At 46.4% G+C, this 214,215-nt stretch overlaps 2 protein-coding genes across 2 annotated transcripts; one reads left to right on the top strand and one right to left on the bottom strand.

Annotated features, from left to right (window-relative positions):
* Nucleotides 1-6,352: 6,352 nt before the first annotated feature.
* SLC5A10 (solute carrier family 5 member 10) lies at nt 6,353-206,767 on the bottom strand. The gene is made up of 15 exons (XM_088464806.1): nt 206,660-206,767; nt 173,015-173,086; nt 169,337-169,441; nt 168,698-168,757; nt 164,228-164,332; nt 141,379-141,484; nt 138,897-138,977; nt 134,976-135,181; nt 131,662-131,797; nt 49,020-49,127; nt 48,587-48,737; nt 19,572-19,740; nt 12,303-12,518; nt 8,271-8,376; nt 6,353-6,930 (listed from the first exon to the last, which is right to left on the bottom strand). The coding sequence occupies exons 1-15, from the start codon at nt 206,765-206,767 to the stop codon at nt 6,737-6,739; spliced, it is 1,923 nt and encodes a 640-aa protein (XP_088320932.1). The 3' UTR covers nt 6,353-6,736.
* Nucleotides 81,582-136,019, top strand: SACK1G (scaffolding CK1 anchoring protein G). Its single transcript, XM_088464805.1, has 5 exons — nt 81,582-82,530; nt 111,319-111,486; nt 124,682-124,806; nt 125,249-126,905; nt 132,755-136,019. Exons 1-5 carry the CDS (start codon nt 82,048-82,050, stop codon nt 133,124-133,126), a joined length of 2,805 nt encoding a protein of 934 aa, XP_088320931.1. The 5' UTR covers nt 81,582-82,047; the 3' UTR covers nt 133,127-136,019.
* Nucleotides 206,768-214,215: the final 7,448 nt, after the last annotated feature.

Here is a 214,215-nt window from a genome sequence, read left to right as displayed (position 1 = left end):
CATTTCTGGCTTTTCCAATGCAAATACTATGGATTTCTGGCTCTTTCAATACATGTAATATGGTTTCTGGCTTTTACAATACACTATACATTGTTTCCGGCTATTTGAATGCATTTAATGTTTCCAGCTTTTACCCTATCCATTCACTCTGCCGATGGAGGGCTGTGCAGTGGGTCTCTAGTATATGGATGTATAGGAAGTATGCGTAATCTGTTTGCAATTGGAAGGATGTTTATGCTGTGTGACTCCCAATAAGGGTCTTTGCTATGGGGTCCATTTATATGTAACTGCTATAAGTAGTCCAAACGATGGAGTCTGTGCAGTCTGCTTGCTATTGTGGGTTCATACAATTGGGTCTGTGCAATCTGATTGCCCGTAGTTTGCTGTTTATTTTGTGCAATGGGGTGTATGCAGTGTGTTAGCACTGGCACTGCCCATGTCACCTTCTCTGGGTGTCCAATAATTAAAATTAGGATTTCTAGTATGAGGTCAGCACTGTACCTGTTATGCAGCATTTGGTGCCCAGGTGTGATTAAAATAAAGATTATGCCATAGGTTATGCCTGGTTTCCTGCATAACAAAACAGGTGCCCTCAATTCAGGTGACGCTCATATTTGTAGACAGTGAGAGACAACTTCAACAACTCTATCCACAGATCACCAGGATGTGAGATAAATCTGTGCAAGATTTGGGTAGGTGCACAAGGTCAAATGCCTCCAAGAAACCCCCTTAACATGTCGTTTTGCTTATACAAAAAAAAGTCCTGTAATGTAATTGTATTTACTAAAATGATGCAGAGTGGAGTCATGTATCATTTATTTGTTTTCCTTCTATCCTTTTGTTTTTCCTTCTAGCCTTTTGTTTTTCCTTCTAGCCTTTTGCATTTTGTGGATGTAATTTGCATGTGAAAGGATTGAGAAAGCATATTGTGATATTTTTTTAGACTAATATTATATAATCAATATTAAAAACAGGAAAAAAGTTGCAAAATGGAAAAAAATGGATAAAAAAAACGCAGTAAATCAGTCTGTGTCTATTGTTATTGATGATTTGTAAAGTGCCACATTGCTCCTCAGCACCGGGCAGTGGGGAAATCATATATATAAATAGGGATATAAAATGTAGACAAAATAAATTCAGACATGAATACTGGGGGCAGGAGGGTCCTGCTCGTAAGAGGAAGAGGGCAGAGCTAGGGCAAGAGGAGCAAGTATGTGTTTTAGGGAGTAAGGTAGGTGTGAGGGTGTATTAATGTGAGTGATATAGGTGGGAGTAGGGTAGGTGTGAGGGTGTATTAATGTGAGTGATATAGGTGGGAGTAGGGTAGGTGTGAGGGTGTATTAGTGTGAGTGATATAGGTGGGAGTAGGGTAGGTGTGAGAGTGTATTAGTGTGGGTAGTATAGGTGGGAGTAGGGTAGGTGTGAGGGTGTATTAGTGTGGGTAGTATAGGTGGGAGTAGGGTAGGTGTGAGGGTGTATTAGTGTGGATAGTATAGGTGGGAGTAGGGTAGGTGTGAAGGTGTATTAGTGTGGGTAGTACAGGTGGGAGTAGGGTAGGTGTGAGGGTGTATTAGTGTGGATAGTATAGGTGGGAGTAGGGTAGGTGTGAAGGTGTATTAGTGTGGATAGTATAGGTGGGAGTAGGGTAGGTGTGAGGGTGTATTAGTGTGGATAGTATAGGTGGGAGTAGGGTAGGTGTGAAGGTGTATTAGTGTGGGTAGTATAGGTGGGAGTAGGGTAGGTGTGAGGGTGTAATAGTGTGGGTAGTATAGGTGGGAGTAGGGTAGGTGGGAGGGTGTATTAGTGTGGGTAGTATAGGTGGGAGTAGGGTAGGTGTGAGGGTGTATTAGTGTGAGTAGTATAGGTGGGAGTAGGGTAGGTGTGAGGGTGTATTAGTGTGGATAGTATAAGGGGGAGTAGGGTAGGTGTGAGGGTGTATTAGTGTAGGTAGTATAGGAGGGAGTAGGGTAGGTGTGAGGGTATATTAGTGTGAGTAGTATAGGTGGGAGTTGGGTAGGTGTGAGGGTGTATTAGTGTGGATAGTATAAGGGGGAGTAGGGTAGGTGTGAGGGTGTATTAGTGTAGGTAGTATAGGTGGGAGTAGGGTAGGTGTGAGGGTGTATTAGTGTGAGTAGTATAGGTGGGAGTTGGGTAGGTGTGAGGGTGTATTAGTGTGGATAGTATAAGGGGGAGTAGGGTAGGTGTGAGGGTGTATTAGTGTAGGTAGTATAGGTGGGAGTAGGGTATGTGTGAGGGTATATTAGTGTGGGTAGTATAGGTGGGAGTAGGGTAGGTGTGAGGGTGTATTAGTGTGGGTAGTATAGGTGGGAGTAGGGTAGGTGTGAGGGTGTATTAGTGTAGGTAGTATAGGTGGGAGTAGGGTAGGTGTGAGGGTGTATTAGTGTGGGTAATATAGGTGGGAGTAGGGTAGGTGTGAGGGTATAATGGTGCGGGTTGTATAGGTGGGAGTAGGGAAGGTTAGAGTAGCACAAATGGGAGTAAGGTAGGCTGGAGTAGTATATATGGGAGTAGGGTAGGCAGAGCCATAACTAGACTTTTTGGTGCCCTGTGCCAGAGAGAGCATTGGCGCCCCCCCCATTTTTATATAGGAACATAAGATAGAGCACCTGAAAAAGGGCCATGGCGTCATGGGGAAGGGCCAGGGAAGAGATAGGGGTACTCCTGGGACAGCCAGGAGATGCCGGGGATAAAAGAAGAAGCTACAAGTGAGAATGATAATAAACAAGAAAATTTACAGGCCCAAACAGCGCCCCCTGCCCTGCGGTGCCCTGTGCCATGGCATAGGTCGCTCTACCCTAGTTACGGCCCTGAGGGTAAGTGTAAGTAGTATAGATGGGAGCAGGGTAGGTGTGAGTAGTATAGATGGAAGTAGGGTAGGAGTATGGTAGGTGTGACATGGCATCAGAATAGATAGTATAGGTGGGAGTAGGGCAGCCTTTCAAACAGTCATGGGTTTTCAAAGAGCATTTAAAGACCTGGAGGCTGTGGTTGAGTCTGGACTGGTATGGTGGAAAATGCCATAAGCGGCACAGAGACGTCTTGCAGACGGGAGTGAGTACTGGTTACCAGGGTCAGAGGTAGATCTAACAGGGCGAGAGGGTGAGTATATTGAGATGTATGAAGGGGTGGATACGTTGTGTGCTTTGTCGGTGAGGATGGGTAATATGAATTGGATTCTGGAGGACACAGGGAGTGAATGTAGGGAATTGCATGTCGCTGTGGCGGCCATGTGTAACATGCTCGCTGTAAGCAAGCATGAGAACAAGATGACACCTGGGGGGTCTACTTCTGAAATACTGAAGCGCAGCATTGCTGGCGAAAGCTGAAATTATCATTGACTTATAAGGGCTCATTATTGCCAACCCCAGTGGTGGTAAGTCGGCCTGCCAGCAATCGCATGCGCACAACCACAGGCACTGTCCCAGGAGTAGGGGACAATAAACTGTTCTGCTCCCACTATAGGACTTGATCGCCTCTCTGTAGATCATTTCCCACACCAGACATGTGTCATGGCATTTTGCCGATTGTTGCATGCACAAAATGCTTAGCCTGTTGCTTCATTGTTTCAAAGCCTTTAATTGCCTGGAAATATTTGCATACTAAGCGAGGGCCAGGTGACTATAATTGCTTTAATGGGGAATTATTTTCACAGGTTCAGCTGGTTTACAGACAGCTCAGCAATTTTCTCGTTTGCTTTCATTAATTCCATTCTGTTTTATATCCCCTGTTCTCAGGGATTGTTTGCATCACAAGGGCCCGAGGAACGTCAGCAGGAGTCAAAAGCGTTTTCATTTTGTTAAACACACAAAAGCCCCGAAGGTCATTGCAGTGATCTCTGCAGCATTCTGCTAATTACGGTACAGAAGCATATTGTAATGATCTAGTAGGTCAGTGGGCTAAATGACAGTAGGGCTTGTCAGTTCACTGACACCAACAGCCAGCTATATTCCCCAGCATGGAGGTCCAGCTCTGAGCGCCACGTGGGGCTTGATTGCGGACATCGCAGTCTATAAATGCAACGTATAGCATCTACGAGCAAGTCAGGCTCATCTTCGTCACTTCATACCAACGGCTGAATAGGAGTTACTGGGTGGCAGTTGGGTGGCAATGGGGCATTTGCATGCAGGAGTAGAGTGCAGCCAGGATTGTGACTCACTTTGAGCTGAGTGTATGAAGAGTTTAGTAAGACCCTCAGCACCTAGTATGGGGTAGGTGCAAATGCAGATGACAGTAATGACAGCTGGGGGCGGGGATGTCACATTCGGAATATGGCCGGATATTTACATAAGACTTCCAATCGCTGGAGACATCTGGAATTCCGCCCGCGTCACATGTCTCAATCAGAATCAGATCCAAGTTGTAAAATCTGGGCAATGGGTTTAATATTTACCTAAAGATTTTGGGGTGGAGATGGCTTGCCCAAATGTCCATCTTGGCCCAGTCAATAATTAGCCAAATCTCATTAGTGCAAAATAGGGTATGGGGCTTCTGTGGTGTAGGCCTTGTAATGGATCTACTAAGGCAATACTGTTTTATAGCAAAATATATGTGAATACCTTCTGTTTTTCTGTATTTTATTTACTGCAAGCTTGTTCCATCTTTTCAGCCAACCTCATCCTAACATTAATGGTTCTTTTTTTATATATACTTGTACTTGAAACTTTCTTAAAGAAATTCCCTTAAGCAATAAGGTTGCCTGAATAAAATCATTACGCTATTGTATGACAGTTTACCAGAATAACTCCTTATACTTGTAACAGGACCTTATACTTGTAACAGGACTGCCTGAAACCACCTGCTGGACATGCAGAAACACACTATTCCTGCTATTTGACTGATAGGTTGACATTAACACGGACACTCCTATATCGGTAACCATGGAAACTTGTACAATGCACTGATTGTTTCCATATTTGTAGAAGTTGCTAAGTATTATCAGTCCATGAAAGCATATCTGTCAAATGGCAGCTACAGAATGTTTCTTTCTTTTAAGCAGATGATTTAGGCAGATGTCCTTCTTCAAGCAATCCAGTTATAACCATCATTGGGAGTAATCCAGCCATCGTGACATAAGAGCACCAGAGGGAGTTTCTCTTTACTGGTGCTGGTGCATCGGCCCTTTGCTGATAAACTTCACCAGTAACCCAAAGTGTCTACATGGCCCTGTCTCGCATAAGGCCATCCCTTTATAAAGACTGGTTATGCCCTTCACTGTCAACTTGTTTTATTTATTAACCGTTATTTATATAGTTCAACATATTCTGTTGCGCTTTACAATTGGAACTTTCCATTTGCATGGATAGGAAGTTCTTGTGTACCTTACCTCAGTTCACTTTATCTCCTAACAAAGCTTAGTAAATAGACCCCTTAGCCTTGTTCTGCACGGGATGTAGTGAGACCGGCGGCCGTGATGCCGCTGATTTCAATACCGACAGGTAAATCTCGACAAGGGACTTAAGATAGGTGTTGAAATACAGACGCCTATCTTAGTTCTGACACCGTAACGCCGAAGGTAAGTGTGGGGCGGACGAGGTAAGTGTGGGGCGCCCTTGGCGTTAGTCGCGGGGGAGGTTATGTTTAGGGAGCGTAGTCGGGTTAGGGTTATGTTTAGGGGGGGAGGTTAGGGTCAGGCACCTATGGGGGGAGGGTTAGGCACCACTGGGAGGCGTTAGGGTTAAGCACTAAGGAGGGAGGGTTAGGTTTAGGCACTAACGGGGAGGGTTAGGGTGCGGGGTGGGGAGGGTTAGGCTACAAGAAAGGAGGGTTAGGGGGAAGGGGAAGTATACTTACCCAACCCCTGTCGGGATACCAACAATCGGGATGCCGCTGTCGTTATTCTGACAGGAGGCATCCCGGCAGCCGGCTTTAAACACTGGACCTGGCCATTTTGTGGGCTGAACTAATATATATGAGACTGCAGCCTATCAAGTCACTAGGAACCACAACGTCATGAATATTATTGGGCAATGCCTCAATGTTTTAGCTGGAGCAAATAGACAGGCTCCTTATTGGCTTAGCCCACAAAATGGCTGCCTGCACTGGACATGGGTAACAGGAGAACTTTAACTTAATGCAACAAGAGTAACTAAACACAAGGAAATAGGTATATTTGTGAGAGTTCACTGACAGGCAGCTGCTGTTGATGACAACTGTGAGGGAAAGCGTTGGGAACAGAGATTCATTATTTCTGAGACACAATGATATCCTGAGTGTCATGGCTATAAAATACGGATTTAAAATCCCCTTTCTTGGTTAACGAGGAGGAGGCGGTTAATTTAATAACATGTTTTATTCAGTAATTGTACTTTATTCATTCACACAATCTCAGGAATGTCACCTTCCTGCCTGTTAAGGCTCGGTGGTCCGCCATCTTGGTTTTTTTTTCCCTTGTGTCATGCACTGCGAGCTTTGACTGCCAGAGCCAAGAGTACTTTACCAGAGCGTTAAAAGTATATCCTGTTGAAATACGTGTTGTTCTGGCAAATGATTCAATAGGAAAGTGACAGCAATGAGCAGATCCAAGACTGGCCCAGGCTAGTACCTTGTAAAGTTGTTTTAGGACTATTTCCGAGCTGTTGGCGTCAGTAGTTGCCACATTATAAAAGACATGCTGTGTTTCCCACATCTCCTTCACTGCGGCAGACGTTGGAGATGTGTCAATTTACAAGCCAGTCAGATTATTCATGTTTAGGCGTTTCCCACCGATATTGGCATTTTAGGCAAAATACGCATAGAAGAAAATGTTGACGCAAATCAGAATGATGGCGTTAATGCAGCACACCCGCGCCCAGAATGGATCTTCTTTAATGCTCCGCTGCTGAAGAGGGACCGGGGACTCCGCTGCCTCTCTGGGTTGGCTGCAGAACACTCTGCTCCAGGTACGACTGCGCGTGGAACCATTTTCCGGAGCTAGGCAAGGGAATGGGGGAAACCGACAGAAAGTTCATTAGAAGAAGGTCCAAAGATAAAGGAAACCTAAGCCCAGAAGCGTAAAGGGGTTCCCCACCCAGAAGCTATTTATGACTGTGCAGTGTATGGTAAAAATAAATGTAATAAAAACTGACCCACCCGGCATCCTGCGTCTTCAGAGTACAGTCACCAACACAACACCAGGACATCCATACTGTGATTTGGGGGGAAACCAGGGAAGCCATTTCCCATAGCAACCAATTAGCTCCTATCTATCATTTCATAGAATGTACTTGATAAATGCTACCTAGTAGCTGATTAGTTACTACTCTGCTGTTTAAGTTTGATACATCCAGCCTTAGTTTGGTAGCCTTGTAGGCACATTTACAGGGTTACCCCAGCGTCACTCTGTCATAACTGGCAGAGTCATGGAGGAAAGCAGTAATGTATTTAATTTCAATATATATACGTATATACATATATACGCAGTCTGGTCATCCATTGACACCTTATACGCATGCACTGGACGAGCAGATTTTTCCTACTACCACCGGTACCGCCGAAATTATCACTCAACCAAATATTTTACTAGGATTGAATTTCACCATTGAATCCAATTAAAAAATATTGGCTGAGTGATAATTTGGCCGGTCCCAGCAGATTTGCTTACGGTAGAGATACAGTAATATAATTCAAGTAAGATTGTAACCTGACAAGCACATCGTTATTTTAAGGACTTGGAAAAAATAAAATAAAAAAAAAGATATAAAAACAAAAACACATTGTAACTAAATAAAACTACAGAATACAAAACAGTACACGAGAGTAGGTGTTTCTATCGGAAGATGAAATCGTGGCAGCTGATTTTTGTTGTTGTTGTTATATTCTAGTATTTTAATCAAATGAATAATATAGTAACTGCATGAAATCAAGATTGTGCACGTTTCCACATGTGTTATCATTTACACCTCTTTGTAGCTATCTGTCATCACCCCCCTTGATCGATGATAATAATATTCTCGGTTATCAATAGTGACAACTCACGCCTGTATTTAGAGCTGAGGGTTCCCTAGCATTTTGGGGACGTCCCAACATTAGAGAGTTGTACCCTATAATGTGGGCCATATCCCTCCATCCAACACTCTTCATAACATAGAGTTGGGCAATTCATTGGCTGGTAAAGACCACCAGGAAACATGTAACTACAATTCGTATAAAAGAACAGCTAAAGTGCCCGATATGGTCCCTGCAGCCTTATACCTGGTGTAACAATACCAAGACCCCTTAGCTCCTCACAACGCCGGTAATACTCTACGATACACACAGAGGACCTGATCTACCTTCATTGTCTCCTCGGCCGGTGTGGCTTCGACTGGACATTTTTCTGAGAGTGATCTCTGGTGGGTTCCTGCCCCTGGGTATTGTCCACCACGTGAGGTTTGTCACCTGTCCCAAAACAGAGACATCTTTGGTGACTGATCTGCTTAAAGTTCTCTCACAGCCGATAACATCCAAATGAGTGATGTGATATTTATTCAAATTGTATTTATTTTTTTCCCTTATTTCAATTGTTTTAAATAAGCAAAATAAAATAAAAACCATGTAAAAGCATTCGAAACAAAGGTCCCTATTTATCAAATAGTAGAGATAAGTGGCGGTGCTATCACTACTGGTAGTAACCCATCATTATATAATGCGTAGGAGCGAATGGGAGAAGTTAACAAGTAATGATATGTCCTTGGTGCCCACATATAGCGGATGCTAATGAATGTTGGTACAGCCCTACAAATGGCTCCCTCCACTGTGTCTGGCAACCAGTTTACTTTAAGTGAAGCCTGTTTATTTTGTAACTTTGCCATATTGATACATGTAAGGAAGTATATATATTAGATATATATATATATATGGTCATCCACAACATATTATATTGCAACGGGCACAATAACTGGACTAATAACATATAAGGCGTGGGACTGGCAGCTCTCACTCCCACTAGAGCTGTATAGACCAGGACTGATTTTTTTACACCACAGCTACCAAGAGGCAGCACAGCCCCAAATCCCAGGGTATACAATCGGGAAGCCGTCTGCCTTAGTACCGGCAGCCAGCTTCCTGACTGTCATATTCCGGCGAGGGTGAAATGCCGGGCGTCTAGATGTAGACGCCTTACATTTCCCCGACGCCGGGAGACCGGCGCCCGGCATCCCGATCGAAGGGATGCCGGGCGCCGCGAGCGGACAGCCGCGCGGGGGGGGGGGCGGTTAGGCTTAGGGCACCCGGGGGGGACTTAGGGTTAGGCACCCCCCCGGGAGGGTTAGGCTAGGGGGTGGGAGGGTTAGGGTTAGGCATCCCCCCGGGGGACTTAGGTTTAGGCAGCGGGGAAGGGGGGGGGTTAGGGTTAGGCCAGTGGTGGCTAACCTTGACACTCCAGATGTTGTGGAACTACATATCCCAGCATGCCTTGCCACAGTTTTAGCATGCCCTAATAGCAAAATGGTAGCAGTGCATGCTGGGATATGTAGTTCCACAACATCTGGAGTGTCAAGGTTAGCCACCAAGGGGTTAGGCACTTAGAGGGAGGATTAGGATTAGGCACTTGGGGTGGAGGTTAGGGTTAGGGGGTTAGGTTAGGTTTGTTAGTACTTACCTATCCACGATTGGGATTTCCAGCGCTGTCGGGCTTCTGCTGCCGGGAACTCTGCTGTTGTCGGCCAGGCACTGCCGGGAATCGAACCGCCGACCATGCGGCCGGCGGTATTTCATACCGATTCCAATTCCAGACCTTAAAGGGATGTGGTCTCATAGTAAAGGAGACCAGCAATCTCCCTGATTGTACATTACCTCCATTATGAACTTGCTGTATTTAAAAAAAAAAAACAGAGATATACACTGTACATTCAAATGGAATCATTAGTATCATTTCCCTGCATTGGATATAAGGCACAATGATCCCTATGGCTACCTGCATTTTCTGAAAAGTATCAGTGTGTTTTCATCACCATATAGATCTTACTAACTGCTTTGGGGCTCATTTACATTTGGATGTAAGTCGGTGTTATGACACGCCTCTCAGATGTAGCTGTACACGCCCACTTTACCGCCACGCTCATAGGTGCTGCTTTCACACTCTCCCTGAAATGCTTTTTCAAAACTAGGCAAGTATGGTTTGGGCATAAGTGTAGGCCTGATAATGTACCAGATTGATAACATCAATGTACTATAGTGAATACACCATAGTCCAGTGAATGCAGTATAATGTAACATATGTATAATTATAAATGTTATGATGGTAATCCTGTCTATACTGTACATGTGATCGGGGACCTGTAGAGGAGTGGGTGGGCCCTCATGCAGTAGGGCCCACCGGGGATTTCCCCTGTACGCCGTGGGCCAGTCCGGCCCTGCATATGGGATCGCAGCTGGGACTGTGGGCTTGATTCAGAGCCGCTCGCTAGATGCGATCGCTCGCACGATGTGTATGCAAATTGCGTAGGCAGTGCTCCTGCACAGCAATGCATTAGCACCAGGGCCGCCATCAGGGGGGTACTGCCGGCACTCCAGTACCGGGCCCGTAGACAGAGGGGGCCCGGCTGACAGCGACAAGGAATGCACCGGCGGCGGCAGGCAGGGAGAAAGATCATTAGCACTGTGACATTTCAACTATGGACTGTCACTGGAGCCGAGCGCGAGCTGTGATTGGATCGCGGAACGACAGTCAGGGGCGGCCGATCCTAATTGGATGCCGTTCCGCGAGCTGTGATTGGCTGACGGAACGGCAGCCAATCAGGAACAGCAGCTCTTGATCAGCCAATCAGGAGTGGCCGCTCTTGATTGGCCGCTGTTCCGCGTGGTGTGATTGGCTCGCGGTTGGCTCCATAATAAATGCTGCAGCACCCCTGATGTTTGAGGCCGGCTCAAGTCCTTAGTTGAATGACACAGCGCTGATGATCTTTCTCCTTTCCTGTCGCCCGGTGCATTCCTCACCACTGCCAGCTGGGCTCCCTTCTCTCAGGACAGGAGAACAGGTAAGCTGACCCTGTCCTGTGTCCCCCCCTGTCTTGTCCAGCCAGCCTTCCCTGCACTGTTCCCCCCCAATCCAGCCAGCCAGCCTTTCCTGCTCCCCCCCAGTTCAGCCGGCCTGCCTTCCCTGCCCCCCCAGTCCAGCCAGCCTTCCCTACGCCCCCCCAGTCCTTCCAGTCTGCCTTGCCTCTCCCTCAGTCCAGCCAGTCTTCCCCGTGCCCCCTCATAGTCCAGCCAGCCTGTCTTCTCTGCCCCAGTCCAGCCAGCCTTCTCTGCCCCCCACCCATGTCCAGCCAGCGTGCCTGCCTGTCTTCTCTGCCCCTCCCCCATGTCCAGCCAGCCTGTCTTCTCTGCCCCCCCCATGTCCAGCCAGTCTGCCTGCCTGTCTTCTCTGCCCCTCCCCTACTGCCCCTTGCCCCCCTAGTCCAATCACACTTCCCTGCCCTTTGCCACCCCAGGCCAGTCTTCCCTGCCCTGTACCACCCCCCACCACCATGCCTAGCCATCCTCCCTGGTTTACGCACAAATTTAGGCAACACCCCTGATATAGCTCCACTCACGTTATCCACAACTCCGACCAACTCTGCCCTATACCCGGGGGGGGCCCTGCCTATTTTGTTAGTACTGGGCCCCAGAATTTCTGATGGCAGCCCTGATTAGCACGCCCAGTATTTCTTATAGAGCGATCACATAGTGTATGCAGACACCCTCCAGCCTGTCTTAAGACGCCCACTTGTGCACGTCATGTCCAGGAAGTGTATGCAACCATCGGTACATCGGATGCGATCGCAGCGCTTGAGGTTGACCATACCCTGCTGCAAGCACTGCGAGCACTTATGTAAAAACAAGCCAGGTGACGTGTACTATGGCGCTGTCTTATAATTATGCACATCTCTAAAACACAGTTGAGATGCTCAGGCACGCCTGCGTTTGCACCTCCACTCCCCCGTTATTAATTGCTAGCCCCTGTTACCACCTACAAACGGCTTCCCCTGTCACTTACTCTGCTGGGCTGTCTATGCGCTGCGAGCGTATGCATTGTGAACTTTCGCTAAGATATGCGCACAATGCATACACATTGCGTACCATCGGCAGCAGCGAGAGTATGCATCTTAGCGAGCGGGTCTCAATGAGCTCCTGTGTTCCCGTCCCCGTGTGAATCAGGCCCTTTGTATGGATGCCTGCTGGATAGCATGTGAGGCATTATGGGTGTTTGTTTGACCTGGTTTTCTGTCATAACCAATCAAATATAATCGAATAACATCAGATTTTCCTTGGAAAACACAGCGGCAGGGACAGTTGCTCTCTAACCCCTGGTATAAAGAAAGCATTCCCTGTAATAAGGAACCTACCTGGGAGTGGAGAGGAGGCTCAGTTAGCAGACTGATCCCCACCACTACTCCCACCGTCAGCGCGCATAAGATGATGGCGAAGTGGAGGTAGTGGATGTCCTTCAGAATTGACGGTCTCTCATCTGGAATTCCGCAGCGGGGTATGGGATACACAAACTCCATAATCATCCGAACTAGTCCAATCACAAGGCCGACCATCAGACCCCAAAACGCACCCTGTGAGGACAGACGGATAGTTAAAAATAACAAAAACCAAAGCTTACTTAATTTATGTGTACCCAGGGGCCAATATAAGTTCGGTCTCTAATAACGTCACTTTAAGCACCATCCAAGATGGCCACTGGGTTCTCATTTTGTGTAAGGAGAAATAATTTGAGTAGAATGGCACCATTTTGTTTTCACCTCAGCTGCTACTGATATAACAGCCATTTTACATGTCCCTGAGGGCTGGGTAGCTAGTAGAACATTGCAAAGGCTTAATTTCTACTTAAACATCATGGAACAATAACCAGCATTTAATAAAGAGACATCATGTAAAATGACTCTGCAGCACTACAGAGCAAGTACAGCCAGTATCTGACATTGTTGTATATGGTGGCTGTGCGTTGCTGAGCTGAACATACATGACATAATTGTTTAAACATACTTAAATATGTCCACCCTGTTCTCTGTCAGCCATCTGCAGCAGAAGCCATGCTAAGAAAGAGGACCTTCTCTAACACAGCAGACAGAGGATGACTGACACAACTTGGCAGCTATGAAGTAATGCACTGAGTAGATTAGGTCTGTACTCATAAATATACTCTGCATCTAAAGCAATCGCTTCAATTCTTCTTCGGGACCCCACGGCGCTAGTGTGCATGCAGGGTCTGCTAGCGTTAGTTACCTGGGCCAAGCTCTGCTTGGTAAATTTATCAATAAAGCATCCCCCATAGATACCTACAGGGACTGCTTTCTCAGGCAAAAATGGAGGACCGCAGCATATATTGGATATCCGTAACTCTTGCGATCTGTAGCCCAAAGAATTTTCTTCGGAACTTGATGGTGTTACAGAACACCATCCTGAGATGACGTTCAGTCCCCTATAATCTTTACAGGCTGCCGTTAACACGGCAGCCTGTGAAGATATTTAAGGCAGCCGCGGCAGCCAGCAGAGGGATCTATTCAGATCCCTCCCTGCTATGCTTAACTCCGGAAGCTGAGAGTTCTGGGGCACCGCAGGGCTGTGTGCAACTCACCTGCTTTCAATCTGCCTCCCGTCCAGGCTCCACTGCGCCGCTCCGTAAAGAGAGGAGACAGGTGAGTGGAAGGAGTGGAGGTAGGGGGAGGGAGGTATGGAGCGTGGGTGAGGGCAGAGCCAACACCAGGGACACAGCAGCAGGGGGAGGAGGCTGACAGAGTGGACACCGGGAGAAGCATAAAGCAGCAGGGGGAGAGATGACAGAGAACTAGGGGGGGGGGTTACACACAGCAATGGGGGACGCAGACAGTTGGCTGCGGCGTGAGGGAGGGCACAGACACAGGTGGCGGCAGGGGAAATCCATAGGGCATGGCAGGTGTAGGAGGAAAAGTATCACTTTTCCAAAAAGCTGACTCCGCAAAAAGAGCGGCTTTTCGGAACTGACATTTTAGGCAGTGAGGCATGATGAATGCCTCCGAATAGTTTTTTAAACTCACAGCGAGTTTAAAACATAATTATCAAAAGTGATAATTGTGTAATGATTAGTAGACCATAAAATCACAGGGCTGGACAGGTCAGCGTAATAATTTCCTAAAATAATCTGTGCTGCTGTGGTCATTCCAATTATCTGGCTAAAGTTACTGTCAAAATAGGTTACAATGTAACAGGAGATGAAGAAAATAGCAGCTACTGGGGCTGATTCTGAGTTGGAAGAAAAATGGAAAGAAGTAACTTTGCACCTTGGTAAAACCATCTTGCACTGCAGATGGGGCAGATGTAAAATGTGCAGAGAGGTTTAAATTTGGAAGGGGTGTATCCAAATTCAGATCTAAGCTAGGGATAGCCGATGGTTCTGCCATAGATGACAGAGATCCAATGGTTCTCTGCCATCGATAACAGACTAATGGGTATATTTACTAAAGTGCGAGTTTTTAGAAGTGGAGATATTGCCCATAGCAGCCAATCAGATTCTACTTAATATATATCTAGCACCTTCTAGAAAACAATAGCTAGAATATGATTGGTTGCTATGGGCAACAACTCCACTTCTAAAAACCCGCACTTTAGTAAATTTACCCCTAAGACTCATGGTGGCAGAAATGGTGGTGGTGGCAGCGGTGGAGGTGTTGGTTGTGGTGGTGGTGGTGGCAGAAATGGTGGTGACAGCAGTGGAGGTGATTATGGTGGCAGAAATAGTGGTGGCAGCAGTGGAGGTAATGGTGGTGGCCGAAGTGGCGGCTGTGGGACAGCTGGTGCTTAGTGTAAGTAGTCTATGGATACATTTGATTTAGATTTCTAGAAAAACTGAGGTTGGGAGCAGATCAGATATAGCACAGGAATAAAATGTTTTGTTAGATACAATTTCCTCTGTAGGACTCATGGAAGCGCAGAACACGTAGACATTTGCAGAAAATTCTGCAGAACTCCCGTTTTTATCAGGGGATCGGGATAAATCATAGGATTAAAATGTATTTTGAACCCAGGAATCTACACACACCTGTTTACCCAATGCAGCAATTATCCCAAATGAAGATGACGGCTGTCTTTATCTGGATCCAGCCTGTCACACATGCTGGATTAGTACACCGTGCCTCTGGCTTACACACCGCCTCCACAGGTCTTACCATCTGCCGTCAGAACATTCTCAGGAAACACATAATTTAGGGGCCTATTTATCAAATTGCCCAGCCACAATAATTATGGGGAAATACACTTATATATGCACTTATAAGTAATGTATTACTTATAAGGTCTTTTATTAAGGTCCTAACACAGGCGATAAGACTAGGAGACTATTTAATAAACTAAAAAAAATGCTTTTCTCCAGCCTTTTACTTACTTGGAAAAAGACAATGTTTTGTCTTCTCTTTATTTATTTAATTATTTTTTAAAAGTGCTTTTCTCCACTTTGTCATTTCTCCATTCTTAGACTGCAGGGTAATGTCCTGGATCAAAATGTATTTTTCATAGCAGAAATTTTAATTTTATTTGAAAGTCCCTTATGAGTGCCTTGTTTTCTAAATACTATGTACATGTATATATAATATATATGGATATAACTGTTTTTCTATAGCTCCACTCCCTATTATTTTCAGAAACATGGCTATATATATATATATATATATATATAGCCATCAGTGACGTGCAGTGAGGTGAGGTCAATGGCTGGAAAGGCACACATGTATAAAAACACATTTTTATATCAGTATTCTGGAGCATGACGGGGAATATGATAGGGGAGATTATGACAGGGGAGGCCCTGCCTAAACTGCCTAACGCGTTTTGTACGTTCCACAGACTTCCTCAAGGGTAATGTTGGAAGTCTGTGGAACGGACGAAACGCGTTGGGGTCTCCATACCTGCCTCATATGAACCTACCTGAAAGACTTATAAATAATATAAGCACTTTTCACTTTGCCATTTATCCATTTTTTACATACTTTGCTCCAGAAATGTCTATTATGTTTATTATGAGATTCCTCTTTTAAACATCGATTCTTGTTATATATATGTTTTTATTTCTCTATTTCTCCTTTTAAATATTGTTTCATATGTATTTATAGATTATCGATTGCTGTTATTAGCATAATAAATATTGGAAATGTTTTATATATATATATATATATATATATATATTACCTGTTTCTTTTTATAAATAAGATATATCATCTGGTTTGTGATAGATTTTAAAAGATATATGTCCCAAGTATATACATAGAGGTGTATGCTTTACACTATTATTTTGCACACTTGCTCTGACACTTTATGATACTAGTTAAGTTTCAGTTTTTTATTATGCTCACCCATACGTTTATTAGAGATTACTTTTTTAAAAATATTTTTTTATATGTAAGCAGTTTGTGACTACATTCATAGTTGTATTATTCGTTTTTTAATAATTATTTAGTATTTCACATATATATTTTCCATATGTATGCACTAATTGCACTGACATCAATATTATTTATTTTCTATCCCTATTTATTGTATTATGACACCGTACACTTGTATATTAATATTATATTTATTTATTTATTACTGCCTAAAAAGATTATCTATCATACTATTTATATCTGAGCACTGCTGTCGCTATATACCAAGTTCACTTCAAAAATATTTCCTCATTATAATAGCAGATCACCACTGCTATTCATACCTCTTGTGTCAGCCGACACCCATAACCAGATGGGAAAGTGCGATTAGATATTGTATTCAACTTCTGTTACTGTATAAATATAATCCAGGTGGCGCTTATTTATCTTCCATTTTTTTCTATATATATATATATATATATATAGATATATATATATATATATATATATATATATATTAGATGAAAGAAGCGATGGCATCATGTGTCTTTTCACCTGCAGAGATGGTGAAAAGCAGGGAAGTGTTGAAGTGTTCTCTTCCTGCATTTCTCAGCTGCACCTGCCTGCTCCCCGCTACCCTGACTGGCTCTCTCTACTATGCTTCTCCTGGCCAGCTTCTCGATCAGTGTCAGTGTGACGTCACCAACGCCGATCAGTGCATGCAGACATCTTTCAGAAAGTCCATTACTGTGAGGGCTGTCCATTGCTTCAAAAATATAAATAAGGTGGTACCTTCAAAGCAATTTTTTTATGCCGCTTTTCCTTTTTAATAGACCCCTAAGGGGCCTATTTATCTAATTACTAACTTCATAAAGCATGTGCAAATGGCTGTTTCTGCATATTTAAGGCAGGGTTAAGTATCAGCCCTATTTAAGAAGACTAATAGCAGGATTATCGGAATATCTCCTGGTTCTGAGCACCACCGCTTGCAGCAGCCATATCCATAACTGTATCCTGGCATCTGCGCCTTCGTAAATAACCCCAGACAAAATCCATAAGGAAAATGTTTGGGATAAGACTGCAAATGTTAGTAAATAGGCGCCCCGATGATTACCGCCGGGGAACACAGAAAAAGAGGCAATTTTATCGTGCGATCCTGGGGGATAACGGGGGTGAATGACTCAGATGCGGACATGTTGCCAGCGTATTGCAGCCAGCAACTGCGTCTTTTTTCGCAGTTGCACTGACTTTGATGGCCCTGTTCAGATGGAAATTCTGCGCCTCCATAGGACTAGAGCAATGGTACGATCGATGTGCATCCAATCGTGCAACTTTTTATGTAAAGCTGAGGATTAGCGATTAGAGCATTAGCATAACAGCGCAGTTGCACTGCTTAAAAAGATGTAGTCACGGCACCATTAGCATCCACCTCTGAATCAGGCCCTCATTGCACAGCTATTTAATAAAAAAAATTCACAGGTTGGAGCCCCCTCTGAGCATTGCTTGGTCACTCATAGACTGCATTTGGCTCACAGTCTCGGACTTACAAGCGCAGATTCATATAATATATATTGTGTATATATATATATATCTATATATATATATATATAATATATATATATTTATATATAAGAGTAGTTAAAAAATAAGAAAAAAATAACACTTTAATATTGTTGTGAAAAGATTATTAAAACATACTTTTTTCATGGTACCACATCAATTTTATCAATCCTGAGTAGTATTAGAGCCCCATATGATGGTCATCTCTGATTTTTGTGGTGATGGTGAAAATATGCTGATTACAGTATGAAGCGGCGGAAAGTTTTCTTTTTCACCAAAACAGTATTTTTTTTATTTTTTTTCTTTAACAATTTTTTTTTATTTTTTATAAATTCTTTTATTTTTTAAAATATAACAGAAGATATACAGCATTTGAAGAAAGGGAAAATAATAAATAATAAAAAAAGACAGAGCTATATATCCATATAACAATGGCAAACCATAATAGCAGTGAAACACTTTTATATTGTATAATATTGGTCAGAACCAAACTGACATAATCAATTTACCATATCTTATTTGATTATTCCGATCACTCTGCCAAATTTTTGGAAAAGTATCTGTTTGAAAACTTATACAACCATCTATATTTGTGAAAATAAAAAGGAAAAAAAGGGGGGGGGGGAAGAGGCAAGAAAAGGGTAAAAAGCATAACTTCACAGGTTAGTGTAGAGAACATGGTATGTGACTATGGATAGTATCAACTATCAACAAAACAAGCTCAAGCCAATTAAAGTGGGTTTATAGCTGCACCTTGAAGGAATATAGCCTTATATTGGATAGATAATTTGAATTATATCCAATTGATCCAGGTGTTAGTAAAATCTGGATATTTTTCCAAGGCAGTGTAATAGATATCTTCCATGTTCATATAAAAGTCCGTTCGCTGGCACCAGTCCCGCATTGTAGGAATTATTGCTGAGCACCAGTGAACTGGGACTATCGCTCTTGAAGCATTATTCATATGCTTAAGGAGGTAACAACAATTTTGTTTTTAATGAAATAGAATTATTATTTTTTTATGGTGTGGGACTCTTTAAAATGAATACAGCTATTGTCCTGCCCAGCAGAATATAGATATTATTTCTTAGGGAAGGAAGAAACATAATAATAATAATGTGGGCATCTTGAGGATAAAAGTCTACTGTGATAACAGCAGCAGCTCCATCTTGATGGAATTTAAGTTAACACAATTATTGAGGTTGACCAAACTGAGGAAACTAAAACTGCGTTGTGTGTCCAGCTTTACAGCGACACAAGGACAGACTCTGGCAAAGCGACAGGACAGACCTGCCTCTCCATATCCTAACCCAGAAACCAGTCTGGCAGGATGGACAATGGGATCTTGTATAAAAAGTTCATATCTTAGTTGCAGCCAAGTGCTACTAATGTGCAGGAAATCATTCATTTCTAAAACATGAAGGAAGTGTCTCTCGTTTGGATAAATATCAACAGAACTTAATGCAATGACACAGCCTGTAAAAAACTCCTTGTCTATCCGCATTTATGTCACAATTAGTTCCGAAAAGTGATTTTATTGTCATTAGACTCAATATGACCAGTGACCTTAGTCACTTGAACAGAAAGTGCACTGACACTTTGTGCGCAAATATGCATTGTCTTAGATAGGTGCGCCGTGTGGTGTGGGGTGTGTATGTATGTGTGTCAATGGTTAGTGTTGTGTATAGGTGCAAGACCAGCCCAAATGTTCTTTACCTGCTCGTTGGCTCTCTTCCAAAACACTGCCAAGACGAAGATGGCTGTGACCGGCGGCGCCAGGTAGCTGGTGACAGACTGTATGTAGACGTACAGTTGCCCGCTGTTGGCAGTCTGAAGGATGGGGATCCAGACCACGCTGACTATAACAAGGACGACAGTCACTATCCTGCCGAGGGGAACACAAAACACACTTTACAATCTCACAAGGACGTGCATCAATATCCTTTTATCTTGACCAACATTTTAAATAAAGTCAATGCTCCTGATCACACCTTTAGATTAGTATCCGCACAAAACATCACAGTTGGCGAGTTTGGTGCCTAGTGATGATGCCACCATTTTCCAGCCACTTGGTAGAGACTGACTAATCCAGGCCTCCACTGATGACATGACTAATAATCCACCTGTCACCAGCCCTAATTAAGGACAGGTCTCGCAGTGCACTTGCGTTTGGTCTTCATCTCTATAAACACACAACATCACCCGATGTCCGAGTTGGCACTGCCAGTTCCGTGCGTCTACAACCCCTGCCTTGCTTGCTCGGTTCTGTTAGTATAATCCTTGGTTTGGGTACAGAATTTGCTGGGCTGCGTACGACCCATTACCCTATCCACTGTACACATGACCACATAACCCACAGAGTGGACTCCTCACCTCCTCTCCTTGCCTATCCTTGGATTGTGGCGGTTCCCTTTTCTGGTAAACTTTTCCGAGGCCACCATTGCTTGTTGAGCTGCTGTACAATACAGATACTGTATGTGTCCAAAAAGTGAACTTTAAAATATCTTCTGAACTATAGACTTGAAATGATTTGATAACAAATGTGATTAATAACCTTTTAATTGATTCAACATGGTTCACTATAGCCTCCAGGGGAGACACCCCCCCCCCCCGTGTGTGCATATGTAAACTCCACACAGATAGTGCTCTGGTTGGAATCAAACCCATGACTCCAACACTGTGATGTAGCAATGCTGTCCACCGTGCCACCCATGGATTTGAACCAGCGAAAGGTCTTTTCAGAGGTATTACAAACTCCAGAAGGAATGAGATGTGCATGGTTACAAACCCATACAGTGAGTGGGTGTCAGGTGCAGAGAGTTGCTGTACACATCATTGTGTAAAATTTCCTTTACACGTACTTATGAGACAGACGACAAGAGAACATATACATTGTGTATAGTTCTACCTGTGCCAGCTTCATGTAGTGGAGCATTAACTACAAGTGGTAAAACAAGAGTCTCAAGCACTTCTTACAATCTGCAATCACGCCCTAACTCCCAGATAAAAGCCCTTCACCCAGACTGAGGGCGGCCATTGCGCCATGTCTGTACATGAAGCTTATAACGAACGGGTGAGGGCTCTCATGTGTGCCAGTCACATTATTATCACAACTGAGACAAAACTTTTGGCAACATACTGGTAGGTACTGATTAACTAAATTAGGTAGGTTAGCGATTTAGTTAATCAGTAACAGAGTAGAACCTGTATGGTGGTGAGGAAAGGTCGCCCAACAATCAGTGGTGCCCAACAATGCACCGCAAGCGAATAACATCATGCATTGCCGGCAGATACCGCCCAAATAGGGTGTCCAATCAACACCCTCTAGCTTAACTACCCACTCGTAGTGCCCCTTTAAGGTGGCACAACCAAAAAACAGTCATCAAAGGCGAGCATCCCAAAATGTCACAGTTGCAACAAGGACTGACATCGTGTCATCATGGCCACACACACCCCCTGCTACAATTGAGGCGAACTGCGTCATTTTGCCACTAACTGCGTCTTTTTACAGCGGGTCCTGAGTCTGTAAATCGTGTCCTTTGTACATCCTTTGTGTAACAAAAATAGGCTCTTTGCTTTGATGGTGGCAAGTGTTCAATGTATATTTGAGGGGCCTACAAGGAGACCCAGGACAGGGGATAAATGCAGATATAAGCCACCACTACATGATACTTTGTTTTTAATTAAATCCTGACAACGCTCCAAGGACCAATTAGAGCAATTACCAGCATTTGGCACTAATCGTGATGCAACAACACAACAAGCCCCATCTGACAGAACTTGCTGGAATTAGTCAAACCAGCATTAAGTGCTCCATAAATAAAAAAGAAATAAGCAAACATTTATTATTACAACAGCCAGGAACCTTGATCTGCATTATTAGTCTGCCAAGATTAAGAGATGCCAAGTTGATTTCATTTGCAGCTGGGTCAGTCTTGGGCTGCTCACCGACGGGGAAGTCTAATTGAAAGCGTAACACGTGAGACAAAAGGCTGAAAACAATTACAGAGGTGTGTCGGTGTACATTTTAGTGGCTTCCTTCGACTGGGTGGAATTAAAAAAAAGCTTTTGAATGCTGGGGCGTGCCTGCTGCTACAATGCTTGGTGGTTATTCCAAAGCTCAGGTGACACAGTAACTTAGAAGGATCGCTGAATCATTCTGTTGGCGGATACAAGATTTGCTTTCCACTTTCTCATCAAAATATGGGATAACACACTGGGAACTATCCATGAAAAGGTCTCTTTAACTTTTATTATTGCCATTTATCAAGTCAGTTTCAATTGCAATTTACTAAGAAATTATAGCCAGGGCAGCTGAGTGATACTCAGATACACTCGTGAAAGCCATCCGGAGCGCTAAGGGTGACATCTCCTCCTCCCGGACCAGTGATATCCACATGCATGCGTCAGCTATACGGATTGCGCATGCGCGGTGCGCCTGAGAGCTCAGATTTTGACTTTCAGCTCCTTTTATCACAAAAGCAAACAACAAAATGAACGTAAAAAAAAAAAAAGTTTAAAAATTTTAAACATTGAGGGGTCTATTTACTAAGCAGTGTTAGGAGACAGAGGGCCTGATTCAGACCCGTCGCTCTGATAGAGCACTCGCTCTGAATCAGGGCCGGGTTTTTTCTTTTTTAGAACGGCCTCCTGGCCGCTCGCATACAGCTACAGCGAGCGGCCATGATGATGGTCGCAATGGTCAAGACCATCGCGACCATCGGGCTTGCGACGAGACCCTTGTGGTAGGGTCTCGTGGCCGCAAGCCCCAGAGAGATTTCGGCTCTAACAGCCGGAATCTCTCGACTGACATCACTCGTGATGTCAGTGGGGCCGCCCCCAAACGACAGGCGTTCTCATGGGAACGCCTCCGTTTGGGGAGCCACCCCCCCGGCCCGCCCACCAAAGGGGGCGAAGTGTCACTCAACATCGACAGCTCGCCCCCTTTGTTGCGAGACCTGGAGCGACGGAGTGCCCGTCGCTAGCCGGGTCTCGCGCATGCGCACGACAGAGCCGGCTACGTTGTGCGCATGCGCTGTGGGCCACCATCTGAATCAGGCCCTGAGTGAAAAGTGATAAGAAAGTGATAAGGTGCCAGCCAAACAGCTCCCAACTGTCATCTCACAGGCTGTGTTTGAAAAATGACAGTAGGGAGCTGATTGGCTGGCACCTTATCACTTTCTTATCACTGTTCACTCTGGGCCTGATTCAGAGCCGGACGCTCTGACAGAGCGCTCGCTCTGAATCAGGGCCGGCCCTCTGGTTTTTTTGAGCGGCCTCCTGGCCGCTCGCATAGCTGTGGGTGACCACCTACAGCTATAGCGAGTGGTCAGGAAGATGGTCGCGATGGTCAAGACCATCGCGACCATCGGGCTTGCGACGAGACCCTTGTGGTAGGATCTCGTTGCCGCAAGCCCTAGAGTGCTTTTCGACTCTATCCGAGCCGAAAGCACTCCCACTGACATCACTTGTGATGTCAGTGGGGCCGTCCTCCGTCTGGCCAGCCACGCCCCCGGGCCGCCCACCAAAGGGGGCGTGCTGTCACTCAACATCGACAGCACGTCCCCTTTGATACGAGACCCGGAGTGACGGCTTGCCCGTCGCTATCCTGGTCTCGCGCATGCTCCGTCGTGCGCATGCGAACTGGGCCAACATCGACCCGCTTGCAAGCGCTCAGCACTCGCGAGTGGGTCTGAATCAGGCCCTCTGTCTCCTAACACTGCTTAGTAAATAGACCCCTGAAGAATTAATGCTTTATGCAAAGAATAATCATAATCCTTTTTTCCCCAATGATTTTCTTCTTATAGCTGCACCGGGATAGAGGTAACATCACCAGTATTACAGCATGTACATCCGCAATCCTAGATGGGAGAGATTTACCAAAGCTATTAGAGAGATAAAGTGGAAAGAGGTAAAGTATCAACCAATCAGCTCCTGTCAGTTTTCAAACACAACCTGTAAAGTGACAGTTAGAAATTGATTGGTTGGTACTTTATCTCTCCCCAAGCTTTGATAAAATCTCCGCCATAGTAAGATAGACAGGCATACAGAAGCAGGCAATACTATTGCAGCTGGTAACACTTTGCTGAATAGGATAAAAAAAAAAATTTAAAGAACTTTTTTCGCTACTAATAGGGCTTTTTGCCCTTTAATATTTCATCCTGATTGTCTCTAGACTAAAAGGGTTCCCAAGCATAATATATGCCATTAAGGAAAGACATTTATATAGTAATTGCCAATGGCCTGTCCTGGGATCGACATGCACAGTGGTGTGAGGTTCTGGTTTTGTTGTGGGCCCGGGGTGGTGATAGGAGCAGACACTGAAGCAGTTTTAAATGAAAAGATGGAACTTTTAATGAGTGGTTTGATAGACATGAATATGACAAAAACTAAAGTCCAGATATAGCACTAAGGGCCTGATTCAGACCCACTCGCGAGCGGCTGTCCGCTCGCAAGTGGGTAGATGTTCTGCACTGAGCATGCGCACGACGGAGGGAGCTCCGTCGTGCGCATGCGCCAGACGCGACGAGCGAAGGACTTTCCTTCGCTCGTTGTGTCTGATCAAAGGGGGCGTGCTGTTGATGTTGATTGACAGGTGCGTTCCTAAGGGACCGCCTACCGTCAGAAGCCGGCCCACTGACATCACTAATGATGTCAGTGGGAGTGATTTTGGCTCTGATAGAGCCAAAATCACTCTGGGCCTTGCGGTTGAAAACCTCAACCGCAGGCTCCGGCTCGCAGTTTCGATGGTCGCGATGGTCAAGACCATCGCGGCCATCAAACTGCACGCTCGTATAGGCTGTGGGTGATGACCCACAGCTATACGAGCGTCCAGGAGGACGCTCCATAGTTATGGAGGACGGCCCTCATTCAGAGCGTGCGCTCTGCTCAGAGCGTACGGCTCTGAATGAGGGCCTAAGTGCACTTGGGAGCTGTGGTGAAGTAATGGGCAAAAGTCCAGTTAGTGACAGACAATGAACAATGTCCAGGAAGTGACTGGTTATTAGAGAATGTTCAATTAGTGGCAGACAATGGGAACTCTCCAGGTAGTGACTGGTTAATAGGGAAATGTCCAGTTGATTACAGGCTGGAGAAATCAGGTGTAGTGGCTGAAATGAAGAATGCAGGCTGAGGAAGGATTATCCAGCAGAGTGTCAGTGGAGGCAAGGTGCACGGTGAACAGCAGACAGGTTCTCAGGCAAGGGGAAGGTAATGGAGGATGCAGGGTAGTCCAGCGGGGTAGGAGCAGACAAGCAGGCAGGCAGGTAGCGTGTCACAGAAAACAGGTGGTGAGCACAGGGAACCCTCTCAGCTATGCTGAGAAACACGTTGCACTGGCAATGAAGTGAGGCTCTGAACCTCCCTAAATACCAAGTGCTGTGCCGTGACTGGCCAGAGAGAGCATGTGACAAACCAGGATTGGGCAACGAGGTCATGTGACTGGAGGCAAGATGGTGGCGCCCATGCCGGAGCGGAACGGAAGCACCACCAGGCCTCACCAGCCCAAAGTGACAACATGCCCGCACAGAACCATTCACAGCCAACGCCCCTCGCCAAACACCAGCGCCACCGCCAGACGCCCCCCGCCATAGTGACAGGTAATACCCGTCGCCCACCATGCCGAGAAACACTGGTCGTGACAAGTGGGAGCTGCAGCTGCACATGGTCCCCCCTTTCCTACTAATGGCTCCCACTGCAAGGAAAAGAGAAAGGGCGTTAGAACATCAGGAAAGTGCAAGCAGGATCAGAGTATAGGCAGGAGGGGAGAGGAGAGACCCCCTAACCTGGCATTCGCCAGATCCAATATACTATTCAAGTAATATTCACATATTGGATGTGAAAGTTCTAATTCTATGACAACATTGAAGGTGTATGACCCATATTTGCCTACCCTCCTGATTCGACCGGGAGCCTCCTGAAAATCATGTGCCTCTCCCGGCCCCCCAGAAAAGCAGACAGCCTTCCGGCGGCCGCCGACCCCACTCCCTGCTTTACAATGCCTGTAATCTCAGCACTGTGTAGTGGGGGCGGGGCCAACATGGTGTGACCGCACCCACCACACCGCTCGCAAATGCCGCCTTCGCCACCCTTTGCCGGCCATGCCCACCTGTTATACTGACCTGGCTGAGTATTGCAGGCAGTAATGTTAGTACCAATACTTGCAAAACTTCCCAAAATATATTGTTACTATGTTATATAGAAATATCTGACAACAAGCATATAAGCACAGTCACGCCCATAGGTGGAGCTAGAAGCGTCCTTTGTTCAGAACATTTTTCGCCCCCCTCAACAGCGCATTTTACTACCAACTATAATCTCCCTGAAACTATTTTTCAAAAGTAGGCAAGTATTGTGTTTCTCTGTACTGATACATATCATAGGGGCCTATTCATCATACCATAAATGGCTCGGTAACCATGCGGAAATGCTAGTTTCCGCATCTTTAGGTTACCTGGCCTTTCATCATCGGGGTCCAAAAGGACCCCCTGATATTCAGCAAACTCCGAAAACTGAGCGCCATCTTCAGAGAGCGATGGTTCTCAGATCCCCGCTCCTTAATATGGGAAGGAGTTCCGGGGATGCGAAGAGGGATCCGAGCGGTTCCCTCTGCTGCCTCCTCGCTACCTCCCCGGCGGTTTGCGAATGCGTGACCCGAAGTTCAATACTTCATCATCGGAGGCCATACGACTTTCGATGATGAATAGGCCCCAGGGTGATTACCACCAGTACACTGCTTTAATACATTTGAATCAGGAAGAGTTACATCACTTTGGGTGTGGATTGAAAGACAGACAGTAAAAAGGTCGACAGGGTCACTGTACATAGACTATATTGAGAAGGGCCCTAGACTGCACACCCTGAATATAAATATGGGAGGTGCTGCCTATTGAGACTAATGCTGCAGACAATAACATATTGCAATAAATAGAGGTTTTAGTATAATCATGGTTATGGGCCTACCCACCATGTCCAGGTATCCTCTTATGGTAGGTCCCTAACATACTGGGGTTAAAGTCCAGGGCGCGGGGCACCCCCAAACCAGCCCAGCTGAGCCACTCTCCTTGTGTCTCATCCTTTTGTATCTCACTCTAGATAGACACCAGATATTACTAGGTCAACAGGGACAAAAGGTCGACATATTAAATGTCGACATGTAAGAAGGTCGGCATGTTCAAAAAGGTCGACAAAAAAAAAGGGTCCACACATGTTTTTTTCTAACTCTATTCTTCATCCTTGGTGCCTAACCCTAACCCTCAAGGTAGGTGCCTGACCCTAAACGAACCTTCTAGTGCCTAACCCTAACCCTCCAGTAAGTGTCTAACCTTAAACCTCCCAGTGCCTAAACCTAACCGTTGGGGTAAGTGCCCAGAAAAACCTAGGTCCCCATAGGGGGTGCCTAACCCTAACCTCCCCCTGGGGGTGCCTAACCCTTCCCCTAGCCTAGCCCTAAACTCCCGGGGGGGCCTAACCCTAAGTCCCCCCCAGGAACCCTAAACCTAACCCTCCCCCCCCCCACGGCTGTCCGCACCCGGCGGTGTCGGGCTCCAGGCGTAGGTAAAATGACAGGCGTCGGGATTTCGATCCCTGTCATTTAGCCCTTGCCGGGATTAGACAGTCGGGAAGCTGACGGTCGGGATTCCGTCCATTGGCTTCCAAACTGCTTCCCACTGCAACTAGCGGAATATACAGTCAGGTGCATAAATATTGGGACATTGACAGAATTTTCATATTTTGGCCTCTATTCACCACCACAGTGGCTTTGAAATGAAACAAACAAGATGTGCTTTAACTGCAGACTTTCAGATTTAATTTGAGGGTAATTACATCCAAATCAGGTGAACGGTGTAGGAATTGCAACGGATGTATCTCAATGTTCGCCCAGCTCTGGAGGTGTAGCATAGCATATGCACCAGTGTTATGTGCACCTGGTTTATACCAGGGGTTGGTTTCACAGTGTGCGTAGTAAAACCTAAGATGACCGTGCACAATTCATACACACTACAGTACTATAACGAAGCATCATGATAAATAAAAAAGTTGCATTTATGATGTAAAAGAGAAATAAATACAGAAGTATTTAACAGTTCCAATTAAATTCAATTATATGCAAACAATCATTGTATTCCCCGTTAAAAGACGAAATGGGAATTTGCTTTCATGCTGTAGAGCACAGGTTCAGGACCCCAAACAGTGCATGTTTTCCAGGTCTGCTCACAGAATCGCAAGTAAAATAATGAGCTCCACCTGTGGATCTTTTAAAATGTGTCAGTGAGTAATGATTACACCTGTGCACCTGCTGGGTGACTTGCACAACGTAGACTGTGGACCGAGTTTGAGAAGCACTGCTGTAGAGTGATATAAAAGGGCAAATTCTATTAGCTGTGTTAACCCACTTTTAGGGGGTAACGTGGCTAAATGCAACTTAGCGAGTATTTTGCTATCCAACTAGATGCGCAATATAAGCTGCGTTAACTATCCATAGGATATAATTCCGCTTTTTCCTCACGGCCCCTGAGCAGGTGAAATGTTTGAGAAAATCCCTACTTTAAGGTACATATGTTGGGACGGGTTCAGAACCCTTGGGATAACTGGTCCCTCTACAACCCTCACCCCCTCCCCATCCCTAATGATTAATTTAGTCAACAATAACAGGTCATTTTTGGGGTTATATTCTGCAAAATGCAGAATGCTGGGTTAAATTATGTGATGAATGATGAAACAGGTATATGGAAGTGCTGTATAGATGGGATAGTTATATGGGGGTGCTGTATGGATGGGACAGGTATATGGGGGTGCTGTATAGATGGGATAGTTATATGGGGGTGCTGTATGGATGGGACAGGTATATGGGAGTGCTGTATTGATGGGATAGTTATATGGGGGTGCTGTATGGATGGGACAGGTATATGGGAGTGCTGTATAGATGGGACAGGTATATGGGAGTGCTGTATAGATGGGACAGGTATATGGGAGTGCTGTATAGATGGGACAGGTATATGGAAGTGTTGTATAGATGGGACAGGTATATGGAAGTGCTGTATAGATGGGACAGGTATATGGGGGTGCTGTATGGATGGGACAGGTATATGGGGGTGCTGTATGGATGGGACAGGTGTATAGGGGTGCTGTAAAGATGGGATAGTTATATGGGGGTGCTGTATTGAGGGGACAGGTATATGGGGGTGCTGAATAAATGGGATAGGTATATGGGGGTGTTGTATAGATGGGGCAGGTATATGGGGGTGTTGTATAGATTGGACAGGTGTTTTTAAGTTTGCAAATGTTTACAAGGTTTGATTTTTAACAAATTACTGCCATTTATGCTATAAAACTTTCCCTTTGAAAAGACGTAAATACCATTATTATACATACATACACTATAAGATAATATATTTTGCCTGAAATACTGTACCAGCCATGACTTCCATATCAGGATTTATCATTTTAAGGTCAACCTACAGTTTTAAATTGTTTGCCTGGCACTGATGTCATGATGGTTTTTTTTGTTTGCAACACTCCTCAATTAAATTCAATTAAATAGTTATCCAGGTCAGTTGGCAAACAAGCCTGTCTCCTGCTCATACTTATCTGACTTCCTGCAGACTTGTCATGCAGGGGATTGAGACATCAGCGAGTGTCTGTAATACCAACAGATTCTCACCAATGCCAGCAGCGAGGGATTCTGGGTAGGAAGGCGATGCATGGCAAAAACAACGCACGGAACTAAGTTTTACAATCTGATACCCCTTTTACACTGGCAGAAAATCCCGGGTTGATGCACATCAACCCGAGTTTTTTGTCTGTGTAAATGGATCCACCCAGGTCCAGGGACCCGGGGATCCAACTTGGGTAATTTGCAGGGTTGGCCACGGGTCGTTCCCGTGCCACCCTGCAGTGTAAACGGTGCGACCCAGGTCATGATGACCCGATCGTGCCGCATGCTGCCTAATTGGGTGGATTCAGAGGTGCATGGAGATGACATTATCTCCAAGCGTCCACAGCAATGCTGGAAGAGCCTGGTCACTGCAGATCCGGCTCCAGTGTGAACGGCACTGACTCGGGAATATCCTGGCTCTGCCTGTCCTCTTTAAAGGCTAGTGACATCTCCCCTCTGCTGTCTGTAGCGTATGTTCTGCGAGTTGGTCGATTACCATGGGTGTATCTATAATTCTACGCACCGACTGACTATACTTACCTCCCTGCTGAGAATTGCAAATGGAGCTTTCATAATTTTCTTGAAGATCTATGTATGCGCAGTAGAGAAGTCACCAGTAAAATGGCGCTAGTGTCATATTCCCAGAATCTAATCAGCGCATACACCACTGAGAGACGGAATGGGGGCCCACGTGAAGGCTGCATATGGGCCTCTTCCTTTCTACAACCGCCCCTGCCGAGTATACAAAGAGCGTACTTGCGTCATTGCGAACAGATGCAGAACAACACACAGATGCATGCGAGCCTGTCAGCAGCCGCATAAATTTGCGGAAGCCTGATGACAGGCACAAATACACAATGAGCTCATGCATGCAAGATACAAGATGCTAGGCTTTTCGGATCTTGGGGGGAGATGCCGGTAAAGTCGCTCCTGTTTTATCGTTTATAGGAGGCATCTTAGACACCGTAGTGGGAGAGCGAAAACTAACCCCTCCGGTGGTCCCTGCAAGTCCTAGAACGCATCAGAATAGTGCAATATCCTTCCTCCTAGCTGGCCCAGTGCACAGGCATGGGATCCTGCTAAATACAGCCAGATCTCAGTCGGCATGGATTCGCAGACAGGAAACCTTTCCAGTCAGCCACCGCAGGACACACTTTAGAAGCCGGCAGGTCGTCATGCGAATATCTGCAAAAACGATAAGCTGTAAAGGCGAGCTTAGCATTTATATTTTATAAGTGTTGCTGCAATGCAATAGTATGGTGATGGCGATATCGTTACAAGCGTGCAGAGACCACGGAGATGGGGGATTTTCACTACGGTAACTGCTTGAATACATCTTTATGATTAATACATGTGTCAAATTGCGCTGGACGGACTAGCGCATGTCACACTTATTACCAGATAATACATCTTAAGGTGCCCATCCACCAGCAGACATGAAAACGACTGCACGATTATGACATTGTAATCGTGCAGTCATTTGTCAGTCTGTGATGAGCCTGCACTGAACGAGCAGTCGTTCAGTGCAGGCTCATCAATCATCTGCAAACCGTTATCGTCAGGTTGACCAACATGTTTGCACGATGATAGATGTCTAAACGACCAGCGGGAGCGCGCATCGCTGGTTGTTTTAAAACGATTTGCAAACGATCTATGAACGATCTAGTGGATGGGCACCTTTACCCTCTTGTCACTGTGAGGTCTGGTGCCCGGAAACCAGGAGACATTTCTGATATCTCCTGCTGTCTATCCTATTATATTACATTTTAAGAATACTTTAATCCATAACTGTGAATCAGAAGTAACTCTGTGAGTGCAGTAGTAGAAGGAAGTGCTATGACATCATGTAAATGTACTAATGTTTTAAAAAAAAGTCCAGGATCTTCACTTGGTGATGAAATTAATCATTAAGGCATCTCCTAAATAATGAGTGGAATAAATTAAATCACTTGATATAATCCAAAAAATATGTTAATTGGTACTTAATATGTCTCAGCCTCTAGAATGTTAAATAATTCTGTAGTAGTCACATCAGATTGCGTTATAATAACTGTTTAAAGGATTACTCCATTTACAAATATACAGTATACATTGAACTACTTGCATGTATTAACTTATTTTCATGCAAAGGTGCAGTTGATATCCCAATCTTCTGACAATAATCCACAAAAGCCTCATATTACTTTGCATACTTGCATACCAGGCTCCCGAAAATCGGGTGGGGCTCCCAGCTGGCCAGAAAAGCGGTCAAGTCTCCTGGCAAGCGACTACCCCCAGACGCCCCACACGCACACCCCCACCCGCAGTGGGGAGTTGGGGGTGGCTGACGATGTGATTTGCTCTGCTTCACAATGCCGGTAATCTCAGCACTATGTAGCATGGGCAGGGGTCACAATGACGCAATCGTGTGGTCACGCCCCTCACTCTACCCCTAATGTCAGGTAATGCCCACACCCCCCTATGCTGCGCTATGGCCCCTCCGCTAGACAGAATGTCGGCAAGTATGTATCACTACTCTATGCTGTGTGGGGACCCTGCTCCCCATACTTGCATACTCTCCCTGGAGTCTCAGGAGGCTCACGATTTTTTGGGTAACCCTCCAAACCCCCGGAATAGTAGGTAGATCCTAGTTAAGTGGGCAGGATGGGGAGATTTTCTGCGAAATTTGCGGGTCCGTAGGGAGGGGGCGGGGCTAGATTACATGAATCATGCCATTTAGCCCCGCCCCCTCCGCGTGGCCCCACGAATCGCGGGAGGGAGGGGGTTTCCGTTAAAGGGGGTGGGGCCTAATCATAGTCTGCCCCCCCCCTGAAACTGAAAGCAGCTGGTCCTCTACGGCTGCTCCCAGAAAGGAGTGAAAAAAAAAATCGGCAAGTATGCTGCTCCCTCCACTATATAACTCTCAGTCTGTGGCTTCCTGCTACCTCCATTCCCCTCCCCACATTATAACACTGCCCCTGTCACACACAGCCCTGTCCTCACTGACATCACTCATCTCCTGATATGCTCTGTGCTGCTGAGGGACCCTGCTCCCTCCACTATATGACTCTCAGTCTGTGGCTTCCTGCTTCCTCCATTCTCCATCTCACATCATGTCACTGACCCTGTCACATGCAGCCCTGTCCTCACTGACACATCATTAATCTCCTGATATACTCTGTGCTGCTGGGAACCCTGCTCCTCCCACTATATAACTCAGTCTGTGGCTTCCTGCTACCTCCATTCCCCTCCCCACATTATAACACTGCCCCTGTCACACACAGCCCTGTCCTCACTGAGACATCACTCATCTCCTGATATGTGCTACTGGGGGGCACTGCTGCTGCCACTGCAGAACTATGTCTGTAGCCAGGGCTGCCATCAGAAATTGTGGGGCCCAGGACTGAAAAAATAGGCAGGGGCTCCCCAATGTTTCGGTAACTCCTGCCATGCAGTGTCTTTCCAGCTCCAGCAAGCCCCCCTTCTGTCTCCCCAGCCATCCCCCCTTCTGTGTCTCTCCAGCCATCCCCCCCTTCTCTGTCTCCAGCTTGGCCCCCTTTTGCTGTGTCTCCAGCCAGCCCACCTTCTGTCTCTCCAGCCCCCACACTTACCTTGTTCTTGTTACTCCGAGACCTACTCCCCATGCGATGCACTCCTCCCTTTCAGAGGCGCGGCGTGACGGGCAGTGAAGTGAGCAGGCAGTGGGATTGCAAGAGCAAGTGCAGGATTTACAAGAGGGGGTTATATATATATATATATATATATATATATATATATATAAATGGGTGAATACTAGCGCACAAATTTCAAAATACCCTGATGATACGTAGTATAGAACACTCCTGAATATAACAGGTGGCTGCAGTTTTTCCAAATAATCCGTATGGCAATCGGAGAAGAAGGTGCTGAAAAATATTAGTAAAACGTGCGCCTAATAGTGTAGTATTTTAGAAACAAATGAATCAGTGCTCAAATGGATAAGTAATGTGAGTACCAAAAAATAAACACTCAAAAGCTTATCTGATAGTCAGGCAGTACTTCAATGGTCAGGTAACTTGAACCGATAGCACTTTCCAGGTTTCCACGGGATACACCTTTGTGATAACCTGAAATTTGGGCTTGCAATTTTTTGCCCATCAAGAGAACATATATAGTGTAGTATTATATGCAACAATTAGAAACACCACTGGACGTAAGTATATCTGTGTACCAAAATTTGCGTAAATCAATGCATAAACGGTGTCACTCCTCTGTGCTTCAGGTCATACTCAGTAGCAGTCTGGCTTCATATAATAACAGATGGAAGACCTCAGACCAGAAATTGAGAGAAATCTCCGTAAATAATGTTTAATTTAGACCATACATAAAGCACAATAACAGAGTAAAACCAACAAACTTAAAACAAAAAACAGATAAAAGCTTATCTTTTGGTATTGTAGCAGATACCAGTCCACTAGTGTTTTTTTTTTTTGGGGAGAATCAGACCCAACGCATTTAGTCCCTCTGGACTTCCTTAGGGGTACTTTCAGTATCCTGGAGCACCCCTTTATATATCCTCTACCATAATTGTAATCATAATTTGTGCCAACTCGTTAAATTGCTGTAATTGAGGGTTATGAAGCTTTAAAAATCTCCAGCACTGCTTTGCTCTTTTTTTACTTGAAGAAATGTTTATCTTACAATAATATGTGCCAAACAGATAAAATATGGATATGTAACGGTTAGCAATACTGCCTCACAGTACTGAGGGCCTGATTCAGAGCCGCTCATAAGCGGCCGCTCGTTCGCTCCGAGCGATGTTCGCACAACTGTGCATGCGTATGGGTCGCAATGCGCATGCGCCAACCAGTCAGTGCGGTCGGAAATCGAGCACTTCTTAAAATAGCGAGTGCCTGCTAATTTGAGTGACAGGATGAGGCGTTTGTGGGTGGTAACAGGGGAAGGTGCTTGAAAACGGGGAGTGGAGATCCGAACGCAGGCGTGCCAAACGGTCAAAACAGGCGTTTTAAGGGTGTGCATAATTAACAAAGCAGCGTCATCGGCCACGTCACTTGGTTGTCTCTTAGCCTGAACTGTTCGCATGATTGCGGTAGGAATATCCAACCACAAGCACTGCGAGCAGTTCAGACGCCTTTCGATGTACTCGATTAATCTAATAAATAGCGGAGATGACGTAGGATGCGAGCGGCCAGGGGGCGCCTTTACAAAATAGCGAGCGCATGTTTCGTTCGCTCGCTCAGACATAGAGGCGTCAACAGATCGCAAAGAGCGAGCGCTCAATTTAAATAGCCGGCCCCTTTTTCTGAACGAGCGAGCGCAAATAGCGTCCGGCTCTGAATCAGGCCCTGAGGTCCTAGGTTCAATTCCCACCATGGCCCTCCTGTGTGTAGTTGGCATGTTCTCCCCGTGCTGCATGGGTTTCCTCCCACAATCCAAAAATATACTAGTGCAGAGGTTCCCAAGGCTCCCCAACAGTTCAGGTTTTAGAGATATCCATGGTTGAGCACTGGTAACTTGGGCCTGATTCATTACCGATCGCAAATGTGATTATGCATGTAATCGGACGATAGTTGCGTTCTGCGCATGCGTATGCATGAAGACTTCACTACGATCGGACTGAGATCACAGTGACTACGCAGACCCATCGTGGAGTGATTTGACAGGAAGTTACTGTTTGGGGGCAGTGACAGGGGGGGTGGTTGGCAAAACGCAGGCGTGCCAGTACGATTGAACGCCGTTACAATGGCGTGCATACATTAGGCACTGCGATGCCATACGCAGCTCAGGCTTTCACTGCGTGCGATGAGGTTAGCAATTCCTAGGTAAGGTCTGAACTTGTGCAAGTGTGCGTGAGGCTCCGATTGTACTCGATGTTACCAATGGTTTTCCAGTCTTGTAAAGAATTACGGATGAGTGTAAGGTAAAGTTGGCGACCTTATGTTAGGCTGCGACAGCATTGCGATTGCAGAGGATTAGCATATCTTTAGGGACTGCATGCGTAATCGCGACTGTGATCACAATAGCGATCCGTAATGAATAAAGGCCCTCATTCAGAGCCGTACGCTCTGAGCAGAGCGCACGCTCTGAATGAGGGCCGGGCTCCATTTTCATGGAGCGTCCTCCTGGACGCTCGTATAGCTGTGGGTCACCACCCACAGGCTATACGAGCGTGCTTTTTGATGGCCGCGATGGTCGAGACCATCGCGACCATCGAAATTGCGAGCCGGAGCCTGCGGTTGAGGTTTTCAACCGCAAGCTCCGGAGTGATTTTGGCTCTATCAGAGCCAAAATCACTCCCACTGACATCACTAGTGATGTCAGTGGGCCGGCTTCAGACGGGAGGCGTTCCCGTGGGAACGCCCCCGTCAGGGAGGCACGCCCACCAAAGGGGGCGTGCTGTCAATCAACATTGACAGCACGCCCCCTTTGATCGGACACAACGAGCGAAGGACTTTCCTTCGCTCGTCGCGTCTGGCGCATGCGCACGACGGAGCTCCCTCCGTCGTGCGCATGCTCAGTGCATAACATCGACCCACTTGCGAGCGGACAGCCGCTCGCGAGTGGGTCTGAATCAGGCCCAAGGCCTTTAATTAGTACCTCAGTCAATTTGATTTAACCACATGTGCTCAACCATGGATATCCCTAAAACCTGAACTGTTGGGGAGCCTTGAGGAAGAGAAGTTCACTTTCCACAGCACTTTCCTCATTAAACTTTCATCTATGAGCTTCTATCTGTGTTACACTTTATTTTGTAAGGTTTTGTAACATGGAGGCATTTGTATGAAGGGAAAAAACACGTTAGCGGGTTAGCCTGTGACACGGTGATTTATCATCTGTAATTAGTCTATTTAAATTATTCTATAAATAGATATGATGTTAGATAATGAAACCCATTCCCAGACAGACCCCACTGGCTGATAATAAGCCACACACACTACATGGCTGTCCCGAGGGATTAGCTCATGTCAGTAACACTGGCAGAACACACTCGTGCACACATTGCAGCTACATAAAGTGTGAGGAGACTGTGGGCCTGATTCAGAGCTCGCAGCTGCGACTATGCTAATAGTTCCAAAGCTTTCCCGAGCATAGGGACGCCCACCGCTGCCTTCTCACCTGCATCCGACGTCTCATACCAGCGTGAATATCGGTAGCATCGACCCACATCGACCATCCTTGCAGCCCTAGCGGAAGGTCTGACCTGTCTCAAATACAGTGACTCTCCTGACACGCAGAGAGCTCTCATGCTGTGTGGGATATCGCAATGGCGAATTTATGAACGCACGTTTAAACGCCAAGACACACCTACATTTTTTTTAATCACCTCCCTGTTACCTCCCCCAAACGCTGACTACCTGTTACTCACTTTGCATATGCATGCGGAATGCGACTTAAAAATCGCTCATTCTGCGTAAAAATCAGCATTGCGTACATCACTGAATCAGGTGGTGGGAGCTACAAAAACAAACAGCTCCTTGTCTGACTGTCACTTACGGGGAGGTGCATCAAAAAGAAGTAACCAATCAGCTTCTAGCTATTATTTATCTAGTACATTCTATTGAATGATAGCTAGGGGCTGATTGGTTGCTATGGAAAACACCTCCACTTGTCCCCCCCAGGGTGGGATGTACTAAAAGGAAAGTCTGGCCAAAAAGCTGCATTTCCCATATGTACCAAGGTCCGGAATGCGATACATGGGAGCTTGGACCCAGTGGGCCACACCACCAAGCTCCTGGCACTTGGGACGGCTTACTTCCACCCATGCATCCACCATCGGCACCTGGAAGCGCTTACTTCTGAGTGTGTGTGTGGGCACGCTACTGCTGCAACACTTCCTGGATAGTGTCGGCTAATTTGCACGGGTCCCTCACCATGGACCAGGCTCTGCAAGGTAGCTGGCAAAGGGCTTTAGCTTGGAGACATTGGGCTCAATCCAGAACAGCCAGAGAACGGAATAGCATCAGGGCAACAAGCATCAGAGCCCCGGGAGCTTCCTGCTGGTGACCTGTGCAGGAAGTTTTGCACTATTCTGGTGGTCACAGGAAACAAGTAGGTGCATCGTCTTAATGTATTGAAAAAGACCATTCTTCCACAGCATACAGGTATCCGTCAGAAGTACAGGCCTCTCTGATACCCCTTTTCAACTTACATGAAAATTCTGGGTTTGTGAATGCAGATCAACCCAGGATATTTGTCAGTGGAGACGGCTCAACCCGGGTCCAGTGTCCCGGGAATCCAATCATGGTAGCTAGCAGGGTTTTACACGCGAAGGACCTGGATAAGGCTCAGTGGAAACGGTTATCCCGGGTCATCCATTCACAGCATCGGGGAGAGCATCTTTCCCGGCACAAGGAGATGATCTTCTCTCCAAGCGTTGGCACTGCACCCATGTGCAGGGTGGACAGCGCCTAACCGAGGCCAGCGTCGTAGTATAAAAGGGGTCGTGACCTGGTCTGGAACCATGTTCCAAATCCTGGGTCAGACCCGGGAATTTAGTGGAAAGGAGGTATGAGTCACAGGCCCTGGGCGAGATATACTAACCTTGTGGTGTACATCCCGCCAGTCACCGCAAAATGACTAAATGCATATGTACTAACATATGCGATTAGTATTGCAAAGGACAGCTCTTGCGATAACAGCTGCCCTTTGCGAAGCAGCCGACGCCGGGTGAGGGGGTCTCCGTGGGTCTCCGCCCCCTCCGAGCCCCGGGAGCTTCCTGCTGGTGACCTGTGCAGGAAGTCCCAGGATCCTTCTCCTCCTCCTCCCTGCACCCGGAAGAAGATTAGGAGGAGAAGGAGGCAGAGGACCCAGGAGGAGCTCGGGCCTGCGACCAGGAGACTAAGGCGAGTGGGGACCAGTGCTGGGCGACTGTGGGGCGGCGAGGCGGGAAAGCGTCGGGTGCGGGATGCAGTAAGAAGCCCATAGGCTTCTATAGGGTAACGCCAGGTTTTTCTGGCGTTACCCTCCGCACCGAAAATAGTACATATGAACATGCGGTATAAACCCAAAAACAGGGGTTTTACCGCATTTTTTCTTTAGTATCAGCGGCAAACGCAGGATTTCTAGAGGGGGGTTTCCAAATGCTTGATTTTAGAACGAGTGTGGCCAGTCCATGTAGAGGGCGTAACTAGCACTTAAACAGCTTTAACATGCATCATACAAAGTCATAGTGTGTCATAATTCCAGTGTATACAATGCCAGTGATTACAGTAACTCATTATATGCGGAAGTAGGGCCATCCTGTCTGAGCTGATAGTTATTATGTCAGATGTGGGCACCATTCCAGAGCCTTGAAGCAAGTTCATGAGTCTGGGGGAGCACAGAAAAACTTAGCACTGCCCTGGACATATATGTACATATTGGCCTTGTTATGCACTGGATAGTGTATTATTATTTGGTATTCATAATTAGCCCTATTGATGGTCTATAGCAGTGCACTCCTAACTGTGCATGTTTTCCAGATCTCCTAGTTGGAGCACAGGTGTATTTATTACTGACTGACACATGTTAAAAGATCCAGAGGAGGTGCTAATTATTTCATTCGTGATACTGAGAAGAACATGAGGCACTAGTAAAATTCTATTATATTACATTTTCTATTGTTGTCATGGTGTGGGCTGGGGTTTCCAGGCAACCGGAACCCCCCCTGCGTTTGCCTATGAGTACATACCACCCCCGATTTTTATAGCAAGAGCACACAATACAACAGGATACAGCCCTGCCCCAACCCGACTTCTAGGGCAACTATCTCACAACATATAAATGAATAACTCTTACATTTCACAGGAACTGGTAAATTGCATTCATCCTTTCAAATATCTATGCCTCAAACAATTTTGGCTTTCCCAACCTTAACACCATCATTTCCCCAGTAAGTTCCACAATAAGGAAATACTCCCTGGAGTGCATTGGCTATGAACAGAGGGTTTGGACATTTAGCACTAGGTCAGGATAATTAAAATATCACTTACTAGTTACTATGTTACAAATGTCCTATGAACACAATGGTTTCCAAATATCAATACCTTGCAAAACAAAACAGTTTTCAAACATTCCTGTAAATGCATAGGCCCTCATTCAGAGCCGCTCGCTATTTGCGGTTGTTTGTTCTAAAACAAGGGGTGGCTATTCAAATGAACCGTTCGCTAATTGCGGTCTGTTCACGCCTCTAAGTCTGAACGAGCGAGCAAAACTTGCGGTTGTAATTTTGAAAAATACGCCCCCTTGCCGCTCGCACCATACGTCATGTCCGCTATTTATTAGATTAATCGAGTACATCGAACTGCGTATGAACTGCTCGCTATTCTTGTGGCTGGTTTTTTCAACCGCTATTTTGCGAGCAGTTCTGAGTAAAAAAAAACCAAGTGACGTGGTCAATGACGCTGCTGTATTAATTATGCACACCCTTAAAACGCCCGTTTTGACCTTTAAGCACGCCTGCGTTCGAATTCCACACCCCCGTTTTCAAGCACCTTCCCCTGTTACCACCCACATACGCCTCCTTCTGTCACTCAAAATAGCAGGCATTCGCTATATAGCGAACAAACGATTTTCGGCCGCACTGACTGGTTCGTGCATGCGTATTAAAATCCGTAAGCATGCTCAGATGTGCGAACATCGGTCAGAACGAACGAGCGGCCGCTTACGAGCGGCTCTGAATCAGGGCCATAGTCCAGTGGTTCCCAAACTGTGTGCTGCGGCTCCCTGGGGTGCCTCGGGACACTTGCAGGGGTGCCTAAGCTTGGTGGTCCAGCACCAATTAAAATTATTTATAGTCAATGTCATGTAAATGTGTGGACAAACAGAAGCACAAACCTGTCCATCACCACATAACTGACCTAAGGATGACAGGTAAGTACCATTTACTTAATTATTTATTCAGAATTTCTCATTAACAAACTTTTGGCTTAGTGGTGCCTTGAAAACAATGTTGATACTCTAGGGCACCACGATTCAAAAAAGATTGGGTACCACTGGCATAGTCTATGAATATACTGTACCATGTTAAATACATTATTAAATATACATTTACAGTACATGGAGCCTAGCACCGGTAAAACATTTTAAATTGTCTCTGCGCCTACAGATCCATTTAAAGATGGAGAAACAGCATAAGGGTTAATACCTTCAGTGCCGTGACCACCATTTTAAACCCATGTGCCGGGTCTCCGGCCACAGTCCCCTTACTGTGAAACATGTGGATAATACCTGTCATCCCTTTGTTCCCTGGCCGATATATCATCGGAATGTGGTCAGTATCCCGACCGCGGGGATTCCGGTGCTCAGAATGCCCACACCGGAATCCGACACCTGTCAGAATCTCAGCACCGGAATCCCGACTGCCAGAATCCCGAAGGTTGTAGCGGGGTTAGGGGGAGGGTTATGGTTAGGGATAGGGGTTAGCGTTAAGCTAACTGTGGGGGGGAGTGGTTGCTCCAGGATGGAAAGTTCCAGGGCTGGTGCTCCTCTCTGCACGCTGAGCTCTTGTCTCTTCTTGCGCAGGCAGAAGGCAGAGCCGGCCATGGACAGGAACAGAAGAATTGAGCCAGGGAGTCTGCCCAGCCTGTTCCTGGCCCTGTCTGTATCTGCCGGCCCCTTCATATGCTAGCTGCACTGTGTTGCAGCTTGACACAGCCGGGAGGCAGGCAGATACCTTCCCGGCTGTCAGGCATATGTATATAGACAGCGCAGGTGGGGCCCTAGTGCCGCACAATTCTACCGGCCCGGGGGGCAGATAGCACCCTGCCTGGCTCAGCCCACCCCTGCCAGTGAGAGGTAGAGAGGTATTGGGCTGATTAGTGGCGGCTGCTGTTTATTCCCACAGCCGCCGCCAGCTCCTTAATTTTTACTTTGGTCGGTGGACTCAGTGGCGCCCTCTTGAGGCAGGCGCCCCTAGGCAGCTGCCTAATGGTAGCGCCGGCCCTGGCTGCGGGGAGGGGGAGGTTAGGTTTAGGCACTAGGGGGGAGGTTAGGTTCAGGCATCGGGGAAGGAGGGTTAGGGTAGGGAATGGAGGAGGGTTAGGATACCTACCAATAGGTGTCGATAAGTATCCTAATCCTGTCGGGATGCCGGCGTCGGCATTCTGCCCACCGGGATCCTGAGCCTCCCGTACCCAATCCATATCATCACAGAGCTCCCCGGTGACTTCTAATACCTTATATGTATTTTCCAGCAGAGGGCACCACGATATTTACCCAACATACCAGAGCAAACCAGATCAACACAATATAGTGGGAAGATGATATATACTGTCTGGGGGCCAGGGCCGGCCATGCCTGTAATTATATGTGGCCACGCCCCCGCCAGATCGCAGCAGCATATTTTCACACGATCTGGCCGTTTTCAACCAATCGTGTGAAAAATAGGGTTTTCATAGACGATTCCGATGCGATGCGCGTCCCCAGCGTCATGGATCGGCATCGTACATCAGATGGAAAAACCATTTGATCTACGATCCGTCATACTGTAAATAGGTAAATTAAGCATCTTGTAAGATGCATCGTATACCATTTACAGCATGCTGCGATGCATCGGACGAAACTTGAAAACGTAACGAGGTGTCGTACGTTTTCAAATCGTCCCGTGTATGGGGGCCTTAAGGCTGCCTGATATGCAAACCTGGCATGGCCACGCCCCTAAAAGTCCAAAATTGGAAGAGGGAAGGGTCAGAAAACCAATATCTGGCCGATGGCCCCTTGGGTCTTAATCAGGATCTGTCACGTGGGCCCTTGTATTCGTGCACCTGGCTTTCACTTCCCAGTGTTCTATAGATAACAGGTCATACTGTAAATGACACCGTATACATGATAATAACACACTGAGCAAAAGGATGTAAAACCACAAACAATTCCAGAGCGCTTGCCCTTGACTCCCATATAAGCTAATTTCGGTTCTTTTATCTTCCTATAAAGTCATAAAGCAGACAGCAGCACAGAGGCACGGCAAAAGCAATAGACACATGACAAGCAATATATGTAAGCTTAAACATAAAGGGGGGGGTGTATTGGGAGGGGTGTTGGCTGTCCCTAGACTCTAATACAACACAGCACAACCTCATGACCGCAGCAACACTGATGGATAACGCAGGCTTTGGTTATAATGAAATACCTGTAACAAGTATGCCCTGTATCTACTCTTTGTAGTGAGCATAGTTACAGTCTTTCGGTATTATGTTATAGACCTGTACTGTAATTACTGACATTTTATTATTATGTATAAGCAGCTAATAGAAGCAGCCATCTTGTGTTTTTTTTTGTATAATCTGTTTTTATTGAAATCAAAAATAGCATAGTACATATATGGCCTACAACGGCCTACATAAATACCAAATAAGTACAAATAACAATAAAAATTCAATGGACAAGCCATCTTATTTTAATGTAGGCCTCAGCTGAGGCATAGCATAGTGACAACTGTAAAAGTTCCTAGTTCTCTTATAAGGATGACTCCACCCACAGCTAACCATATAGGGGCTCATTCTGAGTCAGATTCCAGTCTACAGTAGGGGGTATATTGACTAAAGTGCGGGGTTTGTAGGACTGGAGATATTGCCCATAGCAACCAATTAGATTCTACTTATCATTTTTCTAGCACCTTCTAGAAGATAATAGCTAGAATCTGATTGGTTGCTATGGGCAACATCTCCATTTTTAAAAACCCCTAAACGAGTAAGGATCTGGCAAATGTCTGCAAACAGTGCACGCGCCGAAGAAAGAAATTGCAGAGGGTGCGTGCGCCAGCACCATGCATACGCACACTGACGGAAATTGAGCAAACGGAATGATCCGTCCGTTGATGGGCCGCTCTTTCTGTGAAATGGTCATTTCTGCGCCATCGACCATGCGGGGAATTGATCCGGCTCATGGGAATGTCAGGGGAGCGTCATCTGCGTGTCGACAAATTTCCGTGCTCTTTTGTAGAGCGTGGATGGAGATGGGACGGCTATTTCAGACGGAGCTTTTGCACTCAGCGCGGGGTGGATGTGCTGTAAGTCCCTATACTGATGATGACGGCTGCGGGCAGAAAATCAGGCGGCGGTGCGGCCATCCGCATACAGACACGCGGATACTCGGCATACACGGGCGTACACTCGCATTAGCAACAGGAATATGTGGACGTACATATTCATTCAGGAACTCATAAATATATGCATGCTTATGTTACCTTTTCTGTACTGCAGTTTAGGGCATATAGAAAATCATTGAGAATTTATATATAGTTGTGCGAAGACCACACTTGTCGAATGGCCCCAGGCCTAGAGAGCATAAGGCCTTCCCTTTCCTCTCTAAAAGTAGGCAGGTGTGTGTCTGATGCAGCAGCCATTTTGTTTTATATCTTAGCTAAGAGCAAGTTAAATGATGTATTAAAAAGTGTGTAGAGATTAGTGTTTTATTTCTCTGCAGGTGTGACTAACTATGGAGATTTTTATAGGTTGAACTGCTATATATATTGTTCTAGCAATAAGAATTATAGGTTTACAATGTATAAGTTTTAACATGCACAGAACAGCTGACAGCAAGAGGTCTCTGTTTTTATATAAACAAATGAGCTAACTGAGACAGCATGTAACTGCAATAAGCAGAAATGAAGGCTAAAAGGCGATCATGTCAGATTCCTACATGGGAACAAAAAGATAACACGGAGTTATGTCATTATTATGTCTAAGGCATAGATAGCCAATAAAGACTTAGGGCCTGATTCAGACCCGCTCGCGAGCGCATAGCGCTCGTAAGCGGGTCGATGGTGGCCCAGTGCGTACGCGCGAGCTCCGGAGTGAGTGAGACCTTCACTCGCTCCAGAGCTCACAGCAAAACGGGGCGGCTGTAGATGTTGATCGACAGCTAGGAGGGGAAGGAGGGTGGCTGTACAAACGGAGACGTTCCCGAAGGAACACCTTCCGTTTGTGGGCGGCCCTACTGACATCACTCGTGATGTCAGTAGTGGACTTCCTGCTCTATTGGAGCAGGAAGTCCACTTGGCATTGTGAGTACTGAGACCCTACCACAAGGGTCTCCTCGCAATGCCGATGGTCGCGATAATCGCGACCATCGCCAAGACGCACTCATAAGCTGTGGGTGGTCACCCACAGCTGTGCGAGCGGCCTGGAGGCTGGAATTTAATAAAAAAAGGGACGCCCTGATTCAGAGCGAGCGCACGCAAATAGCGTGTGCCTCTGAATCGGCCTTTAATAGATACAAAGATTAATTAGATTAATTGGTGGTATAAACAAAAATAAGACTAAATATGTGCTGAGAAAGAGGGAGGGGGGGCAGTCGGAAAACAGAGGAGAGGGTGCAGAACGAGGGTCGGGGGTGCCGTTACGTATGTATGAAGTATTGACTGACTGCCATCCTGCTATTCTGTTATTGTGTACTGGGTGTCACAAATTTATTTTACAAGTATTCCCTATTGCTGTTGGTATAACCTATGTTTTTTTTTGTTGGAAGTCTGTATTGTCAAAATATACAGTGCATCCGGAAAGTATTCACAGCGCGTCACTTTTTCAACATTTTGTTATGTTACAGCCTTATTTAAAAATAGAATAAATTAATTTTTGTCCTCAAAATTCTACACAGAATACCCCATAATGACAACGTGTAAAAAGTTTTTTTTAGATTTTTGCAAATTTAATACAAAATAAACCACTAAGAAATCACATGTACATAAGTATTCACGACCTTTGCCATGAAGCTCAAAATTGAGCTCAGGTGCATCCTGTTTCCACAGATCATCCTTGAGATGTTCCTACAGCTTAATTGGAGTCCACCTGTGGTAAATTCAGTTGATTGGACATGATTTTGAAAGGCATACACCTGTCTATATAAGGTCCCACACTTGACAGTGCATGTCAGAGCACAAACCAAGCATGAGGTCCAAGGAATTGTCTGTAGACCTCAGAGACAGGATTGTCTCGAGGCACAAATCTGGGGAAGGGTACATAAAAATATCTGCTGCTTTGAAGGTCCTAATGAGCACAGTGGCCTCCATCATCCATAAATGGAAGAAGTTTGGAACCACCAGGACTCTTCCTAGAGTTGGCCGGCCGTCTAAACTGAGCGATCAGGGGAGAAGGGCCCTAGTCAGGGAGGTGACCAAGAACCCGATGGTCACTTTGTCAGAGCTACAGCATTCCTCTGTGGAGAGAGGAGAACCATCCAGAAGAACAACCATCTCTGCAGCAATCCACCAATAAGGCCTGTATGGTAGAGTGGCCAGACGGAAGCCACTCCTTAGTAAAAAGCACATGGTAGCCCGCCAGGAGTTTGCCAAAATGCACCTGAAGGACTCTCAGACTATGAGAGACGAAGATTGAACTCTTTGGTGTTGACGCCAGGCGTTATGTTTGGAGGAAACCAGCCACCGCTCATCACCAGGCCAACACCATCCCTACAGTGAAGCATGGTGGTAGCAGCATCATGCTGTGGGGATGTTTTTCAGCGGCAGAACTGGGAGACTAGTCAGGATAGAGGGAAAGATGAATGCAGCAATGTACAGAGACATCCTGGATGAAAACCTGCTCCAGAGTGTTCTTGACCTCAGACTGGGGCGACGGTTCATCTTTCAGCAGGACAACGACCCTAAGCACACTCTGTGAATGTCCTTGAGTGGCCCAGCCAGAGCCCAGACTTGAATCCGATTGAACATCTCTGGAGAGATCTGAAAATGGCTGTGCACCGACTCTTCCCATCCAACCTGATGGAGCATGAGAGGTGCTGCAAAGAGGAATGGGCGAAACTGCCCAAAGATAGGTGTGCCAAGCTTGTGGCATCATATTCAAAAAGACTTGAGGCTGTAATTGCTGCCAAAAGTGCATCAGCAAAGTATTGAGCAAAGGCTGTGAATACTTATGTACATGTGATTTCTTAGGGTTTTTTTTATTATTAAATTAGCAAATATCTCAAAAAAACTTTTAACACGTTGTCATTATGGGGTTTTGTGTGTAGAATACTGGGGAGAAAAATTTATTTATTCCATTTTGGAATAAGGCTGTAACATAACAAAATGTGGAAAAAGTGACGTGCTGTGAATACTTTCCGGATGCACTGTATGTATGATTAAGCTGTCTTTAAGTAAAAGCATTGTCATTTATTTTAAGGTATGCAGTCGGGAAGCTGGCAGACCTAATCCCGACAGCTGGCTTCCCGACTGTCATATCCCGGCAAGGGTCTAAAGGCAGGCGTCGATATGCCGACGCCTGTCATTAGACATACGATCGAAGGGACGCCGAGCACGGATAGCCGCGCAGGGGGGGTTAGGTTTAGGGATCCCGGGGGGGACTTAGGGATATGCACCCCCTGGGAGGTTAGGTTTAGGCTAGGGGAAGAAGGGGATAGCGTTAGGCACCCCCCGGGGGGACTTAGGGTTAGGCACCCCCCGGGGGACTTAGGTTTAGGCGGCGGGGAAGGGGGGTAGATTTGGGCACTTAGAGGGGGGATTAGGGTTAGGCACTGGGGGGGAAGGTTAGGGTTAGGCACCCCTAAGGGAGGGTTAGGGGGTAGAAATATGTTAGTTGGTACTTACCTTAGGACGACCGGGATTTCCTTCTCTGCCGGGATGATGCTGTCGGGATTCCAATCGCCGGGCATGGGTCTGGCGGTAAATCATACCGATTCCTAATTTAGAATCTGTATTTGTGTGGAATTATTTCACTGCTCTTTATTACAAGTAAGGGTTGTAAGTAATCCAAAACTATTAGCGTTATCAAGCATAAGGTAGAAAGCCGGCTGCAGTGGCCGTATTTGACTACTTGAAATCAGACCCTAAGATTGGCTAAAATAAAAATTGAAGGCTCTGTTTGTCACCTCCTTTTCGGTCCCTGAATTGGGTCTAGTGGTCCCAGACTCCACATTCCTCTCCCAGTTGGCATGTTTAAAACAAGACAACAGGCATCAACACCCAATCAATGTGTTTCAAACAGGCTGAGGAGGAAAAGGAGAGAGGCGTGCAGGGTGGAGCTGTTAAAAAACCTTTTAGTTATTTTTTTAGGGTCTCAGGAGAAGTTATTCTTTAAGGCGTACGTTCATGACTGGCTGTAGGACAAATATAAGACAGCTGTCCATAGTAAAGAGGTCGGTCCCACATGTTTACATTAACAAGTTATGATGGGCAGTAACGCAGAGGAAGTGCATGACTGGTTACAGCATCCTTCTGCTGGAGAACTTCTGCACTAAACCCATGTAAAGGAAATATATTGTGCAGCTACTGATATGGGGCCATATTCACTACGGATTGCTACTGCGATCGCACCTGTGATTACGCATGCAGACCCGCTGTGAATATATGCTAATGTCTGCAATCGCAAAGCCAGCATAGAGACGCCCACTACAGCTTTCGCACATCCGTAATACCTCGAAGTCCTCCGTATACATCGGGAACATCGAGTAACATCGTTCCCACATGCAAAATGACAGTAGGTATGACCTTACGCAGAAATTGCTAACCTCGTCGCACGCAGTGAGTACACAAGCTGCGTATGCCGTCGCAGTGGCTAATTTATGCACGCCCATGCAATGGCGGTCAAATGGACAAGCACGCTTGCGTTTCTCCAACCACTCCCTCGTCACCACCCCCAAATGCTGATGTCCTGTCCCTTGATCTGCGATGGCTTTCCATCTGCGTAGGTGATCGCAGTGCGATCATAATGCCAACTCACACACGCGAACTGCAGTGCATATGTATGCGTAGTACGCACCATCAGCCGATCTGCGTACGTTGTTGCAGTTACGATCCATATTGAATTAGGCCCTATGTTCTGTGTGATGCAGTACACAGTTGCACAAATGCAATATACAAAGACAGTATACTGCTTGGAATAGTAGCTGTATCACTGACAAAGACCGCTTTAATGGCTGGCACTCTCCTGTAAAACTGAAAGTGGTCCATGGCGTGATCTACCCTGCCGGTGGTAATCATTAGACAGAAGGAAAGCTACAGTTGGCCACCACCAGCAGCTGGCTACATGACATGCTCTTCCACAGCAGCTTCAATTTATTGGTAGTCACCAGAACAAGCTAAATCAGTATTCATCAGCTTCGACCATAAGCCTCTACCAGGTCTAGGTGTCTGGGCATTGATCGTACTATGGGGTCACCTCACCTTCCCACCAGCAGTAGCTCCTTATCGTTGGCGTTCTTCCGGATTTTCCGCCAGATGTCCATGGTGAAGAGAGTGCTGCTGCTGTTAAATATGGAGGTCAGTGAAGACATAAGAGCCGCCATCATTACTGCGATCATCAGTCCGCGTAGACCTGCCACCATCACCGGTAGTGACCATAGATAGGGAAATAGAGAATAGACATGTTCACAAAGGAAAGATTAGGTTAGGGGTAGGCCGTTTCTAAACTACAACTCCCATCAGAACAAGTGTGAATTTTTAATGGTGGGCGGTACATTAGGAGAAGAGGTGGGCCGGTTTCCTGAATTACCATTACATAACATCAATGCAGTAAGTGACCGAAACATAGATATGTGGTTGTGCTATAGTTACTGTAAATCTACCATATTTGGCAATGAGGGAGGCAGTCACTTACCGCTGGGCATCAGGTCAATAACCAGCTTAGGATACGCAATATTGGAGCAACCAACTTCAGACTGGCAAACTTTAAAACACTCCTCCGGGACCACACAGCCAACGGAATCTGCAAGACATGAAGCATCGTGAAGAGCACAATCAAACCATATAAAGGTTTCATCAAAGCGCTTGATTAAAAGGGGATCTCTGCCTAAGCACCATGATTATTATTAATGTGTGTTTTATCTTGCATTGTGTTTCTTGGTCTGAACATGTCTAACCAGCTTCGTACTCCTGTCGCCATCAACATTCGACACCCAGGGCCTGGTTTAGAAGTGTACACACTGCCGATGTTGGACATAATGGAGCGATATTTTGCTAACGAGCATGCATTCCGATTGTGTCTGCGCAGAATCGACAGTTCTAAGGGCCTTATTCAGAGCCGCTCGTAAGCGGCCGCTCGTTCGCTCCGAGCAAAGTTCGCACAACTGCGCATGAGTATGGGTTGTAATACGCATGCGCAAACCAGTCATTGCGGTCGGAAATTTTGTGCTCGCAAAATAGCGAATGCCTGCTAATTTGAGTGACAGAATGAGGCGTTTGTGGGTGGTAACAGGGGAAGGTGCTTGAAAACGGGGAGTGGTTATCCGAACGCAGGCGTGCCAAACAGTCAAAACGGGCGTTTTAAGGGTGTGCATAATTAACAAAGCAGCGTCATCGACCACGTCACTAGGTTCTCTTTTAGCCTGAACTGCTCGCATGATTGCGGTAGGAAAATCCTACCACAAGCACTGTGAGCCGTTCATACGCCTTTCGATATACTCGATTAATCTAATAAATAGCGGAGATGACGTAGGATGCGAGCGGCCAGGGGGCGTTTTTTACAAAATAGCGAGCGCATGTTTCGTTCACTCGTTCAGACATAGAGGCGTCAACAGACCGCAAAGAGCTCTATTTAAATATCCGGCCCCTTTTTATGAACGAGCGAGCGCAAATAGCGTCCGGCTCTGAATCAGGCCCTAAATTCAGGCGCACGCAGGGAGAAGTTTATTGAGACTTTAGTGGTTGTTCCTGGGAGGTGGAAGGGAGGTGTCTTAGTGCAGGTAGGGCATGGCCCATCTTATGGGCGTATTATGGGAGTGTCGCGGAAGTGTCACTGAAAGTGGTTTCCGTACACAGCTCAATGGTTAACATTGGAGGCCATACAGTTTCCATGGTGCGACCGATGGTGGCGTCTATGGATGTACTTATCGGTGTTGCTGCATGTACGGACGCTGAAAGTGGGCGTCTCAGTCCTTATACATTCGGGCGCATGAATGAACACAAGGGAAGGACTTAGTAGCGACATATGCATTAAATCGCAGAGGTGCAGCTGCCAATTGATGCTGATGTAGGTATTTCAGCGTCCAGCTGTTATTCAGGCCCACTGTTTCCTAGGTAACCAATGTAGTAGCCACTTTCTTGCTATACTTTCTTTTCTACTCAGTACGATAGAATCTGTCCCCTCTCTCCCTGCCGGCATTAGTTAGTACTAAGAGAAGAGGAAGCTGCACTTACCCATCAAATGTACTGAGACAATTAAAACTTGGCCTAAATGGCTACTTCCAAGTCGAACCTGACTGAACGGGATGCGGTCACAATGCCGACGCCTGGGATTCCGGATGTTCAGAATGCTGACGCCGGAATCCCAACATCCTGACCGCCAGGATCCTGAAGGTATGTACTGGGGTTAGGGGGAGAGTTAGGGTTAGGGTAAGGCACTAGGGGGAGGCTAGGTTTAGGCATTAGGGGAGAGGAGATTAGGGTTAGCCTTCGGGGAGGTAGTGTTAGGGGTAGGGAGAGGGGGAGGGTCAGGATACCAACCAACATGTGTCGGTATCCAAACCCCGCCGGGATGCCAGCGTCGGGATTCTAACTGCCGGGATCTCGAGCGTCGGTATCCTGTACCCAACCCGATTGAACTCCATCACAACTAGTCATCTGTGGCAATCTCAAATTGTTTGGTCACTAATTGTACACAATGGTGTAATGATTCATTGGTGCCTATAAGATCAATAGGGACTGTGGTTGAACCTTTAGAATTTTTACCCCATTTCATATTTTGGGATCATATACTGTATATAGGAGTGTATCAACTGAATGATTTATTGTATATTTATGTATATATATATGTACAGTAATCTATCTTTAAAAAAAAATATTTTATCATTAACTAATTTATTTTTGCACACAATAGTTATGATTTATTTTCTTATATGATTATACCGTATTATGTAATATTATTTTAGTTTCAGTACTTGGTCAGCGCTAGTGCGCAGCCATACCAGTACCATGCTCACTCACTCTTGCAGTCAGCGTTGGTGACCCAAAACAGGACCGAAACTAGGATTTCTGTCCCCCTGGTAATTCCCCCATAGTAATGCCCCCTGCAGCAGTGCCCCTATAGTAATGCCCCCTACAGCAGTGCACCTATAGTAATGCCCCTGTAACAGTGCTCATATAGTAATGCCCCTGTAGTAGTGCCCATATGGTAATGCCCCCATAGTAATGCCCCTGTAGTGCCGCTTACACACACACAAAAAATATACTTACCTTAAACCCTACTCCTACATCTGCCGCCATGCGGTCCTCCTGGCTGCTCCTCGGAACTATGGGAGAGACGTCTCTCCCCATATTGCATATGGGGAGAGCCGGAAGCTGAAGTTCAGGAGAGGATGCTGCAAAGAAGGGGCCGGGCACCCGCTAGTAATAAAATCTCAGCGCTTGTCCGGCTTGGTAAGTAGGAGATAACTGTGATACTAGTGTATGGGGAAAGCGGGCCATTCAGCAAGAGGAAGGTAAGTAGGAGATATCTGTGATACTAGTGTATGGGGACAGCGGGCCATTCCGCAAGAGGAAGGTAAGCAGGAGATATCTGTGATACTAGTGTATGGGGACAGGGGGCCATTCCGCCAGAGGAAAGTAAGCAGAAGATATCTGTGATACTAGTGTATGGGGACAGCGGGCCATTCCGCAAGAGGAAGGTAAGTAGGAGATTTCTGTGATACTAGTGTATGGGGAAAGCGGGCCATTCAGCAAGAGGCAGGTAAGTAGGAGATAACTGTGATACTAGTGTATGGGGACAGTGGGCCATTCCGCAAGAGGAAGGTAAGTAGGAGATATCTGTGATACTAGTGTATGGGGACAGTGGGCCATTCCGCAAGAGGAAGGTAAGCAGGAGATATCTGTGATACTAGTGTATGGGGACAGTGGGCCATTCCGCCAGAGGAAGGTAAGCAGGAGATATCTGTGATACTAGTGTATGGGGACAGTGGGCCATTCCGCCAGAGGAAGGTAAGCAGAAGATATCTGTGATACTAGTGTATGGGGATAGCGGGCCATTCCGCAAGAGGAAGGTAAGCAGGAGATATCTGTGATACTAGTGTATGGGGACAGCGGCCCATTCCGCAAGAGGAAGGTAAGCAGGAGATATCTGTGATACTAGTGTATGGGGAAAGCGGGCCATTCAGCAAGAGGAAGGTAAGTAGGAGATATCTGTGATACTAGTGTATGGGGACAGTGGGCCATTCCGCAAGAGGAAGGTAAGCAGGAGATATCTGTGATACTAGTGTATGGGGACAGCGGGCCATTCCGCAAGAGGAAGGTAAGCAGGAGATATCTGTGATACTAGTGTATGGGGACAGCGGGCCATTCCGCAAGAGGAAGGTAAGTAGGAGATATCTGTGATACTAGTGTATGGGGACAGTGGGCCATTCCGCCTGAGGAAGATAAGCAGGAGATATCTGTGATACTAGTGTATGGGGACAGTGGGCCATTCCGCCAGAGGAAGGTAAGCAGGAGATATCTGTGATACTAGTTTATGGGGACAGCGGGCCATTCCGCAAGAGGAAGGTAAGCAGGAGATATCTGTGATACTAGTGTATGGGGACAGCGGGCCATTCCGCAAGAGGAAGGTAAGTAGGAGATATCTGTGATACTAGTGTATGGGGACAGGGGGCCATTCCGCCAGAGGAAGGTAAGTAGGAGATATCTGTGATACTAGTGTATGGGGACAGGGGGCCATTCCGCCAGAGGAAGGTAAGTAGGAGATATCTGTGATACTAGTGTATGGGGACAGCGGGCCATTCCGCCAGAGGAAGGTAAGCAGGAGATATTTGTGATACTAGTTTATGGGCACAGCGGGCCATTCCGCAAGAGGAAGGTAAGCAGGAGATATCTGTGATACTAGTGTATGGGGACAGCGGGCCATTCCGCAAGAGGAAGGTAAGCAGGAGATATCTGTGATACTAGTGTATGGGGACAGCGGGCCATTCCGCAAGAGGAAGGTAAGTAGGAGATATCTGTGATACTAGTGTATGGGGACAGTGGGCCATTCCGCAAGAGGAAGGTAAGCAGGAGATATCTGTGATACTAGTGTATGGGGACAGCGGGCCATTCCGCAAGAGGAAGGTAAGTAGGAGATATCTATGATACTAGTGTATGGGGACAGCGGGCCATTCCGCCAGAGGGAGCTAAGCAGGAGATATCTGTGATACTAGTGTATGGGGACAGCGGGCCATTCCGCAAGAGGAAGGTAAGCAGGAGATATCTGTGATACTAGTGTATGGGGACAGCGGGCCATTCCGCAAGAGGAAGGTAAGCAGGAGATATCTGTGATACTAGTGTATGGGGACAGCGGGCCATTCCGCAAGAGGAAGGTAAGCAGGAGATATCTGTGATACTAGTGTATGGGGACAGCGGGCCATTCCGCAAGAGGAATGTAAGCAGGAGATATCTGTGATACTAGTGTATGGGGACAGTGGGCCATTCCGCAAGAGGAAGGTAAGCAGGAGATATCTGTGATACTAGTGTATGGGGACAGTGGGCCATTCCGCCAGAGGAAGGTAAGTGTCAGGGTTCAGCCTAGGATCGGCCTCTCTCACCTCCTTGCTGGCTTCCCCTGACTTCCTTGCGGTCAGACGTCTGGTGCAGTGATGGATGTGGGGCTGAGTATTCTGCCTTAGGTGCTTTTTGCGAGCTTCCATGGTCGGCTGTGTTTGCTGGGGATCGGAGTTCCCATCATGGGCACCGCCATGACAGTTCCTCTCATGTGACAGTACTCCTAACCTATGGTAGCATGATTTCAGTCAGCTGATGCTGTGCTCCAGTAATCTGCTACCCCTGGGTATAAATCCGCCTCCAGAACTCCAGGAAGTTGCTGTTCAACTTCATTATTTCAAGTGCCTGTGTTACTCCCACTGTTGCTCTCTGCTAAATCCTTCAGCGTGTTGCTTCAGCCTGCTCACAGTTTCCCAGTTTCCTGTATTAGCTTCCATGCTAAACCTTACTCTGAGACTTTAGCTTTCTCACATTACTTCAGTGTTTCATGTCCCTTCCCTGTGTGTCTTTGTATATGTGCTGCTAATTCTATTGCAGCTTTCCTGTGGCTATTACCCTGTATCACTGAAGTGTCAGATTACCTGCTGGTATTAATTAGCTCACAGCTGGACCCCCCAGCACATGTCTATGTCAATCTGCTCTGTGTCTTGTCAGTGCAAATCTACACTTGCAGTTAGCACTCTCCCAGTGTATGCCTATCTTCTCTATATGTCTTGTATGTGCAATCTGCACCTGCATATATGATTATTCCCAGTATTTTGCCTTTGCCCAGTACCAGCATTTCTAGCTCTCCCAGTATTTGGCCTTTGTCCAATACCACATTTCTAGCATTCCCAATATATTCCTTGAGTCCACTCTACTCTTGTATGTGCAATCCCCAGTATATGTTTGTGCTTTCCTGCATATTTAGCAAACTCCAGTACCTGCCTGTGTCCACATCTCCCTGAGCTGCTGAGCTAGTCAGCTCCTGGATTTCTCAGTACATTCTCAGTAATCTCATGCAAGCCGGTGATCAGGATTTCTAATTGTGTTCCAGTGTATCTCCAGTGTTCTAGCAATAACTTAACATATTATAGTTTCCGGTTTCTGCCATTCCCAGGTACCTGTCCAGAGGGCCGCGACCTGCTCACTTGGTGCAGCGGAAAACCAAATCCCAATTGGAGGGGTCACTGGAGAAAACCACCAAGTGAGTTAGACTCCGCACCTCTGGGCAGGTCTAGCCAAACCTGGGTTCGGCCGCAAATAGGAGACCTAGCCACAGTCACTCCGATAGTCACCTGAACCCCCCGGCTCACCGTCCTCCACAGAGGATCACTTTCACCGGATTGTGACAGTAAGCAGGAGATATCTGTGATACTAGTGTATGGGGACAGCGGGCCATTCCGCAAGAGAAAGATAAGCAGGAGATATCTGTGATACTAGTGTATGGGGACAGCAGGCCATTCCACAAGAGGAAGATAAGTAGGAGATATCTGTGATACTAGTGTATGGGGACAGCGGGCCATTCCGCCAGAGTAAGGTAAGTAGAAGATATCTGTGATACTAGTGTATGGGGACAGCGGGCCATTCCGCAAGAGGAAGGTAAGCAGGAGATATCTGTGATACTAGTGTATGGGGACAGCGGGCCATTCCGCAAGAGGAAGGTAAGCAGGAGATATCTGTGATACTAATGTTGAAGCTGGATAATTGGCTGAGACAGATACAGTTTAAAATTAGATTGGAATGATACCATCTTGCAAATGGCGACAAGATTCCATCTTAAAAATGAGATTTGAACGACGCCATTTTGCGAATGGCGGCCCAGCGCCATTTTAAGTTACAACTCACGAGCTAAATACATATGGCAATGTTTTAATAATCTTTTCAGAAACCATACCCTGGTGTATCTAAGGACAACCTTGCATAAAAAAAACCCCCACAACAAACACAGTATTCACGCAGAGTTTAGTAAAACAGCTTCCTGAGAAAAGTAATTAGAAAAACAATACACCAGGATACTGTGGGTGTTTTTGCATGTAAATGGAGAGACCCCACATGTGGACAGGTGTAGCTGTGGCAATTGAAATATGGCCCAGACACTGATCACAACTGAATTTGTCTGAATGAACAATGGTAAGAAATCTGCTTGAAAAGAACTGACACAGGTATCCTAAATAGGCAGAAGAGAACTTTTGAATTCACTGTCAGACAGGATGGCACCAGCAGTCAGCTGGGGGTCTCCACCCTGTTTGAGTGTGAAACTCACTGCTCATAACACCTTGCATTGTAGTTTTAAAATAAACATGTGTTGGAAGGGTATGGTATGTGTATACATGTGTGTATATGTATATATATATATATATATATATATATATATACAGTCAGGTGCATAAATATTGGGACATTGACAGAATTTTCATATTTTGGCCTCTGTACACCACCACAATGGCTTTGAAATGAAACAAACAAGATGTGCTTTAACTGCAGACTTTCAGATTTAATTTGAGGGTAATTACATCCAAATCAGGTGAACGGTGTAGGAATTACAACGGTTTCTATATTTGCCTCCCACTTTTTAAAGGGGCCAAAAGTAATGGGACAAACTAAACAATCCTAAATCTAACTTTCACTTTTTAATACTTTGTTGCAAATCCTTTGCAGGCAATTACAGCCTGAAGTCTGGAACGCATAGACATCACAGACGCTGGGTTTAATCCCTGGTGATGCTCTGCCAGGCCTCTACTGCAAATGTCTTCAGTTCCTGCTTGTTCTTGGGGCATTTCCCTTCAGTTTTGTCTTCATCAAGTGAAATGCATGCTCAATCGGATTCAGGTCAGGGGATTGACTTGGCCATTGCATAACATTCCACTTTTTAGCCTTAAAAAACTCTTTGATTGCTTTTGGAGTATGCTTCGGGACATTGTCCATCTGCACTGTGAAGCGCTGTGCAATGAGTTCTGAAGCATTTGACTGAATATGAGCATATAATATTGCCCGAAACACTTCAGAATTCATTCTGCTGCTTTTGTCAGCAGTCACATCATCAATAAATACAAGGGAACCAGTTCCATTGGCAGCCATACATGCCCACGCCATGACACTACCACCACCATGCTTCACTGATGAGGTGGTATGTTTTGGATCATGAGCAGTTCCTTTCCTTCTCCATACTCTTCTCTTCCCATCACTCTGGTACAAGTTGCTCTTTGTCTCATCTGTCCATAGGATGTTGTTCCAGAACTGTAATGGCTTTTTTAGATGTTGTTTGGCAAACTCTAATCTGGTCTTCCTGTTTTTGTGGCTCACCAATGGTTTACATCTTGTGGTGAACCCTCTATATTCACTCTTGTGAAGTATTCTCTTGATTGTTGACTTTGACACATATACTCCTTCCTCCTGGAGAGTGTTCATGATTTGGCCAACTGTTGTGAAGGGGTTTTTCTTCACCAGGAAAATAATTCTTCTGTCATCCACCACAGTTGTTTTCCGTGGTCTTCCGGGTATTTTGGTGTTGCTGAGCTCTCTGGTGTGTTCTTTCTTTTTAAGAATGTTCCAAACAGTTGATTTGGCCACACCTAAAGTTTTTGCTATCTCTCTGATGGGTTTGTTTTGATTTTTCAGCCTAATGATGGCTTGCTTCACTGATAGTGACAGCTCTTTGGATATCATATTGAGAGTCGACAGCAACTGATTCCAAATGCAAATGTCACACCTAGAATCAACTCCAGACCTTTTACCTACTTAATTGATAATGAAATAACGAGGGAATAGCCCACACCTGTCCATGAAATAGCTTTTGAGTTGATAGTCCCATTACTTTTGGCCCCATAAAAAGTGGGAGGCACATATAGAAACCATTGTAATTCCTACACCGTTCACCTGATTTGGATGTAATTACCCTCAAATTAAATCTGAAAGTCTGCAGTTAAAGCACATCTTGTTTGTTTCATTTCAAAGACATTGTGGTGGTGAATAGAGGCCAAAATATGAAAATTCTGTCAATGTCCCAATATTTATGCACCTGACTGTGTGTATATATATATATATATATATATATATGTATGTTATCCATCATAGATAGACTTACACACTGCACACTCACATAAAAGGTTCCATAGCTTCAAAGTGTAATATTCAAGGTTTATTAATTTATTACTAATGTTGTGAAATAAAGACTATTTGATATCTAAGGTTTAGTACATGATAAGCAAACCGTGTTTGGTGTGGTACTGATCTACTCTGTCTCAACAGCTTTCCGGTGTCATCGGTGAGAAGATCGCAACATGCGTTCGCAACTTATGGACTGTAGAGAGTTAAAACACTAAAATGTTCTTTGTAATGTTAGCAGCTTAGATTTGCACGCAGGGGGAAAAAGGAGACAAAAGGCTGTCGGAGGCTGACCTGTGTCCATTTGAATCGACCTGTTAAATGTCCTGTAACAGAAGCACCGTGACGGAGAACCAAAGGAATTATGCCAAACTTGCCTATTGTATTGCTTATCCCTGTAAGGGTATATATGTGCTCTCTGACCCCATTCGGGAGTCTTCTTGCTGATGCTGTTGATGGAGGTTTCTTGTTGATGCCGGTAACTGGTCCCAGAGCGCGTGCGTATGTATAACTGTACCTTGGGTCTGTATGATTTCTTTGCGCTAAATTGTCTTTAGATCACAGCGTGTAACCTACTGTTTTTATGTTGAATAATAACCTTTGTGCGTTGGAAACACATTTCAAGGTCTGAAGGCATTTATTTACTGTATGACTGCGTACACAAATAGCAACAATTCTATAAGGTATAGGCAGGATTTAGAAGGTATAGGAAGGAGCATATAGAGGTTTAAATCCAGTATCATTACTAGTGTATGGGGACAGCGGGCCTTTCCGCGAGAGGAAGATAAGTAGGAGATATCTGTGATATCTCCTGCTTTACTCTCTTGATGAATGGCCAAATACTTAATTTCTACAATTGCAGGTGAAAATGTGCATGATGAATAGGCCCCTGAGGCTGTTACTAGGTGGCAATGACGCGATGTGGAATGTTCCCTTATTGAAGTGTCCCGTGGGCATGTAGACGGAGTTGCGGGCTAGTCAGAGGTGAGCGTGTGCAGAGATCGGTCCTATTACAGCCAGATCTACTGCACCAAGGACGAGGCTGGTGCAAGTGCAGATTACAGTGATGAATAGGTCACACAGTGACAGATGTGACCACTCAGAAAACAGACCCATGTTGCCACGGATTCCTGATTAAGTCGCTTGAATCTTATTACAGTATAGAAACTTTAACATATACCTTTTATAATTATATCAATTGTGCCAGAGTCCACTGCGCATGTGCAGGTCTGCAGGAAAATGGCTGCTGCGCCATTTTCCCAGTGATTTCTGCTGCTGCGGCGCCGACGTGGGACTCCAGAGTGGGGAGTATAAAAATGATGGGTGCTAGTCCCCCTGGTGACTAACCCTAACCCTCCCCCTAGTGCCTAACCCTAACCGTCCCATTCCGCAGCCTAACCCTCCATCAAGTGCCTAACCCTAACCTTAAAAAATAAAAACGTGTCGACCATTTTTGTGTCAACCATTTCAACCCTGTCAATTTGTTTGCACTATCGACCATTTGTCAGTTGACATTAGTACCTGTCAACCATATGTTGTTGACCTATTGAGTGTCTATATAGACATTTTCGATCTTTAATCCGGATTACCATTATTATTTGCCTATCTGCCCCCAAATGGTCCCTGACTGTCAATAACTTTGCAAAACAATCCTCACAGCGAGTGGCATGGCAAAGGTGCGGTACCTTGGAGCGTGCTCAATTTGACCATGACGCATTTGCGGTCGACCAATAATCGCTGAACTGCGTAAATATTGGGATAGCGTCTCTGAATCAGGCCCCATGTACCTACAGTAGGTAACTACTAAATAGAAGTGAAAGGCGGAGCTTTGGTGGAGAACCAGCGACATACACAGCAGTGTATCTCAGTCTGTTCTTCAGTCTGGTGTGTTCCTGTCCATTAATCTTTCTCCAGCTCAGAACTTGAAAAGGAATTTAGGGATTTGAAGTCCCTTGGCATCGCTCTATGGAGTGTTTGTTCCAGATAACAAATCCCAGACTAAAGTCTCAGCACGTAATATTCGCTGGCAGATCCATGTTCTGTAGACAGGCTGCATGGCATTGATTAACTCCTACAGTCAGATACATCTCATAGCAGCTTGTTCAGATGAAGAAAACAAGGCCGGCGGTGTGAGACCAGTGCTGGACGCCCAGGGTGCAGTTCCAGGGAGGGGGGCATCATGACTGTTTCCCTAATGGCACCCCTTTTCTTTCTTGCAAGGGAATCCTGCAACTCACTGCTAATACCTTAATGGTGGTCAGCACACCAGCAGGGGGTGCAGCAGAAATGAGGGCCGCAGCGGGGATTAAAATGCCTCCAGATCTCTCCTTGCTCTGCTCTACTAAGAGTCACTGCATCATGTACTGTATATAGTGGCCATTACAAAATGTTGTTATGGGACCCACAAATGGATCGATAAACCCATGAGTATGGACATTATAAACAGGACATCTAACCTTCTGCACATAATGGTTGTGTGTGGCGCAGCCAACGAACAACAAACTGGGTCAATCAGCAATCATGAATGGGACAACGATCCAGTTGTTTTGATTCCAAGATGAACAAGTAGATAGCAAGGCAGGTTCTTCCATGTCTAACCATGACTCCAAACACCAGGCCATAGGGCTAAAGTTTCATACTGTTTTATAAGAGCGCACATGGTTAATTGGGTCAAATGAATGTCTCTATACCTAAAAATGAGTATATGTTTAGAAAAACAAGCTAGTTAAGTGACGAGTACATATCTAGGTGTGTCTTTACATTGCACATTCCACCAAGGAACAAGCTAGCGAGATATGTTATTCTACAAGAGGGTGTGGTCTGTTTCTTAAGGGCATATGGACAGACTGACAGACCCTACAAGCTCGATAGTTCTTGACTTGATCTAAATGCATCTGCATATGTTAGATTGATATATTCTACTTTCCTTTTTACTAACTTAAAGTGGACGTATTACCTGTACACAGAGAAGGCAGCCCGATCAATTCGTTAGGAACCATTGACCTTGTGAGCCAGGCTAATAAATATTAATCAGCATATGCCAAAACACCTGCCGACCATTTACACGATTCCCCAATCGGAACGGAACCACTGGACGAAAATGCTGATCGTCGGCAATCAATGATCGCCGATCCGTCGGGGAATCAATAAAATTCTTCATGTTAAAAATCCCCGATTTGTTGATCATGATCATATTTTGGGGAGGATCGGCAAATGTGGGAAACCCAACATGTTGGATTTCACCGATGACCCAGCCCCAGTGCCTATCGATCGGGGATTTGCCCAATCCATCGAAGATGTATGGTCCTTTCTGGTTTAGCATTAAGGCCACAGAATAATTGTAATGGCTTGTTATATTGCAATTAACATTTTTTTTCTAATTATTTGCTTAAATAAATATTATATTAGGTAACTTTGTGAGATTTAAGTTTATGATTTGTAATAGATTATACCCCACGTTTAAGGAACCTAGAATGCAGGGTACTAATTATTTTGCATTGCACATAGAGCATACTAAACAACCCAACAGAGCTATATTCACCAAGTGCCTTAGAGCCAGGTCCTTATGTACTGTTCCTTTATTACCAGGGAAACTGTACACTGAGGGCCTGATTCAGCAAGGAACGCACAGGAGAGAACGCTCGCACTCGGACGATATTTTAGCTCTGCGCATGCATCGCTGTGTGCGTGCGCGAACTAGCTTTTGCGAAGGGTACTGCGTGTGCAGAGGATACGCAGACCCAGAGAAAAGTTATTGACAGGAAGTGCTATTTGTGGGGGTGGACGGGCAAACGCAGGCGTGCCCACGTTTGGACGGCATTTTAGGGGCGTGCATAATTAAGCCCTTGCAATGACGTCCGTAGCCTGAGGTCTAGTTGCACGCAGGAAGTGGCACACATCCTGCGTGAAGTCAGGTCAACCATGCTAATGTGTTCGATGGTTCTCGATGTTACCGCTGTCTTGCATGCTATAACAGTGCACATTAAGGGAAGTGGGAAGCATTGTGGTTTGCTAGGCGTTTGCTTATACTCGCAGCGGACGGGTGCGTGTGACTGCATCCGTGCTGAATCAGGCCCTGTGTGTACCAGCATCTATTATAGCCAGCATTAACTTTTTCATCAATTCATGCTACAGTAGCTGCTCTGTGGGATAGGACCAGACAGGCTAGCCTTCTCTCCCCACGTGCATCAATGAGCTTTGGGCGCTCATAACCCAGTTGCCGGTTCACCGGTTGTCCTTCCTATGACCACTTTTGGTAGGTAATAACTACTGCATACCTGAAACCCCCCCCCTATATCTTTGGAGATGCTCTGACCCAGCTGTCTCGCCATCACAATTGGGCCCTTGTCAAAGTCACTCAGATACTTACGCGTGGCCATTTTTCCTGCTTCCAACACATCAACTTGGGCCTGATTTAGCAGTGGACGCAATTTTGCGATTTATGCAGATCGAGTGATTGTTCACCATCGCACATGCGTATAAGCCGCAGCGCGCATCTGCAGTGATCGCGTTGCGATTTTGGACGCACAGAGGAATCCATTGCAAAGTGAGTGACAGGTAGTGAGCATTTGGGGGTGGTAACAGTGGGGTGGTCAGAAAACCGCAGGTGTGACTGTCTGTTGGAACGTTGTTTCATGGGCGTGCATAAATTAGCCACTGCGATTGCATATGCGGCTGGTCAGACTTTCTGTACATACTGCATGACTGGCCGATGTACGTCGATGGAACCGATGTTTACGCAGAAGAGCGACATTGGACGGATATGAGAAGGCAGCAGTGGGCATCTTTATGAAGGCTGAGCTTTGGCAGGCAGCATATTTTCGCAGCTGCGTTCTGTGCGAAATCACAGCTGCGATCGCATTAGTGTCATCAGGCAATGTTATTCACTTTACTTGTCAGTGGTTTTAATGTCATGGCTGTTGGGTGCATATGCACCTCTGGACCTGATTCAGACCCGCTCATGAGTGCTGAGCGCTCGCAAGCGGGTCGATGTTGGCCCAGTGCGCATGTGCACGACGGACCCGGCTCCGTCGTGCGCATGCGCGAGACCCAGATAGCGACGGGCAAACCGTCGCTATGGGTCTCGTACCAAATGGGGCGTGCTGTCGATGGTGAGTGACAGCACGCCCCCTTTGGTGGGCGTGCCGGGGGCGTGGCTGCCCAGATGGAGGCGTTCCTATGGGAACGCCTACCATCTGGGGCCAGCCCCGCTGACATCACAAGTGATGTCAGTGGGATTGCCTTCGGCTCTGATAGAGCCAAAAGTACTCCAGGGCTTGCGGCACGAGACCCTACCACAAGGGTCTCGTCACAAGCCAGATGGTCGCGATGGTCTTGACCATCGCGACCATCTTTTTGGCCACTCGCTATAGCTGTGGGTGGTCACCCACAGCTATGCGAGCGGCCAGGAGACCGCTCTAAAAAAAGAGAAGGCCGGCCCTGATTCAGAGCAAGCGCTCTGTCAGAGCGTCCGGCTCTGAATCAGGGCCTCTGGCCCTGATTCAGACAGAGCACTCGCTCTGAATCAGGGCCGTCCTTCTGAATTTTTAGAGCGGCCTCCTGGCCACTCGTATAGCTGTGGGTGACAACCCACAGCTATAATGAGCGGCCAGGAAGATGGTCGCGATGGTCTTGACCATCGGGCTTGCGACGAGACCCTTGTGGTAGGGTCTCATTGCCACAAGCCCTGGAGTGCTTTTGGCTCTATCAGAGCCGAAAGCACTCCCATTGACATAACTTGTGATGTCAGTGGGGCCGGCCCCAGACGGTAGGCGTTAGCATGGGAACGCCTCCATCTGGACAGCCACGCCCCCGGCACGCCCACCAAAGGGGCCGTTCTGTCACTCAACCTCGACAGCACGCCCCCTTTGTAGCGAGACCCATAGCGACGGTTTGCCCGTCGCTATCCGGGTTTCGCGCATGCGCGCGATGGAGCCGGGTCCTTCATGCGCATGCGCACCAGGCCAACATCGACCCACTTGCGAGCGCTCAGCGCTCGCGAGCGGGTCTGAATCAGGCCCTCTATTCCATAGAGAAAATTGCATTCCTTTATAAAACAACTCCACAGATCCTGATGACCATTGTGATGATAACATGTGCATGTTTTCCAGGTCTCCTCACAAAATCGCAAGTGAAATAATTAGCTCCACCTGTACTGACTACATCTGTGCACCATATATATATATATATATATTTATATTGTGATAGGATTACTGGTAAAGTGGTCTGTGGCTGGGACATTTATCCCAGATTCCTGTCCTATGTGTTTAAAATCCCCAGGAGAAAGTCTGCAGTGTAGCAGGCTTGAGTTTCGGCTTTTTGAAAAGCCGGTTTGGGACCTGGGGGTTGTGAGTGAGAGGAGATGGGGGGCTCCACCCACGGCCACTCCAGGTTTTGGTTCTCGCAGCCTGGTAACATGCTTGTTAGTTTTTCACCTGAGAGTGGCCAATATAAGCCTAGTGTGTTTAGGGCTGATTGTCTCACCTGGGAGAGCAGGCAGGGAGTTTGCTCAGAGACACTTGAAAAACCTATTTGTGAGTACTGTGCTGTGCTTTGTTGCTGGCGAGGGCATTAGGCCCTGCCAGGTGCTGGTAGTAAGGGAACTACCTGTGAAGTTAGTGCCCCGACAGGGCTAGGATTTATATTTATGTTTTCTTTATATTTTCTGTCATTGTACAATAAAGACTGGCGCCGACGAGCTTGTACTTGCATCCAGACTGGTGTGCTGCTTCCCTGCTGCTGTGTGTGTGTGTGTAAGGAAGGAGTCCTCTACCCAGGAGAGGGACCCCCTAACCTAACTGTGTCACAATATGGTGGAGAATGCGGGCACCCACACACACTGAAGTTGCAGCAAGAGGAAAACTTTCCGTTTAAAAATTAAAGGGACAGACACCCAATTTGTGAGTGTGGAAATAACGCTGTGTCCTTGGAGTCCCATAGAGGAGGCGTCAGCCAATGCTCAGAGAGGCAAGGTTCAGCTTCCAACCTACACCCCAGGACAAAATGGAGGACGTTATTAAGGCCTTGCTCCAAGCTACAGCAGCTCAGCAGGAATCTACCAGAGCTCAGCAGGAGACGAACAAACTTCAGCAGGAATCTACCTGGGCTCAGCAGGAATCCACCAGGGTGCAACTGTTGGCCTTGGAGACAGCCCAGAGGCAACATCAGGTCGCCATCGTGGAAACCCGCCCGGCCTTAGCGGAAAACAGCCAGGCCATAAAAGAGGTGGTACAGCACCTGGTCGCCCGGCCCAGAGATGTTAATACGGGTCCTCCCACCACCACTCACTCCGTACGAGCCAGTCACTTCCTCCAAAAGATGACTTCGGGCGATGATGTGGAGGCCTATCTCACCGCATTTGAAAGAACGCCCGAAAGGGAGAGTTGGCCCAAGGAGCAGTGGGCAAGTCTGGTGGCACCTTTTTTGTCTGGGGAGCCACAAAAGGCCTATTTCGACTTATGCCTGGCTGATGCCAAGGACTATAAAAAACTAAAACAGGAGATCCTAACTCGCTTGGGAGTCACCACCTTTGTTCGTGCCCAACGGGTCCACTGCTGGGAGTTCCATAAGGACAAGCCTCCACGTTCACAGATGCATGACCTCGTCCATCTGTCCTCAAAATGGCTACAGCCCGAGACGCTGACGGGACCACAGATCGTGGAAAGGGTCGTGATGGACCGGTACCTGCGATCATTACCTGTGACTCTGCGCAAGTGGGTGAGCCATGCAGACTCTAAGTCCGCGGACTAGTTGGTCGAGCTGGTGGAGAGGTACGTGGCGGCTGAGGAGCTGATGAGTATGCCCCACCGAGCCCCGATGGCGCACCGGCGAACTCCCAGAGACACTGGTAAGACTGTTCCAGGGGAGAAGGGTGCTGGGCGGTGGAATGTACCTAAGACTGAGCGTGTAGAACCTGGAGACAGGCCTGCCAGGCCAGGAAGGTTCTTGCCCCGTAAACGACTAGACATTAATATGACTCAGTGTTTCCGATGTGGTGGCTTGGGCCATATTGCCGCTAATTGCGCACTTACAACTGAACCTATGCAATGTGATACTGCTCATGTCTACCGCAGGGGGTCTTTCTTTGCACAGATAGCCTGTACGGCTGACCGGCAGGCTGAGACTGATAAGCACATGTGTGTACTCACTGTAGATGGCAACCGAGTAGAGGCACTGTTAGACTCTGGTAGCTTGGTGACACTTATAAAAGCTGAGCTGGTGAACCCCTTGAGGCATACAGGGAAAACTGTTGGTATGACCTGCATACATGGGGATACTCGATATTATGTTACGGCCGAGGTGAACATCGAGACACAATGTGGCTCTGCTATAGTTTCTGTGGGTTTGGTGCATGGTCTGGTGTACGATGCAATATTGGGGAGAGACTTTGCTCACTTCTGGAAGTTGTGGGAAAGCCGTTTTGTTCCAGAGGTGAACAACCCCGATCCATTTGAGAAGGTTGTCGATGTAGTGGAGGAGGGAGTTTCTTCTGAGTCAGAGTTATTCCCTTTTTCTACTATGGTTGGCGAACTAGAGAATGCGGAATGTGACGGTGGCCCGCCAACTGATGTGCCTCCCATTGAGGTGGGAAGAGTTGTTGGGCCAGGTGATCGTCTGCCTGATTTAGAGGTCCGAAGAGAGGTCTTTGCCGTGGAGCAGTTGAATGACCCTACTTTGGTAAAAGCCAGGGAGAATGTAAAAGTAGTTGATGGTAAACCCGTAGACCCTGATAGTCCTTTGTCCTATCCCCACATGGCAATGTGTCAGGATTTGTTATATCAGGTAACTAAGAAGGGTGAAGATGTTGTGGAACAACTAATAGTTCCCAAAGCCTACAGAAGAACAGTGTTGGATCTGGCCCATGGTCATATAACGGCAGGCCATCTAGGGGTAGAGAAAACCACTGAGCGAATAATGCAGAGGTTTTTCTGGCCCGGGCTTCATAAAGAGGTATCTGACTTTTGCGCATCCTGCCCTGAGTGTCAGTATCATGCTCCCAGGCCACATTTTAAGGGTCCACTAGTTCCATTGCCTATCATAGAGGTGCCGTTTGAAAGAATAGCGATGGATTTGGTTGGACCCTTAATGAAGTCTGCCAGGGACACCAGTATATTCTGGTCATAATGGATTATGCTACCAGGTACCCGGAAGCGATCCCGTTGTGCAATACGTCAACCAAGACCATTGCCAGAGACCTAGTTCATGTCTTTAGCAGGCTGGGTATACCTAAGGAGATACTAACTGACCAGGGTACACCGTTTATGTCCAAAGTCATGAAAGAGTTATGCCGCCTGTTCAAAATCGAACAGTTAAGAACTTCGGTTTATCACCCCCAAACCGATGGGCTGGTCAAGATGTTTACAAGACATTAAAACACATGCTTAGGAAAGTGGTCGACAAGGATGGTAGGGATTGGGACTACTTATTGCCGTATTTATTGTTGGCCATAAGAGAAGTTCCCCAGTCCTCCACCGGGTTTTCACCCTTCGACTTGTTGTATGGGAGACACCCAAGGGGGTTACTAGACATTGCCAAAGAGACATGGGAGGGGCAGTCTAGTCCTTACAAAACGGTGATTGAGTATGTTTCTCAAATGCAGGAGAGAATTGCTGCGGTAGTGCCGATAGTGAGAGAGCACCTGGAACAGGCTCAACAGGCACAGCAGAGGGTATACAACCGCAATCCTCGGTTACGCAGCTTTGCTCCTAGGGACAGAGTGTTAGTATTGGTTCCCACTGTGGAAAATAAACTTTTGGCTAAATGGCAAGGGCCCTTTGAAATCTTAGAAAGAGTGGGGCAGGTCAATTACAAAGTTTACCAGCCGGGGAAAAGAAAGCCGGAACAGATATACCATATAAATCTGTTAAAGCCCTGGAAAGATAGAACGGTACTGTAGGCCGTCCGAGACCCTCCAGTAAGTCCAGGGCCCTTAGTTCCCGAAGTGACAGTGGCAAAAACCCTGTCGGCAATTCAACTAGGAGAGGTCAAGGAGTTTCTGGTTAGAAATAGGGTGCTGTTCTCTGACGTACCTGGGAAAACCTCGGTCGTTAAACATGACATCATCACTGACCCAGGGGTTAAAGTTAATCTAAAGCCCTATAGGTTACCAGAAGCACCAAGAGCATCGGTGTCGAAAGAAATTAAAAATATGCTAGAGTTAGGGGTTATTGAAGTATCACATAGTGAATGGTCAAGTCCCATTGTGTTGATTCCAAAGCCCGACGGGAGTGTGCGTTTCTGCAATGACTTCCGAAAGTTGAACAGTGTTTCAAAATTCGATGCCTACCCGGTGCCACAGTGGAGAAGGAGGCGTTGGCCATAAAGTGGGCGTTACAAACTTTTAAATTTTCGGTGGAACACAGGCCAGGGGGCCTGTTGTTTAATGCAGACGCGTTGTCACGCGTTCATTGTTTGGGGGCTTCAGTTGTTCCGCCCCATAGGTCGAAACAAAGGGGGGGGATATGTGATAGGATCACTGGTAAAGTGGTCTGTGGCTGGGACATTTATCCCAGATTCCTGTCCTATGTGTTTAAAATCCCCAGGAGAAAGTCTGCAGTGTAGCAGGCTTGAGTTTCGGCTTTTTGAAAAGCCGGTTTGGGACCTGGGGGTTGTGGGTGAGAGGAGAGGGAGGGCTCAACCCACGGCCACTCCAGGTTTTGGTTCTCGCAGCCTGGTAACAGGCTTGTTAGTTTTTCACCTGAGAGTGGCCAATATAAGCCTAGTGTGTTTAGGGCTGATTGTCTCACCTGGGAGAGCAGGCAGGGAGTTTGCTCAGAGACACTTGAAAAACCTATTTGTGAGTACTGTGCTGTGCTTTGTTGCTGGCGAGGGCATTAGGCCCTGCCAGGTGCTGGTAGTGAGGGAACTACCTGTGAAGTTAGTGCCCCGACGGGGCTAGGATTTATATTTATGTTTTCTTTCATTGTATAATAAAGACTGGCGCCGACCAGCTTGTACTTGCATCCAGACTGGTGTGCTGCTTCCCTGCTGCTGTGTGTGTGTGTAAGGAAGGAGTCCTCTACCCAGGAGAGGGACCCTCTAACCTAACTGTGTCACAATATATATATATATTCCAATAAATCCACACTCACGTCTCATATAATCCACTGCTGGGGTGTCACCTGGTAGGAGCACAGCGGCTTCAAAACCATATATTCAAATAAGGTGCACTCACCAGACTTGTATAGCAAACATGGGAACTTTTCTTCACAATGTAGTCATCAGACCGGATCGACGTTTTAGTCCTCCCAGGGACTTTTTTCAAGAAAAACGTTGATCCGGTCTGATTATACATTGTGAATAAAAGTTCCCCTGTTTGCTATACAAGTCTGGTGAGTGCACCTTATTTGAATATATATATATATATATATATATATATATATATATTGTGATAGGATCACAGGTAAAGTGGTCTGTGACAGGGACATTTATCCCAGATTCCTGTCTTATGTGTTTTAAATCCCCAGGAGAAAGTCTGCAGTGTAGCAGGCTTGAGTCTCGGCTTTTTGAAAAGCCGGTTTGGGACCTGGGGGTTGTGGGTGAGAGGAGAGGGAGGGCTCCACCCACGGCCACTCCAGGTTTTGGTTCTCGCAGCCTGGTAACAGGTTGTTAGGGTTTCCACCTGAGAGTGGTCAATATAAGCCTAGTGTGTTGAGGGCTGATTGTCTCACCTGGGAGAGCAGACAGGGAGTTTGCTCAGAGACACTTGGATACCTAACTGTGAGTGTTGTGCTGTTCTTTTGTTGCTGGCGAGGGCATTAGGCCCTGCCAGGTTCTGGTAGTGAGGGAACTACCTGTGAAGTTAGTGCCCCGACAGGGCTAGGATTTATGTTTTCTTTATGTTATTTCTGACATTGTACAATAAAGACTGGCGCCGACCAGCTTGTACTTGCATCCAGACTGGTGTGCTGCTTCCCTGCTGCTGTGTGTGTGTGTAAGGAAGGAGTCCTCTACCCAGGAGAGGGACCCCCTAACCTAACTGTGTCACAATATGGTGGAGAATGCGGGCACCCACACACACTGAAGTTGCAGCAAGAGGAAAACTTTCCATTTAAAAATTAAAGGGACAGACACCCAATTTGTGAGTGTGGAAATAACGCTGTGTCCTTGGAGTCCCATAGAGGAGGCGTCAGCCAATGCTCAGAGAGGCAAGGTTCAGCTTCCAACCTACACCCCAGGACAAAATGGAGGAAATTATTAAGGCTCCAAGCTACAGCAGCTCAGCAGGAGACTAACAAACTTCAACAGGTCTCCATCGAGGAAAACAGACAGGCCATAAGAGAGGTGTTACAGCACCTGGTCACCCGACCCAGAGATGTTAATACTGGTCCTCCCACCACCACTCACTCCGTACGAGCCAGTCACTTCCTCCAAAAGATGACTTCGGGCGATGATGTGGAGGCCTATCTCGCCGCATTTGAAAGAACGGCCGAAAGGGAGAGTTGGCCCAAGGAGCAGTGGGCAAGTCTGGTGGCAGGGGGCCTGTTGTCTAAAGCAGACGCGTTGTCACGTGTTCATTGTTTGGGGGCTTCAGTTGTTCCGCATCATAGGTCGAAACAAAGGGGGGGGATATGTGATAGGATCACTGGTAAAGTGGTCTGTGACAGGGACATTTATCCCAGATTCCTGTCTTATGTGTTTTAAATCCCCAGGAGAAAGTCTGCAGTGTAGCAGGCTTGAGTCTCGGCTTTTTGAAAAGCCGGTTTGGGACCTGGGGGTTGTGGGTGAGAGGAGAGGGAGGGCTCCACCCACGGCCACTCCAGGTTTTGGTTCTCGCAGCCTGGTAACAGGTTGTTAGGGTTTCCACCTGAGAGTGGCCAATATAAGCCTAGTGTGTTGAGGGCTGATTGTCTCACCTGGGAGAGCAGACAGGGAGTTTGCTCAGAGACACTTGGATACCTAACTGTGAGTGTTGTGCTGTGCTTTTGTTGCTGGCGAGGGCATTAGGCCCTGCCAGGTTCTGGTAGTGAGGGAACTACCTGTGAAGTTAGTGCCCCGACAGGGCTAGGATTTATGTTTATGTTTTCTTTATGTTATTTCTGATATTGTACAATAAAGACTGGCGCCGACCAGCTTGTACTTGCATCCAGACTGGTGTGCTGCTTCCCTGCTGCTGTGTGTGTGTGTAAGGAAGGAGTCCTCTACCCAGGAGAGGGACCCCCTAACCTAACTGTGTCACAATATATATATGCATATATATATATATATATATATAGTAACACGGGGTGTAAAATGAGGACTACAGACAGACAGGTACTACTCGGTACGGCAGTGTCTTTCAATAGCACACTCAGGCTTAAGCCTGTACACACAGGCATATAACACAAATGAACATAAAAAGTCCCAACACTCTTCGTGCTTAGCAGTCAGCATCAGCCATGATCTCCCAGCATAGCCCTTGGTCCCTGGCACTACAACACTCTGGCCTACTAACTGGCCTCTAACTGTGAAAACCCGGAGTTCCAAATCTCCCTTGTTGCAAACTGGACAGATTTCACTCTAGACTCACTTGGAGGGAGCTGATCTCACAGGAATGTGGGCAATTCAGGTGAGAGACAACCCCTCTCACCACAAAAAAAATAAAAAAAAAAATATATATATATATACTAACAATTCCCCGACACTCCAGTACCTTACTTTGCGCAGACGACTGGCTCTGGCATATGGGCGAATATACGCCTTATTTATTGCACCCAATGCGGGAGCTAGAGCCGCAACAGGGATTTACAGCACCCTGTGCATGCTGTGCCCATGATGTCATGCCGAGGGGGCAGGGCCGCCAGCGCCGGTAAGGACAGCAGCACCGCCAGAGCTTCGTCTTCGAGGCTCCGGGGTGCTGTACAGGCTGCCTGCTGCATGTCTGGAGCAATGGATGTTCTAGTGGTGACACTGGCTGCAGGTTGCCATTCCAAACACCTGCTAGTCAGATGCAGGGGCCATGCGGAAGATATAATATATACCCAAATCCGGCGCAATAAAAAGTATTAAATCAAGAAATATTAAATCAGTGATTAATAGATGAATATCATCCACTATGCAGCTCCCAAACAGGTTTCTGGAAACACTGATTAATAAACAGACATATAAAAAACCAAATGGGAGCGAAAGGATAGAAAATTACAAATTCATTCAATACGGTATAATTAGCACAACATATAATTAATACCTGAAATACAGTTAAAAACCACTTGAAATTGCCAAAAAATGAACCTTAGAAACCTAGAATACAGGGTTATAATTACCTTCTGATGAAACCGTTGAAATACTATAACGGAGAAACGCGTTAAGGATCTATCTGCACGCTGGTCCACTACTGCTAATCTCTCCGGTGGTACACGCTACAATTACTGGGACTTTCCGGATACAAAGATACTTATTCCTGATCCCAATACAAGCTGCGTATTCCACCCACACACCGAGGACGTGTTGCTCCCGCTGACTCTGCTGTCTGAAAAACAGGTCGATGCCTTCAAACATCTTAAGGGGAGGGTAATTCACCGAGGTACTGCCCTCCCACTGCCGCAACTCCGGGATTAGTACTGGGGACCAAGATCTACAGTGGTGGTGAGATGCACTCACGGTGGGGAGGGTGAATTGCACACCAGCATTTAGGCTGGTAACTGCTTATATCTATTCTGGCAAGTTTATTTCTGTCCCATTCTAAAAGTAGATTTACCAATTACACTGGATCTCTAAAGACATTAATGGACTATATATTCACTATATGTGAGGATATCTGTTACTCTACTAAATATCCTCCCTTTTTATTTTCTAAGGATAATTTTTTTGCCATTTCAAGTGATTTTAAACTGTATTTCAGGTATTAATTATATGTTGTGCTAATTATACCGTATTAAAAGAATTTGTGATTTTCTATCCTTGCGCTCCCATTTGCTTTTTTTATATGCCATGCGGCAGAGCCTGTGCCGCCTACAGAGCCCTGCGTTTTTGTGGTGGCACCGGTGGTACACCAATAATTACGGCCCTGGCGGGAGCATCTCTAGCTGCTTTGCGTTCAACTCTTCATCAGGCCTATGATGCTCTCATTGTGCTTTCTGATAACCATTATGTTCTATTATAGACTAGTCAGGGGCATTTTAAGAGAGGAGAGGACCCATGTGTAGACTCAGTATGGGCCCTCTCCTCTCTGGCATTCGCGGGTCTCCAGGAAAATGGAGCCCGCGCCTTATTCCTGGGAATATCAGTACTGCGCATACCAGTCACCGGGGCAATGGCCGTGCTGCAGAGCAGCACTCTGAAGACTATGGTCAGATAAGTGTAACACTAAATGGGTGCAGGGTGTGCGGTATGGGCACTGCCCACCCTGCACCCATTATAGATACGACTCTGATTACAGTGTTTCAAACAGAGTCATGCTGTCCTATTGTTTTGGACACTAATGTAAATTGACAGATAAAGCAAGTACAATACATGCTATTGCCTTTGGGGAAACCGAGGCATTGTATACAAAACAAAGTAGATGCATTAAATAGACTTTCTTTACAAACTCTGGGCCTGATTCAGACCCGGTCGCAAGCGCTGAGCGCTCACAACCGGGTCGATAGTGGCCCACAGCGCATGCGAACGACGGAGCCAGCTCCGTCGTGCGCATGCACGAGACCCAGCTAGTGACGGGCACTCTGTCGCTCCGGGTCTCGCAACAAAGGGGGCGAGCTGTCGATGTTGAGTGACAGCTTGCCCCCTTTGGTGGGCGGGCCAGGGAGGTGGCTGCCCAAACGGAGGCGTTCCCATGAGAACGCCTGTCATTTGGGGGCGGCCCCACTGACATCACAAGTGATGTCAGTGGAGAGCTTCCGGCCCTGTTAGAGCCGAAAGCTCTCTGGGGCTTGCGGCCACTAGACCCTACCACAAGGGTCTTGTCGCAAGCCCGATGGTCGCGATGGTCTTGACCATCATCATGGCCGCTCGCTGTAGCTGTGGGTGGTCACCCACAGCTATGCGAGCGGCCAGGAGGCCGTTCTAAAAAATAAAAAAAAGCCTGGCCCTGATTCAGAGCAATCGCTCTGTCAGAGCGACCGGGTCTGAATCAGGCCCTCTATACGGATTTAAGTCAGTGTTTTCCCATTTGTGTCTGGTATATAAATCAGGATTGCCAGCCATGAAAAGGTCAGGTCTTCATTGTGTCCTTATAATCAGTATTCTAAGCATCAGCTATCCCTCTCGCACTGCTATATACACACAGAAGTATCACAGCTCACAATGCAGCACTGCTCTAATGCTGGGTACACATTTAGACAACAGATTGCTCAGCAGACCGATCCACAGTCAGAACGGCCGTTAGGTAAGCTACACACTTACCAATCGGCCACTCCATATGTCTGGGCTGACGTCACAACTGCCCCCCCAGTTGAGATGTCAGTGTCGAATATTCCTGCGACCTGCTGCAATCGTCAGGTCGGCTGTACACACATACAAATGCACCGATATATCGTCATCGGCTGTGCTGCTATGTCTGTGAGTGGCGTCGTTCACAGACATATCAGGGGTACACATGTGCCGATGCACTCGCGATATACTGCTCGTCGATAGAATGAGCGATAAATCGACATGTGTGTACCCAGCATTAGTAACCTATTGTTGGTCCATAAACCGTATAGAATCTCCTGCCACCTAGGGGAACCGATGGATCACTATGGAATTCATGGTGGATTTACTTTCAATGAAGTAACTTTTGGAAGCAAGATGCAAAATGAGGCTGACATCTAATTAATAATTAGTTTAGTAGTTGGTAGGATCATAAACCATCAACAACAGTGTAGGGACCCACCAGCTAAGAATCGCTGCCAGAAGCAGCTATGCGACTTACAGAACTAAGAATTATTTTTAAACAAAGCTTAATATATAATAATTATTAGTTAGTCATTTCTTGTAAAACTGTTGGCAGAATACATTTATGAGGTTTGGCATCGGTCCTTTAAATCTGGGCATGTACCATTTCAATCACATTGATACGGACATGCTCATTATTCAACATTACACACCCTTAATTCTGCTTTAAATGATCCCTTTAATCCTAGAAATATTGTTTCCATCATCCAGTATGATATGACCTCAGCCAAGCTGTTTGCCAATGGGTCACTTTGCAAAATGAATGGGTCACTTCTCCAAGTCAATGGGTCACTTCACCAAATCAGTAGGAAACTTCCTCAAATCAATGGGCTACTTCACTAAATCACTAGGCTACTTCACCTATTCAATAGGCCACTTCACCTATTCAATAGGCCACTTCACCAAATCAATAGGCCACTTCACCAAATCAATGGGCTACTTGGCCAAATCAATGGGCTACTTCACTAAATCACTAGGCTACTTCACCTATTCAATAGGCCACTTCACCAAATCAATAGGCCACTTCACCAAATCAATGGGCTACTTGGCCAAATCAATGGGCTACTTCACCAAATCAATAGGCCACTTCACCAAATCAATGGGCTACTTTGCCAAATGAATAGTTAACTTCATAAAATCAGTAGGTGACCACCAATTCAATGGAGCACTTCACCAAATCAATAGGGCACTTTAGTGGGTCATGTAACCAAATCAGACTACCAAATCAATGGGTCGCTTCACCAAATCATTAGGCCACTTTACCAAATCAATGTGCCACATCACCAAACCTATAGGCCCCGCTGCCAAATTATTAGGCCACTTCACCAAAAATTATGCCAATTTTTGCTTTCAAAGTGGACTCTTGGGGAAACACATTGATGGTAATATATTAATGAAGACAGTAAGTACTTTTAACATAATTATTATGAAAGTGGTGGATAATAATAGGGTAGTTTAAGGCAAAAGACTGAGGTAGGGTCCTGGAAAGGGTCCAAGATCTTCTCCTTTTCAAAGTGGTCCAATTATATGGTGTACTCACTAGTATTAACTTCATGTACTTGACTCAACACCAGCACAATGTAGTTAAATGCACTTCGCAATCCAATGTTTCTAAAGTCACCAAACCCACTTACGTCTTTGTTAGCGTCCCAATGCGACGCGTTTCTCCAATCACATCTTGCTTTATCCATCTGCAAGTCGCATAAGTGTTTATTGGCTCTAAGCTCTTGTAATAAATATAAGTTAAAAAAAACAGATCTCGAATGCATTGTCGTCCCGTTATTTGTAAAGTTTTTACTGGTTTTGAAGAAACGCAAACGCAATGCCAGCTGGTCTGACAATGATAAGACGGAGAGTGGGTTTGAGGTGAGAAATTATTGTATGTTTCAAAGATCTTTACAATCCTTTGAAAGTATTCTTGTTTTCACATTCTTTTCCCCTTACATATTGTATTCATTGTGCAGCTGTACTGCTAAGCGTGTAGCTCGGGAGAAAGGTTCTAGTGAAAGTCGGTAATGTCTTGAGTGGCTCTTTTAAGAATCAGTGAGGTGTATAGCGAGGTATTTGCGGTTAGAGAAATGAGGAATGGGGCTTAGGAACGGCTGCGTAGTTTAGAGAAAGGTTTTCCAACAATCTCAGGTAACAGAATAATGCAGCGTGTGGGTATGGCACAGACTAAAACCACCACCACTGTTCGGTGGTGGGGCAGAGGCTGCGATGTGGTCTGTTTTACAAAAGGGGCACAACACCCGTTTTGTAGGCATGCCGAGACCAAGGTCTTGCGTTTTCCGATGCAGATTTCCTGACGCCGACAGAGCATATTACTCTGAGTAAGCTTAGGTTGATGGTCACTATGGTGATCCGATGCTGCATATTCAGACACAGCACTCGAATCTACGATGCCGGCAGGAGGCATCTTTTGTCCTGAGATGCCACCTGCGGTACTGGCATATTAGCTGTACGCTGAATCAGGCCCTGAACTGACCCTCTCGAGTGCTCTCTAACCCCAGCATCAGCTCTTTCCTTAGTCCATCTCAGCGTTGTGACAGATGTGAGATCACACTGTACGTTTTACTGTAGTCTGAGGCATACAGCGCTCCTCACATGATAGTGTGGAATGCGACAATACCCTGCATTTCCCGACAATATGATGGTGGGTAGAGATATACTATATATAGGGGAGATACCAGCACATTACTGTTCCACGCATTCCTGCCTTATCTACGGGAATCACAGACTTGTCAACAAGGCTTACTGCCAAATAAATCCAGTGGGAAAGTAATGCATCATTGTCAGATTTTAACTACTTTTCAATGACTGAGCGTCTGGGAGGAATGAAAAAGTCCCTATTCGCACAGCAGACACAGATGTACCGGGAAGCGAGCCTACCTGTGATGTCATGATACGTAGAGCGAACGCAGCAGATAGGACTATAACAGAGCCTGTGTGTGACTAAGGTAAGGGAGACAGCTGAAATAACAGAGGTGCTTGTTTTTAAAGGTCAACGATCGCTAAACTGTAAACACTGGTAATAGCTTTATTATAGCAAATATAGGGCCTGATTCAACTGCGATTACGCATGCAGATCTGCTGCGAAAATATGCTAATGACTGCAATCGCAAAGCCAGCACAGAGACGCTCATTATCGCTTTCACACATCCATAGTACCTTGCATCCCTGCATATGCATCGGTACCATCGAGTAACATCGGCCCCTCATGCACAATTACAGCAGGTCTGACCTTACTCAGAAATTGCATCTGTCATCGCACGCAGTACACAAGCTGCGAATGCCGTCACAGAGGCTAATTTATGCACGCCCAGGAAATGGCATGTAAACGGACAGGCTTTATATCTGCGTAAGTGATCGCAGGGCAATCGCATTGCTAACTCACACATGCGCACTGCGGTGCATACGCAGTACGCACCATCGGCCGAACTGTGGCCCCGATTCAGAGCCGGACGCTCTTTCAGAGCGCTCGCTCTAAATCAGGGCGTTTTTTTTCTTTTTTTGGGAGCTGGCCTCCTGGCCGCTCGCTAATCTGTGGGTGGCCACCCACAGCTTTTGCGAGCGGCCAGGTGATGGTTGCGATGGTCGCGACCATCGGGCTTGCGACGAGACCCTTGTGGTAGGGTCTCATTCCCGCAAGCCCCGGTGAGCTTCCTGCTCTAATAGAGCAGGACGCTCAACTACTAACATCAAAAGTGATGTCAGTAGGGCCATCCTCAAACGGCAGGCGTTCCTTCGGGAACGCCTCCGTTTGGCAAGCGACTCCCCTCCTCGCCTCCAAAACGGGGCGAGCTGTCAATCAACATCGACAGCCACCCCGTTTTGTTGCGAGCCCCGTAGTGAGTGATTTCTCGCTCGCCCCGGGACTTGCGCGTGCACACTGCCCGGCCATCGACCCACTTGTGAGCGCATAGGACCTCATTCAGAGTCGGTCGTAGCAGCCGCACAGTCTTACGCCACCGATGTTTGCTTAACTGCGCATGCGTAAAGTTCGCAGTGCGCAAACTAGCTGCTACGATCAGAAATTTCTCTCTCCTTGAACACAGCCAGGTCGGTAGTTTGAGTGACAGGATGAGGCGTTTGTGGGTGGTAACAGGGGAAGGTGCTTGAAAACGGGGGAGTGGAGATCCGAACGCAGGCGTGCCTAATTATGCGAACGGCGTTTTATGGGAGTGCATAATTAACAAAGTAGTGTCATAGCACATATGACATGGGAGGTTTGTACACTGACATGATCGTAGAGCTTAAGAGAGGGTACGGTCAACCTTAAGCTCTACGACCAGTTCCGATGGTTCCCGATGGTCTCGATTAATCCTTATATGCCCGGAGATGACGTGTAATGCGTACGAGAAAGGGGCGTATTTTTTGTCTTCCGGCCGCTTCCTCCCCTTGGTCGGCCAGCTACCGATCCGATCTTAGGGACGCAACTTGCGAGTGCATCATTTATTTGTATCCGGCCCCTTTTCCCGTATGATCGTGCGGCCGCAACGACCGACTCTGAATGAGGTCCATAGTGCTTGCGAGCGGGTCTGAATCAGGCCCTGTGATGGCTGTTGCAGTTGCGATCCGTGATAAATATAGGCCCATAATATACTAGCATGGGGAACATAATGGTATTGAATGAGTGCCTTCCCTAGGCGACCGCCTAAGGCTGCTAGTGGTAAGCACCAAACAGGAAGCTTACCTCATATTTCCTACAGGCAACCAAGCCCGGCAGAACATATTTTTGGCTCTATAAACATATTTGGTTAATTCACGACTTACAGAATTCCATTTGCATTTATTATTATGATTAGCAGTAATAATAAAATAATAATAATTATACAATATTACTAATTTATTGTTGGTTGCAAAATTTGCACTGAACCAAAGCAACCAATCATCAATTAGCTCTTTTCTATTCAGTGCAAACCAGATATTTAAGCAACTGTCTGATTGGTTCCTCGGATTTAGGATAAACTTTGCACATAAATGCAATGGCAGTAATTAAACCATTGCATATTCTAATAAAAGTTTTTGCAATATACAGTATGTAAACAAGCAAAAAAAGAATAATGCAAGATGCTTTATGAGAGAGCTATTATATACTATGAGTGTCACATGTGTAGGGCCAGCTACATGTGGTAAACATTAAACGTGTTTACTAGACTATACATTTTTTAGATGCTCATCTTTGTTAAATATTGATTTATAGTCCAGAGCATATAGTGTATATAAATGTAAACACCTGGCAATAGGGGACAGGTTATGCTGGATCCACAGTCACTATGGGCCTGGCTCAGGAGGACGGAATGTTAATGTCTGCAGTGTTGAACAATTCATTTTGTACTGCGCATGCCTCCGATTTATACTGCACTTGCCTCCCGATGGATTACCGATGGCGGTTGCAGTGAGGGTTTGGACGCAGAGTGATTGACAGTCAATGAGCGTGGAAGGTGACGGTGATGAGTCAAACGCAGGCGCATCACCAGAGGTGTCACCAGGTTTGGTGACACCAACTGCGCACTCTGGATACCCCCTGCAAAGTGTCTGGAAAGGGGAGTGGTCTAAATAAAGGGGTGTGGCCTAGTGGAGGGTCCCAATAACATCACTCTGGGTGCAGCCCAGCATCATCGGAGATGCTGGGCTGCCCCCGGAGACTGAGCTGTCAGTACTGTCGGCTCTTCTTCTATGACAGGAGCCGGGTGCTGCTGGAGAATGTCGCACTGTAGCACCCGGCTCCTGTCGCTGCAGAGGCGTCGGCATTTTGGTGTCACCTCGTCCGAGGGTGACACCCGGGTGCGGCCCGCACCCACCTCATTACGATACTTTGTAGTGCGGTCCGCACTACACAATAACAACAGCAGTGTGTGTCTGTCTATAGCGTCCAAGGATGCTATGGGTGGCACTGCCGCAGCGATACTAGCCAGAAGCAAATGCTTTGGTGCACCGATGGTGCCGCCCACAGATTCCTGCACGGTGGATCTGGTCACGTACTCCTCGTTACGGCCCTGTGAGCAGCCTACCTCTACCAGTGACAGGCTGGTGAGTAATGCGCATCTGTGCATTACACTGTCACTGGGCGGGGACTCGGGAAAGCCTGGAAGGCTTTTGCTGGGTCGCCACTGCCGACAATGGGGACAGGACTACTATTGCTAAATACAGAACTCATATCCCAGAGTGCTAAATATGTATTAATAACAAATATATGGCCTAATGCAGAGTACACGCAGAAGGTAATAGGTTTGTGTTTCATGTAATGTCAGCATCTATGACATACTGAAAAGCATTTCTGTGGATTAGTCCAGTTTCCAGTGTATGGAAGGCCAGGAATATGCAATAATACACATGCCCAGGCGTGCAATGTGTACCACCCACCGCCAGTGACACATCCATCCCACAGTGCACCTATATTCCCATCCCTAAAATCATGTCTGCAGCCTGTCTGTGAAATACTCACTCACGGTACATTTGGGGCCCTATTATCAAAACCAACGTTTTCCGGGGGTAACCGCAAATATTTAGTATTCCCCGAATATATGACAGAGGGACCCCAGCGGATATCTCCGATACCTACTGCGATCCCTCCATTGCCGCAGGCAGCGCCAGCCCCCTTAGGTTTCTATGGGGGATGCGATACTGCCATATTTACCAACTTCTAGAATGCGATGTCCGAGGTAGCCTATGCAGCCCCCCCCTCTCTAATTAGCATCCCGGGCGAAAGCAATCCTTTACGACTAAATTATTGCTAAATAGTACAGTATTTTGCACAAGAAGGACAGCACTGACGAATTACCAGTAGTGAGAGACACTGGGGTAAATTTACTAAAGTGAGAGTTTTTAGAAGTGAGTTTTAAAAGTGATGTTACCCATAGCAACCAATCAGATTCTAGCTATTATCTTCTAGGAGGTGCTAGTTAAATGTTAAGTAGAATCTGATTGGTTGCTATGGGCAACATCACTTTTAAGACTCACTTCAGTAAATTTACCCCACTGTGTACTTCATATTTGGGATTTCTGAGGTACTATAACTTGGTAGAATACTGACATTATGCCCTGCAGTTATTTTTCCTATTAGAAGTGCGTTTGGAGATGGAGCTTGGCCGCTGAGCTGGCTCTCTGTAATCCCTGCTACTTATTGCATCTCTGAGCCTAGGGGTGTAACACAGGTCAGGGCAGGCAGGCGAGCAGTCATGTGACGCGGCGGCCTGGGAGCCTGGGTGGGCGGGGCCTGGCGCCGGCTCACGTGACCTCCCCTCCCGGCTGAGCCAGTTGGCACTAGCAGCACTATCCCAGCGCTGCTACCTGGTGTGTGTGTGAGCCGAGTGCAGCTCAGTCCGGGAACAGCAGCGGGAGACCCGGGACAGAGAACGACGGCCGCTGCGGGACAGCGGGAGACCCGGGATTGGAGCGCTACTGCCAGGAGGGGTCAGGGTGGTCCCGGATACAAAGGCTCGAAGCCCGGATGGCCATTTACTGCGGCACCATGGGTCAGCGTGAGTCCCTGTACAGGAGCAGTCGTGCTGGCCACCAGTAGGCACTATAGTCTGAGGACACAAACTATATTACATATATACTCCAGCAAGGTCCATTTCTGGGGCCCATCTGAGGATCTCCAGCAAGGTCCACTGCTGGGGCCAATCTGAGGATCTCCAGGAAGGTCCACTACTGGGGCTATCTGAAGATTCCCAGTAAGTTCCACTCTAGGTGTCCATCTACTCCAGGGGCCCATCTGAGGACCCCCAGCTATGGCCCTCTCCCAGATCCAATGTCTGGACAATAACAATGTCAACTGGAGGTCCAGTGAGGCCAAGCCAGAGTTTTTCTACAGCGAGGAGCAGAGGCTGGCCCTGGAAGCTTTGGTGTCCTCTGGACAAGATGCCTTCTATGAAGTGGTCAAGAAGGAGAACATCAGGGACTTTTTGTCTGAGCCGGAAGTAACCAACATAGTGTCCAGGGTGGAACCTTATGACTCTGATCACTCTCACCTCGGGATAACTGGGGACAAGCCGGAGAAGGAGGGAGAGGGGGATCACCAGGAGGGTGTACAGCATTCCTTGGAATACTGGCCAGATAAATCGGACTGTTCCATTCCAGATCTAGACCTGGGGTGGCCGGACACTGTGGCCTACAGAGGAGTGACCCGGGCAACGGTGTATATGCAACCACCCATTGATGGCCAACCTCACATAAAGGAGGTGGTTCGCAAGATGATCACACAAGCCCAGAAAGTGAGTATTTGCAATTTAACAATTTGCCAACTCTCAGAACAAGTTTAGTTACATATAGCTTCACAAACACCCCATAACCACAATATGCATAGTGTAATGTCACAGTGTCATAGTATTGTATGCCCAATGACCTTTTCCTGAACGTATTTACTTATTAAAGTACACTCCGAGACTCTGTGCTTCAGGTAGGACATTCAGATCAGGACTTTATATATAGATCAAAGAACACACAGACCTTTTACAGCAAGCCGAAACAATATACCGTGCATATACATCAATGGGGGCAGATGTTTGAAGCTCTGGAAAGTGATAAAGTGCAGAGTGATATACGATCAACCAATTAGCTCCTAACTGTCATGTTACAGGCTGTGTTTGAAATGACAGATGGGAGCTGATTGGTTGGTTATTTATCACTCTCCACTTTATCACTTCCCAGAGCTTCATACATCTGTCTACCCCTATATACCTTATATTTACTATACTGCTTAACACTTTTATTAGGCGGTTCCTATGTTTGGTTTGTTGGAGAAGTAATAGGGTGATATGGGATGAGAAACACAGAACTGGTGTGGTTTTATATATTGTGAGCTAGGATAAGGTGAAATCCTCACAGTGGAACATACAGAGGTGCGGAGGTAGAACATTGGAGATTTACTTTTGCCGCTTCGTCTAATGCCATTCCACGCCATGGCCCAGGTGTTTTAACCTGCGATATTTAGCAATGTAGCTGCTAGAATTGAGGCTGTTTTTAAGGCAAAACTGGCTTGTTTTTTCCTTAATAAGTCCACAAGATGAGTTACAATGATGGTCAATCCCTTCTCCAATGTGGTTAAGATTGGCACTAGGAGCCTTTAAGCCAAATACTAAATTTTGGCGAATAACGTGCAGGACAGTCTAGGAAATGTTGCTCCTCTTTTCCAATAACTAGGTGGGTCACTCACAGGAGTCGACCAAATACATGGTGGGTGGGTTTCCTTTAGTACTAATGCTGGTACACACTAAGTCTCCCTCAGAAGTGTAAAGGTGCCCATCCACTAGCAGACATGAAAACGACTGCACGATTACGACATTGTAATCGTGCAGTCGTTTGTCAGTCTCTGATGTACCTACACTGAACGAGCCTGAACTATCGTCAGGTTGTCCAGCCTGTTTGCCCGATGATAGATGTCTAAACGACCAGCAGGAGCGCGCATCGCTGGTCGTTTAAGACATTTTTACAAACTGTTTGCAAGCAATTTATAAACAATAACGATATCGTTATCGTTCAATCGCTCACATGAATCGTCTAGTGGATGGGCACTTTCACAGTAATATATTTTGATCAACACCTCATCTGAGATACATGAATAGAATTATGATATCCTCTTCAATGTTGGCATCCTGGCTCTAGACCCTGTGACGTGTTAAGGCAGGGTCCATGACCTCACCACATGACTCATTCCCTGTGATCTCAGAGGAAGCCTTAACATAATGCCGGTAGCCTCCGATGCGGGCTCTGTTTGTGCAGGTGATGCAATGACTAGGCAGGGGGCACACGCACTGCCTCCAAATAATGACCTTTCACCGCTTGGCATGAGATTCTCAGCCCCGTACCCTGTCCTCATACCTGGAAAATAACATAGCTTGCTCACTGTTACATAGGTCAATTACTAATTAGAAAGGAAAAAAAAATGAATTTACAGGCTGTGGCTATACAGGGTTACCAAAAAGTTTTATTACTGAAATGTGAAAAAGTCTTAAAAATGTGTTTACTGCATATTCTGTAGCTGCGTAATAGGGTGGAATCTCTGCCCAGAGCAAGCTTGGCCTTGGGGGATTAAGAGTTACCTACAAAAGGCAGACATATGACTTATAGATATTCTCGACCACATAAGCTGGTGGTGGGGGGGTTTCGGGGCACATTTCCAAGGGTCCAAATCGGACAGTGTTTTAGTCTTGTCGCTGTGGAAATTCAAATTACATTTGTAACCAATGGGGGCGCTAGTTGTTACTGTCTGCCATCTGTCACCTATTCTAGTCCTCTATGGCTACGATAATAATTTAGAATTCTGGAAAACATCAGTGAAGTCAAGAATTGTATCTGTTAACATCTCAGTTTTATCAAAAACCCAAGTAGACGGTTACAAAATAAATGGTGTAGCAGTGTATCTGTATGTCTTGTGTTTGGCAGTGTCGTCCTGATACTGTCCCCCCAAGTTGGTCTTTCTGTAGGAAGACCACTCTCTCTGCAGGTCTGGTTTGTGCTGTATTATCCTGTGTCCAATTGATGGAGCGTGTGGTTTATACAAGGACTCTAATCACACTTCTAATTATTGTACTTGGCATGCGAGACGGCCACATTAACGATTGGCAAGGATCAATAACACAGTCAGCAATCGCTGTGAATAAGTTATTCTGTAAGCATTATGTTTTAGCAATGAACTTGGAAGCGTTTGCATACAATGGCTCTACTTCAATTTCCCCATTGAGCACATATTCTCATCGCAATGGCCATCGGGATCTGTGGAGTTGTGTTATTAAGGAATTTGCTCCATAGAATAGAGAAGCGTATGCACCCATCAGCCATAACATTAAAAGCACTGACAGGTGAGTAAAGGCCCACATACATCAGAGATTGATTGCAGCAATCGTGCAATTTGCAATCGATTGAAAAAGGGAAAGGTTTTTATATACAATCGATTGCAGAGATGCTGCAATCGATTGACTATAAAAATCTTTCCCTTTTTCAATCGATTGTGGCATCTCTGCAATCGATTGAAAAAGGGAAAGAGTTTTATACACAATCGATTGCAAATTGCACGATTGCTGCAATCAATCTCTGATGTATGGGGGCCTTCAGATTGATTATCTCATTACAATGGGCTCCTGACAAGGGGTGAGATATATTAGGCAGCAAGTGAACACTCAGTTCTTAAAGTTGATGTGTTGGAAGCAGGAAAACAATGGGCAAGCGTAAGGATCTGAGCGACTTTGACAAGGGCACAGTTGTGATGGGGAGACGACCGGGTCAAATAATCTACAACAGGTCTTGTGCAGTGTTCCCGGTATGCAGCGGTTAGCACCAAAAGTGGTCCAAAGAAGGACAGCCGGTGAACTGGCCAATTGGAAACTTCCAATTGCTTAATTAGTTCTCATGGCGGTGTGCCACCAGGGTCCCAGAGCAAGTCCCGCTGATTTTTCCAAATATTACCGATTTTATAAAAAACTCAGACTTGCTCTGGAGGTGCGAGAAAAAAGACAGAGTGATTTCTATAGAAAATACCGCGTCCCATTTTCAGTCCCTTAATTGAACAGCAAAACCCTGCGGCTGCGGGAAAAAGAGTGCGTCACAGGGTTTTTAAAAGGGCGCTTCTAATTTTAAATGCCCAAAAAGAGACCATTTTTCCTAGTGAGCACTTGTAATGTCTTGATTGAGAAGGAAAGGTAATTTATCATTTATGGAAAACATTGCCAGTACTGGGATCTATATAAACGTCACAGGAATTCCATCTTTGTGGCAGTCGCGCCAAACAGCACCTCTCGGCGTGCCAGGCCCCGTGCGACTCTGCTTGCAACTGGTGTTTTTCACTCCTTCTTTTGGCAACAATGCGTCTGTCACAATGCGATGCCACTAGGACGCACCAGGTGACTGTGCTGATTAATTTATGTGACACTCGTATATCAGTGTGCGAGTGAGTCTGAATCGGCATGCAGGGTGTTACGATGCAGCGGCCGCAGTTTTTTTTCACGCCAAGTTCCGCTTATAGACTGTCGCACACATATACAAGTGTCGCCTATCCAATGAATCTGTGCAGTCCCCTGGTGCGTCCTCGCCGCATTGCATTGCGACGAAGACGCATGTTCTGCACAAAAAGTCGCCCGGCGCAAGCAGAGTTGCACAGACCTGGCGGCTCACTAGCGCCAGGCATGTCTCGCTGCGTGGCGTATAGAGGATAGATGTAGGAGGACACAGCTGTATACACATAGGTGTATATACAATCAGCAACTATATTACTGATGGCAGATAGGTGGTGAAAGAGTACCATTTACAAACTCAACACTTTACATAACAATATAGAAGTGATGTCATCTGGAAGACTGATTTTGCAGTAATAAGGATTGAACAGATGCTTTAATAAAAGGAAAGAATCCATGTAGACAATATCTGTGTACATTTAGTAAAGGGAATTGTGGCATCAGTAATTTACAGCCCTCCTGAGTCAGTCTTACACCCAGCGCTGGTTGTTATTGTATTATTATGTTCTTCTATTACATAGAAAGTCTGAACTTCAGCGGAAGTTTCAGTGGAGGCAAAAACAAAACCTTTTTAACCCTAACTATAGTGTAGGAAGCCTGTGACGGTCTGCCTTGGTTTCTCTGACGCCAGGTTTTAGGATTATTTCCATTATTCATTTATATTACAGCTCTGACGTATTCCGTAGCTCTTTACAGCCGATGTTTAATCCGTCACCAGCCACTGCCCCAGTGGCGCTGACAGTCTGTTGTCATGTTCATGTATTTCTCTAAAATACTGTATATGTAATGTTTTAGTATCTTTTATTATTATCCTTTTATTTATATTGCGCTACATGGGTCTCGTAGCGCCTAACAAATGATCAGAACAAGAAAACAGAGACCTACAGTACAAGACAATGCAGGACAAGGACATGGTTTATAAACACTGAAAAGCTAGAAAAAGCACATTGGGAAGAGGGCCCTGCTTGTGAGAGCTTACATTCTATAGGTAGGCGATTTGTGGAGCTCCAGCTGTTGTGGAACTACAACTCCCAGCATGGCATTCCACCCTTTAAAGCAGAGCTAGGCAACGGGCGGATCACCAGCTGTTGTGGAACTACAAGTCACAGCTGATAGTTCCAGCCTATGTGACTGCTTAAACCTGCTTGGGAAGTGGCATACAGGCTGTTGGTGTCATTTCATGTTTAGTATTGATTTCCGTTTTGGACTTTTATATCGCTGATCCGCTGAACTTTCTCCTGACACGCTCCCCCTTATCTCTCCCAGGAATGTGCCGGGATCTTGTAATGTGATGTTACTTGTCACATACAACCGCTCGGTGATTCATCGTCTTGAATCAGCATAAAAGCTCATTACATTCCTACAGTGCACAGACATGCCCTGCACCCAGCGCTGGCCATGGCAGGACACTGTGGCTGAGCGGCACAGCCAGATTACACAGCTCAGAGCCGGCACTCGCTCTGTTCCTGCCTTGCTGCTATCTGTGGAATGTGGGTTGGGGAGATTTTGGAACTTGTAAAAGGACCGCACTCTGTCTCTCACATATTCATAATGCTTCTGTAGTTGTGAAGTGAATAGAACGATATGCAAATACGTTGTACTTTAAACACCAGGGACATTACTTGGGGTGTGCACAGGGCCCTGGCGGGTGGCCGCCCAGTTACTGCCCTACAGCACCTGCATTTGGCTTGTAGGGTGCCTGGTACATTTGCCAGTAGAGCTGCTGCAGGACGCTCCACACACTCACCCTGCAACCTGTAGAGCCGCCCAGTGAGGGCTGGTGATAGAATTGTGGACCAGCCAGAGTTGGACGTAACATTTGCACCAAGTATAGGCTAGTGCAGGGGTCGACAACCTGTGGCACTCCTGCCGCTGGGGAACTACACATCCCAGCATGTAATGCCACAGTTTTGTTGTTAAACTGTATCAGGGCATGCTGGGTTGTGTAGTTCCACAGCAGCTGGAGTGTCACAGGTTGCCTACACCTGGGCATGTACACCTTGATGCTAATGACCATTACCAAGCTAAGCATCCAGTTAGTGAGCAGTTACAGCCCCGCGTAGAGGCGAATACACACATTAATTCCCATGCATGCATCAGGCCTACATTGTCTGGGTTTTTTTTTTTTGTTTTTTTTTATAAGTATCTCGTACACAGGCTGATTCATTCACATGGGCTGACTGGATTCAGGTATTCAGCATTTTGCAAATCCCAATGGATTAACCAATGAGCCCACACAAGCATTAATATGAGGCCACGTTTATGTACAGTATGCAAATCCTTTTTTTTTTTTTTTTTCCTGTAACCGCCATAGGGTTTTATGTTTTATACTTTCCTATCAGGAATTCGCTTACGTATTGCTGTCTTATCTACGTCATCCCTCTGACCCTCACTGTATTAATTGTTCCGCCTCCAAGGCTGTGAAAAGTGATCTTTATAGCTGCGTCTTTGGATGCAGGGAATTGTAGGAAGTAATTATGAATCTTCTTTTTTTTTTTTTTTTTTTTTATGTGGTCACCGTGAAATGTAAAAACAAGATAACCAATTGTCTCCACATGTATGCACAAAGTATATATTATGTTTGTAGGGAGGAAGGAAGGGAAGAACGCTCATTAATAACAATCCGACTCACTTTGCAGCCATTTAATTTGTGTACACACACTGGGTGTATATTAAGGTTTAGATACGGCCACGTGACAGGTTAACCACACAGGCATTTGTACATGACGAGTCTGACTTGGAAACAATACATATTTAGCTGTTTGTGTTATATGTTGGTGTGCGTCTGTCTGCGCTGGGTTAGAAGTTGCTAAGAGATACGATCATAGCTGGAGCGTCAGACGGCATAGTCCCCTGCTTCTGAGCCATGAGGTTGGAATAAATAGGAAGGAGCTGATATGACCCCAGGCTAACACCCTGTCCTGGAATGTTTGTGCTAGGGATTAAAATGCCCTAACAGAGACTGTAGCTTCTTACTACATATTAAAGCAGGATCATAGCTGGGTACACACCTTTCAGATATCGCTTGCAATGCGATTTAACTCACGATTCTTTTTCTTTGTGAGGGAACATTGCTGAGAACATCAGATATCGTGCGTACACCCTATACAACGGATCCTCCCTATTATCTGTCCTAATGATCGGATGGCTGTATCGTGTCCCTGTACACACTGCTCAGATTATCTACCAATTTAACTGCCTACTGTCAATTGCCTATCGGCAGAAATGTCGGCTACTAGGTCATCAGAGCGTAAACACTACATAATATGTACTATATTGCTGCACACATTTTATTGAGTCTTTTAAGTAAGATGGAATCATCCAGTCATCCGGTGTGACCAGTTTCGAGGTAATAATCGGTGCTGTAAATTATAGCATTAGTTTTGTGGACATGGGGGGGGGGGGGGGGTGTTACAGAAGGACTTCAAAGTACCCGTAACTTCAGCCATTCGCTCTTCGCTTTGTGTCATTGTGATGAGGAGAGAGGTTATACATAGGGGAAAAAGGCATAAAGACTTAAGGAGTCAGTCCTAATACTTTAATAAGCTGAATTATCTAGACTTTCAGAACCCGTGTGTGTACGGATCGGTAAGCTGACATTATTACGTCTCATTATGTCACTTTGCCGATTCCTGGCTTGGGCTCACTCAGACAGCTAGTAGGTTTTGGGAAACGAGCTCCAGGCTGCCACTTTAGGGTCTGGCATCGGGGATAGTCCTAATAGCATAAAAAAGGTGGTAGCTACTAGACAACGCCACCATAGTTGGGAGGTAACCCATTGCTCTGCAATTGCGATTGGGGGCAAAAGATGAGTTAAGCTTGGCTACTAATGCTGGAGCCTTATGCCACCTCTGGAGAACTTTGTAGGCGCACTCTAATATTATTTAGGCACTTTGTCAACAACTAGCCAGGCCTTCTCTCAGGTGACCGTATCAAGTTCTTTACACAGGACCTCCCCCCATTTCATACACGCTTGTGAATGGCCTTAATCGTGGTGGACTTCATACGTTGCAATCATTTATATAGAGTAATGGATTAGATTGGAAAAAGAGACCTTGCACATTACACTAGTGCAGTGATTCCCAAGCTGTGCACCGCGGCACCCTGGGGTGCCTCGGGACACTTGCAGGGGTGCCTCAGGTTGGTGGTCCAGCACCAAATAAAAAATTTTCTGGTCAATGTAATGTAAATTTCTCTTTCATCCACTCATGCATTAGCAAACACCAGGAAGGAGTGCACAGGGCTCATTACAAGAGCTCCTGACAGCTCCTTATCGCCACAGCAGGTCTTCACACAAGAAGCTGCTGACCTGCCGAGAGAGAGAGACCCTAGGGAACACGCAGTGAGTAACAAGCTGCGCATCCCCCGGCTCCTGCCCGGCGCTGACACAGCATACTGCGCTGTGTTACTGTGTGAATAGCGCTGTTAGACAGCGCTGCAGGGTCCCGCTGTCAGCGCTGCCCTGCGCTGTGTTAGAGAATACACTACGCTACACGTGGCTCCCTGCTTCTTCCCTCTCCCCGTTGAACACGCGGGTAGCACGGAGGGGAGGGGGGGGATGATCATAGCAGCCATAATGGAGCCCTTAGGGCATGAAGAAGGGGGCGGAGCCTAATCAGCGCGGGCTCTCTCTATATGCGGCAAGCGGCTGTAGTAACAGCGTGGCTGCCGTTTATTAACTGTTAAATGCCTGCATCTCTCCTTTATACAGGAAGAGTGCAGCAGAACTGAAGGCTGGATTCTTTGGCTCCCCATTCCTGGCTACAGCAGCTACAAGTTAAGCAGAGGCCGTGCATAATACACTGGGGGTGCAGGGAATCTGATCTGTGGGAAGGGAGTGGGGTGTATCTCCTCCTCTGTGTCCCAAGCCAGCCTTCTGTTTTTCTTTACTTCTGTATATACTCTGTCCCTCTGTGTGTATCCATGTCAAACAGAACAAAAGCGTGTCTAAAGATGTTTGTTTGTTCTAGGTGTAACAACAAACTATCCAAGCTGCATACTGCTGGGTCCACGTTATGTGATGCTTGTATAGCAATTGACCCACCTGTGGCTAATACTGCCTCACCTGCGCCTACATGGGCCGCTGACATGGTAGGAGTAATGACGGACTTAATGTCTGAGTTAGCTGAGGCACGGAAGTCTCAGCCTCCCTGGGTTGCTGGGCTAACCAAGTCTCTAGACACCCTGGTACAGGTAATGGGTACAGCTGTGTCCGCACCCTCCACTTCCTTACAAGGACCGACACAAAAGCGTCCTTTATCGGCTATTCTCCAGTCAGCAGAGTCTGACGAGGAATTCCTCGCTACGGAGGATACTGAGGATGGGGAATTGGAGGAAGCATTACAGGACGATACCCCTCTAGAGTTAGAGTCCACCTCTCCCGGGGTGGAATCTTTAATTTTGGCGGTAAGAAAAATCCTTAACTTACCTGAGGATATTATTCCTGCATCCCAGGAGTGTGAATTATTTCATGAACAACCAAAGAGTTCGGCGGTTTTCCGTTCTCACTGCATCTTCAACAGCGGCTCTCAGTGGCCTGGAAGCAACCGGATAAACTGTTCCAAATTCCGCGCCGGTTTCCTTCTAGCTACCCTTTTCCATCATCCATGATGGAGAAGTGGGAAACACCCCCTCCAGTAGATGCGTCCGTCTCCCGTCTTTCTAAAAAAACAGCACTCCCAGTACCGGGAGCTACAGAACTAAAAGATCCTTCGGATCGTAAATTGGAGACAACGCTAAGATCTATTTATACCGCAGCGGGTGCTCAACTTAGGCCCACCCTTGTTACTGCTTGGGTTAACAAAGCGGTGGTTTTCTGGGCTGACCAGTTGATTACAGGTTTGGATTCGGGTATTTCTAGAGCAGAGTTACGCTTACTAGCTGAACACATCCGCGAGTCTGCAGTTTTCCTGGCAGAAGCGTCAAAAGATATCAGTCAGATTAGTGCTCGCATATCTGCTTCTGCTATTTCAGAACGCAGAGCCCTCTGGTTGCGCGCCTGGCATGCGGACGCAGAATCCAAGCGTGCGGTGGAGGGTTTACCATTCAACGGCGACATGCTGTTTGGCCCGGAATTAGACAAATGGATATCCCAGGCCACGGGGGGTAAGTCTTCCTTCCTCCCGTCAACTGCACTGGCTCCCAGATGATCTTACACTGGACCTTCCTTTCATTCCTTTCGTGCGCCACACACTTTCGTGGTAGAGCCAGAGGTGCTCCCTCCCAAGCAAGAGGCGGCAGAGGTAGAGGTCGCCCACACTCGGTTGCACGTAGACAGGAGCCTAAGCCAGCTGAGAAACAGGTGGCATGACGGTCTTCCGTCCCACCTGGGACCTCCTGCAGTGGGAGGCCGCCTGCAAAGATTTCAACAAGTTTGGAACCAGACATCTGCAGAGCCATGGATCCGCAGACTAATTTCCCTGGGGTACCGAATAGAGTTCGAGGTCCCCCCTCCACCTCGGTTCTTCACTACAAGTCTGCCAATACCTGCAGACAAGGCCAGGGTTCTACAGGAGGCTTTCCAGTCTCTAGTAGTATCATCTGTGCTAGTCCCAGTTCCAGAACATCAACGAGGTATGGGGTTTTACTCAAACCTGTTTGTAGTACCCAAACCGGATGGATCGGTCAGGTCCATCTTGAACCTCAAGTCATTGAACCTGTATCTGAAGATGTATCTGTTCAAAATGGAGTCTCTGCAGTCCGTTATTGCGAGCTTGGAACCAGGAGAGTTCCTATTATCCATGGATATCAAGGATGCTTATCTCCACATTCCCATTTGGGAACCACACCAAGCCTTTCTGCGTTTCGCCATATTGAAGGATCATTATCAGTTTCGGGCATTGCCGTTCGGGTTATCCTCTGCTCCCCGCATCTTCACCAAACTCATGTCAGTCATGATTGCTCTCCTTCGGTCATCGGGAGTGAACATAGGCCCTCATTCAGAGCCGTACGCTCTGAGCAGAGCGCACGCTCTGAATGAGGGCCGCCCTCCATGAAAATGGAGCGTCCTCCTGGACGCTCGTATAACTGTGGGTCACCACCCACAGGCTATACGAGCGTGCAGTTTGATGGCCGCGATGGTCGTGACCATCGCGACCATCGAAACTGCGAGCCAGAGCTTGCGGTTGAGGTTTTCAACCGCAAGCTCCGGAGTGATTTTGGCTCTATCAGAGCCAAAATCACTCCCACTGACATCACTAGTGATGTCAGTGGGCCGGCTTCTGACGGGAGGCGTTCCCGTGGGAACGCCCCCGTCAGGGAGGCACGCCCCCGGCACGCCTACCAAAGGGGGCGTGCTGTCAATCAACATCGACAGCACGCCCCCTTTGATCAGACACAACGAGCGAAGGACTTTCCTTTGCTCGTCGCATCTGGCGCATGCGCACGACGGAGCTCCCTCCGTCGTGCGCATGCTCAGTGCACACCATCGACCCACTTGCGAGCGGACAGCCGCTTGCGAGTGGGTCTGAATCAGGCCCATAATCCCTTATTTGGACGACCTGTTACTCAAGGCGCAGTCGGTATCTCTTCTTACAAGTCATGCCTTACTGACATATCAGACTCTAATCCAACACTGTTTGATAATAAACTTCAAGAAATCAAACCTCAATCCGTCCCAGAAGCTCCTGTTTCTGGGCATGATCTTAGATACGGCATCACAGACAAGGCCCGGGATATCCGGAGTTAGTTCAGCTGGTTCTCAGTCTGCGTCTCCTGGGGAAGATGGTAGCGGCCTTCGAGACAATACAGTTCGGGCAGTTCCACTCCAGGGTGTTTCAGCTGGACCTACTAACAGATCCGTCTGAGCCCAGCTACCAGAGTGGCCCTTCTCTGGTGGACACAATCCAACAATCTTCTTGCGGGCCGGAGATTCGGAGTGTGGGACTGGATCATCGTAACAACGGATGCCAGCCTTCGAGGATGGGGAGCTGTAGTCCTCGATTATCATTTGCAGGGTCGATGGTCCCCTCTAGAACAAAAGTGGCCCATAAATGTGTTGGAACTCAGAGCGATCTACAATGCTCTGATAGAAGCAACAGAGTTTCTAAGAACTCGTCCGGTAAGAGTTCAGTCCGACAACGCGACGGCCGTCGCATACATCAACCGCCAAGGAGGGACTCTGAGTCGCATGGCCATGCGAGAAGTAACTCAGATTCTCAGGTGGGCCGAGAGCCAGTTAGTAATCCTGTCGGCGGTATTCATCCCGGGTGTGGACAACTGGGAAGCAGATTACCTAAGCAGACAGGATATCCACCCCGGGGAATGGAAGCTTCATCCAGAAGTGTTCAACGCACTGATACGTCGATGGGGATGTCCTCAGGTGGACCTCATGGCGTAATGAATGAATCTTCAGCTCCCGGTATACGTGTCAAGAACTTGAGATCCGCAGGCAGTGGCAGTAGACGCTCTGACAGTTCCATGGAACTACGACTTGGTTTACCTCTTTCCTCCGATTCCACTTCTTCCTCGACTGCTAAAAAGGATAAAACACGAGTCAGCCTCTGTCATTCTCGTGGCTCCGAACTGGCCTTGGAGGATTTTGTTAGCGGACCTTCGGTCCCTATTGTCAGACGATCCGTGGCCCCTTCCTCTGCGCCCGGATCTGCTACAGCAAGGTCCTTTTGTACACCCCAACCTAGCGCAACTGCGTTTAACGGGGTGGCTCTTGAAACCGATATCCTAAGACGCAGAGGAATCCCAGACTCTGTCATTCCCACCATGCTACGCGCCAGGAAACCAGTTTCTGCTGCGCATTATCACCACATCTCGTGGTGTTCCAGTCGGGATCTTCCATCTAGGACTTTTCGGTTTTCCCGGTTTCTGCTTTTTCTTCATGAACCTTTGGAAGAGGTTGATATTAAGTACTTGTCTTGGAAGACTGTCCTTCTCTTGGCTCTAGCTTCGGCTCGTAGAGTTTCGGAATTGGGTGCTCTGTCCTATAAGCCACCTTACCTTTCATTCTGATAGGGCGGAACTCCGGACGGTAGCCGCTTTCCTTCCCAAGGTAGCGTCGGTTTTTCATATTAATCAGCCTATTGTGGTACCGTCTTTGGTGGAGGACTCTGGTGGTTCTTCTACCTTGGATGTGGTTAGAGCTCTCCGCATCTATGTTGACAGGACTGCTTCCCTCCGTAGGTCTGAGTCACTTTTTGTCCTCTATGATGCGGTTTGGAGGGTTTGGCCAGCGTCTAAGCAGACTTTGGCACATTGGATCCGACTGACTATTCATCAGGCTTATGTTGGTGCCGAATGCCGGCCTCCTTCGTCCATTTCGTCTCATTCCACACGTTCTGTGGGTGCGTCCTGGGCGGCCAGTAGGGGAGCCTCCACGTCACAGTTGTGCCGTGCGGCCACTTGGTCTTCTGTGCACACGTTTGTCAAGTTTTACAAATTTGATACGTTCGCGGTTTCGGCATCCCGTTTTGGCCATCTTGTTCTGCAGGCCCCGCAGAGCGCTCCCGCCCGTGGGGAAAACTTTGGGACGTCCCCAGCGTAAGCACCTCCAGTGTCCCCTAGTGGATGAAAGAGAAAATGGGATTTTGGTACCTACCGGTAAATCCTTTTCTCTGATTCCACAGGGGACACTGGACGCCCACCTCTGCGCTCTTAGCCTGCCTGTTTGGTTTGTTCCATATGTTGTATGTTTTGATTATTGTGTGTTCTCTACCTTTTTACTCCGCTTGTTCTCCATCTCCTCTCGGTCTTCATTTTCTAAACTGAGGGCTGATGGGGCGTAGACGGGGAGGAGCTTCACACTTCTAAATTATTTAAAGTGCCGGCTCCAGTTATCCACGCCTCTATACCCCAGCGTAAGCACCTCCAGTGTCCCCTGTGGAATCAGAGAAAAGGATTTACCGGTAGGTACCAAAATCCCATTATGTGCGCAAACAGAAGCGCAAACCTGTCCACCACTATACAGTATAACCAAACCTAAGGTGACAGGCGAGCACAATTTACTTCACTTTAGTACATTTTTTCGGAATTTCACAATAGCAAACTTTTAGCTTAGGGGTGCCATGAAAACAATGCTGATACACTAGGGTGCCGTGAATCAAAAAAGTTTGGGAACGACTTCACTAGTGTGTAACGGGGCTAGGTAGGGATTTTTGTTACCTACCCATCTATTCAGGAGGTAAGTGCCGATTGGCCATGCAAACTAAACGGGCAGCATATTTAAAAAGCATATAAACTCCTCTGTGGCACAAAATATATCTGGGTGTCCCTAGGGGAGGGCACTGCCATGCTCATAGTGGAACCTGTTCTCTGGGGGACCCTGGTGTTAGGGGATCCAGTCTAAAGATTTACAGTAAAAAGATGGACAATGTCCAGATAGACACCAGATGTTAGACTGTCAATAGGTCGACAGGGACAAAAGGTCGACACGCTAAAGGTTGACATGTAAGAAGGTCGACGGGTACAAATGGTTGACATGGTCAAAATGTCAACACAGAAATGGTCGACACATGTTTTTTTCTTAGGGTTAGGCTCTTACCCCGACGGTTAGGGACCAGGAGGGTGGGTTAGGGTTAGGCACTTAACGGAGGGTTAGGCACTAGAAGGAATGGTTAGGGTTAGGCGCCAGGAGGGAGGGGGAGGGTTAGGCACCAAGGGGAGGGTTAGGGTCAAAATTAGGGTTAGAAAAAAAAAATAAGTTGACCATTTGTACATGTCGACCTTCTGACATGTCGACCTATTGATTGTCCATCATCTAGTGTCTACCTTTTTACTGTAGATCTTTCAATCCACACCCAGGGTTTGGGGCGCACAAACCCAATATAATCTTTTCAGAATCTTCAGGACATTAATTCTACCCAGGAGATAATTATCCCATAATGGAAAATATAGGTTACCTATTGACATTAAGTACTGTTGGTGGTGTCCTTTACCCCCAGCTACTCCACACATTGCTGACTTCCATCTAATGGGGTAAAGCACCCCTCAATATTAAGCACTTCTGTCCATTGATTTGCAGACCAGATCGTTTACAATTTTTTTTATTTTTTTTTTAGTTATATTTATGTCCTAGTTTATGATCAGAACAGCATCTAGGCAGGTGATGGCTGAAGGGGGTTAAACATTTCTTATTTATGATGAGGGTGTGAAGGAGGCAGAACTGCACATTCCACTCCTGGCTGCTGTAGATCAGGGAGAGGGCTCACACCTGGCTGCGGTAACCACAGTCTGGGGAATAGAGTGACATGTGGGTGCTATTTTATGTCCTGCTCTGCAGAATTCTGGGGTCTCTCGCAGCTCTGTGCATCATCATTGGCAGACGTACAGCGTGCAAGTCACTCTCTGTCTCATAGTCTGCCCGAGGCTCTAGTGAGCTCATAAATATTAGTTATCGGTGCTGGGGGAAAAGAGCTGATTCAGACGAGCAGTTTGCAGTCACTTTATTGGATGTATGTATGTCCATATAACATTAGTAAGGTCCACAGTTGTGTATATTAGGAAATATAATGCTTGGGGTAGCACCCCAAATAGATCCATGATGGGATCTGCTGAATAAAAACATAGCTTTGTTCAAGTCTGGCGAGTGCCCCCATTTTTTTCAGCTCTATCTCATAGATAGATATAATCTCCTATATAATATATATGTGTGTGTATATATATATATATATATATTACAGTCAGGTGCATAAATATTGTGACATTGACAGAATTTTCATATTTTGGCCTCTGTTCACCACCACAATGGCTTTGAAATGAAACAAACAAGATGTGCTTTAACTGCAGACTTTCAGATTTAATTTGAGGGTAATTACATCCAAATCAGGTGAACGGTGTAGGAATTACAACTGTTTCTATATGTGCCTCCCACTTTTTAAGGGGCCAAAAGTAATGGGACTATCAACTCAAAATCTATTTCATGGACAGGTGTGGGCTATTCCCTCGTTATTTCATTATCAATTAAGCAGGTAAAAGGTCTGGAGTTGATTCTAGGTGTGACATTTGCATTTGGAATCAGTTGCTGTCGACTCTCAATATGAGATCCAAAGAGCTGTCACTATCAATGAAGCAAGCCATCATTAGGCTGAAAAATCAAAACAAACCCATCAGAGAGATAGCAAAAACATTAGGTGTGGCCAAATCAACTGTTTGGAACATTCTTAAAAAGAGAGAACGCACCGGAGAGCTCAGCAACACCAAAAGACCCGGAAGACCACGGAAAACAACTGTGGTGGATGACAGAAGAATTATTTCCCTGGTGAAGAAAAACCCCTTCACAACAGTTGGCCAAATCAAGAACACTCTCCAGGAGGTAGGTGTATATGTGTCAAAGTCAACAATCAAGAGAAGACTTCACAAGAGTGAATATAGAGGGTTCACCACAAGATGTAAACCATTGGTGAGCCACAAAAACAGGAAGACCATATTAGAGTTTGCCAAACAACATCTACAAAAGCCATTACAGTTCTGGAACAACATCCTATGGACAGATGAGACAAAGATCAACTTGTTCCAGAGTGATGGGAAGAGAAGAGTATGGAGAAGGAAAGGAACTGCTCATGATCCAAAACATACCACCTCATAAGTGAAGCATGGTGGTGGTAGTGTCATGGCATGGGCATGTATGGCTGCCAATGGAACTGGTTCCCTTGTATTTATTGATGATGTGACTGCTGACAAAAGCAGCAGAATTAATTCAGAAGTGTTTTAGGGCAATTTTATATGATCATATTCAGTCAAATGCTTCAGAACTCATTGGACAGCGCTTCACAGTGCAGATGGACAATGACCCGAAGCATACTGCAAAAGCAACCAAAGAGTTTTTTAAGGCTAAAAAGTGGAATGTTATGCAATGGCCAAGTCAATCCCCTGACCTGAATCCGACTGAGCATGCATTTCACTTGATGAAGACAAAACTGAAGGGAAAATGCCCCAAAAACAAGCAGGAACTGAAGACATCTGCAGTAGAGGCCTGGCAGAGCATCACCAGGGATGAAACCCAGCGTCTGGTGATGTCTATGCGTTCCAGACTTCAGGCTGTAATTGCCTGCAAAGGATTTGCAACAAAGTATTAAAAAGTGAAAGTTAGATTTAGGATTGTTTAGTTTGTCCCATTACTTTTGGCCCCTTAAAAAGTGGGAGGCACATATAGAAACCGTTGTAATTCCTACACCGTTCACCTGATTTGGATGTAATTACCCTCAAATTAAATCTGAAAGTCTGCAGGTAAAGCGCATCTTGTTTGTTTCATTTCAAAGCCATTGTGGTGGTGAATAGAGGCCAAAATATGAAAATTCTGTCAATGTCCCAATATTTACGCACCTGACTGTATATATAATATGTGTATATTCAAAAAAGTAAGGGTGCACTCACCAGTCATTGAAGATAATAAAAAAAGGCTTTATTCCATTGTAAACAAGAAGTAGTGGTGTAACTACTTGTTGTTTACAATGGAATAAAGCCTTTTTTTATTATCTTCAATGACTGGTGAGTGCACCCTTTCTTTTTTTTGTATTGTGCATGGTGGTTGAGGATTTGACTCACCATATTTTGGTTAAGCACCCTGGCATACAAATAACAAAAAGAGATGTGTGGACACAGGGCCTGATTCAGACTGAGATGAGAGCTCGCAACCGGGTCAATGGTGGCCCAGAGCGCATGCGCACGACTGAGGCAGCTCCGGGATGCATCAAAGCAGATTTTGCAGCCAAAAATTAAGTTTTCAGAGGTTTGGCCGCAACGCCATTTTTAGATGGCGTTACCCAATAGGAGCCAATAGAACCCAATGTGTCACTAAGCGTATGCACAGGAGGACTCCCAGGTCCTAAACCCCGAATCCTTCTATCGCAAAGGACAGCTATCACCGGGAGAGCTGCCCTGTGATTTTCTTCAACCATACGGCGTTGGTAAACACTGTTATTCTTGCAATAAGTGGCGGGATGAATCGCATTCAAAATGCAATGTGTCATGCATCCCGTCCCTAATCATGTACACGAGAGAGCAAGTAACTGACCGTGTCCACAGTGCATGAAAACTGGGCACGCAAACCTGTATTGCGATCAGCAAACTGTATTGGGCATAAGGCTCATTCATTATTCCTATCATGGTATATTTTTTAATGCGTGTCAGTGATGCACAGCACTGGACAGTGGGGTAACAACGTACAGGGCTGTTGTATCCCTACATAGAGAAGGGTCGTCGTCATGAGAAATTTGGACAACGGGTATTTCAGAGGATGCCCTAGCCATTTATTGGGGGGAAAAATATTACACAATTTTGGTCAACGGGTGATTTAAAAAAAAAAAAAAAAATTACTTGATAAGGCAACATTTTACCAAGGAACAAGTCATTAGCCGCTACTTGGCATCTTAGCCACGCTAATCACTGGACGTCACCTCTTGCGACTTTTGGACGTGGTTTTTTTTGAAGAACCACGTGTACCAGGAAGGATATTCTACCGTGTCAGATCTGAAGACTGCATTAAGCCGGCCGTACACGGTGCAATCGTGGTAACATGCGACACGACGGGGGTTCCGTGTTCAACATATTGGGCGGTCCCCACACGGTGCGATCGCGTGCCCAACCGCCCAATATACCAGCTCCCCTCTCCCCCACCCACATATCACTGCAGGGGATCGCACATCGCATCCCCTGATCGACTGATCCTGTAGTAAGATCAGGGGGTGCGGTGTACGACCCCACGGGTGCGCGCTCGGTCCGACATCATACTCATACACTGTGCGATATAGCAGCCAAATCGTACCAATCCGTTGGATCAGGTGCTTTACGCACCGTGTATGGCCCGCATTAGACTTTAAGTGCTGGCTATTCCACCTGATGTTACTTTCTGCTATAGAGAATGCTGTTCTTCAAATGGAAACTGTTGTTGACCACAATGGAGGACACATTGAACAGTTTTAGTGCTATTCAAGTGATTTTTATCTTCATTTGGTGACCATATGTAACTAAAATATATACATATTTTTTTCAACAAATGGCTCTCACATTCCCTGAAGTACTTGTTGTACAAATTTCTCATCATTACGAACCTCTGAACTCGCTCCAGAGTGCTCTAAGTAGAAGATGCATTCATTTTATCTGCCCTGTAGTATAATGGCGATTGTCAAGTTGACAACATGAGGGTTGATGCGATATACGGTCGGAGATGGCTCTGAGGGTACAGTGCAGTATCGGGACAGTTCTCTTTGCACGTGTTTGTCCTCTCTCCAGAATGCAATGTTTGTGCGAGCTGGAAAATCCCTGAAATACCGCACTAGTGCATTAGCGGATCCACACTGAGTGGATTTCCCAACAACGGTTGCAACAGATTTGTTGAAGGAGAGATGACGCATCTGAAAATTTGAAGCTATAATCTGTCTCTGGTCGTTTTTAAATGTACTTTCCGGTAACAATCTAACATGTCACCTGACTAGACAAATGACCTGCCCTGTACAGGTGTCTGCTAGATAAACTATGAGATAATAGGTCGTGGGACCAAGGTCTCCAGCTGAATTCAGTGTGAGTTGGAGACTTTTGAGGCTGAGAAATACAAGCTGGGCCCTGTTTGTGTGCTAGGCCCCAGCCTGGGTAATCCTTAAATACACACAGATTAATTTATATTTCTTTAGTGTTTAAGAGCAAAGTCTCAGATAACCTGCACAGCCAACAAGTACATGTGGAATCTGGAGACTGTGTCACAGGATGTGATTGAAAGGTCACAAAGTTAGAAAATAAACGTACGTATACTTCTGAGGTCTGCAAGAACGAATGACTGATGTGTATATATTTTATATTAACGCTGGCTGCACACTGCAATACCGGGGAGTTGACGAAATTGTCACAATTTTATACTTTTGCTATTAATATGCTCCCTGCATAATTATATGTATGTGCATAAATTACATGTTTGGCTTTTGCATGTAATTAGTATGACCGGGATATAACCCCTTATTCCAGCCGCATGGAGAGCACCGTCCCACTGGTTCACCGTATCACACACTCCCTTATTAAGCAGAACAGTATCTACATCTAATATTGATTTAACGCCCAGTGTCCACAACCTCCAGTACAGCCAGTGCAGTAAATACTGAGTAATGGGGAACAGACTGGCGAGCTAAGGTCTCCCTGCAGGAGGATGATTCTGGGGGAGATTTATCTAGCCTTGGAGATGGATAAAATGGAGGACTTGACAAAAGTAACCATTTAGGGCCATAGCTCGTTCGGGGCTATCCAATTAGTAGTTGGCCTGACGACGGTACTTTTTTTTTTTTTCGGGACCTGTTGTGTCCCGAAAAATAATCCACGATAAGTGCCGTTTTTTTGGCCAAAAAAAGGCGAGAACACATAGGGCCGCGAGCTTATCGCAGCTCCTGTGTGTTAACGGGTGAACTATCCTGTTAATTCTCCCAAATTAATAGGATAGGGAGAAACAAAATATTGGCGAAAATCGGGTATTATCAGCGTAAAAACCCCGTTTTTCCCCGATCGCAGTGATCAATTAGCGCCCGGATATGACACTTAGCGTCTTACTGGCTTTTCAAAGACTCTGGACCTGAATCAAAGATGGACGCTAATGCCACTGTTGCGAATTTGTACACAGCAGTTGTGCGAAAATATGCAAATGGCGCAGTCTCCGAGAGTTGTATTGAGACGCCCACCGGCAGCTTTGCAAATCCAAGCGACTACGTACAAAATCGCAGATCAGTCGATATTCGATCTGAGTAAACCTATGGTTGCGCAGAATGAGCGCGATAACTGATACGCCGGAGCCATTTTTACTGTGTACAGAATAGTAGTCGCAGGCTGAAACATGCCCCGGAAACGGTCGCGATACGCCTGCGTTTGTCATTGCCCCCTGTTGCCGCCCACAAACCGTCCCTGCCTGTCAATCACTTTGCGAATAAATCCTCTCTGCAGTGACATCTGGAATGAAACGTGACCCATGCGTAGATCACCGATAATCGCTCAGCGGCGTAAACGTCTGCATTACGTCTATCTCTGAATTAGCCTCCGTGCCAGATAAATGACAGAAGGTGATATTTCGGCAACATCTCCTCCTTTTTATATCTCTCCAAGCCTTGATACATCTCCTCCCCCTCAGACTGAGAGTTGTAGCTGTGAGACACCAGCAGAGGGTATGCAGTCGGGGTGCCGACAGTCTAAATGCCGACCGTCGGCATCCCGACTGTCTAATCCCGGCAAGGTTCTAATGACAGGCGTCGAAATCCCAACGCCTGTCATTTTACCTACGCCGGGAGCCTGACACCCGGCATATCGATCGAAGGTAAGCCGGGTATGGACAGCCACAGGGGAAAGGGTTAGGTTAGGGGAAGGGGGGGGGTTAGGCACCACCGGAGGGAGGTTAGGGTTAGGCACCACTAAAGGAGGGTTGGGGGGGGGGGGGGGGGGAAGGTTAGGTTTAGGTACCCCCCCGGGAGACTTAGGTTTAGACTGCGGGGAAGGGGGGGGGGGGGGGTTAGGCACCCCTAAGGGAGGGTTAGGGTTAGGTTAGTCAATAGGAAAAATACTTACCTGTCGGGATCTTCACTGCCGGTTTTCCAGCATCGGGATTCGAACCGCTGGGCATGCGTCCGGCAGTACTTCGTACCGATCCCCTCCAGCAGAGTCAGTTACCTGAAGCTGATATTAAAGGGTAATAAGCTACAACTACAAGGACGGCTGCTGCTGCTGCTCTGTGGTTTTGATAGAAGGGCAGCATGGTAGTTAGCAGTGCTGATTTATAGAGCGGTGGTCCTTGTATCTACATTGTAAGCTCTGTGATTGGGACAGATGTGCCCTAATAAAGTTTTCCTGTAAGTGTCAGAGGTATATGTTGGCGCTATAGCAATAAAAGGATGACACTCTAGTCAGCCCCCCCTCCTATATTTCGTGTATGAGGAACGCTGTGATCGTCAGAACTGAAAGGGTTAACGAAAGTAGCTACAGCGCCTCATTTCTCTCCCGGTGTTTTCCAGCTTAGTTCTGTCAGCGAGATGGGATGACATCTTTTCAAATAAAATAATTATATGCCGCTTCCTGTTCTCACCCTGGCTGGGCATTAATTAAACTTTAAAAATGTTTTGTGTTCTCCTGGGTGTGTGAGAGAATCTGACACTTGATGACAGATATAGTGTGAAGTAGGCTGCACCAAAATAGGCCCAAAAAACATTTACGTTTTCAAGCTGACCTGACCAAAAAAACCTGTGCCTTCACCGAGGCACGAGGTGCTGATAACATCCACAAATAAATATATATATATATATATATATATATATATAATGTGAACCTTTCCAGACTTTGACATATGTTAAGATATTTGGTCTTGTATTTACATTTACTATGTAGCACGGTACAAATAAAAAGTCTGACTGAAGCTTTCTTCAGTGGGATTACTGGCAGGAAGTCTGCTGTGTATAGGAAAAATATCTCCCCTCATCACAACGCTATGGGGCCTATTTACTAAGCAGTGTTAGGAGACAGAGTGAAAAGTGATAAGAAAGTGATAAGGTGCCAGCCAATCAGCTCCCAACTGTCATCTCACAGGCTGTGTTTGCAAAATGACAGTTGGGAGCTGATTGGCTGGCACCTTATCACTTTTCACTCTGTCTCCTAACACTGCTTAGTAAATAGACCCCTATATCTTATATGTTCCCTTCTGGTTAGCTTAGCTATGTTCATATTTAAAAGGTGGTTCTTTTTATCTAATTGCATTTTGTGTTTTATTTCATATGTAATTCACGTCAGTTTCCTGCTTATTCCTAATGAATTTAGAGGCTGGTTATTGGCTTAGCTCACAAAATGGCTGCCCTTTACTTTGTGTGGGTGACTAGGAAACTCTCACATCGTTCATCCACATTTTCAAGAAATGCAAAGCTCCCGATACTGCTGGCCACAAATGCTACATTATAGTGATATCGGGCAGTTGGTTCGATCTTTCTGTATGTGCGACAGTGAGATGGCTGCTATACTGATTGTACAATCAGGCTTCATTCACGGTGAAGGCGATTCGGCCAGAGGGGCTGAACGGCTGGGCCTTGTAGAAATGATATAGCGTTGGTGTCACTCAGTGTGTGGCCAGTTTAAAAAAATCAGGACAAAGGGGGCGATTCAGACCCGTTCGCTAGGCTGCAATCGCTCGCACCCAAAAGGGGACTGGTATGCAAATTCCGCGTTCGCACTGTCTGGCTAAAGGATGCCCTCTGTCTTAGCGTGTTGCGACTAAGTGGTCACAAGCTAGTGTAATGCCGCCCCCTATACTTTCACAACAGACGTCCTCTCCAGGAAGTGTATAAGACCATCGGTAACATCGAGAACCATCGGCAGCGCTCGCAGTGCTTGAGGTAGACCCTACCCTACCGCAAGCACTGCGAGTGCTGCAGTAGAAAAAAGCACCAGTTGACGTGTACAATGACGCTCCATCCACTTTAATTATGGACGCCCAGTAAACTCCGTTTTGATGCCCAGACACGCCCCTGCGTTCGCAGTACCACTCCCCCGTTCACAAGCACCTTCCCCTGTTACCACCGTCAAACGGCGCTTTCTGTCACTCAAAGTAGCGTCCAGTCTGTGTACTACGAGCGAGCGATTCCCGATCGCAATGACTGGTTCGCGCACGCGCCCTGTGACTTATGCGCAGTTTGCAACAGTTGCTCGGCTGTGAGCGATCGCAGCCTATCGAACAGGTCTGAATCGGGCCCAAAGTGTGGTGGAGCCCCCAATTCAGCTTTACCGTCCGGCTGCACCAGTGCGTTTTACCCCTCAAAAAATGTGGTCAGCCACAAAAAATGGACTTTCAGGAGGTTTATTATGGGTTACAAATTCACGTGATCCTCACGAAGTAAGAACTGGGATGAAATAATAATAAATGAGTTGTGACCATTCCTTGGTAACCATCTATGCTGAGCATGAAGTGTGCACTATACCTTAATGTATTGTCAAAGCATCAATTTTCCCCACAGCTGCATGACTCAGGGGTGACACAAGGTCTCTGGGTGCTTTATCTTCTGTGGTGTTGTCACAGAGGAGTTTATAGAGGCACACGGTAACCCAGATCGACACAGGGCGGCACGTGTGATCACAACACAGTGTATTGTGGTAGTAGTGGAGCAGCATTAAGTAGCGCAGAATTCTCTATGTGAAGCCAAACCGCTTCACTACACAACGTCATGATGGTTTCATTGCAATTTGGAAATGTGGGGAGAGGGGGGGGAAAGACATCTCTGCACAGGACATGAGACTAATATACTGGGCACTGGAATATAATAGTGGGCAGTATACTACTCTACAGGGAACAGGACTATATGTGGACATACTGTAACGCTATTACACTGAGCACAGGGCAGTATGTGGTGACATATGGCTATTATATCAGGCAGGGCAGTATGTGGTGGACATAAGGCTATTACACTGAGCAAAGGGCAGTATGTGGTGACATAAGGCTATTATATTGGGCACAGGACTGTAATGGTGAACATAAGGCTATTATATTGGGCAGGGCAGTATGTAGTGGACATAAGGCTATTATATCAGGCAGGGCAGTATGTGGTGGACATAAGGCTATTGTATCGGGCAGGGCAGTATGTGGTGGACATAAGGCTATTATATTGGGCAGGGCAGTATGTGATCGACATAAAGCTATTATATTGGGCAGGGCAGTATGTGATCGACATAAAGCTATTATATTGGGCAGGGCAGTATGTGGTGGACATAAGGCTATTATATTGGGCAGGGCAGTATGTGGTGGACATAAGGCTATTATATCAGGCAGGGCAGTATGTGGTGGACATAAAGCTATTATATCAGGCAGGGCAGTATGTGGTGGACATAAGGTTATTATATTGGGCAGGGCAGTATGTGGTGGACATAAAGCTATTATATTGGGCAGGGCAGTATGTGGTGGACATAAGGCTATTATATTAGGCAGGGCAGTATGTGGTGGACATAAAGCTATTATATCAGGCAGGGCAGTATGTGGTGGACATAAGGTTATTATATTGGGCAGGGCAGTATGTGGTGGACATAAAGCTATTATATTGGGCAGGGCAGTATGTGGTGGACATAAGGTTATTATATTGGGCAGGGCAGTATGTGGTGGACATAAGGCTATTATATCAGGCAGGGCAGTATGTGGTGGACATAAGGTTATTATACTGAGCATAGGGCAGTATGTGGTGGACATAAGGCTATTATACCAGACAGGGCAGTATGTGGTGGACATAAGGCTATTATACCAGACAGGGCAGTATGTGGTGGACATAAGGCTATTATATCAGGCAGGGCAGTATGTGGTGGACATAAGGCTATTATATTGGGCAGGGCAGTATGTGGTATACATAAGGCTAATATACTGAGCACAGGGCAGTATGCGGTGGACATAAGGCTATTATATTGGGCAGGGCAGTATGTGGTATACATAAGGCTAATATACTGAGCACAGGGCAGTATGTGGTGGACGTAAGGCTATTATATCAGGCAGGGCAGTATGCAGTGTACATAAGGCTATTACACTGAGCACAGGGCAGTATTTGGTGGACATAAAGCTTTTATATTGGGCAGAACAGTATGTGGTGGACATAAGGCTATTACACTGAGCACAGGGCAATATGTGGTGGACATAAATTATACCAGACAGGGCAGTATGTGGTGGACATAAGGCTATTATACCAGACAGGGCAGTATGTGGTGGACATAAGGCTATTATATCAGGCAGGGCAGTATGTGGTGGACATAAGGCTATTATATTGGGCAGGGCAGTATGTGGTGGACATAAGGCTATTATATTGGGCAGGGCAGTATGTGGTGGACATAAGGCTATTATACCAGGCAGGGCAGTAGGTGGTATACATAAGGCTATTATACTGAGCACAGGGCAGTATGTGGTGGACTAAGGCTATTATATTGGGCAGGGCAGTATGTGGTGGACATAAGGCTATTATACCAGACAGGGCAGTATGTGGTGGACATAAGGCTATTATACCAGACAGGGCAGTATGTGGTGGACATAAGGCTATTATATCAGGCAGGGCAGTATGTGGTGGACATAAGGCTATTATATTGGGCAGGGCAGTATGTGGTGGACATAAGGCTATTATACCAGGCAGGGCAGTAGGTGGTATACATAAGGCTATTATACTGAGCACAGGGCAGTATGTGGTGGACTAAGGCTATTATATTGGGCAGGGCAGTATGTGGTGGACATAAGGCTATTATACCAGACAGGGCAGTATGTGGTGGACATAAGGCTATTATACCAGACAGGGCAGTATGTGGTGGACATAAGGCTATTATATCAGGCAGGGCAGTATGTGGTGGACATAAGGCTATTATATTGGGCAGGGCAGTATGTGGTATACATAAGGCTAATATACTGAGCACAGGGCAGTATGCGGTGGACATAAGGCTATTATATTGGGCAGGGCAGTATGTGGTATACATAAGGCTAATATACTGAGCACAGGGCAGTATGTGGTGGACATAAGGCTATTATATTGGGCAGGGCAGTATGTGGTATACATAAGGCTAATATACTGAGCACAGGGCAGTATGTGGTGGACATAAGGCTATTATATCAGGCAGGGCAGTATGCAGTGTACATATGGCCATTATATTGGGCACAGGACTGTAATGGTGGACATAAGGCTATTATACTGAACACAGGGCATTATATGCTGACATAAGGCTATTATATCAGGCAGGGCAGTATGCAGTGTACATAAGGCTATTATACTAAGCACAGGCCAGTATTTGGTGGACATAAGGCTTTTATATTGGGCACAGGACTTTAATGATGGACATAAGGCTATTGTATTGGGCAGGGCAGTATGTGATGGACATAAGGCTATTATACTGAGCACAGGGCAGTATGCAGTGTACATAAGGCTATTATATTGGGCACAGGACTGTAATGGTGGACATAAGGCTATTCTACTGAACACGGCATTATATGGTGACATAAGGCTATTATATCAGGCAGGGCAGTATGCAGTGTACATAAGGCTATTATACTAAGCACAGGTCAGTATTTGGTGGACATAAAGCGATTATATCGGGCAGGGCAGTATATGGTGACTTAAGGCTATTATATCGGGCAGGGCAGTATGCAGTGTACATAAGGCTATTATACTGAGCACAGGGCAGTATGTGGAGACATAAGACTATTACAGCGGGTAGGGCAGTACGTGGCAATATGGCTATACTATCAGGCACAGGACTGTAATTTGTGTACATACGCTATTGTATTGGGCACACGAGTATAATGGTGGACATAAGGCTATATTGGGTATAGGAATGTAAATGGTGTACGTCTAGTGCACACGACTAGAATGGTGGACATAAAGATATTATACTAGGCCCAGGGCTGTATGGGGTTAATTTGTATCTGTTATAATGGACACACTGTGATAGGCAAGAGACGGAGGCTGTTATGGGGGCAGTATGTGATAGTCATGAGACTGCTATATTGAACACAGTGCAGTGTTATTTATGCATATAATTGTATGTGAGGTTTGGCACAGACCTGTGATGGGTATAAGGCTCACACTAGGGGCACAGAGCTGTATGTGGGGTGAATGGAACTCTACAGGCTGATATCAGGCTGTTATGCTGAGTGTGAGGTAGTATGAGGTAGGTCACATGGCTGCTATGCTGATATCAGGCTGTTATGTGAGGGTGAGGTAGTATGAGGTAGGTCACATGGCTGCTATGCTGATATCAGGCTGTTATGGTGAGTGTGAGGTAGGTCACATGGCTGCTATGCTGATAGGCTGTTATGGTGAGTGTGAGGTAGTATGAGGTAGGTCACATGGCTGCTATGCTGATATCAGGCTGTTATGGTGAGTGTGAGGTAGTATGAGGTAGGTCACATGGCTGCTATGCTGATATCAGGCTGTTATGGTGAGTGTGAGGTAGGTCACATGGCTGCTATGCTGATATCCGGCTGTTATGGTGAGTGTGAGGTAGGTCACATGGCTGCTATGCTGATATCAGGCTGTTATGGTGAGTGTGAGGTAGTATGAGGTAGGTCACATGGCTGCTATGCTGATATCAGGCTGTTATGGTGAGTGTGAGGTAGTATGAGGTAGGTCACATGGCTGCTATGCTGATATCAGGCTGTTATGGTGAGTGTGAGGTAGGTCACATGGCTGCTATGCTGATATCAGGCTGTTATGGTGAGTGTGAGGTAGGTCACATGGCTGCTATGCTGATATCAGGCTGTTATGGTGAGTGTGAGGTAGGTCACATGGCTGCTATGCTGATATCAGGCTATGGTGAGTGTGAGGTAGTGTGAGGTAGGTCACATGGCTGCTATGCTGATATCAGGCTGTTATGGTGAGTGTGAGGTAGTATGAGGTAGGTCACATAGCTGCTATGCTGATATCAGGCTGTTATGGTGAATGTGAGGTAGTTCACAGCTGCTATGCTGACAGGCTGTTATGGTGAGTGTGAGGTAGGTCACATAGCTGCTATGCTGATATCAGGCTGTTATGGTGAGTGTGAGGTAGTATGAGGTAGGTCACATGGCTGCTATGCTGATATCAGGCTGTTATGGTGAGTGTGAGGTAGTATGAGGTAGGTCACATGCTAACATGCTTCCAGCTTTGTCACTGTATAATAACTATGTATCTTTTACCAAGCTCGTTGTGTGCTTATTCATTCCCCCTATCGTGATTGACATTTACAATAGATACTGTGCCCTCCATTATAGGAAGAAGTTAGTCAGCACCAATATATAGTAAGTAGCAGAATATGCTGTCACAGCATAGTCCTAGTGACATAAGGGACGAGTAAGCAACGCGCCAAATACAGATCAGTGCGGCCAGCAAACCGCTTACAATTTACGGCGATGAACAGAAAACATAAACTCTTCTACGGACTCACATTTAAATGAATGATCTTCTTCCAGGGGGCAAGGGTTTGGGGTAGAATTGAGAAATGTAATAAAAATAAAAAAATAAAACCTCTAATTTAAAATCCTGATACATGTCCGTTGTGTTATTGTACATGGCGTAGTCCTCATGGACTGTTAGATGGACTCTCTGAAGGTCTCTATAAAGCCGCAGTTGTTTCGCAGTTTAAATTCAATGTTCTTTCTTCCCCTTTCCCCAGGTGATCGCTGTTGTAATGGACATTTTCACCGATGTGGACATATTTAAGGACCTGTTAGAAGCTGGCTTCAAGAGGAAGATCGGGGTCTACCTCATTCTTAACGAGTCCGACGTGAAGTATTTCCTACAGATGTGCGAGAAGGTTCGGATGCACAAAGGCCACCTGAAGGTGAGCGAGATGTCTTGCACTATAGACCTGATTCAGACCTGCTTGCTAGGATGCGATCGCTCGTAGCTGGCCGATATTTGCATTCTGCGCATGCGTATCCATCAAAATGCGCGTGCGCGAACCACTGCGACAGATCGGGAAGCGCTCTCACGGCGTAGACAGCCCATCTGAATCAGTGATAGGAGAGGCCGTTTGTGGGTGGTAACAGGAGCAGGCCACTAGAAACGGGGGAGTGGAGGTGTGAGCGCAGGCGTGCCTGAGTGTTTCAACGCCATTTCAGAGGCGTGCATAATTAACAGGCAGCGTCATAGTACACGTCACCTGGTTGTATTTCACACTGAAGTGATCGCAGTGCTTGCGGCCAGGTACAGTCAACCTCAAGCGCTGCGAACACATCCGATGGTGCTCGATGTGCCAATGTTTTCATGCTCTTCCAGGAGATGACGTGCGCAAGTGGGCATCTAATGAATGGCTGGTGGGCGTCTCCATACACAAAGTGATCGCACGCCAAGACATAGTGGGCGTGCTAATGCCTTGGTGTAAGATCGCCTGCCTTGCTGGGCGTGCGCTGGATTTGTATACGCTGGAAGCGAGCGATCGCATCTAGCGAGCAGGTCTGAATCAGGTCCAATGCCAGATCCCGGGATCTGCATTACCAGGAACTGAATGAGTTAGGGGTCAGGTGTAATTTTCTGTGGCCACACGCATGCCGATGTTATTATATGTAATCAGTCCAGGAGGATCGGATTAGAGGGTCACGCTCTGCACAATGGGGACCTTTTATGACATCTGGTACACAGCAAAAATATCCTGGAACCCATAATAATCAGATTCTTCATTTAATTCTGAAACGTTTTTAGAAAATAAAACCGAATGTCTGATTGTTATGGGCTAAAACGTTTTATTTTGTCATGTGCACCATTTTTCATCCATTGGGGGCAATACGGTTTATCGCTCCCATGTAAAGTGACTGGGAGCTATTAAAATGTTTTGGGCGACCGGTCCCGAGGCTGCACTTATCGCGGTTTTCTGCTCGTATCCTACTGAGGTGTGAGAAGAAATCCGCGTAAAGTAGGGCTTTGGGGCTGGTGGCGGGAGCTGTGTGCGCCTTAACGGCACTTCGCTCGGGAGAATCCGCTTAATACAATATGCCACACCTGTATGTAGTAAAATTGTACATGCATCAACCTTCTGGTGCTTGTCAACTGTTCTGACCGATTATGGCACCTCACCGATATTTTGTAGCCTGGTGATTTAGGTAAAACCATGAAAAAATATCCTTTATGGTTGTTTATTTAATGACCTGGTATCTTCTGGAGATAATCCTATTAGTCTCTTTCTGGGGTTACCTAAACCACGTCTATCAAGGTGCCATGGGTCTGATAAGTGTCAGGGCCAGCATCTCCTCCTCGGTCTGTCATGTATTGTGCAATATATTCTAAGAGGAAACGAAGTTAAAATGTGTTATTTGTTAGGTATTTATAAACGATCCTGCCCGGACCACCTGCACATTCTGCTGTCTAAGGGAAATATGCTCACCTCGTAATTTGAGACGATGTGCGCGACATGAATAGGAGGCTTGGGGGCCGAAAAAAACTCATAATGCAAAGGTCTGTCTAGGTAGCGGAATTACAGCTGCGCCTGCTGCGATAGATGCGTCACTTGCTTATAGTGTCCAGAAGGACGGCGCTACCAACACCCACTCACCACAGCTGCCAGAGCGTAGGACAGGGCACTACAGTCGGCAATGTAATCTGTAGAGCAATGATTCCCAACCTCGGTCCTCAAGGCACACTAATGGGGGGCATCCACTAGACTATTTTAGCAGGCGATTGAACAATAACTATATCGTTATTGTTCAATCGTTTAAAAATCGTTTGCAAATCGTGCAGTAATTGTTTCTAACGATGTACGATGCGCGCTCCCGCTGGTCGTTTGATTGTCTCCTCCATCGACTGAACATGCAGGTCAATTTCACTTGATCGTTTACACATCGTTTACGCTGAAAGATCAAACGATGAACCACTATAGCTGAAAGCTGTCAATCACAGATTGAAACAACATAGTTTATCGTTAGATCGTTTGCAAATCGTTCAGAGTGGAAGATCAAATTTCAAGGGAAAATTCAAGGGAAAATCGTTAAGAGGTTGGACAGGGATAAAATAGTCTAGTGGATGCCCCCCATAACAGTCCTGGTTTTAGTGATATCCATGGTTGCGCACAGATGGTTAAATCAAAATAACTGAGGTACTAATTAAGTCACCTGTGCTTAAGTATGGTTATCCTTAAAACCTGGACTGTTAAGGCCCCCATACATCAGAGATGGATTGCAGCAATCGATTGTGTATAAAAATCTGCAATGTATGGGCTTCACAGATCGCAGATTGCAACCAAAAAGTGATTGGAATTGTTTAATCAGTTTGTCCAACATGTTGGATTTCACATATCAATTGGGGCTGTAGATTGCTAGTGTATGGACATGATCAGCAGATCTGCAGACAGTTTCTAGCAAAATGATGGGCCTTTCAAGATTGCCAGATCTGTGTTTGCTGCAATCGATCTGCAAATCACTGAAAAAGATCTGTAGTGTATGGGCGCAGATTGCTCGATTGGGAAATCCTAAGATCGGGCAATGAATCTTCAAATTGTTCAGTTGTGGTTTTCAGATTGCTGATGTATGGGGGCCTTTAGTGTGCCTTGAGGACCGTTGTTGGGAACCCCTGCTTAAAGGCCCCCCATACATCAGAGATGGATTGCAGCAATCATGCAATTTGCAATCGATTGTTTATAAAAATCTGCAATGTATGGGCTTCACAGATCGCAGATTGCAACCAAAAAGTGATTGGAATTGTTTAATCAGATTGTCCAACATGTTGGATTTCACAGATCGATTGGGGTTGTAGATGCTAGTGTATGGACATGATCAGCAGATTTGCAGACCGTTTCTAGCAAAATGATGGGCCTTTCAAGATTGCCAGATCTGTGTTTGCTGCATTCGATCTGCAAATCACTGAAAAAGATCTGTAGTGTATGGGCGCAGATTGCTCGATTGGGAAATCCTACGATCGGGCAATAAATCTTCAAATTGTTCAATTGTGGTTTTCAGATTGCTGATGTATGGGGGGCCTGTAGAGTAATGGCCAGAAAATGGCGAAGAATTAAAAATGTGTACAGATAAAACATTCTGCAGTTTAGTATCACACATTTTTGGATGACAATATGCTCTGTTAGCAGCTGTACACAAAAGCCACAAAATCATTCTGCACAAGAATTATTTGTTAGACAGGAAACCGTATTTAACAGGTGCGTGCATGCATGCCAGGATTACAGGTCAATCTCCCTTTGTAACAGAGCAGACCTCCCTACCCAACACCCTGATATCTGCTTTTTCTCTGTTTTTAGGTGTCAGCAGTCTCCTGAGCACCCACGGGTGCCTCCCTGCCCCCGAGGTGTGCTTGTGAGGACATGTGAATAAGTAGTGCATTTAGCCTAGGCTCTGTTTGTTACATTGCTGACAAGGAAATTGTAAGGGGAGCCTGCTCCTGGCTGCAGGGGTCAGTTCTCTCACCGTGCACACCCCAAATGTTTCCTGCTTCATCTCTGGAGCATTTGGGTGTATATAAGATATCCGCAATGAAGGACACAATGCAGGATAGACATCAGTAATTGTAATTACTGTGATAGGTGGGACATATGAATGGAACCAGTTTGCTAATGGGACTCCCTGTACAATGCAGGGGTAGATGACTGTCATTGTGGCACCTCGTCTGTCTGTTGGATAGTAGATTTGTTTTATGTGCACTGAAGTTTCCCATCTTCTCGGTGTGGATAATCTGTCCCTCAGCGTTTGCTGGCCGGATGACTGGAGAGAGCAGTGTGGCCTCTGCGAATAGAGTAACAGAGCTATAGGCCAGCCAGTCACTGTGAGGCCGTGTCCCAGGTCTCCATAAGGGACAGCTTACAGATGTGTCCACATACATCGTACTTCCTTGCGCATTAAACTGCTCTTCTAGTCACACCATGCCGTGGCGTGACCCGGTAGCGCCCAGCGTCTGTTCACGGCATGCCTATATTCTGTGTGTGACTGCGGCTGTATCTGCATGCAAAATGCTACGTTACATTGTCACAGCCGCTGATACTGTAACGTAGCATTACGCATGCAGATACAGCCGCAGTCACACACAGAGTATAGGCATTCTGCGTATCGTTTTAATCAGCAGAAGCTGCTTGTGTGTCCTATTCGCATTGCTGTGCATAAAGATGCTTGGTACTACCGAGTTGCAGGGCACTCGCGTTATGTTCAACGAGACTTGTAGCCCACAGAGGTAAGATGTTTGTGGACACATCTGTATGTACAGAGCATCCGAAAAGTATTCACAGCACGTCACTTTTTCCACATTTTGTTATGTTACAGCCTTATTCCAAAATGGAATAAATTCCACAATACCCCATAATGACAACGTGTAAAAAGTTTTTTTTTAGATTTTTGCAAATTTAATAAAAAAAAAACAAACTTAAGAAATCACATATACATAAGTATTCACAACCTTTGCTGAATATTTTGTTGATGCTCCTTTGGCAGCAATTACAGCCTCAAGTCTTTTTGAATATGATGCCTCAAGCTTGGCACACCTATCTTTGGGCAGTTTCGCCCATTCCTCTTTGCAGCACCTCTCAAGCTCCTTCAGGTTGGATGGGAAGCGTCGGTGCACAGCCATTTTCAGATCTCTCCAGAGATGTTCAATTGGATTCAAGTCTGGGCTCTGGCTGGGCCACTCAAGGACCTTCACAGAGTTGTCCTGAAGCCACTCCTTTGATATCTTGGCTGTGTGCTTAGGGTCGTTGTCCTGCTGAAAGATGAAACGTCACCCCAGTCTGAGGTCAAGAGCACTCTGGAGCAGGTTTTCATCCAGGATGTCTCTGTACATTGCTGCATTCACTTTTCCCTCTGTCCTGACTAGTCTCCCAGTTCCTGCCGCTGAAAAACATCCCCACAGCATGATGCTGCCACCACCATGCTTCACTGTAGGGATGGTATTGGTCTGGTGATGAGCGGTGCCTGGTTTCCTCGAAACATAACGCCTGGCATTCATGCCAAAGAGTTCAATCTTTTGTCTCATCCGACCAGAGAATTTTGTTTCTCATGGTGAGAGTCCTTCAGGTGCATTTTGGCAAACTCCAGACGGGCTGCCATGTGCTTTTTACTAAGGAGTGGCTTCCGTTTGGCCACTCTACCATACAGGCCTGATTGGTGGATTGCTGCAGAGATGGTTGTCCTTCTGGAAGGTTCTCCTCTCTCCATAGAGGAATGCTGTAGCTCTGACAGAGTGACCATCGGGTTTTGGTCACCTCCCTGACTAGGGCCCTTCTCCCCCGATCGCTTAGTTTAGACGGCCGGCCAACTCTAGGAAGAGTCCTGGTGGTTCCAAACTTCTTCCATTTACGGATGATGGAGGCCACTGTGCTCATTAAGACCTTCAAAGCAGCAGATATTTTTTTGTACCCTTCCCCAGATTTGTGCCTCAAGACAATCCTGTCTCGGAGGTCTACAGACAATTCCTTGGACTTCATGCGTGGTTTGTGCTCTGACATGCACTGTCAAGTGTGGGACCTTATATAGACAGGTGTATGCCTTTCAAAATCATGTCCAATCAACTGAATTTACCACAGGTGGACTCCAATTAAGCTGTAGGAACATCTCAAGGATGATCAGTGGAAACAGGATGCACCTGAGCTCAATTTTGAGCTTCATGGCAAAGGCTGTGAATACTTATGTACATGTGATTTATTTTTTTTAATTAAATTTGCAAAAATCTCAAACTTTTTACACGTTGTCATTATGGGATATTGTGTGTAGAATTTTGAGGAGAAAAATGAATTTATTCCATTTTGGAATAAGGCTGTAACATAACAAAATGTGGAAAAAGTGACGCGCTGTGAATACTTTCCGGATACACTGTAGATGTATAATGTCTGCAGGTGTTGGGAGCCGGCAGCAGGTTACGAGCCTGGATGTTGCTGTAGGGCTGACTTTTATCTAAATTAGCCCTCTTATGAGTAATATAAAATAATACACTATATGTGGGTGCTTACCCCTCTAAACCTCCAGTAGCCAGGCGTAAAGAGCGACAAAAGCCTCGATTGCTGCTAATGACTTTATAACAAATGGGTATCGCGGGAGAAATTCAAAGGCGCTTGACCTCTATGGCGGTGGTGACTCTGACCAATTTGTTAAGCGTCATTGGCTAGCTTAGTCAGTAGGGGCACAGGCATGGCAGAGCCAAAGAGGCTTTTCTGAGTCTCCAAACCACAATGCACATGCACTGATGTTAGGCTGCTGGGGAAAGGCAACTCTGCCTTGCTGAGGGGTTGGGGGGGTTTGTTGGGGCTTGCAGGGGTAAATCACAGCGCTAGCTCATTATGTGTCTCTGCAATATGCACTGATGCATAATGAGTTACCACTGCCCACTGTAGCTAACACAACCTCATAGTGAAATCTATACAGGCCAGTAGTACTGAGTATTGAACATAAGATCAAACCGCAAAAAGAGCCACTAGACCTTGGGCTGTGAATTACTGAATAAAATACATGCAGAGACTGGGTTTATGCTTGGGTAAATGTACACCATGATCTCTCGCACTATCAGAACACGGAGGGGCTTCAGTAACTGAGCAGGCAGTGTGTGAGTAACAGCCGGGCAAACTTGCTGGGAAGAAATATCCTGTGTGGTTTCATACACAGGGGCAGGGGGCCAGCGTGATGTCAGAGCAGCTCAAATGGCCGCAGTCTCCGGTTTTCCTGTCAGCACAGCGGTGTAAAGATGTGGGAGGGGCTCCAGCTGTCATGGAGGAGGAAGGGGGGATAGCGGCCAGAGCCAAAGTGAAATAATTAATTATGTATTTTTTCCTCCATTTTCAAATATGAAAATGTCAGGTTTGGGTTTTAAGGCTATAAAGGAGGTAGTTAAATATAGGGAACGTCAATGCAGTTGTCACCTCAGGCACAGAACGGCTAGGCACACACTGCTTTGATCTGTCTAATAGAGATTCTGAGTGTAACTGCAATTATGTATTGGAATTAGTGCGGAGATTTATTCTGTTTGCTCATATAGTTTAAAAATGCAGCCTATCCCTTGACTAGGAACCGGGTCATTAAGGGGTCTATTTACTAAGCAGTGTTAGGAGACCGAGTGAAAAGTGATAAGGTGCCAGCCAATCAGCTCCCAACTGTCATTTTTCAAACACAGCCTGTGAGATGACAGTTGGGAGCTGATTGGCTGGCACCTTATCACTTTCTTATCACTTTTCACTCTGTCTCCTAACACTGCTTAGTAAATAGACCCCTGCGGTTGCTAACACCAGATCAGCTATTTATTCACTAAGGACCATTGTGTTATCACTTAGTGCCTTAGCGAGGTCACTACTTCCTAATGAATGACTAGGCTGAAGGTTTACCGACAGCTGTTCAGTCTGTACAATTGCCGCCTCCATTTTGTATGGGCGGCTGGTACACTGTGTGATGCGCACACGTGACGCCGGCTTCTTCCCCAGGCACAGCGGCATGCACTCGTGCAACTGACATCAATACAGACTGTATTTCTGGACTGCCGGCTGATCAGGTAAGTGGCGTACACCCCCTGGACTGCCAGGCGCATCAGGGCAGACGGCCACGAACCTTGTCGGCTTACTTTTTCTGACATTTGACTGCAGCAGTGTATACATATCTGAGACAATTAAGTGTTTTCTAAATATGATGCTGACGACATGTCAAATGGCCAATGTGTCATCAGATGGTATTGAATTATAATTTTGATACATGTTACATTAGCTATCTTTTGATTTTCTGGCCAATTATTTAATTGGCAACTTAAACATATCACCATTGGGTTGTTTAGTATACAGTCTTGTTGCGAATTGATTAGGTGCATGCAGGCATTGGTATCTAATAATGAACATGACACAGATGTACCATATCTATTACTTCTAAATGCCTGGTCTGTGTTTCACTGGCGTTGTATTATATTCCTGAATCAGCATAATATATACTTTTATTGATTTTCAATTATCTCGCCTGGCTTTTTGTTAATTCCTGGAGGAATATACTTCCATAAATCTTTGCCTCTAGAGACAATAGTCTCAAATTATATGTTTTTGTGTTGTGCATTTGTATGTCTAAACTGAGAGATTACAGTCTCCAGCTAAACTATATGTTTTCTGTTGTATGTATATATTTGTGATAATTGCTCCTTTTAATATATTCTCATTAAAAGTTAATTTTTAATCTTTATCCGGCTATATTAGCCCTATCTCGGTACCTATTGTGTGCCCCCACAAAGAGTCCTTTTCTCTTTTTCCTTATACACTGAAAGGGTAGCAGAAGAACACAGAGAAATCGCACTTATTCTGTGTATCGGTTATTTCTCATCTCACAAGCGTTAATGCTGTCACTCTGTCAGTGTGGCTTGTATTGTCACTTCAAGCTAAGTGACACCTTCTAATGGGTTTTTCTTTACATTTCAGTAGTTTTCCCATGATATAATATGCTGTGTTATTGGGTTACACAAACTTCAAAGAATCTGTGCATGTAGACATACCAGTCTCCCACGTGAGCAGACAGCAATGGGCGGAATGCAGGTTATGTCCCAGGGTATAACAGCGACATGTGACTACTGTATAACTTTATCTGCTTGTTAGACTGAGACATTTGAGGTGAAGGTGGGGGAAACTTTCTTTCTATGCACACCACACTTGCTGCCTGTAAATTGATGCATTGGGTTTTTGGAAACAACCACAAATAATATCAAAGAGCAACAACAGTTACATAACAAGGATATGATCAATCTCACATCTCCTGTGTTGGTATGGGAACCTCTACAGAACTATATGGGTGTATGTTTTACCCGTAACACATATTGGGCCCGACTCAGCCAAAAGCCGTGTGTTTTGGCATCGCTTGTCTGTGACTTTATGCAAATACCGCTACAAACCCCTTCTCTGCTGTACATCAGGGCGTCTGAGTGTGCAAGGGCTGAGATGCCCACTGTCAGCGTCTATACACTGTAATACTGCCTGGTGCCTCTTTAGTTGCCACCATCGGTCGCACCAGGGTTAGGATTTACCGTCTGAGTATGGCCTTCAGCTTTATGACCGCTATGATGTAGTCCTTCAAGCTATCGCTTCGCTAGGAGCTTCCATAGCATACGAGATTTCCTGCAGTGTTCTTATTACTGGCAGGAAGTCTATTGTGCATGTGAAAAATTATTTCCCCCACCATAATGATGATTTTTTTTTTTTTCTTTGCATTTTCCAAAAACAGATTAGAAAAAAAAAATTTAACCATTTGTGAATGCTAGTACAGGTTGAGTCTCCCATATCCAAAATCCTTGGGACCAGGGGTATTTTGGAGAACGGAATATTCCGTATTTTGGAATAATTGCATATTGTAATGAAATATATTGGGAATGGGACCCAAATATACATACAGAATGCATTTATGTGTTAAATACACCTTATACACACAGCCTTTAAATCATTTTATACAATATTTTCAATATTTTTGTGGCTCAAGCAAAGTTTGTGTACATACATGAAATTCATTTATGTTTCATATACACCTTATACACACAGCCTGAAGGTAATTTTATACAATATTTTTAATCATTTGTGCCTTAGACAAAGCTTGTATACATTGAACCATCAAAAATCAAAGGTTTCATTATCTCAGTCATGCCAAAATTATTCCGTATTTCGGAATATTCCGTATTTCGGAATATTTGGATATGGGAGACTCAACCTGTAGTAGTTTTGCAATAAAAGGATATATGTATCTTCGTAAAATAATGGTACTGGGTTTTACTGGGTGACAACTCCACGCACTTGGAAGTTCCCAAGCTATGGTGGATATCGCTGACATCTGTGCTCCGCCCCCTCGCCTGATTACACCAAGGCCATCGCATTCCATCCTATGGGAGAGGCAGACAGAGCGACAGCTTGTGTGCAGGGGCTGATAAGCAGGACATATATGAAAACTAACGTGCAGGGGAACGAGCGGCAATCAGTACTGCATCTCACAGCAGCCAATCAGCTATGGCCTTTCTTTTTCTTTTTTTTTACATTTTGAATATTCTCCTCTCCTTAACCTTTATCAGTGAGGCTTCAGGGGCCAGGTAGGCCCTCTCTCCTTAGTAAGGATGCACTTTACCCATAATCGCTGTAATATATTAAAGCAATGCATTTAAATAAAGATAGAGACACTAGTCTGTAGTAACACATCAGCAGGCATTTTACACTAGGGATGGGAAGTGTGTAAGGAGAAATCTAAGCTATCGATTTTCCATGACTGGTGCTAGGGGTTTCCCCAATCGATAGGTCTATTCTTAGTTTTGCTTTGGCCAGACCCAGAGGCTCAGGTACTACGCTCAGGAAAGTGATAAATTGGGGAGTGATAAACTACCAAGCAATCAGCTCCTAACTGTCATTTTTCAAGCACAGCCTGTAACATGACAGGAGCTGAGTGGCTGGTAGTTTATCACTTTCCAGAGCTTAGTACAACATTCCCCGAAACCCCCCCCAGAGACTATACCCTCCGATTGTAAGGTGCTGCAATGAGTGGGGGGCACAAATCGGACAATCCTGAGCAGGTACCGGCAGGAGGGCACTGCTTATTGGTGCCATGTATGAGATTTTGGGAGAGATGTTTCCCATAGCAACCACATCATCTTTTGCCTCTTCTTATAGAATGCACTTGATTAATACCACCTCAAAACTGAGTGGTGCTATGGGCAACTTTTCCACTCATCCTCTTTCAAAGGTTTAATACCTTTCCCCCTCTTTTTTCTCAGACAGCGACAAAGCTCAATTGGGAGGAGACAGTGACTGACCTGACTGCACTGATTGGTCAGGTCAGCTAATACGCGGTACACACTGGCAGATATATTGGCTGAGCAATTGAACGGCCGATATATCGTGTGCCCGTTGGCCAGCGGGACCCACGGCCAAATGAGATGATGGTTGATCAGTGTGTATTAACAACCATCATCTGCAGATATATCTATTACCCAGCTGAAGTGGGAGCCTCATGAGGACTCGTACAGGCAGATCTAACCCTCCCCAGCCCCAATATAGGCACGATGGTGAGGCGATCGTTTGCTAGCAACCTGTTGTAATCTAGCTTTCAGCTCTATCGATTTCTGTGGCCCCCGCCCCCCCTGTCCCCCAAATTCTTCCTATCCCTATTTTACTCAAGTGTCACCCGGTATAACAAACGGCTCTGACCATAAATGCAGAAGAAACTGGGGACCACAGGTGAGGGCCACTTGCTCCCCATCACTGACCTAAATACTGACATCTCTTGTTAATTGTACAGCCCTGCTCTTCTCCTATTTTAAATGTAATTATTTTAATTACTTTTATGTGAAACTGCAACTAAAATTCCAGCACTCTGTCTCCTTCGTTTACAAAGTTTCAACAGAAGGTTTCGCTGCATCTGGCAAGTCCCCACCAGAAGGAACTTTACAGGAAAGTTTTTATGTCCAGGAGGCAGGGTGTGGGCTGTGCAATGTATAGAATGCAGATCAGACTGTAAGAAAAACAGTGTGTAACCAGCAGAGGAGAGAGAGGGGGGGGGGGGGGGGGGGGAGACATTCTCACAGATCCGTCCACAAAGCGCTTTTTATTGTCTGATATAGTACAATTCAGCGATCTGTTTTTGTGAGCTGTGACCATGCTAGGGGCAACGATTAAGGAGCTATTCCAGCAAATGCACAAATGTGAGCCGGTTCTTTGTGAGAAACCTCAGAATGCTTTCTCAGACCGTCACCTCTAACATGCCAGAGTTTCAGGATATCCTCATCTGGCAGCTAGGAAATCTAATGGCTCAATCATTTTTGGATTCACTTGTGTATCCATAGGGCTCGGTTTGCTCCATGCTGAATAAGATCGTACCTGTAGTGGGTCACAGATGTTGCTGGCTAGTTAGGATCATATTTAAACGAAGAGCAAGGAATAGTGACGGGCGACAAGGTTTTCCCCGCAGTAAATCGGCCTTCAGTGGGATTAGTGCAGTTATAAAGCCACACCTATATAATATACATAGCAATGGACAAAAAAAATAAATAAAAGCAATATAATAAAACCCTCTCTAGATGTGGAAACGGTGTACTCTGTACAGAGCAGGGCTGTACCCAAGTCCTCCCACTGACGTGAGCGAACCTCTTGTACAGACTCCGCCATCTTGTACCACAAGTTTGCGCGCGTTGGGCGGAACCCTAGGGGAGCCAGCACAGATCGGGCCGCATTGACGGTTTCATGCTGCACAGCGGCCCGTGACCATTGTCTGGTGTGAACCAATATTCACCCTAAGAGCCCTTGACATTGCTACATTCAAGTGACTATAGGTTCAGCTGACCATATACACTTTAAGAAAAATATCCCACTTAGGCGACGAGATACAGTTATTCCACCGTCCCCCCCTCCCCCAAATACTTATTGCGTCTTCATGCTCTGTTTGGGTTTAAGGCCTGGGAGGTGTCCATGTCAATCTCTGTGCTCACAATAATTAATGATAACACTGTGTAGCCACAGGGGACACCCAATCACTCAGGGAGGCACGGATTCAGGTCTGGTTACATTGTTATGATACCTCATTTTGCTTACATATTAAACCTCCCCGCGTTACAATAACAAACTTGCATGTCTCCCCTGCCATTGTGTGACACAAAGGACTGGACATGTTACACCGTCACATGGCATCTTATTGCAGCCTCCTGTGTAAATAGATCTTCCTCTGTTTCATGACGAAACCTGGTATCATCTGTGTGCTCTCAGTAACCTATTATGTCTCCCTGAGTCATCGCTCCTACCTGGATCGGGAGAGTAGGTGGATAGGATGAGAGCGGATGTTCTACATATATTTAGATTTTTAATTAGACGTTCATGCAACCACAAAAAAAAATCCCCAGGATTTTTTTTTATTTTCCCATTGATTGCGGGATATTGGGGTTATTTCAAATAATTGATTATTTTTCATGGTAAGTAGTGGAATTTTTTCATTGTTAATCGGTGGTCTATACATATAATTTGTGAAAGTATATACTTTAGCTTGTATCTTCTGTTGTTGTTGTATACAAGTGTCCTGTCTACTGTCTTACTACCTGGGGGCCAAACACTGATCTGTTCCCTTTTGGTTGTTTTGCAGAACCTCCGGGTCCGTAGTGTTGAAGGCGCAGAGTTTTATACCCGTTTCTCCACCAAGTTCAAGGGATCTCTAGGACAGAAGTTCATGTTTGTCGACGGAGACAAAACTATGTGCGGATCTTACAGGTAAACCAACTGTGGACGGTGCCCTACTTAGGTTGGTTTTAGCACTGAACATATAAGCGTGGCATGGTATTTTACCTAGGAAAGGTGGCAATATACAAGATGGGCAGCCCATGATGTGTAAAGGACAGTTAGACATCTACAACACGTACATAAAGCAACAGGGCACTTGGAAAGGTGGCAGCAAACAAGAGGGGCAGCCCATGATGTGAAAAGGTCAGTTGGGCATCTTTAACATATACAAAGCAGCAAGGTAGTTGAACTTGGATGGGTGATAGCATAGAATTTGGGCAGTCTATAACTAATCAAAGTATTTTACAACCATAAGGGCAGATATTCATTTGGATCAGTTGATTAGATGAGGTTTTTTTTTTCTTTACTAAACATTTTTGCTAATACTTTTCAGAAACTTACATAGTTTTTTTTTTTTGTCTTTTTCTCTTAGCTTCACCTGGTCGGCGGCAAGGATTGACCGAAATCTGATCACAGTGCTCACTGGCCAAGTAGTGGAGAGTTTTGACCGGCAGTTCCAGGAGCTCTACCTGCTCTCCAAGGGTGTCAGTCTGAAGAGTGTTCCCATGGATAACGAGCCAATACCAGAACCAGTGCCACTGCCCGTTTCTGTACCCACTGTACCTTCAGAAGCAATTGCCCGGAAACTTGTCAACCCCAAATATGCCCTGGTGAATGTCAAGAGTGCCAGCGAATCTGGCAAGGATCCTAAGCCAGAAGCCAATGCTCCCAAGAAAATAATTACCAAGACGAGAGGGCCGATCTCACAGCATCATATGGATGAGCCCCCGATTCACCCGGCGCTACAAGATATGGAGAGAGCCAACATGTTCGACTACCTGCCCACATGGGTGGAGCCGGACCCAGAGCCAGGAAGTGATATCTTGGGCTATATTAATATAATTGACCCCAGCATCAAGAATGCACAGCTCTCCCAGATGAACAGAATCAAGATTTGCGACACTTCCCAAGCAACAGCGCAATATTTGCAGCAGAGCAGGGAGAATGAATTGAAGCAAAATCAGAACAGTCCAACTTGTAGCTATAGCAACACTAACCCACCTATACAGGCCAGCCAAGACGAGGGTTCTGGACCTAGAAATAGCGAAGGCAACGTATCAAAGCAGGCCATCCAAGATGAGGTGTCTGGACCTAGAAATAGCCAAGGCAAGCCATCCATGCAGGCCAGCCAAGATGTGGGGTCTGGACCTAGTAATAGTCAGGGCAACCCATCCAGGCAGGCCAGCCAAGATGAGCAGTCTGAATCTAATAATATCCAGGATAGTTTTTCCAGGCAGGCTAGCCAAGATGTGGGGTCTGTCCCAAGTCCAGACATCGTACCAACAGAAGCATCAGACTTGATTAATGACTTAGAACATCAGCATACAAGTAAAGATTCTGCAGACCCTGTTGAACAGAACACTAGTCCTTCACATAAGCCTGTAGAAGGCTTTGCAGAACTTGCTGGAAGTCATCACCTTGTGTCTAATAACAAAGGTCCAGTAGCAGCTGGTGGTAAGCCACCTCCGGTGCCAAAGCCCAGAACAATGCCAGTCACTGACTTCATTACCATGAAGAACACTATAAATGCCAAATCTGGCATGACCAGCTCACCGACAGAAGAAAACACTGTGCCATCTGTCAACGGGGTGGACGAGGAGGGAAGAGAGGAGGAAGACATTGACCTTCTCATTGAGAATGAACATACGGACATTGATCATGATGAAGGCAACGCTGATGTGTATCAGTTGTGCGCTGGAGAATATTCCTCCAGCGGTTCTGGTTCTCTACCTCCGTCCAATGCCTCCTCCATGTCTGAGGAATACTACCCGTCCACAGCTTTGCACAGGAGGAGTTCTGACCATATATCCAACGGGGAGCACCCTCCCCCTCGCAGAAAGTTGAGTGACGGCCACATCAGCAGGGGAAGTTTTCTGAGTCCTATTAGCTCCTCTCAGCCCTTAATGGAAAGGAGAGCTGCTGAAAACGGAAAGAGGAGGAACACGCTAGAGGAGGAGCTGAAACGTGTTCTATCTTCTGGCCACCAAACGCAAGGGACAGACCGAATTTGCACCTTGGAGTCTCCTCAGGTGTGTATTGATATCGGCGAGTGTGATCTGCCGCAAACAGACATGCAAAGTGAATCTGAGAGCTAGAAAAACAAAATAATAATTTGACGCTTAATTTGTGTTTCGGATATATAAACTCTGTATCTTGTAGTGGTGGATTTTACACCACGAGTTACCGGCCAGCACCAGTTTGGCAGAGCGTCCTATCACTTCTCTGATCTGTTCTGATCGATGCACGGATTGGCTAAATGTTGACCATCCATGTTTATACCTACTTGCACATGGACATGCAGGAGCTAGCTAAGCTGAAATACTCTGAGCAGCTGTTAATATGCTAATGCTCTTCTTGGCTCTGACAGGTTCTTGCTTTCCAGCCCCCCTTCACATCTGTGTGTAACCAGCTGCTGAGTAAGATATGTGCTGGGACCCTAGTCAAGAGACGATAAGGCTGTAACAAATGCTGTTTTTGGGTTTGTTGAGAAACAAACTATAGATTGTGGGAGACTTTTCATACTATATGGTACCACAATGGAGTACTGCACTGTGGTACTGTTAATGCAGCTTTTTAGAGGGCCTTACCTGTTACCTCACCAAGCTGTTATTGGTAAGCACTGTTATACATACAATTTGCCCACTGTTCCAATAGAGTCCAAGGGGCTAATTCCGTAGCAGGGTGCCATATTCACAAACGGTTTGTAACCTTATCTTCCAATCACTTTCATTTTTTTTAAAACTGTGCCATGAAAAAGGACAGCGATCTGGAGGTTCAAAACCAATTGAAGCTTTTGTATTAAATATGGCTGCTGTCTCCTTGATATAGCAAGGAAAACGGCACTTCCCCACTAATGTCCGAGTTGGCTCACAGAGGAGACGGCCATTTTGTTAGTTGGAGTAATAATCATGAGAATGCCGGCTCTCCATTCAACTCTGAAGTGAATACATGGGGCCATTTGCATTCTATTGATTACTTGACGGGCTAAATACTCGTTCAGCACACAAAATGTCTCCCTCCGTTTTGTAAAGGTGACGTGTACACTTTTTAGGGAGATTAGATTTTCTGACCGACTTACACCCCTGATGTGCTAAACATTTATAATTAAAGAAAGGGGACACAAATTCTACTTGGTTATAGGAAATAGGGATAGATACATCTCTAGTAGGCAACACGTCTGCTGCTTTACATGCTCACAAAGTGTTATTACTGTACTTAAATTATTCAGCTCTGTATGAGAGGCTTACAGTCAACAAACAAAATGGCTGCCTCTGGATCCGTATGTTTTTGAGCCTCTCCAGCATGAAACAATTTGTAGGCAGATAGACAATGTGGTCAGGGTGATATCTGTGGCTTATTCTATTAACCTACCCCTTCATACAACGAAAGCTGGATTATAGTGTAGGCAAGTTTTGAACTATGTTTCCCAGAATGCAATGTTTTGGTTAGTAGAGCCAGATTTGACTGGCTATTAAATTTATAGTTTATTTCGTATGCCCCTGCTTTTAGCTTCAGAGGCCGAGACTAGGCAACGGTGCTAAAACATAGCCCAAATCTGTGAGTCCCGGCCCTTCAGAACTCCTACAGGGCACTGGCCGCTCAGCTGATGAATGCACACAGATGCGGTCACCATCTGGCCTGAATGAACAGCTGGCACATATGCTGTGATTTGTGGCCAGCTAGGTCTAGTAGAAGGTGCAGAGGTTGTGGAGGGCTAGGTCTAGTAGAAGGTGCAGAGGTTGTGGAGGGCTAGGTCTCGTAGAAGGTGCAGAGGTTGTGGAGGGCTAGGTCTCGTAGAAGGTGCAGAGGTTGTGGAGGGCTAGGTCTCGTAGAAGGTGCAGAGGTTGTGGGGGGCTAGGTCTAGTAGAAGGTGCAGTGGTTGTGGAGGGCTAGGTCTAGTAGAAGGTGCAGAGGTTGTGGAGGGCTAGGTCTAGTAGAAGGTGCAGAGGTTGTGGAGGGCTAGGTCTAGTAGAAGGTGCAGAGGTTGTGGAGGGCTAGGTCTCTTAGAAGGTGCAGAGGTTGTGGAGGGCTAGGTCTAGTAGAAGGTGCAGAGGTTGGGGGGGGGCTAGGTCTAGTAGAAGGTGCAGAGGTTGTGGAGGGCTAGGTCTAGTAGAAGGTGCAGAGGTTGTGGGGGGCTAGGTCTAGTAGAAGGTGCAGAGGTTGTGGAGGGCTAAGTCTAATAGAAGGTGCAGAGGTTGTGGAGGGCTAGGTCTAGTAGAAGGTGCAGAGGTTGTGGGGGGCTAGGTCTAGTAGAAGGTGCAGAGGTTGTGGAGGGCTAGGTCTAGTAGAAGGTGCAGAGGTTGTGGAGGGCTAGGTCTAGTAGAAGGTGCAGAGGTTGTGGGGGGCTAGGTCTAGTAGAAGGTGCAGAGGTTGTGGAGGGCTAGGTCTAGTAGAAGGTGCAGAGGTTGTGGAGGGCTAGGTCTAGTAGAAGGTGCAGAGGTTGTGGAGGGCTAGGTCTAGTAGAAGGTGTAGAGGTTGGGGGTGGGGGGGGGGGGAGCAGAAGTTGAGGCAGTAAGTTCTGTTACAGCCTTGAGGAGTTTGAGCTTGGCACTTTCGTAGTATTCAACAGTACCCTTCTGTAGCACCCATGGGCTGTACAATGCGTTCTCGTCAGGGATGTTTACAGTGGCACGCCATTTCTTGCCATTCTGCCTGCTTTTTTTTATTTATAATTGAACCAAGGCCTGTATACGCTTGTTTTTACACGTTTCAAAGAATTATATTGTTAATTCTTGCCATGTTGGAAGTGGTAGAAAGCGTCGGCAGAGCTGTCTGCTGGCGTCTCATTAATTGCCCAGATATGAGATTGTGGTTTCAGACTAGTTCTGTCTTTGTGGCGGATCTAAGCAACTGTCTCATAAGTAAGTAATTGTTTTATCATCATTAAGATTAGGGATAGAATGATTTTTATCATGATCTCACAGTATCTTCAGGGCCCATTCCACCACTGGCATCGCACCCTGCCAACCCTCCCCAGTGACCACATGCCCTCACCTTGCCAAGCAGGAACAGGTTTCTAACATGAGAGCAAGACTAGCAGGAGCCGAGGGCGTTCCGTACAGAGAGAGAAAAGACGTATATGCCGTAATTACACGGCCCCTAATCGGAGCAGTCTGTAGCTTGATCTAACAACCGGACAAATGTTGTTTTGCTGTGTTCTCATTAGTGTAACACAATAAAGGTAATTGCTCATTACAACTAGTCTTGTTATTCCAGAGGTTCCCAAACGCTGTCCTCAAGGCACCCTAACAGCCTAGGTTGTAAGGAGATCCATGCTTGACCACAGGTGACTTAGGGCCTGATTCAGAGCCGGTCGCTATTTGCGCTCGCTCGTCCAGAAAATAGGGGTGGCTATTCAAATGAACCGTTCGCTGTTTGCGGTCTGTTCACGCCTCTAGGTCTGATCGAGCGAACAAAACTTGCGGTCGTTTTTTGGGAAACTACGCCCCCTGTCCGCTTGCATCCTACGTCATGTCCGCTATTTATTAGATTAATCGAGTACATCGAACAGGGTATGAGCTGCTCGCTATTCTTGTGGTTGGTTTTTGCTACCACAATCTTGCGAGCAGTTCTGGCTATAAAATAACCCAGTGACGTGGTCAATGACGCTGCTGTTTTAAATATGCACACCCATAAAACGCCCGTTTTGACCTTTTAAGCACGTCTGCGATCAGATCTCCACTCCCCGTTTTCAAGCACCTTCCCCTGTTACCACCCACATACGCCTCATCCTGTCACTCAAATTAGCAGGCATTCGCTATTTTGCGAGCACATGAATTTCGGCCGCACTGACTGGTTCGCGCATGCGTATAACGATCCGTACGCATGCGCAGTTGGGCAAACATCGCTCGGAGCGAACGAGCTGCCACTTACGAGTGGCTCTGAATCAGGCCCTTAATTAGTACCTGAGTTAATTTGATTTAGCCACCTGTGCTCAACCATGGATATCTCTAAAACCTGAACTCTTGGGGTTCCTTGAGGACCGTGTCTGGGAACCTCTGTGTTGTTGTCCATTTACGACTTTTTGCACTAAAGAAAAATTCTGCTAAATTTTGCTTCCCATGTCCCTAATTAGTCGCCATACCAAATTTGGTGATGTTCTGATTCATAGATTAGGCTACAAATAGGGGGTGTTTAATCATGCCCTCCCCTGTACGTCTCAATGATCTTACAGGGTTTTCCGGTGTTATCACTTAAAAATGTTGTAATGATTCCTGTCGTCGTGACTTCTAAGTATCACTTGTGTGTTTATAAGGAAATACATGCACTTAATGTTGATGAAAAGATACAAAAATCTCGGCAGCGCCCTTTGCTCTGTATAACCCGGTAACATTGATAGGCACTATTATACGCCCAAATTGCACTTTCATAGTCATTCGCCAGCTCCTCTCAGTCACCCTGCAAGCATGCAGAAACGTCTGTAATAATCTCCGTGTGAACTGTGGGTCGTGGTTTCATTAGAAGAAGGTGTATATTATAAGTAATGATACACCCGCCACTGTACATTATCACAGATATAGGACCGCCCCTCAGATTGTTGGAACTTGCAGCCATAGAACTCATTGGTGACTTCTAATATCCCTGTTTTGTTTCAGTACGGATATTATCCAATTATAATTTGCATTGTGCTTGGCATCGCTGCAGATAAATGCACATGGCCATATGTACAAAATTAGAATAAATCAGGATCAAAAGTCAATGTGCGGACCATCCTAAAGGAACATAGGTTCCTATAACAGTATGACACATACAATAGGACCCTCACATTGCTTGCATCCCCCTAACCTGGATAGAGAGCCCGGCTGATCATTCCCGGCATGACGATGAAGATCATGGGTAACATTTTGAGATAGCTGGCGAGGATGGATCCCGCTTTGGCGTGGCTCAGGTTCTTGGCGGAAAGAGACCTCTGCACGATGACCTGATAAGAGAGAGGAAGAGGTTAGTTGGCGGTTTCTGATGAAGTGCCACAACCTCGCTGCATTAGTGCTACAGGAGTCACATGATCAGGCTTTGCGTAGGGCAAGCATTACAGTGGCATTATGACCCCTCCAGCCTGACTTGGGAAAATGGGCACTACATGGCCAGACAGTCTAAGGTAGGGGTCTTCAACCTTGGCCCTCCAGCTGCTATGGAACTACAGATCCCAAGATGCCCTGCCACAGTTTTATCATGCTGTTATATCAAAACGGTGACAAGGCATGCTGGGATGTGTAGTTCCACAGCAGCTGGAGGGCCAAGGTTGAAGACCCATGGTCTAAGGCCTACAAGAGAGAGAGGACTGATTTTATATAGCAATAACAGACCTGGTAAGGTAACCTCTCCCAGACTAATAACCCTGCTCTGCACTGGGCTGTGTTCAAGTGCTGCCCCCTAGTGGCTAGATATATAACTTTACATTGTTCATACAAGCAGCTGTAAAAATAGGTGCAGTAGGTTCTAAGGACAGGTATAATAATATGGAGACACAAAGCCTTTCAATGCAAACAGTACTGAGTGAAAACGTCTCAGTGAAAAAGGTTTCCACCAGAATTAAGCAGATAACCTGCATTGTTCTCTGGCTGCCATGTGTTCTAGACACGAACATTGCATTATTCAGAGCTTCATTGTGCAGTGGATCCCTAGTACAATCCCGCTGTATGCGTTTCTTATAAGCAGGTAGAGGGTAACGTGTCGCTACCTTCTATCCAGTATAGGATACTCGCCTTGAGCTCCATGTATAGCTGAAGCCAGCGCACTTTGCTTGTTTCATAGTAACGCTGCATGCTTTGTTGGGATTGTATAGCTAGGCCTAATGACTAATATTGGCCCTGCTTGCAATCGGAAATTAACACGCCGTCCATACTAACACCCTATCCTTCTCTTCCTGCTCTTCAAGGGGAAACCGCTGTTTCAGTACAGTCCTAATGGGACCGCTGCAGGATACGAAAGGTTCCAGTCCCATCCTGGTGCCAGGAACATAGACAAGGGAAGAGGCAAAAAGGAGAGCATGGAGGGTGCGTACCGTCAGGTCCACAGGAAGTCCGAACCCCCAGGGGCAAGAACCGGATTCTGGAGCAGCAAGGACTATGGAAACAACTATACGAGTCCCCCTCCTCAGAATCCAGTATTGCCAGAGAATGCTCCGACACCGTTTGGGATTCCCTTTTCTAAGCTGTCCCAGACGAAACACCTCAAGAGCAAGATCGGAGCTGCCAGCCTGGACTCCAGGAGGAAAGGACACGTCCCCCCAGGGCACAAGGACCTTTAAATAAGTTGTTGGGGACAGGTGCTAAGTTGGCTGTGCAGAGATTTTCCTCTGTAAAGCCCTGTACTAAGGGGCATGGGTTACTCACCCTCCAGGCATGCACAGGTGCTCTACGCAGGTGGATGTTCTGTAACGTAAGCCCAGCAGCTGGAGAACGCTGGCTGCAGTTTACTGTGATCCTGAGATCCCGGACACGCCGGAAACGTGCTGCTTTCTTACCACGGGGGCTCCTGCATGGCCCAGATGTGTATGTGCTTGGTGAGGTGTAGCCGTGGTCTAGTGGGGAATTATGTTTTTCATGTTGTCCGTCTCTGCCTGGGCTGCAGGTTGTGAGTTTACTGCGCTTCCGCCCTACCTGTTTACATTCTTACTTGAACCGTGTAATTTATCGAGGCGCTTTCAATACAGCAAAGTTATAATTGTATTTCTCATTCTGGTATAGTGAAAGCCCATACCAGTTTTCCTAAAGTGGATCCAGGCATTCAGATCTTCTCCTACATAGATAATGTTTAGTCTCTTGTGTCTGCTGTTACCATTCTTTTATGCTTTAACAATTACACTTACGTCATCTAAGCTTCTCTTAAATTTCATTTTAGCCCTGCCTGGTACTTTTGGAATAGTTTACCCTGGTTTTAAAACTTGCTGCAATCTGTATGTTTTGTGAATATGTAACTTTATGTAGATACCGGTGTATGTATGTATATATTAGACTTATGTATGTGAGAACAACTGCAACTCGTTAGGTACAATTGCTATTTAAGAAATCCCTAAGTCATTGTGGTGCCATTTATGTTCTGCCGGGCAGGATCTGAACTACGGGTTACCTGTCTCCTACACACAGATGGGGCAGTTAGAGGATGTGCGCGATCATTATTCAGCTTTGTCCATTCACTAGGAAAGAGACTTTTTTTTGGGTGGGGAAAATATTGATTTTGTACACAACATGGCCTTCGCTGTATATAGGAGCTGAATCCACTTTATAAAACACTGCACAGTAACATTTAAGGAGCTTGCAGTCAGCCCGTTACTTGTATATATGATATTGGACCCCTATAGGTTATATTTGGATTGTTGCAAGAATTCTTAGAAAAATAAAAAAAAGATGAATAGCATCGAGCAACATTTAGGTATCTGTGGGCCTAATTCAGCAGGGTACGCAATTGCAACGTTATATGCAGATCGGCCGATTGTGAGTACTCGCGTGTGATGAGACTTGCAGTTTCTGCAACTGGTCAGACCGGTTGTAATTGGGCGTGATAGGCCAATGTGCGTTGCTGGTACCGATGTGTACGCAGGACTGCGAGGTATTACGGATGTGAGGAAGCAGCAGCGGGCATCTCTATGCCGTCTGAGCTGTGTCAGGCATTAGTAATTTTCGCAGCTGCATTGCATACGATTACGCTCCTGAGATCGTAATTGCAATCCGTACTGAATCAGGCCCTGTATTCACATTTCTATATCATAACAGGACTTTGAGATAGTTAAAATTGTGTTTTCTCTTGTTAAATAGCCACATATACTCTGTCAGGCAATATCCTAGGACTTCCTGTTCAGTAAAGACAGGAAGTGTGTTGCGCGTCTAAGAAATGCCCAGCCCTGCATCCGTTTAGCTCTTTCATTAATGATCTTTTATTTAACTTTTATTTTTAAGTGCTGCTTTCTGTTTTAATACTTTTGCACTTTACGGGTGTCAGAGATTCCTCAGTGAGAGGATGATGTATAAACGAGGCCAGATATCGATCACTGAAACCCAACTGGCGAAGCTGAATGCTTAATTGAACATTCCTCATAATTCATATTGGCATTATCATCTTAGGTCAGCAGTGCGATCCGTTCTGACAGTGACTGTTACCTGGTCTGTGCACCAATACCAGGCGGCAAGTATGGTTAGGCCAAAGGTCATGCCTGTCCAAGGTAGGTCCCCAGAGACCGCATCACGGAATAGGTGCATGGCATCCGAGCGTGGCAGATGGCACGTGGTGTTGGGGACAATTAGAGTTGGTATGGCGGCGGCGTACGCTTTTTGCAGATTTTGGTAGCCTCCAATTTTGTTAAATGCTGGAAAGAAAACAAAAAAAAAATAATATATATGTAATTAAAAATGTGAAACACAAAACTGTTCTAGAGCAGATGTGGAAACCTAGGTTACGACCAGCAAATCAACAGTAAAACTTTGGTTTCGACATTGAAACCATGTCTGGTGTATTGACCAACTTGACATAATCTGTGAGCAATGGCAGCACAATAGCTGTACATTAAATGTGTAGCCATCACCGATGCACAACGAGGCAGCCATTTTGTGGATTGCAATCATGAGAATACAGCCTACCAAGTCAATAGGAACTAACTATATTCCTGAGAAGACACCAGGCGTTTGAATATTGGTTCAGGCCACAAAATGGCCGCTGTGTTTAGGTGATGGGTGCTCTTTATATGCAGGGTCGTAAACTAATCTGTATCTTCCCTTATTTATGTATGTGAAAAATCCTTTGCAAATGCAACAATTGGTGCAGTTATGATAGTAAATCTTTACAGTCCAGTGTGTCGGTTTTACACTGTTTGCCTATGGGATTAATTCCATTGCTGTCAGGTGACCAGTCGGCCATATTGTCTGACCTTATCTAAAATCCATGATGGTATAGAAACGATCCAATGATATGTCTACAAGGACTAGATGTGTGATCACAATACAAGTACTGGAACTGCAACGTATGGAGAACAGGTTAATCAAGGGTGTCCCAAAAATGCAGATAGCTTTAACTGTATGCCCAAAGGGGGTCCTGCTGTGCATTATGGGAGACCGTATTATGCATACGGGGACAGAGGACCGAGCTTGTGGAAGATTAAGGGGTCTATTTACTAAGCAGTGTTAGGAGACAGAGTGAAAAGTGATAAGAAAGTGATAAGGTGCCAGCCAATCAGCTCCCAACTGCCATCTCACAGGCTGTGCTTGAAAAATGACAGTTGGGAGCTGATTGGCTGGCACCTTATCACTTTTCACTCTGTCTCCTAACACTGCTTAGTAAATAGACCCCTAAGGGGTCTATGTACTAATGCTTGATGAGAGAGAAAATTGTGAGAGAAAAAATATTAACCAATCCGCTCCTAATTGTCATTTTTCAAACACCGCTTGTAAAATGTAAGTTAGAAGATGATTGGTTAGTGCTTTATCTCGCAATTTTCTCTCTCCAGTCTTTAATAAATGCCCCCCTAAGTCTCTTCTGTCGTCTAAATCTGTCTTTTAAGTACAAAAGATCAGCAGAAATCCTACTCTTTGGTTCCTCACGTTTCAGCTGTGACAATCTGCAAAGTTCTGAGACTATTTTTGTATGATGTCAAATAATTTTTAAGCTATTTTAAATATATGCAGTATTTTAAAACCCTGTCTTGGTGTCATTTGATTTGTTTTGTTCCATTGATGTGTGGAGTGCTATTTTATTCATAGGACGTACAACCACTTGTCGCTTGCAAGCTGAATGTAAACCTGGTTACACAAGGTGGATCTAGCCGCTGGCATTAGGGTCACTGTTCAATTTCTTTATTCTATCGGCTGTCTTCTGTGTGACAGCTTGAAACGTCTATTGGGCGTTTTATTATGACTTAAGGCGATCTATGTGTATTATTTCACATGTCATCGTGTAAAACAACAATTCCAATTTATGTAGCCAAATTGTACCAACGTAGTATCATAAATATTTATCATACCCTTTAATTATATTTTTGGCAGGTACAATGTACTTCTTTCTGGGAACATGGTAACGCTATATCCTCCAGATGTTCATTTAATCTGACATTTAAACCACCAGAGCCTATTTTAAAATATACAGCAGCTTTTGAAGTGTACTGTATTAAATCATGTAACATTAATTGCCAATAGCACCTCCAAAGCGTTTTCTTGCCCAAAGTAGGCGCCCACCTTCAAATGACTTTAATTTACTGTTCATGTTCTCCTGCAACACTTTTAAATACAATTTTGTTTATCGGCCTGGCTTTCTCCTGTGCTTTTCAGCCATTTATTTGAATCATGTATGTAGGTGTTCAGGCTATGAACAGGATGTAGCTTGTGCATCTTCTCTTAGTGTCCCCCTTTTCTCTCCTTCCAGTCCCTGAGGAGAGCTAGTTCTCTTCTCTATTGCACGTAAAGATAACGGGCAGAAAGTTGAGGAAGAATTGCAGATGAATCACGAGATGGGTTCTAATTGGACATACAGAGCTGACAATGGAATACGGAAAACAAACCATACGCCAATTCTGCTGCTCGGCCTGACCAGATCGGTCAGGTTTGGCGTACATGTTGAGTGACACGTATGCACAAATCTGGAAGATCTTGTCGTTCTGCTCTTTGGCCGACTGTCTCCAAGATAATTGTGCTCTATTGTCTTATGGTGGATACACATGGTCAGATCTGTCAGACGAACGATTTACAAACTATTTGAACGATTTCAGACAGTATTAAAATGAATGAAATCGTCCAAATCTGACGGCATGTAACGATATCTGACGTGTTTGCAATCAGATATGAACGATTTTTAAAATCATTATCTTTTAGATCTGACACACAATATGACCATGTGTATGCGCCATAAGTCGGAAGATCGTATTCACGATCAAATGCTGCCCATCCATCTTGTGCGAAAGCTGAAGACTACCTAGGGATGTGCAGACTCGGATAGGTTCGAATTTGCACGCCGAGTTCGGATTTTTCCCTCCAAAAATTGGGTCTCAGAGGCAAAACGTCATCTTTCATGGACAAACATCATCATTCCTGGACAAAAGTCCATGGAAGATGATGTTTGTCCATGAAAGAAGACGTTTTGCCTCTTTCTGAGACCTGATTTTTGGAGGGAAAAATCCGAACTCGGCGTGCAAATTGGAACCTATCCGAGCCTGCACATCCCTACCTTGTGTTAGGCTATTCCTCCCGTTATGCTCTGTGTTAATGGGTTGCATTTGGTACCTGTTTTCTGGTGTTCTGAGATACGTTGGGGTCTCCAGAACCAAACCCCAATACATACATATATAATATAAATATCTTATTGAATGCAGCAAAATCATTTTATAGAAGTGGCTCAGTAAAAGTATTAGCTTGCGCTCTAGAACTCATGTTGGGGGTTTTCTTTTCAGTACGGTCAGTGGATATGCTGTCTATAAAAACCAGTTAAGTACATCATTGTTGGTTTGCTGCACGCTAAATACAAAAGTAACAAACAGGTGTATGGTTTCATCTATAGTGGAAACTCTTGTGAGTTTTCCAAAGTAAATTGTTTTGTGTTCTCCCATGTTATGGTTACATTATTAATCCAGGTAGCTTTGTTTTCAATTCAGATACTCCACCCAATTATGGTTCCAAATGTGTCACTGAATGAATACTGCGGGTTTTCATGACAAGTGTGTTATAAATGCAAATCGTGTCTGTCCATGCTGAAATAGAACAAGGCGCCATGTGCAAATCTGCCTGTAACATGCTGCTTCCTAATGCAAAGTATCCACTGACTACACACAGGGCAAACATTGACAGGAAACGGGAATAAACAGGTGCAGCGCACGATCTGCTATGCTCATCTAAGCAACGTCTGGCAACTCCAGCTGCTGGGGAACTACACAACCCAGCATGCCCTGCCACAGTTTTAGCATGTATTTACAACAAAGCTGTGGCAGTGTATGCTGGGATACGTAGTCCCAAAGCAGCTAGAGTACCTCACGTCGCCTACCCCTAATCTAGGCTGAGGGTTTTTCAGTATTGTGATAGCAGCTAGCTATATGTCCTTTTTACCTGTGATGGTCAGGATAACAGCTCCTACGATCATGATCACTGTCTGCAATGCGTCTGTGTAAATCACAGCCGCTAGACCGCCTGAAAGATAGAGGAGAAAATAAGCTATGGAGTCACAGAAGTCATTGAGGGGTCTACTTACTAAGCGGTGTTAGGAAACAGAGTGGAAAGTGATAAGGTGCCAGCCAATCAGCTCCTAACTGGTATCTCACAGGCTGTGTTTGAAAAATGACAGCTGGGAGCTGATTGGCTGGCACCTTATCACTTTTCACTCTGTCTCCTAACACTGCTTAGTAAGTAGACCTCTAAGTTTGTTAAATAATATGAATTCTGATGTCAGGTTCTTTCTTTTCCTTAAACTACGGGTGATTTGATTTGCTAAGAGCTCGATTTAGTCATGAATTTAAAGAGGAAAATGATAGGCAGTAGTATTACTCGCATGCGGCCATATTGGACAGTGATGCTGTGGGTCTGCTCTGGTGCCTGTCTATGTGCAGCCAGCTTACGTCAATAATATAAGGTATAATTCTAAAAAAGAAACATTGAAAAGATCTCCAAAATATATGTATAGGTGGTTCTAATTGCTCACTGAAGCAGCAGTTCCGTCTATACCAAAGAACAACATTTCAGTGGAAACAAAATGGCGGGCAGCTGGTGCAAGGAAGAGCTTGAATATCTGCCTTGTAATGCCAAGTTTGGTGTTTACACTAAGAATAGCAAAGTACACTAATAATGAGCCAGTCTCCATCAAGGTATTGGTGTGTGTTTGGCTATAGCATTGTTTTATTCATCCCAACACTAGGGTAAACCCTAATTCTTATTGTGCCAATGTGGATGAATGACAGAATGGCACAAAATGGGAGTAAAGGTCAGGATGAATAATAAGTCCCACTACTGAAGCTGTAATACTAAAATGTCATTGACCAGATTAAAAACACGCATAAAAGTGAACCTATTTGGAGGCAGCCATTTTGTTGCCTGAACTAATTTTTTTTTTTTGTAAGGCTGCAGCCTATCAATTCTCAAGGAACCAGTGACATCACTGTCTTTTAGTGATGTGGCAGAATTTTTTTTCATTTTCATTGCTATGGGATAGGACAGATAACCACTGATCCGCCTCATAACCAAGTCCAACAACTACAGTTACTGCCTAAAAAAGGCTGATACATAATATTTCTTGGCTAAAGTCTTGTAAGGAACAATGTAAGTGTAAACCCCTTTAAGTATCTTCGGAAGGTGTCTAACGGGCGTGCGGTAAGAGTAGAAAAAAAAAATCACGATAATGGGAACTCTGATATTTTTTGTTCTTATACGTGTTGGGTACATCGGCAAATATATTCCACTTTGTTGTCAATGGGCAGTTTTATAACAACTGAAATCAGTGACTTGGAACATGACAGGAATATGACAGCGACAAGTGAACAATCAAGAATTATTTCTTGGGTTACCTGGCGTCATAAACTCCACAAACCATCATTAGTAGTGATTTAAGATTACACTATTAATGGGAGGGAATACAATGGGCCTGATTCAAAGTTGCGCACAAGTCGGCCGCAATGCACGTACGGAAATTCTGATCTTCACCTGTATATAGAGTTTTACGCATATTTGCGGACGTGCCGCTCCCATCCGTCCACTTGTGAAATTAGCAAAAGATCCGGTTGCAATCAGGTGGATCTCTGGATATGCTCAACTTAGCGCCCGCTATTCCATCTACACGCCCTCATAACACTAAAGCTGCATACACACACAATGATTTTGTTACCAACGATTTTATGAACGATTTTGTCGATTTTTTAAAGTGTAATGAACGATTTTTTTGAACTACAAACGATTTTTGCATATTCCCTTAATGAAAATCCGTTCAGTTGGTCAGTCTGACTAAACTACAATCGTGAACGCGCATGAACGATAATCGTTCATCATCTTAACTCAGAAAGTGAACGATTTTTTCAACGATAAACGATATCGATAATCGTTAAAAAAATTCATGTGTGTATGCACCTTTAGCCTACGTGTGTATGCCTAGCTCAGGGGCATATTATTGACAGCAGGTCCCCTCTGAGCAGCAGCCCCGCATCTTAGCGTGTGTTGGCAAGCTGGTCTTTCCTCCTCCTCTGTGGCGCCATCTTCCTAATGATACTCTGGAAGATGGCACATGCGCATAAGAGAGCAAAGAGTCTTTACTTTCACTGCGTGGCGCCGTCTTCCCAAAGCCGTCACTGGGAAGATGGCGCCATGGAGGAGGAGTGACCTGCTCGCAGGCACAAGGTAAGTATACTCTGGGTGCAGGGCCCCCCTGGTCCAAGGGGCCCGTGACTTGGATGCGACTGAGGTGCTTATGACTGAATTGTCCGTAGTCTCACAAACGCGCGTACTTGGCTCGTGCGCAGCACGACAAATCACAAGATCCGTCGGCGTAAAGGACTTGCGTGCATCTCTGTATCGGGCCTATACGAAATGCTTAGGGGCGTCGTCCCACCTGCAATGGTGTAAAGCGCGGTCACCACCAGCATCAGCACTGTGGACAGGTAGAGGTTCCATCCTAAACACACCTGGACAAAGAGCGCTCCAGAGTACAGGTCAGTCTGCAGGGAAACATACATGCAACATGTCAGAGAACATGCAATGTACCTCATCATCAGAACACCGTGTACATGGCTGTACATACTCAGTGGTAGAAGATTTCATGCCTGGACAGAATACAGGAATCTTACACGGGTTGCCTCAGGCAACAGGAGAGGATGGAGGTAAATGTATACAAGTAACAGCATATGACACCTGTGAGGCTCCGGCAAGGGATCCGCAAGCTTACGTCTATCTTGTTGCATTGTTCACTACACATCAACAACTTGTAATTAAAGAGCAGCTTTCAAATAAACTACCACCAGTGGAGGCCGCCATGTTGGGGGCTGGAGGACATACCCATGACCTTCAGCAATAGCTGTCAACATACAGTAACAGACATGTCACATTGTCACGCAAACAAAGCCGTAGCTATAGGAACAATGTGTTCATTAAGGGGAAATGTAGCATAACCTATGGAGAAGTGTTTAGCTTCCACCTATCATTGTATAGAATGTACTTGATAAATGATAGCTAGCAGCTGATTGGTTGCTATGGGCAACTGCTCCACTTGCCCAGTGCTTAGGAGGTTTGAGGCATCTCACCCAGTGAGGTGACACCGCTGGCTGTTTTGAGCAGAGAACAAATACGCTCACAAGGGGATAAGTCTGTATCTGCAAACACTGGAACTAAAGGGTCATGTAGCCTTATTCTGCGGACGGGATGTAGTAATACTGACATTTACATATAGATATCATAGGTATGATGTCAACACTGAAAATATTGTCATGTGCTGAATGTCCACATAAATGCTGTAATTCCTCACGGACCGTCAGAAAGGGTTAGACTTAGGCTGTGGGAGCGGAGGGTTAGACACTAGGGGGGGGTTAGGCTGCAGGAAGAGAGGTTAGGGGGAGGCTTAGGCTGTGGAAGCGGAGGGTTAGACACTAGGGGGGGTTAGGCTGCAGGAAGAGAGGTTAGGGGAGACTTAGGCTGTGGGAGCGGAGGGTTAGACACTAGGGGGGGGTTAGGCTGCAGGAAGAGAGGTTAGGGGGAGGGTTGGGCTGTGGGAGAGGAGGGTTAGACACTAGGGGGGGTTAGGCTGCAGGAAGAGAGGTTAGGGGGAGGCTTAGGCTGTGGGAGCGGAGGGTTAGACACTAGGGGGGGGTTAGGCTGCAGGAAGAGAGGTTAGGGGGAGGGTTGGGCTGTGGGAGAGGAGGGTTAGACACTAGGGGGGGGTTAGGCTGCAGGAAGAGAGGTTAGGGGGAGGCTTAGGCTGTGGAAGCGGAGGGTTAGACACTAGGGGGGGTTAGGCTGCAGGAAGAGAGGTTAGGGGGAGGCTTAGGCTGCGGGAGCGGAGGGTTAGACACTAGGGGGGGGTTAGGCTGCAGGAAGAGAGGTTAGGGGGAGGCTTAGGCTGTGGAAGCGGAGGGTTAGACACTAGGGGGGGTTAGGCTGCAGGAAGAGAGGTTAGGGGGAGGGTTGGGCTGTGGGAGAGGAGGGTTAGACACTAGGGGGGGGTTAGGCTGCAGGAAGAGAGGTTAGGGGGAGGCTTAGGCTGTGGGAGCGGAGGGTTAGACACTAGGGGGGGGTTAGGCTGCAGGAAGAGAGGTTAGGGGAGGCTTAGGCTGTGGGAGCGGAGGGTTAGACACTAGGGGGGGGTTAGGCTGCAGGAAGAGAGGTTAGGGGGAGGCTTAGGCTGTGGGAGCGGAGGGTTAGACACTAGGGGGGGTTAGGCTGCAGGAAGAGAGGTTAGGGGAGACTTAGGCTGTGGGAGCGGAGGGTTAGACACTAGGGGGGGGTTAGGCTGCAGGAAGAGAGGTTAGGGGGAGGGTTGGGCTGTGGGAGAGGAGGGTTAGACACTAGGGGGGGTTAGGCTGCAGGAAGAGAGGTTAGGGGGAGGCTTAGGCTGTGGGAGCGGAGGGTTAGACACTAGGGGGGGTTAGGCTGCAGGAAGAGAGGTTAGGGGGAGGCTTAGGCTGTGGGAGCGGAGGGTTAGACACTAGGGGGGTTAGGCTGCAGGAAGAGAGGTTAGGGGGAGGCTTAGGCTGTGGGAGCGGAGGGTTAGACACTAGGGGGGGTTAGGCTGCAGGAAGAGAGGTTAGGGGGTAGCTTAGGCTGTGGGAGCGGAGGGTTAGACACTAGGGGGGGTTAGGCTGCAGGAAGAGAGGTTAGGGGGAGGCTTAGGCTGTGGGAGCGGAGGGTTAGACACTAGGGGGGGGTTAGGCTGCAGGAAGAGAGGTTAGGGGGAGGCTTAGGCTGTGGGAGCGGAGGGTTAGACACTAGGGGGGTTAGGCTGCAGGAAGAGAGGTTAGGGGGAGGCTTAGGCTGTGGGAGCGGAGGGTTAGACACTAGGGGGGGTTAGGCTGTGGGAGTGGAGGGTTAGACACTAGGGGGGGGTTAGGCTGCAGGAAGAGAGGTTAGGTGGAGGCTTAGGCTGTGGGAGCGGAGGGTTAGACACTAGGGGGGGTTAGGCGGAGGGAAGAGAGGTTAGGGGGAGGCTTAGGCTGTGGGAGCGGAGGGTTAGACACTAGAGGGGGGTTAGGCTGCAGGAAGAGAGGTTAGGGGGTAGCTTAGGCTGTGGGAGCGGAGGGTTAGACACTAGGGGGGGTTAGGCTGCAGGAAGAGAGGTTAGGGGGAGGCTTAGGCTGTGGGAGTGGAGGGTTAGACACTAGGGGGGGGTTAGGCTGCAGGAAGAGAGGTTAGGGGGAGGCTTAGGCTGTGGGAGCGGAGGGTTAGACACTAGGGGGGGTTAGGCGGAGGGAAGAGAGGTTAGGGGGAGGCTTAGGCTGTGGGAGCGGAGGGTTAGACACTAGGGGGGGTTAGGCGGAGGGAAGAGAGGTTAGGGGGAGGCTTATGCTGTGGGAGGGTTAGGGTTATGCTGGGTACAAACCACACGATGTGTACGCAGCGCGACATTGCCGGCGACCGGACCCTGCATGCGGCAAGAGCATACATACTTGCCGATGCCGGGTCTGACAAGGAGAGGGGGGGAGGGGAGCTACGTGTCATGCTGCATTCTTCACCATGGCATCATCAGCAACATCCCCCATCGGCCCTGCAGCAGGGCTGATGAGCGATGTCACTAGCGACCCACGGAAGTGAGCTTATCATCAGTACACACTACTAGACGATGTACTCGTATGTCGCTCCAATCCGCAAGATCAGATGACATCGTCTAGTGTGTGCCCAGTTTTATGGTGCAGTAGGAGAGATTAGAATTAGGCTGTGGGAGGTTAGGGTTAGGCACTAGCGGGAGGGTTAGGCTGCGGAGGGTTAAGCTGGCCACACACATGGCGATCTGCACATGATCAGCCGATGTGTACGATTTCCCTTGAAACTGTCCCTGGCAGCTCAGCACACGATCTGCACACAATTTGGTGTCCAATCTTCATACGTCCTCTCCTGCATCCAGACTTTCACAGTGCATCGCGTCCTAGATTGTCAGATCTCCCCTACTGCACGGCAGAACTAAGGATACGATGTGCGACCAGCGGGGACTCACGATTTACTCAGGATTTGGCCATATTTTACACGATCAGTCGTTCCAATGTGTCGGAATCGTCCAGATCGGGTAAAATATTGCTATGTGTGTGGCCAGCTTTAGGGTTAGGGCTTGGCTATGAGAGGAGATTGTTAGAAACCAGGGGGAAGGTTAGCCTGCAGGAGGGCATGTTAGGCACTAGGAAGAGGGTTAGGAACACTCTCCCTAGGGGGAGGGTTACTTTGTGAGAGGGGAAGTTAGGGATAGGCACTAGGGTGAGGGTTTGACCTTGGAAGCGAAGGGTTATAGTTAGGCACCAGCGTGAGGGTTAGGCTGTGGTAGGGAAGGTTACTCACTATGGGGAGGGTTAGGCACTAGGGAGAGGGTAATGGTGCGTACACACGGGGCGATCGATAACGATATCATTGTACGATCTCCCAGGTGTGCTGGATGATCGATATCGATCATCCAGCACACCACCAGCTCACCAATCACTATAGCGATCAATGATCGCGGGTCCCTATAGTAATCTGGTCGATATCGTCCAGGTTGGCCTGCATGCACGGGCGATGGACGATATAGATATCGTCCATACATGCATGCGCATTGCAGGTCGTTGGGCGCCGAAAGATGCACGATATGAACGATAACGATATGATCGATATCGTTATTCATATCGTCCATTTCAATCGTACCGTGTGTACGCACCTTTAGGAAATAGAGGGAGGGCCGGGCTGCAGGAGGAGGGGTTAGGCAGACCCGCCAAGAGCCGTGGCCGGTCTGGGTAATGGGGTGCGGCCTAATCGCGGGAGGCGTGGCCACGCCCCCTTCGGAAAAAAAAAAGATTTGCGGCGCTGTGTGCTGGTGAGGGGGACGCTCTGAGCCCCCTCAGCCCGGCGCAAAGCCAAGAGGGGTGCGATCAGTGTGATCGCTTCCCCCACAGGCATAGGAGACTGCTGTGGCTGCTGCCACGAGTAGTCTCCCACTGCAGCTGAAGCCTGGGCCTGGGTAATTTGTACCCGCTCCCCACCCTCTCGGCGCCCCTGGGGTTAGGTACTAGGGGGGGTTAGGCTGTGGGAGGGGAGGTTGGGGTTAGGAACTAGGCGGAGGGCTAGACTGCGGGAGGATAGATTAGGTTTAGGCTGAGACAAGCTAGGGTTAGGCAGTAGACTGAGGGTTAGGATGCAGGAAGGAAGGTTAGGTTTAGGCACTAAGGGAAGGGTTAGGCTGTGTGCGGGGAGTTTAAAATTAGGCACTAGGTGGAGGGTTAGGATGCAGGAGGATTAGGCTGTGAGGGGAGGTCAGGGTTAGGCACTAGGTGGAGGGTTAGGATGCAGGAGGGTTAGGCACCAGGTGGAGGGTTAGGATGCAGGAAGGTTAGGGTTAGGCACTAGGTGGAGGGTTAGGGTGCAGGAGGATTAGGCACTAGGTGGAGGGTTAGGGTGCAGGAGGGTTAGGCTGTGAGGGGAGGTCAGGGTTAGGCACTAGGTGGAGGGTTAGGATGCAGGAGGATTAGGCACTAGGTGGAGGGTTAGGGTGCAGGAGGGTTAGGCTGTGAGGGGAGGTCAGGGCTAGGCACTAGGTGGAGGGTTAGGATGCAGGAGGATTAGGCACTAGGTGGAGGGTTAGGATGCAGGAGGATTAGGCACTAGGTGGAGGGTTAGGATGCAGGAGGATTAGGCACTAGGTGGAGGGTTAGGGTGCAGGAGGGTTAGGCACTAGGTGGAGGGTTAGGATGCAGGAAGGAAGGTTAGGTTTAGGCACTAAGGGAAGGGTTAGGCTGTGTGCGGGGAGTTTAAAATTAGGCACCAGGTGGAGGGTTAGGATGCAGGAAGGTTAGGGTTAGGCACTAGGTGGAGGGTTAGGATGCAGGAGGATTAGGCTGTGAGGGGAGGTCAGGGTTAGGCACTAGGTGGAGGGTTAGGATGCAGGAGGATTAGGCACTAGGTGGAGGGTTAGGATGCAGGAGGATTAGGCACTAGGTGGAGGGTTAGGGTGCAGGAGGAGTAGGCTGTGAGGGGAGGTTAGGGTTAGGCACTAGGTGGAGGGTTAGGGTGCAGGAGGATTAGGCTGTGAGGGGAGGTCAGGGTTAGGCACTAGGTGGAGGGTTAGGGTTAGGCACTAGGTGGAGGGTTAGGGTACAGGAGGATTAGGCTGTGAGGGGAGGTTAGGGTTAGGCACTAGGTGGAGGGTTAGGCAATAGGTGGAGGGTTAGGGTGCAGGAGGATTAGGCTGTGAGGGGAGGTTAGGATTAGGCACTAGGTGGAGGGTTAGGGTGCAGGAGGATTAGGCTGTGAGGGGAGGTTAGGATTAGGCACTAGGTGGAGGGTTAGGGTGCAGGAGGATTAGGCTGTGAGGGGAGGTTAGGGTTAGGCACTAGGTGGAGGGTTAGGGTGCAGGAGGATTAGGCACTAGGTGGAGGGTTAGGGTGCAGGAGGGTTAGGCACCATGTGGAGGGTTAGGATGCAGGAAGGTTAGGGTTAGGCACTAGGTGGAGGGTTAGGGTGCAGGAGGGTTATGCACTAGGTGGAGGGTTAGGGTGCAGGAGGATTAGGCTGTGAGGGGAGGTTAGGGTTAGGCACTAGGTGGAGGGTTAGGGTGCAGGAGGGTTAGGTACTAGTTGGAGGGTTAGGGTGCAGGAGGATTAGGCTGTGAGGGGAGGTTAGGGTTAGGCACTAGGTGGAGGGTTAGGATGCAGGAGGGTTAGGCACTAGGTGGAGGGTTAGGGTGCAGGAGGGTTAGGCTGTGAGGATGAGGTCAGGGTTAGGCACTAGGTGGAGGGTTAGGATGCAGGAGGATTAGGCTGTGAGGGGAGGTCAGGGTTAGACACTAGGTGGAGGGTTAGGATGCAGGAGGGTTAGGCACTAGGTGGAGGGTTAGGGTGCAGGAGGATTAGGCTGTGAGGGGAGGTTAGGGTTAGGCACTAGGTGGAGGGTTAGGATGCAGGAGGGTTAGGCACTAGGTGGAGGGTTAGGGTGCAGGAGGATTAGGCTGCGAGGGGAGGTTAGGGTTAGGCACTAGGTGGAGGGTTAGGGTGCAGGAGGGTTAGGCACTAGGTGGAGGGTTAGGGGGTGCAGGAGGATTAGGCTGTGAGGGGAGGTCAGGGTTAGGCACTAGGTGGAGGGTTAGGGTGCAGGAGGGTTAGGCACTAGGTGGAGGGTTAGGGTGCAGGAGGGTTAGGGTGCAGGAGGGTTAGGCACTAAGGGAAGGGTTAGGCTGTGTGAGGGGAGTTTAAGGTTAGGCACCAGGTGGAGGGTTAGGTTGCAGGAGGATTAGGCACTAGGTGGAGAGTTAGGATGCAGGAGGGTTAGGCACTAGGTGGAGGGGTAGGGTGCAGGAGGGTTCAGCACTAGGTGAAGGGTTAGGATGCAGGAGGGTTAGGCACTAGGTGGAGGGTTAGGGTGCAGGAGGGTTAGGCTGTGAGGGGAGGTCAGGGTTAGGCACTAGGTGGAGGGTTAGGATGCTGGAGGATTAGGCTGTGAGGGGAGGTCAGGGTTAGGCACTAGGTGGAGGGTTAGGGTGCAGGAGGGTTAGGCTCTGAGGGTAGGTCAGGGTTAGGCACTAGGTGGAGGGTTAGGATGCAGGAGGATTAGGCACTAGGTGGAGGGTTAGGGTGCAGGAGGGTTAGACACTAGGCGGAGGGTTAGGGTGCAGGAGGATTAGGCTGTGAGGGGAGGTTAGGGTTAGGCACTAGGTGGAGGGTTAGGATGCAGGAGGGTTAGGGTTAGGCACTAGGTGGAGGGTTAGGGTGCAGGAGGGTTAGGCTGTGAGGGGAGGTCAGGGTTAGGCACTAGGTGGAGGGTTAGGATGCAGGAGGATTAGGCTGTGAGGGGAGGTCAGGGTTAGGCACTAGGTGGAGGGTTAGGATGCAGGAGGATTAGGCTGTGAGGGGAGGTCAGGGTTAGACACTAGGTGGAGGGTTAGGATGCAGGAGGGTTAGGCACTAGGTGGAGGGTTAGGGTGCAGGAGGATTAGGCTGTGAGGGGAGGTTAGGGTTAGGCACTAGGTGGAGGGTTAGGATGCAGGAGGGTTAGGCACTAGGTGGAGGGTTAGGGTGCAGGAGGATTAGGCTGTGAGGGGAGGTTAGGGTTAGGCACTAGGTGGAGGGTTAGGGTGCAGGAGGGTTAGGCACTAGGTGGAGGGTTAGGGGGTGCAGGAGGATTAGGTTGTGAGGGGAGGTCAGGGTTAGGCACTAGGTGGAGGGTTAGGGTGCAGGAGGGTTAGGCACTAGGTGGAGGGTTAGGGTGCAGGAGGGTTAGGCACTAGGCGGAGGGTTAGGGTGCAGGAGGATTAGGCTGTGAGGGGAGGTTAGGGTTAGGCACTAGGTGGAGGGTTAGGGTGCAGGAGGATTAGGCACTAGGTGGAGAGTTAGGATGCAGGAGGGTTAGGCACTAGGTGGAGGGTTAGGGTGCAGGAGGGTTCAGCACTAGGTGAAGGGTTATGATGCAGGAGGGCTAGGGTTAGGCACTAGGTGGAGGGTTAGGGTGCAGGAGGGTTAGGCTGTGAGGGGAGGTCAGGGTTAGGCACTAGGTGGAGGGTTAGGATGCTGGAGGATTAGGCTGTGAGGGGAGGTCAGGGTTAGGCACTAGGTGGAGGGTTAGGGTGCAGGAGGGTTAGGCTCTGAGGGTAGGTCAGGGTTAGGCACTAGGTGGTGGGTTAGGATGCAGGAGGATTAGGCACTAGGTGGAGGGTTAGGGTGCAGGAGGGTTAGGCACTAGGCGGAGGGTTAGGGTGCAGGAAGATAAGGCTGTGAGGGGAGGTTAGGGTTAGGCACTAGGTGGAGGGTTAGGATGCAGGAGGGTTAGGGTTAGGCACTAGGTGGAGGGTTAGGGTGCAGGAGGGTTAGGCTGTGAGGGGAGGTCAGGGTTAGGCACTAGGTGGAGGGTTAGGATGCAGGAGGATTAGGCTGTGAGGGGAGGTCAGGGTTAGGCACTAGGTGGAGGGTTAGTAGGGCAGGAGGATTAGGCTGTGAGGGGAGGTTAGGGTTAGGCACTAGGTGGAGGGTTAGGGTGCAGGAGGGTTAGGCACTAGGTGGAGGGTTAGGGTGCAGGAGGATTAGGCTGTGAGGGGAGGTTAGGGTTAGGCACTAGGTGGAGGGTTAGGGTGCAGGAGGATTAGGCACTAGGTGGAGGGTTAGGGTGCAGGAGGGTTAGGCACTAGGTGGAGGGTTAGGGTGCAGGAGGATTAGGCTGTGAGGGGAGGTTAGGGTTAGGAAATAGGTGGAAGGTTAGGATGCAGGAAGGTTAGGCACTAGGTGGAGGGTTAGGGTGCAGGAGGATTAGGCTGTGAGGGGAGGTCAGGGTGAGGCACTAGGTGGAGGGTTAGGGTGCAGGAGGGTTAGGCACTAGGTGGAGGGTTAGGGTGCAGGAGGGTTAGGCTGTGTGAGGAGAGGTTAGGGTTAGGCACTAGGTGGAGGGTTAGGATGCAGAAGGGTTAGGCACTAAGGGGAGGGTTATGCTGTGAGGGGAGGGTAGGGGTAGGCACTAGGGGGTGGATTAGGGTGATATCTCCTCATGCGACACAGGATCTGCCGGAAGTCATCCTGACACCACCGCCGGACCTGCTGTACCAGGTAAGTCACCAGTCCACCAACAGGGACATTTTGTTGATATTCTCTAATCATGTTGATGTTTCATCAGTGTCCATATGAAGACTGTCAACATTACGATCAGATGGACGTGAATGTCGACAAAATATATACCCACCTTCCCCGGGTTGGGTGTGAACTGTAAAGAAGAGAGAGATGCCCAGGTGAGGGGCTGCAATACCTTTCTGAGGAGAATGAACTGACTTGCTTATCGCTGTATCTGTGCAGTCAAATTCACCAGAAATTCTTAGAAACATTGAGTGGGTGGGGGGGATGTACTAAGCTCTGGAAAGTGATAAACTACCAGCCACTCAGCTCCTAACTGTCATGTTACAGGCTGTGTTTGAAAAAAAAGCAGGAGCTGATTGGTTGGTAGTTTATCACTCTCCACTTTATCACTTTCCAGAACTTAGTATGTCTGCCCTATCCTGCAAATCAATGTTATGTGTGACCATAGCACTGCGTGATGTCACACATGGGTGGGGTTTAAGCACAAGGGGAGCGTCCTCCTGCTTAGCATAAAGTATGCAAATTGTACTGCAAAAAAGGTGTTAGACTATGTCTGCATGCAGATTTGGTACTTGCACCTCCTACACTTTGAAAGATAGTGCCGGGGAGGGAAGGGGCGGTCAGTGCAAATGAACAGTAAGGGTGTGTCCGCGCAGGCAGACCCGCATCACTTCAGGATCCCTGAGGGCTGGTGTGATTACATGTGGATGATGAGGATGGTGACAGCACTGCCTAGCCTCCTCTGATTGGCTGGTTGTGAATTCACCACTGAAGCGGATAGGTGCTTTCTTTATTTATTGTGCATTGTGAATCCCCGGTCCACAGGGAAGGGACGGGGCTAAAATCATGCAAATTGTGCGGCCTATTGACATAAAGAGCCCCAGCTCCTAAAGTAGTCATTTGCATATTATCTCTGGGCTTCTCCCGGAGAATTTAAAAGCAGGCAAGTATGCATTAACCTGGACAAGATGATGTGCACTTTACATGAGAGTCTGCTGCTGTGCCTTAAATACAATCCTTACACACAGCTTTAACCTATCCAGTCCGCCCCAAACCTTTCTCCCTGGTGACGATAAGTCTGGCTGCAATGTAAACTGTAATATTTTACTTTGAGAAACAAATCAAACTATGCAGTAATCTTATTAACTCAATTTGGGACATTTCAACAAGAAACTAATTTCCAGCACCATCCTGTGATCCCAAATCACCTGCTGTCTTGATATTGAGATAATTTCCTTTTTTATCTGGACATTGAAGATACAAAAGGATCAGAGGTGAAATGGTTAGCTTTCCTGCCTGGCAGCAATCTGCTCATGGGTTCGATTCCAACCAAGGCCCTATCTGTGTGGAGTTTGTATTTTCTTTCTGTTGCATGGGTTTCCAGTTCCACCCACAATCCAAAAACATACTGGTAAGTAAATTGACTTCTGACAAAAAATTAACCCTAGTGTGTACATGTGGTAGGTAATCTAGATTGTAAGCTCCGCTGGGGCAGGAACAGTGGCGGATCCAGGGGGGGGCGATCGCCCCCGTAACACACTACTGGCAGCCTCCTACATGCGGCGGGGACATGCTGCATCTAGTTTATTTTTTAAGGGGGTGTGGCCACACCTCCCGCTATTAGGCCACGCCCCTTCTTGTCCTGAGCCTGCTTTCCACGGCCCTGCTATCAGGAACAAGAAGTTGCTGGGGTATGTGTGGGAGTGGGGGCTGAGATAGATTTAGATGGCCCAACTGTCCATATATGAGTCAGATAGATAGATATTTACATGTGTGTGTGTGTATAACTAATATATATATACATACATATAATATACATACATACATACCTGTGTGTGTGTTTGTGTGTGTGTATATATATATATATATATATATATAATTATATATATATATATATATATTAGGGGTGTGCACCGGCCACTTTTCGTGTTTTGTGTTTTGGTTTTGGATCTGGATCTTTCTTCGTGTTTTGGATCTGGATTGGTTTTGCCAAAACCACCCTTGCGTGTTTTGGGTTCTGGGTTTTGTGTTTTGGATCTGTATTTTTTTGAAAAAAAGCATAAAAACAGCTAAAATCACAGAATTTGTAGGTTTTTCTGCTCCTATGCTATTATTAACCTCAATAACCTTAATTTCCACTCATTTCCAGTCTATTCTGAATACCTCACACCTCACAATAGTGTTTTTATGTCCAAAAGGTTGCACCGAGGTAGCTGGATGACTATGCTAAGCGACACAAGTGGGCGGCACAAACACGTGACCCATCTAGGCGTGAAACTGCAGTGGCAGACAGGATGGCATTGAAAAACTAGGCCCCAAACTGTACATAATGCAAAGAAAAAAAAGAGGTGCAAGATGGAATTGTCCTTGGGCCCTCCCACCCACCCTTATGTTGTATAAACAGGACATGCACACTTTAACAAACCAATCATTTCAGCGCCAGGGTCTGCCACACAACTGTGGCTGAAATGATTGGTTCGTTTGGGCCCCCACAAAACAAGCTGGCAATTTATCTGTCCCTGCACAAACTGGCTCTACGGAGGCAAGATGTCATCCTCATCCTCCTCATCCACCGATTCCTCACCCTCTTCAGTGTGTACATCCTCATCCTCACAGAGTATTAATTCGTCCCTGCTGGAACCACAGGTCCCTCTGTACGTTCTGGAGGCTGGTCTCCCTGGAAGAGTTGATAATTCATTTTATGAACATCATCTTCTCCACATTTTGTGGAAGCAACCTCCTACGCCTTTCGCTGACAAGGTTCCCGGCTGCACTAAACACTCTTTCGGAGTACACACTGGAGGGGGGGCAACTCAGGTAAAATAGAGCCAGTTTGTACAGGGACCTCCAAATTGCTTCTTTTTCCTGCCAGTACAGGTACGGACTGTCTGACATGCCTACTTGGATGCTGTCACCGATGTAATCCTTTAACAGACAGACGCACGCTTGTCGCTGCTGCTTTGAGGATTCAAGTGCGGCTACAGCCCACACAATTCACAAAGACAGAAAAAAAAAAGAATATTTTTATTGTTTGTGGAGCACACTTTGAGGGTTACACCACCCTTTAACAGACAGACGCACGCTTGTCGCTGCTGCTTTGAGGATGCAAGTGCGGCTACAGCCCACACAATTCACAAAGACAGAAAAAAGAAGAATATTTTAATTGTTTGTGTAGAACACTTTGAGGTGTCACCACCCTTTAACAGACAGACGCACGCTTGTCGCTGCTGCTTTAAGGATGCAGGTGCGGCTACAGCCCACACATTTCACAAAGACCAAAAAAAAAAGAACAATATTTTAATTGTTTGTGTAGAACACTTTGAGGTGTCACCACCGTTTAACAGACAGACGCACGCTTGTCGCTGCTGCTTTAAGGATGCAGGTGCGGCTACAGCCCACACAATTCACATAGACAGAAAAAAAAAGAACAATATTTTAATTGTTTGTGTAGCACACTTTGAGGGTGTCACCACCCTTTAACAGACAGACGCACGCTTGTCGCTGCTGCTTTGAGGATGCAAGTGTGGCTACATCGCACACAAGTCACAAACACATTAAAAAAATAGTTTTTTATTTTTTGGAACACTTTGAGAGTTACACCACCCTTTAACAGACAGACGCACGCTTGTTGCTGCTGCTTTAAGGATGCAGGTGCGGCTACAGCCCACACAATTCACAAAGACCGAAAAAAAACAACAATATTTTAATTGTTTGTGTAGAACACTTTGAGGGTGTCACCACCCTTTAACAGACAGACGCACGCTTGTCGCTGCTGCTTTAAGGATGCAGGTGCGGCTACACCCCACACAATTCACATAGACAGAAAAAAGAAGAATATTTTTATTGTTTGTGTAGCACACTTTGAGGGTGTCACCACCCTTTAACAGACAGACGCACGCTTGTCGCTGCTGCTTTAAGGATGCAGGTGCGGCTACATCGCACACAAGTCACAAACACATTAAAAAAATAGTTTTTTATTTTTTGGAGCACTTTGAGAGTTACACCACCCTTTAACAGACAGACGCACGCTTGTCGCTGCTGCTTTAAGGATGCAGGTGCGGCTACAGCCCACACATTTCACAAAGACCGAAAAAAAAAGAACAATATTTTAATTGTTTGTGTAGAACACTTTGAGGGTGTCACCACCCTTTAACAGACAGACGCACGCTTGTCGCTGCTGCTTTAAGGATGCAGGTGCGGCTACAGCCCACACATTTCACAAAGACCGAAAAAAAAAGAACAATATTTTAATTGTTTGTGTAGAACACTTTGAGGGTGTCACCACCCTTTAACAGACAGACGCACGCTTGTCGCTGCTGCTTTAAGGATGCAGGTGGAATCTAGACGGGATTTGGAACCGAGGACACACTACCTCCATCAATTGTCTAAATCCCACTGCACTAATGTCGGATACCGGACGCACGTCTAACACCAACATAGCAGTCAAGGCCTCAGTTATACGTTTTGCTTCAGGATGACTGCTGTCGTACTTCATCCTCATCGCTAGGGACTGTTGGAGGGTCAATTGTTTAGTAAAAGTAGTGATGTTCCTACTTCCTCTCTGGGATGATGAACAACTCCCAGCAGCAGCAACAGCACTAGGAGGAAGTGGTTCTTGATCTTTCCCTATTTTATTTTTATCGGAGAAAGTTTGGTCCTCCATTTATGTTATATTGATATATATACGTGCGGCTAAAGCGCACACAAACACAGAAAATATTATTTTATTTTTGCTGGAGAGTAGTGCACTTTGTGGGTTACACCACCCTTTAAGAAATGAGCCAGCTGGCTCTTTACTTATGGGACACAGGCGCACGCTTGGCGCTGCTCCTTTGTTGATGCACGTGCAGCCACAGTGCACACAATTCACAAACACAGAAAATAATTTTTTTTTTGGTTTGGACTGGAGTGTACTTTCGGGGGTTACAGCACCCTTAACGGTCAAGCCAGCCGGCCCTTTACTTATGACACAGGCGCACGCTTGGCACTACTTTGTTGATGCACGTGCGGCTACTGCGCACACAATTCACAAACACAGAAAATAATTTTTTTTTTGGTTTGGACTGGAGTGTACTTTCGGGGGTTACAGCACCCTTAACGGTCAAGCCAGCCGGCCCTTTACTTATGACACAGGCGCACGCTTGGCACTACTTTGTTGATGCACGTGCGGCTACTGCGCACACAATTCACAAACACAGAAAATAATTTTTTTTTTGGTTTGGACTGGAGTGTACTTTCGGGGGTTACAGCACCCTTAACGGTCAAGCCAGCCGGCCCTTTACTTATGACACAGGCGCACGCTTGGCACTACTTTGTTGATGCACGTGCGGCTACTGCGCACACAATTCACAAACACAGAAAATAATTTTTTTTTTGGTTTGGACTGGAGTGTACTTTCGGGGGTTACAGCACCCTTAACGGTCAAGCCAGCCGGCCCTTTACTTATGACACAGGCGCACGCTTGGCACTACTTTGTTGATGCACGTGCGGCTACTGCGCACACAATTCACAAACACAGAAAATAATTTTTTTTTTGGTTTGGACTGGAGTGTACTTTCGGGGGTTACAGCACCCTTAACGGTCAAGCCAGCCGGCCCTTTACTTATGACACAGGCGCACGCTTGGCACTACTTTGTTGATGCACGTGCGGCTACTGCGCACACAATTCACAAACACAGAAAATAATTTTTTTTTTGGTTTGGACTGGAGTGTACTTTCGGGGGTTACAGCACCCTTAACGGTCAAGCCAGCCGGCCCTTTACTTATGACACAGGCGCACGCTTGGCACTACTTTGTTGATGCACGTGCGGCTACTGCGCACACAATTCACAAACACAGAAAATAATTTTTTTTTTGGTTTGGACTGGAGTGTACTTTCGGGGGTTACAGCACCCTTAACGGTCAAGCCAGCCGGCCCTTTACTTATGACACAGGCGCACGCTTGGCACTACTTTGTTGATGCACGTGCGGCTACTGCGCACACAATTCACAAACACAGAAAATATATTATTTTTTTAGCACTTGGGGGGAGCACCCCTGATGGACAGAGCACCCCCTGGACAACACTGCAGCACTCCTTTAGGACTGGGACACTGCACAGGACTTTGGAGTGGACACAGCCCCTATGGAGAACTGACTGCACAACACAGTCCAGCCAGCCCCTATGGACTTTGAAGTAGTGGACACAGCCCCTATTAACAACAGCAGCACAGCACAACACAGCCAGCCCCTATGGACTTTGAAGTAGTGGACAACAGCAGCACTACACTACACAGCCCTAACTCCCACCCTCCCTCTTCACTGTCCACAGCCGAGTGAGAAAATGGCGCCGACGTGGGTACCTTATATAGGATCCAAAACCCGCGAGACTCGGAAGGCGGGATGATGACGTTTTGCCTCGATTTCAGATCCGAGTCAGGCGGGAAAAGTCGAGCCTGATTCGGATCGGACTCGGATCGGGGGGGCTCGGGGGGGTTCGGATTTCAGAAATCCGAACCCGCTCACCCCTAATATATATATATATATATATATATATATTATATATACACACACACACCGCCCCCCCCTAAAGCAAGAGTCTAGATCCGCCCCTGGGCAGGATTTGATATGATCGACTAAATATTCTGTGTAAAGTGCTGCACAATATGTGTGAGCTATATAAATACCTTAATAAATAAAAATAATAGTCCCCTGCTGTGACAGGTGCATGCATTTATCACTCCATTACGTCCCCTCCAGCAAAGACTTCATTCACAAGTCTGTCTCACAATTACATGCGGACTCTCTTGAACATAATATTACCTAAAATGCACATGATACAATACATTTATACAGTTCTACAACTGACAGAGCAAATCTCCCCTCTGTGCTGCAGCACCAGACATTTACTATTACAGCGCCTCATTACATATAACATCTTAAATTACATTAGCACTGCCCAACATTTGAATGACTTTTTAATACATTATTTAGCTGGCTCACTTCTTCAGTGCTGAAGTCCCTGGTCTGTGAGGCAACACTTGTAAAATACATACATTTTATATATAGATTTTACACACATCAGACTCAGAGCGCCAACATTTACACCAAATGGTGCCACAGCACGGAGGGTTAATAATCTATATACTAAGCCTTGAAGAGAGATGGACAGAGATAAAGTACCAACCAATCAGCTCCTATCACTTTACAGGCTGTGTTTGAAAAATGACAGGAGCTGATCTGCATCCACTTTATCTCTCTCCAAAGCTTAGTACATAGACACCCCTTAGTCCTTTTAGTGTTGTGGCGGCCATTTTGGAAACAGGGACAAGGTTCTCGCCCACAATTATATTGCTAACAGAGGACTAATTGAAATGAAATAAAATACGTTCTAACACATTTCAATAGACATGACATTATGGGACTGTAATCAGTGCAGGAACTACGGTCGGAGCAGATCAGAGGTCTGCATTGTGGACATGTGTTTTGGGGGGGGAGAGCCCACTCTATTTGTCTGGCCATGTCCAGGGGCCATATGCGTTATAAAGCCCCATAATTTTAGTCTTTATTATTTTGTATACAAAGTAGGCTGAGATCAATTACATGTCAGGAGCGTAACCTGACGGGAGTGCGCCGTATTGGAGGTAAACCACAAATGCCGCCTGTGGTAATACACAATCTATAATACCCAAGTAAACTGGATAACGCGCAGAGAAACACGAGACAATGTCAGGCATAGTGACATGTGACAGGTGTGTCCAGGCCGCTGGCCTGAAATAAAAGCCTAGTAAATGCCTGAGCAGGGCGTGAGAAGACACCCCCAAAAAAATGCACAAAGGCAGGACAACTTAGGAATAAGGTCTGAGGCTTTCTGTGAGGACAAGATGTAAACAGTGACAGGTTCCTTTGTGCGACAGACAGTCATTATCAGGTCATCAGACATTTCACCTTGTGTACTGCGTAACAGAGACAAACACGCCTGGCCAGGTGCACACAGGGCATTTAGGGGACAATTCAATATCTGGGGACATTATATAACTTGGCTTTCACCCTGACTTCACCTCAACCTTATGTCTTACGCCAAGTTTAGGTAACCTGCAATATTGTGGAACTACATGCTCCAGCATGTCCATCCTGCCAAAGTGTGATGGGACTGTCTGACCTGTTTATTATAGTTTAATGGAGCTTGGAAGATACACTTTAGTCTAATATCTGTGTAATCTGATTGGACAGCATATACACAATTTTGCAGAACTAAGGCCCAACCTGGCCCCTTTAGGTTAGAAGCTACAGACACCCCGGGCATCAATAAAAGACCAGGCTCAGGCCCTGATTCAGAGCCAGACGCTCTGACAGAGCGCTCGCTCTGAATCAGGGCCGTCCTTCATTTTTAGAGCGGCCTCCTGGATGCTCGTATAGCTGTGGGTGACCACACACAGCTATAGCGAGCGGCCAGGAAGATGGTCGCGATGGTCAAGACCATCACGACCATCGGGCTTGCGACGAGACCCTTGTGGTAGGGTCTCGTTGCCACAAGCCCTGGGGTGCTTTCGGCTCTATCAGAGCCGAGAGCATGCCCACTGACATCACTTGTGATGTTAGTGGGGCCGGCCCCAGACAGTAAGCGTTCCCATGGGAACGCCTCCGTCTGGGCAGCCATGCCCCCGGCACGCCCACCAAAGGGGGTGTGCTGTCACTCAACATCGATAGCACGCCCCCTTTGTAGCGAGACCCGGAGCGACGGCTTGCCCGTCGCTATCCGGGTCTTCCGCATGCGCATGACGGAGCCGCCTCCGTCGTGCGCATGCGCACTGGGCCAACACTGAATTAGGCTCTCAGTTTTAAGCGTTAACATTAATGATGTTTCTACAGTAAATCATCTAACACAGGGGCTACTATTCAATAAAATGAACGCAAAGGTCTAAGCCTCCGAACTGGGTCTGGCATAGCCTGTCCCTGTAATTTCTTACATACGTCTTTGAGAAATAGGTTTTTAATAGGCAAAACTAGTACTTTAATATTGTAAAGTATATGTATATACTGGCGGGGAGGATGTTCAGTTTATCTGTTATTCAGTGAAATTATGCTGGGTACACACTGACAGATCAATTGATCGGCCAATGTATCTGCTGCCCGTCGGCCAGTGTGTACCCGCGATATGTCGGTGAACGTCGATGTTCACCGACATATCGCATTGGCTGTGCTGCACAGCCGATGGACAGATATGTCTGCAGACCGCCCGTACACATACAGCGGCAGCCGCGAGGAAGGGGGCGGGACACACCATGGACACGCCCATCGGGACCCAAGGGCACAAGCAGATGATGGCTGTTCACTGTGTATGAACGACCATCATGATATATCTGTCAGGTGTGTACCCACCATTATTCCCTAGTGCCTGTTCACGCCAGTTTAATTTGTATTTAGAAGAAACACCATTAGCATATTATGAGTGTTTACAAGTGATAGTGGACAGAGGGACTGATTAAGATTTGGGAATAGAGTAAAGCTGGGTACACACTGCCACTCCCCTCCACCATTTTATGCCAGCCGACAGGGAGACAGAAGCATACCTCCCAACTGTCCTGATTTCAGTGGGACAATCCCGTTTTAGAGGTACTGTCCCACCAGCGGACCGCTGTGTCCCGCAGGCCGGGGGAAGTTGGGGAGAACCCGCTAACATCGCTGCTCTGTATACCTGAGCAGCGGTGAATGGATGACGTGCGCCTGGCTCTTGAAGAGGCTGGGGGCCTTTGCGGCAGATCCTGGAGAGCTGGGCAAGCCCCCAGCATGATGAAAATGGGTCGTGGCTGACGCGCATCGCATTTCCCACAAGGCCACGTCCCTATTTCTGGCGGACGTCTGCTGCGTGCGCAACTGTCCCTCCTGTCCGGACTTAGATGTTGGGAGGTATGCAGAAGATGCATCGTGAGGTTAATTGCTGCCAAATTATATATCGTTAACGATTTGCAGTCAACGACCCATCTATATCATTTGGTCGTTTGTTTGTACAATCGTTCCGTGAGTAGGCACAATATTGTTTGTTCAGGAGTTCAAGAGAAATCGCAAACGAGATTGGATAGTTGGCAAATCGTACCGTGTGTAGGCCCCTGTATTCTATTCCCAAATCCGTATCAGGCCCAGAAGCCAGATTCTGGCAGTACTACAAAATGACAAAGTACTAATGCAGCGCCCCTCTGTGGTAGTACAAGGCATTGCATAGCTGCTGGATGAAAATTATCTAAGGTTTTGTGAAACCTCACTGTGCCTCACCAGTCACCCAGGAGGGCTGACAATTGCCCCCTGGGCCATTCTAGTTATGTCCAGGAGAATGGTGTGCAGGCATTCCCTTAGTCCTGCAATGGCGGCACTGAGTAGTGAAAATTCTAACTCATTCTACTACTTTCCCTACCGCAGGTACATAAAGTACTGAGATGTGACCTAACCTACTTGTATGGTTTTTTTGTACCCAGAGGAGACCTACACAATCCAAGACACCGGTGCCCAAGTGAGTCTGCGCCACACACTTACTTTTTTGTTTGGTGTAATCCATAAAGGAATCATTCATTGATGTGAAAGAGTCCTGATCTTTTAAATGAATTAAACATGACAGGATCCCGTTCATGTGACAATAGAAATATGAGAAAATTCTCAGAAATGCCCCTGACTTTTCCCCTCCGATGCGCCCTGACGTGCCCAAACATGGGACATGATGGAGAAATAGTGGAAAGTCTTTTGACCTATATTTCCCCAAGAGCACTGAGGTAAGTGTGCTGGGAGCAGTTCCAGCAATGTACAGAGAACAGGGCGTGCAGCTGTGTGTAATCATTTTCTCTTTCATGTAGCAGATTCATTGAATTCACCCCCTAGACAGATGTTACCCAATGCCAAGTGCACCCAGATCATCTGCTGGTTCTAATGACACCACTGAGCCTCCCTCTGCAAGATGAGGACTGAAAAGTAAGCAATTAGGGGCAAAACTACTAAACCTTCTAAAAAGGGCCAGTGGAGGTTTTGTCTATAGCAACCAATCAGATTATAGCTATCATTTCTCCACTACAGCCTATATAATGATCAGGTCTGCCAAGAGCCAAGGCGGGCCCCGGTAATAGGGGGCATGGCCTAATCTCGGGAGGCGTGGCCACGCCCCCTTGCTGAAAAAAAAAGAAATAAAAAAGATTTGCAGCGCCGCTAGGCGTCGCTGCGCACCGGGGAGGGGGGCGCTCTGAGCCCCCTCAGCCCGGCGCAAAGCCAGGGGGGGCGCGATCAGTGTGATCGCTCCCCCGCACAGGCATAGGAGACTGCTGTGGCTGCTGCTCCAGCAGCCACGAGCAGTCTCCAACTGCAGCTCTGCACACGCTGTGTGTTGGGCTGCTGTGAGGGAGGGGGGGGCGGCGTCGGACCCGGGCCCCCGCCGGGCCCTCAGGAAGCCCGGGCCCGGGTAATCTGTACCCGCTCCCCGTCTCCGTCTCGGCGCCCCTGATAATGATAGCAAGAATCTGATTGGTTGCTAAGAGCAAGGTTTTGGTCAATCTCTCCTTAAAGCGGTTGCAGGATGCATTACCATTGGTTGACAGGGCGGAGGAACATAGCAACGGAAGCGCCAGTAGCCAACATTATTATTATTATTATCATTTATTTATATGGCGCCACAAGTGTTCCGCAGCGCCTTACATAGTACATAGACAAATAAGTAACCAGGGACTTACAATACAAAGCAGGACATGGACATGTATAATAAACATTGCTATATTAGCGACCTTTACGCCCATATAAGCAGCCGAGTGTTGGTTGCCCTAGTGGGGAGTAAGAGATCAATTAAATTACAGTAGGGAGAAGCACAAGAGAGTAGAGGGCCCTGCTCGAAAGAGCTTACATTCTTTAAGGGAGGGGCAGACGAACAGGAGTGACACAGATTGGGTAGGCGGAGAGGGTACAGTATACTGATCAGTGATTAAAGCCGATCCACCAACCACAGTAGCTGCTAATAATATGAGGTCAGTGTTAGTGACTGTACAATAGAAAGAAACATTGGGAGAACATCTGAGAAGTACTTGTGGAACCAGAAGTTGTTGAACTACAAGTCCCAGATGGAGGTGCACAGATCGGATACCCCATGTTGGGGTGGGAGGGTACCCTGGATGGGCAGACTGCAGGGAGAGGGAAGGTGCTGCGGACATTACACTTACCTACACATGATAAATTTACACTTCACTGCTCCAGTACGCCGCTGTGAAGTGTAAATTTAAGAGAACAGCTGCCTGTAATGATGCGGGACAGCCAGTGACATCACTGATCCTACACCGGCTCATCTACCACCAGTGATAGTCAGTCACAGCACCAGCACTGACCTCTTCCTAATGCAGAGTCAGCGCGGCGCAGAGGCGGTTTCCTACACGGCCAGCGCTATGCCAGCTCAGCTGCTTGTAAACCTATAGGTCCTGGCCTGGCTAAGCCTCTGGCCAGGCTGCTAACCACTGTGCACCCAAGGCACAAAGTGGTTTCCTCATATTATAATATGCTTCATAATATTTGGTTGTTTATGGTCAAACTACTTCTGGTATAAGTGCCAGGAGAGACCAGTTACCCTAATTGACAATGGAGCACCTGTTGCGCCCCTTTTATAACTCTTCTCAAGTAATTCCTGCACTCACGTTGCTGGATGTTTTACAATATTGTTCACAAAGACGACCCGTCTCCACAGACTGCAGGGCTGTATAAGGGCCACGTGTGCCCGGGGCTGAAAATGATCAGCGGCCTATTGTGAGAAGTGGAGGTGTGACCAGTACAGTGTGGGTGTGGCCAGTGCCATGTGGGCGTGTACTCCCCCTACGCCATCAGCCCCAATTTATCCCTAAATCTGTAAAGGTACAGTAAATAGAAATACAATTACAATACTCATGATTTATGGCTGATCATGCCCCATGATGATGGGCCTACTTTTATGTGGAGGCCTGAGGCTGTAGCCTTATCCACCCATTGTTAATCTGACCCTGCCACAGAGGCAATACCAAATAGGGTTATCTGCTGATCCTAAAAGTGCAAAGCCCAAAATAAAAAAAATTGGAAAAAGGTCTGGAAGTTCACCACATAATACCGTATTAACTTTTTCCCTCTTACACCCGAATGAGCCATTCTGGGGATCCTTCCTAGTGGCCTCAACATGTCAGGGAAGTTGGTAGAAACTTTTCCATTTTTTAAAAAAAAACACCAATGATCAATTAAAATCAGCAAATGGCAAAACACCATCAACTACCAAAACAATATGCACAATGATAAAAATAAAAATTAGTGATCACCCCTTTAAGTTTATTACCCCTATGACTGGGCAGCAGGATGGGTACTTACATATCCCTCTGACTGGGCAGCATGATGGGTGCTTATGCACCCCTATGACTGGGCAGCAGGATGGGTACTTACTCTTCCCTATGACTGGGCAGCAGGATGGGTACTTACTCTTCCCTATGACTGGGCAGCAGGACGGGTACTTACTCTTCCCTATGACTGGGCAGCAGGACGGGTACTTACTCTTCCCTATGAGTGGGCAGCAGGACGGGTACTTACTCTTCCCTATGAGTGGGCAGCAGGACGGGTACTTACTCTTCCCTATGAGTGGGCAGCAGGACGGGTACTTACTCTTCCCTATGAGTGGGCAGCAGGACGGGTACTTACTCTTCCCTATGACTGGGCAGCAGGATGGGTACTTACGGAAATCTTGGTGAAGACAGATAGCAGTAGGGAGAGCGCTGACAGGTACATCTGAATCCTCTCTCCACCAAACCTTCTCTGCAGGTACTCCGGCATGGTGACAATCTAAAGGATGAGAGGACATGGTCACTGACAATCTATTCACACCGTGGCTACTGACCACACGCACTGCTGACCAGTCTTCTGTCTAGAACGCCAAACAAAATCGTGCAACTTTTCTTACAGGAACCAATGAAAAACAAATCTGGATAATACTACAAAAGACACATACTTTTGGACTGTGGGCAGCATAGACGATGTAATATTACTGCCACACAGCACTGAGGTTGTGGGTTTGGTTCCCACTACGACAGTTACTGTGTGGAGTTTGTATATTCTCCCTGTGCTTGCGTGGGTTTCCTCCGGATACTCCGGTTTCCACCCACACTCCAAAAACATACCTGTAGGTTAATTGGCTCCCAACAAAAATTAACCCTAGTGTGTATGTGTGTGATAAGGAATATAGATTGTAAGCTCCACTTCCCTGTAAAGCGCTGCGGAATTATTTATTATTTATTTATTAACAGTTTCTTATATAGCGCAGCATATTCCGTTGCGCTTTACAATTGTAAGCATTAATAGAACAAAACTGGATAACAACAGACAGATATATAGGTAGGAAGGCCCTGCTCGCAAGCTTACAATCTATAAGGAAATAGGCATTGATACACAAGGATAGGTGCTATATATATATATATATATATATATATATATATATATATTGATTGATTAGTTTGCCAAGAGAAGTGATCTAGATTGAGAATAGCAAAGGACCTTAGACAGAGCCTTGTGGTACTCCAACTGATAGAGGTAGTGAAGAGAAGCCAGAATCAGAAAAACAAACAGTAAAAGAGCAATCAGATAGGTAGGAAGAGAACCAAGACAGAGCCGTGTCCTTAAGACCTAGGGATTGTAGTGTTTGTATGAGAAGAGAGTGGTCAACAGTGTCAAAAGCAGCAGAGAGATCTAGAAGAATTAGGAGTGAGTAATGGCCTTTAGCCTTGGCAGTGACAAGATCATTTACTACCTTAGTCAGTGCTGTCTCTGTGGAGTGTTGGGAACGGAAGCCGGACTGAAGTGGGTCCAATAAGTTGTGTGAGTTAAGAAAGGGTGTGAGGCGGGTGTAGGCAAGTCTCTCAAGTAGCTTGGAGGGGCATGGGAGCTGGGAGATAGGACGGTAATTTGAGAGACTATTAGGGTCAGAATTTTGTTTTTCAGAATGGGAGTAATCATTGCGTGCTTGAACAGTGATGGAAAGTTGCCAGTAGAGAGAGAGAGATTACAGATTTTAGTTAGGGTTGGGATAAGCACAGGAGACAGAGCTTTACTGATTTGTGAGGGTATAGGATCTAGAGGAGAGGTAATAAAGTAGGAGGATGAGAAGAGTGTAGATACTTCATCTTCGTTTGTGAGATCAAATGAAGAGAATGTGTAAGAGGGTTCAGGTAGGGAATTGAGCAGGTCACTAGCTGAGGAAGAACCTACCATTTCATTTCGGATCTTATCAATCTTGTCCCTAAAATAGAAAGCAAGATCTTGTGCACAGACAGTAGCAGGTGGTTTGGGTGATGGAGGGGTAAGAAGCAGTTTAAATTAGGGATGTGCAGGCTCGGTTCTACTCGGTTCCGTTCGGTTCTTTTTACCGGATCTTATTGGGTTTCAGCTGTCACGAGTTTTGGATAGCCAATAAGATTCGGTAAAAAGAACCGAACGGAACCGAGTAGAACCGAGCCTGCACATCCCTAGTTTAAATATATTAAAAAGTCGTTTGGGGTTAGAGGCTTGAGCAGAGATAAGAGACTGGAAATATGTTTGTTTGGCAGTGTCCAGAGCAGCACGATAAGAGTTGTAGATAGTCTTATATGTGAGGAAGTCACTTGGAGTATGAGACTTTCGCCACTGATGTTCAACTTTACGCAAGAGTTTTTGTAGATGCCTTGTTAAGCTAGAATGCCACGGTTGACGTCTAACTCTACGTGGTGTGTGATGGGTAGCTGGAGCAACTTCATCGAGGGCTTTTTCTAGAATCTGGTTTAGGTGTGATGCCGCAGTCTCAGGAGAAGTGAATGTAGAAATTGGTGAAAGTTGTTGTTGTAGAGAGGTGGATAGTTGTTGAAGGTTAATGGCATTAATATTTCTACAGGTTTTAGGTTTAGGTTTGGTTGAATATGTGTGCGCTATATAAATAACTGTCAATAATTAAATCATTTATGATTTTGTTAGATTTACTGTCCAAGTACAAATCACCAGTTTATACTTTTGCAGCAAACTTATGGTGCAGACACACTGTCAGCTTTCTTATCAGATATGAATGATAACGATTGTAAAAATCGATCAATCGTTCATATCTTTGACATGTTGGGCATGCATTAATGAACGATGCGTGTTCCCGTATGTCAGATAACGATCTCTGACATCGACCGTGGTTGCGGTCAGATTTTGCCGATTTCATTCATTTAATACGGTCAGAAATCGTTCATCGTTGATGAAATTGTTCAAATCCTTGTAAAAATCATTCAGTTGTTCATCGTTATCGATGAACTGACAAATCTGACCGTGTGTACGCACCAGAGTTAATTTTAGTGCCTCATAAAAATGCTATATAAGACAGCTGCCTCATTATAGGCGTGGCAGTGATTCCAGTACATCAGTAATTGTAAAACATGTCAACAATTAAGTGTTATGTGCAATGATAAATGTCAATGTTTCTGCCTAATCTTCACAATAAACCTGTTGATATTTAGTATAGTAATGTTAATATTTTAATGGGGTGTCTACTAAGTAAATATACATAAGTTCAAACTGTTCCAGAAATTGCAGGCAGATCTATAAAAATCTATTTATTTTGTAATTTTGTATAGCCTGCTGTACCCCCAACCAGCCAGGAGGTGGCACTGCCACACCACTAATAGACAGCACTACCAGCCTAGTCTGGGGTAAATTCTCAGCGATGTGTAATTATATTACACCACTGTCATTACTGGAATGTACAAGAAGGTGATACATGATCTCAGGATACACAAATAATATGCAGACTCCCTGCATTTATACTATAGAGCCATGACATATGCGTGTGAACTACAACTAACTGCAATGAAGTTGTGAAACATATAGTTTACCACTATCCCTATTTTCCAAAGATAGTCCCAGGTTCTAAAATGTGTCCCACTCCCTGGCCTGCAAATTGTTGCAGAGAGAAATGGTCAATATCAGAAAAATCAGCCACCTGGACAATTAAATTCCTCTTTCTCTGCAAAAACAAAATATTTTTTTATACTTTATCATTTAATATTTAAAAACATTTTTTAATATTTAATGCAACTCAGTAAACACTGAATAATGGGAATTGTGGTGTCTGTTAAGAATTGGCTCATTAGCAACCAGTCCCTGGACAGCTGTCAAATATTAGCACCTATAAAAGCTATTATTATTATGAATTATTATTATTATTATTATTATTAATAATTACAGCGCTGCCACAGGCTGCACCATTGTACAGTAGAATAAATGTTACTTTGAGGCAAATAAATCCTACTTACCGACTCTCCCGGAAGGTGCTGAGACTCCCAATTTTTCAGGTAGTCCTCCAGAACCGCATGGAATAGTGGGTGGAGCTCCCACATCCCACTTGCTTGTGATATCACTGGGACTGTGTGCATGTAGGTAGGGGGTGGGGCTAAAATGATACGAATCGCACCGTTTAGCCCCACCTCCTCCCCACGGACCTAGGGCAGGGCCTAATGACTGGAATAGTCAGGCCCCGCCCCTGAGGTACACAGCTGCATCTCCTCCCCGGGCTCCTCCCAGAGAGGAGAAAAATAAAGTAGGTTTGAAATAAGTGTATGACAAAAAGGTACACTTGGGGGTGGGCAGCAACGGAGGGGCACAAACATATCTTTACATATTTTTAACAGCAACATGGCATATTTGTCTAATTTTGGAAAAGCATTTGAGGGAGAAAAGAGTGAAAGGAAAACCCAGGGCCGGTGCAAGATTTCTCGGCACCCTAGGCAAAACTACAGCCAACTGAGCCGCCCACCCCCGCCACCACCAATACCCACTTTCCAACCCATCAGGTGAAAGTGGGATAGCATCATCTCTGTTCTACAGCTGCCACTAGCACTTAGTACAACAAGAATGTCTCTCTCAGACACATCCTTAATATTGTGATGGCCAGACTCTGTGGCGCACCCCCCAGATCCTGGCGCCCCTAGGAAGCTGCCTAATGGTAGAGCCGGCTCTGGCAACACCTGTGTGCTGGTCACTAAAGAGTCACTTATTGCTCTGTCTGAGAGGCATGTCTGGAAACTTACTTATTATGTCCAACTTTAAATGAGCCCCAGAACCTACTCTCCCAGAATGGCACCTCTAGGGCTCGGCACAGTTCTTGCCACCTGAAGCATGCTGACCATATAACGCGACAGTACTTACCCCAGAGGAGATATACACTGGCACAAAGATCCACGCCAGAGCCAGCAAGATGTACGTGGCCTGTAAAATAATAAATAGCAGCTTTAAATGTGCATTATAGAAAAACTATTCTTATTGTGATAACACTAATACTTGTTTTGTGTCGCTCTGTCTGATGGATAAAACAAGTGGGATCTCAAGCTGAAGAGTACATCTGTAAGGAATATTCCAATTCTAGATGGGTGATGGCGACTTCTACCGCCATACAGATATATCAGAGATTGCAGGGGTCGTCCATAAATCTAGTCTGTGGTCAATGGTGGGCAGTTACAGCTTTTTCATACCACATGCCAGCCCTGATAGACACGTCCCAGGTCTGTCTAAAATGCACCCGGATGCGCCCACACCATGCCTATTGTGGCCTCCACAATCTAGCCGTACAACACGAATCCACAAATCAGTATTGTCTGCGGTTCTACGACATCCTACGCCCCTCTCTCCCACCTGGCACAGTGCGCTTGTAGCTGGGGATAGGGGCTGAAGCAGACATACTCAGCTGTATGGGAGCTCAGTCTAGGCGGGCAGGCCCACAATGCCCAATGTAAAACCAAATATTTCCAGCAGATTATTATCCCCTACTTATTCCCTCCAATTTCTTACATTCCATTCAAAGCCGGCCACAGCGATGCCACCTGCCGCTCCGGTGCCCGCCAGTCCAATAAACAGCCCAGAACCTTCGCTGCTGGCAAAGAGCGAGGCGCCAATCTAAGTGTGTAATAGAGAAGCAGAGAGGTGATTATTACCATGAGATGTAACACGGAAACTGGTGCTAAGGCATTAAACCTGTGCCACTTCCAATTCCCCTTTTGTACCAAAATAAATAAATCAATAACATATTGCTGTGAATGTGTATAACAGGCCGAGCGCTCTATATAATCGCTTCACCTTCCTCCCCTCCCATCGCCATTTTCACCATTCAGTTTAATAAAGCAAAATAGATCAGAGCAGAGATTGTAATATTGTTATATTGACTGATAAACCCATTTAAACCCACTGATGACTGGTCCATGAATAATTGCATTGGGTAAATAACATTTAATGTAATCAATGAATAATGTAATATTTATGCTGTGAAGCCTATACAGTCATACCGCTAGTATACAGATCCCTGATGGTACTGAGCTAATGCATGCCTTTCCATTCCAGAGTGAAGATGATTTGGCACGGCGGCACAGTGATTAGCATTGCTGCTTTGGGTTAATGTGTTAATGTGCATAGAGTTCATATACTCCTGTGTTGACATGTGTTTACACTGTGTGCTCAATGTTACTTACCAAGTCCAACAACCAGACCTAACAACTGTCCCAATTTTGGCGGGACAACCTTGTTTTCTGGGTACTGTCGAGTCCCACTGTCCCACCCGCGGGCCTCCAAATTCCAGCTGTACCACATGAATCAGGATTGTCTGGGGCAGGGAAGTAACAGGGCTTTTCTGCGCACTGGCCCGGCCACACCCCCTGAGAGCATGCTGTCATGATGTCATGCAGAGGGGGTGGGGCAAGCAGCCCCGGGAATTACAGCTCTGACCAGAGCATCCTCAGGATGCTTCGGGGGCTGTAAGAGTTGCAGGGTGCCTGCCTGGAGAGTCAGGAGGACGCTCCGGCAGCACTGAAGCAGCGATTCTGGCTGTAGGGTGTCATTCCGGGAACCCTGCTAGCCTGATGCGGGGGTTCGCGGGTGAGCGGAGGTCCCTGTGTGGCGGCACCACTCGCACATCTCTAGTTATGGCACTGGTCTGGGGTTCTACAACATCCTACAGTCCCTCTCTCCCACCTGGGGGGCAGGGTTGGGAGGCCTCCCGCTAGGGCATGGCATGCACGCTGCAGCCATACTCCCCAGTGTAGGGGGCAGTTAAGGAGCTTCATGATGCGATTTGAGCAGAATCATATGATCATGGACCCATCGCTGCTGTCCAATGCATAAGAAGGTTATAGCATTGTTCTGCAGAGGCTGGGCCCACGATGATGTCATTCATAGCACCACGTTGCCCATACCTACCACATGGACCTGGACCTCCCCCTTTGGGATCTTCCGGTTTGGAACATTTAAAGTTGTCAAGTATGGTTAATGTGTTTGCGCAGTTGGGAACATAGACTATAAGATCCAGTAGGGCAAGGAATGATGTAAATGATTAAATATTCTCTTTAAAGTTCTGCATAATATGTCGGCACTATGAAAAGAAAAGTTAATAAATAAAATATTTGTTTGATAACCTTATGCCACGTATCCATTTGCTGATTAAAATGAGCGATTGAATGATAACAATATCGTTCAATCGCTCATTAATCGTGCATGAATTGGGCGTGAAAATGTCGAAAACGACCAGCGATGCGCGCTTCCGCTGGTCATTTCCAACATCAATCATCGCCTGAACATGCCGGTCAATCTGCCGATAACAAGTGATTGACCAGGGATGAGTGAGGGAGCCTACACTGAACGACATATCATTCAGTGTAGGCACTACAGGGGATGGGGAACAACTGTACGATTACAATGCTGTAATAGTGTATACGCACCTTTAGTGCCATCTAAGGGCCAAAAGTAATAGGGTGTCTGTTTTGGTAAATTGTGAGTTTTGTGTTAAACTCACAAATTTTCACAACTCTCCAATGTAATAGGGTGTCAGTTCACTAAAACTCGTATTTTTAAGAGTTACTAAAAAACCCCATTCTCAAACTCGCATCCAGATGTTTTCCCATTGAAAACAATCAACTCGCCCAATGTAAAAGGATGTCAGTTTCACACTCGCAAAAAAAAGTTTACCAAAAGTCCCCAAACAACAGACCAGCTTCAGGATAGCGAGTATATCCTGAGCAGGTCATATTGAAACAGAAACATGCACAAATCCATTAAATACGTTCATGATTCTGTGTGTACGTATGCAAAACATTTTTTTCTTTTTTTTTTTAAATGACATGCAAACCCCTCCCCCCCCTAAAAAGAAAAAGCATAACCAGCCACAGGCTTTCTAAAGCCTGTGCTGGTTATAAAAATACAGGGGGAAAAAATGCGTAGGGGGTCCCCTGTATATTAAGAACCAGCACAGGGCTTTGATGAGCCGGCCCTAGTTGTGGAAAAGCAGGGGACAAAATGAGTATGGGTCCCCTATAGCTGTACTGTTACTAAAACGTCCTATTACATTTGGCCCTAAATGCCTGTTTACTGCACATGGAGTACTTTCATTTCACCACCAGAGGGCGCAGACTTTCACAGTCCCTCTGGCAGGTTATCTGTGCCAAGAAGCTGAATACGTTCAAAAGCCAAAAAGCTCAAACTAATCCATCTTACAAATCCCAGTGAATCCTTATAGATGTAATTCCCGGGACTTGTACATTAACCCATTCATAAATACAGCTTTCATAGCCTCGTGTATCACAGCCCAAGCTACCTGCTGTTCCTCCCCAATGTATATGCAGGGAATTAGGCCTGGGGTTCTGGGGAAGCCAGAAAGGCCAGTGGCCCTGGGCTGGGGAGTTGCTGGAGCATCAGAGCTCCAGCAACTGTCACTGTTTGAACATCTTTCATTTTATGTATCCCTATGGGCATGTTACTGGTACTACTGGTAATAGCTATTCAAATATTTATTTTATACAGGTGAAGTTTAGAAGTTGGGATGGGGGGCAGATATAATCTAGAAGCAGGGACGTGCAGCCAGGGTAGGCAGGGGAGGCAGAGACATGAAAATGATTAAAATAATACAAAGAAGATATTTATAACATAAACATCTTATTTGTTTGCTGTAATCATTTTTATAGTTTACACTCACCAGCTTTGTGGAACTCCCAGGGACTGCAGGGAGATAAGAGATGAGGCAGCAACAGCTCAGCCTCGCTTCTGTATAGTCAGACACTGCTAGCAGAGCTGGGGGCAGGGCCAAACCCAGGGCAGTAAGCTGAACAGAAAAAGAGGTAAGAGAGGTATGCCTCTGAGTATGGGGGGCATGCCTTAAACACTGATGGACACTTTGGATGTATTATGTGACCAGAAAGTGCACTGCAATGTTTAGAGATCGGAGCTCAGTCAGCAGCAGCAGCAAGAGAAGACATAGTGATGTAGGTAGAAGAATCAATGGACACTGAAGATTAGTGTAGTGAGGGGAGGGTTACAGTGAGTAGGGGGTGAGACAGGTTCCCAGCACTCAGACCCATCTTCCTGTGTGCCTCCCAGTCATTGACATCATCGCACGTCACTGAACCCTTACTCTAGTCCCTAACCCTAGGAGTCAGTTCAATAAGGTTCCAGGTTGGGTTCAGGAAGAGCTTGCGTCACACTACTCACCGGCCACCAAGCCATGTTCCGCCCGGCCAGGAAGTAGCCGCTCAGTGTGTTTCTGCTGACCCGGCATGAGGACTGTAAGAGAGAGAACAAGTCAGGGCACAACACTACTCACAGTTCATTATTGAGGGCTCTTTTCTCTTTCAGCAATTTTAGCAGCCCCCGTATACCTTATTATACATAGAAACATAAAAACAGAGAATTTGACGGCAGATAAGAACCACTTGGCCCATTAGTCTGGCCCTTTATATTTATCCTTTTTGCAACTTCAACCCTGTTTGTTCCTTAAGTCTCTCTTAAGGATATTCCTATACCTATCCCAAGCGTGTTTAAATTGTTCAACCTAAAGATTTTCTGTCCAACCATCCAACTAGTTGATTGGTTGGAATGAAAATCTGGTAAGGAATGGGAGTACCTGATGATCAGCAATTTGCTCCTAAATGCAGAAAACAGATGAAAATGGTCGGTCAGACAAGTTTGTTAAATGTTTGATCTAAACAATTTGTTTAAACAACAGTTTTTGTCCATTTTCCGGCGTTTGGGAGCAAATTGCTGATTGTCATTTGCTTTCATACCTTACCAGATTTTCATTCCAACCAATCAACTAATTGATTGGTTGGACAGAAAATCTTTAGGTGTTTATGCAGCCTTAGCTTCAACATCTGATGGGAGGCTATTCCACTTATCCACTACCCTTTCTGTGAAGTAGTTTTTCCTCAAATTTCCCCTGAGCCTCCCTCCCTCCAGTCTCAGTGCATGTCCTCATGTTCTTGTACAACTCTTCCTTTGAAGAATGCTTCCCTCCTGTCCCTTGTTAAAACCCTTCATGTATTTGAAAGTTCCTATCATGTCCCCTTTCCCTTCTCTGTTCCAAACTATATATATTAAGATATTTTAGTCTTTCTGGGTAAGTTCTGTGCTGTAGACCTTGCACCATTTTAGTTGCCCTTCTTTGTACAGTCTCTAATGTATTAATATCCTTCTGGAGATATGGTCTCCAGAACTGAACACAGTATTCTAGATGAGGCCGTACCAAGGACCTATACAGTGGTATTATCACTTATTTCTTTCTGCTACTGATTCCTCTCCCTATGCAACCAAGCATCTGACTTGCCTTCCTCATTGCTTTGGTGCATTGCTTGCCTGCCTTCAAGTCAAACGCCATCTTTTTTGCTTTCACACTAGTTGATACCTGATTTGTAAACCACACTGGCTTCCTTTTCCTGGTGCTTTTCCTAACCCTTTTAATTCAAAGGTCTGTAGCCTTTTGTGTTGATTTTTTTCTTCAGGGTCCATAGGCTCCACAGGGAGACCTTGGGGTATAGGTGATGGATAGGAAATCCCGGCACTTCACAGTTAAATTTTAACTCCCAGGATGCCCCGAGGTCCACTCTCCCTATACCCCGCCCCGAGGCACCTCAGTTTTGTTGGTGCCTGGCCAGAGTCAGGTCACTGTAAACGCAGGGGTTAAACTTTACTTTTTTACTATTTTTTTTTCTAAAAAAGAGCTCACAGCAGCAGGCAGTCCATAGGACATCTGCGGTGTCACTCCGCCACCCCTCCAGGACGCGACCCCAGTACTGATCTGGGGCTCTCGGCTGGCAGCTGGGGGTCACGCTAGCACGCAGACCCAGACTGCAAACCAGATTCAGGGGACAAGGTAAGTCGGGTCACCGCGAGCGAACAGTCAATACCTCCGGTCTCAGGGGACAGATCGGAGGTCCTGGGAGTGGATGCAGGCTCCAGCCATCGCACTCCACTGGACCACCAGGGACATAAACAGTGCGGGAACCGGCGTCCCGGGGGTTAATAACCAGGCAGGGGAGGCAGCTTCCCTGTTTAAGCGGCTCCTCCCCTCAGCTCAGTGCGCCTTTTCTGCGAGGACTGGCTTCCCTGAGCTGCTCTCCTCCTCTGGACACGCCCCCTCTGAGGTCTCCGGCGGCCAAGTCGCAGCTCTCTCAGGACATGGTGGAGTCCGGTCCCCCTGCATACCTCACCCCTTGGTCAGCATATATAGCACTGTAGCCTATCAGACACTGAGTCTGCGTAGTTGAATTGTAGTGCCGTTGTGCAGTTTATTTCTGCATTGTATGTGACTTGTGCTAGCGCTGTCTGTCTGTGTCTCTCTACTCATACTGTCAGCATATTACTATACCTTTTATTTTTTTTCTAATGCCTAACAGTACAAGGTGTTGTCAGGGGGTTTCTGATACCTCACATTTATTATGTAATATATTTGTGTGGTTGGTCACATACTGGGTGGTTGCACTGTGCCATATTGGAGCCTGTGTTCCTGCAGCTTCCCCAAGCATCAGTCAGGAGCCATATTTTGTCTTCCTACTAGTATAAGATATACTCAGTGGTTGCATTACACTCAGTGCCATATTGTGTGATTATTTCTCTATTAAACCGAAAAATGGCAATGCGCTAATCAAAAGGGTAATGTTCCCAATATGGCAGAAACACAATTTCAAGACACCATCTGTTTAAATCAATATATTTTATATTATAAATACCTATACATCAATATCTAAAAACGAAACATATAAAGCTTCTCATTAAAAATATATAACACTGCTGACAGAATTTTGCAGAGTAAGAATATAATATGGATAGCCTCAAACACGGAAAGAAAAATATTAATTGCAATGAGTAACAGACTGTTTCAAAATAATATCAATTTGTCAGTGATCTCACCACACAATGGTCTCTATTTATCAACATTATTTTTACTAAAATAATGTGAAAAAGGGTGTTTTCACACCCTTTTCACATTATTTTAGTATCACCTGTAGTTATTACAGGGCAATTGGAGTAGAATTCATAAAATTCTATTCCAAGCCCTAAGTATCACTTACTTTTAGTAAAGCAGATCGCATTTCCCATAACTGTAATGGGAAATGTGATCTGACCATAGTTACTAAAAATAAATGTGAAAAAAATACCAGGGAAAGCCCTGTGATAATAACGCCACCTGGGGGTGGCGTTATCCAGGATCTCCCCCGGTTACCTGCCTCCTGCCCTGCTCTAACAGGGAGAGCAGAGCCGGGAGTCGGTCCCTGTAATCAGCTGTGTGGTCTAAACAGACCGCAAGCTGATTACTGTAAAAAAAAAAAAAGAAAAAAAAAATAGTAAAAAAAAAAATTACTTACCTGACTCCAGGGACCACTGATCGGGCCTCCGGTGATGTCTCCCCTCCGGTCAGCTGGTCTCCCACAGTGCACTGCTGCCCGGTCATCAGGTGATCGGGCCCCAGTGCAGTATGGGAGATCACCTGACCGGAGGAATGGAGAACATCACCGGAGGCCTGGAGCATGCAGGTAAGTGTAAGTAAGGGAGAGGGAGGTCGCGGGGGGTGAGGGGGGGTCCGCGATTGCGGGGGCGGGGCTTAGTGCCGAGGCGGGGCTTAGCACCGGAGGGGGGGTAGCAGCGGCGACCGGTCCACGCATGCGCGGGCACTAAATCACGGTATTTTTTGCGAAAATACCGTGATAAGGCTCCGAAGGGGATTCGCGGGGACATAGCTTTATCGCAAGCTCTGTCCCTGCAAGGGATTTGTAGTAAATCCCTGTGATATTGCCTGAATTCGTAATGCGAATTCACTCGGTATTATCACACTACAATCTGCATTACCAATGTGGATTGTAGTAAATAGAGCCCAATGTAACAAATTACGGAGTCCCGATAATTATGTGCTGGATGGATGAATAAGTCTTTCTATTACGCACATCTTGGGTTTTTTCTCCTAGTTGTTTGGTGGAAGTATTTGAGCCTTCAGATAATTGGAACCTATATACACGTTCCTGTTGTTAAATGGAGCATCTGACATCTACCGCCCCTCAGGCCGGACGTCACTGATGATCCTCTGGGTCTCCGCCTAGACCAAAAGCGGCTCCAGCACTGATAAGTGATTACGGCTCCAATCTCTGAATGGCTTTATGATGTCACTCACCGCTGGTAAAAGGAGCTTTTGGTCTCTATAACAGCTGTAAAAGGAGACCAATAATGTGCTTACAGGGCTCAATTCTCAGTATAATACAGTCTTTACTGAGCAGCTGCAACTGCTACAGATTCCAGAAAACAAGGCAATGTCACTCTGCAGTTTGTCAGCACTGGACAGGTATATCTCTGGCTAGTTTCTCTCCTTTAATGGGAGCTTTAGCAAAGAGAATCTTCTGCTCACTAAGGGCCTGACCCGAGCGCTCGCTCTGAATCAGTGCCCTCCTACCTAAAAATGGAGCGGCCTCCTGGCCGCTCGCATAGCTGTGGGTGACCACCCACAGCATCGGGCTTGCGACGAGACCCTGCGGTAGGGTCTCGGTGACCGCAAGCCCTGGAGTGATTTTGGCTCTATCAGAGCCAAAATCACTCCCACTGACATCACTAGTGATGTCAGTGGGGCCGGACCCAGACTGTAGGCGTTCCCATGGGAACGCCTCCGTCTGGCAGCCACGCCCCCTGCACGCCCACCAAAGGGGGCATGCTGTCAGTCACCATCGACAGCACGCCCCCTTTGGTGCGAGACCCGGAGCGACAGCTTGGCTGTCGCTGTCCGGGTCTCAAGCATGCGCGCGACGGAGCTCCCTCCATTGTGCACATGCGCATTGGGGTAACATCGACCTGCTTGCGAGCGTCCTGCGCTCGCGAGCGGGTCTGAATGACCCCCTAAGACCCTCATTCAGAGTCGATCGCAAGAAGCGATCGCTCACTCTGAATGAGGGCGGGCAACTTCTTGTTTAGAAGTGCTGCCTCCAGGTTGCAAGCTAAGCTGTGGGTTACCACCCACAGCTTAGCTTGCGATCAGGGTGGTGCTCGCTATGGTCATCACCATTGCGACCATCGGGGCTAACGACCAGACCCTAAGGTTGGGTCTGGGCACTTGTAAGCCCCAGGGAACTTCCTGCTCTGTTTGAGCAGGAAGTTCCCCACTGACATCATCAATGATGTCAGTGGTCCCGCGCCCAAATGGCAAGCGTTCCGACTGGGACGCCTCCGTTTGGCCAGGCACGCCCCCGGCCCGCCCAGCAAACGGGGCGAGCTGTCACTCAACATCGACAGCTCGCCCCGTCTGCTACGAGACCCCTAGCGATGGAGCGCCCGTCGCTAGCCGGGTCTCGCGCATGCGCAAGACGGAGCCGGCTCCGTCGTGTGCATGCTCTGTGGGGACCATCGACCCGGTTGCGAGCGCATCGTCGCTTGCGTCCGGGTCTGAATGAGACCCTAAGATCTGATTTATATACCTGAGCTCCTTCAACTAAATTGAGGTATTGCCTAATTATTCACAACACCTATTGCTGCTTTAATAATTGAACTACTATTATTAGCGCCAGGTATTGGGGGATAGTGGTTTGATTATTTCTCTACCATTATGTCTGAGAATAATAATAATGTACACATTTCTGCGCCCATCCTGCTATCGTGCAGGTCATGTGCTGCAGGTTTAAGTGAGGGGGAGATGGTACAGGATGGATTTTGAATGAAATGTTATAATCCTCCAGGCCCTTCTAATGTCTCAGTCACCATGCAGAAACCCCCTTGGGCTTCCTTTTCTCAGGTCCTGACGTCCACTGCGGGCCGCTTGGCAGTACCAGCTGTTTTCCCTCCTACGGGGTTACCACAGCAGTCTGTTATTACCTCACAGGGATTGCCTCAACAGGTTACAGCCATGCATGTACCTCCTGTGCCTCCACCATGGGTAGATATTCTCTCTACCACAGCGCAGAGCTTGGCAGCCACCTCTACTGCCCTCCAGGCCATGTTACAGGATGAAAAACCCCTTAAGCCTGCTAAGCGTCATATGCCGTCATCTCAGTCCACACTACGTGCAGAGTCTGAGATGTCATCTGATGACGGAGAAATTGTGGATGCCTCTGACTCTCCTCCGCAGGAGGTAGAGACTCGGTCTAAGATTAATATTCCTGCTCTGATACGAGCTGTCCGTTCTCCCTTAGTCATAGAGGAAGAAGAACAGCCAGCTCCTCTGCCTAAATATGCTCTGTTCAAGCAGATAAAGGTTACTCCTGAAGAATTTCCTTTATCAGATCAGCTAGTTGTTCATATGGCGGCGGCATGGCAATCGCCTGGGAAACGATACCAGCCTCAAAGATGCCTGGCTTACTGTTACCCTTTTCCGGAAGAACATTGTACTAAATGGGAATCACCTCCCACGGTGGACTCTGATGTTATGCGCTTAATTAAGAGTGCTACATTGCCTATGCCCTCGATTTCTTCCCTTAAAGATCCTACGGATAGGAAGGTGGAAGTTTGCCTGAAATCAATATACTCTCTATCAGGAGCTGCTGCATGGTTGGTCCATGGCTATCTCATGGGTGGCCAAGGATATGGAGCAGTGGGCTGATTCCCTTAAGGACTCCTTCCTACCGATGTTTCCAGAAATCAGGGGACACTGGTTGGTAACATCAGAGATGTGGCCACATATATTTGGGAAGCTGCTCTGGATGTCAGTCTCCTGACATCCAAAGTCTCGGCTGCTGCTGTGTCGGCTCGCCGTTCCATGTGCCTGTGCTCTTGGATGGCGGACGTTGATTCTAAGAAGGGTTTAGAAAGCTTGCCTTATAATGGTAAAATCTTGTTCATTCCTGACTTGAACAAGATTGTGGACACATTGGCAGCAGCTAAGTCTGCGTTTCTGCTTTTAACGTCTACTTCTACAAAGCCATGGGCCTCTTCCTTTCGGTCCTTTCAGCCCCAAGGAAAGCCTAAAGGACAATCCTTTCCTAGGCAGTCAGCCCTCAAGATGACTGCCAAGCCCAAGAAGCAGGCCTGGAGTACAAAAAATCCGGCTTCCAAGTCTGAGGATAAGCCCTCAGCCTGACAGGACGGGCCTCCCCCAGCTGGATCCCAGGGTGGGAGGCCTTCTTCAGTTCGCCCAGTGCTGGTGTCAGACCACCACAGACACTTGCAGTTCCAGAAAGCCATACAGTCCTTGCTCCAAGCAGGGGTCATAGTACCGGTCCCGTTACCTCAGAAGGGGACAGGTTATTACTCTACTCTCTTTCTAGTTCAGAAGCCGAACGGATCCCATCAGCCTATCCTCAATCTCAAATCCCTGAACAAATTTCTCAGTTCAGATAGGAAACCTTACGCTCCATCATACTAGCTATAGATCCTGGGGATTTTATGGTATCGCTGGATATTCAGAATGCATACATGTACCAATTGCTCCCTCTCACCAGCGTTATTTCTGGTTTGCTGTACAACACCAGCATTTCCAGTTTCGGGCTCTGCCTTTTGGCCTGTCTACAGTGCCACGGGTGTTTACCAAGGTTATGGCGATCATGGCGGCCCATCTGCAAGGGCAGGGTGTCCGACTGCTACCATACCTGGACAACCTCCTGTTGTTGGCAGGGTCTCCAGAGGTACTCCACCACCATCTGCAACTAACGATTTCTGTTCTTCAGACACACGAATGGTTAATCAATTGGAAGAAGTCATCCCTAAGCAAAGGATCTTTCTGACAGCAGACAAGATCTCCAGTTTACAGATGCGAGTATGCAGATGTCTCCACAGTCACCGTGTATCAATCCCCTCAGCGATGCAGGTTCTGGGGTCTATGGTGTAGACATTCGACATGGTGATGCTCAGTTTCATGCCAGGCCTCTGCAGAAACTGATCCTCTCTAGGTGGAACGAATTACCCCATCAGATAAAGGCACAGATGATGGTGCTCTCTCTGGAGGTTCGTCTGTCCCTGTCTTGGTGGCTACAGACGTTTCACCTAACCAAGGGACGCCCCTTTTGGATTCTGGTCTGGGTGATCCTGATAATGGATGCCAGTCTCCAGAGTTTGGGCGCAGTAACCGGTCTGCAGTCTTTTCAGGGTCGTTAGACAACAGGTGAATCAGCCCTGCCAATCAACATATTGGAACATCAGGCAGTCTACAGAGCCCTCAAACTGGCCAGACATATACTTCACGGGAAGCCCGTGCAAGTTCAGTCAGACAGACATCAACCATCAAGAAGGTACTCGAAGTCAGGTGGCAATGACAGAGGTTTCACGCATTCTGACATGGGTGGAAGGTCATCTCCCAGCCATATCGGCTGTGTTCATTCCAGGAGTTCTCAATTGGGAAACAGACTTCCTCAGCCATCATGACGTGCATCCCGTGGAATGGTCTCTTCACCAAGAGGTGTTTCAACTTCTAATGGACTAGGTGGGCCTTCCAGAAGTAGACCTCATGGCCTCCCGACACAATCACAAACTGCCTGTGTACGGGTCCAGGACAAGAGATGCTGAGGTGATCTTGGTAGACGCTCTGTCAGTCAAGTGGACCTTCAAGTTTGTGTACCTGTTTCCTCCAGTCGCACTGCTTCCTCGAGTTCTTCGGAAGTTCAAATAAGACGGAGGCATGGTCCTGCTGGTGGCATCAGCTTGGCCCAGACGCCATTGGTAATCAGATCTGCAGAGTCTCTCCATCAACGATCCGTTCCTGCTGCCTCAATGTCCAGGCCTGTTGTCTCAAGGTCCTTGCCTTTACCCGGACCTGGGTTGTCTGTCTTTGATTGCGTGGCTCTTGAGACATCCCTCCTAAGGTCCAAAGGATTCCCCAGCTCTGTAGTTAACACTATGCTCAGAGCACGTAAGCCATCCTCTACACGGATCTACCACAGAGTGTGGCATACATATTTTCAATGGTGTCGCCCCAGAGGTTACGATCCCATGTGTTTCGGATTTCCAGAGTTTTGGTCTTCCTTCAGGCGGGACTGGATCTCAGTCTCCACCTAGCCTCCCTTTGTCCCCTCTTTGTCTTTAGGATTTCGCTGTAGTTCTTCAGGCCCTCCAGGGCCCTCCATTTGAACCCCTGGATTCAGTTGATCTCAAATGGTTGATGGCAAAGACACTATTTCTTCTGGCTATTGCTTCCGCTAGAAGAGTGTCAGATTTAGGGGCACTCTCCTGTCGCTCCTCGTTTCTGATATTTCACCAGGACAGGACTGTGCTTCGCACTCGCCCTGGTTTCCTTCCTAAGGTTGTTTTCTAGTTTCCACATTAATGAGGAAATTATAGTTCCGGCCTTTCAATCTCCAGAGATGCTCCCTGAATGCAATTTAAAAAGTTGCCACTTCTAGAGGAACTTGCAGCAGACACCTCCCAGTTTACATCAGATAAATTAAAGTCTCCCATTATTATGAGCTCTCCTTCTAAATCCATTCTAGTAATGTTTTGCAACATACCTATCCAGTTCCTGTTCCTGTCCATGTGGTCTATAGATCACCCCGGTGCGAATTACGTCCGTGTCCCCTGTTTCTATGATCACCGAAAGGGCCTCAGTTTTTTCTTCAATATTTTGTATTATAGTAGCATTTATGCTGTTTTTCACTTACATAGCTACTCCTCCTCCAATCCTCCCCATTCTGTCTTTTCTAAATAGAGTATAGCCTGGTATAGCTATGTCCCAGTCATGAATTTCATTACACCATGGGGTAAATTTACTAAGAATCGAGTTTGTGTGAGTTTTGTTGAAATTGCATTCTCACGTGAGTTTTGGCATGTTTTTCATCTCGCACATTTACTAAAGACAAACTGGAGTGAGTTTGGAAGAGAGTTCTCTTTTTTCACTGTTAAAACTCATGTGAGTTTGCAAACTAAAAAAAACTCACCATCGGCCAAAATAGGAAGTACTTTACATGAAAAAGAAGCAACTCGCAAATTTACTAAGAACCGAGTTTCCAATCTCGTGTGAGATTGTAGCAAACTCACTGTGAAATAGAAGTTTCAAATAGACCAAATAGAGTTGTGTTTAACCTTGTGGTTACATCAATGATACAATGTAGCGGGTCCCAGCATAGACTTCAATGGAGATTTAGATTTTTCTCCATTGAAGTCTATGGGGAGACACGCTGACCGCATACATCCAATCAGTGAGCTGCTCTGACGGAGATGCCCGCTGATTGGCTGGCGGCTCCTTCAATGACGGGGCACACGTGTGCCCCGGTCATTTGTGTGGAGTAAAGGTATGTGTACACACAAATACCTTTACACAAATACCTTTACCTTTACGCTTGAATTCGGGTACACTCGTGTTTTTATTTTAACCCTTTGGATGCCTACTTGGAGAAGAGGACGTAAACTACGCATAGGAGAGGTGAGTATGGATTTTTTTTTATAGGTACCCCTATGGATTACTTCATATACTAGGTATGTGTGAGTGTGCATGTATGTTATGATAAAATTTTACTTTCAAGGTGTATGTTGTGTTTATTTACGTATTGCTTTGGTTGTGGAACTACAAGTGCCAGCGGCCCCATAATGCCCCGCATGCTGGTATTTGTGGTTCTCCAAATACCAGCATGCGGGGGAGGCTTGCTGGTATGTGTAGTTCCACAACTAAAGACAATATTTAACCATTGATTTTACACTACACACTAACACTATCAACCCAGCACCCACCGCCCTACGGTGCCGGGGATAGCCCCTGGCTATCAGCCTAGGCCAGGGGTGCCCTGGAGAGGGGAATCCCTTTATTGGAGGGGTCCCCAACTCCTCAGGGATCCCTAACCTGGGCTGACTAGCGGTCAGGGCTGATGCTGTGGCTGGGGGGCCTGGTGAAAGGGCTCCCCTGGCTGTGGCATCAGGCCACGCTAGAAAGGGTCCAGTGCTGGTTTTAGTTATAGGGGTACCCCTACGTAAATTTTCCCCGTGATTAAAACCAGGACTGGTGCTGGTACCTTATTTACGGTGGAACCCTACTCATTTGTTCCATGTAGTTGTAGGTACCAGGACAGGCTGGCAAGTCCGGGGCTGGTTAAACTTTAGGTGGGGGGGGGCCGTATGTCATTTTTTTTTTTTATATTATTTAACCCGTTTTTTACAGGTCTTAACACACAAGCAGCTTACACATTTCTCACTGATATGTGCAGGCTGCTTGCTCGGGTGAGTTTGGAAGAGAGAAAACACTGCAATCTCGGGTGAGTCATCTCACCTAAACTCTCCTTAAATTTCTCCTCTAAACTCGATCTGCTTCACCATCGAAAAACTCACTTTCACCTAAACTCACTTCTTAGTAAATTTGCGAGTTGTTAAAGAGAAAACTCACCCGAGTTTTGGTGAAGCAAAGTGATATTAAAAGTTAAAAAAACTCGACCAAACTCGATTCCTAGTAAATTTACCCCCATGACTCTGTAATTGCTACAATATCTAGTTCATCCCTTGTCATTATTGCACTTAGGGCCTGATTCAACAAGGAACACAGTTGCTGATACGCACACAATCGGTCAATTGGTGCTTTCTGCGCATGCGTATGAATCGCAGTACACGTGCACGATCTAGCAATTGCAATCGGATCTGCGATTACAGAGGCTACGCAGACCCAGAGCAGAGTGATTGACAGGAAGTGCCATTTGTGGATGGTGACAGGGGAGTGGTCGGGCAAACGTAGGAGTGCCAGTGCGTTTTAACGCCGTTGCAAGGGCGTGCATAAATTATCCACTGCGTGGCCATAAGCAGCTATAGCACTGATGGCGTGCGTGGCTGTTAGCAATTTCTGAGTAAGGTCAGGGCTTGTGCAAGTGTGCGTATGTGTCCGATGTTACCGATTGTTTCGCTATGTTCCCCTAGTATACGGATGTAAGGGGAAGTGGGCGTCCTTATGTCTGGCTGCGATCGCAATGTGAATGCAAACATTTTACTAGCACCGCTGATATTAGCAACTGCTGTGCCTGCGTATAGGCAGAATTGCGATCCGTAGTGAATCAGGCCCTTAGTTCAGCGATTCATCAGTTATGCTCCTGGCATTTGCACACATAGCTCTAAGAGTTTTGCTTGTGCATCATTTTTTCCTAGACATGGTTAGACAGTATATTAGAAAATGACAATGGTTAAGATGAAGTTTAGAATTACCTGGTCTCAGATGTTGTTCAATGTTTGTTCAACTGTTTTTTTTGGCGGTTGGGTATGAAATCCCGGCAGTCGGGATGCCTGCTGTAAAAATGCCGACAGCAGTATACCGATGCTGGGAATCCCGGGTCGGTTAAGTATCCTAACCCTCCCCCCTTCTCCCCCTAACCTTAACCCTCCCATCTTGCACCCTAATCCTAATCCTCCCAAACCAACACCCTAACCCTCCCCGATAGTGCCTAAACCTAACGCTCTCTCCTTGGTGCCTGCCATATATAAGACATGGATTGACAGCCTGGCACCTGGTGCCTAACTATAACCTCCCTGAGGGGTGCCTAACCATAACCCCCTCCCCCCCTCCCTGCAGCCTTATCCTAACCATCCCCAGGGAGGTGCATAACCCTAAATCCCCCGGGCGGTGCCTAAACCTAACCCTCCCCGCGTCTAAGAGCTAAGACGGGCCGGCTTACCTTAGTTCGGGAAGCCATCTGTGGAGATTACGGCGTCGGGATCTAGGCGGGCGTCGGAATTCGACGCCTATCTTTAGTCCTGAGTCGGGATTTAGACGCCGGGATTTAGACAGATGGCTTCCCGACCGTATATATTTCAACTACATCCTAGCCATGGCACTAATATAAACAATGGGGGTCTCTGGTAGGTGATGGTGCCTTCTGCGTCACGATGCGTCTTGTTTCCCAGCTTCATACTCTACGAGTTTGGACTGTTGTGTTTTATATGACACAACTGCTGTTTAGTCCTCATCCGGGCCTACAGTGGTGCTGCCAAGCTACTGTGCAATTACTGTACAACTCAGTACGGCAGAGAAATGTAATCATTTACACAAAGCCCTTTTTTCATGTGAGACTGCTAAAGGCACTGTTGTTAATGTACCTGGGTGTTCCATACTACACGACACAGATGTCAGATGTTGATGGGTGTTCCTGCATCTCAGCACTACAAGGGAAACCAGTTACATCTCCTGGTAACCCAGCAGTCAGGGCTGTTTTTTAAACATTACATTTAGGTGAAAATTAGCCGACAACCATAGTAACCAATCAGACCTTTGCTTACTTGAGGATCTCTGTACTATGCCTTGGAGAGAGATAAGGTGGTAAAGTGAAAGAAGATAAAGTTTATGTATGTATATATATTATATATATATATATATATATATATATATATATATATATATATATAGTGATGTTCTGGGGTATTTTGCTTAGAAGGCTGGGTGCTCAAATAAGGGTCTCCATACACTTGTCCGGGTTGAAACAAACCAAATGATGCCTCAGTATCATCAGCATACAGCAACAGTAAAAAAAAAAGGAACAACCTAGCCCCTATTCAGGGCACTACCTCACTTCTTTAGCCCTATCTATCAAGGGCAGCCAGTCTGCGCACAACCTCACGCAAAGTCACAGAGTCCTGTATGCTTGCAGGTATGGCCCCCTGGCTTTCACGCCTTCAGGTCCACTTGTATCCTGTTACACACACACACATAAATATATATATATATATATATACCTTCTGTAGAGGGTAACTTGCGCCCCCTAGCTGCAGTTCAGTCCCACTCACGAGAGCACCAGTCCTCAATAATATGCAAACAAATATAAAAGAATGGTTCACAAGCGCTGTTGGGATCAAGTCGAAGTTCTTGACTTTCTTCGAAAAGGGATTTCCTATATTCTCCAACGAATTAGACAAATAACAGGGAAAACAGGTCACACATAGATACACTACCGTTCAAAAGTTTGGGGTCACCCAGACAATGTTGTGTTTTACATGCAAATTGACTTTTATATATCAAATGAGTTGCAAAATTAATAGAACATATAGTCAAGACATTGGCAAGGTTAGAAATAATGATTTTTATTTTAAATAATAATTTTGTCCTTCAAACTTTGCTTTCGTCAAAGAATGCTCCTTTTGCAGCAATTACAGCATTGCAGACCTTTGGTATTCTAGCTGTTAATTTGTTGAGGTAATCTGAAGAAATTTCACCCCACGCTTCCTGAAGCACCTCCCACAAGTTGGATTGGCTTGATGGGCACTTCTTGCGTACCATACAGTCAAGCTGCTCCCACAACAGCTCAATGGGGTTGAGATCTGGTGACTGCGCTGGCCACTCCATTACAGACAGAATACCAGCTACCTGCTTCTTCCCTAAGTAGTTCTCTCATAATTTGGAGGTGTGCTTTGGGTCATTGTCCTGTTGGAGGAGGAAATTGGCTCCAATCAAGTGCTGTCCACAGGGTATGGCATGGCGTTGCAAAATGGAGTGATAGCCTTCCTTTTTCAAAATCCCTTTTACCTTGTACAAATCTCCCGCTTTACCAGCACCAAAGCAGCCCCAGACCATCACATTACCTCCACCATGCTTGACAGATGGCATCAGGCATTCTTCCAGCATCTTTTCACTTGTTCTGCGTCTCACAAATGTTCTTCTGTGTGATCCAAACATCTCAAACTTCGATTCGTCTGTCCATAACACTTTTTTTCAATCTTCCCCTGTCCAATGTCTGTGTTCTTTTGCCCATATTAATCTTTTCCTTTTATTGGCCAGTCTAAGATATGGATTTTTCTTTGCCACTCTGCCTAGAAGGCCAGCATCCCAGAGTCGCCTCTTCACTGTAGACGTTGGCACTGGCATTTTGCGGGTACCATTTAATGAAGCTGCCAGTTGAGAACTTGTGAGGCGTCTATTTCTCAAACTAGAGACTCTAATGTACTTGTCTTCTTGCATAGTTGTGCACCACTTCTCTTTCTACTCTGGTTAGAGCCCGTTTGTGCTGTTCTCTGAAGGGAATAGTACACACTGTTGTAGGAAATGTTCAGTTTCTTGGGAATCTCTCGCATGGACTAGCCTTCATTTCTAAGAACAAGAATAGACTGTTGAGTTTCACATGAAAGTTCTCTTTTTCGAGAATAGTCGAACCCACAAATGTGATGCTCCAGATACTCAACTAGCTCAAAGGAAGGCCAGTTTTATAGCTTCTCTAACAAGCAAGCCCATTTTCAGCTGCGCTAACATAATTGCACAAGGGTTTTCAAGGGATTTCTAATCCATTAGTCTTCTAACGCGCTTAGCAAACACAATGAACCATTAGAACACTGGAGTGATGGTTGCTGGAAATGGGCCTCTATAGACCTATGTAGATATTCCTTTAAAAACCAGATGTTTGCAGCTAGTATAGTCATTTACCACATTAACAATGTATAGAGTCTATTTCTGATTAATTTAATGTTATCTTCATTGAAAAAAACAATGCATTTCTAAGTGACCCCAAACTTTTGAACGGTAGTGTACACTGTAGGCCTGATTCAGAGCCGCTCGTAAGCGGCCGCTCGTTCGCTCCGAGCAATGTTTGCCCAACTGCGAACGCGTACGGATCGTTATACGCATGCGCGAAACAGTCAGTGCGGCCGAAATTCATGTGCTCACAAAATAGCGAATGCCTGATAATTTGAGTGACAGGATGAGGCGTATGTGGGTGGTAACAGGGGAAGGTGCTTGAAAACGGGGAGTGGAGATCCGATCGCAGGCGTGCTTAAAGGTCAAAACGGGCATTTTATGGGTGTGCATAATTAAAACAGCAGCGTCATTGACCACGTCACTGGGTTATTTTTTAGCCAGAACTGCTCGCAAAATTGTGGTAGCAAAAACCAACCACAAGAATAGCGAGCAGCTCATACCCTGTTCGATGTACTCAATTAATCTAATAAATAGCGGACATGACGTAGGATGCGAGCGGCAAGGGGGCGTAGTTTCCCAAAAAATGACCGCAAGTTTTGTTCGCTCGTTCAGACCTAGAGGCGTGAACAGACCGCAAACAACGAACGGTTCATTTGAATAGCCACCCCTATTTTCTGGACGAGCGAGCGCAAATAACGACCGGCTCTGAATCAGTCCCCGTATTCCTTTATATCTGGGCCCACAGACACCACTGGACTCACCCCAAATAAATTAAATGCATTCATCAAAAGGTATCTTTAATCTTCTCTTAGTAACTTCACTAGTGTCAAGAATAAATACACCACTCCCACTGGGACAACACTCATCAGATAATAAGCAGCTACATTCATCAAAAGGTATCTTTAGTTGTGTCGTCTACCAGTTATGCTCTTATGTTGTGCTCTTCATAATAATATAAAAGATCCAAGATTCCAGTTCAAATAAATAGAAAGGTATCCAAAAAATAGTCTTTTATTCACATATATCCAAGTTATGTTTGGAATCAAACTTGGGGGTCCTCCAATAAACCAACGCATTTCAGAATATGCTTCCTTCCTCAGGGTGTAGAGGTGAACAAGCCATAATGGCTATTTATACCCTAAATCATAGTCATGTGATATTCTGCCAATCAGGAATCTGCCAATAAAAATGTCCATATAGAGGACGAGATATTCTATTTTAAGGCAGTATCCATACAAGGGTATCCCCACATATTATCACAATACATAAATTAACTCACTCCATCAATATAAAAAAAAACTTTAAAACAAAATAGATTGGTAAAATATAATAGGTGGCATAGACTGTGGTAATGGACTTTCCTCACAATGTCCATATTTGCGTATCCACAAAGAACGGCCGGTTCATAATATTGAATCCAGGCAATGATTATTAAAAGATGTCCCCGTCTTTGTTCTTCCAGAGACAATATTCGATCACTTCCGGTATTTGGCCCGCAAGCCGGAAGTGAGTTTATGAGGAATCTGCCAATAGTCTTTTATTCACATATATCCAAGCCGGAAGTGAGTTTATGAGTTGGTGGGAAGACCAGCATGTCTGGGGTCGGGCGGAGCTTGGGGCAAATCTCATACTCTGGAGAAGATACATCGATGATGTATTTTTCATATGGCGAGGCAGTGAACTTTCACTGTCTAACTTTCTAACCATGATCAATAACAATAACAATTTTTTACACTTTACCACCAATAAACAGTAAAACGAAAGTCGAATTTTTAGATTTGAACATATTCATAGAAGCAGGGAGAATTCATACCAACACATATAGGAAGACAGTAGATGTAAATAGCTTTATCCTGTCTAATAGCTGGCATCATCCCCGTTGGCTTGACACAGTACCCAAAGGGCAATTCCTCAGATTAAGGAGAAATTGTTCAAAACTAGAAGACTTTCAAATACAAGGGCAAGAACTTGCTGCACAATTTTTGGACAAGCAGTACGACAGAACGATAGTCGAAACAGCCTTTGAGGAGGCATGACATTACACAAGAAAAGATCTACTTGAATATAAACATGACAATAACCCCAAAAAACCTGAAGAAATACTTCTTATCACACAATATTCTAGACAAGCAAAACAGATTCAACAAATAATAAGAAAAAGATGGCCTATCCTACTTGGAGATGATATACTGTCAGACCTGTTACCACCATATCCCAGAGTTGTGTACAGGAAAGCACCTGATCTTAAATGTAAGCTGGTTCACAATCATATTCCACCGAAACGTACAAAGCAAACCACGATTGATAATAACACACCAAGTTTAGGTTTTTTCTATTGTGGTACGTGTATAGGATGTAGAAACATTGGACAGAAAACGACAAAACCCATGACCAATTTCAGATCAAACACTACAAATAATGAATATAAGATAAAAAAAATGGATCACATGTCATAGCAAAGGGGTGATCTATTTACTGGAATGTGGGTGCCGCAAGCAGTACATAGGGAGGACTATAAGACCCCTAAAAGTACGTATAAATGAGCATATTAGAAACATTAAAAAAGGATTTGAGGAACTTAACCTTTTTTATCATTTTAAGATCTTCCATAACAGTGACCCCACATCACTCAAATTCATAGGAATTGAGGAGGTAATAGAACTGAATTGGATGTATGAACTTAGAACTTTTGCACCTAAAGGACACAATTTGGATAATGAAATAAAATCCATAATCTGCAAGAAATAAGCAAATAATCACAGATAGAGATCAATTTAATGATCAAGCTATTCCACACTAGATAGGTATGGAATGTTTTGTGTAGTATGTTACAGATCATGCTTGAATTCATACCATAGATTATACTCATTTTCATAATAGTTACGATTATGCACAACGTCAAGCTTATGCCATAATACCAATGAAAACCCCCATATTAACCCTTACAGTTATAACAATGAGTGTTCATATTCTCATTTTATCAATATGTTCAGAATAATGCAACGAACGGTAACATCCTGAAGCATGGCATTATTTAATAACATTCAATTTGATTTTTATTTCCACTTTTATTTTATTTATTTACATCTTTGTTCTGTTGGATTTTATTTTATTTTATCTTATTTTATTTTTACATTTATATATTTTTTTCAGTACTATTATTTTTATTTATTTCAATGGATTATGATTATTTTATGGGACTATTAGCAATCATGTTATGGAGTTCATCCTACTGCAATTAACCTATTTTGCAACAGCAACAGTATCTAAATAAGATATCTACACAGGCCATTTCATTATTTTGATTGATAGGTGATTACCCACAGCTTGAACTATTCACACTACTAGGGAAGACCAATTGAAGTCCACCTCATTTGCATATGACCTATCAAAGAGGAGGAGAGTTCCTTTTAATCCCCAAGATCTTGATTCCCATTATGCACATGAACTCCTGGAAAAAGGCCAACAAAGGCTGAAACGCGTTGGAGACCTATTAACACTCAGACTCGGCCAGAATAGGACTATTCCCCCACAGAGAATTATTGCTAGTATCCACCAATTGTCTGAACGTGATACCATCACGTGGTACAACCCGGAAGCAGCAGACGGATTACAGACATACAGGATGACAGGAGGCCGGATGCAGAAGATCCCAGAGAGGGAGGAAGAACTCGTGCCGCAGGACAGCACAGCCGGCTAGAGGAAGGAGCGGCTATCGGCAAGGCGCAGGAAGGGGAGTCTCCGTTTGAGGAGGGGGTGCACGGGGGACGGCGTCAGCGAGCCCGAGCCTTTGTCATCTCCCTGTCCACAGCAGCTTCCTCAGCGTGCACTGCAGGCAGACCTCCACGACGGGTGTGCTGCTGGCTAGAGCACCAGGTGTAGCAGCTTGTGTGGAGTTCCACCATCCATTGCCGCATACCCGTACAGCCTTCCTCGGGAAGATCACCCTGGGCCAGCAGCACTGTATGTACATTATACCCTAGCGGGACGCCGCTATTCACTATCAGTACAAGCCAGCTTTTTCCTTCACACTCACTTCTACTTGGTGGAACATTTTTGTGTACTAGACTCAGTAGAACACTTAGGAGTTTATGATACTTTGGATTATCATTATTTGCTTGTTAGCATCTATTCCGTGTTGGGGGTTCCCCTGGCAGACCCGATTATTACTATGCCATTTTGATATTGCATTTACTGTATGCATGTGTTTATGTTCTTTCAAACACTGCTTTCATATATGTGTTTTGCGTTTTTCATATCAGTAAAGTGAGTTTTCTTTTATTATAATCTATTCATTTGTATATATCTCATCCTATCATTCAGAAGCACATTTAGAATATTGATTATATCGTATAGTTCCTAACAAAACATTCCGCATTTTAAGCATGGTGAACTATAGCTGAGCGCATATATTCCTTTTCTTCCATCCCACCACTGGGTGTGCGTAAAGATATAAATTAAACACAGGCGTATCAGTTACAATCAATAAAAACACTTTAATAATCCACGAAGAACCTCTGAAAAACAAATGTGTAAAAAAATCAGTGCAAGTAAATTAACGCAACTTTCCTACTTATAATACAGTACATATAAATTAATAATATATCAATCCGATTCCCATATAAATGGTTATTATTAGTCCAGTCTCTCCATTTATAAGTAAGTATAAGGAGGAAAATCCTTTTAGATGCCGTTTTTTTGTGAGCATATACGAAAAAATCTTATATAAGGAAGGTTGTTCCTTGTGTATTAAAAAGTGTTTTTATTAATTTATATCATTACACGCACCCAGTGGTGGGATGTTATCCCACCCTTTTTAGTATTGTAGGGGGAGGTTCTGTTTGTATGGACTATTTTTTTTATATATTTATATATATTTTTTAAGAATGTTTATATGTGTCCGTTTAACTTGGATACATGTGAATAAAAGACTATTTTTTGAATACCCTTCTATTTATTGCAACTGGAATCTTGGATCTTTTATATGATTATGAAGAGCACAACATAAGGCTTGTCCACTGGTAGACGACACAACTAAAGATACCTTTTGATGAACGTAAGCTGCTTATTATCTGGTGAGTGTTATCCCAGTGGGAGTGGTGTATTCATTCTAGACACTAGTGATGTTACTAAGAGAAGATTAAAGATACCTTTTGATGAATGCATTTCATTGATTTGGTGTGAGTCCAGTGGTGTCTGTGGATCTAGATAAAAAGGAATACAGTGTATTGTATCTATGTGTGATCTGGTTTCCCTGTTATTTTTCTAATTCGTTGGAGAATATAGGAAATCCCTTTTTGAACAAAGTTAAGAACTTCGACTTGAACAGCGCTTGTGAACCACTCCCATATATTTTTTTGCATATATATACACACACACACACACACACACACACACGCACGCTATACTAGGCATCATATCACTGAGTGGCGCAAGTCATTATAAGAGCAAACTGCACGGCTGCTTATACTAAGGAAGTGAGGTATTATGTGATCTCCTACTTCCATAACTACAGTAAACAGGACCGGATTAATGTCTGTGGGGGCCTATATATATATAGATATAAAAGTGTGTGCATATACTGTATATATATATATATGTTCACATACAGTATATATATATATATATATATATATAGACACACACACATATATATATATATATATATATATATACCGCTGGCTTCCCGACTGTCAAATCCTGGCAAGGTACTAAAGACAGGCGTCAAAATCTCAACGCCTGTAATTAGATCTACGCTGGAAGACCGATGCCCGGCATACCGAATGAAGGTAAGCCGGGCACGGGGGGGGAAGAGGGATAGGTTTTATGGGTCCTGGGGGGAATTAGGGTTAGGCACCCCCCCCGGGAGGGTTAGGTTTAGGCTAGGGGAAGGGGGGGTTAGGGTTAGGCACCCCCCCGGGAGGGTTAAGTTTAGGCTAGGGGAAGGGGGGTTAGGTTTAGGAACTTAGAGGGGGGTTGGGGTTAGGCACTTGGGAGGGAGGTTAGGGTTAGGCACCCCTAAGGGAGGTTAGTGTTAGGGTAGGGAGTAGGGCTAGCAGTACTCGCCTTGTTTAGTGTTCGGGATCTTTACCTCTGCCGGGCTTCCGCTGTCGGGATTTGGGGCTGGCGGTAATACCTACTACACCCCTTCAGAGGCAGGGAAAGGCATATTGGCCAGCAGCAGCAGAAGGGGTGGATCCAAATATCGGGGGTGGGGCTTAATCGTGGGCCGCGGAAGGCGGCTCAGATTAAAGGAAAAAAAAACAGTTAATCTTGGGGATTGGGGCCAGAGACATTGTGTGGGGGCCCCGGGACGACCGCCCCTGTCGCCCCCTACCGATAATCCGGCCCTGACAGTAAAACACACATGGGACAGGTGATTATGGAAGAGTCAACAACACAGCACCAGTTACATAAAAGGCCAATTCCCTAGTTAGTGGAGTGGATAAAGGTAAAAAAAAACATTCTCGTGTGCAGCACGTGTGCGACAATATGCAAATGTTGCAGACGCCATGATATATATTGAGATGCCCACAGGCACCATCGGAAATCCAAGCAGCTGTGTACAATTATGCAGTCACAGATCATTCAATAATCGTCCATCAGAGTCGCCCTATGAATGGCCATCTGAGCTGAGACTTCGGAATCACTTTATCTACATACGGCATCGCCGATGCAGCCTACGACGTGCCCCAGACATGGCAGGGACGTGCCTGCTGCCACTCCCCTTTACATCCCCAAATGGCCCCTAACAGTCAATCAATTTGTAAATGAAAACTCGCAGCGAGCGACAACGGTAATGAACCTTGATGCCTGGTGGGCAGTGCGCTCCGACGCGTGCGCAGACAGCCGATAATCACCCAACTGCATAAACATCGGAATATCTTCCATCGCTGAATCAGGCCTATAGTCTGGTGGTATACTTTCCCTGACTCTTTGAAAAAGCCCCCACTCTGGATATAGGGGCGAAACGCGTCAGCGGATTCCCAGTTGTGATTAGAATGATTAAGACGCCTTCTATATTGCTGTGCGAGGTGCAGGAAATAGTGTGCTAATGTGTATACCCCTGTATACACGGGTACTTTACCTTGGGAGAGGGACTGAAAAGACACTTTACACTATTGGGCATGTAAATGACCTCACTTGATGGGGATGCTAACAGAAACAGCACCTTGAGTGTGAGCAACTTAGAGAAGGCGTCTTGTAAAGGCTGAAATAGATCAGACATTACAGCATCCAGGACCACAATGATAATAGGGCAGGGGGATATTATGAGAGGAGAGGTCCCGTGTTCATTCCCTTTTCAGGGGCTCCCTCTTCTCTCTCCGGTGGCTGCCGCTCACTGACAGCCTCAGTAGACTCCGTGCACTAGTCACTGCCTGGAGTCTACTGCCCATGTGCAGGTCTCCAGAAAAATGGTGCGGAAGCCATTCTCCTGGTGATTTTCCTACTGCGCATAGAACGCCAGGGAAATTGCTGCGGCAGCCATTCTGGCGCCTTTCCTACTGCACATGCACAGAATGCCGGGGAAATTGTTGCGGCGGCCATTTTCTAGGCATTTTGTGTGGTTCCTCTCCAGCCGACGTGGGACTTCAAAGAGGTAAGTATTAAAAAGTATGGGTGCAGGGTGTGCGGTGGTTTGTTAGCAGAAGCAGGATCGTCCAGTTTGGGTTTGCACCACAGGAACAATGGGCCTGATTCAGAGCCGCTCGTAAGCGGCCGCTCGTTCGCTCCGAGCGATGTTCGCACATCTGCGCATGCATATGGGTCGTAATGCGCATGCGCCAACCAGTCAGTGCGGTCGGAAATCGAGCGCTCGCAAAATAGCGAGTGCCTGCTAATTTGAGTGACAGGAGGAGGCGTTTGTGGGTGGTAACAGGGGAAGGTGCTTGAAAACGGGGAGTGGAGATCCGAACGCAGGCGTGCCAAACGGTCAAAACGGGCGTTTTAAGGGTGTGTATAATTAACAAAGCAGCGTCATCGGCCACGTCACTTGGTTGTCTCTTAGCCTGAACTGTTCACATGATTGCGGTAGGAAAATCCAACCACAAGCACTGCGAGCAGTTCAGATGCCTTTCGATGTACTCGATTAATCTAATAAATAGCGGAGATGACGTAGGACGAGAGCGGCCAGGGGGCGTCTTTACAAAATAGCGAGCGCATGTTTCGTTCGCTCGCTCAGACATAGAGGCATCAACAGACCGCAAAGAGCGAGCGCTCAATTTAAATATCCGGCCCCTTTTTCTGAACAAGCGAGCGCAAATAGCGTCCGGCTCTGAATCAGGCCCAATATCTTATAGTAAACAGAGGAAGAATTTTGTTTCCGCGCTTAAAGTAGCTCATCAAGTGGTGACTCTCCCATGTCTCAGCAATGACCACTCAATCTCCATGCCATCAAACAGAGGGCCTGATTCAGACCCGTTCGCTAGGCTGCCTTCGCGCGTAGCCTGCCGATGTTTGCAATCTGCGCATGTGTATAAGACGCAATGCGCGTGCGCGAACCAGTACATGCAATCGCGAAGCAATTGCCCCTTGTAAACAGACGCCTCACTAGACTGAGTGACAGGACGAGACGTTTGTGGGTGGTAACAGGGCTTGGTCGATGGAAACGGGGGAGTGGTGGTGCGAACGCAGGCGTGTCAGAGCGTCTTAACGCCATTTCAGAGGCGTGCGTAATTAAGACGCAGCGTCATAATACACGTCACATGGCTGACTTACACACTGAAGCAATCGCAGTGCTTGCGGTAGGGTACGGTCAGCCGCAAGTGCTGCGTACGGGTCCGATGTTACCGATTGTTGAATACACTTCCTGGAGATGATGTGTATCACTAAAGGAAAGTGGGCGTCTTAAGACAAGCTGGTGGGCGTCTGAGTACACACCGCGATCGCACGGCAAGACATAGTGGGCGTGCTAATGCCTTGCCGTGCGATCGCGGGATTTGCATACTTTGGCTGCGTGCGAACGCATCTAGCTAGCGGGTCTGAATCAGGCCCAGAGTTCGTCCAGATTTGGATGAAGAATTGGTCCCTTGTACAGAAGGGTCTGATCACAGAGGCCGAGAGTGTTCCAGGAGCATTCCCCAAGCAAGTGCAAACTCAGCCTCTCTAATACTTATGCCACTTCCACCATCACAGTATGTCTAGAATGAGACCTTTTGGGGTATATTTACTAAGGTGCGGGTTTTTAGAAGTGGTTTTGTTGCCCATAGCAACCAATCAGATTCTAGCTATTACCTTCTAGAAGGTGCTAGATAAATGTTAAGTAGAATCTGATTGGTTGCAACTTGCTATGGGCAACAAAACCACTTCTAAAAACCCGCACCTTAGTAAATATACCCCTCTGTCTCTTTGAACCTCATCAGAAACTTTGATACACTTGTTACTTAGACTCCTAACTGGCCTGTCTCTTAGACACCTCTCCACACTTCAACCCATCCTTAATGCTGCTGTCTGTCTCATGTATTTTTTTTACATTGTATTTTATGTGGATCTGGCTTGTTTCAGTGTATTTTATGTGGATATGTTTTTTTCAGTGTTTTTTTTTATATTGTTCTGGCTTTTTCTTTACCTCCATGGTGATTGCATTCATGTGCTTTTACATACTCCTACAAAATTCGTACCAGGGACGTGGCCTAGCTGGCACAAGGCCACACCGCTTTTTGCATGTGCGCCTTCGGTGCACGCATGATCTCGGCTCTATGACATACCTACAGATATTTTTGGGCTCTTTGACTCTAACTGGTTGGCCACCCCTGCCCTAGTGAGTCTAAACTGCTGAAAGTACTGAATAGCATGCATGCAGTTGACGTTCCCACTGGAGCCACAGGCTCTGCACCACTTGCAAGCCCATAAGAGCTCCAGCCAATGCAGCACAATCCATTCCGCTTCTGAGAGAGACATGTCATGGTCTTTCCCTTGGGAGTCTGATGAGATCCAGAGAAGTTGAAGAACTGATGTTGATGTGCCAGAGGTTGTGTGGCCAAGGCCGTCTGTTTTGTGGGTGTCCCAAGAACCTAAATAGCGATAAGGTGCCAGGTGACATTTTGCCATATTGATGATCCAGCCATGTTTCTGAAGCAATGACATCACCTGGGCTGTCCTGGTTCAGGTGATGTGCTCCGATCTTCCATCACAAGGATGTCACCCAGATAAGACCAGAAGTGACCTCACTTCCTAAGGGCGACCAAGAGAAACCCCAGCCACCTTGCAAATAGGCCAAATGGGAATTCATGTGGACTTCAAGGAATCCAGCAGAAGGGTATTCAGGAATAATAAATCATGTATAGGGGGTAATGTAAAAAGTCCAGAGTTTGAGGAAAAGGTGTGTTCGCAGCTATGCGAGCGGCCAGGAGGCAGCTCCATTTTCATGGAGGAGGGCACTGATTCAGAGCGAGCGCTCTGGTCAGAGAGTTCGGCTCTGAATCAGGCCCTATGGCCCTTATTCAGAGCCGGACGCTCTGACAGAGCGCTCGCTCTGAATCAGGGCCGTCCCTTCTCCTTTTTGGAGCGGCCTCCAGGCCGCTCGCATAGCTGTGGGCGACCACCCACAGCTATAGCGAGCGGCCAAAATGATGGTCGCGATGGTCAAGACCGGCTTGCGACGAGACCCTGTGGTAGGGTCTCGCTACCGCAAGCCCTGGAGTGCTTTTGGCTCTATCACAGCCAAAAGCACTCCCACTGACATCACTAGTGATGTCAGTGGGGCCGGCCCCAGACGGTAGGCGTTCCCATGGGAATGCCTCCGTCTGGGCAGCCACGCCCCCGGCACGCCCACCAAAGGGGGCGTGCTGTCAATCACCATCGACAGCACGCCCCCTTTGGTGAGAGACCCATAACGACAGCTTGGCCGTCGTTATTCGGGTCTCGCGCATCTGCACGATGGAGCCGGCTATCGTGCGCATGCGCACTTGGGCAACATCGACCCGCTTGCGAGCGCTCAGCGCTCGCGAGCGGGTCTGAATCAGGCCCTATATCTGATAGGGATTGTGCAAGTTTTGCCATTAATGGTTGCTGAGGCATCTGATTGGAGGATGAACACTTATCTATAGATAATGCTTATATGGGAAATATACTACTGAGTACTGTGAGTAGGACGTTGTATTCTTTTTTTTTTACTAATATCTGTTTTCTAATTGTTGGACAACATTTTGAGTCAGTGATGGTCAGGGCCAAATTAACAATGGGGTAGATTGGACAACAGCCCTTGGCCTCCACATAAAAATAGGCCCACCATCATGCCCGGATGATAATGACCAGCTGGCCACACGGTCGGCCATAAATCCTAAGTATTACAATTATATTTTTATTTCCTTTACAAAATGATGCAGTTTTTCTACTGTTACATATTTATGGAGGCATTGGGGCTGAACACGCCCATATGGCACTGGCCACACCCATGTAGTACTGCACACACCTCCTCCACTTCTCACAATAGGCTGTTGACCAATTTTAGCCCCAGGCCCATGTGACCCTTAATCCGGCTCTGGTGATGGCGGATCCCAGGTTCCGTGTACCATTGCAGACTGTACATTGTTTGGAAAAAGGACACATTTGGAGGAAATGTAGCAGGGGATCTGATTGGTCAAGAGGGAAACAATGTTTACAGGGCCAGATTAACAGGGGGTGGGACAGGAGCGGTCATCCCTGGGCCCCCACACATTAAGGGCCCCCACACCCACCTGGGTGGGCTGGAACGGGAGACGGAACCAGTTCCGCCTTCTCCGACCCACCTAACCCCGGTGCCGCTGGGAGACTTCATTTGCCGAGCGCCCGCTGAGATTTTGTTACCAACGGGCGCTCCGGTTCCCCCCCCCCACAGCAGCAGCCAGAGGCTGGAGCTCACTCCTGAGCTTCGGCTCCCGCAGTGCACTATGGGAGAGACGTCTCTCCCATAGTTCACAGGAGCAGCCAGGCGGAACCGGAGGCAGCGGACGCAGGAGCGGGGCTTAAGGTAAGTAATAGTTTTGGGTTTTTTTGTGTGCAAGTGGCTTCATTATAGGGGGCACTACTACTGGGGGCAATACTCGGGGGGCATTACTTTGGGGGCATTACTACTGGGGGCATTACTTAGGGGCATTTATACAGGTGGCACTATTACAGGGGACATTACCACAAGGGGCATTACTACTGGGGGCATTGCATAAGGGCCATCACTCCTGGGGGCACTACTACTGGCGGCACTGCATAAAGGGCACCACTACTCTGGGCTCTGGAAAAGGGGGCACTACCACTGTGGGCACTGTCAATACTGGGGGCACTGCATAAATGGCACTACCACCACTGGGGGCAATGCATAAGGGGCACCACTACTGGGGGTACTGTATAAGGGGCACTACCACTGTGGGCACTGTCAATACTGCTGGCACTGCATAATGGGCACCACTACTGGGGGCATTGCATAAGGGGCACCACTCTCTGGGGCACTGCATAAGGGGCACTACCACTACAGGGGGCACTGCATAAGGGGCACCGCATAAAGGGCACTACTGCTGTGGGCATTGTGTAAGAGCCACTACTACTGTGGGCATTATGTGTATTAGGAGCACTATTACTATGGGCATTGTGTATAATGTCCATATTTAATAGGGGCCCCCACATGTTTGTTGCCCAGGGGCCCCCACAGACCTTAATCCGGCCCTGAATGTTTGGCAATAATAAAACTCACAGAGATAGTCCAATCTGTAAATGCTAAACTGTACTCGTATCTTATTCTTTTTCCATTTGCTTCCCCTTTTGCAGTGATTAGAGGAACCTCTATAGATGCCTGCAGAACATTGCTCTGTTTCAACTGTCTCCTTGATGGACAGATGGACAGCCCAAAACTGGAACTGGGTTAAGTGTGATTTTTTTTTTATTTTCTTGAACATCTGCCATATGTATGGGAACACAGATCCTGTAAATAATTTCCTACATGGACAACATTCCCATCCGTTCTCCCAATACCTGTACCAGTAGTTACTACGGGGTCTATGTACCAAGTCTTGGTGAGAGATAAATGACCAACCAATCAGCTCCTAACTGTCACTTTTCAGGCTGAGTTTGAAAAATGACAGGAGCTGATTGGTTGGTACTTTATCTCTCTCCAAGGCTTAGTACATAGGGCCTGATTCAGAGCCGGACGCAATTTGCGGACGGTCGTTCAGGAAAAGGGGGTGGCTATTCAAATGAACCATTCGCTCTTTGCGGTCTGTTCACGCCTTTATGTCTGAACGAGCGAACAAAACTTGCGGTCGTTTTTTGAAAAAATACGTCCCCTGGCCGCTCGCATCCTACGTCATGTCCGCTATTTATTAGATTAATCGAGTACATCGACCAGGGTATGAACTGCTCGCTATTCTTGTGGTTGATTTTTGCTACCACAATTTTGCGAGCAGTTCTGGCTATAAAATAACCCAGTGACGTGGTCGATGACGTTGCTTTGTTAATTATACACACCCTTAAAACGCCCGTTTTGACCTTTAAGCACGCCTTCGTTCGGATCTCCACTCCCCGTTTTCAAGCACCTTCCCCTGTTACCACCCACATACGCCTCCTCCTGTCACTCAAATTATCAGGCATTCGCTATTTTGCGAGCACATGAATTTCGACCGCACTGACTGGTTCGCGCATGCGTATAACGATCCGCACGCATGCGCAGTTGGCCAAACATCGCTCGGAGCGAACGAGCGGCCGCTTACGAGCGGCTCTGAATCAGGCCCATAGGCCCCTACATCTCATAGAGCTTCTTCTCACTTGTGTTCTTTGGCACCTACCAGTCTGTGGGAGGGCCACATGTGCATACCACCTAGCATGGATTACAGTCACAGGGCCTGATTCAGCTTGGATCACAGTTACTAATACACACGCAATCGGCTGATTGTTACGTTCTGCACATGCGTATGCATCGCAGTACAAGTGCGCGAACCGGCTACTGAGATCGCAGAGGCTACGCAGACCCATCGCAGAGTGATTGACAGGAAGTGCTGTTTGTGGGTGCTACTGGGGGGGGAATGCGGGAGTGCTAGCGCGTTGCAGGGGCGTGCATAAATTATCCACTGCGACGCCCTACGCAGCCTGAGGCCTGATAGCGTGCGCTGTAGTTAGCAATTTCTAAGGTCAGAGCTTGTGCAAGTGTGCGTGAGGCTGCGATGGTACTCCATGTTACCGATGGTTTCGCAGTCCTGCTAAACATTACGGATGAGTGGTAAGTAAAGTGGGCGTCCTTATGTTATGCTGCGAGGGCATAGCGTTGGCAATGGATTAGCAGTGGATTAGCATACTATCACAGTTGAACTGCGTGCGCAATCACAGCTGCGATCACAGTTGTGATCAGCAGGGAATCAGGCCCACAATGTTTACCTCAGAGGTCACATAATACACAAGTTGGACAATTGGAAGAAAAAAAAACTGGTATAAGTGATTTCCTTATTGATGACCAGAATAGAGTTGAGCTGCTAGTTATCAAAGTTTGGAACTAACATTAAGGGGTCTATTTACTAAGCAGTGTTAGGAGACAGAGTAAAAAAGTGATAAGGTGCCGGCCAATCAGCTCCCAACTTTCATTTTTCAAACACAGCCTGTGAGATGACAGTTGGAAGCTGATTGGCTGGCACCTTATCACTTTTCCCTCTGTGTCCTAACGCTGCTTAGTAAATAGACCCCTTATTCTTGTAGCTGATAAAGTGCGTGATTTTAGTTTCACTTTATTCAGTGGCCAACACAGGGCCTGATTCAGAGATGTTCGCTATTCCGATGTTTATGGCGTTGAGTGATAATCGGCAATTTGTGCATGCATCTGAGTGGCACTGCACATGCATGAAGGTACATTACCGTAGTCGCTCACAGCGACTATTTATTTGCAGTCAGGGAGCGTGTGTGGGGGGTAACGAGGCGGCAAAGAACGCAGGGCTGTAGCAACCATTTTTGGGACATGTCACAGCCTGCGTCTGTGAGCCTGTACGCGGTGAAAGTAGCTCTGGCGTCTCAGTACACGCGGCTCTTTTGCGCAATCATAGGAATCCTCAGAAGTCCGATTATCAAACGATAATTGGACTGATGTTGCCTATCTTTGTACACAGATGTTTGGATTTGCAAAGCCGCAGGTGGGAGTCTCTATACATTCCACGGCATCTGCGACATTTGCATATTTTCATACAGCCTCTGCGTATGGGATCGTAGCTGCGATGGCATTAACCTACATCCCTGCATCAGGCCCACAGGGCAATCTCCAGTTGATTTATGGGAACAAAACCGGTGTCAACAACCATAGGGCCTGATTCAGAGCCGGACGCTATTTGCGCTCGCTCGTTCAGAAAAAGGGGCAAAAACCGCAGGTGGGAGTCTCTATACATTCCACGGCATCTGCGACATTTGCATATTTTCATACAGCCTCTGCGTATGGGATCGTAGCTGCGATGGCATTAACCTACATCCCTGCATCAGGCCCACAGGGCAATCTCCAGTTGATTTATGGGAACAAAACCGGTGTCAACAACCATAGGGCCTGATTCAGAGCCGGACGCTATTTGCGCTCGCTCGTTCAGAAAAAGGGGCCGGCTATTTAAATTGAGCGCTCGCTCTTTGCGGTCTGTTGACGCCTCTATGTCTGAACGAGCGAACGAAACATGCGCTCTCTATTTTTTTAAAAATGCCCCCTGGTCGCTCGCATCTTACGTCATCTCCGCTATTTATTAGATTAATCGAGTACATCGAAAGGCGTATTAACTGCTCGCAGTGCTTGTGGTTGGATTTTCCTACCGCAATCATGCGAACAGTTCAGGCTAAGAGACAACCAAGTGACGTGGCCGATGACGCTGCTTTGTTAATTATGCACACCCTTAAAACGCCCGTTTTGACCGTTTGGCACGCCTGCGTTCGGATCTCCACTCCCCGTTTTCAAGCACCTTCCCCTGTTACCACCCACAAACGCCTCATCCTGTCACTCAAATTAGCAGGCACTCGCTATTTTGCGAGCACACAATTTCCGACCGCAATAACTGGTTCGCGCATGCGTACTACAACCCATACGCATGCGCAGTTGTGCGAACATCGCTCGGAGCGAACGAGCGGCCGCTTACGAGCGGCTCTGAATCAGGCCCATACTTCCAAGAGGTAACTATCAAATCTAACCGCGGGCACTGTGATATGGTGGCCGATCAGTGGCGTAACCAGGGGGTGCGTGTGAGGCTCCTTGCCCTGGGCGCCCCCCTCTGCAACCTCCAGTGCCAGGATGAAGTGTTGATCCCGGCGCTGGAATTCTTGCAGTGCGGTGAGAGGACACATCTCACCAGACTGTGCCCAACACAGGGTGACATTTAGCACCGGCTGCGAGCTGTGTACAGCTCGTGGACCGGCGCCCATTTGAATTTGGCGCTGGTCGCAAGCCAATGATGGCTTGCGCATCAGCAGCCAATAGAAAGTGGTCGCGGCGAGCCATTGCAACTTGCCGCGTCATGGCTGGCTCCGCCCACGGCGTCTGACGTCAGATGCCACTGGGCAGATTAGTCACTTTGGCGGCGGCGGGCGGATGAGCCAGATGTTGCAGGAAGAGCTCCAGCGGCCCTGAAAGAGGCCAGAAGACGCCGGGCTCAATAAAGAAGAGCTCCGGCGGCGGTGCCGTTGGCCAGAATGGGCCAGCGGCAGAAGACTGCAGTTGAGGACAGGAAGGCTATACCATTTATTCCTACCTAGACCACCAGGTTGTCAGGCACTAGGCACATAGGGTAATTAGGAGGGGGCGCCATTTATTCCCTTGCCCTGAGCGCCAAATCCCCTAGTTACGCCACTGTGGGCGATAGCAAACATTTGGTGGGATATCGGAGCATGTGTGACCACAAACATAACTAATGTTGGATAATAATCCAAGGAGACCATTATCAGGCATGACAGGGTAAGAGGAATGTGTATATAGGGCCTAATTCAGCAAGGATCGCTATTGCGATAGCAGCTGCGCTTATGTACGCAGTTCAACCGCGATAGTATGCTAATTCATTGCGATGGCTATGCCGCCGCAGCACTACACAAGGACGCCCGCTTTACCTTACACACATCCGTAATGTTTAGCAAGACTGCAAAAACATTGGTACAATGGAGTAACATCGCAGCCTCACGCACACTTACACAAGGTCTGACCTTACTCAGGAATTGCATATGTGTATATGACACTGTGGCCCCCATTTACTAACGAGTTTTATCACCAAAACGAGTGATAAATGTCACTGTGTATAATAAATGGTGCTCCAGCCAATCAGCTTCCAGCTATCATCTGTTTGGAAAATGACAGTTGGGAGCTGATTGGCTGGAGCACCATTTATTATACACAGTGACATTTATCACTCGTTTTGGTGATAAAACTCCTTAGTAAATGAGGCCCTTAATTACACTATTATATTGTATACAAAAACATGGTAATGAAACTTTAAAATGATTCAATAGCCTCTATCGACATAAGCGTACACATTCTTCCTACCGTACATATGTTTGGAGAGCAAATGCATCAACCTTTCTAAGTAATCCCCTCAGGGCCTTTTTCAGAGTGAGAGGTAAATGCAATTTTTGGCCTCCTTTGACCGCAAATTGCGCAAGGTTTCGCAATGTGCGTCTCTTTTCATGTGTACTCTCGACCTGTGACTGCGGGAATAGGAGGCCCGGGAATGGGACTGGAATGGTGGAGCAAAGGAGAACATTGGGCAGGCACATGCAGCCAATGTACAGTAAGGGGTATATTTACTAAAGTCTGGGTTTATGGAAGTGGAGGTGTTGTCCATAGCAACCAATCAGATTCTACTCATCACTTATATAGCACCTTCAGGAAGATAATAGCTAGAATTTGATTGGTTGCTATGGGCAACATCTCCACTTCTATACGCCCGCGGCTGAAATGGTCGCAGAAAAGTAACAAACGTGGCCTCTGAAGAGGCCTGGGCTGCGGGCCGATGCTCTAGCCCTGGCGTAACTTACCCACTAATAATAATGACTGCATTTGATTGGTCGCACAATTTAAAAACACACCCATTTATGCAAACGCACTGAAACTGCTGCAAGTGAGTTTTAAATGTCACCTCACAGTACACTGAACGCTCAGTTTCAGAACGGGATAACCGCACATACTGTATATTTATAAGTGTCGTCATAAAAAAAATTGAATTTTATTTTTTGCATCTGCTTCCCTTCGCATTTCAGACGCACCAAAGCTCGCTGCCGTTATCTGTGCTGACTAAACACAGCTCCAATTATTGCATTTATTCTCGGTTATAATAACCACGGAAACAGCAGAAGCTATGGCAATGATACAACAGGACTATACAATACAATACTTAGGGGTCTATGTACTAAGCAGTGATAAGAGACAGAGTGAAAAGTGATAAGAAAGTGATAAGGTGCCAGCCAATCAGCTCCCAACTGTCATCTCACAGGCTGTGTTTGAAAAATGACAGTTGGGAGCTGATTGGCTGGCACCTTATCACTTTCTTATCACTTTTCACTCTGTCTCTTATCACTGCTTAGTACATAGACCCCTTAATCATAGAACCAATGCAGACACCATCAATACCGACTATAAATCAGACAGGCCAGTACATTACATAACTCCCATAAAAAAAGGTAATAAGACATTTTCTTACCCAGATCCCTACAGCCACGTTGAGCATGAAGTACGCCACAATCACTATAATATCGGAGATATTGAACTGCTGCAGTGGTTCTTGGGACGTGGTGGCGTTTGGTTCCATGGCTCTCGTCCTCCTACTTTCCCTGTACTGAGCGGACAAGCTCCAGGATGTGGAGGGGTCAGTGTCAGAACTGCTGACTACAAGGAACTTATTAGCAGGTTGGGGTAATTGATCATTAATCCAGCTGAGCAGTCGTTGCTGATGGAGGCTTTCAAGCAGACATAAGTGACACAAAGTACAAGTCTCAAATTCATCACCCGGCCCACAGCAGCATCTAAACAAATAGTGGGATTCTTTCAGCCAATCAGGAAGCCGACTTCTCAAACGTCCATCTCTCCTTCAAACGGCCTGGTTATTGGTTGGACGTGTAAACCTTTGTGGATTGACTCATCCATTAGCACCCATGCACGGGAGCTAACCCTACATTTATGGACAGTTATTAAAAAATCCTGCGTTGTTTCCTAAATTCATTTCACCCTGTCGGACTGAATCTAAGTCAAGTGCAGACGCGGACGCATCTTTATGCTAATCATGCCACTACAAAGTCCTTCCCTGGTGTACATCCCTGCATGCAAAGGTGCTTGGACTGAGACACCCGCTGTCAGTGTCAGAAGATGCTAAAATACCGCTTGGTGTGTTCGTAGACGCCGCCATTGGTCGCACCATCAAAACTTGCATCAGTCCTACAGCAGGTGCAGCTTGAGAACTGCCCCCTATGTGCCAAGAGCCAACCGATGCGGCTCATGTCTGACCATGATGCTGGTTGTTGCTAAGCAACCAGGACACCGCGGCTTCCGGCAGCAAGGGCAGACCGTCTGCTGGTTGTTAAGCAACCAGGACGCCCGAGTAAGCCTGTGGCTGCGGTTGCCAGGCAACCAGGACATTTTTGCGGCTGCAGGGTACTGCTGGGGCTGCTTGCAGGGAATGAGATCTATAGCTACAAGCACCGCCGCAGCTACTTCTTCTCAGTAATTACTAATTACAGGCCTAACCTGCATCTCATTGGTGGGTCTCTGAGTTATAAGGAAGTCAGGGCTACTCCTCCCTTGCCTTGTGTGTAAGACCCTGGTCCTGTTCATGGTTGTGAAGAATCTCTGCCTTGATGCTGCAAACTTTTCCTTGGTGTTCCAACCTTATGGGAGATGTACTAAGCCTTGGAGAGTGATAAAGTACCAACCAATCAGCTCCTGCCATTTTTCAACAAAAGCCTGTAAAGTGACAGTTAGGAGCTGATTGGTTGGTACTTTATCACTCTCCAAGGCTTAGTACATCTCCCCCTTAGTCATCACTGCAGTCGCTACCAGCTACACAGTACCCTCGGGGCAGCGGCATCAGCCTGCGGCCCTGACGCTCATATCACCTCAAGTGTAGCAACATCCGCCTGTGGCCATGCCGCTTATTTCATCTCAGTGCAGTGACTACAGCCTGCAGTCCTGCTGCTTATATCACCTCAAATGCAGCAACATCAGCCTGTGGTCCTGCCGCTCATATCACCTGAAGTGCAGCAACATCAGCCTGCAGTCCTACTGCTTATACCACCTCAGTGCTGCATCAGCTACCCGCAACCTCGCTGCTTATTCCACCTTGGAGCCGCAACGTCAGCCTACGGCCCAGCCCCTTATACCACCTCAGTGCTCCGACATCTATTCTACTGTTCCGAGCATAAGTCCAGACGGCATCCTAAGTACCGTTGAGCGTGGTCAGCTCTAAGGGAACAACGGGGGGCTTTTATTGGCATGAAGACCTCGCCGGTGTGACTCTAGAGGTCTTAGACGACAGTATAGGTTATCATAACTCTATGTGAACGGTTCAGCGTCTTTGTACGCAACTGTTCTCAGCAACACGCCCGCGGCACTCCTATAAGACGCAACATCTCCGTGCATCATTTTAGCTACATATTATCTCCCAGTCATCGTCCAGGAACGCCCCTTACATTCTGATATCATGCATCTAAATTTGATCTGCGACAGTTCACACGTAATCATGGAGCAAGCACGAAGTGACTCAAATGCACGCGCAGAAGGAAAAGCATTGCCCATTTGCGTTAATGTTGGCATCGCAAGTCTCTGAATATGGCCCTATGTATTCTTGTGCTTTATTGCTTTGTGGAGTCTGTAGTTGTGTAGTATAAGCTGTGTTTTATCACACGTTTTAACTGAACATCTGCTGAATTTTACAAATGTCGCACAGCACCTTCTAGAAGATAATAGCTAGAATCTGATTGGTTGCTATGGGCAACAACTCCACTTCTAAAAACTCTAATTTTAATAAATATACCTCTAACAGTCCAGGTTTTAGTGATATCCATGCTTGAGCACAGATGCTTAAATCAAGGTACTAATTAACTCACCTGTGCTCAAGTAAGGATTAAGGACCCCATACATCTGTCTGCCGTTTACCTGATTCCACGATGTGACCAGAACCGCAGATTGTTCGGAAAACGGCGATCGACGGCCATCTATGATCCGTCGGGGAATCGGCTAAATCCTTCATGTTAAAAAGTCATGATTTGGTGATCACAATCATATTTTGGCAGGGATCTGCAATTCAGGGAAATCCAACATGGTGTACTCACTGATGCCCCGACTGCAGCATCTGGAGATGGGGGAATTGCGACAATCTGTTGCTGATGTATGGGACCCATAACCTTCAAACCTGGACTGTTAGCGTGCCTTGAGAACTGAGGTTAGGAAACACTGCACTAGGACATAGATCTTCTACATCAGCTTTTGTTGTGCTAAGTCATGGGACCCCTGCTTTCACATGTATTTTTAAAAGATTTTATTGGCAAACAGAATGATGAGGTTTCAACCATGGGAAGCAAAATTTTGCACCATCAAATTAAAAATAAAATAAAAAAAGTTTTTTTTTTTGTTATCAGGCCTCAAATTAACTTATTTTCTGCCCCAACGCAACTGCGGGGTGGAGACATAGAATGGGGAGTAGTACAAAATGTATTGAATATTTCAGAGTGATAATATTTCATGGTTCAGTCCCCACCAAGTGTATGAAACAACTTTATTTATGTTTTTTTTTCCCCCAGGGTTGAAGAACTTGCTAGCGAGAGGTGTTTAATATGATTAAACAGTAATCAAATCAACTCCTGGAACTCTTGCATTGGCTACTAGGAAAAGTTTAACAAGTCACACTTTGCAGGCAGCACTGAGTGACAGCCAGGGTGTGAGCAGGCCTGGATAGCACCAAATACATAATAAGCAGCGTACACACTAGGCGATTAGGAAAGACAATATGATTACGACATCGTAATTGTACAGTTGTTCCTGATCCCCTGTAGTGCCTACTCTATGTCGTACAGTGTAGGCACCCTCCATTATTCCTGAACATGGCCAATCTGTCGTTATCGGCAGATTGACCGGCATGTTCAGGCTATGATAATGTCGGAAACGACCAGCGGGAGCGCGCATCGCTGGTCGTTTCCGAAATTATAGTGCACGATTACTGAGTGATTGCACGATTACGATGTCGTAATCATGCAATCGCTCAGTAATATCGCCAAGTGTGTACGCAAAGTTAAAGAAACTTCAGGAAAAACGTGCGAAGTGGGGGGTTCTAAACCTCGGCAGTTTGACGGAAGTTTCTAAACCCCACTGGTTTGGTGGCAGTTTCGAAATGACACCAAAACCGCTGCCTAGTAATTTTAGCCCTAGCCCTGTTCTATTCTGTTCTAAAATGTGTTTTGACTGTGGTTGGCGTTTAGCCTTAGAAAATCTGCGGATCTCAAAACCGTCGGGGTTTACAACCTGCTGCTTAGTAAATTTTGCCCTTCATGTGTTTAATAGGATATTAGTCAGTAAAGTACATGCAAACATATGCTGACACTCCAACAAGACCCGTTTCCCCTACTATAAAATGCTCTGCTCCTAACTATTGCAGTTACCTGACCTGAATTTATTGATGTTTCATTTAATTAATGTTAGGACAAACAAATTAAAAATTGTACATTGCAGTAGGGAGCAAAAATAATGGACGGTCGGGAACAGATAATGTTGTATATGTACAACACAAACAATTGTTTGGCAAATCTTACAATGCTTGTGTGCTAGAAAAAATTATAAAAAAATATATATATATTTATATATGTATATATATATATATATTTTTTTTTTTTCTTATTAAAGTCAGCCTAGAAGCAGGATCTAATCTGGCTTTACCCAAGTTATCACTATGGGGGGGGAATTATTACATACACGCAGCTAATTGATCGCGCCACTCGAGGAATAGCTATTTAATTTACTTTTACCCGCACGGTAAACACTGGGTTAACGCGTGCTAACCCATTTATTCCACATAAAATGCAGACTCAATGGTAAACAGCGCGCAGGGTTCCCACAGCCAATTAAATCGGGCAGCGTCACCAATTAGCTGTGGAGTAAATCCAGCGACTAAATGAACTCCCCCTATGCCTTATAGTTCATATTATGCAATTAGGGGTATTACAGTACTTTGCAAGATAATTATTTATTTATTACGAGTTATTTATATATTGCACATATATTCCGCAGCGCTTTACAGATAATATTTGGGCATTCATATCAGTCCCTGCCCCAGTGGAGCTTACACTCTATAATCCCTACTGCATGCTCACACACATACACACTAGGGTTAATTTTTATTGGGAGCCAATTAACCTACCAGTATATTTTTGGATTGTGGGAGGAAACCGAAGCACCCTGAGGAAACCCACGCAAGCACAGGGAGAAAATACAAACTCCACACAGTTAGGGCCATAGTGGGAATTGAACCCTTGACCTCAGTGCTGTGAGGCAGTAATACAAACTATTACACTGTCTGTTCTTCCCATAATTGTATCGTAAATAAAAATATTAAGCTGAACACATTTATAATCTTTGTCCTTTAAGAATCAATGCACAGATTATTGCGGTGGGGCTTTCTGAACAGAAGGGCAAAGCTTATCAGCAGGATCTACAACACAACATTTATAGAACAAATATGTATAGATTTTTTACATTTCTAAACATGCGAGCAGGGCCCTCATACCTTTGTATACCAGTTATTACCCAATCCTGTTTTATTACAGTTTTGTTCCCAAATGTAAAGCTCAATGGAATATGCTGGTGTTTTATAAGTAACTGTAAATAAATTAAAAAATAAAAGTGTTAGAATATAAAGGTTTAGGGCTCATTTTAATGGCAGTTTTATTATGGGGAGAAAACCATTATTTAACAAGCCACCCGGCTGGCAATAGCCTTCACAGGCTACCTACTGGAAGCCCATGCCCAAAGACTGGCAGATGAAGCTCTATACACAAAAATGAGACGTGACCACACATCGTGGGGGCATGAACTGTGCTTCGTTAGCGCTATGCACAGCAGTGGTCAGCAGGCCACACCACCACAACTGCTGGCTGGATCGGGAAAGCAGGGAGGGACGCCAACATAATCCATTATATCTAGATCACAGGTTCTCAAACTCTGTGGATCTTTTAAAATGTGTCAGTGAGTAATGAATACACATGTGCACCTTCAGGGTGACCTGGAAAACGTGAACTGTGTGGAGTCCTGAGGACAGAGTTTGAGAACCACTAGATCCAGACAGTTCACATTTTCCAGGTGACCTAGCAGGTGCACAGGTGTGCTTATGGTACACTGACACATTTTAATAGATTCACAGGTGGAGCTAATTATTTCACTTGTGATTTTGTGAGGAGACCTGGAAAACATGCACTGTTTGGGGTCCTGAGGACCGAGTTTGAGAACCTGTGATCTAGACCACAGTTGGTACGTTCTGACCTAGACTTTTCAGTTGTGTTTGGTGGGGTGACAAGTACTTACCACATGTATTATTTATGATATATGACTATATTGCACTGCTTTTCCATGATTGCCCTAGTCTCTATTGTTCTCATCCTGCACTATCCATATCTCAAACACACTTCCATTCACAGCCTATGATCCTCTCTGCACAGCCATCCCAGGGCACTAGGTTACTACTGTATGATACGGTTACATTATATATATATATATATAGGCTACGGACACTCGGTGACCCCCTATAAATATTAGATAATGCCTGCCCTATTTTCCTGTAGGAAGTCCTATGCACAACATGTTGTGCAGTGTTTTCCAGTGTCATGGCCCTTTAAGGTTGCCTTGTTTCTGTACCAGAACCTTGCACAATACACAATACTGTAGAGCTTCCAGCAAATATGAGGGGGGGGGGTGTTCGGTAAGAGGGAAAAACATCATTTGCTGACAGCTCCACAAACAGACGTGAGATAAGAGAGTGTCTTGCTGCTTTGAGGTGGTTACTCACTTCTAATGAAGCACGATTAAATTAAGGGCCGGCAAGCATGCAACTGGTGAATGCTGTAAATGGGTGTAATGGACCAGAGGTCAGGAAAACATGTACACTGCACCTGTCCCTCCCCCTTGTATCACAGACCTGTACACTCAGCATAAAGGATGGACATCTGTGCACTAGGACGTTTTTTGATCTGCGCTGGACCCTTCTCAGCAATTATCAGTTTCCTGAGCAGATAAGAGCTGCCAGCTCGTCCAATGGGATTGTTTTGGAAAAGGTGTTTTGGTTGCATAAGTAAAAAGTTAGCAAACACAATGATGTCAGGCCATCCGGCAACGTCTAACCCTACTGCCTAGACCAGTGGTCGCCAACCTTAATGGAGGTGTGAGCTACTTTAGAAAAATGAAACCTCCTGAAGAGCTACTAAAATTGCTAATAATCGAACAATTGAAGGTAATTTAATGAAAAGGAAAAAAAAAAAAGTTTCATAAAAAATAAAAAAAGGCATTTCATTATTACAGTGATATTGTTGGAGTTTGTAGATAAAATGTAAGCACAGGCTCATTTCACTGTTAATTACCGGCTCCAAGGAGGAACGTGCAGTAGAGGAGCAAATGATATAGGCAGGGCTGCTGTGTGATTTTCCGGCAGGGCTGGCTGGGAGCCGCTTGCTCCACCATAGCGCAGACGCCGTGGGAGGGATCACGGGGAAGCACCTCAGGTGATTGCTGTAAAGGCTGCGGCAATCACCTGACGTGCTTCCCTGTGGCTCCACCCATGGCGTCGAGGTCACTTGCTCCTTGTTGACTTGGCAGTACTGCAGCTACAGTAGGTGAGCTACCAAAATTAAGACCGCGAGCTACCGGTTGGAGACTACTGGCCTAGACGCTGCTCCATGTTTGCCCCAAACAGACAGGAAAAACCCTGCAACTTTTCACACACACCTACAGTACAGGAGGATTTAATCTTGCTGAATAAAGCACCTGTATAGGGACAAAACAGCAGCTTTATGAATTCTTTCTAATCCATTAAAAGCAATTATACGTCACATTGCAATAAGGCGAGAGTTGGGTTTAAATGTTAATGACTTAGGGAGGTATTCAATTTGGATGCGACAAGTCAGAATCAGTGAAAAATTATCGCGGATGACGTCATTTTCGCATGTTTCAATTATCCCTGTATTCAATTTCAAAGACTTTTCGCATGTTCGAAAAGTATTTGAAAAA

This window comes from Taudactylus pleione, unplaced genomic scaffold, assembly GCF_031769625.1.
Source record: "Taudactylus pleione unplaced genomic scaffold, aTauple2 ptg000061l, whole genome shotgun sequence".
Taxonomy (NCBI): Eukaryota; Metazoa; Chordata; class Amphibia; order Anura; family Myobatrachidae; genus Taudactylus; species Taudactylus pleione.
The sequence above is the reverse complement of the archived record's forward strand: the minus strand, read 5'-3'. Positions and strand labels throughout refer to the sequence as shown.

Bases quoted from the DNA above. Each gene is read 5' to 3' on its own strand.
- SACK1G (XM_088464805.1), top strand. From the start codon at position 82,048: ATGGCCCTCTCCCAGATCCAATGTCTGGACAATAACAATGTCAACTGG. The intron at 82,531-111,318 runs GTGAGTATTTGC...CCCTTTCCCCAG, and splicing joins TGATCACACAAGCCCAGAAA to GTGATCGCTGTTGTAATGGA. The intron at 126,906-132,754 runs GTGTGTATTGAT...CTGCTCTTCAAG, and splicing joins GCACCTTGGAGTCTCCTCAG to GGGAAACCGCTGTTTCAGTA.
- SLC5A10 (XM_088464806.1), bottom strand. From the start codon at position 206,767: ATGGAACCAAACGCCACCACGTCCCAAGAACCACTGCAGCAGTTCAAT. The intron at 141,485-164,227 runs GTAAGTACCCAT...GTTTCCCTGCAG, and splicing joins CTGTCTTCACCAAGATTTCC to ACTGACCTGTACTCTGGAGC. The intron at 6,931-8,270 runs GTAGATCAGGTC...TCCCTTGCCTAG, and splicing joins CGGCCGAGGAGACAATGAAG to CTCCGGAAAATGGTTCCACG.